Source organism: Cricetulus griseus, chromosome 4 (genome assembly GCF_003668045.3).
Source record: "Cricetulus griseus strain 17A/GY chromosome 4, alternate assembly CriGri-PICRH-1.0, whole genome shotgun sequence".
Classification (NCBI taxonomy): Eukaryota; Metazoa; Chordata; class Mammalia; order Rodentia; family Cricetidae; genus Cricetulus; species Cricetulus griseus.
The window spans coordinates 174,298,286-174,586,643 of NC_048597.1; the positions used below are offsets into that span (position 1 = coordinate 174,298,286).

Sequence of the window (288,358 nt, forward strand, 5' to 3'; positions counted from 1 at the left end):
CTTAGGCAAGCATTCTACCACTATAAACTACATTCCCAGTCCCAATGGAGCCTTTTTCATTAGCCAGTGACTCCAACTGAGTTTATTTCTGGAATATTATCATGATACATACTTTATCCTTACATCAGTGACACAATTATGGCAGTTTATTTTTTCTTCAAAATTATCTTAGTTATATTTCTATATACTTTTAGGGTTGGCATGCCAGTTTTCACACAGGTGCATTTACATGGAGCCTGCTAGGAGTATGATTGGGGTAACAGCCCTTTGGTGAAATACTCACACTCTGAGGCTACTGAGACTTCTAAACCAAGAACTTGGAGTCTTTGTTTGCTATCTAGTTTATCTCAGAGATACTTTGTAATTTTCCTTTGGTTTACTACTAGAGTGTATTATTTTAGGGTAGTATTGCAAATGGTATGTTATAACAAAGAAAAAAATTTCAACTGGACTCTGTATATTAAGTGAAATTTAAATATACTAATTTTAATTAGAATAAATTTTAATTAAACAAGTGTTAAAAGGCACAGCTGGCAATCACGAGGCTATTTTTGTCTAACATTTTGCTGACTCTTCACACTCCTTTTTTCTTTTGGTGATTTTTCTATACTAGGCTAGCCTAGAAATTGCTATGTAGTTCAGACTGGTCTCAAACTGGCAATCCTCCTGCCTTAGCCTCTCAAGTACTGGGATTACAAGTATGCACCATCACGGCTGGTCCTAATTAAATCCTTAGTTCACAAACAAATAAATAATGAAAATAAAAGTGTTATTTTAAACTGGGTATTATGACACATGCCTAAATGGGAGTTGGAGGCAAAAAGATCATAAATTTAGGTCAGCCTTTGCTGTATAGTGAGCCAATATTAACCTTCCCCCCGCAAAAAAAAAAAAAAAGAAAAGAAAAGAAAAATAAATAATTTGTTTTATTTCATTTTTGAGACAGGGTCTCACTATGTAGCTGCTGACTGGCCTGGAACTTACTATGCTCCAAGACTCCTCTGCTCCCAAGTGAAAAAAGGTAGTATTTTAATTGCTACAGTTAAAATCTATTTAAAGGACCTATTTTAATGTAACACCTCTTGAGATTTAAATAGCTTATATTTGTATTCCTAGCAAATAATTTCATCTTTTTAAAACCAATATGTAGGCCGGGTGTTGGTGGTGCATGCCTTTAATCCCAGCACTCGGGAGGCAGAGGCAGGCGGATCTCTGTGAGTTCGAAGCCAGCCTGGTCTCCAGAGCGAGGCCAGGATTGGCTCCAAAGCCACAGTGAAACCCTGTCTCAAAAAATCAAAAAGACCCTAGGTTTAACCTCTAGCACCAACAGCTTCCTACTCCTCATATACAAACACTAAAAAAACAATAGCTCCCCTATTCAGTGCAAGGACACATTGTAGCTAACCATGTTAATACCAACATCTATTAACTATATTTTTTTATTGCAATGTACTTATTTCTGTTTGGGGAAGTGTGTGTGTCTGTCTGTCTGTCTGTCTGTCTGTCTGTCTGTCTGTCTGTGTCTGTGTGTTTTCTCCCCACCTCCAACCACTGTATGAGTACAGGTATTCACAAAGGCCAGAAGAGGTTATCAGACTCCTTAAATCTGAGTTACAAGTGGTTCAGCCATTTCATATAGATTCTGGGAACCAAACCCCAGTTATCTGAAGAGCAGTACAAGCCTGTAACAGCTGAGCCATCTCTCCAGTACCTTCTTTTAAGCATTAGGGAGAGGAAATGAAACAAAAAGCAACTACAACAGCTTCCTGCCCTCAAATTTCCCATAATCTATGGTGAAGGGGTAAAAACTAAATTTCAGGTACGTATGTACTTCACTTGATTTTTTTGAAAATTATTATTAAATTTTATCTTGTTTCGTTTTTTGAGACAAGGTCTCTTTATGTGTAGTTCTGCCGTCTTGGAGCTCACTCTGGAGACCAGACTGGCCTCAAACTCACAGAGATCCTTCTGCTTCTATGTCCTGAGTGCTAGGATTAAAAGCCTGCACCAGCACACCCAGCATTACTATTACATTTTAGTTATTTAGTGTGCATATGCATACCCATGCACATCATGACATGAACATGGAGATCGGAGGAGAACTTGCAAGAATTGGTTCTCTCCTTCTACCTTGTGAGTTCTAAGGATTAAACTCAAGTCCTCAGGCTTGGTGGTAAGCACCCTTCCCCATTAAGCCATCTTGCTAGCCCTTCACTTTTTATAATGGAAAGTACTTGGTCACTTAACTTGTTTCCCTGGGATAGTCCGGTAATTCCCATTTTTCCTTTATTCATATAGAAATGTGACAGGAATTATAGAATAATTTCAATAACCTACTCTTTTGTTAGCTGTTTTGCATGTGCATGGGTGTTATGGTGTGTATGTATGTATGTATGCTTTTACTGAGGCAACTAAAATTCAGCTATTTTCTCACAAAAAAAAAGTATGTATACTTGTGTGCATTATGCACATGTGTGTATAACCTATAACCCTAAAACAAAAATACCATTTTTTTAAAGATTTTATTTATTTATTATGTATACAACATTCTGCTTCCATGTATATCTGCACACTAGAAGAGGGCACCAGATCTCATAACGGATGTTGTGAGCCACCATGTGCTTGCTGGGAATTGAACTCAGGACCTCTGGAAGAACAGTCAGTGCTCTTTACCTCTGAGCCATCTCTCCAGGCCCCTCAAAAATACCAAATTTTTTAACAGAAGATAAAGCTATAATAAAAATCAATACACCATTTACTAAGGTTCCCATGGAAAAAAGCACTGTAGAACAATGATCTTGGAGCTGGTGAGATGGCTCAGTCAGTAAAAGCACTTGACACACACAACCGTCTCAACTAAGTTCAAGTCCTGGAACCCACATTTAAATTGTTAATAATTGGCTCAGGCCTTTAATCCCAGCACTCAGGAGGCAGAGGCAGGCAGATCTCTGTGAGTTTGAAGCCAGCCTGGTCTACAGAGCGAGTTCCAGAATAGCTGGGGCTATATAGTGAAACCCTGTCTCAAAAAACAAAAACCAAAATAAAACAATTATTAACTATTAAATAATTAATAATTTAAAAAACAAGATCCAGTGGCTCACATCTGTAATCCCAGCACTGCTAAAGCAAAATGGGAGGTGGGAACAAGAGCCTGTATCAAAAACAAAGCAAATAGAACATAAAATAAATACACTTGTTTACAAACTGATCTTTCTAGTCTTGATACAGAATTTTAATGCAAATTCTCTACATTTCTATCCTTTAATAAATAGTAATCTTATCAATCCAATCTCTTCAAGAACAAAGGCATCCATGATGCATGAAGATTTTACAGGTGTTTCTACCACTCTTTTCCTGGTTCAGGCACTGGGAATGAAATGAAAACTCATTAGATGTGCATGATTGGCGCCTTAACTAAAGTCCTGGAAATCATTCTCAAGACCAATAGAGCTCCCTGACACACTGCCAATTTTTTCTAAGCAAAGTTGATGGAGGATGTGGCCCCCCGCCTTTCCTTTCACCAGACATTTATTGGGTGTTCATCCTAGCACTGGCTTGGAAAATATGAACACTCAACAAAAGACTTCACCATTCTCCCACTTCATGTCTTTCCCACTCGTGCCTCAGCAAACCTGCTCAAGAACAAGTGATTCCCAAACTCTGGCACAAAGGAGTCAGTCCTCAGAACCTACGTCAGCACAATTCTTCCACAGCTGCAGGAGCTTTCCTTTGTGCTGTTCCCTTTCTGTAGCTCTTCTTTACTCACCTGTCAACTCCAGTGTGCATATGCTGAGCCATAAGCAAAATAATATCAAATACCATTCCAAAAAGTGTGAACAAGGAATCAAATTATTGGCATGAGGCTTAATCTAGGTGGTGGTACCTTACTTCTAAAGCAGTGGTTCTCAACCTTCCTAATGCTGTGACCCTTTGGTTCCTCATGTTGTGGTGACCTCCAACCACAAAAGTATTTTTTGTTGCTACTTAACTGTAATTTTGCTACTATTATGAATCATATTGTAAATATCTGAGACGCAACCCCTTGAAAGAGATCACAGGCTGAGAACCACTAATCTAGAGGCTAGTCTATGAATCCACTTTGGTTTCCTAAGAGATTATAAAAGCTTTAGGTGGAACAGTGTGATAGTCTGTCTTCTACAAGGATCTGGAACTACCTAGGAGATGAGCCTTCAGGCACACCTGTGAGAGAGGGATTACTGAGCCTCCAGGCATGTCTAATAGGAATTATATTGACTTAGGTAGACTGAGGTAGAATGGCCCACACTGAAAGCAAGCAGCACCATTCTAAGCATGGTCCTAAAATGTATAAAAAGGAAAAAAGTGAGCTGAGCACCAGCATCCATCACCCTGCTTCCTGACTACAGGTGTGACAAACAGATGCTTCAAGTTGCTGATACCTTGACATCTCCATGAAGGGCCCTTGAATTTTGAGTGGAAATAAAATCTTTCTTCTTTGAGTTGCTTTTGTCAGAATATTTTATCATAGCAACATGAAAAGAAAATAAGATATACAGACTTCAAAAACAACAAAAGCAAGCAAGCAAACAAACAAAAAACCCCAAAACCCTAAAATGAGCAAGGCAGCACATACCTGTAATCCCAGCACCAGGGAGGACTTGAGTTTTAGGCCAATTTAGGTTACATAATAAGTCCCTATCAAAAAAGTAACTATAACAACACAAATAATTTTAATGTCTGTGTCTCTCTTACACAAATAAATATATACACAAAACACAGCACACTGAATCTGTCATTACATGAATACTGCTATGCAAGATGAAACTAAAATATGAGACAAGCTACAGCAAAGTTATCAAGCAAACACCCGAAACTTTTAAGACTACACTTAGTAAACAATAGGATAAATGAACAACTTTTCCTAAATTTATGAAGATGTATGTAAATAGCTACAAATCAGAAACGTTAAATTTACTTTTGTATACACGAAGAGCCTTATTGGCTCACACCTGGTCATATGTATCAAGTACCAACAAAATCTAAGGGAAGAGATTAACTTTTCAAAATCCAGCCCCAGGGTGGGGACATAGCAAAGTGGTAGAGCACCTTTGTAACATGGGTGCTAGGTTCTGTGCCCAGTGCCATAAAAATTGTTTTTAAAAACAAAAACTAGGCTGAGCATGGTGGTGTATGCTTTTGATTCCAATAGTTAGACAGATCTCTGTGCAAGGCCAGCTTGATCTATATAGCAAGTTCCAGGCCAGCCAAGGCTATATAGTGAGATCCTGTCTCAAAAAAAAAAAAAAAAAGGAAGGAAGGAAGGAAGGAAGGAAGGAAGGAAGGAAGGAAGGAAGAAAATAAAAGGCTAAGAACTAGAGATACATACTGTTCTTGCAGAAACCCAGAGTTCAGGTCTCAGGACCCACCTTGGACAGCTCACAACCATTTGCAAAGCAACTGCAGCTCCAGGGAATCTGATGCCCTCTTCTCGATTTTTCAGGCACCTTCACTCACATGGGCATGACCCCCATACTGACATAATTAAAAATAAATCTTTTAAAAAGCTAGGCTTTAATACATGAGCTTCCTATTGTTACCAGAACTCTGGCTAACAGGCTCTAAATGATTGGAATTATCGCAGTGAAAAACCATCACATGTGTAAATTACCATCTTTTCCTGGTTCTCAAATGTCAAAATCTTTGAGATAAACAACAGTCATCTCAGAAACTTCTGAGTCAGATGAGATGGGGTCATGAACTTCAATCCTTCTCTTTTATTAATTGGTAAACTTGTCAAAAGTAAAAACCTTCCATTTTTTTCTTCACAGAATATGACTCAGAATTGGACCTACTACAAGGATTTAAATAATAAAATTCCAAGCTACTTTAATACAACAGCTCTTAACGATAACAATCCATAGACTAATAGACATAGATTACAGGAGTCTCCTCTGGCAAAACTGCAAATGGTTACAGCACTTCAGGCTGCAGTTTCACTAGTCTCCCTTAGTTTTTGATATGAACAAGATCAAAACCTGATCTCTCCATCCTCTCAGTACCCTACACTCTCAAGTGATCTCTGCATCCTCCCAGTACCCCACTCTCAAGTGATCTCTGCATCCTCCCAGTACCCCACTCTCAAGTGATCTCTCCATCCTCCCAGTAGCCCACTCTCTCAAGTGATCTCTGCATCCTCCCAGTACCCTACACTCTCAGTTGACCTCTGAATCCCAATATCCCATATTCTCTTTCTCAACTGATCTCTCCATCTCCCCTGGCCCTCATATCATTTCTCAATTGATCTCTGTCATCTTCCCAGTATCCCATAGCTTTCTAAATTGTCCTAGCTTAGATCTCTTCTTGCTTATGCACTGAAACATTGAAGGATACCAGACTGCTATCTTCTCTTCATGTCCCACTGTTCTTTAAAGTCCAGCTCAAATACTACCTCCACTATAAAGCCTTTATTCACCACCACCACAAAGATGAGCACTTCCTCTTCCTCTGTTCTCCCTCAGCAGCCTCAAAGACTCCTATAAGTCTAAATGGCAGGGCATCTGCAATTACTCATGTTTGACACACACCCCCAGCCAAACTGTCAGCCTCTACAGTGGGAACTGTATAGTCTCATTTGTCTCTGAATACAGATCCCTACCAAAAGCTTGGCACACAGTAGGTGTCTGACAACTGTCTGCTTTAGAACTCCCTTATCTCACTAGCTTATGCAGAATGGTGAACAATATATTCAGATACATAGGCTCAAAAACTGCATTTTCAATCATTTCAGGAGTTAGGGGGAGGGGTGCTTATTTGTTTTTAGGGTTTTTTGGGGGGGGTTGTTTTGCTTTGCTTTTGTTAACAGGGTCTATGTATCTCTGGCTGGCCTGGAACTCACTTTATACACCAACATGTCTTCAAATTTACATGATTTTCCTGCCTCCCAAGTGTTAGGATTACAGGCATACATAACCACACCTGGTATCTGGGGGGGGGGGGGGTTTGTTTGTTTGTTTTTTTGAGACAGGGTTTCTCTGTAGCTTTGGAGTCTGTCCTGGAGCTCACTCTGTAGACCAGGCTGGCCTCGAACTCAGAGATCCGCCTGCCTCTACTGGGATTAAAGGCATGTGCCACCAATACCCAGCTGGTATCAGGTTCTTTTAATTATCACCTCAAAACAGCTTTCTCTTTGATGATCCAAGAAGACAGCATTAGCCAGAGTGTTTCTAAATTTTTAAGACAACTAATCGCTTCCCTACCCAGATCTCAGCAAGGTCCTTAGCAGCAGCTGTTATCGCAGGGATTCATTCCTAACTTAGTAGATACAGGTGTTAAATAGTGGGGTCACCATGTTTCACTCCCCTAGGTGTAGGTAAGGAAGGCTGTGAGATGCTGGAAATTTCCAGGACACAGAAGCCAAAGGGGAAAAACAAAACTGAATCAGGTTGCCATCTTTGCTCAACACTATCTTCCTACTATCTTCATTAGGACCAAAGATTAAGTCACAACCCAGGGCTGGCATTTCATTAGACTATAACAGTCCAAATCATTTCCCTCTCATTTAAAACAGAACCAAAAGCTTTTATTGTTTAAGGGGGGAAAAAAGCAACCAAATTTTAACATTACCCTAGTCATCTTAAACAAAAACGTTTTAAAGCCCATACCTATAATGCTAGCACTTAGGAAGCTAAAACAGATAAGGGGATTCCAGGCCAGCCTGGGCTATGTAGCAAGACCGGGTTTTGAAAAACAGAAATAGGAAAGAGAGAAAGACAAAAATGGATGGATGGATGGATGATGGATGGATGGATGGATACACACACACACACACACACACACACACACACACACACACACCTGCTTTTCAAACAGGTCAGGCAGTTTTTACTAACCAAAATTTAATTCCATCTATTTCAAAAGAAGAAAATGCTAAAATATTAATAGCTTATTTACTTTCGGGTCAACAAAAATCAATGTAATCAACAAAGCAAACTCTGCCCACAGCTGTAATGTGCCAATCATTCCATAATCCTTCAGCACAGGAAAAAAGACAACGTCAAACATGACTATTCTGTTATTTTGCCCCCCAAAATATGTACAATTAACCTCAAAGGAAAAAATTTAACTAGAATAGTAATTTTTGAACGATATTATGTGTTCATGAAGCCTTCCCACCACATCACCTTATAACGTATAATTTAACAATGGCGTAACTTCTACACCGGGTCTAGAGCCACCTGTGCAGCCAAAAATACCGGGCAGCAATGTGGGAGAGTCAGAATCGTGTCTAGAGATGCCCGGCTGCATGACAAAATCAAGAGTCTGCTTCTACTACTCGTTCTAGGGGCTTATTTCGAGAGAAAACCCGAGCGATCTGCTTGATGGTCGATCCGACCACACCGGAGGGGGGGGAGGTTGGGGGGGAGATGGAGAGGCTAAGTAAAGCACCATAAGGTCGTCAATTTTAATTGCTGATGTCGTTAATTTTCCATCTTGGTTAAAACGACAGTGCTGACAGAAAGGTACAAAAACCTAGATGGGCAGCCACCACTCCGACCCTGCATGTTCGCTGACTAATGGAGAAGACTACAGATCTCAAGACCCAGGGTGTGGCTACCACCTACAGGGTGAATATGGTAGGAACGGATTAGAAAAGACAGCAAAACATAGCCTTGGAAAAAGAGGTAGGCATCAATGGGGACTGAAAGGGGGTATGAAAAGGAGTAAGTGCGTCCATACAAGACCGAAGGGAGGGAGGAGCAGGGTGGGGGTGGGGGGGTCCAGGACTGGGGAGGTCCGCGCGCGTCCGAGGGAGACTGGAGTTGGGATGTACCTACCCGTCGAAGCGGACGGTGCCAGTCTGCTGGGTCTGCACACGGTAGTGTTCTAACAGCAAGCGCACCACCTTGGCGTGCCCATTGCGGGCTGCGATGATGAGGGGTGTGGAGCGCTGTCCTCCCTGCTGACTGACATAGCCAAGCAGGTAGCGGATATCGCTTTCCGACCGGTTAAGGAGCAAGGCAGCCAGAGTGAGCACCTTGCCCTCGCTGGCCGCCTTGTACACATAGCCAGCCAGGCCCTCCATGGCCGCCGCCAACTCCAGCACCCGTTTGGTCGCCACCGCTGCTGCTGCCTTGCGCCCCCGGAGGCCGCGTCCGCCAGCACTTCAGACCCGGGCCCTCACAGCCCATTCAACAGGGCGCCGCCGCCGCCGCGCCCAGGCAGCAGCGCGACCCAGCGAGGGCGGAGACACAGAGGTGGCCGAGCGCCGCCGGGGGCACAACTGTGACCCGGCCCGGGCGAGGAGGAGGACGGTCAGGGCCGCCCCCGAGGCCCCAGGCACCGGCCCTGGGCCGAGGAGATCTCCATGGCGGCCGCCGCCCCGGGCCTCAGGCCGCCTCCTTCCTGCGGGCTGCGACAGGCGCGCGCCCGAGCTACGGGTCGCCGCTGGGGTCTCGAGAGGCCCACGCGCGCCCCGGATGGCGAGCGATGTGCGCGCCTGCCCAGCGTTCGGCCGGAGGGCCCGGAACGGCCTCCGCTTCGCCCTTCGCCGCAGGAAAACCGCGGGCAGTCGCAAGTGGCGAGTTTGGCGAGGAGGGGTGCCGCGAGCCGCGCGTGGGGGTTCGCGGAACGCTCCGGCAGAACCAACACCGGAACTTAGGGCGAGAGGAAGGCAGCCTCCGCAGACAGGGCCGAAGGGAGGGAAAGAAGGAGGGAGTGGGAGGGACGCTTAAGTAGGTATCGCTTCCTAAACCGACCGGCGGGCAAACGAGGCTCTCTTAGAGAAAGGTTCCGCTGTGCGCAGTTAACCGAGCCCCGATTCTGGGCTTGAAAGTCCCTAGTGTCCTTGACGCAAGAACCTGTCTCCTCACCCCCACAGGACCCTGGGATCCTTAGACAAGACTGGGGCGGAGAGAAGCCTACTTAACCTACGGGCTAGAGAGCCCACCCAGTTTTATGACTGTTAGTGTGGGATACTTTCTGCCTGTGATTGAGGAGGAGGAGGTGGGGGGAAGGGGTAAGAGTATCCAAAGAACCACTTTTGAATAAGGTCTTTATGTCTCTGAGCCTCTGAAATTTGGAAGGGCAGAAAAGCCGCTGCACTTAGAAGGAACTGAAAGCCTGACCAGACCGCCCAGGAAAGGGAGATTAAGTGCGTAAAATAAAGAGCTAAGAAGCAGCAGTCATAGCCAGATTGAACTAGTCCTGAGCCTACAGAACCTCCGCGTCTCACATACGTCACAGAATTGTTAGGATTTGAAAATAGCATTTATCCGAGGAAGAATAGAAGAAAGGATATGTGATAGGTAGGGTTTTAGTTGTGGGGGGGGGAGGGTGGTAGGGGAGGACGGGAGGGAGAAGGTAACTGGGATTGTCGTGTAAAACAATCTTGTTTCTAAATCAAATAAAAAAAATGATTTAAAAAAAAGGAAGAAAATAGCATTTATCCAAGGAATGCTATAGGTCATCCATGTATCAGGCTTTGGTTAGCATCTGGGATTTCTTTCCTGGGGTTTGTGTGGAGGAAGCAGACAAATGCTGTAGAGTAGTTGGATTAGTATCATTACCATCTGCTATGAAACAGGGATGTGGGTTTGAGTCTTCGTTTGGGTGGTCAGGAAAGACCTCCATAACAGGTGACCGGAACAAAGGCTGGGCAAAGGGAATAGCTGGTACAAAGATCCTGACCATCTGCTGAGCTCTGAACAGAAAGCAGTGTGGCTGCGAACTGTAGGAAGAGTTCTAAAGAATGAAGTCAGCAGGAGACAAATCCTTTGGGCCAGTGACCTATGCTTCGTGATGGCATCTGGAGAATTTTAAATAGGAAAGTGACAAGATAGTGCTTTTTTTTTTTTTCCCCCTAAATCACATTGTTTGCTGCCTGATGTGTGGAGAGCATACCCCAGGAAGTAAGAGCAGAAGCACAGAGGTCAGTTAGGAGAGGGTGGGATTCCAATTAGTGGAGGATCAGGCCACTTCTCAAATTCTCTTCTGTTCTATGGTACAAATTCACCAGTTTGCAGATCCCTATGCAAATGTTGGGGTTGTTCCCCTCCTTATAATACTAAACAAAAACAGCCTTGGAAATAAGGACTGAGGATGAGGGTTTTTTTTTAATTTATGTATGTATTTTATGTATATGAATACTGCTTCTGCATGTACACCTGCATGGCAGAAATGGGGGAAAGGGAGAGGATCAGATCCCCTGTCCTGTAGTTGCTTTAGTTGCTTCAGCTGGTTGTTGATCAGCTGAAGAAAATAATTTAAAAGTCTGGCCACGGACCCCTTGTTCCGATTTTGTTTTGTACAGGAGACCTCGCTTATTCATATACCCACTGCTGTTTGTGTGAGACTTCCTTCTTCCTCCTCTTACCCTCCTCTACTCATTTTGGTACTGTAACTAGACCAAGACTAATCCACAGGTCCTCTGCACTGCAGGGTGAGGCCTCTGCTCTGGCATCCTGAACCACTAAAACAGTACTCAGTACGGGGCTCTGGGCTACCATGGTTGCTCAACGGCCATCTGCTGACTGGAGACTATTTGGTTGCCTCTATTTACCTGGCCTTGGTCAAGCTGTGCAAATCTGGAGAGAGGATGTATAAACAGGGTAAGGCTGCAAATCCAAAGGTCAGAGTCCAGAAACAGTTCCTTGTGCTTCAGACCCCTTGCCCTCTCCCTAGACAGAAAACCGTTGAGCAACTGAAAACAGAAAAACACAAGCAGTGGCATCCTTGAGGGTTTGCTAATGGCAGTGAGCTGAAGCTTCCTCCCCAGACAAAAGGCAGGGTGGCTGGCCTCTTCCAGCCCTTTGCTTCCTAGAGAGGTGGTGGCCTGCAAGCAGAATGGCTCTGCTTTCCATGGAACAGACAGTCCTCTTTCCAAAGTAGGCCATCCCAGCCCAACAGCTCTGAAGCAGTGGGTTTTCTCGGGTTTTTGTAGACAAATCTTAAGTCATATTCAAATACTAATAATGACACGAATTTTAGTCCTACAATCCTCTAGTATGCTATGAAAAAGAGCTGACTCGGTGTTGAACAGATTTCCAACCGGCTTCCCCTGTCTGCAGGCTGACTGTAGCCCCGGGCAAGTTTCACTTATGCAATGGAGTTTAGTACATTCTTTTCAGGACAGTGTGCAGGCTCCTTGGCCAAGTCTGATCCCATGGAGGGGTGTCTGTCAGTAGATGTCCTCTTCCTTTTTCTCACCCTGGCATGCATCCCTCTACTGTGCCACTATCCTGCTCAAAAGAGAGATACCTGTACTATGTGCATTTTCTCCACAGGAGTGTATGTGTCTCTGAGAATAACAGCTCTGTGTACAGGGCTGGAGGTGGGTGGGCACAAGGTTCGTTCAGAAGGGTTCAGAGCTAAACATGATAGCTTATATGCTTATGAACCCAGAACTTAGGAAGCCAAGGCAGAAGAATTACCATGAGTGTGAGGCTAGTTTCAAATGAAGAGAGAGAGAGAGAGAGAGAGAGAGAGAGAGAGAGAGAGATTAGAAATCCAACAAAGCAACAGAAGAAAAAGGTCTGAAATGAGAGCAACAACAAAGAAATTAATAAGGAGCAGACTGTGTTAGCACAGGTTTGCAAGATGGGCAGCCTGTCAGCATCTACTTCCTCTACTTCCTGGTCCTGTCTTTTCCCTGAAAACCAGATCTGATATGGACAGCACTGAGGCAGTAGAGAGATGGCAGTCAGTGTTGCTTTGCAGACCAGTCCAGCACTGCCAGAATCCAATCAAGAAAGCAGACTGAACAGTAAGGCTGCTGCTATGTCCAACTATCCTTCCCTGGACAGTAGCTCCAGCCAGGTGTCTGCGATTCTAATGATGAAAGTGGCAATAGCTAGCTCTTGTTGAATGCTTCTTTGTGTCAGCGGTCATAGCAACCACTTCACACAGGCTAATTAAGCTTCCGTAGGCTGCTTAAGTGCAGACTATTCTTTCCATCTGCCACTGAGGAACTGAGGCAAGACTTGTGGAGCAGCTGTGACCTCCTAACTAGAAAGTGCTAGAAAGCCAGGGTTTGAATGTGCCTCTGACTGCTCTCTAATCTTCCTTTATCTCATCTCACTTGCCCCCATCCAGTCAGCTGTGCTTTAGTTGCCTGGGGCTTCCTGTGGCCCTGGCCACTTCACCTGGCCAAGACGCCAGTTAGCTTATCTGTCATTTTATGCTACTGGGGAAAGGTTCAAGGAAACCTCAACCCCCCTACCACACACACCAGACACTCCTCATTCCCAGATAGGCAGGTGGATCTAGATCCAAGCATTTGCCATCTCCCACCAGAGATCTTCACAAAATTTCCCTGGAGACCACAGCACTTCTTGAGTCCTTGGCCCCTTTCTAGTAATAGTTTGTGTCTGAACAGTGCCCACCATCTTGAGAGCACTTCCCCACCCACCTGGTAGTACCGACAGAATAGGGGATCCACTGTGCTGAAACCCTAGCCCCATCACTTACTAGCTGTGCAATGTTGGTAAACTACTCTCTGGACTTCTCAACATCATGGTTTCCCTGTGTGTGAAGTGAGTGTAACAGCAGCACCTGCCTGTCAGCCTAGAAGGCTGAGCAAAGTAAAACGATGTTGTTGTTTTATTATTATTATTATTATTATTATTATTATTATTATTATTATTATTATCTCACTGAGCCTTTCCCCCAAATCCTGTGGGAATAAGTAGAGCAAGTCAGTTCTTGTCATCCTGGAAAATGAGTTTAAACCACATGACCTCTAGGCTCTCTTCCAGCTCTACCCAGCAAGATTCTGCCATGAATCAGTTATTTAAGGAAACATCTTTGCTCCTTCTGCTGTAGCTAACGCAAAAGACCCAGCCCTTCACACAGGGCCTTGTGTATAGTCGACAGTCCTGCCAGATCAATGTTAGCATATAACAATAGTCCCTGCCTCGGCCAGGCAGTGGGAAGAGCAAATGAGGAAACTTCTAAATAGCATTTAGCATAGTGCCTGGCATTGAGTGAGCTAATAAACCATAGTTATATTGTTACACATCTTATGATAGCACTCCCAAAACCCATCATTAAAAACATAGACTCACTAGGCATGGTGATGCATACCTATAATTCCAGCACTGGAGAGACTGAGGTGGGAAGGTGGAGAGTTTGAGATATCCTGAGCAATATAGCAAGACCCTATTAAAAAAAAAAAAAAAGAAAGAAAGAAAGAAAGAAAGAAAGAAAGAAAGAAAGAAAGAAAGAAAAAAGAAGAGCTCAGACTCCAGTCACACTTCCTGTGATCTTGGAACAAGGTAACTATTCTATGCCTCAATTTCCCCAACTGTACGGCAGACATAATGATCACCATAGTTGCCTATGGTGAGCCCATATAAAAAGAGAAGGGAGAGCTGTTCCTGGCATAGGCTTGGTGTGTAGAAGTGACTTTTATTATCATTTACAGATGAGCCCTATGCTCAGTGACATCAAACAACACTGTCAAGCTGGAGTGAAGTTGGGATCTGAGCCTAAGTCCACTGGCCACAGATCTTGTTCTCATATGAGACCACACTGGGACTTCATGGGATTCGTGCATCCTCCAGCAGAGTTCTGGATTCAGCCTTCTAGATCTTCCTGTTAGCAAGGGAACTTCAGTGTGGGAGGCCTGTGTAGAGATCTCTGAGATGGAAGGACCACAGGACCCTTGAAGTCTCACCAAAGGAAAAGCAAGCTTTTGGTCATTGATATTAGCCCCATCACTTGAGCATTCATGGGGCAGGGCCTTGGTCCCACAGCCCAAAAACAGAGCAGCACTCACACCTGCCTTCCAGCCTGGGACCTACCAGCAAAATTCTTAGCATGCGCATTAATGTCACTCTTGGAACTGGGCCCCAGCCTGTCAACAGGAATGGGCCTGGCCTCTAGGCTTTTTCTGTTTCTGAGGCATGATTCACCCAGCAGACAAGACCAGACAGACTCCTTTCAGCAGGAGGAGGGACTGAGTGGCAGACTCAAGAGTTTAAAAAAGTGAAACAAACCTGTATAAGATCTGGGCAGGACTCATGGGTGCTGGGGTGTAAGGCAGCAGGAGTAAAGCAGGCAGAAGACAAGAGCTGCCTACTTAACCTGGGGACTGTGGCTTCCCTTGACCAATTTATCTTTCAGGCAGCCAGCCTCATTGATTTCAACATGAATCCAACTGTGATTCTAAAGGAAAAATGCTAATGGCATTGCATGTTAAGATCTACAAAGCCTTTTGTAAAAAATAAGCTATCATTTCCAATTGCTTTTTAAAATCATTTGCTTCTCAGACTAGGGAGATGACAAAGCTGGTAAAGGCACCGAGTCAGGATCCATGTGGTAGAAGGATTGAGAACTGATTTCCACAAGTTTTTCTCTGACTTCCACGTTTGTGCCAAACACACACACACACACACAAATATTTTTAGGAATTTTTTTTTTTTGCTTTTCTCTTGTTACAAAATACCACGTGCTTGTTAAGAAATACTGTGAAAAATGTTCAAATGTAATTTTTAAAGTTCCAACTATGTATACAGAATTCTACCAGAAGCAGGAAGAGTTTCTGTAAATTGCCAGCTCGTCTTTTTTTTTTTTTTCCTTCTAAATCCATATATACACATGTACTACACTGAACAAAGCTGGAGCTGTGATGGCTAGTTTTGTCAACATGACACAATTTCAAATCACCTGGAAAGAAAGTCTCAGTGAGGAACCGTCTAGATCAGGTTGACTGGTGGGCACATCTCCGGGGGACTTTTGTAACTGGGCAAACTGAAGAGGGAAGACCCACCTAAATGACAGCATCGCCTTTTCCTGGGGGGAGGGGGCATCGCAAACAGTCTCTCTGCCCCTCACTGTGGCTGTGATCTGGCTGCTTCTGTTGCCGTAACTTCACAGCAACCATGGACTGCAACCTGAAATTCTGAGCTAAAAATAAATCCTTCCTCTCCTAAATTGCTTTGTCAGGTATGGCAGCCACAGGAGGAAAGGGAACTGTACTGAAAAGATACATTCATAACGAATTTTGTATCTTTTCTTCATTTCACAAAATCCTGGATTGCCAATGTTACCAAACATTCTTCTGTAACAACTCCATCATGGAAATGGCCAGAATTGTTGCCATTTCCTTTCTTTCCTTTTCCTTCCTTCATTCTTTCTTTCTTTCTTTCTTTCTTTCTTTCTTTCTTTCTTTTTTATTTTTATTTATTTATTTATTTTACAATAATAATAATCCTGGGCTAGCAGTGTTCTTCCTCTACCTCTCCAGTTCTGGGTATGCAGACTGTCTCACCACGCCAGGGATATGTGATGGGACCAAACCTGGGTACTCACTCCTTCTAACAGAGCCACATTTCAGCTCCTAGGAACATCATTTTTGTTGTTGTTGTTTGTTTTTTGTTTTTCCAGACAGGCTTTCTCTGTGGTTTTGGAGGCTGTCCTGGAACTAGCTCTTGTAGACCAGGCTGGCCTCTGAACTCGCAGAGATCCACCTACCTCTGCCTCCTGAGTGCTGGGATTAAAGGCATGCGCCACCAACGCCTGGCTACATTTTTTTTTTTTAAGATTTATTTATTTATTTTGTATAGTATTCTGTCTGCATGTATGCCTGCATGCCAGAAGAGGGCACCAGATCTCATTACAGATAGTTGTGAGCCACCATGTTGTTGCCGGCAATTGAACTCCGGTCCTCTGGAAGAGCAGCCAGTGCTCTTAACCTCTGAGCAATTGCTCCATTTTAAATAAGTTTTTAGTTTAGATTGATTTATCTTTATGTGTTTTGCCTGCATATATGTCTGTGCACCATGTGCATCTCTGGTGCCCATGGAAGTCAGAAAAAAGTGTCAGATCCCCATGGGGCAGACGTTACGGATGGCTGTGAAGCACCATGTGGGTAAACAGTGAGAGCAAACAGTGCTCTCAACTGCACAGCCATCTCTCCAGCCCTTTCTTTATGGTTTCCTCATCTGGTTATATCTCAATAATAAATTTTTAGTGATGGATTTACCAGCTCAAAGTGTTCAGAGTGGTTTTTGTTAGTTTGTTTTCCTCCCTGAGCTCTCCTCTTGCCTCAGCCCACCAAGCAGCTGGTACCACAGTCACATGATGTCATGCCAGGCTTGCATACTTTTTGAGTTATACTAGTAGTCCTTTTTTTTTTTTTTTGGTTTTTCGAGACAGGGTTTCTCTGTGTAGCTTTGGAGGCTATCCTGGAACCAGCTGTTATAGACCAGGGTGGTCTCGAACATATAGAGATCTGCCTGCCTCTGCCTCCCGAGTGCTGGGATTAAAGGCGTGAGCCACCAATGCCCGGCTTACTAGTAGTCCTTTTAATCTGCGGTCTTGTTTGCCGCCATTTCAGCTACCCATGGTCTGAAAATAGTACTATTTGTCTTGATTCCTTCAAGAAAAAACACACTCTTTTTTGTTTGTTTTGTTTTTCAAGACAGGGTTTCTCTGTGTAACAGCTCTGGCTGTCCTGGAGCTAGCGCTGTAGACCAAGCTTGCCTCAAACTCACAGAAATCCACGTGCCTCTGCCTCCTGCATGCTGGAATTAGATGTGAGCCACCAATGCCTGGCCAAAGATTTATTTAATTACTTACTTATTATGTATACAGCATTCTGCCTCCATTCATGCCTGTATGCCAGAAGGGGCACCAGATCTCATTATAGATGGTTGTGAGCCACCATGTGGTAGCTGGGAATTGAACTCAGGACCTCTAGAAGAGCAGTCCGTGCTCTTAACCTCAGAACCATCTCTCCAGCTCCCCCCCAACACTCATATTTTTTATTGTAGTATATCATTGCAATTATTTAATCATTGTTGTTGCCAGTCTCTTCTTTGCCTAAATTTAAAAATTTCTAGATATGTTTATTTTGTGTGTATGTTTTACCTGCATATATGTATGTGTCCCACATATATGGCTGGTGCTTAAGGGAATCAGAAGAGAGCATTGAATCCCCTGGAACTGGAGTTATGGATGATTATAAGCTACTACATGGTATTGGAAATCACACTCAGTCCTCTGCAAGAGCAACAAGGGCTCCGGAATTGCTGGGCCATAACTCTGGGCCACTGCCTAATTGTAAATTAAGCTTTGTCATAGGGATATATGTACACGAATAACAGACCACATAAATATACTTTAGTACTGCTTGAAGCTGTATCCTTAGGAAACTTAGAACACTGAGATGACAACTGGTGTGCTCACAGATGAACTATTACCCAAAAGATATATTCAGGACACGCTCCTGCCCACGAAGTGTGAGAACACACCAGTTGCACATGACCATCTTTGAAGCCAAACAACTGTCATCTCCAGGAGCTCAGCTATGCCAGCTCGAAAAGGATCATCCCAGCTGGGCTTGTAGACTGTTTATCCAGCCACTCCATACATACCACCTGGTATATGTAATTCTTCCCTAATTGCACATGGCCTTGGGAGGAGCTAGACTATATAGGCCAGGAAGATTAGGTGTGGGGGTGGGGGAGGGAAGGACTCTCCATCTATGTTGCTATGGGAAAGTCATCATCCTTGATGGGTGAAAACTTTACGGTACAGGCTTTCTGGGGAAAGGCAGCACCCACACTCCTCTAAGTAATCCTTTACTTATACTTTTACAGTAAGCCCCCAAAACTAATTGGTTCCCCAGAGTATTCTTTGGTGGAATGGTATCGCCATTTGTCACTGGGACCTTCAGAGGAGGGCTAGATGTTTCTTATATGTCCTCCAGGAGAAGAATTTTAGCCACAGCTCCTCTGTTTTGAGACTCTGAGACAGTGAGTTAGCTGCATGTTTCTTGTTCCAGATGAGGAAACAACCACAAAACATTTGGGTAACCACTTGGGTGATGCCTCTTTTGGACAGGTTGTCCTGGGTTGTATAAGAAAACAAGCTGAGTAAGCCATGAGTAAGACAATAAGCAGTGTTCCTTTATGGCCTGTGCTTCAGTTCCTTCCTTCAGGTTCCTTCGCTGCTTCAATTCTTGCCTTAGTTTCCTCAATAATGGACTGCCATCAGGAAGTATAAGCCCTTTCCTTCCTCCCCAAGTTGCTTTTGGTCATGGTCTTTTTCACAGCAAGAGAATCACTACCACACTGCTCCTGCAGAGGCCCTGGGTTCTGTTCCCAACAGACACCGGTCAACTCACAACCACTTGTAACTCCAGTTCCAAGTGAACCAACATCCCCTTCTGGCAGCACTGCACTCACACTCACAAACACAGACACATGCCTGGACTTGGTGGCACACTTTAATCCCAGCACTTGGGAGGCAAAGGAAAGCAGAACTCTATGAGTTCGAGGCCAGCCTGGCCTACAGAGCCAGTAGAGCTGTTACACAGAGAAACCCTGGCTCAACAAACAAAGCAAAACAAAACAAACAAATACAGATGAGGAAAGGATGGCTCATTCTGTCTTCCCTCCCTCCCTCCCCCTCTCCTCCCTCTCCCTCCCTCCTCCTAAACTAAAAAACAAACAAACAAAAAACTCCAGTGTGACTCAGTGTGTAAGAGTCCTTGCTGCTCTTGCAGACCAGAATTATATTCTCAGTCGCCACATCAGAACCTGATTCCATTTCCCAGCACCCACATCTCTCTCTCTCTCTCTCTCTCTCTCTCTCTCTCTCTCTCTCTCTCTGTGTGTGTGTGTGTGTGTGTGTGTGTGTGTGTGTGTAGGGGACTGGAGGAGTGACTCCCTCAGGGGAGCCAGGGCCTCGCTGGTGTTCCTGGTATCTTGTTCTAGCACAGGGAGATAAGACTGTAGATATCTAGGACCCACAAAGCCCCTCGATGTGGAAGTGTCCAGCAGACCCCAGAAGTGCCTTCTGGTTACCCAGGCAGGGGTCCCAGAGATGCAAAGGACCAGAGTTTGGTCTAGAAGTGAGGTGGTGGGGTGGGGAGCTGGAGGGATGGCTCAGCGGTTAAGAGCATCTGAGTAAAGTTCCCAGTGTCTACACTGGGTAGCTCACACCCACCTGTAACTCCAGCTCCGGGGAATCTGGCTGTACAGGTTTGGAGAGATAGTCTGTCAAGATGGTTCAGTGGATAAAAGCACTTACTGCCAAACCTGATAACTCTCTCTCTCTCTTTTTCCCTCCCTCCCTCCCCTCCCTCCTCCTCCCTCCCTCCTCCCTCCCTCCCTCCTCCTCCCCTCCCTCCCCTCCCTCCTCTCTCTCTCTCTCTCTCTCTCTCTCTCTCTCTCTCTCTCTCTCTCTCTCTCTCTCTCTCTGTATGTTTTCAGCCGTCTTTCCTAACCAGGATTTACTCTATTGAACACACTAAACTGCCACATAGCGGTGAAAAAGAGAAACTACAGGTTCCCTTTAAAGGTTGATAACGTAATATTTAATGTATGGAAAGAATAAATGCAGTATCAAATAAATACTTGGACAGTGTAGTAGCGTACCCCTTTAATCCCAGCACTCGGGAAGCAAAGTGCGGAAAATCTCTGTGGTTCGCGCAGCCTGGGTTACCCAGTGAGTACTATGCCAATCAGAGTTAACATGGTGTGACCTTGCCGCAAAACCAAACAACAATAACACACACACACACACACACACGCACACGCACACGCACACGCACACACACACACACACACACACACACACACACACACACACACACACACACACACAAAGAAAAAAGAAAAAAAAAAAACACTCAGAGACCCAACTTAAGGTCTAGCACATGACCTGTCACTACACCCTCCTTTTCTGTCTTACTGTGTGTGTCTCCAAAGATACAGCACTAGAGCCAGCAGGAGAAGGCCCTCCCTCACGGAGAGGCTCTCCGGGTTCCCCCTGTTGAAAAGACCTGAGTGACATTCCTGGTCATTTTGCCCATTATCACAGAGCAAACACTGAAAAGGTTGAGTTTGGGGTTAAAAGGCAAGAAATGGTCTTTAAGTTCATAAGTACCGAGTACAGAAAATTCGGGGTTTATGCAATCTTCAAGAATGTTGAAGGAGGAAGGCAGTGTGTGGCACCCAAGTCTCCCCTGAAACCATAGTAACATGATTAAGCGCTTCGGAGCCGCTCCCACGCATGAGTTTGAGCTGCAGCGCCCCGGCAGGTTGTTCTTAGAAGCACATCCGGAAACAGCAGGGAACGCCCTCTGCCTATGCCTCTGCCTGCAGCACCTCTGCACAGCGGTCCTCTCCCTTCCACCACGTGCCAAACCTCTTCGGAGATCTTCCCTACTGCATTCCCTGGGGTTGACGCTCATGTGCTCAAGGATTCTGGGAAATGTAGTTCCTGGCTTCTCTGGGAGGAAGAGACTTCAGAATAGGAACCACAAGTCCATTCCCCTACTTGGTTACTGCCTATGCAGGACCTGGCATGGGCGTTGCCCTCCAGCAAACCCAGCCTTTCCTTGTCTCTCCTGCCTCAGCTCTTGATTTTTTTTTTTTAATTTTAGCGGCGGTAACACAATTTTGCTCATGTTTTTGAGGTTAAGAGCTCATACGGTAACTCGGGCTGGCCTGGGACTCAGCAATGTAAAAAACTATTCTCTCCTCCTCCTCCTCCAAGTCCGGTTGTTACAGAGAACAACCCTAGTTCATCACACTGGTAAAGACTGGACACCCAGGAAGCCGGCTTTCTTTCTGCCCTGAGGATCAAACCCAGAGCCTTGCACTAAAACCACACCACTTCCCCATCCTCCTCCCCTAGCTAATGTGTGTTGTTCGTATGTTTATATGTCTGTGCTGGTGCATGTTGACTATAGAGGTCAGAGGTCAACGTTGGGTATTTTCTCCATCACTCCCCCAGCAAAGCTTCCCCCATGTGAATAGAGGCTGTCCCTCAAGCCCCAGAGATCCTGTCATTGTCCCCTCAGTGTTGAAATAACAAGTGTATGCCCCATGCCCTGAGTTTTGTTGTTGTTTGCTTGTTTTAACCTGGATTGGAGGTGTCAAACTCAGACCCATGTTCTTCTGTGGCAAGCACTTTACTGACTGAACTATATCATCAATCCACCTAGGCTAATTTTTAGAAGAATAATTCCCAAAGAGGCCTGGTGTTACAAGTCCTCAGGGGTTTGAGGCAGGAAGATTGTGAGCTCAAGCCTCCTGGACTATACAACCAAATGTTCAAGAAGAAGGAGGAGGAGGAGAAGGAGGAGGAGGAGGAGGAGGAGGAGGAGGAGGAAGAGGGGGGAGGAGGAGGAGGAGAAAGAAGAAGAAGAAGAAGAAGAAGAAGAAGAAGAAGAAGAAGAAGAAGAAGAAGAAGTAGTCAAAACTCTCCTCTAGGAAAATAATCACATTGCTTGTAACAGAAACAAAAAAACTGGAGAAACAATTCAAGTTAATCCCAGCATTCAGGAGGCAGAATCAGGTGGGTCTCTGTGAGTTCCAGGTCAGCCTGCTCTACAGAGTGAGTTCCAGTACAGCCAGGGATACACAGAGAAACCCTGTCTCAAACAAACAAACAAACAAAAACCCAAACAAACAAAATCCAACAAGAAACTCTTCAAGTTTTTGGCTCTGCCTTGAGATATATATATATATATATATATATATATATATATATATATATATATATATATCGCAGTTGAGCAGTTGAGCATCCCTAACTTGACTATCTGGATCCAGAAGCTGTAAAATGTGGAAGGTTTTAAGCTCTAATATGATGTCACTAATGGGAAATTCAAAATGTGACCTTGTGTGTATGTGTCATAATCAAAATAGAGATGCACTAACATTCCCATGTATAATTACCATCAGCTTATGTGTGTGTGTGGTTTTTTGTTTTGTTTTGTTTTTTTGTTTTTTGAGACAGGGTTTCCCTGTGGCTTTGGAGGCTGTCCTGGACCTAGCTCTTGTAGACCAGTCTGGTCTCGAACTCACAGAGATTTGCCTGCCTCTGCCTCCTGAGTGCTGGGATTAAAGGCGTGCACCACCACCGCCCGGTTTACCATCAGCTTATGTAAATACATGTGTGAAACACAACTGAATTGTGTGTTCAGACTTGAATCCCATCTTCAAAACATCACATTATATATGTGTATTGTGAATATATACATATATTTTTTAAAAATATGAAATCCATCATTGATGTGACCTATAAATCCTGAAACATAGTGTGTGAACAAAGCCCTGACTCTTACTGTGGGCTGGTCCAGAGAGAGCACAACCCTGATAAAAGAGGGAAAGTAAGAGGTCACAACCCAGGGGTGGTGGCAAGATGACTACTTTGTGGCCACAAATGGTGGCAAATGCTTTTACCCCAGCACTTGAGAGGCAGAGGCAGCAGATCTCAGAACTCAAGGCCAGCTGGGCTACACAGTAAGTTCCAGCCTATCTACTGAGGCCAGTCTAACCTAGCATGAGACTCACAACCTCTGGAAATCTCTGTTCAGTTTTCATAAAGAGGACAAAGCCATTTGAATTCTTCTGACACTTTCTAAAAGCACATAAAACATTTCTAATTAAATATTCAGTTAACTACTGCTAGCCCATTATTTTTAAGTTGTATTAAAGATATAGTAGCTACGGGGCTGGAGAGATGGCTCAGAGATTAAGAGCACTGACTGCTCTTCCAGAGGTCCTGAGTTCAATTCCCAGCAACCACATGGTGGCTCATAACCATCTATAAGGCGATCTGGTGCCCTCTTCTGGTGTGCAGATATACATGGAAGCAGAATGTTGTATACATAATAAATAAATAAAATCTTAAAAAAAAAGATATAGTAGCTTGCGGGGCAGTGGTGGCGAATGCCTTTAATCTCAGCACTCGGGGAGGCAGAGGCAGGCAGATCTCTGTGAGTTTGAGGCCAGCCTGGTCTACAGAGGGAGTTCCAGGACAGCCTCCAAAGCTACACAGAGAAACCCTGTCTCGAAAAAAACAAAACAAAACAAAAAAGATATAGTACTAGGGGTATAGTACTAGGGGTATAGTACTAGGGGTATAGTACTAGGGATATAGTACTAGGGGTATAGTACTAGGGGTATAGATCAGTGATAGAGCACTTGGCTAGCAGTGGTAAGATCCTGGGTTCCATCCCTAGTACACATACACACACACCCACAGAGACAGACAGACAGACAGGCAGACAGGCAGGAAGATAACGGGGTGAGAGGGAGAGAGATTTGCTGTATTACAAAAAAAAAAAAAAAAAAAAACAACACTGGAGAGATGGTTCAGCAGTTAAGAGCACCAACTGCTCTTCCAAAAGACCCGGGTTCAATTCCCACATGGAAGCTCACAACCATGGCGCTCACAACTGTCTGTAACTCTAAGATCTGACACCCTCATGTAGACATATATGTAGGCAAAACACCAATGCACGTAAAATAAAAAGAAATAAATTTTAAAAAGTCCTGCCATAAGGTTGAGAGCCTTTGTTGCCCTTGTGGAGGGCCTGCATTGTTTCCAGCACCTACACTGTGGCTCACAACTGTTTGCAGCTCTAGTTCTAGGGGGTCTAGTGCCTTCGTCTAGCTTCTAGGAGCACTATATACACATGTGGGCAAAAAAAAAAAATCATACAGAATTTTTAAAAACTTACAATAGTAAATATTTTTAAAAATCTGTTATAGCCATTGTAGTGGCACATACATTTAATTCCAGCCCTCAGGAGGCAGAGGCAAGTGGGCCTCTGTAGGTTTCAGGACAGCCTGGTCAATATAATATAATATAATATAATATAATATAATATAATATAACAGAGAGTTACAGACTATCCAGAGTTACACAGTGAGATTCTATCTTTAAAAAAAAAAAATCAGGGCTGGAGAGATGGCTCAGAGGTTAAGAACACTGGCTGCTCTTCCAGAGGTTCTGAGTTCAATTCTCAGCGACCACATGGTGGCTCACAACCATCTATAATGAGATCTGGTGCCCTCTTCTGACATGCAGGCAGAACACTGTATACATAATAACTAACTAAATAAATCTTCAAAATAAATAAAGGTTAAAATTCTTTAAAAAGAAATCAGAGAAGCTGGGTGTGGTTTTATGAATCTGTAATCCGGGAACTCCAGAGGAGGAGGCAGAAGGATCAGGAATTCAAGGTCATCCTCCAATACAAGTTTGACAAGGCCAATCTAAGATACTTGAGACAATCTCTCTCAAAAAAAGGTGGTGTAACATCTCTAATCCCAGCATGCAGGAGGCAGAGGCAGGCGATGTCCTTGAGTTCAAGACCAGCCTAACCTCCATAGCAAGCTCCAAACTATCCAAGGATATATAGTGAGACCCTGTTTGAAAACAACAACAAAGTGGGAAGGGGAGAGGGTCATTGGGAGATGGCTCAAACTGTAAAGTGCCTGTCACACAAGCATGAGGGACGGCATTTGGATCTCTGGAACCCAGGTAAAAACCAGGTGTGGCAGCACAGGCCTGTAACCCCCCGCCCCCCCAGCACTGCACTGGGGAACAAGAGACTACATGAATCCTTGAAGCTCTTTGGCCAGCCAGCCTAGCCCACTGATGAGCTCCAGGCTTAATAAGAGACACTGGCTCACACCATAAAGGTGAAGGGTGATGGAGGAAAGACACCTGACTTGGATGTCAGCCTCCACACAGCATGTGAACCTGAGGACACACACACACACACACACACACACACACACACACACACACACACACACACACACACTACAAGAATACAGCTCACATCACACAAAATAAAATAGAAGAGGAAGGAAGAGAAGGGTGGGGGAAGGGAGGAAATACTGGTCTGTGTGTGCCTCGTTCTGGTGCAGTTCAACAGATGCTTATTGATTACGGGGTACCTGAGAAGTGCCTTTGGCTTATTGTCTAGCTGGGAATAAGGAACCAGTTTTGCCTCCTGGGCCCATTAAGAATTATGACTAGCTTATTGTTTGGTGGGGGATCTTGTATCCAAGCCAATGAATAGTTAATTCAATGTCCAACAAGTAGGGTTTTCTACACTGACTGGAAAGTTAATTCCCGGGGCATCATGCATTATGCATAGATTGCTTTGGCCTAATTCTTTGGCTCTGAAGCCCATCCCAAGAAGATCAGGTAAGACAAGGGGGTGTGACAGACAGGAATGGAGGTCAGTGACCCTGTTTAGAGCTTCGTTCTTGAACTGCAGGCACGAGGAGTCCCTAGGCCGAAGGAAGTCAGCTCTTCTCAGTTTGGCTTTCCAGCAGGCTGACTATGCTACAGTCCGTCAGCCATTGCCTGAGCTCAGACATAATCTGTCCCTCTTGCCTCCTGCAAGACAGGGTATCTCAGGTTTTCAAGATTATGTATCTTGGTTCAGGTATTTTGGAAAACAGTTAAAAATTTTCTTAGAAAGTTAAATATGAGTTGGTACAGGACCCAGCCATCCCATCTCTAGGTATTTAACTAGCATCTGTCCACACAAAGCCTGATGCCTGATGGGTTCCTAGCAGCCTTACTGTAATAGCCCCAAACAAAAACAATCCAAGAGAACTCACAGGTGTGTGGATTAACTCGCTGTGGTACCTCCAAGGAATGGCGTCTACTCCCTCACAAGAGCAACTGAGTTCCTGATATAGATGCAAGCATGGCTGAATCTCAAAACTGTGGCACTAAGTGAAAAACTCCAACAGAAAATTCTGAGCCATTCCATGAAATTTAGGAAAACGTGAAACTATGATGACCGAGGGCAGGCAGATGTTGTACCTTGAGACTGACTGTAAAGTACAGTGGAGGCAGGAGGATCAGGGTTCAAGGCCTCTTTGGCTGCAGAGCGAATCTGAAATTTTTGACAAAACAACCTAAATAAATAAATACTGGCTGCAGTTGGCATTGGAAAGGACTAAGGAACTTGGCTCAAGGAAAAGCCTATCTCTGCTCTGAATAACCCTTAAAGGCTCCTCTACAGTCTTCATTGCTGGACACAGAAACTTATGCTCTGAGAACTGAGGCCATTTGCTCTTCTGGTGTACAGTAATAATGTCCCTAGAAAGTCACAGCAAGATCCTGAAGATGCAAGCCCCTCAGTGCCCAGGGCTGGCACTCACTTCACCCACCACAACATACTTCTATGACATATAAGAGCTAAAGGAGATAGTGTTCTTCAAGGGGGCTGATGAGATGGGAAAGAACAGGCCTGTGAGTCCCTGTGTTTATCCAGCAAAGCCTGCCTAGGCAGCTTGCACTCCACCCCTCGGGGGGTATCTGCTCCATCAGGCAGAATGCCAATTTGTTGGTATTTAAGTAATTGGAGGATTAAATGGGTCACAGGCTCCCCACTCTATCCAGCCTCATCCTCTGATGGCTGGAAGCCCACCCTTGGGTTATTAAATTCATGATCACATCTGGGTACTTCAGCTCCCTCCCTTTGCAGCCCAGCAGCATGGCAAAGTCGCAGAGAGGGAGAAAGATTGGGGTCAGAGTGGGAAGGCTACACTGGCATCAATCTGCAGATCAGATTCCTGGGAATTAAGCCGAGGACTCGGCTTCGGTATTGCCATTGGCTGACCTTGAACATGTTACTTCAGCTCAGGATGTTGGCTTAATTTGCTTCCAAATCAGGACATCACCTGCTCTGGTTATGACATAGGCAAGATATAAGAGATAAAAAAAAATCACTGGAGGAGGGATGGGGATGGAGTTGCCTAGCTTCAGAGTCTTGAAACTGAGCAAAGTGAGTATCATTCAGCCGGTGGAGACAAGAACATCAAAAGTTTAAGGTCATCCTTAGCTATAAAGTAAGTTTGAGACTACCCTCATTTACATAAGATCCTCTTTTTAAAAAAGGATAATAAGGAAATAAAAGAATACATTGAAACAAATGTACCATCCATTAGAGTTGGCATAGCAACAACCTAAGTGTGGCCTGTGGGCTGAGGGAGAAATGACCTCGAGGCAGACAGCCCCAGCCTCCTATGGTCAAGCAGCCCATTCAGGTCTAAACAAAGCAAGGAAGAATAATCTCAATAAAACTCTTTCAGAAAAAAACAAAAAAAGGGGGGATTACCCACCCCATGCCATAGAAGCCACCCTCAGAATGGAGAGACATTGATAAAAATAACCAGCCCAGGGGCAGGGCAGACAACTCAGTCAGTAAGTGGTGCTGCATGAGCTGGAGGACCTGGGTTCAGACCCCCAGCCTCCATTTGAAAAGCCAGGTGTATGGGGCACATTTGTTAACTACTGCTGAAAAAGAGACAGGTAGATGCCCGATGCTCATTGGCCACCCAGTCTAGCCAAACTGATAAGCTCCAGGCCCAGTGAGATACCTGTCTCCAAAAATGAGAGACAGAAAAATTGAGATACCAATTAAGACCTCTGACCTCCACATGTACCTGCCTGTACAAGTGCACATTCTCCAAGATCACACACACACACACACACACACACACACACTCCAACAAAACCAGTCCAACTGTGCCAGATGGTCTGCAGGGGGCTCATGTATTCCTTTACCTGCCATACCCTAATGCTGCAGATGAAATAGCTTTTCCCTTGTTACAGATGAGTAAACTGAGGCTGGGGAGGAGTTGAGCAATTTAGTTCCAGATGTCATCTATGTTTCTTTTTTCTTTTGGTTTTTCGAGACAGGGTTTCTCTGTGGCTTCGGAGGCTGTCCTGGAACTAGCTTTTGTAGACCAGGCTGGTCTCGAACTCACAGAGATTCGCCTGCCTCTGCCTCCCGAGTGCTGGGATTAAAGGCGTGTGCCACCAAGGCCCGGCGCCATCTGTGTTTCTGCAAATCACAAGTCTATCTGCCAGGCTCCGACATTTTGCCTGAGCTTCAGATCCATGGGTCCCACGGCATCCTGACCCAACCCATGTATCCAAAGATGACACCTCATCTACCCGGTACTTGCTCCAACCCACTTCCGAAGGAAGATTGCCCCACTGGCTTATACACAGAACCTGGTGGTATCTAAACTCCTCTCCCCCCTTACAGGCATGCATGCAGTCAGAGAGGACACCTCCCACACCACTCCTCATGTCTCACCTCCCTCCATCCACCATTACTATCACAGTCCAGATCCCTCATTAGAACTTGGTACCCTACAGGCTGCACCAGAATTCATCATCTCCAGTTCCGCCTCTTCTCACCCACCTGGACTCTGTGGATGGGCTATGTTTAAAACGCAGATACATGCCAGTCTCCTGCCAGTACCCTCAGCTGCTTCCCGTGGTTCTTAGGGGTCCAATCTAAAACTCTCCCTTCCCTACCTCAGCCTCCGCCACTCATTTCCCAGCCCACTGTGGCTCCCACAGAACTTGCCATTCCTCCAGATACCAACCAGTCTCTGGACAGGGAGGTGTGGGGGGTATGAGGGTAGGTGGGTGGGTGGTGGGCATTCTGGCTAGTTCCTCTGCCTGGAGCAATTTCCTACCTCCAGTTCACATCTCCCTGTCAGCTCAGAAGTTCAAAGCCATAGCTAAGATATCCTTCTTGTGAGGCCTGTTTGACCTCATTGCCTCCATCATCATCACTGACTATACATACAGGAGCACTTCTGAATGGGGCTCATGGGTTCCTCCATGCACAGAACCTACAACAAAGTTGTTAACACATTTGAATGAGGGAGAAGTGCGGTCTTTTCCTCAAGCCAAAGTGACAAAGCCAGAACCAGAATCCGGGCCATCCACACTGCACCCCCACTAAAACTGAGAAAATACTTCACTGCTTTTGGGGACCCTACCCTCCACACACATCAAAACACATAGTTGATAGTTTATTGAGCAGTCTTTAATGCGAGGAAAGAGGGTTCCCGGCACAGCTTGAAGAACTCAAAATACTTCAGGCCTTCAGATCATTCTTGGGTCCGCAGTTCACCTCTGTCCAGTATCTCCCTCCCGCTGCGTTCTCCCTCATCTTTTCTTCCGTCCTTCCTCTCTCCTTCCTACTTCTGTGTTGTGCCCCCCCTACTGCCCCCTCCCCGCGCCTCCCGCGTCCCTCCCCAGCCTCCTCTCCCTTCCCTACCTAAGCCCCTCCCCATCCCCCACCCTTTTCTACTAGTCCCGCCCCTTGCTCTTTCCTCCTCCTCCAGCCCCTCCTCCCCACCCCCGCGCAAACCTCTCTCCTCCGGGAAGGCGTTGCCGAGCGGGGCGGCCATGGAGTCCGCAGCGCGGAGGCGGCAGCTCGCGGGAACGGCGAGCGGCCCCGGCGCCACGTTCGTGCAGGCCAGGTGCGCGCGGAGCGGGGACGGAAGGCCGCGCGGGGCCCCAGAGTTTGAGAAACCTCGCTAGGGTCCGGGGAATCGCGGGAGCCAGCTGCTCCGAGGTCGCCCTGGCCAGCTCTGCTGAGTCCCCCGCGCCACTTCCAAGTTTGCGGAAGCCTCCTGCTCTGGGCAGGACTGTGACTCTGCTCTGACTCAGGAGGCTTGGGGGCCCAGGAAAGTGAGCCGGTAACTGGGGACAGCGGGAAGTGGCAGGCTCCCATTCTGAATGAAGGGGTGATGTTTGGGGTTTATCAGGCTGGGCGGGGCAGAGCCGGAGGCACAAAACCCGCCCTTTGATATTTCGAAACCTCCAGTCGGCCTCCATCCCCTTCATTGGCCGTAAAAGCTTTCCCTGCGTGTCACCCGTGTTGATTAAGCACTGTACCAGGTGGGAAACAGGAAAGTCGGCGCCCACGCAGGTGACATCTAATCCTGGAGGACTTTCTGGAGGAGTTGAGCAGTACAGGACTCTGCAGAGGACACTTAGGCTTGTTTGGCTGGGCATGGTGGCTGTCTTTAATCCCAGCACTCAGGAGGTAGAGGCAGGTTTTGGGGGAGGGGGGCTGGGGGAGTAGTTTAGTCGGTAGTATCTGCATAGTACACCGGAAGTCCTGGGTTCAATGCCCAGCACCTCAGAAACTGGACACGTTAGCCAGTGGAAGAATGAGGAAAGGCAAGGAGTGTACTGGTGCTGGATAAGCCACAGCTGTAAGAGAAAATGACAGGGGGCTGGAGCGACTTCGAGGTGCCCTAAATGCCCCAGAGTTAGGCCAGAAAGCCCTAGAATCTTAAGTTTAAGGAGAGAGATACTCTGGATGGGAACAGTCCTGAAAAGGAAGCTACTCACCTCTTGAGCAGTAGGCCCCTTACTTTCCTCATTTAAATGATCTGTTAAAAAACGTATACCCATTTTTATAGTACCAAAGAACCATGGAAGAGTTTTGAGCACTAGTATGTTCTACGTGAATTTTAGAAAGTTCCTGGTGTGATTTGGGATGGTGGGAGAAGTTTGGGAGGCTGGGCTGAAGTTAGCTCTTGCATTGTTCCTGAAGTATTTATGGACTGTTTGCCTTTTGACTTGGAAGCCAATTTTCTGAGTTATGTGCAGTCCGGTGCCTGGTAATATTTCTTTCTACCTGGTGGCCATCCTGTAAGATTTCTGTGACTTAGTAACACAGTAATCATCTTAGATTGCATATCTGCTCTATCATGTTTGCACTGGGACAGATTTGCCTGTAGGCACACTATTGAGCAACGTGTCAATTGACAGTCCATTTACTCCTCTAAGTGTTAGTTACTTCATCATCTCCACTGATAACGAAATAGGTCCAGAGCAGGCTAAGGAGCCTGAGCAGACTGAGGCTCAGACTGTTTTACTGACCAGAAACAGTCCCCAAATTCAGAAGGCATTCAGTAAGCACCTCTACTATGCCCTATGTTGCCCACAGCACCCAGGTTAAAATTATCTTCCACATTCGGGCTGTCACAGCTGTTTCCTATATGTTATCTGTGGTTTACTTCTAAACATTGGAAGTCAGTATACAGTGTTTATAATATTTACGCTGTTTGTTTGTTTTCTGTTGTTTAGAGACAGGGTCTTTATTATGTAGCTCTAGCTGTCCTGGAACTCACTCTGTAGACCAGGCTGGCCTGGAACTCACAGAGATCCACCTGCCTCGTCCTCCTAAGTGCTGGGATAAAAGATGTGTGCCACAATACGTGACTCTTGGTTAGTTTTCCTTTTCTCCTTGCCATTGTTTGTTGGCATTTCCTCATTTTTCATTAAAATGCCTCAGTCTTATCATGTCCCGTACGTATTTCACCATCCTTTATTAAGAACCCGGAGTCGGTCTCCTCCTATTCTCCAAACAAGCAGGCTGCCCAGGGTTGCAGATGCTGCTGTGTGATACTGGCTTCCCAGCTGTCTGGTGTCAGTTTCCCCAAGGGGTAGACTCAGCAAGCTGTGGAGGGGAACAGGAACAAGGGCTGGGCTTGCTTCAGGTTACCTGGCATTGTGCTTTCACCACTGTCCTCAGTTCTGCCCATCATTGCTTCTGACGGGGACCTAGGGCCAGCATGGCCTGGGGAGCTCAGCCTAGGAAGTCTGGAATCAGGAATTTGGGACAAACTTGAGGTCACTTATCCTTAGGACAGAACTTGGGTATTGAGGGGAGATACCTTTACCCTGTGTGATCTGCCTTCATAGTCAGAGCCCCAACAGAAGAAAACCTTTCAGATATTTATCAGTCTTCTGTTTACTTACTGCTGGTAAAGCAAGGCTTTTACTAGGGTGAGGAAAACACACACACACACACACACACACACACACACACACACACACACACACACACCCTGCAGAGCAGAGTGGGGATTCTGAAAATCCGTGCTTATCAGCCTGGATTCCCAAGCTGGTATCTTCTCTGTTGCTACCTGTTTTCCCCACCTGTCCTACTAAGCTAGGCTGGAATATGTCAGGGTTCCCATGGATGGAGCAGAGGAAGAAATTGCTACTGAGCCTCTAGTGTAAACCAGTAAATTCTAGAGGCATGCACCAAGTGCCTCCCTCATTATTCTTTATACTAAACATCACACCTCTGTCCGAGTTGGAGGTTTCAGAATAAAACACTGAGGGCACTCGCCTCCTCCCTCCAAATCCTTCATTACTCACTGCTTGTTTGAGGCCTGTCCTGATGACCATAAAGAGGAAGAAACAACAGGGACTCTATTGGGGCACTATTGCTGAACTCTGAGCAATCTGCATAGCTAACGGGAATGTCTGCCCTGTCTTAGGCCTGGCTAGCCCCTACCTTTTTGTCCCTCATAGGCCTGTGATTTCTGCAGTGCCTTCTCCTCCTGCCTCAGGCCTTTCCTCTTGCTCACATGCAGCTTTTCTTCCTGGCTAAAAGTGCCCTTCTGCCTTATAGCTGCCTCCTTTCTGTAGGTTCTGCATATTGTTCCTGGCTATACTGATCCTTTTCTAGTTTGACCTCAAATGCCAGCTGGCTTATTAAAGTAATATATATTGTAATCAGAATAGTAAGTGGTTAAGACCCAGGCTTGAGCTCTGTGCTATCCAGAACTCCTTTATTTTAGTGTCAATCAGTATGAGTTTAGCAGCCCCAGCAAAAGAGAAGGTGCCAGTTCATATGGTCTGAGGCAGCCTGCCATGGGACACATGAACACTTTTCGTGCATGAGAGCACACACATACACAAGGGCACCCCCTCTTTGGGGCCCCGTCTTTTTTTTGTTGGCTGTCCCTGGAGGATGGAACCTTGGCCATAGGCAGCCTTGGGGCTTGCATCCTAGAGAGCCAGCATCAGAAGGAGCTCACTTCCTAATTCACCAAGCCCTCCCTGTGACTAATGAAACACTACCATTTGTGAAGAAATAAGAGTTGGGAATCGGGATCAAATTAGTAGTCATTAGAAGGTCCTTACTACATGGGTGACAGTGGCTAAACACTGACCTCAGTATCTTCATCTGAAAGCAGTAGGGGACAGCTCCTGCCTCTGATGCCACTGCCTGGGGTTAGCTGAGATGGTACAGGTAAAGTCCTAGCATCATGCATAGTTGGTGATCAGTGTGTGATGGAGGGCACTGAGTTGGGGACAGGAAGGCTGTGCTGACTTGGGGAAAGCTGCTTCTACCTGCCTTGCCTTCCATAGGACCACAGATCCCCAAGGGCATGCCTCCTTGGCCCCAGGGTGGCTTGATCTGTCAACTCATCTTTGGGATTAGCATCAACTAATTAGCTGAGGGGCCCAACAAATTATGAAAGTCAACACTGACAGAGGACCACATTTCTGGTGCTGTCGGCTCATGTGTTCCCATAGGGGAGGGATATGAAACACGGACTATGGTGGTGGTTTTAAGGCAGCCTGAATCAGGGACAGAGCTGACAACTCTGGAAGTCAGGGATCTGTATCTGGTCTGGCCACACATGCAGGATAATGAGGCTCCCCTCATCATTTTAGAGGTTAGTAGTGTCTTGTCTCTGGGTAGTAAGCATGCTGTAGGAGGACTCAGACTCTAATGAGGAGGTTGGAGAGTTGGGGAGACCTTAATGCTCTCCTCTTTTGGGCTGCTGATGTGGGTTTGTGGGTTAAGGCGCCCACTAAGCCTGAAGACCTGAGTCTGATCTTAGGACCCACATGGTGGAAAAGAGAGCAGCCTTGAACAAAGTCTTTTAACCTCTGCATGCATGTCATGGCATGTGCACATGCTCATACACTCAAATAACTATTGGGATTGTATTTAATTAATTAATTAATATTATTTTTGATAGGGTTTCTCTTTGTAGCCCTGGCTGTTCTGGAACTCACTCTGTTGATTCTGCAGACCTACCCCCCCCTCACCCCCCATCCCCCTACCCCCCCCCCCCGCCTAAACTCATGTGCACATACAGAGTTGTACATACATGTCTCTTAAAACATTAATACATAACAAATAGAGAAATGAGCTCACTCAAGCAGATAGCTACCCCATGGTTCCTGGGGGATAGTGGCTGCTTTGTGAAGGTTTTCTGCTGCTGTCCATCACCTGGGTCCATAGTTTTCATTCATCTTTTGTGTTTTGTGTTTTGTTTTATTTCCCCATCATTTTATAATGGAAGTTTGACAGTTACTTCACCTGTGGGTCAGTTTCTTCCTGAGTCACAGGGTACTTAGGACAACTGAAATCCTCTGTCCTCTTGACTAGACTCTGGGCTTCCTTTCCCTAGATAACATGATGTCCCTTTCAAGTGCCTAGATCTCTTTGTCTTTCTCTTGGGTTGATGGCAAAGGGGGTCGGGAGAAGACTGACTCTAGTCTTGTTCCTTTCCAGGCATGGCTCCATGAAGGCTGAGGAGACAGACCGCACAGCTCCCTTCCACTTTGACCTCTGGTTCTACTTCACACTGCAGAACTGGGTCCTGGACTTTGGCCGACCCATTGCCATGGTAAGTGTGAGGCTGAGTCCTGTGAGCATTCGGGGGATTTAATGTGATTTCAGTTTTCTGAGTGACCTTATAGACATCACATCTTAGGGAGAACCCAGAGGCCTTTACATTCTGCAGCTGTGTGTCTGGCCAGTCATGCAAGTCTGGGTGGGTCCCCATAGCCATCCTGTGAGGTAGAACATAACTGCTGTCCTCCCTCATTGTCTTGGGACAGTACTGTCATCTGGAGGTGAAGCCCATCAGCTGAATTTGCATATTATAACTGACCAAAAGTAAAGTCACTTCCACATAGTGAGGGTAACATGTAGAAATCCCCAAATATGGAAGTGTTAGACTTTCCTGAGGGCTGGGGTATACCCTTCCACTCCTTTCTCTGTTTATGTAAACATATATAGAAATTCCTTTTCCTTTTCCTAACCAAAAGGAGATTTTTGTTTTATACCTTATATTCTGCTCATTGTTTTACATTAAATCTCTATAGCAGTGGTTCTTAACCTGTAGATTGTGACCCCTTTGTCAAACCTCTATCTCCAAAAATATTTACATTATGATTCATAACAGCAAAATTACAGTTATGAAGTAGCAACAAAAGTAATTTTATGGTTAGGTGTAACGATAAGTCTTTCCACAGCCACCTGAGTTCCGCCCGCCATGTTAGGGCCCCCAATTAACACACAGTGATTAATATTAGGTACAATGCTGCTGGCCAATGACTAGGATTTCTTATATGCTAAATCAATCTTAATTATCAACCATAACTGCTAATATTTATATTTATAAAGACTTATGTGATCTAGGATGCAGGTGGCGTGCATCCTCTCTTGTCGGGCTCAGTTGGGGCTCAGCACAACATGAGGAACTGTATCAAAGGGTCAAAGCATTAGGAAGGTTGATTACCAAGGCTCTAGAGCAATATATGCAAATCAATGTTTCTATTGCTTAACCTTCCATGGTAAACATGTATTATAATGGCCTGTCTGAGCTACATGGTCAGACCCTGTCACAAGACAAAACAAACCTCACTGCTAAACTCTTCCAGCAAAGTGGCAGCTTACAAATTAACATAGGCTTCCTCCATACCAGATACACAGACTGAGAAAGAAATCAGGGAAATGGTCCCATTCACAGGGGCCTGAAAACTAAAATGAAATACCTTGAAATGCACCTTCTCAAGGAAGTGAAAGACCTACACAGTGAAAAGTTCAGCAGGAGGTTTGCTCTCCCCATTCAGCAGAATAAAAACCATGTATATGTTATAGCATGTTAAAGGAAAAAGAGCCTTTTTCAAATTAGGAAAGATTTTAGATTGTAAATGTGTTTTGTCCTAAGATAAAAGATTAAATAAAATAGCTGGGTGGTGGTGGTGCATGCCTTTAATCCCAGCACTCACTCTATGAGTTGGAAGCCAGCCTGGTCTACAGAGCAAGTTCTGGGAATGGCTCCAAAGCTACAGAGAAACCCTGTCTCAAAAAAAGTAGATAAATAAGCCGGGCGTTGGTGGTGCACACCTTTATCCCAGCACTTGGGAGGCAGAGGCAGGTGGATCTCTGTGAGTTCGAGGCCAGCCACTCCAAAATGAGTGCCAGGATAGGCTCCAAAGCTACACAGAGAAACCCTGTCTCAAAAACCAAAAAAAAAAAACAAAAAAAAAAAACAAAAAAGTAGATAAATAAATAAATGACTAAATAAAATATAAAATAGTTAAAAAAAAAACTATTATGAAGAATACTGTCATGTAGCAGCCCTAGGACACTCCTTGGATTTCTCTGTATCAAATATGACTAGGAACAGTCCATTTACTGTCTACAGGACTCAGTTTCCCTCTCTGGAAGTCTCTTGGCCTAGGGCTTCCAAGAGAACATGAAAGAGCTCAGTGTCTGTGAGGGGGGCTGGTGTCCAGTGGCCTCAGGCCTTCCTGTGAACGAATGCCCTCTCTCCTAGTTGGTGTTCCCACTCCAGTGGTTTCCTCTCAACAAACCAAGTGTCGGGGACTACTTCCACATGGCCTACAATGTCATCACGCCCTTCCTTCTGCTCAAGGTACAGACTGGCCTATCTCCCTCCTATCCTCTCTGCTCTCTCTCTCTCTCTCTCTCTCTCTCTCTCTCTCTCTCTCTCTCTCACACACACACACACACACACATACACACACATACACACATACTCTTCATGAGCTGATGGTTCAGTGGGTCAGAGTGCTTGCCTCTAAGTCTGACAACCTGCATTTTATCCCTATATCACAAGAAATGATTTCCACAAATTGTCCTCTGACCTTTACTTGTGTACCTACATAAATACACTCACACAATAAATAAACAGGTAAATGTTTCTTTTAAAATTTAAAAATGAAAAACATTTCAAATCTCTAAAAGTTGGAGAAGCATCACCTCAGAACACAGTTTCTGTGTTTTAGAAAACAATTTTGTACTCCCCATTTTGTACTCCCTGACACCTTCTTTCTGTTTGCTAGAGTCCTTTCACTCAAAAATCAGATCCCTGCAGCATTCTAGCCCACCCAAGGCATACAGGGGACACCCTGGGGTAGTGGAAGGGTCTAGCCTGGTCAGGAGTCCTCCCTTGAAGGTCTAGTCACTTCTAACACTGCCCCCATTCCCCACCCTCATCTGATCTTCCTGGAGAGGAAGGGTCTCCTTCAGCAGACCCTGCTGGATTTATACTGTGCCATCATCAATCTGGAGCTAGGCTGTCCAACTAAGAAACCCACCACTCCCAGAGGGACTTTCTATCCCACTTTTCTGAGGGGAGGCAGAGGTTTTCACACATTGTAACGGAGTCAGGGTCATGCCATGGACCTCACTCTGAACCTCAGCTCATCGAGAGATCCCCTCGAACGCTGCCTCGGTCTATAATCTACGTCAGCATCATCACTTTCATCATGGGAGCCAGCATCCACCTGGTGGGTGATTCTGTCAACCACCGCCTGCTCTTCAGTGGGTACCAGCACCACCTGTCCGTCAGAGAGAACCCCATCATCAAGAATCTCAAGCCAGAGACACTGGTGAGGCTGCCTCCCACTCCCCCAATCCACTCCAGCAAGGTTGCCCTACTGGGTATCTGTTCTTGGAGACTAAAGAGGCTCCCCTGCCAGTCATGTTTCATGTAGCCCAGGTGACCTTGAACTCCTGATCCTCTTGCCTCTGCCTTCTGAGTGCTGGGATTACAAGCATGAAACTAAGTGAGGGCACTGTTGCCTACCTGAATTAGTATTCTCCTAGACTGTAAAGGGACACAGTATCTGTCTGGATATGAAGTGCATGTCTGAAACTCCAGCACTCAGGAGGGAAAGAGAAGAGGACTGCTACACGTTCAAGGTCAGCCCGGTTTATATAGTCAGACTGTCGCAAAAAAGAGGAAGGAAGGAAGGAAGGACGGAAGGACGGAAGGAAGGAAGGAAGGAAGGAAGGAAGGAAGGAAGGAAGGAAGGAAAAAGTGGTACAGTGACTGGTTCCCAGTGGCCCCTGTGGTACCCTAGGGAGGGAATGAGAATGGTGTGTGGGAGGTGTTAAAAGAGGCAAGAGTGGGCAGTGGCGTTGTTTCTTGTTCCAGCCCCCTCACTCTGTCACCCCTGTGCCTTCTCAGATTGACTCCTTTGAGCTGCTGTACTACTATGACGAGTACCTGGGCCACTCCATGTGGTGAGTAAGGGGCTGACTGAGCTATGTTTCATCCAGGGCCCAGGCACCAAGATACTGGACAAGGCTCCCTGGACCCAAGCCTCTGTATTGAATGGAGCATCTAGAATAGAATTATCTTCTCAGCAAAGGCATTATGAGTGGGACCCCTGGTCAGCAAGCAAGGAGACCCAGCTTCTTTTGGTTGGCCCTAAGAGGGCCTTCTAGTGCCTCCTCCCTACCTGAAGTTCCCACAGTAGCCACTAGAGGGCAGAAAGCAGGTGTTTGTCTACTTTAGTCATGCCTGAGCCCAGGGTTGGGGAGGGAGGACTCTGGCCTGAAAACAAACACATTAGAATCTAGTGACTGTATGGTTGTGGTGGAATGCAGGAGACAGATGGGGACATAGGAAGCTGAGAAGAGCCAGCAGGGCCAGGTTTGGGTGGCACAATTTGTGCTCCCCATCTTAGAGCTCCCAAGGGGAGTATCACCACCACCACTCTCCGGAAAATCTCAGAAATGTGGGGTCAGAGCCAGAGATTCAGAGCTCCAATAAGGAAGTTTCCTCTGCCACCCCTCATCCTACACTACAAACACTAAAGCGAGAGGGAAGAGGTGAGAACAGTTGTGCTGGGAGGTGATGAGCTGGCCCTGCTCCTGGTGCCTTATCTGGACTGTGGAACTTCCCTCAACACATGCCCCACACTGGCGTCTGTGGGGCTGTCTGAGGTTGTGGAGGTGATCCTCCTGGTTTGGAGGGCACTCGGGGACCTCTTCCCACTGGAAGTCAGGAAGGGAGGAGGGACAAACCTGGGAATTCAGGAGAGGTTGGGGGAGTGCACTGAGTATTTGAGGGTGGGGGTGTCACGTGACAGAAAAGGTTTGTGTGTGAGAACGTGCGTGTGTGTGTGTGTGTGTGTGTGTGTGTGTGTGTGTATGAGAACGTGTGTGTGTGTGTGTGTGTATGAGAAGTGTGTGTGTGTGTGTGTGTGTGTGTGTGTGTGTGTGTGTGTAATTGAGAATGTGTGTGTGTGTGTGTGTATGAGAAGTGCGTGTGCGTGTGTGTGTGTGTGTGTGTGTGTGTGTGTGTGTGTGTGTGTGTGTGTGTGTGTGTGTGTGGTGTGTGTGTGTGAGAACGTGTGTGTGTGTGTGTGTGTGTGTGTGTGTGTTAGACTGGAAGGAGAGGAAGCCCCTGTGTGGGGAGGAGAGAAGCCATACTCTTAGACGAGGTGGGGACTGTTGGCTGAGTATGAATGACAGGCTCCACAGCACCCCTTGGGATCTCCCAGAACTATGTTCTCTCTGACCTCAGTCCTGCTGGGTACCCCCATTTCCAGGCTAGTGTGGCACTGGGCCTGCTGGTGTCTAAGGCACATGGATGAGACAGAGCCCCACATCCCCTCATCTCCATGTGGAATGAAGGACAGGGTGGGCACCAGGTCCAGAGAGGGAAGCCAGGCAGGTTGTGGTTGCCATGGCACCCACACCCTCCACCTTAGTATTTAACACAAGGAGCCCAGGGCCCTTCTTTTGGTTTCTGTTCCTCCCATCTGGACTCCCAGGGTAGGAAAGGCTGGATGTAGAGGCCATGACCCATGCCAAGGGTTTTATAAATCATGAGGTGACACCCTGTGTGACAATGCAAGGGTGACATAGATGTGACAAAGATGACGGGGACACGCCCTGGTCAGACTTTTACAGCTCTTGCCTCTCTGTCACAGGTACATCCCCTTCTTCCTCATCCTCTTCATGTACTTCAGTGGCTGCTTTACCACCTCCAAGGCTGAGAGCCACATGCCAGGGCCTGCCCTGCTCCTGGTGGTGCCCAGTGGTCTGTACTACTGGTGAGTGGACACTGACATTTAGGGAGGGACAAAGGGCACATGCACTGAATGAGCCACCACAGTAAAATCCACACAGAAGCAGTGCTGGAGTGATGACCCACCTCTGTAATCCTAGCACTTGGGAGGTGAAGCAGGAGGATCAGGAGAGAGAGAAAGGAAACACACACACACACACACACACACACACACACACACACACACACACACACACACACACACCACACACACACACACACACCACACACACACACACACACACACACACACACACACACACACACACACACACACACACACACACACACACACACACACACACACACACACACACACACACACACCACACACACACACACACACACCACACACACACACACCACACACACACACACCACACACACACTCACACACACACCACACACACACACCACACACACACACACACCACACACACACACCACACACACACACACACCACACACACACACACACCACACACACACGAGACACCAGACCTGCAGTGTGACCCCATGTAAGACTTGCCACCCCCAGGCTTCTGGGTTGAGGGAGGACTGTGCAGGTAGCAGATGAGGCCTCAGGGGATGTGATAGCTGAGGCCACGTGTCTCATGGTGTTCTCTGCAATGAGTGCATCTTCAGGTGGAAGTGTCCTGTGTGCTGAGAAATGCCAGACACCAAAGCCAGATTCTGATTCTCAGTATGTAGCCTTGGAACTTGCTGTGTGGTAACCAGAGACCCCCCCTGCCTCTGACTCTGCCTCCTGGGTGCCATGTAAACATGTGAGCCCCACACCAAGCTGAATGTTGTATTTTATTACTACTACTACTACTACTACTTATTATTATTATTATTATTATTATTATTATTATTATTATTATTATTATTATTTTGAAACAGGGTCTTTGTAGCCTTAGCTGTCCTGGAACTCAACTATGTAGACCAGGTTGGCCTCAAACTCACAAAGATCTGCCTGCCTCTGCCTCCCTAGTGCTGAGATTAAAGGTGTGTGCCAACATGTCCAGCTATCCAGAGTATTATTACACCACTTAAATTCAAAGTAGTATGATACCTCTGGGCTATGGTTTAGATTGTCCTGGCACATTAGTCCAGAGGGATACCAGGCAGGATGGTGTTGCCATAGCACCCACCTCACCTCTACACCTGTCTTCTTTCTCCAGGTACCTGGTCACCGAGGGCCAGATCTTCATTCTCTTCATCTTCACCTTCTTTGCCATGCTGGCTCTCGTCTTGCACCAGAAGCGCAGGCGCCTCTTCCTGGACAGCAACGGCCTCTTCCTCTTCTATTCCTTTGCCCTCACCCTCTCACTGGTGGCTCTGTGGGTTGCTTGGCTGTGGAATGATCCTGTACTCAGAAAGAAGTACCCTGGTGTCATCTATGTCCCCGAGCCCTGGGCCTTCTACACACTCCATGTCAGCAGTCAGCACTGAGGCTCCCTGGGAGCAATAGGCCATGGACATTTGTGCAAGCGTGCATATGTGCACCCGTGGTAATGTGGACTGTGCATGTGCACAGGGACGGGCAGAGCGCATTGTTGAAAGACATGGCTGCTTTGGTCAGGGTTGTTTTTTGTTCGTTGCTTTGGACTTAAGATGAAATTAGTTTGGGGAAGTATATGAAGGCCAAGATCCTGGCCCCTGCCCTCCCTACCCTGTACTTCACTACTATTAGAGATAATACTCCTATGTCTCAGGACTGGGCTGGCCTCACGGAAATGTCTTTTGGTGGCCATGCCTGTCCCTAGACCTAAAGGATACAACTTCTGTCCTTTGAACAGAGCGTTTCCACCTCTGGGCTTCATTTGTACTAGAGGGCTCCATGGTCCCCAAGTGGCTCCATGAGCTGGGGGGTTACTGATTCCCCTGGGACAGCCTTAGCAAGGAAGAGTGGTTCTGTCTGTTATGGCGTCCCTACCCTCAGCCCAGTGGGGTATGCTCCTATCTTGTCCAGCCTCGGACCCCACTCACAAACTGCTGAGAATCCAGTCTCCAGGGAGCCAGAGGCCCGGCTCCAGGTCACTATCAGCTGAACTCTGGAACCCAGCCTGGGTTTGGAACTACATGGAAGGCAGAATTCTCAAGTCCTTGTGGTACAGATTCCCTGAGACCCATTTTAAGACAAATCTGTCTCTCATGACATCACATCTCAACCTGAATCTCTCACCACCTGCCTGGTGCCTTTGTTCCCAGCATGGTGGCTCCTGCCTCTCCCCAGCCCACCTCTTCCCAGGCCTCAGATACAGGTCTCCAAGGCACAGCACTGGCCTGTGCTGTGAGTCTTGGGGACACTCCTACTATGCATTCTTTTCTGTTGCTCTCAGGGAACACTGGGCCTGATTCTTCCCTTTTGTTGTGGTCTTTCTACAGGCTAGACCATGCTGGGTGGTGAGAGGTCTGAATAAAGGTGGTGTGGAGCCCGGCCTGGCTGGTGGCTGTTTCTACCTTTGGGAGTGTGGTGGGGAGGCAGGAGGGAGTTCTGGACTGAGGGAAAGACTGGTTGGTCTGGGGCCTAGGCTGCAGGGTACAAGGCTTTCTCTTGAAGACCTTGAGGGCCCTAACCCTGCTCTCCTCCCCACCTGCCTACCACCTAAAGCATCGGTTCTCAACCATCAGAAAATTCATATTTCTCATGGTCTTAGAAACAGAGACACCACTCAGCAAAAATCACAGTTATGGAGTAGCAATAAAAATAATTTTATGGCTGAGGGTCACCACAACATGAGGAACTATATTAAAGGGTCCCAGCATTAGGAAGGTTGAGAACCACTGACAGGCTCTTGGGGCTGTGAGCAAGAAGACTCTCTTCCCAGTCAATAGAGTGTTCCTCAGGGGAGCCTAGGTCAGTGAGGGGAAGTAGAGCACCTCAGACTTGTCGCTGAGGGTGTCCCACCAGTCGTCTCCTGTGCTAGGAGGCAGTGGAAAGCTACTTTGTAGGAGATAGCCCTGAGCCTTCGGCAAGTTGACTACGCTCTTGGAGCCTGGCCACACCTCACAAGAGACATGGGTAAAGTTACCGGAAGTCAGAGTGGGGAACATGGCTCTACTCATGCGTCTGTCCCCTCAGCCGCCTGGCACATTCCTTGCCTACTTCCAGGGTGCTGCCATTTCAAGACTATCATCAGGAGGTCTAAACAGCTATTTCATAAGCAGGGACAGGCCTGGTTTGTGGGGCCTGAAGACTATACATTTTGGGGAGCCCTTAGTAAGAAAACAGTGGGAATGTGGGCAGTGTATAGGCCAGAGGAAAACCTCAGGTATCCTTTAGGGGCACTATCCACCTTACTGTTGAGACAGGGTCTCTTTCATTGGCCTGGAACTTGCCCATTAGGTTAGAGTCACCGGCCAGTGGGCTCCAGGGATCCAGCACTCTCCAGCTCCCCAGGCCTAGAGAACACACGTGTGCCACCATGCTTGACCTTTCTCATGTGGGCTCTGGGGTTAGAACTCAGGTCCTTGTGCTTGAAAAGCAAGGCTTTACCGACTGAGCCATCTTCTTGGCCCTAAGGAAATATTTAAAAATATTTACCAAAGTGAGTATTTAGGAATAGCAAGTTCCTGGAGCCCTGGGCAACCATGTGCCTCTTGGGCAGTTAACTAGGGATATCATCACCCTGGAAAACTGTCTGGATGGCAGCCTGGATTTCTACCAGAGCACGCCTTGTTGTGGAAGAAACCAGAAACTGGAGACAGGCTCTGCAGACCACTGTGATGTGGGCTCCTTTGGGGACCACCACTCCAGGCCCATACCACCAGTGTGGTCCCAGACTGGTGCTTCAGCTTCCTCTGGAAAGGTGGTATCTTTTTTTTTTAATTTTTTTTCCATTCATTTATTTAGCTCATAAAGTCATGCACAATTATGATACATAATACAGTATGTTCACAATGGCATGGCTAAATTAAACCAATTAACATGTTATATCACACATATTCATCATTTTTGTTTTGAGAACACTTAAAGTATACTATCTCACAACTTTTAAAGTATAGCATATTGTTATCAACCATATTTATCATGCTCTCAGTAGACCTCAAGACATCACAGAGTCCATGCCTCTTGTCCAACTGCAGTTTTATATGGAAAGGTGTTATCTTGACTCCTCCCAACCAGGTTGTACCTAGTGGGATCCATGAGACCAGTTCCTTGCAGCCCAGGTACAAGTGTGCAGCCCATGTGACTCTATGAGGCAGCTGTCATGGAACTGTGAACATGATGGCTGAGAGCAGCAGGTGTTCATCTGCTCAGTTCTGAAGGGGAGGTGTTGACAGGGCTGTGTTCTCAGCAGCTCTAGAGGATGCTTCTCAGCCTCTTCTGCCTGTAGTGGGACCCAGGCTATTCCAGGTGTTCTGGGCTGTGGGTCCAGTCATCATGGCCCTCCCTGTGTGGTGTCTGAACCCCCACCCAATTTAGAACCTACCCTACTCACTCTGGATGACCTCATCTCAGATATATCCACAGATGCTACTTAAGATGAAGTCCCTTATGCTCCAGGTGGATGTGGATTCTGGGGATACTAGTTAGCCCCAGAGAGGCCAAAAACAAGGCACATGTGATGGAGGTGGGGAGAGCAAAGGCAGAGGGCCGTTTCTTGCCCTTCCACACTTCACCCAGCACGCACACAGGAAGCCTGCCAAGACACACTCTCCTGGCATGGGACTTGGAGCTAAGACTGCCCTATCTGCCCCCAACTATAAGTGACGGGGGCCCTTGGCTAGGAGAGTTTGGCTGAGGAACATAACTCCATAAGAAAGTGGCATCCCTTTCAAAGGTAGAATTTAGGGAGACAGGGCTGGGGGTCAGGAACTTAGTCTCCTGTGGTACAGGCTGGCTTTGAACTCAGTAGCCCAGGGTGGCACTGAACTTCTGATTCTCCTGCCTTTATCCTCTTTCTGGTGTTACAGGCATGCATACTATGCCTGATTTATGCAGTGCTGTGAATCGAACCCAGGGCTTGCAGGCTAGGCACATGTTCTACCAACTGAACTTTATCCTGAGCCCTGACCCCCCACATAACCTTTCTAAGACATTCCCCGGGGGCTTTTCTGTGGTTTGGTTGGCATCCTTGTAGACAAAGTAGCCTAAGCGGAGAGGAGGTGCCACTTGCCTGAAGCCTCTTCCACAGGGAGGGAGCTCAGTCCAGAGAGGTAAAAAGAAAGAAGGACCCAACAGAAGTCGGTGATGCCTAGGGGAGGTGCCTGCCAGCTCCTTGCCAGGAGGGCCATATTTCAAGAATAAAGTGAATAAACTCAGCCCCAAGTAGTACTGGAGTGGTTTTCTGTTTCTTTGAACATGAAGAGTCACTCATACAGAGTACTGTGTAACTTGCTAAGCATGCACCATGAGCCCATGTGCAGTCACAGCTTTGGAGCTGGTGCTCTGAACCAGCTGAAACAGCATGTGAAACTGGGCGTGGCTGCAAACCTGACTTGTACTTGAGAGGCAGAGGGAGGAGGATCAAGAGTTCCAAGTCATCCTCAATTATACAGTGTGTTTGAGAGCAGCCTGGGCAACAGGATCTGTCTCCAGACAACAAATGGGTGCTGGAGAGATGATCTCGTGAGCACTTACTGCTTTTGCAGAGGACCTGAATTTGGTTCCCAGCATCTACCTAGGGTGGCTCACAACTGCCTGTAACTCCAGCTTCGGGGGTCTGACTTTCTTTCCTGGCCTCTGTAGGCTCCTGTACTCACATGTACACAGACATGCAAAAATACACATAATTAAAAGTATATTTTTAAAAGTGCTTTTCTGGCCTGGTGGTGGTGGCACATGCCTTTAATCCCATTACTCAGGAGGCAGAGACAGGTTGCTCTCTGTGAGTTCGAGGCCAGCCTGGTTTACAAAATGAGTTCCAAGACAGGTTCCAAAAGCTACAGAGAAACCGTCTTGAAGCCCCTCCCCCCTAAAAAAGTGCTTTTCTGTCTGGTGGTAGCCATCATGTGAGTCAAAGTGGGTACATACAGTACAGACTATAGAATAGTGATTCTCAACCTGTGGCTTGCGACCCCTTTAGGAGTCCTATGACTTTCACAAGGTTCACATATTAAATATCCTGCATAATCAGATATTTACATTATGATTCATAACACTAGCAAAATTACAGTTACAAGATAGCAATGAAAATAATTTTATGGTTGAGGTCACCACAACATGAGGAATTGTACGAAAGAGTTCCAGCATTAAGAAGGGTGGGAACCTCTGCTCTAGAGGAAGATGAGGTCTGACACAATGCATTTTCTTCAGGGGTACACTGCTAGCTGTATTCCCAACTCTGTGCTATAAAGGGCTCTCCACCCCACCTGGCCAGGTAAGCCAACAGGCTGCTTAAGGAGGCTAAGCGAAATTACATCAGATGCAGAACTTCATGTTCATAAAGGAGACTGCAAACCCCCATCTCTGTGTTAACCAGCTAACGACTGCCCTGTCTTCAGTCTCGTGGAGAGAGCTGGACTCCACCATGGGTGGAGCTTTGAGAGTCCTGGATTCTTACTGGGTGGAAAGATTCACATATAAATTCTTTGTGGTACTGAAGCTGGGTGAAATTGTGACCACGATTCCCACCATTGGTTTCAACGTGGAGACAGCTGAGTACAAGAGTATCAGCTTCACCGTGTGGGATGTGGGTGGCCAGGACAAGATCCGGCCGCTGTGGCGCCATTACTTCCAGATTACCCATGGCTTGGTCTTCGTAGTGGACAGCAAGACAGAGAGCGTGTGAATGAGGCCCGTGAGCTCATGAGGATGCTAGCTGAAGATGAGCTCCGGGATGCAGTTCTCTTGGTGTTTGCCAACAAGCAGGACCTCCCCAATGCCATGAATGTGGCCGAAATCGCAGACAAGCTGGGGCTGCACTCTCTACGATACAGGAACTGGTACATTCAGGCCACCTGTGCCACCAGCGGGGATGGACTCTATGAAGGACTAGACTGGCTGTCCAATCAGCTCCGGAACCAGAAGTGAACCAGACCCCTCCTTCCCCCTTACTTCCGCCTCTCTGCTCTCTGCTTTCCTCTCTGTGGTCCTGAGTGCCAGAAGCTGTTTCCATGGGTTGGTCACAGTGTGCATCGCACCGTGCTGTACATGTGCAGACGCAGCCTGCAGCCAGGTTTTTATTTAATGTAAATAGTTTCTGTTTCCACTGAGGCAGTTTCTGGTACTCCTATGCAATATTACTTAGCTTTTTTATTGTAAAAAGAGAATCAACTCACTGTCAGTACTGAGAAGGGATTTGGGTGTAGGGGCACCTGGCCTCCGGGAGCCATTGGGCTGTAAACTGGTGTCAGTATCCATTTGGTGGTTGGTTTTTAACCCAAACTCAGTGTATTTTTTAAAATAGTTTAAAAATACAGGACAAGAACACTTGAACACACAGAAAGGAGACTATGCCTAGTGTAGGTTTTGCAGTAATGGCCTGAATGCTAGTCCATCGGATCACCTGTTCCCCTATGAGAACAGGAGAGAAGGTGACAAACCACCATCTGTTGCATGGTCACAGTAGAGCCCCCGTGACTTGCCTGTTTTTGGTTCACCTGCATTCCATAGCTTTGTGCTTGTACTTGTGCTCACATGGTCACCTAGGGATTGGCTGGGGCCATTGTGGGGTGCAGGGCCTGGCTTGTATTTGGTGTGTGGCCAGGCCAGATGGCAACCTACATACCCAGATTACTCTTGGGCCCACTTGGACGGCTGGCAGGAGGTCTGGGTCTCACCAGCAGGAGCGCGTGCAAGCTGGGAGGGTCAGTCCATTCCAGACCCACATCCTGGAGCACCTCCATCTCCATGAGTGAAGTAGCTTTCTCCCTCAGCCTGCAAGGGTCCGATTTGCCATCGAAAGACGACCTCTACTTTTTTCTTTTTTTTTTTTTTTTTTTTTTTTTTTTGGTTTTTCGAGACAGGGTTTCTCTGTGGCTTTGGAGGTTGTCCTGGTACTAGCTCTTGTAGACCAGGCTGGTCTCGAACTCACAGAGATCCACCTGCCTCTGCCTCCTGGGTGCTGGGATTAAAGGAGTATGCCACCAACGCCCGGCTACTTTTTTTCTTTTGTATTTTGATAAACACTGAAGAAGCTGGAGCTGTTAAATTTATCTTGGGGAAATCTCAGAACTGGTTTATTTGGTGTGGTGGAACCTCTTACTGCTTTCAATACACAATTAGTAATCAACTGTTTTGTATACTTGTTTTCAGTTTTCATTTCGACAAGCACTGTAATTATAGCTATTAGAATAAAGTCTCTTAACTATTAAAAAAAATCAATTCTTTGTGGTTCTCCTCAATGACCCAGTCCATAAGTTACCAGAACAAATCCTGACACCCAGCGGATCGCCAAACCAGGAAGTACATTAGCACCAGGAGATGTGTGGGCTGCCATCTGCTGGCCACAAGAGTTGTGGTCTCTGAAAGGATTACAAAATTCCGACATAATTTCACGACACAGTTGGAGAAAGCATAGAACTCTCCACCTCTGTTACTGATGATGTAAGTAATGTTTGTAAAATTTATGCCAATAAATGATTTAGGACAGTCTCACGTGCGTGTGTGCACACGCACACACATTCTTGAAACTACAACAAAAAAAGAGTTGAAGGGTGTCAAGGGGCACATGCCTGATCCCAGGACCCACTTACTGAAACCCAAGAAAACGCCTTGAGCCCTTCACAAAGGTAGGGTGATTGGGGCCTGTGCCCACCTGCCAAAGTCCCTCCTACTTCGCTTACTTTCTCAGGGCTGTTGAGGTGAAACCTCTAGCCTTCCCGCACCATACCAACCTCTAGAATACAGTCAGAACCTCAAGATTCTCAAGTCTGAGAGTGTGCAGAGGTGAATCAGGAGGAACATGGTCAGGGCCAGAGGGGTGTCCTGTGTCCGTGTGCCCTCATAGGAGTCGGCGGGAGACCCTTCTCTGGCACTTGCAGCCTTTGGCAGCGCCGTTAGCTCCCTGTGTAGTGCACGGTTTGGGTGGCCACACACCATACTAACAACTGGGCCAACCTGGACTTAGCACCTTGCAGGGAAACCAGCCACCAGGTGTGGATGAAGGAAGGAGACTTCTAAACTAGTGTGAGGGCTCAGCGGCAGTTCTGGAAGTCTCCTGTCTCTCAGGGGAAGGGGAACAGCATAGAGTGCTGAGAAATTCAGTCAGCACTAATACAGGAAGGGGTGAGGAGAGGAAGGAAGAGATAGAGGTACTTCCTGCCTGGGAAAGTCACTGGGAAACTTCAAGGCCTCTGAGTTTAAAGCCTGGAGACCCAGCTCCAGTACCTACCACCCCAGCTCCCAGGAGGTAGAACTGGCTGTGTGCTGGTCATTGGGTCCCAGCTGCCTATAATCATGACATAATGTATCTGGTGAGGAAACTGAGGTGCAGAGGAGAGGAAGGACCTGGATCCCAGCTGAGAACAAGGTCCACAGTGTGGACCCAGTCTGAGCTGGGCTCCTTTGGACAGCCTCTTCTGGAGAAACAGTGTGTGTGGTGTCTGGTTCCAGCAAGGATCCTAGCTTAGCTTTAGGAGAGAGAAAAGGGTCCCAAGACAGGCAGGCTCAGATCAGGACAGAGCCAGCCCCACTTAGGGCCCCCTTTTCAGAATCTAGGCTCCCAGGAAGGGACACCGGTATTTGTCCTGTTGCGGCAGAGCCTCAGCCTCCAGCAGAGAGGACCTCCAGGAGAGTCGGTAATTGCTTCCTCACAGTCAACCTTCTCAGGATGGTGGGGCATTCACTGCTCAGAGAAGGCTGGAATCTGACCCTCATGGCATCAGGCCCAGTCTCCATGGCAGCAGAGGATTTATTACCAGGCCTCCACCCAGCGAGGTGGACTTTCTACTCCAAGCCAGAGGAAAGAAACCAAACACAGTTCCAGGAGCAAGGGGTGCTTAAGGATGGTGAGTGAGGGGGCTTTGCTGGTAGTAGGTGGAAAGAACCCCTGTTGACGCTCCCTCTTGACTGTTCTTTCTCTGCTGCAGGCCAAGTTCCTTTCCCAGGACCAAATTAATGGTAGGTTGGGTTTGTTCTTTAATTAGTAACTCTCCACAAAATGTGTGTCTCATTAGGCAATTTGCTTTGCTGGTTTCTGTTGGTAGGGAGGAAGGCCTGAGGGGCAGAGAGCTGGCCCACCCACAGGCTTGGGGCCAGGTGCTGTGGGGCAGCAACTATCTGTTTGGGGTGACCCTAAAGATGGGCTTGCTTACTTCCCGGGGCTTGTCATATGTCAGCGTGACTTCAAAGCTGCGTCATAGAGCTTGCTAGTGCTCCTTAGAGCCTGACAGTGGGTCTGGGTGGAAGCTGGTGATGGTTGGAGAGAGAATATTAACATAGTGACTGAAGGCCCTAGACAAAGGGGTGGGGCTTTGTAGTTAATGCAGATGGGGAACAGAACCCAGGGCTACACCCTTCGGCAGGATGTTTATGAGCCGTAACCTCTGTAAAACTAGGGGCTCAGCTGGCACCTCCCGCCTACGCCTAGTTCAGTGTGAACACCTTGTTCTTAGGCTCTGTTTCCCCAAGACCAGAAAGGCAGAATTGAGTTACACAGAACTTGGCCAAGACCTGGCCAGGAGTCTGGTGGTTGAATACCTGGCAAAAGAAGCCAGAACCCTGCCTGGGACCTTTAGGGGACAACCAGCTACCCCCGAGGATGTGCCCCTAAACCCACTGCAACAGAGGATGGAAGCAGCTCCAATACCTACTTCTGCTCACCACTGCTGAGATGACACCTTGTTTGTCAGTGAGGTAAAACTGCAGGTCCATAGGGCCCAGGGAGCTCTGATGCAGGACAGTGTCCAGCAGGCCACAGGAGTGGCTTCTGCTTACTCAGCAAGGATCTCAGAGATGTCAATGAGCTTGCTCTAGAAGAGGAGGTGGCAGGGATGTGGCCCAATAGGTCCAAGTGGGTACCTTCTCCTAGAATCCTTAATTCCCCCAAACTAAGGCCAAGGCCAGAGGGAACAGATAAGGGGACTTTAAAGCCCTGGGCTTAGCCCACATTTATGGGCTAGGGGGTGGCAAAATGACTCAGCATTTAAGAATCTGTACTGTTCTTGCAGAGGACCCAAGTTTGGTTCTTAGCACATATATAAGGACTGCTCACAACCACCTGTAACTCTAGCTCCCAGGGCATCTGACAAATCTGGTCTCCATCAGCACTTGGATTCCTACACACACACACACACACACACACACCACAGAGAGAGAGAGAGAGAGAGAGAGAGAGAGAGAGAGAGAGAGAGAGAGAATAAAGTCTTTAAAGGTGGACCTAAGCTAGAGGCCAGCTTCAGCCTCAGAAGTCCTCTCACCATGCCAGGATGGCAGACTCACTCACTGTCCCTCTCTTCTATGGCCTTTTTTTTTTTTCCCCAAGATAGGGTTTCTCTGTATTGTTTTGGAGCCTGCCCTGGAACTCACTCTGTAGACTTCACAGAGATCCGCCAGTCTCTGCCTTCCAAGTGCTGGGATTAAAGTTGTGTGCCACCAACGCCCAACACTTCTATGGCTTTTGAAACTACTAGAAGGAAGAAAGCAGATTCTTTTTTTTATTTTTTTAAAGATTTTATTTATTTATTTATTATGTATACAACATTCTGTTTCCATGTATATCTGCACACCAGAAGAGGGCACCAGATCTCATAACGGATGGTTGTGAGCCACCATGTGGTTGCTGGGAATTGAACTCAGGACCTCTGGAAGAGCAGTCAGTGCTCTTAACCTCTGAGCCATCTCTCCAGCCCCCAGATTCTCTTTGTATCCCAGTGTCTAATACCAACAAGGCAGCCATTAATGTTAAGTGATTGGAAGCCTGGATAGGGATGGGAGAGGAAAAGGGTGGCTGCTGCCTGGTCATTCACCTTGGAGCCTCTGTTTTCTCATCTGAGAAGAGAGACAATGATGCCACCTTATGGGGCTGCTGTGAGCTAGGGACAGAGGAGAGCATAGTATCACAAGTGGGCACTGGGCACGAGAAGTACACTTTTAGGAATTTTATAAGCTGTTGATATTAAACAGAGTTATTATTAAACAGGGAAGGTGCAAACTATGTTCAGTTTGTGTGGAAAGCTAAGAAGACAGCCTTGCTGCAATCAGTAACATGGAAGACTTGAAAGAAGTTTCAGTTTAGAGGCTGGGGATGTATCTCAGTTGGTAGAGAGTTTTCTTAGCATGCATGAGGACCTGGGTTCAATCCCTAACACCACATAATCTGGATATGATGGTGTTTCCTTGTAATCCCAGCATGCAGGGGGCCAAGGCAGAAGGATTACAAGTTCAAGGCTAACCTGGGTTACATGAGACTCAAAAAAACAAGAGGTTTTGGTTTAGTGAATGTAATTTATACCATAATGAGAAACAGTTTATTAGAGGGCCACTCATTGGGTTTAATGGAATTACAATCTCAATTTACTTGGAAAAGAATTGCATTATTTTGTTAAATAGAAGAAGCTGTGGGTTAACTTGAAATATAAGAGTGGGCAAAACTCACTTGTAATGTTGAGATGGCAAGATAGAATTTATTCTATTCTATTTATTTTTGGTTTTTAGAGACAGGGTTTCTCTTGGTAGCCTTGGTTGTTCTGGAACTTGCTCTATAGACCAGGCTGGCCTCAAACTCAGAGATCTGTCTGACTCTGCCTCCCAAGTGCTGGGATTAAAGGCATGAGCCACTATCTCCAAGCTAGACAGATTTTTTTTTTCTCTTTTTGGTTTTTCGAGACAGGGTTTCTCTGTGTAGCTTTGGAGCCTATCCTGGCACTCGCTCTGGAGACCAGGCTGGCCTCAAACTCACAGAGATTCGCCTGCCTCTGCCTCCCGAGTGCTGGGATTAAAGGCATGCGCCACCAATTCCCCCGGCGCTAGACAGAATTTATAGTGGAGAGCATTGCATATTTTGTTATGTGTGAATTGTGCACTGCACATCCTTAATACCTGTAAGGTGCATAGTAAACACACGAATGTGTTGGCACAGCTGTTAACCATTTTCCCTTGGGTAGGAGGGGATGACGCCTGGAGAAGGGCTTTATATTTGGAGTGTTTGCATATCTCCAGGGATTTTTATTTGTTTTTTTCTGAGATAGGGTTTCTTTGTAGCTTTGGAAGCTGTCCTGGAACTCACTCAGTAGACCAGGCTGGCCTTGAACTCCCAGAGATCCACCTTTCTCTGCCTCCCTCCCAAGTACTGGGATTAAAGGCATGCACCACCACTGCCCGGCTATCTCTAGGGATTTTTAACCTGATGCATTTACCTCAACTTATTCATTACTTCAGCCAGCAAGTGTCCTTTCTCTGTGCCAGCCCTGTCCCAGGTGTTAAAACCCCCTTTATTGGGTCACAATCGAGGAGAGTGAAAGACAGAATGGAAAGCAGTAAAAGATGGGTGGCTAGAATAAGATGGATATTTGTGTAGTGTGTGTGTGTGTGTGTGTGTGTGTGTGTGTGTGTGTGTGTGTGTGTGTGTGTGTGTGTAGATGACAGGGCCCTAAGGGAAGCCAGGGGCTCCCTAGTGTTCCTCATATCTTGTTCTAGCACAGGAAGATAAGACTGCAGGAATCTAGGACCCAAAAGCCCCTCGATGTGGGACAGTATCCAGCGGACCCCAGAAGTACTTTCCAGTTACCCAGGCAGGGGTCCCAGAGATGCAAAGCAGCAGAGTTTGGTTGGTGGGAGCTGGAGGGATGGCTCGGTGGTTAAGAGAATCTGGGTTAGGTTCCCAGCATCTACACTGGGTGGCTCACACCCACCTGTAACTCCAGCTCCAGGGAACCTGGCTGTGCTGGTTTGAAGAGATGGCCTGGGTCTGGGAGATGGTTCAGTGGATAAAGGCACTTACAGCCAAGCCTGAAATGAGTTCCATCTCCCCATCCCACCCAATATGGTAAAGAAGAGAACCAACTCCCTCACAAGATACCTTCTGACCCCTACACACATAGACAATAAATAAATAATGCATTAAAATATTTAAGGGATGAGAGAAAAGGTGGATCTGTTGAGGTTGGAAGAGAAAACAGTTTGTTCAGAGGCTGGCCTCTGTTACCAACATGAAGGAATGTAGTGTGCCCATCTGGACAGCCAGCAAATCCTGGGCCCCTCTCACAGGCTTCAGCTGCCTTCTTTGGCAAATGGAAGCGATTAGGGGATTAGGGCAGCTCACCCCACAGAATCTCCATCTCCAGAGCTGGGATCTTTCTCAAGCTCCCAGGTGGTTTGGCTTTGCCTCTAGGGGCTGCATGGAAGAGCCAGGACAGCTCTGCCAGTTGTGCAGCTGCAGCAGGAGGAGGTTCCTACATAGGGAAGGAATGGCTGCAGGGAGAACTGTGGGCCAGCACTGCTGACGCCCTGGGCACACTTCCTAGCAGTTCCATGTAAGGGACCAGGACCTGCCAGAGGAGAACTTGAGAGTTCAGGAGCCAGGGCTTGGGGCTGGACATGCGATATGAAGGATCGTCTGCAGCCGAAACAGTAATAAACGCTGCCTAGGAGAGCATCATGAACCACTGTCCATCACTTGCTTCTGGAGGCGTTTAGCAGGCAGAGGCAGGACAGTCACATCAGTTTTGCAAAGGTCCCTGAGAGTCTGGCAGCCCTACCCAGCTCCCTTCTTCCTGGGTAGTCCTGGGGGCAGCTTCTGAGGAAAGGAGGGGGGCATCCTGGCCAGATCAACCATAGGATAGCCTATGAAGCTTGGATTTCAGATACACACTCTTTTTGAGTCTAGTATAGCCCATGTAAAATTTGATACATGCTTGGTATGTGCTTATACTAAAAATGGATTCAGTGCGGGCTAGAGAGAGGTTCTTCCAGAGGACCTGAGTCAGGTTCCCAGTACCTATGTGGGGAGGTTTACAACTACCTGTAATTCCAGCTCCAGGGTACCCAATCTTTTGGCCTCTTTGGCACCTACACACATGTGACATTCAGTCATAGAGTCACATACATACATACAAATAAATAAAAATACAAATGTATCCTTAACAACTCATCTTTCTCTGAATTCTATTTAACTTAGTAGTTTTATATTTTCATTACATTGATTTATGTATGTATGTGTGTGAGAGTGAGTATATACTGTGGATGTCAGAAGATAACCGGCAGGAGTTGCTTCTCTCCTTATAGCACGAGGGGCTTGGCAATCAAATTCAGGTCATCCGGCCACCCTGCTGGCCCTTTTTGTTCGTTTTTGAGACAGTATCTCATATAGCCTCAACTAACCTCTAACCAGACATAATGGAGGGTGACCTTGGACTCCTGTTCCTCCGGCCTTCACTTCCCAAGTGCTGGGATTACAGGCATGTGTCATCACACTCCATTTTTATGGGCTTCTAGAAATCCAATAGGGCAGAAGAAGGGGGAAGAGGACGGGGGGAGGGGGGGCTCAATGTTACAGTGCCTGCACAACATGTGCAAGGTCCCAGTTTGTCCCCAACATGCAGTGGGGAGGGACAAAGGAGAAGGGAATGGAAGAGAACAGGAGGGGCATGGGTGGAGGAGCAGCCACCTGCTACTGACTTCCTTCCCTGCTTTGTACAGAGTACAAAGAATGCTTCTCCCTGTATGACAAGCAGCAAAGAGGGAAGATTAAGGCCACGGATCTTCTGGTGTCCATGAGGTGCCTGGGGGCCAGCCCCACGCCTGATGAGGTACAGCGGCACCTGCAGACTCATGGGATAGGTGAGTGGGCTGTCCAGGTGGGTTTGTGAAGGGCCCAGCTGGGAGAAGCAGATGGTGGTAGTGGTGGTGAGAGCTCAGAAGCTTGAAGTCTCGGTGGTAGTGTGCCTCACCAGGACTGAACTCTAAAGGTAGCTGGCCATGTATATAGTGTTTCATTCCACAGGGGACCCTGATCTGATGTCCTACCAAGTCTGTCACAGCCCCTAAAAAAGCACACTCACTGGTCCTGTGGCTTTTTCCCCCTTTGCTTTTGAGATAGGGCCTCCCATAGCCCAGGCTGGTCTTGAACTCACATTGTGCTAGCCCAGGGTGATACTGAACTCCTGACCCTCCTGCTTCTACCTCTCAAATGCTGGGCTTACAGACGTGTGCTGCCACACTCAAAAGGCCCATAGCCTTTTGCCGAGGGTTTGGCATATGCTTAGTGAAAACAGCTATGTGGGCCCTATCTGACTGCCTCCTAAACAAAGATGGTGCTGGGCTTTGAAGCCAATGGTGGACTCAGATAGAACTCAGTTCTTCTGATTTTATAGATTGGCCTAGAAACTATAACAAGGCTGCATTATCAAGTAGCTCTCTCTGTTGCTGGCATTAAGGATGATTTTCTTTCAACTGGAACATATGAGACTTCTATAATCAAACCCAAATTTTGTTCTTTTTTGTTTTTGTTTTCTTCCCAGACTGGTTTCTCTGTGTAGCCCTGTCTGTCCTGAAACTCACTTTGTAGATCAGGCTGGCCTTGAATTCACAGAGATCCACCTGCCTCTCCCTCCCAAGTGTTGGGATCAAAGGTGTGCACCACCATGGCTGGCATTTTGTTGCTCCTTTATTTTCAGGGAATTAAAACCTCTTAGGGAGTGGTGGACACCAGGATGCCTACACTGGGGACTGGACACTCAGGAAGGAGGGATTATCCCAGAGGAAGGGGTGGCTTAGAAAGAACACTTAACCTGGAACCTGGGGCCACCCCTCAGCACCTGGACCTCAGCATCCTCATCTCTCAGGATCTGCTAGGGTCATTGGAGGGATTCCGGTCTGTTTCTTGTGGCAGGGTGGTGTAAGGGCTGGGGTCCCTTGACATGCTCAAGCAGGATGGAGACTGAAGGCAATGAAAAGGTAGACGAAGTGGAGGCAGACCAGGGCTTGAGACATCTTTGGTAGCTCTGGTGGCTGCCAAGAAGAGGATGGACACAGTGACTAGGACCAAGTTTCTTCCATTTTGGAAACATGGGAGGGAGCAGAGGAGACAGCTCTGTTGTGAGATACTTGCACACTGTGTGAAGATCTATTGCTGTGATTGATATAATAAAAAGCTGAACGGCCAATAGCTAGGCGGGACTTCTGGGCACAGAGAGGAAGTCAGAGGGATGAATCTCGGTGTGCAGGAGATGTCAACAGAATGCAGAACAAGTTGGACATATGGGACAGAGGAAAGATAACTGAGCCACATGACAGAATATAGATTAATAGAAAGATGTTAAATTATAATAGTTAGAAAAAAGCCTAAGCTAAGGCCAAACTTTCATAATTAATAATAAGTCTCCATGTCATTATTTGCAGGCTCGTGGTCCCAATACTATTATACAGCTCCATATGGTCCTATGCCATGATTCAATACTCTGGGCTTCTGCTGCCACCTTAGCAATCAAGAATTGGGGCGGGATTAATAACATACTGTCTTAGTTTTTTTTTTTTTCCTATTGCTATAAAATACCCTGACCAAAGCAACCTAAGGATGGAAGGGTCTATTTTAGCTCATGTATCAAGCTAAATCCATCATGGCTTTAAGCACCTGATCACACAGTCAGACGGCAGCAATGAATCCATGCATGCCAGGACTTAGCCCACTTCTCCACTGATATAGTTGGAGATCTCCTATCCTAGGGTTTGGTGTCACCCATAACAGACTTGTCTTTCTCACCAATTAACATAATCAGGATGATCCCCCCACACATATGCCCACATGGTTATAGACTCTGTCAAGTCAATAGTTAACACTATCACATATCCTTACTGGAGACTGTTGGGAGGATGAAATGGAGACTTTCCATCCTGTGAATGGCTCACAGTGGATCAGAAGAACAGCCTTGTCTCCTTTAGAATGACCAGTGCCTTGAGAACTCAGTAGCCTTGGGGCTGGCAATGACAGTCGGCAGGTCAATGGGCTTCCTCAAGAGCCGTTTCCACCAGCTCACTGTGTTGTTTGGGGTTTCCCAGATAAGCACGGAGAGTTGGATTTCTCCACCTTCCTGACCATTATGCATACCCAAATCAAACAAGAGGACCCAAGGAAAGAAGTCCTTCTGGCCATGCTGATGGCAGACAAGGAGAAGAAAGGTTACATCATGGCATCGGAGTTGCGGTCAAAACTCATGAAACTGGGAGAGAAGCTCACTCACAAGGAAGGTAACAGTTTGGCTGACTCTGAACCATCTGAGGAGGGTGAGGGAATTTCGGAGAGGGCAATGCTGTGTACACCACTTAAGGTGTGCAGATGGCCAACTGATGAATGGCCCAGAAGCATGGAAGCACAAGTCAAGATGGCTGAGGGCTGGGATGGGGCAAAGCAGAACCAGAGGGGACAGGCAGAAGTGGACCAGGGTAGAGGGTCAGCCCAGAGACTGACCCAGTTGGGGTTCTAGGAACAGTGGTTTCATGTGAGCAGCTGGGGCATCTGCTGAGACTCACCTTGTCAAAGCTCTCATTGAGGGTCTTGATGTGGCCCAGGATGGCTACACAAAATCCTGACCTTTACACATTCTCATTTTTTAAAAGAACTTTATTATGTGGTTATCAAATGTCAACTCTGTAGGTGATACTGTGTCATAATGTCAAAAGCCATGGCAGGGGCTTGGGAGATGGCTCCAGGAGTAGTTTGCTCCATAAGTATGAGAACCTGAGTTTGGGTCCTGGGAAGCTGTGTAAGAAAGCTGGACAGGTGTGTGTGTGTGTGTGTGTGTGTGTGTGTGTGTGTGTGTGTGTGTGTGTGTGTGTGTGTGTGTGTGTGTAGCTGCCTGTAATTCCAGCCCTCACTCAGGAGGCAGAGACAGGATGCCAGGACAAGCTGGTTAGTTAGACTAGTCTGAACTGTGGGCTCCAGGATCAGAGAGACTGCCTCAAACAAAGGTGGAGTGCCATAGAGGGAGATACCAGATGTCAAGATCAGGCTCCCATGCACACATGCCTCCACACAAATGAACAGGCATATACATGTGCGCACACACTAAAAGCTGTGACACGGGGTGTACTGGCAACGCAAGTGGCCTTTCAGTTGATAGAAAGGGACCACTGAGTGAATGGCTCTTGAGCGGAGCTGAGGCAGAACGCAGGGTCCAGTTCCCCTCATTTCCAGGGACATCTTCTCACAACAGCTGGCTCTGATAAGGCCAATGATGGTGTTTCCAAACTGAGAGGCCAATGTGCTTCTGTCCCCAGCAGTCCTAGTTGCTGGGGGTATGGGAGCTTTTCAGGGAAAAACTATAGAGAAACCTACCCTGGCCACAAACCATGAGGTGGTCTTGCCTCCTACATTTCTTGCTTCACACAGAATGAGGGCCTGGGAATTGAGAAAGCTCTAGGTACATGCTTGGTCTGTTTTCAGTCTTTCCAGCCTGATAGCACTCTTGGCAGCCATGGTGATGACACACTGTGGACCACAGTCTGCCCCAGGCTGCATCATTGAACTCCAAAGCCAGGTTTTTCACATTGGCTGGCTAGCTTGAGGGCTTAGCTTAAGCACAGTGGGTTGAAAAGGCCCCAGTATCCATTAACTTTTGGTCAGATTACAACTAACCAGTACAGGGGTTTCAGATTGTGATTTGAATGAGTTTGAATCTGGGCCCTTCCTTCAGGGAGCCGTGGAATGCGATTCTTCCCCTTGCTGTAAATGAAGTTGTGACAGTTATCCCTGGGGTCCTCCAAGAGTTAATATTCTATGGACCAGCCTGCTCAGATTTTCTCTGCACCCATGAAGATCCTGAGCAAAGCCTTTAAAAAACAGTGCCCACCAGGTAGATTCATCTCCCAATTTCTCTCAGCTGGCAGCTTTTACTGCAACTGATTGAAGGGGGAAAACTAGCCTGCCCTTACCTCACACTCCCAGGACTCTGCTGGTGGAGTGTCCTCTGAGGCGGTTAGTGATCTATCTACAGTGACAGTCAGGCCCCTAGACCTCTCTCACGTGTTAACAAGCACAACACACTGGGAAGGAGCTGATGGAGACTCATCTCCCTCCTGGCTGCAGTGGATCACAAGATACCACAAATAAGAACAATCTCTTCTGGGGATTTGGAAGAAATGTTCTATCCGGAAGCATCCTTTGTATATGTAGCACCCTCAACAGCTATCACCTGGCTGTGGAGTGCTGCCCGCTTCTGGTCTGTCACTGATGTTGGAGCTGATCCTTGGCCTATCCTCTACAGTTGGCAACCAATTGGCTGAAGGTTAGATGCTTTTCCGTGAAATAAGATACACCTGTCTCTTCTGGCTCAGAGCATCCTATGGGTTTGAAAAGAGAGAACTACATTCTATCTATCATCTACCTACGTACGTGTGTACATATGTATGTATGTATCCAACCATCCATCATCTATGTATCTATGAATCATGTATGTATGTATGTATGTATGTATGTATGTATGTATGTATGTATGTATTTATCTGACAGGATCTCACTATATAGATCAGGCTAGCCTTAAACTCAAGAGTTCCACTTGTCTCTGCCTCTAGAATTTTGTGATTAAAGGTATACACCATGATAACAGGCTAAATTAGTATCTTTTAAAAAAAGCAATGTTGCTTCCAGAAAGATATTTTTTTGGGGGAGGGCAGGCATGTTGGCTCAGGCCTTTAATCTGAGCACTTGAGGCAGAGGCAGGCTGATCTCTGTTGAGTTACAGTCTGCCAGCCTAGTCTACATAGTAAGTTCTAGGAAGTGATACTCTCTCAAAACAAACAAAAAACCTGGAAGAATTGCAGAGAATCCATGTGAGTATGGGTTAAAAAAAAATGAAAAAAAAATTGTGTATGTGCCAGTGTGAGGGTATGCCACATATGTAGAGTTACCTGAGGAGGGCAGAAGAGGGCATCAGATCCCCTGGGACTGGAGTTACAGGCAGTTGTGAGCCATGTACAGGTCTACTGGGAATGGCATTATGTTCCTCTCAAGAGCAATGTGTTCTTAACTGCTGAGCCACCTTTCCAGCCCCTGAACAATGCAGTTTGATGCTTTGAACTTCAGGTGCAGTTGGATTTTTCTTGTTCACAGACAAGATACATTTTTTCAAATTAATCCTAGGGACCAACTCAAGCTCAAGCTGCATGTAAGCCATGTGCTCTTGTAACCCACCCTTTTGTAGTGAGGCGATGGTAACAGAACACTTGTCACTCAATATTCTGTTGAGGGGGGTATCGAGGGGGAGAGATGGGCTTATCTGGAGGAGAGGGGAAGGATTGAGCCTGGATCAGTGCGGCTGTTTAGAGCTGTGGATGATGCCCATGTGACTGGAAGGTTGCAAGGGTGGGCTGTAAGGTAAAACATCTATGCTAAAGGTTTTTTGAAAGACACAGAGGTCAAATGTTACTTTAAAAGAGTTCTGTGCTGGCTGACATGCCTGCTGACCTGAGTTTGACCTCTGGAACCCACATGGTAGGAGACAGCTGACTCCCACAAGATGTCCCCTAACTCACATATGTGGCATGGACAATTACCCCCCCCCCCCGCCCCCATAAATAAATAGATGTTCAAAAAAATAAAATCAAGTACAAGGCAGCCTCAGTGTCTGAAACCTCATCAGTACACTCTGCTCATATGCTGGTCCCTGAAGAAAGTGATAAAGTTGGATCAATGCTTTCTGGGGCCTTGTAAGCAGGTTATCCTTCTGTTTTGGTTCGTGTCCCAGTCCATGGGAACTGTCCATCAGATTCTCAGGGAAAACTTCCGGGAACCCCTAACCTCAGCAAATCCAATTGAAACATTAATGTGATTTATTGCAGTGGACGATCTTTTCAAGGAAGCAGGCATCGAACCAAACGGCCAAGTGAAATATGACACATTTATCCAAAGGATCACCCTTCCTGTGCAAGACTACTGAGTGAGCTGAAATCCAGGGAGCACAGTATGAGAGCTCCAGGGCCTGAAAACATAAACTGATTTATCTAGAGATGGCAAACACTAAAATAAGACCAGATGGCACAATGTTTGCAGGGGATAAGTACCAATAAATGATGCAGTCATGGTATTACATGCCTGTAATAAGAGGTCTGTATTGATTTTAGTACTAACATTAATTAGTCTAGCCCTTTGCAGCATGATAGGGCCTATGATTTGTAGTCAGGTTTGTGTACCAATGCTGGCTCCGCAACTTCATTACCCCCATTTTGGCTACACCATTGTGTTTCTCAAAGTCTTTGGATCTCACAAGGATGAAGATCATGACTTGAAAATGGCTGGCAATTTGGGTGCATGTGGAATTGGCATTTCCATGATAGTGTTTCTCCAAAAGAACAGTCTGCCAGAAGACCAGTCTGCTTTTGGGTACAAGAACCACTTTCGGCATTTCTAAGATAAGGCTAGGGTTGGCTAGGAACCAGTAATAAGCAGAGTGCATGCACAGACAGCACAATGAGCACAGACAGACACACACACACACTGAATGATAAGCAGTGTACACACAGACACAGAGCAACAAGCAAAAAGGCACACAATTTCTTACAGTTCTACAATTGCACTGATAAACCCTCGTTTCCATATGACTAGCTACACGAAGTGCGGGGCACTTTCATAAAGAGGTATAAAGTGGAAACACACATTAGCGAGAGTGGTTAAGTGTAGGGTTAATTGAGTGGGAAGTAGTCCAACTTTACATTCTACAATAAAGGAAGTGGGAGGCCTGGCCTCTTCTGAGGCCTTGCAGTTGGGCAGGCCTGATGCACCTGGAAGAATTTGCTGAAGCTATGTCCTGGGCTATTGTTAGGTTCCAGGACCTAGGATGGTCTGCTCAAGTGACAGGGTGAATCATGACTTTAAGCCACTTTCTTGGGACTAACAGAATAAGGGGATATTCTAGGCCATGTCCAGAATCTGAGAGGCCCTGAAATCAGTATTAGGAACCAGTGCCTTACCCAGAGGTCCCCATGTGACACACAAACACAGATGGGGTGCAGACCTGTGAACATGAAGATCTTCATTCCTTTGTGTCAGGTCTGGCTGTGGCTTTGTTCCTTAGTGAAGACAGAAAGACATTTCAAGACACAGTGTCTCTTGGGAAGTTTGACTAGACACACATCTTTTACTAAGGGCTAAGCTCTGGGAACACTCCAGGGGACCAAATAGTGGTAGTCTTGATTCAGTTAGCTCACATATGCTGTATGGCTCAGACCAAACAGAAAAAGTGAGAAAGGATGGCCTCATTTTCATGAGAATATACACTATGTGTTCCCTGAGCAACCTGGCAGATTTCTTTAATACAAAAAATAGGATGGATAATAGTGGCACACCCCTTCAAAGAGGGTTTTGGTTTGTGGCCAACATAATATCAAGGCAAAACTCTATCTGGGAAACACAAAGATAAAAAGTCAATTTCTGGGATGTTCTAAGGAGCCTGAAAGAAGCCAGAGAAAGTAAGAGCAACACATGGAAAATTCTTCATGACTCCCATAAGTCCTCCTGGGGAAGGGTAGACCTCCAAAGAGAAGGCTGTATTACCTTGCCAGATGGGAAGGTTCTAGACCTCTGCTCACCAGTCTATAATACTAAATACCTGACAGGTGCTCTGTGCTAATGCTGTATGTGGGACAGGGCGAGGAAGTCTGGATGCTTATAGAGAAGGTACTTCCCCAATGTGTTCCGCTGTCTGTTGGCAACTGTCCCCCCCCCCCCCCCGAGACAGGGTTTCTCTGTGGCTTTGGAGGCTGTCCTGGAACTAGCTCTTATACACCAGGCTAGTCTCAAACTCACAGAGATCCACCTGTCTCTACGTCCTGAGGGCTGAGATTAAAGGCACGTGCCACCAACGCCCAGCTCTTTCTTTCTAAGGCAGGGTCTCATGTATCCCAAATTTATCTCAAACTTGTGGAGGATGCCCTTGAACTTCTGATCCTCCTACCTTCAGCTCCTGAGTGCTGAGATCACAGGTGTACACTACTATGCCTCTTTTATTTGCTGCTGGGGATTGAGTTCAGTGCTTTGAGCATGCTAGGCAAGCACTCTGTCAAATACCTCCAGCCTTCCAGTGTAGCTTTTTTTGAGACAGCATTTCAATGTAGACAGGATCTCTCTGTGTAGTCCAGGCTGGCCTCAAACCCACAGATATCTGCCTGTGCACCATCATGTTCCATCCTCGGTGTAGTTTTAAAGCATGCTTTCTGAATCTTATTTGGCTGAGTGGAATCTCCAGTACAGCTTGCAAAGAATACATGGCTAATGGGTAGTCTGCATAACCTGGGCTGCCCTTCCCCACTCACTGCTCTAGTCATGGTGGTAAAGTGAGCTCAAACTCCTGAAGTCCGATTTACACAGCCACATCAGGAAAGGCTGCTGCTTCAGGGTCCCCACTTGTGCATTCTTCAAATTCCAACTGCTCACCATAGAGTGGAGGGGCCCAGGCATTTGGACAGCAGATAGACAATGAGTACCTTTAAGGGGGCTGGAGAGATGGCTCAGAGTTAAGAGCACTGACTGCTCTTCCAGAGGTCCTGAGTTCAACTTCTAGCAACCACATGAGGCTCACATATGGTGCCCTCTTCTGACATGCAGGTAGAGAAGTGTATACATGATAAATAAAATAAAATAAAATAAAGATCTAAGGTACTGTGGTTCACTACAGAGCTAGCCTTATTCCAATAAGGAACAACCTCAAAGCATGATATGGAGGTATCAGTTACTTTGTCATGCTTTGAAATCTCTGGCTTGACAGGGGCCTTGGGAGCATGCTGCACCAGCACTTTTCTTATGGGGACTGTTCCCCTGTAGACCCAATAGTAGTATTTTACAGAACACAAATTAACTGAAGGCTTTTCTTTTATTACATCTAAAGAGCTCTACATAAACAGGTAACATTCAATAGGGAAACAACTTTTCTCCAATGCATGTAATAAATATTTTCACTTGGTACTTTTATACAAACTGACATTGGTCTACTATACAGTTTTAAAAGCCATTTTACTGGTTTGGCATGCGGTATGGAAATTCTAAGAGAGAAAGTTTTAAGGCAATGAATCACAGATTTAAGTTCATGGAATTTATGGTAACTTTTTATCTATTTATATACATTTCCCCTTTGTTAATAAAACAACAGCAGCACATTCTGGGACCACCAGCTAGTCTCCCTCTCTCTTTGAAATTTACGCTTTGTGTTTAATTAAAAAACAAACAAAAACCAAAACAATGCAATGTGTGTCCATAAAACAAAGTTCTTACCAAAATAAATTCAAATGTGCTTTTAAGAGTCCTGAAGATCCTGAAAGTTTTATGTATTTAAAATTCAAATTGCTTTAAAAACTAGGTTCTTTCTACATTTATTCATTTACAATTGGGGTATATTTTCATTCAGTTTCACACACTTGTCCTCAAAGGAAAATTGGCCAAAACACTCCCCACATTTTTCAAGACTTAAGTGATTATTTAAGTCAGTAATGCAGATGTATATCTAAATCAGCACTGGAAAAACCTTAATACTCACAATGAATTGGTCAACCAAGTATGATAGGTTAAGTGTCATCTTAAAAAAATGTGTCCAGTAATGCCCACATAGTAAATTAAAAACAACCTCCACCCTGCTAGTTGAACCTACTTTATCGATGATGTGTGCTTACAGATAAACAGGGGCACACACACAGTACTGTACAGAGCACACGTGTGCATGCTAGAAAGAAAAAGGAAGTGGGTCCCGGCAACTTGCTGAAAGAAGCTGAGAACAATATTTGTCCCCAGCCTATCAAGGTTGGCAGGGCCGTGGAGTGAGGGTGGGCTAAGGAAAAACAACAAAAGAAGACGGAGTGGCCATGCGCTTTTCTTGTAAACGTCAGATAAAGTAGTGCATGACTAGAAGTATTAAGGGTTGTGAAAGTCTCTGACTGAACTTAACCACATGCGATGTTTTAGAGAGTCAACAACAGAAGAAATGATCTCTTCACTATGTGGAAGGAACTAAAATATACAGACAACTAATGGTTCCTTCTCCAATGGGGACATGACCAAAGCCACATATATATTTCTCCCTGTTACCCAGTCTCCCCTTAGGTTGGTACAGTGCAGGACACGGAAGGAAAGCGACTCCTCCACACCTGGGCTGAAGAATGCAGAGGGCTGGGTTTTCAACTGGATTGATCGTTCTAAGTTTGTAATTCAGCATCAGACACAAAAACTGATCAGATGCCTAAAACTACTAACAACAAGTGAAAAAAAAATCCAAGAACAAGGAAAACTATTAATTTTACCTCAGATAGTTGAAATAATAAAAATGTTTCCTATTGCAATGTTAACAGAAAACCCACAATTTTAGTGATTCCTACTCTAACCCCAATTTAGACACAAATTAAGACCTTATCTGAAACAAGCCTAAATTAATACAGCAATAAAAAAAAATGACCATGTTACTCACCACACCAGATGAATTTAACAACGTAACCATTTCTGGTTTGAACTGACAACAAATGCCTCGTTTTTATTGCGGATTGTTTTGTGACTCTAACACAGCTGTTTCTGTGTGGAACACACATGCGCAGGGGAAGACGATGTTACACACACACACACACACTTGTTTATAAATACACATATACACACATACATATACATATCAACACCGACTTTTTTCAAAATTCAAGTTGACAGTTTAGTAGCAGAGACGCTATAAAAAACAGCTATCAATTTTAGATGCCACACTGTCATGTGAACCATTTACTTTATCATACAACTGAAGATATAGCCATCTTGACTTCTACCTGGATTAATATAGGTCCTTTTGTTACTGATGCAAGGTTTGAAAATAAGTTTACTATACACAAAGGGGGCCCTTCACCTCTGAGAACAGAAGTTGTAACATAAAAAGCCAGTTTGGGAACTGGCAATGGTGTGCCCCTTCTACTCTGTGATAACCCCATGCCCTCCATCAGCTGCCATGTATCTTCTGCTGTAAGAGCACTGCGTCTTTTCTGATGACTCTGAGTATGAGAGCACTTTCTCCTTCCTTTGACCCATAATCATCTCCTGAAGAAATCTTAATATATTTACATATTCTGCTATTGAGAGTAGATAAGACCGATTGATTCTTGAATTAAAAAATGGCTTCCTATGTCATGCTTGTCATTAAAAGGTGAGTAAAAAATAAGCAAGGCTAAGTAAGGAAGTATACTCAGAACCAGTGGAGCAAATAACTAAGGTTATTTTTGAGTTTCAAACTGTTTATCAAATAGAATTGCTATGGATCCACATGTGGGCTGCACTGTACTGTCAACTTTAGGGAAACTGACTTCTTTGAAGTGGAACAATGCCCTCTGCCAGCTGCACACGGCACCCTTTGGGGCTTCCAGGGCTCTTTCATATCTCACTTTGGTATGAAGATTATCAAGGAGAACTTGTTACCCTGTGGCCAAAATGCAGGAGCTCACAGACTTGGATTACATATGAAATACTGGCAATTCAGATTCAGAGTCAACACAAGTGTGTCGTCGTTTACAGGCCTGCCCTCAGACTGCGTATCCAGGCAGCTTTTGCTCCAGCACTTCTAGGAAACACACTCTTAGAGGGTACACAGCAGATCATAGAGAACCTGTGATGGAGAACATGCATTGGGAGAGCTGAGAAAAATGCTCACGCCACAGTTCAAGGCCTCTGAAACACTTTGAAGGAAGCAGGCAACTGATATCAACTAAATGCCAATTCAGGAGAAGAGGGGGCAGTGATGACAGAACAGTACACACAGGCACACACGGAAAACACACATACCCACGAGCTATGTCCTGAAAACAAAGGGAATGCAGTGGGACAGGTGAGATTTATAACTTAAGGCTGGTAAAATCCACGCATAGACAAACAGAATCCAAGTCTGTTGCTTTTAAAAAATGAAAACCAAAACTATCCCAACCCCCTCCCCACAATAAAGCCCACAAATTAAAACTTCATACATGCAATTCTGTTTCTGTTATTGCAAGTAAGATAATGCCATTGAAGTAAAATAAAACCCAAACCATAGGACAAATGGTGAAAAGTCTTCAGAATCCAGAAAAAAATGAACTGAAGGAGGTTTGTGGGTGCTTGTTTTTCTTTTCTTTCCTTCCTTTTTTTTTTTTTTAAACAAGTATTTTATCAGACAGGCAGTCTTAGATTTATATACAAAAGTAAAACTGAAAATATAGTTTTGTTCTCTGTACATTTCTTTTAATTTTTTTTCCCTAAAAAAAGGAAAAAAAAAAAAAAAAACCACGCTTGTGTACTTTTCTAAACAGGATAAGGTAAAACAGAGCACAGAGTCCTCTTCTGCCAAGTCATTGAATCTGGGACAGGGTGGGAGCAGCAGGGTGAGGGCGTCAGTCCAACGAGATAATGTCTGGTATGATGCCAAAGATGGACGCCGTGTCCGCGCTGCTCCTGCTGGCCACGCCATGGCCATGGCTCTCCCTCAGACTGTTGGAAGACACAAGGCTGCTGTTGCTGCCACTACTGCTTCCGTTGGTGGCTGGCAAAGAAGTGCTTCCTCCAGCACTTAGCTGATCGAGAAACATCTGCGAGGAGGTATACGGGAAAAAGCGGGAGGAGTGCAGGAGGTCCTGGTCATCTGAGACTGCCGCCGCTGCAGCAGCAAGCAGGGAGGTGTTGTAATGCTAGGAGGGACCAGAGACAAAACACTCTTGTTACAATCAGATGCACCTCTGTACTCTTCTCAGCAGAGCAAGTCCCAAGTTAGCATATCCCGAGTGTCTGGCTCCTCAAGTGACAACACATTCTGCAGTGAAATGACTGGTCACTGATACTGAGGGCGCTTTGGCATGGTATCTGAAACTGGAATGACATTTTTGATTGTGTTGTATGTGTGTTTTAGTTTGTATTGCATGCAGTTCTTAAGACTCTATTTCTGAGATGTTCAGAAGCGGCAAGAAGGAGGGCAGCTGCCCCTCTCCTCAAGACACACCCCGCATTCCCACTGACAAGTTCATTCTGAGAACTGCATCACGAAGAAGCTCTGCTGTTCTCATGCGCAGGATGCGGCCCTGTGAAGCCTGTCACTGCTCTCAGCACTACAGGCACTAGGCAAAGTGTTGTGCACACGAGCATGTCAGGACTGGAAAAGGCAGGGAGAACTTGCTGTAAAAGATAAGCAATGTCACACGTGTGTGAGGCACTCCCAGAGTGGGGTGTGTGGGGTCAAAAGTCTCTCTGGGTCAGGGGCTGCTGCTGAGAGGCTGAGGACCTTATCTATTTACTACTGTGGGGTTTACCAACACTCTATGCTTAGGTTACTCCACATTTATTAAAAAAGCAAAACAAAAACCCCCAAGGCTCACCTTTTCTTAATTAACTACATAACAATTGTTACATAACAATTTTAATTTTTAAACTTTTTCATTTTTTAAAGATTTCATAACATGTATAAATTATACACAATAATGGGTTTCATTACAACACTTACACATGTACATAATGTCTTTTGATCATAACTACCCTCTACTACTTCTCCTAGTCCTCTCTCCATCTAGCTAATCCCCTCCTCTTCTTAACAGTCTATTTCCAATGTATGTGTGTGTACCAGTGAGTTATTCAGTGTTGCTTACAGAACACAGACAACTTACCAGTGGCTAACCACAGAAGAAAAAACATCTCCCCCACTAAACAGTAACTGCCTACAGATTTTCAGAGAGGTTGGTGATCCCTAAGCCCTCCCAACTACTTTATTCTTTATAATAACATTTAAAACATGAATAGACCTTATGGCTGTGCAAAAACATTCTTTCATCATATTTATATCCTATGAGATCTAATTATGTATTTTGCTAAAAAGTAAGGCAAAAATACACATTTACTCCTAGGTCTACATAGGCCAGGGGTCATAGGCACATCTTGTTTCCTGGAAGGTTTTCAGGGCAGGGATGATGCTTGCTTCTGGATCCCTTCTGATGACCCACTAGAGCTCATCCTAATCAGGGGCCATTCTTCAGAAACAATATATGATGCTTTGCTTGGTCTGTTCCTTTCCACCCGAGATGTGCTTGTGAACAGTGCACAACAAACACTCCCTTCTCTGACGTTTACGTTCTCAAGCATCTGAAGGGGATAGTTGATGTCTGCGAAGTTCTGCTGGCTCCTTTATGAAACTTCTTGGGGGCTCCTTCTGTCTCCTGCAGTTCCCCTTTCTCTTGCTCGCTTTTCAGTTCCAAGGTTTCCACAACAATTTCCTCCTCACCAAAGGCAAATCCCCTGCCATCAGTTCTCAGTTACGTCATCCCAAGTCGAAACAAGACTATGGTACAGCACTGGCGCTGCCATCCACCCACATTCACAGGCACGTCTCTTCAGGGTTCCTATTGCAGAAGTATCCTGGACAAAGGTCCTACTCAGCCAGTGGGCCCCAAAGGCCACTAAATCTCCTTGATCAGCAAGTAAGACAGCTCACCAGATAAAGGTGCTTGCTATATAGCTCGAGTACTGGAGTTCAATGGCTGGAACCCATACAGAGGTGGAGAGAATTAAGTCCATACATCTGTCCTTTGACTTCCAAACAAATGCTGTGTCACACATATACAACCATGCATACAGCAGTAACAAAAAATTTAAAAATATATATACAGAGAGGGGCCACAGGAGAAGCTGGAGGAGGGAAAGGCATGGGTCAAAATAATATAAATATAGTATACTCATGTATGAAATCCTCAAAAAAAAAAATCTTGATCTATTTCAATTGGTTGGGTCAGAGACATGGTACTGGGATGAAGGAGGATGTACATGAGCATCATCATCAACGAACACTGTTTTGCAAAGTTTGCTGATCTCCAATCAGTGCTCTAGCTTGCTGGCAGGAAACTCAGGCAGGCTTCTGAACAGCAGCTGGATCACCGCTTTGGCGACCATAGCCACAGTACCAAGAGGGATGTGCTTCTGCATCCTGCCCTTAATCCATGTCCTTAGCCATTTCTCTGTGGCTAAAGTAGGCCTTTCTCAATCTATGTTTATCTCGATGTTTTTGATGAGACTTCTGTCACTTTGTTCTTGCTCTTCAAGTCTGTAGCTCTAGTGCAATGGGACAGCCTGACTGGCAGTAATAATCACCAACTTTCTCCTTCTATATTTGATGACTTTTAATTTTATTTCCAGGTCGCTAGATGTGGCCTTTTAGCAACTGATTTTATATGTTTAGGGTCTGAGATGCATAAAACAACATGAGCTCGAGACAAAATTGGGAGCAGAGGAAGCACTCAAAGCTGCAGTAAACATAGTGTGAGGAAGCACAGCACACTGTATAACTGAAATTCAACAGTCATTCCCTATTTCTATCTAGTACTTACGGACTACATGAAACTGTAGGATTTACACATACCATTGGCAATGCAGTAGCACCATAGACCATAGCAGCTATGATGTCCTGGGCAACAGGACACTCTCACACATGTGGCTAAGACTGAAATCTATCAGTCACATAGATCACTGTTCTGTGTCTATATACAGCAGTCCTGAGAAATCAACAGGCAGACACTGCTTTTATTCTCTACTAGGGGTGAATAATGGCTTTTATTTAAATTATTACAGCCAGAGCAAGTCTGGCCACAGGTACCCCACTTTCCAAGGAAATTATTTTTTCTTCTGGCTATGTACTATACTTTTACATATTTTAATACACAATTAGAGAAATAGACTGTTTACACATTAACTTACCTGATTGTCTCCTGATAAGAAAGGAAAGAAATCTAATCCTGTGGAAAGAATAAAATAACTTAGCTTGGAGGCAAACAAACAAATGAACAAACAAAACAGAAAAGCAAACCTTTCTAAATATCCCAGCACTTAAATCTTACACTCTATGTACTCTGGATTCATATTTAAACACAAGGAAGTTGGACATATGGTGCATACCTTTGATCCCAGCATTTAAAAGAGACAGAGGGAATCAGATCTTTATGAGTTAGAGGCTAGCCTGGCCTACACAGAAACTTCCAGGGCAGCTAAGGTGATATCAAATACCTTGCTTTTACTGATTCCTCACAAGTACACATTTATTTATTTAGATAGAATTCTCATGTAGTGCAGGATGGCCACATCATATATTGACTTTGAGAGAGAGAGAGAGAGAGAGAGAGAGAGAGAGAGAGAGAGAGAGAGAAAGAGAGAGAGAGAGAGAGAGAGAGTGTGTGTGTGTGTGTGTGTGTGTGTGTGTGTGTGTGTGTGTGTGTGTATTGGTTTTTCGAGAAAGAGTTTCTTTGTGTTACAGAGCCCTGGCTGTTCTGGAACTTGATTTGTAGATCAGGCTGGTCTGGAACTCACAGAGATCCAGGTGCTGGGATTAAAGGTGTGCACTGCCATGCCTGACTTGATTTTGAATTTTTTGTTTGTTTTTTTATTCAAAGTGATTTTTACTGCTTATGTACACAAGAGAATTTATGCCACTAGAGCAGAGGCTCTGGATGACTTCTATTTCCAATTGGGTGGGAGGACCCGCTTAGTCTTATAGTTACGAGCCAGCCGGTGAATTCTGCTTGAACTTAATTATGTCACACCACCATGTTCAGTTTATCTGGTGTTGCAAATCAAACCCATTACTTCATGCATACTTGGCAAGCACTCTACACACTGAGCTATGTCCCTAGTCCTTAGATTTCAATCTAATTTACTCTACACGATCGCCTCTGAGGTCTTTCATTACTTTTGGTTTGATTTTACAGGTGAAACTTTTTAAGAGGCCACACAAATTGTAGCAAACCTTTTAATTCTCCTTCTCAAAATTGTTCACTTCCCTTCATCTAGACCAGATTAAAACCCAAGTGTAACTGTATGGCCAGGCATGATGGCACACGACTTTAATCCCAGTATTTAGGAAGCAGAGACAGGTGGATCTGCTACACAAAGAGGATCCTGTCTTTTAAAACAAGTGTCTAGTAGCATCACAAAAAAGCCCACCCATGATTCCTGGCTGCAGGCAGACCCTTCCAAACCCATATACTGTTTTACTCTACCCAACACTACATAACAAAGAACAAGAAAGGCAAGGGACTCATCCTGATGTCTAACTTGAGGTACACAAGCAATGCAATATTTTGGCAACCACTTCTACCCACACCAGAAGAGACTACAATATGAGAATCTACAAAATGTGTAGGAAATAGTGATGGATGTGTGCAAATAGCTAGGAAAACTGTTTAGAAAATGGCTGGGCGTAACCAGCCTCTGGGAAGCTAAATGACTAGTCCATAAGCCACTAAATTATAAATATACCCAGAGTTGAATATAAATGAATATATTAGCATTTCAAACTTCTCTTAAAAAGGGTAAGTCTGGGCATGGTAGTGCATACCTGCCAATGGATAGCTGTGAGTCTGAGGTCAATCAGGACTACATAGAAAGACCGTCTCAAAAAATAAGGAAAGAGAAAGAGGATAAGGTTCAAAAGCAAATTTAAAAAATTAAAATGTGTCAATTCACCAGTATTACATAGCTGGCAAGATGTCTCAGTGGGTAACAGTGCTTGACACTAAAGCTAATGACCTGAGTTTGATCCTTAAAATCTACATAGTGGAAGGAGAGAACGAATTCCTGCAGGCTGTCCTCTGATCTCCACATGTGTGCCATGGCACACAGCACATCCACGATATGGTGCAAGCCTAAAATCCTAGCTCATGGAAGGCAGAGGCAGGAGAATGACAGTAAGTTTGAGGCCATGTCTCATAATACAACTAACTCAGTTACACAAAGTATCTGTTACATGAAGCCTCAGTCAAAGAATAAAAACCAGCATTCACCTCCACCAAACTGAAGGCCACATGCAGGAAGTGTTCTAATAGCCTGTAGAATACTGGGAAGTTCACAAGACCTCAAAGACGACTGCCTCAGGATTCCGACAGCAGTGGGTGCTGGCTGCTGACAAAGGTGCCACCAAGAGACTGGCCATTTTTCCTGGGATTCAAAGCCCTGTTCTCCCCATCTCCACTTCTTTCCTATATCCCTCATCCTCAGACTGCAGGCACACAGAGCGAAGGCATTCCTCAGTCTGTGTGACAGCAGCAAAGGACCAGAGACTCACCTTGTAAGTCATAAGGCATAGGTGTCATATGGAAAGGGTGCCTGTAGTCCTGGATGAGGGAAGTGTTGATGTAGCTTGTATCTACAGCAGGAAGGCTGGGGGTGCGGGACACAGGCGATGCTTGATGAGGAAGACTTAAAATACTGTGGAAAGAAATGTTTAGAAGATGTAACAGTCACTCTAACAGTTTAACAAATGAAACTGTATCCCACAATGAGTCCTACTTTTTATGATAGATAAAAAAATAACAAAACCAACCAAACAAAAAGCAAAACAAATGGTAAGAAATAACTTGGCATGCAGGAGCATTTGCAGAGATTGGAAGGAGAAACAGACAGAATCAATGGAATCACTACTCACAGTCCCCACAGTCCTTAGATCGCCATCCTCCACTCTAAGGATGCAGGAGCAATGCATAGCTGAATCACTATAATAGGACATGAGTGAAAGGTACCCACAACAACGGAGATGGTGGCTCTCTCAAAGTAGGTACTGAAGGGGTAGGTAGTGAGAAATCTAGGGATACCCTTTGTGCTGGATAGTTTTATGTCAACCTGACACAAACTAAAGTCATCTGAGAGGAGGAAACCTCAATTTAGAAAATGCCTCCATAAGACTGAGCTGTAAGTAAGCCTGTAGGGCATTTTCTTAATTATTAAGTATTGATAAGAAAGCAAACTAAGCAAATCATGAGGAGCAAACCACTAAGCAGCACCCTCCATGGCCTCTGCATCAGCTCCTGCCTCCAGGTTCCTTCCCTGTTTGAGTTCTGTCCTGACTTCCTTCAATGATGAACAGTGTTATATAGAAGTATAAACCAAACAAATCCTTTCCTTCCGAACTTGTTTTTGTCATGGTGTTTCATCATAGCAACAGAAACCCTAACCAAGACACCATGGTAAGGAAAATACGAATAGAGACAACTAGGGGAATGCAGCAACTTGAGCAATGAGGAGAAGGCAGATTTATGAACTTGGTGAGAGTGAACCCTGGGCAGTTATCTTTGGTTCACCCAATGTCTAGCTTGGCTATTGGTACAATTTAAATAATAGGGCCTTTGAAGCCAATCAAAGCAGCAAGACAAGGCAAAGTATCCCAAAATGACACTGCATCTGTCTTACATGGTATCTGGAGATCTAAACTCATGCTTGTACAATGAACCAAATCCCCAGCCCTAGCTTTTGCCTCTAATACTACTCCACATAAAGTACTTGCAGGTAGGTGTATATTTTAACAGTACAGATTACTTCAAAAGACACCAGAGTTAGATTTCCTGGAACAGAATCCTAATTATGAGATGCACTACACTTTTCTGAGTGGGACAATAAGCATTAAGACACACTCAGGTGCTGCACAGAAGTGTTCCATCCAAAGGAAATGTAACCCTCTTATACCTATAGAGAATGCCATGTTCCGCAGCAGTGTCTTTTGTTTATGATCAGAAGACTGAAACGGAAAAAGCAGTTGACTGCTGGTCTTTAACAACATCCCAGTCTAGCAAACTGCATGGAACTTCTGGGTGAATGGAAACACTTGGCAAGATGCTGAAGTGCTTATCTCGTGGCTATGAGATGACTGCCTAACCTTCAATTCTGTGACGGCTCAAGTTTACTTCCATATTACAATGTACAACAGTGAATGATCTGCAAGGCTTAGTGTTCTAGCTAGCGGCTAGTTGCTGTTATGAATACTCACAGTGCTACCTAATCATTCTTTAAAAGATGCTAGAGACATCCAGGTTTTATCTACATAGACAAAGAGAAAGGTCTGGCATTTGCAGAGCTGTATCTAGGCTCAATTCATCATGGGCAAAAATCAGGGAAATAGTTAATGCAAGTAACGAAATTTTCCAAACATAACAACCAGCTATTTTGGGAAGAACTATACAGTAAATATTCAAAGAAGAAATATTAGATTTCTAAAGACTCCAAAGTTTTCCTGATGAAAAAAATATAGTGAAATTACTACAGAGTTTACATTACTATTCTGAAGAGGAGAAAATTGCCATACAATTAACCCCAGAGTATTATGATACAAAAATATGACAATACAGTTTTATCCTGATATTTGTGGGGGGGGGGCTGGCTCTAAGAATCCCTGCAGTTAAATTTTGTTCCTCATGTGTCATAGGATTTATGAATCATCTAAGCATATTCTCTGGGTCTCTAGGTTCCTCAAAAACACTTACTACATTGAAATTGTATGGCAATTTTTTTTTTTTTTATAGGATGTCATCTAGTTTAGGGGACTGCTGGCCCCAAACTAACAGCAGTCCTACCGCCCCAGCTTTATGAGTGATGGTGTTATGAGCATGTGCTACAATCTCCAGCTCCCAGGTACAGCATGATGGGAGGCTCCTAGGAAACCAAGGCTACACGTCTTCAAAAATGGGGCTACTGTGAAGGAAAGCTCAAGTCACTGCAGATCTCTCCTGGTACACATGTCTATAGCCAGCTTCAATGATCAGGTGCACTCAGCTTTCCACTCTAAGTGCTCTACCTGAGTTAACTTTATAGTGAGTAGGTTGCAGTTTTTAGCTAGTTTTCTAAACCTTACAAGCAGGCCAAAATGAAGTCTAATACCTTTGCAGCTTCTGACCCAGGCAGCAACTGTGAAAGGCATTTCAATTACCTCTCAGATTCAGAACAAGGTTAGTCTTGACCTCTTTCCCAACAGCTGAGATGGGCATGCAGTGTTCTATCCACATACCCCAGAAAGGGCGAGGATGTCTGGGTTGTGCGAGGACAGCATGAAGGTAAGCAGAATGGCAAGCAGTTCGAGTTTACAAGAAGAAATGTATTGTCTACATTGAACAAATCTAGTGGGGAGACTAGTGGCTCAACTGTCTGTCATGTGGCACTCATTCTAGCAAGGTGGCTATCACCAGGCTAAAATTGGATAAAGACTTCAAAAAATTCCAGAAGGAAAGCCACACCACAAAGGAGGAGGAGAGGCCTCAGGGAAAGAACATTTTTGGGGGGTGGGAGGTGGGGAGGGTCTCATTCTATATAGCAGGCTGATCTGGAACTCAGAGATCCACCTGTCTCTGCCCTCCCAAGTACTGGGATTAAAGGTGTACACCACCACACCTGGTCCAAGAGTAATTCTATTTACAATATTAACCAAAAATTGGTTCAATGAGGGCTAGTGAGATTGCTCAGCAAGTAGAGACACTTGCTATTAAGTCTATTGATCTAAGTTTGATCCTGGGACTCACATGGTAGAAAGAGAGAACCAATTCTTAAAGGTTGTTTTCTAACCCCTCCACACACATAGACACAAAACAAGTCTTTTAAAAAAAAGTGTGTGTGTGGGGGGGGGCTGGTTAACTACAAACAAAACTCTTAGTGATTCTGATATGTATCAGAACTACTGCATGCAGCAGAATCATTTTTTAAAAAAATTGTGTGTGTGTGTTCATCCCTGGAGGCTAGAAGGTGGCATCAGAACCCTTGGAGCTGAAGTTACAGGCAGCTGTGAGCCAGTATGTAGGTGCTGGGAACTGAACTTAGGTCCTCTGCAAGAGCACCAAGCACTCTTAATCATTGAGCCATCTTTCTAGGCCACAAGCATCTCTCGACACAATGAATTGTATATCCAAACTCTTGTAGTGCAGTACTCAATTGCTCAAGAATGCTATATCCCTGGGAAAAGTCAATCTACATTCTGCACTCAAGCATAGCAGTTTATCTGGCAGCCTTTACTCTACTTACCAAACAAGCTTTCACAAGAGAGTTTTTTGGAAAGATCCTAGCAGCACTCACCCTTTATTATTTAGTGGTGATGTAGGAGACAGGGAAGGACAGGTCCTCTTGGCAGAGGGCTCTTCCTCCTCTTCATCTGATGAACTGTCTATGGTTAGGTCAATCACCTCGACTTTCTTGTTTTTATTTGAGGACTGGTTGTGTGAAGTTACCTGATGCTCCAATGTGGAGCTCAAGCATCCTGTGTGGGAATGATTAAAGCACAAGACCCATGTCAAGTCTCTTTTCTCAAGTGTCCTTGTAGACAAGCATATCAGTTTAGAGTAGCAACACTATTGTAGCCAGAGTTGTAACACTGGCTCTGTTCTAGTAAGTTTAAAACTGCCACTTCTTATTAGTTGTTAATGAATTATTTTAAAAAAGTTTTGAATTAGAATAATCAAAATGTATCTTATGGCTGGCTGTGGTGACATAAGCCTTTAATACAGCACTCTAGAGGTAGAGTAACTCTGTGTTCGAGGCCAGCCTGGTCTACAGAGTGAGTTCTAAGACAGGCTCCAAAACAACACAGAGAAACCCTGTCTCAAAAAAAAAAAAAAAAAAAAAAGGTATCTTTTATGTCCATTTTAGAATAAAAGTTTGAGCAGGATTGAATGTTATATATGCTTATCTATACAGCATCCAAAATATCTAGGAAATACTAATATTTAAAAAAAATTTTGTCTCCTTCTAGCAAAACACTAAAGGTCAAATCTACCCACATATACATATAAATATTTAAAGAAAAAAGCAGCTAGGTGTGGTGGAGCACACCTTTGGTCTCAGTACTCAAGAGACAGAGAGAGGCAAGTGGAACTCTTGCGAGTTTCAGGCCATCTAGGGCTACACAGTGAGACCTTGTCTAAAAAAAAATCAAACAAACAAAAGAAAAAAAAGAGACATGGAAAAAGCAATGCTCACTACTCTGTACCAAAACTATAAAATCCTTTAAAAGGGTAGTGTACTTTAAAACTACGATTTTAGAAGTGATTTTAGAAGTGATTTTAGAAGTGACTTTAGAATACTTTGAAAGCTAGTACCATAAAAATCTTAAGACTGGCAAAAAAAGTTGATTTAAAAGGAATGCTGCTATTTGTGAACATTTCATCAATAACCTAACAATTACTGAGCTCAGAATGTTCAAAACCCTACATCCGTGAAAGTCATGGCACATCACAGTGGCAACCACAGATTTGTGAACAGCTACTCACCGTCAACTCCATTGTAGGAGGCAGTAACTTCCTGCACTTCCTTTTTTGATCTCATCGGAGCCCATGAGCCATCCTCCTTAAACTGTATTTCATCACAGTCTGTGCAGTACTTCAGGATCTCCATAAACAACCTAGACAAAAAATCTGTCCTTAGTACAGCAGCTTACATGAAGAGAAATGAGAAACATGACTCCTAAAACTCCTATGTTTTATACAAGTAATAAATGGGAGAAAAAGTAGAGCAGATAAAGTACATTTGTTCTCAAAACCTAATGCTAAATAGGAAAAAATAGTTACTCAAATTGTGGAACATTCATATAAAAAAGTCATGTAGCGCTGAAAAAAAAAAAAAGACAATTTAAAAATATTTAGTGTTTGTTATATGGGTATGTAGGTACCACAGTGCATTTGTGGAAATCTGAAGACAACTTGTAGGAGTTGGTTCTCTACTTCCACCATGTGGGTTCTGGGAATCGAATTCAGACTGTCAGCCTTGGCAGCAAGCACCTTTATTCACTGAGCCATCTCACAGGCCAAGATTTTTAAATACATAGATACATCTCAGTTCACAAAAACTGAGATGGTTAAGAAAAAAGATACCTCAAAACAAGATTCTTGGTGTGAGTAAAAGCATACACTAGTTATCTCTGGGTGGTGATTTTATATGTATTCAGTTTTCTTCTTTATGCTATACACTGGTAAATTGCTCATAAGGTCTTATTTGATAAACTGAAGCCATACATATAAAAATGTACAATCAGCCAGGTGGTGGTGGTACATGCTTTTCCCAAAACTTGGGAGGTAAAGGCAGGCACACCTGAGGCCAGCCTGGTTTACAAAGCAAGTCCCAGGACAGCCACTGCTGTACAGAGAAACCTTATCTCAACAAACAAACAAACCTAAATTAAAATAAAAAAAATGTATAACCAACAATTAAGTCCAAATACAGTAATACACTGGAACTAAAAGAATATTTATAGGAAATGCTTGAAATTCATTGTGACCAAATCATCTGGTAATAATGTTAAAAGAAACCAAAGACTAAAAGTTATTATTAATAGCATATAATCAGAATTTATGTAAAAATAAAACCAGAAGTTACATCAAAAATGGCTTTTATTTCCTGTTCTTTCCATTTTCACAGAAACAGATTTTATTTTAAGGAAAGAAAAAAAAAAAAAAAACCAAAAAGAAAGGAAAGATCATAGCCGGGCGTTGGTGGCACACGCCTTTAATCCCAGCACTTGGAAGGCAGAGGCAGGCAGATCTCTGTGAGTTCGAGGCCAGCCTGGTCTCCAGAGCAATTGCCAGGTTGGCTCCAAAGCTATACAGAAAAACCCTGTCTTGAAAGCCCCCCCCCAAAAAACCAAAAAAACCAAAACCAAACAAACAAAAAAACCTAAGATATATACTATACAGAGCTGGTAAAATATTACTATTAATTTAAATTTATAAGTTAGTTATCATTTCATTTATGACAAATCAAACAGGAAACACTGCTAATCATATTCTCCTAAGACTGACATCTTTAAAGCTCTGGGTTGTAAGTCTATGGATAAACACATTCAATTGCTTGTATATATTCCCTTCAGGCTCTTACGCCTTCTCATATACTATAAATAAACTGTCTTGTTTGAGTGTTTTACTGAAGGATACTAGAAATATTAGGAAGGCATTTTCCTTTCTCACAGTTCATTTCCTTGTTTCTTGTTCAGTGGCAAAAAGGCAAACAGAAATCTAAGGGAAGCGACAGACTCATGGCCAGCTATCAATAGGTCAAAAACCACAGACAAATAATGGATTTTAAGGAGAACTGTGGTCACTGTGATGCAATGGTAAGACAGAAAAACAAAACAAAACAAAACAAAACAACAACAAAACACAAGACAAGGATAGAAACACATGCAGAACAAATGGAGCCGCTATTAGCTGGCTGACCTTGCCGGGAGCTCTGACAGTGGAGAACAGGTCTTGATGGACAGGACAGAAGCCAGATCTAGTCTCTAGAAACTGGCTACCTTCTACTAAAAAGTCCAACTTATAAAAGAGATATTTATTTATGATGAATTTGAGCTACCAGAACCTCATAAATAATCATGCTTTCCTCAATGCACCCTGTAGGTCTTAGATGTATTCAAAAGTATATGCATACCCTGTTTACTGGTGCTTAAAATGGTAAACAACAGAAGATGCTGAGGGAAAAGGAAAAGTACCTGTTTTCAAAACAAGCTGAATACACACAAATAAAATTAAAGTTAAAATTTTAGCCGGGCGTTGGTGGCGCACGCCTTTAATCCCAGCACTCGGGAGGCAGAGGCAGGCGGATCTCTGTGAGTTCGAGGCCAGCCTGGTCTCCAGAGCGAGTGCCAGGATAGGCTCCAAAGCTACACAGAGAAACCCTGTCTCGAAAAACAAAAACAAAAATTTTTTTAAAGAGGGAGCACACGAGATGGCTCAGGAGAAGGTTTCTGCTGCCAACCCAAGTTTGATCCCCAAAACACACATGGTAGAAGGCAAGAACCAACTCTCCAATGTTGTCCTCTAACTTCCATATGCACACTATGCCCCCAATAAATGTTTTAAAACAACCCTGAAAGATGAAAAGCATTTACAATGTTAGTTACTCACTGAATTCTTGAATAATGAAAATCAATCTCTGAAAAATTTACCTTTAGGTTTTATCTTAAACACTCAGATAACAGAGAGTCATTTTAAAACACAAGGAGAAATGTAAACATACATACCCATCAATAATAAGGTGTTCATATGGAGCCTTCTTATCACAGACAGGACAAACCCACGTTGGCTTTTTTTCATTCATTTGAATATAAAGAGTTGCATCAAAACACTGAAGGTGGGAACAGGTAAGTGCCCGACATGGAATTGTCAGCCGCATTTTCCCAAGCTTTAAGAGAGGGGAAAGATCACTATTAGTATCTGTTATTCATACTTAGGTAAGCTAAGAAGCATCTAATTAAACATTTAGAAAAAGAAGAGTCTTACTAACTATGGCCAGTCACAGAGAGAATGACTGTCTAGTTCACAGGATGAAGCCAGAATCACCCATTTACTCTACAGTGTGAGGCATAATGGCTGGGGCAGCTTGGAATAGAAGGCAGGTGTTATGAGCTCGTATCTCTTTCTTTACTGGGCATCATCACACAGCCAGCAGCCCTGGGTCTCAAGCATCACCAGATAATTAAGGGACATTTTTCTTCCCTCATAATTGTTAAGCTGACACAGGCTGACTCTATCCCACATATGCATGTCTTCCTTGTCCTAAGCTGCTTGGTTAGGCCCAAGGTAGAAATCTTGTCTGTGACCTGAACAAGGAATGCTGAACCATGACCACTATAGGGTCCCTAAAGTCCATAATGGCCACAGAACATGTAAGCTCCTCACTTTCTTTAATGATATTATTTTCTAAGTTCATGGAAAAAGACTTTCTATATGGAAATTGAAAGGTTTTTGGCTTACAAAAATTTCAGGGAAACATGTAATTTCCTGATCTACTAAGGAAACCAATTGTCGCAGGGCCCGAAATTATTGTTCTGGTACTAATGATTTACTGTACTTCTAGGGCAGACACTTAACCTCTCTGGGCCTCCTTTTCTATCTGGAAAGTAGCACCATTTCCTCCTCATTTCCCCCGGATGCAATGATGAAGAATTTAAAAAGGACACTGGACACATAATCAGCTTAAAACAGGAGGAATGTCATATCCAAAGCAGGGAGGGGGCAGACCCAGAGTAAAATGAGGGTGCCCTTCTTCTGTGTCCCATCCAGCTCTACCCTTGCATAAGATTATACTATTTGTGTATCTCCTACTGGAAAAGGTCAGATTCATGTCCTTGTCCCCAGCTTTGGAAAAGTACCCATTATAATGTAGAAAGATAGTCTTGTATGACGATAAACTGTCAGCTGTGCATACTAGCAGTTCTAAGAGAACTCTTTATGCCTGAAAGATGTGACCAACAGCTGGGGATTATAGGAATAAAGGCATGTGAAAGGAAAGCCTTTGAGAGCTACCTCTTTCAAAGTGTGTATCTATGGTCTGCCGCTTGGATTTTTGAAATCATCCTTTCTGTCTTACTGTCTCCATGAAGCATTGGGAGGAGCCTAACAGCTCTGCAGCTGGGAGCTTAGTGTGTTGGCATTGAGTTGTCATAGGACTTTCAACCTACGGTTTCTTCACTTGATATTAAGCAACCAATAGGAATCTGCATTTCACAGTTAAGGTCTAATTTAAGATATAAAAACTGAAATTGGGACTGAGATATAGTCAGTAGAACATCTGCCTAACACACAGAGTCCTGAGTTCCTGTATAGTGTGTGACTCACAGATGTGCGCCTGGAATCTGTTCAAGACCGTCCTTCGACAGAACAGTGAGTCTGAGGCCAGTCTGGGCAATATGATCCTCAGTTCCAAAAAAACAAATGCCCCTCACACTAAAAATATATCAAAATAAAAAGATAAACATTTAATTTGGCACCATTAAATAGATCCTAACTTGGAAAATCTTGCTGGACTTTACTAAGGCAAACAGGCAATGGATTTTCTGTTGCCAGAACTAGTTTGTTCTTTGGCCTTTTTTTCATGTGCTTATGGAAATCAAATTATAAAAACTGAATACAAGTTCAGTAAAGGGTGTCATGAAGCTGTTTAGTTAGCCCTTTGTGCACATAGTCAAGAAAACAATCCCAAGATGTTGTGGTGTACTTCACCGACAAGGTGACCAACAGTCTGAAAGCAAACTGATAGCTAAACAGTATAAGAATGACAGTCATAAATGGAACAAGAAAGCAGAAGTTCATGTTAGCTATACCAAAAATGCCACCTCAAAGAATTATAAAATAACTCTTCTGTGAAAAATCCTCCTATCTGACTTTTAAAATCAACCACTAAAGATTTAAATGTCTATTAGACATGCACATATTGATTATCTCTAACCTGGTATTGGAAAGGGTGAGTGCTAAGCAATTTAGTCTTTTGATTACAAAGTTCTTTCCTTTGTGGGACAAATGGATATTTGCATCATCCACCAACAAACGTTTTCTAGTGAGGCTGATTTTACTCAATGGTGCTACAGCTCATGATGCTGCACAAGAAAAAACTAGATGTAAGTCTAAGCCAGCATACACCCTACAATGTCATGACAACATGTACTTTTTCTTATAAAAAAAAAAAGCGTGATTGATATAAGAAAAAAACTCCTTAAGTTTTTCATACTAATAAACACTCATAAAATAAATTTCTAGTTTACTTTCTCTTCTATAAACTCTTAAATTATCTGCATTTGGTTTTGCAGGTCTATGGTATAGCTCACATCTGACTTCAACACTTCTGTCTCTGTTCTTAATAAATTAGAACAGACAATCTTCAAAGAGCAAAGGCATTTTAATTATTTTGTTGCCTTTAGCTAAATGGCACACAAATAACAGAAACTCATTTATTCTGAGCTCTGCATATTACAAAAGGGAAATAGGAATGCACAGTAAGACAGCATATTTACATATTTCCAAGAACAAATCTCTTTTTATGATTCCATAAATTTGATATATAGATGAGTTATCACAATTGTATTTTATTCTTGAGCAAAAACATACCTAAAATATACGGCCTTGATGTTCTGGAATAACTGTAGGGAGTTATCCCTTTAGCCAGACAGGAACTCATGACGTATTGTAATTATATGTTATATATAGTAGGGTTTTTATAATCTGAATTTTGAAAGCAGATGCTAATTTACAATGAATTTCTAAAACTGTTGAACTAATGAGAGAGAGCACAGGGGGACTTGGAACAAAAATTAGGAGCCAGCTCACTAAATCAAGAAGTGTAAGAAGCAAAATGTGATCAATATTTCCTAGTAACATGGGAAAGTACCTGGACCATAGAATGCAAAACTCACTCCATAAATAAAACTGCTGCCATATACCCTGGCTTTATATGAACACATTTCACATTCTTTATATGAACACATTTCATGTGACTGCTCAACATTATAAATATTACATATTGGTCAGCTGTAAACACTTTTAAGATGCAAATGAAAAGGAACAAGACTCCTCTAGTGATTTAAGTGGGAAATGAAGCTTCTGTTTTTCCGAATTTATCAAATCCGGTCAATTGGAGTTTTATAATAAAACAAAGCAGCAAGAAACCATGAAAGGGGAAGCAGGCTAAATCAGGACTTGGAGAAAAAGAATGAGATATGACATTTTAAATCTTTTATTTTTAAGTTTTTTCCCCCTCTCACCTTTCTACCTTTCTTGGTCTTGAGTCAACTTTATGCTTCTTAAAAAAACAGATTGTCCTTTTACTTCCCATCTACTTCCCCATTATTTATCTATTTATAAACAACAACAAACCTAGGTTCCTATACAGCCTATGTTTAGGCTGTTATAACATTTATCTGGTTATTAAAGAGCTTTTAATAATAACAACCTAGCTGGGCAATAGTGGCACATGTCTTTAATCCCAGAACTCAGAAGGCAGAGTCAGGTAGATCACTATGAGTTCAAAGCCAGCCTGGTCTACAAAGTGAGCTCTAGGATATCTGGGGCTACAAAGAGAAATCCTGTCTCCCAAAACTGAAAATAACCCAACAATCCTTTTCTTAAGGAAGATGAGCTATAAAGACAGCTCAGAAGGGAAGTCCTTCACAGAGCAGGTGACAGAAACACAGACACAGGACTGCACTGTGTTTCTTCTATGAAACATGAAGGCCATGATGGTGTGTAATGAGTAGGGACTCCAGCTTTAGGAAACGTGTAAAGGACAGAACTAAAAACTAAGCATACACCAATGACTTCATAGTCAAGACAAGGCTTAGGAAGCAATACAAGACTAAGATGTAGGTAAGTGCCATTTCATTTTTAAAATCTTTTTGCTTCTTCAAGAACACAAGGTCTACCATCACTTAGATTAGTGGGATCTCAATGCTTTCCATAGGTTATCATCTTTCTGAATAATCCAGGCAAGTCAGGAAACACATGTGTCCTTTCATTCTGCATATATTTAAATAGTTAACCTGATTAATAATAGAACAAGAGGTAATCAAAATGTCAGCAATTTATTATTAATTTTTACCTTCTTTTATATGAAGGCAATATTCAATTGCCATCCCTAATGCTGGTGGGTCCAACAACAAATTAGGTATGAAATGAACTTCAACAACACATTTTTTTTTTCTGCTTATAGGTTTAATAATTTGGTCAAATCTTTTTTTTTTAATTTTTTTTATTAGTTCAATTTGGTCAAATCTTATGACTTTATATTTGTTTCATTCAAATGACTGTTTCTTAAACTTCCCATTCTGGCTCACAAGTAAAGGCTTAAGGAATTCAGTCAGGCACAACAGGTTTTTCTCCCTTTGTCCTCTTTCTTTGTTTTAAAAATTGAGACAGCTAGCCTTGAACTCATGGTAATCCATCTGATTCAGCACCCCATCCCACCCCAAGTTCTGTGATTATAGGCATGGGGCACCAGACTCTCCTCTCTCTCTCTCTCTCTCTCTCTCTCTCTCTCTCTCTCTCTCTCTCTCTCTCTCTCTCTCTCTGTGTGTGTGTGTGTGTGGTGGTGGTGGTGGTGGTATTGGGAATGGCATCTTTTTTTTTTTTTTTTTAGATTTATATATTTATACACACACACCAGGAGAAGGCATCAGTTCCCATAATAGATGGTTGTGAGCCACTATGTGGTTGCTGGGAATTAATTCAGGACCTTTGGAAGAATGGGCAGTGCTCTTAATCTCTCCAGCACTGTTCAAGGGTTTTGTCGTTTTTTAAATTTTTTTGAAGACAAAGTCATCATGGAGTCTGATATGGAGCCTGGCCTTAAACTCACATAGATTCAATTGCTTCTGTCTCCCAACTGCTGGGATTAAAGGTATGTGCCATGCCCAGCTGGCAGAGTTTTTGACTGGCAGTTTCTTATAGTCATTGTCAACAAAATGACTAACTGTGGGTACCTGTGCTCAATTGTTATCCATAAGAGTCCTATATGAATTAGTGGAGTGTGGAAACAAGCCACAGCACTCCTTATTCTGCTCCTTATTCTGCTCTTTAAACTGGAACCTGAGATACAGTTGTTTTACTGAAGGCAGTACTTAGATGACCCACACTACGAGAAGAACACAATTTAGAATTATTCAGCTCACAGTCCTATGCCTCAGTGTCTTTCCATTTTGATAAAGTCTGATAGTGTAGAGTGGGTAGATTCTTCAAGTAAGCAGAATTTCTCATGCTCAGCAGAAAGAAGTATATATACTACCCTCAAAGATAAGCATTAGCAAACACTTACTGGACACAGCAGTGAAACCCGTAGGCTGGTGGTAGCTATTTCACTGTCTGGATCTGCAGTTAATTTCTCTTTAACTGAAATGCATTGAAGAGAAAACAAACAGAACAAGTTTATTAAAGACATTACCAATATAACATGTTTAAAAAGGAGCTTAAAATCTGAAGCCTAAATAACTTCAAAATAATCTACTCTATTATCTTCTAATCAACTGACTGGAAAGCTAAGAGCAGTCACACAGCTTATGCCCTTCAGAGGAAGCAAGGCAAGAACTTCTCTCTGTAGCCTAGCTTGAAGCTTCTGCAAAGTGCTGGCACTACACCACAGCCCTCAGGAATGATCAACAGCTTACATGTCCAGGGATGGCTGGCCCCTTTTAGTTATTATTCTAAGATACCAATGACTTTCTTTAAAATTATGATTAATTTGTATTCTTTTAAAGGAAAGTAATAAAGAACAATGATTAAAAATAAGTTATGAAAAAGTCCAACTATTTTCTTTACCATGTAACTGAATCCTGCCGTTTACTCATAAACTCACTGTTCTGTCTTTAGCAAGTCAATCTGCTTCTTTCAGCTTACTGTTACTTACTGTAAATCTGGAAGCCACACCAGGTAATTTCTTAAAGTCTTTTCAGTTCAAACTTCCCACAATTTTCAAAAAAAGGAGGCATCAATAATTTTGCTTCTCATGGCTATTCTTTTACTGTCCTCCAGTTTAGCATAAAGGATTCTTTATACTTCCCGTGTGTGGTAGTTTGAATAAGAATGACCCCCACAGGTTCCCATAGTGGAACACTTAGTCACCAGGAAGTGGCACTATTTGAGAAGGATTAGGAGGTGTGGCTTTTTTTGTTGGAAGTGTGTCATGGGTGGGGGAGCTTTGAGGTTTCAAAAGCCCAAGCCAGGCCCAGTCTCTCTCAAGATGCAGTTCTCAGTACTGTTCCAGTACGTGCCTGCCTGCCTTCATGTTCCCTGCCATAATGATAATGGATAAGCCTTTGAAACTGTAAGCAAGCTCCAATTAAATGCTTCCTTTTTAAGAGCTGCCTTGGCCATGGCATCTTTTCACAGCAATAGAACACTGACTAAGACACCATGTGTAAACTTGCAGCAGCAGTTAGCCTCTGAGGACAGCAACCAACAACAGGAAACAGTCAAACGACCACAGAAAATATTCTCAATATCTTAGAAATAGGGGCCTGAGGTGGAGTGGCTGTGAGCACAACTAACCATATTTTCAGAGCCTTTGTACGACTGTACAATAATTATGATAACCCTGATAACATAGTGAAGAAATGGAGTGAGGGAAGCACAAACTGATAAGCAAATGTTTGGGTGCTGACTGCCATCAACAGAACTTATGAAGTACGTGATCACACACACACAGTTGGAATTTTTAGATGGCCCAAGTTTTGGACTGTCTACTAAAGTGTTCTCTTACAATAGGTAATCTCAACATAGACGTACATCTGAATTACACCGGAGCATCCTAATTTATAACTGATTACTACATTAGACCAGGGAAGAACATGAATAGGTGGTTTAAAAACCTCTACACAGATTCTAATGCCAGACTAAGAAGTTATTTTGTAAACTAGAAATCTGAAGTTTTCAAAGTCTGACTTTCATATCCCCAAAGCTATAAACTTCTGGATTTTAGTTTGGAAAACAGAGTCTTTGAGACACTATACTAACTAATACCAAATATAAATTAAGAATTTATGTGTTTGTCACTATTCACCCAACCTTAGCTAATATTTTCTTATAAAATAATTTGAAAGAATACTAACTTAATTAGCAGGGCAAAGTGACTTTGTAATCCCAGGAGGATTACTTTGAGTTCCAGGACAGCCTGGTCTACACAGTGAATTCCAGGATGGCCTGAACTACAGTATGAGACCCAGCTACAAAACAAAACCCCAATTAACAATAACAAACCCCAACTCTCCACTCCCCAGTGACAACAAATATCTGCCAGAGAAAATAAACATGAAAATAAAATTCAAATGTGTTCCTGAGGGTGTCTCAGACTGGCAGGTGAGGCAATGAACTAGGTAAGGGAAGAGCTGCCCTTAACGTGGATGGGGGTATCTAGTTAACTGTGAAGGGGAGCTGGGAAGTGGGCAGGACAGACCAGAAAAACAAAACCAACCAACCAAACAAAAAAACACTGGAATTCATTCAGCCTTTGGATTTCAATATTCACACCAGCACCCCAGAGCTCTCCAGCCATCAGCCCCAGCTGGGAATTACATCACCGGGCTTCTCTGAGCCTTTGGACTTCAGTTCAGCCACGCTTCCCTGCTTCTCCAGTTTGCAGATGGCACACTGTGGGACTTCTCATCCTCCATAAACGTGTAAGCCAATTACTCTGTTATTTCTTGTCCCTAGTCTTTCTATTTTTATTCTTCTGGTTCTCACTTGCTCTGGAGGACCCTGAGTAAGATACCATCTACTTTGCATGCCTTTACCAACCAGTCCAGCAGTATTCTCCTGCATTGCAATGGGAATAGTGACTGAGCTTGTGTAAACTTGCACTTAAATGCAGTAACAGTGTAGTATCAGCCTTCATACCAAAACTCAGTGGTCAGTACTTAGAAAGGAAACAGAGGAGGACCCATAGGATAGATGGTAAGAGAAGAAGATGTTGAGTCAGTAAGTCAGAATTCTGATTTGTCAAGTTACTTTAGTAACTTTTTTCCATAACCCAGTAAATGAGAATAATAGCTGTCTCACAGCATTAGATTAAGAGAGTTTAACCCGATGAAAAATGTCTTTAAAGTCCCTAATTTTAATTTAATATAATAAGTATATTTATTAACTGCTAGTAATTATTTAAGATGGTTTGCATGTTCCTTCTCTTGGAGATAAGATTTTCTGAAATCATGTTTGCAGATTTCTATTACAACAAGCAGACAGAAATCTCCTATGCTATAACAGACCCAATCCTAGTCTTAAAATACATTTTTTAAGAAGTGGGGTAATGTAGGTTCTGTGTCAACTGTGAGCAGCTCAGCAGCTCCAGGATGAGAGTTCCAATCTATTCCACAATATATTGATCATCTTTGCTCCCAACAGGCTATGTGGCAAGGCCATGGCCAATAGGGAGACAATCCAGCAGCTCCAGAAGAATGGCTAGCTGATCTGCTATATTGCAGTATCAGAAGGGCCGTGTGAACAAATCAGTGCAGCACCAGCATGTGTTACAAAGAAATCTCATTTATTCAGCTACCATGGCAGATGCTGACACAACCAGTCTTACAAAGACTGGAATAATCTTTCCAGGAGGCTGCTGTTAGGAGGAGTGACAAAATGGAACACATCTCCTGAGTAACAGACAACACTTTTATTAACTGAGCTATTTTGAACATGGGTAAAAAACTCTGTGACTCTTTACTCTGTGAAGAAAACTACTAACTTTACTATATTCTTAATGTAAATATGTTAGTAATAAAGTGTATCCTGCAATTAGGAACTGAACCCAGGGCCTTGTGCCTGCTAAGCAAGTGCTTTCCCATGGGTCTAGATGCCCAGTCCTGCCCTGGTAAAGATACTTTCAAAGATTCTACTAAGATCCTGACTGGACTAGATCTCTTGATGATTCTGAGGAACTGGAATGCAGTCATGCTGAGTCTTCTGCTCTACTAACATCAGTCTCTCCATCTAACTCAATTCTCTTTTCTCATAGTTTCAGCACCTACACCTTGCACACCTTTTATGCCACATGTCACTAAGGATGCATAACTGTCTGAATTTCAACATTTTCCTGTTATGCATTAATAATAAATATAATTTAGTTACATGTATTGATCATGAATTCTCCAACTCATGACTCATGTATTTGTTCTAGCAGCTTCTTTAGGTCTTTTTTTGTGTAAATAATCTGCAAATGAAAATAATAATTATTCTGCATCCCCAATCATTATCTTTCGTTCCTTGTTGTGCTAGCTAGGACCTCAGGGCAATGGTAGGCACCAACACTCCAACTTTATTCATAGTTTCACAAGACTCAAGTTTTTACCACTAACTAGGATACTAACTCAGGTTTGTTTTTTGTTGTTTTTTAATAAATATTTGTAATACTGAGGCAATTCCCTTCTTGTTTCATTAATACTTTGCTGAGAGTTTTATCAGGAACAGAAGTTAAATTTAGCTAATTGCTAAATAATAAAATTATTAAAATAAATAATTTTTCTTTTTCAGTTTTTTACAATGCTCAAACAACTTCCTGGAATACCACTTTCCATAAGGGACTTACAATAATCAAAATAAATCTGAAAAAGAAAAAAGGGGAGACTTTGTTTTCAAGACTTACTAAGAGGCTATAGTAATTGAGAATGGCCAATGGAAGAGTCCAGAAACAGACTAACATACCAATGGTCAATCATTTTTTGACAAAAAGCCAAAGAAATTAAATGAGGGGAAAATACTCCTTTAAAGCAACTTTGTTGCAACAGTTAGATGCCTAGGAGGCAGGAAAAGCAAACCTTGGAACCCGTGCAAAGTCCTCTAGAGATGGTTTTCTTGTGTCACCATGATCTGCAGTGATAGGAGTGCTTTAAGACTAAAGTTATAGCTAGTCATGTGTAAACATCATTTTGCTATTGAGTGCCTGGTTTTTGTTTTTGTTTTCTTTTGTTACTGTTGTTGTTGTTGCTTGTTTTTCGAGATAGAGTTTCACTGTGTAGTCCTGGCTGTACTGGAACTTGCTCTGTAGACCAGGCTGCTCTCAAACGCAGGAGATCCACCTGCCTCTGTCTCCAAAGTGCTGAGATTAAAGGCAAGTGCCACCGATATCCAGCTGAATCCTTATTCTGAGCTACTAGTGTTAGCACCATGAGCCTGTATTAAATACATTGGAATATAATTTAATTTACAATTCAGTATCTTAGTTGTACTAGTCACCTTGTAAGTGCTCAACAGCCATGCTGCTGGTAACTATCACACAACTGTACAATTGTTTCAGACTGCCCTACTAGATGGTGCTGTTCTGGGTTATAAGTTATAAGTTATAAGTTATAAGTTATTCTCTCCCTCATTTAATATCAGAATATTTTTAATTCAATCTTTTAGAATTTTAAGGATGAAGACAAGTAAACACACTAAGCTCAACAGAAGAAACAAAAGGCTTTAGAGCACGATTTTAATCTACATTTCTTTTCATCAGTTAACACCAATCATTGAGTATAAAAGTATAATAAACATGTGGGAAGCTGTGGCAGGAAGATCATAAATTTGATGTCATAAACAAGAACAGTAACTCAACAAATGTGAACGTTGACTATTTGTCAAGGTACTGTGTAAGGCAGTGAGAACTACAAGAAGAATGAGATGAAAGCCAGCAGAAGGAGATGCTCGTAGGCTCCTCTCCAGATGATGGGAGCCAAGAGACTCTGGAGGTGCTGGGAAACAAAGGACTACTGAAGTGAGGCAGTAGAAGCAGCTAGAAGTTTGAAGCAACGAGAACACTCTAGCACTGAGGGGGGAGCAAGGGAATATGATGTGTTTTTGCAAAGTAAAATATGAGAGAGATAAAGAGATAAATATAAAGAGAGATCTGGGGAAGTATTAAGAAAGTCACATCAGTGTTGTATGTTGCTAGTGAAGCTAGAGATTTTATTCCACTGGTGTCAGGCGTTCAGGGGATGAAAGAGAATGGTAAGATCAGACGTGTCAATAAGTTAGGCCACTACCAGGGAAGAGACAAGAAAAGCCAAGAAAGGGGTGGAATATATCATTTAGGACAAAGCTTCTAAAGAGAAAGACAAGATATAAGGGTTTAAATGAGGGCAATGACAGAAGACAGATTTGATAAATGTCTAGGTTGCCAGTTGACAAAACTGGATGAACTTTAAATTCTACATTCTGAAGAAGTAGAGCAATGTTTAGGGGAAGGCAGTCAGCTTATGCAATCTCAAATTGGAGGAGACACCCAAAGAAAGATTTACATTTGGGAAGTTAGTACTAGTTTAAGTAGCAAGAGTGGACATGGAAAGCAGAACAAGTATGGCATTCCAGGGAATATTTAGGATATATGCCCACCTGCTCCTCCAGGGTCTTACTACATAGCCCTGGCTGGCCTCTTAATTCACAGTCTACCTCTCCCTCCTGGGCTGGGGTTAAGGGCCACTCTACCCAGCATTAGGATGCTTCTCTCCAAGAGTCCCTTCAAAGCATCCAAGGTAGAAATGCTTTAGAGCTAGAATTAGAGCACCACTGTGGTCACTGCCTGAGCACATTCAGGGCAGCTATGGGTCTCAGAGACTATGTGAGTGGATAGAGGAGGTACACAGAGCAATGCAGACCACCTTTTTTTTTTGTTTTGTTTTGTTTTGTTTTTTTAAAAGGGATGTGCCACCACCGCCTGGTGAAGACCACCATTGTTGAGTGCAATAGGACAAACAAGTAGTAGAGGTATTTTTTGAGACAAGGTCTCACTGTCTAGCCCTGGCTGGCCTGCAACTTGATTTGTAGATCAGGCTGGTCTTGATCTGCTGCCTCTGCCTCCCAAGTGCTGGGATTCAAGGCATGTGCCACCACCTGCCCAGCAAGAAGCAGAATTTTAAGGTATGAAGGAGACAAGAACACCTGAGGAGACTAGAGGAACTAGAAACTGAATGAAGGACCAGTGAGGTGTCAGGTCACTGTCTCTGAGCACTATCACCATGCATGCAAACGTCAGACACCATATTCTAAGAGTACAGTCAGCTCTTTCAAAATCTCATTTTTTAAACTCCATTTTCCATTTCAGAAAATAGTGTTAATGTGGAATACAGTGCTTAAGAATGCAGACCAGTGCACTTATTCAGTGGGTTAAGGTATTTGCTGCACAAACTGACCCTCCTGGAACAAAAGCAAAAGTGGAAGAAAGGAAGGACTCCAAAGCTGCCCTCTGACTCCCATCTCCAATACTCCAATACCCCCCCCCCCCCGCCGTCTCTCTTGTGCACATGCACGAACACACATTATAACAAACTTGGTTTTGATCTTCTAAGCGAAAGGTTCCTAACTGGCTCCAGAGCATCTGACTTGCTCCTCGTTTGTCCTCCAGCTGATGATCAGATCACTCAAATCTGATCGTGTCATTCCTCTATTTAAGAATCCTTTTATGGCTTTCTACCACCTACCTTTACAGCACCTATGAATTTACAAAGTCCCCTACCCCACACCCCAGCTACTCTCATTTTTTTCAATATTGTAGTTTTCCTGGCCTTTTCACTGGGCACATTCCCTTCCTATCCTGGAGCTTAACAACAACTCTTCTTCCAACTCCCAATACTGTCCTTAGCATCACAGACAGAGAACTAGAATTCCCTGTGTTGTCTCTTCAGAGTTCCCTGTCTTCCTCAAGACACATGTCACAACTATTCAAGACACATGTCACAACTATAACTTACTAATGACTTGGTCAGTTTTTCCCATCAGATTTTAAACTTTTGGGAGATAAGAGAGATTGTGTAAACTGTTCTTAGAACACAGCATATTCTTTTAATTTCTTGAATGAAAATATAGAACTCACTCATTTTCTCTTGACGTTTGGTTGTGAGCCTAGCCTTTACTGGCTGAACCATCTCTCCAGCCCACAGAATGCATTTTCTCAACGAGAATCTAAATTTTAAATGCTATCAACCTTATTCCAAGTTCATGTTTCAAAAACTCCAGAGAAAGCCTGGTGGTGGTGATGGTGCATGCCTTTAATCCCAACACTCTAGAGGCAGAGGTACAAGGATCTCTGTGAGTTCAAGGCCAGCCTCATTTACAGAGCGAGTTCCATGATAGCCAGGACGGTTACACAAGAAACTATATCGAAAAACCAAAAAATCCTGAGAAGTGACATTTTCTCATAACTGAAAACATTATATTTTACAAAATACAACATTTTAATTACATAATTTTTGGAGAAAGTTATTTCTTTACAGGTAACAGAGGCAAATGCCTTTAGTTAACTGCAATATATTTCTTTTAAAAAAAGATTTATTTTATACAGTGTTCTGTCTACATGTACGCCTACATGCCAGAAGAGGACACAGGATCTCATTATAGATGGTTGTGTGCCATCATGTGGTTGCTGGGAATTGAATTCAGGACCTCTGGAAGAACAGCCTATATATACTCTTGACCTCTGAGCCATCTCTCAAGTCCCTACAATATATTTCTTACTGGTAAAATGCAGTTAATGTTTCCATTGTTCACATAGCCAACAAGTAAGATAAAATAGAAACTCATACTCAGATTAGCAGGGCATAAAGATGCAAAGTAACTAGCTTTGGAATTAAGCAGTTTTGCTGCTTAACAGTTGCTAGATGGGGTTCCTAGAAACCCAACACAAGCCCCCCGGTACAACCTTTTGGTGGAGCTCTAGCTGCAAGTACAGAAGAAACAATAGGTGTGCAAACAGCCCACTTTGTTGTTAAATGCAAAAGCTTCACCTGCCTTCTTCCATGGTATCTTTGTCTTTTCCACCATGGTTTACCACTTAATTCCATAATGCTTTCTGACTAGCAGAGATCTACCAATGTAAGGCAAGAATAAAGATTGTCAGCCAGCCAGAGATGACTTCACCTTGGCTGTGAAAAAGGAAATAAATGCCTCTCTTGTACATTTCTTCCAGGTAGATGTCTATGCTTTCTTCTCTGTCAGGATCCCCACAATTTCCTTGTCTCTGACTCATGGAGCCTCTATTCCCCTAAATACACAAACAGTGCTTTCATTTTAGCTCTTGGTTCAAAAGATGCTGCAGTCTCAGCCCATTGAGTGGCTTCGGGTATAGGTCCGAAATGTCCAGCTATCTGCATTTTCTTTCTTTCTTTCTTTCTTTCTTTCTTTCTTTCTTTCTTTCTTTCTTTCTTTCTTTCTTTCTTTCTTCCCTCCCTCCCTCCCTCCTCCCTCCCTCCCTCCCTCCTCCCCTTTCTTCCTTGTTTTTCCTTCGAGACAGGGTTTCTCTATGGCTTTCGAGGCTGTCCTGGAACTAGCTCTTGTAGACCAGGGTAGTCTCGAACTCACAGAGATCCGCCTGCCTCTGTCTCCCGAGTGCTGCGATTAAAGGCTTGTGCCACCACCGCCTAACTGCTATCTGCATTTTCAAAAGGATCAGCTCATAAGGTGTCAGGATCTGTCACTCCACGATAGAAAAGGGTAAAGAAAGGATACAAGCTGGGCTCCTACTTCTTCCCACCAGAATGCTAACGACAAATCTGAGAATGGGCTGCTATTATTAACTCATTTTAAGAGCTTCAAGTGCAGGGTGTGGGGGCTCCTGCCTGTGATCCCAGCACTGAAGCAGGATGATCACAAGTCTGAAGCCAGCCTAAACTACAGAGTCAAGGACAGCCATCATATTCTTATATGGAACGTACTGCTTCCTAAGCTCCAAACCTCCACCTCTAAATTCTCCTACAAAGAACCTACACCTTTCGAAAAGAGAATTAAGAAAGAACTTAAACCATCTCTTTAGAAAGACTAATGATGCTCAAAAATGGACTTGAGAAGTCCATTTGCAGACCTTAATTTCAATTTTAACGTATCTAAATGAAACATCTAAGGGAGAGCTGTGTGTATGTGTGGTGGTGATGGGGTGTGTCATTGTACACATGGATTCTCATAAAATTCTCAAAAAATATTCCCACTGATTTCTTTTACTTTGGTAAAGCAAGCAGATAGCCATCATATAATTGTGTGTATTTTTCCTAGATCTAAAATATTGAGAACAAAAATAATGTTCTTGAAAGTCATGCCAAGATTTCCTTTCCATCTCCTAAAATTTCTTAAACATTGGTTTTATGAAGTTATAATAAAATATTGCATTCAGGAAGTAACTTTACAAATATTAAGATCTGTAAAACACAGATCATCAAATATAGTTTCACAATAAAGTCATTAAAACTACCTGTAGATCTTAATTTACAAGTTTACAATATTAGATTCTCGGAGTTTTTAAATCCTCTACAACAGGCTCTGGTTTAAAAAAAAAAAAAAGACAAATGAAACACTTAAAATGAGTTGAGAAAAAAAAAAACAAAACACTATTCTAACCTTAACATAGTTTAGCTGCATATATAAAGTAAGTTTATTATACGTACTTAAAGCTCTAGAATGATCCGGATTCCTTATTCCCTTTGCTCGTAACCTCTGAAGAAGAACTGTTGAGGACAACTGTTTTACAAGATATACTGCCATGGAATAGGTCTGGAAAAAAAGAAGATGTAGAAAACCAATCACATATTTAAGTAAACAGCACATCTATTCAACCCCACAGGGACAGGGAAAGAAAACTAACACTTATTGCAGTGCCTACTGTGTGTCAAGCAACTGTCTTGGGTGTTTCTGTGAACCCTGACTGATCACTGCTGAGGTGTTAAAAATCTATTTTGTGTGTGGATGAGGAAACTGAGAAGTAAAGAAATTGCCCTAACTGGTAGCACACAAGTGTCAAGCTGAGAATTTCAACCCAGGGCTACTGGACTCTAAAGCACTGAGTGCTTCAAGTTAATAGATTAAAGGTTCTTACATGAAAGAATACTATTAAGACTAAATATATACCAAGGCTGTTAAGATGTTGAAGGTATCATAAATTGTATTTAATAGGTAACACATATTCTAAAATAGTAGCTATTAAATATTACCAATGAGATGGGTTTCTAGTCCACTTATGTAGTGTCTCACCATGCCTGGGGTGACACTAGATCCTAAAGAAACTTGACTTAGGCCATGCGCACATTGTACAGGTGAATCAGTAAAGGCTGTACCGAGAAGCACTACTTGAAGATATGCAGGGAGTACCTGAGAAGGCGGTACGAAAAAACAGGTAGCAAGCCAAGCTAAGTGAAGGGTTCATAATTGGGAAAGAGGAAGAAAAGAGGACCAAGACTATGAAGGGACAAGAGAGAAAGGTGAGAATGAGAAGGATCTTTTTTCTGTTTTGTGCTGGAATAAAGTAGATCAAGACACTTGAAAAGAAACGAGAAAACAGAGTTACCATCTTCTTTATAGCAAGTTTTTCCAAGGCACTCCTGATATATACCACAAACTTCATTTCAACTTTGCCTATAGCCTATAGGAGGAAACAGGTACTACTAAATCTTCAAAGGCTGATGAAACTGAGGCACAGATTACACAATAGGCTTATGATCATGTAACTGCTCAGATGGCTTGGGCAGTAGAAATCAAGAAGAAAGGGGAAGGAATCCAAAACGCAGTGAGCAAGGACTGTGCAGTTCCACCAATTCTTGCTTCTACACACCAGAGTTTATTAGAACCTCTTAGCCTAGCCTCACTAATATTCTAACCCACCCACCCACCCATCCATCCTGCAGTTAGGAACTAAAGAAAGGGCCTCCACCACTAAACCATCTCCCCAGCCTTAGTTTTACTTTTTAAAATATGTATCTACCTCTTTGCACAAGAGGGCACATCCTGCAGAACCCTCTGAAAGGTTACATTTCCTGTAAAGTTCAGAAACCTTTCGGTGTACACATGCTGCAAATTTTCTGAAAAAACTGAAATAGCAATCAGCAAATTTACTTATCAGTACATTTCACAGTGTTTTTATGAAAAAAGTAACTTTACAATGTTTCTACATTTTAAAGCACACAAATTATTAATCTAATACAGAAGTGATAAGCCTCTTTTAGGAGAAAACCAAAACCCTGTTCACCATCACTCCTTTACTGCTCAATGCTTCAGGTCAAACAGAATCTGGAGAGATGCTAATCAACGGTAAGATTCTGGACTGACAGCTTCAATGTTCAGATTTGGAAACAACCCAGGGCTTTCTATTAGTATTTAAGAGATCAAGTTAAAAAAAAAAAAAAAAAAAACAACTTCATCGAAAAGGTATGTGTGCTCTAGTTCAAACATGAACCAGAGAAGAAAACAAAAGCTGCAAGAATGCCAGGAATGAAATTCTACTTGTACCAACGTCACAAGGAGACATTACACCCAAAGATCCTTCCAAACAACAGTAGCTAAGTAGACAGTGTTTCTGCTGGCCCCTCAAGGGCCAACTCTTTATATAAATCATCTTGAATTGTTAATTTTGTCTGTACTTTCCCCCAAAGTTTGTATAACTGCTGATGTTCATAAGATACTTTCTTCATAACCAAAACATCTATCCCTTCTGTCCCCTCCTTATAGTAGCATCCAAATGATTCCTCCACCCACAGGAAAAGTTTAATAAATGCTCAATATAGTAAAATGCCACAGAGTAGAACAAGAAGTTACAGTGCACTTCTCTCCCTTGGGTACTATTCGGAGTTTACTTATTTTCTTTGAAAAGACAAACTCCTTCCTCCTTTTCACCTCCTCTTCCCTGCAGTCTTCTCTTTGTACCAGGGTTTCCTCTAAGGCTTCCTGTAAGTCAGGCAATCCTTCCACTAGGATAATCTCCATCTTGTTTTTACTTTTCACTTTGAGACACAGGATCTCACTAAGTTACACTGGATAGCCTGGAACTGACCAGGCAGGTTTTAATTTTGAGATTCTCTTGCCTGAGTAGCTGAAATTACACCTTTCTGACCACCAGGCTAAGTTATATAATACCTATTTGTAATGTAGCAAGACATTCTGCACAGACTATTCAGAGTAACCTCACAAGTTGAATTAAACTAGTGATTTTAAAATAATGTAATTAGTTATCATCTGAGATTTACAAAATAATCTCTTTTCATTATTTTATAAAAAACAAAACACATACAAAAACAAAGCACCCCTTGTTGTGGGTTTTTTTGTTTGTTTGTTTTGTTATTGATCTATGGTGGGAACTATACACCAAAATCAATGACAACACATGAATTAGCAGAAAGGAAAAATATAATCCAAATAGGTTTCTGTAGCACAATTAAAAAAGACCCAGAGACAGATACTAGGGTTCAAGCTTCAAGCTAAAGATCAGAGAAGCAAAGCAGGCAAGCCAGTAGCTCTTACCTCTACTCAGCTGAAATGGCAATCCTGTCTCCACAAATCCTTAGAGGCAAAAAAGCCTGAATTCCTCTTTTCCTCCTTATATTCCTTTCTCTGCCCAGCTATATCCTCCTGTCTCCACCTCCCTAGTGCTGGGATTAAAGGCGTGTTTTCCCAAGTGCTAAGATCACCATTGTGTGAGCTGTTTCTTTTAGGACCGGAACAATTTTATGTAGTCAGTGTGGCCTTGAACTAAAAGAGATCCATCTACCTCTTAATCCTGAGTCCTGGGATTAAGGGTTTGTACCACCACAGCCTAGCTTTTATGGTTGCTGGATTAAAGGTATGTGTCACCACTGTCTGATCTCTATAGCTTGAGGCTGGCTTTGCTTTCAGAATCCTCAAGCAAGCTTTAATAAATTATAAATAATATATCAGCACAGGTTTCAATTTATTTTATACAACTCAAAATTCATTTTTTTTGCTTTTGTTATTAGACAGGGCCTCATAAATCCCAAGATGATCTTAGACTTGTTATAGAGCCAAATATGATGCTGTGTTTCTAATCCTCCTGCTTCTACTTCCTGACTACTTGGAGAGTAGGTAGGCATCTCCAGTTTATGGAGTGCATGGGATAAAACCATGGGCTTCATGCATAGGAGGGAACTATTTAAACAACAGAATTACATTCCCAGAAACCCAAATCCATTTCTAATAAAGAAATTCAGCACAAAAGGAATATTATAAATATATCATTAATATAATTAAGTTCTAAACTAATAGTGGGGCTAGGCATGATGGATGGCACACGCTTTTAATCCCAGCAATCAGGAAGCAAAAGTAAGTGGATCTCTGTGAGTTCCAGGCCAGCCTGGTCTACATGAGTTCTAGGCCAGCTAAAACTACATAGTGAGATCCTGCCTAAAACCAAAACAACAAGCAAGCAAACCAAAAGCCCTCATGGTGGTTCTCAGGAGTTATGAACTTTGAGCACCAGAACTTAGGGTTTTCTTACAAAGGTTTTTAATCAGTGGTTACACAGGAGAACTGCTGGTGGCTTGGCTGGCTTGTAGTCTAGGTCTGGCTACCTTGGTTCAGAGGTGTATCAAAGAGTGGTAAGAGGACACTGATAACTTTTGTTTGTATGTACACACACACACACACACACACACACACACACACACACACACCATTCTAATACTAATATTATAACAGGAGTAGTATTCTCCTTAACAAAGGAACAATAAAGATGTTCAGTAGCACCTATGGTGTGTTTAAAAAGTTCCAGCTAGTAGAGGAAGTAAATAAGGCATAGTATGTACTTGTGTAAATGACAATTTACAACTAAATACCACCTACCTGGAAATACTAAGAAATCAACTTAAAAAACAAAAACAAAAACAAAACAAAACAGGGGCTGGAGAGATGGCTCAGAGGTTAAGAGCACTGACTGTTCTTCCAGGTCCTAAGTTCAATTCCCAGCAACCACATGGAGGCTCACAACCATCCGATATGAGATCTGGTGCCCTCTTCTGGTGTGCAGATATACATGGAAGCAGAATGTTGTATACATAATAAATAAATAAAATCTTAAAAAAAAAAACCCAAAACAATATATGAATGTAAGTAGGAAATGCCCACAAACAAGTAGTTTCGAATAAGCCAACAATAAATAAATAACCCTAGAAAATATAACAGGAACAAGAGATATGCTGAAAATATCAACAACAAAATCAACATAGGAATTAAAAAGGATTCAGGACTTAAGCAAGGCAGTGGTGGCACACACCTTTAGTCCAGGTGGATCTCTGAGAGTTTGAGGCCAGCCTGGTCTACAGAGCTAGTTTCAGGATAGCCAGGGCTGTTACATAGTGAAACCCTGTCTCAAACCGCCCCCCACCAAGAAAAAACAAACAAACAAACAAACAAACAAACAAAACCCAAAAAGATGCAGAACTCAGATACTAAACCTATTCAATTACTGAGGTACTGAGGAGCATTATGAATTTGGGTAAATGGAGAAACACAGTTCCTGAAATTGTTAACACTAAGTATTACCATTAAAAAACACTCTCAGTCCTCTAACTTCCATCTATGGCTAAAGAAATCTTAACTCAAGAGTCTGAGAAAGACCTGGCAGTGGGAGTAAGGAAAGGAGAGGAAGGCACATGGTTAAGTAATTCCACAGTTCATGTGGCAGAATAAATGTGAAGAGAAGGTTCATTGTGTCTCATGCTAATAACTTTGCCAACTTTCCTCCAGGTCCTTCTTTGTAACTTCTCTCTTAGCTTAACTCCTATTTCCTACCTGACAGATTTAAGAGAAATCACCCAATCAGAATGTGACTCTCCAATCGTTTCACTGTCCTTCCTGCCTCCCATGAGCTCCTTCAAGGATGCAATTCACTACTGATTATCCCTTCTTCCTGTTGTGTCTCTCACTCTCTAAAAGATTCCCGCCATCATCCAGACACATTAAAAAGTCTCCCTTTAAAACAAAGAACTCTCAGTCTCACATCCTTCTAGCTCATCTCTCTCTCCTCACCTCTACAGCTTACTTCTACCTCCAGCCCATCACAATTGAACACTCCAATCTATCAAAACTTCCTGCTAATGTCACCTGTGTGCTCTCAAGTCAACAGTTATTTTATGTCTGTAAATTCATTTGTGTGTGCATGTGGTATGATTTTGGCATCTACCCCAACTATAGTAACCTTGTTTTAATCAGAAACGTAAACTTCCTGCTTAAACAGAGAAAAAGCTCCAGACAGTGGCAGCACATGCCCTTAATCCCAGCACTCAGAAGGCAGAGACAGGTGGCTCTCTGTGAGTTCAAAGTCAGCCTGGTCTATAGAGTGAGTTGCAGGACAGCCAGGGCTACACAGAGAAACCCTGTCTCAAAGAAAAGAAGAGGGGCAGGGGAGGCAGAAAATGCTTACCTTTGACATTTCCACAAAGCCCTGCGTGATGGAGCCCCATATTAGTCTCCAGAAACGTTCCTGCAGCTCTTTCCACTCACTGCACTTCAGGAAGAGTGAAGCCCTCTCAGTTGCTTGGGAAAGCAGAGGCTCGCCCCTACAACTGGGCTGCTGTGTTCCCTCTGAACTTTTCCCAAGACCTATCTTTCTAGCTTTTCTCTCAAGTCACTGCTTCCTCGGGGAAGCCCTTCCCTGACCTCTCTTCTCTTTCAAGTAGTTGACTACACTAAAGTCCCAGTCACTTCTCCTTTATAGTACTTAAACAGTAGGACATTTCTTGGTGTGTATGTACAAAGCCCCCAGATCTCAGGCCCCAGGAAAACAAGGATTTGTTCTCACTACAGTAGTATATGCAGTGACACAAGTCAATCAGTCTTAACTCATGAATAGGAGTTTACATTAGAAAGCTACAATAATTTTTAAACAAAAATTTAAAAGAGTATCCTAGAAAATAAAAGCTAGACTAAGAAACAGTATAGAAAAAGTTCAGATACAGAAACAAAAAATTATGTATGTAACAATGGTGGTTTCAGAACTACCATTTACTTAGAACTGGGTTGACTAGTGAAAATAATTTTCTCAAAAAACATATGAATTCAAGATTAAATATTTAAAGATAAAACATGAAACCTTTGTAGTCTAGCTTATTAACATAAGCTTAGCAAGCATGGGCGGACAGAGCATGATGGAAAGGGGAAAAGACTACAAAGCAAAAAGCTGGTTAACATTTGGTGTTATGAAAATTTAAATCTACATATAAATAACCATACAGATAAAACGCTAACAACTAGAGACAAATATTTACAAGATATATCAAAGGGTGAATTCTCAACATATTAAACCTAGAAGACAACTAAGAAAAGACCAAAAGAGAAATGGACATGGATGCTAAACACCAAATATGTTCACTCTCACCAAAATCAAAAGAGGTACTAAATGCTAACATTTACTTAATGGTAAAGAATTTTTAAAAGATAATAGTGTTTGCAGGCGTGCAAATAAACATTGTAAGTCAGAGAATACATTTGTACATCTTTGGGGAAAGCCATCTGTCATGCACAAACTTCTCAAAATTCTTCATGCTCTTTGGCTCAAAAATTCTACTTCTGAGAATTTACTGTAAGGAAACCATCATGCATGTATGCAAAGCTACATCTGCCAGGACAGCATACAAAGCTGAATACTCAACATCAGAGACTAGGCTAAATAGTACATGTCCTTATCACCATATGATATAGCCAATTAAAATGATATAGCAGAAGAATATGTAATGACACAGGAAGAAGCTTATGATAAATTATAGAGTGAAAAACCAATGGAGACTACATGATCCTGTTTCAAGTAGAATAAACTAAGAATTCACTGTGAGACAAAAATCCGTTCCTACTCATTACTGTGTAATTCACACATTATAGGCAGCCATGGTAATTAACCCTTCCTCATGACAAGAAGAGCTACAAACAAAAGTTACTTACTCTTCCAATTTCCGCAGTCCAAGAAACAACAATGGTATTTGGTACTGTCGTAGACAATCGGACAAGTGAGGTGATATTAATTGGTCGGCTAGGTCGCTTTGGTTCCACACCGTTTTTAGTAGGTGGAAGGTAACCCTAAGAAAGAAATACAATTTATTTCTATTTCTACAATTGTTTCCATTTCTTTACAAAAAAAAAAAAAACCTACAAAGTACATGCTAGAAAATACAAATATTTTCAGTAAAAGTAGGAAAGCAAATATTTATGAGTTACTTAGGCAATGCTCTTTCTAGACAACCTAACAGTCTCATTTTAGCAAGCCTGGGGTGGGGGTAGGGTGGGGTGAGGGGGTGGAAAGATGGCAATAGAAATTCAAATCTCTTGTCTAAGAATCAGAATGAGTTCACAATGGCTTAAAGAGGTATACAAGGAGCATTTCCAAGGGAAACAAGCACAGCTCCGGCCCTCACTCCATCTAAGGCACAACAGCGCTCTGAACTCTGCTCACTACAGGCATACAGGCTTACAGGATTCTGTCTCCCTAAAACCCAGCACACTGATGCTACCACGGGCAACACTACAATTTTCTCTGCATGGCTCATGTCACAGGTGCTAACTGAAGTCTCCAAGCCTCACCTCAACACACAACTACACAGTCTCCTCCCTGTGGTAGTGGGGCTGGACCCAGGGTCTTTTCCACACTAAGCAAGCACTCTAATACTGAGCACCAGCCTTAGTCCCCCAAATGTTTCTTAATGCAACATTAGAATTAAAAACATCTAAGATGATTTATGTAATAGTCATATAGGTAATGAACTTCAAAATTGTGTTTAGAACTTACTGGAAGGCTGCAAGGTTTTGTATTCACTTTCACACAAAGGTTTGGTGGGAAATGATCTTCTTGTGGACAACTGGTTTCTGATAAACAAAACCTAAATGGCAAAGTTGGTCAAGTTTAATTTCCTTTATTAAAAGATAACCTCTAACATTTTTATTTGATAGCTAATTTGAAAGATGATAATTTTAAAACAGAAAAAGAACAATAAAAACAGTTTATTTTACATAAAGAGAAATATGGGCAAACAGGATTAAAACACAGTTGATCTTTTAGAGGTCTGAATTGTATAGGCCCAAATGTGCGTGTGCATAAATTAGTGATGCCTTAATCAAACTTAGGTGAGGGATAAGGAGCCTAGATGTTGAAAAACATCAAGAATTTAGATAGCCCATAAATGCATAAAATGTATGGGTGACAATGTTCCAAGTTACCATAAAAGACGTAGAAATCTATTACTTAAAATTTAAAGTCCATCAAACTTATGCACACAGACCAAGTGCCATTCTCAATCAAAGCAAAACAAACACAAAGCTGAGATATTAAGTCACAACTGTACAAAACAGTAGTCCACACTTTGCTGCTGGAGGGATGTCACAAATGCCTCCTGTTTCTGGGCAACTGGAACAGACCCTGAGTATGTGCTGGGGACAAAAGTAAAAAGGAATTAAGGGTTAAACAATTTATTTCTCAGTCTCTGTAAGAGTGAACAGAGTGAGAACAATAATTCCAAAACTGCCTCCTGTTTCTAAAGCAGTGAGAGTCCACTTCCCACTGTTTCCCACAGACCTTCAATCCCATAAACAAACAATCATAGTAAAAATGGCCTCACATGGTTTTTCCTTGTTTTCACCAAATATAGCACATACAGAGCATGTGTTAATTGGTTGTCTAGGTTGTCAGTTAACTATTTAGTTAGGTTTGGGAGGAAACTACAAAGTTACATGTGCCTGGGCATACTGGCCACACCTTCAATCCTAGCACTCAGGAAACAGAAGCAAGAGGATCTCTATGAGTTCCAGCTAGCCAGGGTTATGTAGCAACACTCTCTCTTGAACAACCAAAAAGGTTACATGTGGATTTAAGACAAGGGGTGGGAGTTTACCTCCTTAACTCCTTATCCCTCACCTAAGTTGCTTAAGGTCAATAGTAAATAGTTACATAGAGTATCTAGATTAGCAATTGCAACTACCAACTTGCAGTAGTGTTCATGATGACTTTAGAAATATCTTCTGAGGGACAGTAGCTTCTTTAGATATTATTAGCAGGTGTTAAAATCAATTTTTTCAACTTTTTTTTTGAAATTATATCATGTTCCCCCTTCCTTGTTTTCTTTTAAATTCATGACTTCTCTCTTCAATAGTGTGTGTATTTCTAAATATGTAAATATAATATGCTTATCCATAAAATGTAAGTTGTATGTATGTATGCCTTCAATTTGACCATGTTGTATGGGATGATCTTGGGGAAGACTATTTTTCCTGTTCTCAATATTCCTTAGTTCTTTGTCTAAGATTGAGAAGGCCTCATGAATTTTCAAACTTTTTTTCTAAAAAAAAAAAAAAAAAAGCCTCTGTACTTGAGTAAACTTTTAAAAACAATTAAAGCATTTGTATCAAAGACGTTCCCAGAGCTTCAAACTGGCATTCTGATACTGTCTTTGAAACATTTTTTTGGTTCTCAGTAGAATATACTGAAAACATGATCTCAGGGCCAAATCCTACTCCCAAGACCAAGTTCTATCCAATGAATAAGCCAAGTAGCTCCTTCACTACTGGAGAATTAAAGACGTTGAATAATCACAGCATTTGTGCTATGTTTGCATAAATTAGAACACTGTTTCAGAAACTCACAAAACATTTATTTCTAAATTAAATGCACAACTTTTTGGGAAAACCAAGGCCTGACATACAATTTGTAACTTCTCTCCTACAGGCTGACCTTTACTAAGCTAGAGAATTTTTTTTTTAATTTCCTATTCCCAATATACACCTGTACTTCACCTTTACAGTAAACTCACAGAACCTTTGTGCTGTATAGAAGGGAGAGCGCTCCTTGTGAATTCTGTGGAATATTCATTACATGCAGTTATCTGCTCTTAACATCTGTTGTGAGGTCTTAATCTGCCAGCTATGGAATCTGTGTGCTGGAATGGTCCACATAAAGGAATCTCTTTGCCATGTCAAAGTTCGTAAGAACACATTTGTATGCAAGTGTGCATGTACACATTCTCTCTTCTCTCTCTCTCTCTCTCTCTCTCTCTCTCTCTCTCTCTCTCTCTCTCTCTCTCTCTCTCCATTTTTAGGAAAACACTCCATAGCTTCCAATAGATTCTCGATTGGTTAAGAAATACTGGTCTACAACAATTTGCTAGAAATGTTCCTAGAAAACAGATGTTAGAGTCACAGGGATAGAGATTTCTTTTTGTCGTTGTTGTTACTATTTTTATTTTTGAGACAGGTCTTACTATGTACTGGCAATCCTCCTGCGTCTGCCACCTGAGTGCTGGGAAGACAGAAGTGTATCACTACATCTGACTTACAACAGTAAAAGGATGCCACAAGCTCATAATTAATCAAGTGCAGTAATAAATTCAAACATAGACACCATGACTATTGGAAAAGAATCTACACGACATGTGGCTCCTATTCAATTAGGTAAAAGGTGAAATGCCGGCATTCTCAAAAACTGAAGGCAAAAGAGAGGCCAATAGCAGACGGTTCCTGGGAGAATCTTCACAAGGGTGGGAGCCACAGATCCATAGATGAAAACAGACTAGATGATTAATAGTAACCAAATTATTTCTCTTGATTTAGATAAATATTCATAATGAAGAAATCAAAAAGGCACAGGCATCTTAAATAATATACTGGCTTAGCAATGTGGGAATGAAGACACACGGGAACAAGAAAGACTATTTTATTAAGATTCAAGGATTGACAACAAATTGCAAAAATAGCACAAAATGTTTTAGGTGGTTTTTGTCCATGGAAATCTGGAGATAAATTTTAATTTAAAATGGTTAAGAAAGGCTGACTGTGGTGTCGTAATACAACTTTAATCCCAAAATTCTGTGAGTTCTCAGATCTTGGTGAGTTGAGACCAGCCTGGTCTACAAAGCAAGTTGAAGGAGAGCCAGGGCTACATAGTAAAAACGGGATTCAACAAACAAACAAACAAACAAAGTAAATAAAAAAGGTTAGGGATACAACAGTCTTCTAATTTTAAGAGATGTATGTATATATGAATTTCTGTGTTTGTAAGATGCAGATGACTGTGGAGGCCAGAAGAAAGCATCATTCCCCTGGAGCTGGAGTTACAGGTGGTTGTGACCTGCTGGATGTGGGTGATGACAACCAAATTCCCCAGCCCCAGATAAATCATTTTTAATTACCAAGAGTGCCTTGGAATTTCTCAATTAGCGATTGTGCTAGTTAATTTTATGTCAACTTGACATAAACTGGAGTCATCTCATAAGAGGGAATCTCAGTTGATAAACTGCTTCTAAAAGATCAGGCTATAGGCAAGCCCATACATAGGGTATTTTCTTAGTTAGCGACTGATCTGGTAGGACCCAGCCCATGGAGGGTGGTGTTACTTCTTGGCTGGTGATCTTGAATACCATAAGAAAATGGGCTGAAGCCAGGTGTGGTGGCACACACTTTTAATCCCAGCACTCAATAGGCAGAGGTAGGTGGATCTCTCTGAGTTTGAGGCCAGCCTGGTCTACATAGTGAGTTCCAGGACAACCAGGGTTATGTAGAGAGACCCTGTCTCAAAAAAACAAAACAAATTAGTAACAGCAACAACAACAAGAAGCAGGCTGAGCAGGCTACGAGGGGCAAGCCAGTGCTCAGTGTTCCTCCATGCCCTCTATGTATCAGCTCCTGCCTTCAGGTTCTTGCCTGGTTTGAGTTTCTGCCTAGGATTCCCTCAATAGACTATGATTAATATATGTAGGCCAAATAAACCCTTTCCTCCCAAAAAAGTTGTTTTGGGTCATGATGTTTCATAACAGCAATAGTAACCATAACAAAGCTAACATCTAAGAAAGGTAATTTTCATTCAAAATGTGAACCATATTTGGTGAATATGAAATTCTGAGCATAGTCACTAGATCTTAGTCTAAAATCATAAGTCACTAGATCACAGTCCAAGTTATGGCTTTCAACCTTTATTTTGCTCTTGGGAGCCTAGAAGTCAGATAGATCTGACAAATAAGGGAGTGTGACTTCTGTTCAGTAGACATGCACTGGGCAGAGGACAGTAAGAAGGAGATATAATGGAGGCTCCGGTGTTGAGCCACTAGTAAATATGCACAAAAAGCAATGTTTGAAACAAGCAGAGGATAAACAGCTGGGAGTGGTAGCTCACACCTGAAATTCTAGCACTTGGGAGACAGAGACAGGAGGATTGCTATAAGTTTCAGGCCATCTTAGGAGAGACCCGACTTCAAAAACAAACAAAAATTAACAACAATACCCACCATTCAAAACAGGGGGGGTGGGCACTGAAAGACAACTGAGCAGGTAAATGCACTTGTTGTCAAGCCTGGAAACTCAAGTTTGATTCCTGGAACTTTAAGTGACTCCTTCAAGTTGGCCTCTGATCCCCCCACCCCAAACTAATCAACAGACAAGTAAATGTGGTTGCGAGAAAACTTTGTAGACACAAGAAGTACAGAATAGTGTAGCAACATGTAATTAATTATGAAGGCACTGCATTTTGCCCTTCATTTGCTCAGTCATTTTCACAGTCTGCTCTTGACAGAAGATGAAGTACCATCCACACTCAATGACACCTCTGCCAGTGCCTTTTAGAACTAAGTCTTAGATTAAAGCTGGTCCTGTTGTTTTAGGGTGTAAAAGCTCCTAAATCCTGTCAATCTCTCAGCTTTCTCAGCAAGTTTGACCTCACTACTAGAGATTAGGTGAGAGGTGCTTGCATGGCCCCATGAAGCTGGGTGGTGTATAGACTGATCTCTTTTCTGGCTCACTGGTGCATTTTTAATCTGTATGTGACTGTTGTTACCAGGTTTTTATGAGGGAAAAAGCTCACTGAGGAAATTGACTGTGTTGCTTTCTTCTATCTCTTATTCCCATGGAGTATGAATACTGGCCAAGTAATGAAAAACAACAAAGTAGGCTTATATAAGAAAAGGAAGGGGGGCTGCATAGCTGGCTCAGTGGTTAAGAGCCCTGGCTTCTTTTCCAAAGGACCCAGGTTTAATTCCCAGCACCCACATGGCAGCTCACAACTAACTCCAGTTCCAAAAAATCCAACATCCTCACACAGACATACATGCAAGCAAAACACCAATACACATGGAATAAAAATAAAGTAGAAAACAAAACAACAACAACAACAAATAAAAAAAAAGAATAAAAGATTTCTTAGATGATCTGAGCTTGAGAAGGGGTGGCTGCAAGCCTGTGCTGACATGCTTCTGTATATTTCTAAGAACTACCACAAAATGTCTAGTGTGGGTTTGGAATTAGGGCATAGTGAAACAGGATGAGGCGGGTTAGAATGTCTGGTGAGTGTTCATGAGATTCTGCAGACTGATGTGCTGTCTGTGTCTTCGGTAAAGAAGGCAAATGCACTCACAGAGATCCTCCTGAGCCTGCCTCCTAAGTAAGTACTGGGATCAAAGGCCTGTGTCACCACAACTACCCAAAAGTTGATTGTCTTATACTTTTCTTTAAAGACACCACCCCAGGACCACCACCGTGGAGAAGACCCACACAGAGCAGCAAACAGAGCCTCTCACAATGCTTTCTCTTCCTAGGGAGAGCACCCAATATCTTGCTGAAAATTGAGATTTTTTTTTAATTTAATCTCTAAGGAACACATTTTAAAACATAAATATAAATTAGAGTCAACACTGTACCTTAATTGGACCTGCACTGTGAAGTCACATTTGGTCCCAGAAATATCCCTAAAATAGAATAAGAATAAAAAATATTTAAAAATATATACATGAAGACATGCCACTGCATTCCTAAATCCAGAAATGTCAACAGTGCCCACACTTGTGTGTACTTACAAGTGCGAGCATGTGTGTGTCTGGGAGGGGGGGAGGAGGGAGGGAGGGAGGGAGGGAGGGAGGAGGGAGAGGGAGGGAGGGAGGGAGGGAGGGAGGGGAGGGAGGAGGAGGAAGAGAGAGAGAGAAAGAAAGAAAGAGAGAGAGATAGAGAGGAGGAGGGAGGGAGGGAGGAAGGGAGGGAGGGAGGGAGGAAGAGAGAGAGAGGAAGAAAGAAAGAGAGAGAGATAGATGCTGGAGGCCAAACCCATTTATTATATATAGTTGGTCCTGGGTTTACCCCAAATTGTAGGTCAGATGGAAGGTGACTTACATGGAGCTGCTGATCTGCTGCACCTGTTGTGGAGTCAAGGCAAATGCAAAACAGGTTTCCCGAAAGCGCTGGCTGTTGTCTGATGCTGAAGAAGAAAAGAGTTACATTTTAATAACCTTGAAGTTCATCAGAACAGAAGACAATAGCCAGAATCACATCATTAATTAACTAGAGACCAGACACTGAGAATTAACAAATATGCTAGATGTAATATATCATACAGAAAGATACAGAGAGGCCTAATTCCAGAAATAGCAAATTAGAATTCAAATTGAGAGTACATAGCAAAAAGTTGTCTAATTATATGCACATTTCTATAACAGCATACTGACACTAATTTTAAATGTAATTACATAAACTCACTTAAATATACATACTTTCTAAGCTAAGAAACAAATGTACCTGCTTTGAGATCTGCACAGGTGAAACTGCATTTGGTTTTTGAAGCAAATAAAAACTTTTGTTGTTTCCTGTTTATACTAGACTTATTTGTTTGTTTTGAGATAGGGTCTTGCCACAATGCTATGTAGCCAAGGTGAGCTTCAAACATACTCCTCCTGTGCCTAGATCCTAAACACTGAGATTATAGGTGTGTACCACCACACCTAGACACCACACACATTTTATACAATATCATATAAAGTTTCTCTTATTCTTGGATGAGTTCACGTCGCAAAGATGGGACAAGGTACAAGAAAATTCAAGAATGAAGAATGAAAAGGATGGGGGTCGGGGGACGGACCAGAAGGCAGCCAGGAAAGCACTTGTCATTGTAGAACAAGGAATTCCCCAACTCTGCTGAGATCAACAACAGATCCCACCACTTTCCAAGGGATTTAGGCACACAGAATCAAACACACACACACACAGTGTCTGGGTGTCAAGCACTGAATCACTATTTGTTGAGTAAATAAATGAATTGTAAACATTAAAAAATAAATATCAGGCCTGGAGGCATAGCTCCCTTGGGAGGTTGCCTGCTAGCAAACTGCAGAACCACATGTACTGGGTGCGGTGGCACACATGAGTAATCTCAATACTCAAGAGGAGATCGAGGTTTAAAAGGTCAAGGTTATTCAACTACAAATGGAGTTTAGGTGAGCCTGGGCTATATGAGGTCCTGGTCTGTCAGGGGAAAATTTTAATCATTTTTCCCCCTACAACAAAAGAATCACTAAGAGTTATTACCAAGGAATTCTTGGCTGTGGGCTATTTAACACTGCAGAGAAGCTAATTACTGGCTAATTTCAATCTCTTGCTCAACGTGGTTTGTTCTCTGGCAAGCAGAACTTAAACCACCTTAACTGTAGCATGCCTCATCGAAAAATCTGCACAACTACCACTATGAGAAAAAGCAATGGAAAAGAGCACGGGTCTAAAATTACATCTCAGTGCAGGAGTAGCATCTTTTAAAGGCTAGATTTGCATTTCTACTTCATGTGTGGGGAGAGGTTTTTTCTTAAAGAATCTATCACCAAGGAACGGTTGCTAACCAAAAAAATCATTGCGACTGTAAGTGACAATCTGGCAATGACCTAATAACCAAGAAGCAGCATGTAGAAAAGCAAATACTGCCCTCTGTCAGCAACCCCAGCAGCTAGCTTTCTTGCTCAGAGGGTCCTGCATGGAGATCTTTTTTTTTTGCCTAGCAGGCCTGGCCTAATTTAAATCTATGGCTCCACTCTAAAACAGTGCTAACGATCTCCCAAGAACAAAAATTCATTATTCACTAGGCAAAAAAGTTAAATTCATTTTCAAATGACTATTGTGAAGTTTCAGATGTGTATAGTTTTGGAAAGACAAGATGATTGCTCAAACAACATGGCTGCTTCTTCCATCCTACAATGATTTAAAATCTGCAATGCCATGGATTCTACACACTGGTGCCATAAAGCACTGGCCTAATCTCATTATCCAGAATAGCCATTTTTCAAATCATCAGAAAACATGGACATCTTCTCCCTCCCCATCAGCCATTTCTCAACATACCCTAGAGGCTGTGACACTAGATTAAAAGGCCATCATTACTGAACACACTTGTTCATAGCATTCACTTTTGTTCAAAATATCTGCAGCCAGGGCTGGAGAGATGGCATAGCCTTTTAAGGCTAGGCTCACAACCAAAATTTCTTCAGCCCCTCTGCACTGGCCCAACTCTGTGGGAGAGTCATACTGCCTGTGAAGTGAAGCAGCCTTCTCATCACTTCTCTTCCCCTCTACCTTGATTCCACAGGGCAGACCAAGAAGCACAACCACAGCCAGTTAATACATGGAGGGAAAAGCAAACCTCAGTTGTCAGCCACTGACATCTGTCACTCTTTGATACTACGGGTGAACCATGACCAGAACACTACAATTACTAACAGTTATCATCACTGTTTATTATTTGGGACAATCTCTGAACATCTTTGAGTTTATAGGTTAGTTTTGGGAAAAGAGGAAGCTGCTCATTTTCTGTCAATCAATCCAGAGCTGTACGATTTCATGGTGAGAAAAGTATGTTCATAGACTGCAGAGATGGTTCAATGGGTACCAGTGCTTGCAGGACTTGGTTTGGATTCCCAGAACCCATGTAAAAAGCCAGGCATGCTGATATGCTGTTGGCACACACCTGCAATCCCAGGGCTGCGACAGACATTAATGATCCCTGGGGCTTGATGACCAGCTTGATCGGGTGAAGGAAGACACTTCAGGCTCAGGGGGAGACTCTCAAACAACAAGGTAGAGGGCAACTGTCTCTTTCCCCGCCCTCCCAGGAGTTCATGAATAATAATCTAAGAGTATCGAGCAGCAGTGTTAATACAAAAGACCACAACAGTTTATTCATCTAGTAATTGCCCTTATTCTGGTCAGCAAAGGAGTTGCTGCTAATTTAATGTATAGCTCTCAGTAACTATTTAGTAGCTTAATTTAAAATTTTCTATGCCTGTTTTTGCTAAATTTGTCTAGTCTTATTCAGTGCCTATTTATATGATTTCATATGTGAAAATATTAAAGCCCTTGGAAAATTGCTACAAATATTTTTTAGAGTCTGATAATGCCCTCACATCATTTGGATGGTATAAAAGTTAAATCTGGGAGCAGTAGAGATGGCTCAGGCCTTTAATCCCAGCACTTAGGAGGCAGAGGCAGGTGGATCTCTGTGAGTTCAAGACTGGTCTATAAGAGCTAGTTCCAGGACAGCCTCCAAAGCCACAGAGAAACCCTGTCTCGAACCACCCCCCCCCAAAAGAGTACTGGCTGCTCTTTGAGAGGTCCCAGGTTAGATTCCCAGCACCCACATGGTAACTCACAACTGTCTGTAACTCCAGCAGATTTGATACCTGCACATAAAATGAAGTTGAATTATTTAAAAAGAAATTACATCTGGGCCAGAGAGATGGCTCAGCAGTTGTTAAGTGCTTGGGGAGAAAATCCAATGACATCATTGGATCTCGAGAAACTATGCAAAAGCAAAATGTGGTAGCCCATGTCTGTAGTCCCAGCAGTCCTGTGGTAAAAATGGAAAGTGGAGCCAGGAGAATCTCCCAGAAGCTCAAAGGCCAGCTAGCCTGGAAAACATATGCAGAGGCAAATAAGAAGTGGGATCCTACCTCAAACAAAATAGAGGGTGAGAATTCACATCAGAGATTGTCCACTGACATTCATGAGTGACACAACATACATGTGCCTTCATACACACAAAATAAATTAATGAACAAATATTTGAAGTTAAATTTTTACATAGCTTACTCTATTAGCTATCTCTTTTGTAAATTCTTATGCTAATTAAGATCAGTACACCATTTTTTTGTTTCTATAAATTTTACACATTTGAAACTTATTTTAGTATATGATATTAAAAGTTAAAATTCTATTACTTCAAATTGCTTACAGTTATTTGCTAAATAATTCAGACTTTCAAGCCAGACACGATGGCACATGCCTTTAATCCCAGCATTTGGGAGGCTGAAGTAAGCAGGTACCTCTGAGTTCAGGGTCTGACTGGTCCATGAGAAAGTTCCAGGATAGCCAGGGCTATGTAAAGAGAAACTGCCTCAAACAAACAAACAAACAAACAAAAAAACCAAAATTGTACTTTCTTACAGGTCTGTCTGATCCTATATTAAGATATTTACACTCAAGTTACTTTATTTTTTAAGCTATTTTTCCACTGAACACTTCTCTGCATCCAAATTTGTGATCCTCCTGCCTCAGCCTCTCCAGTGCTTGGGTTCCGAGCAGGAATGTCCATGCACAGCCTTCCACTGCTCTTTTACCTTGGTACTTACTAGATTACTACTTTTTAATTTCCATAGCTTATTATGCTTTGGCACCTAATCATTAGGTTTCTCCATATCCTTCCCCCCCCCCCCAGAATAAGGCTCAAATACACAGTCATCTAGATGGATTTCCAACTATTAGGATATTTGGGGGCTGTGGTGTGTATATATCCATGTGGAGGCCAGAAGACAATGTTGGGTATCTTCCATTTGCTCTCTACCTTTATTCTCTTGGGTCTCTCAAGAGCCTGAAGCTCACTAGTACAGCAAGGCTGGTTGGTCAGAGAAACCTGGGATCCATCTGTCCCCAGTCCCACTGCTGTGTAACAGGCAGATACAGACAACCACACCTGGCTTGTTTCTATAATCACTGGGGATCCAAACTCAGGTCTTCATGCTTGCAGAGCAAGTGCTCTTACCCACTGAGCCATCCTCTGAGTCCTATATGGTAACAATGGTTAACTTTTTAAAGACAGTCTAACTGTGAAGACCAGGCTGGCCTTGAACTCACAGAGATCTTCCTGCCTATGCCTCCTGAGTGCTGGGATTAAAGAAGAGAACCATCATGATGGCTATTATTATGACTTTTATAGCCCAATTATATTTCAAGCAGAATTATTATAAAACTTACAACTTAATCTTTCTGTCCTGGTATACGTGTATCTACTGATTCATAATCTCAAGCTTTTATTTTCATCATATAGATATACAGTGTTCACAAATATCCTTTTTATACCAAATATCTAATTATAGGAAATATCTGAATAAGAATACATATAAAAGAGTATAAGCAAAAAACAACAAAGGTAATCACTATATATTGCTATGAGAATGAGTCTCAAAATATATTAGAGGCTGGAAAGATGGCCCTGTGATTGAGAGTACTTGTTCTTTTTTTTTTAAGCTTATTTTTATTTTGTGTACATTGGTGTTGGGTCCCCTGGAACTGGAATTACAGCGCTGGGAATTGAACCCAGGTCCTCTGGAAGAGCAGTCAGTGCTCTTAACCACTGAGCCATCTCTCCAGCCCGAGAGCACTTGTTCTTGCAGAGGACCTGTGTTCAGTTTCCACATGGTAGCTCACAACCATTCATAACCCCAGTTCCAGGGGGAGCCAATGTCCTTTTTTGACCAGGCACAAATATGGTACACATACATTGATGCAAGCAGAACACTCACACACATAAAACAGATAAAAAAGTTTAAATATCATTCAAGTATATAAGAGAAACCAAAATACAATCCACTGCCGCTGGTGTAAGAGAAGGACTAAGAATATACAAAGAGAGCTGAAAGTGGTGGCACAAGCCTTTGACCCGCATTCAGGAGACAAAGGCAGGAGTTCAGTGAAGCTGTGTGCCAGCCAGGGCTGCACAGTGAGATAGATCTGGCCTCACATAAACCAAAGGTAATATATAAAGGGCTGAATATGGCAGTGCACACCTGTAATACCAGCACTTGAAGGCAGAGACATGAGAATTCTCCAAGTTTAAGGCTAGCCTGATGCTGTCTCAAACAAAACAAAACAAAACAAAACAAAACAAAACAAAGCCCCCCACAAAACTGTATCTATATGTATATCCATTTGTATACATATACAGATACATGAATACTGGCATTTTGAGAAAAATGAAAAGATAAACTTGAACTAATTAAAAATGATCATCTATGGCCAATAAGATGGCTTAGTGGGAAAAGGTGTTTGTTAATCAAGCGTAGTGACCTAAGTTCAATCTTTTGAATGCATATAAGGGTAGAAAGAGGGGCTGGAGAGATGACTCAGAGATTAAGAGCACTGGCTACTCTTCCAGAGGTCCTGAGTTCAATTCCCAGCAACCACATGGAGCTAGCTTACAACCATCTATAATGAGATCTGGTGCCCTCTTCTGGCATGCAGGCATAACACTGATTACATGATAATAAATTTAAAGAAAAAAAGGGTGTAAGGAAACTACCAAATTAGCAAAGTAGTCTCCTGACCTCCACACCCACATTATGGCACATATACCCAATTATAAATAATTATAGTTTTTAAATAAAAAAAAATTTAAAGGTTACCCATGAATGGCAGAGGATAATAAGGAGAAAAGTGAGAATTTGAAATAAATCTTTTACTATAGTTCTATATTTGATTTCACTTTCATTGTTGTTCAAGTTGCTCATTACACAATAGTAAAGCAAACTTTTTTACACACCGAGACATTGCCCCAGCTTCTACTGTGTTTTCTGAGACAGGGTTTCTGAAGGTTCTAAGCTAGTCTGGCCTATCCACTTGTCTCTGTCTTCCTCTGGGTGACAGTTATGTATATTATCATATCTAGCTTTGACATGGGTGCCAGGGAATAGACTCAGGTCTACATGCTTGCATAGCAAGCATTTTAATGGCTGAGCCATGTCCCAAGCCATAATCAATTAATATCAAGTCACAGGTAGGCAGGAGTAAAAAGGTCCAATGTGCTACTCCACAGGTGGACAATTATAAAGTAACTCCTTCCTACACATTTTAAAAGGATGGGATAGCCGGGCAGTGGTGGCGCATGCCTTTAATCCCAGCACTCGGGAGGCAGAGGCAGGTGGATCTCTGTGAGTTCGAGACCAGCCTGGTCTACAAGAGCTAGTTCCAGGACAGCCTTCAAAGCCACTGAGAAACCCTGTCTGGGGGGGTGGAGGAGGGAGGTTGGGATAGTGGATTTTTAACGTTTTTATTATAAAGAAGCAATAATTGAGGAAACAGACATGCTTAACTGATTTAAACATTATACAACATATAGAGAAACCTGTGGCTTTTTTTTTTTTTCTCTTTCATTTAAAAAAACAAAATCCTGGAACTGGAAAGACAGCTCAGGGGTTAAGAGCACAACTGCTCTTCAGTCTCAACACCCACATGGAAGCTAACAGCAGTCTGTAACTCCAATTCCAGAGATCCAATGCCCTCTTTTGGCCTTTGAGGGAACTGTAAGCATGTGGTACACAGATATAGCATGCATGCAAAATACCCATACACATAAAATAAAAATGAATGACTCTTAAAAAAAAATGGGGTCTAGAAAGATGGCCCAGTGGTTATAAGTACTGGCTACCTTCCAGAGGATTTGGGTTCAATTCCCAGCACTCAAAATGGTGACTTACAACATCTGTAACTACAGTTCCAGGGGATGTGATACTCTTTTTTGGCTTCTATGGATACCAGGCATGTATATAGTACACAGACAGACATGTAGGCAAAACATCCACATACATATAATAAAAATAAATAAATCTGTTTTTTAGAAAAGAACTGTATTGTTAGATGACTTAGTTGTCATGCAAACATCATAAAATGTACTTCACATCTAGAGACTTATAACACTAGGAGATCTAATGTGGTCAGACCACCATTGTATATTTATTCCTGACCAAAACATCCTTATTCAACATATAAATTTTTATTAAACAAAATTTGGCTGGTAGTCTGCTTATATCCTTAATATTTTTTTTTGGTAAAACTCGTGGATACTGTACAAACCCTGGTCAACATTGTTCTCTTCAATTGAGCACAGTGCTAGTGAAGTTGTATCTAATTCACCTTATAAATCGACTCATTGAATACATAAATTATCCAAACTTCATTATAAACAGGTTTTCATAAACATTTCAGAATATAGATGGGTACTACTCATGCAAGTTTGAGTTTCTAAACAAATCGGTTCCTCCAGTGGAGCCTTCCCTGCATTATTCAACATGGAGGACACGGCTCAGGGTATTCTAGCAAGAATGTTTTCTATAAAAGGCATCTTTCAGTTTCAACCACATTGTATTTCTTAGTTACTAACTTTAAAGTAAGTTTTCTAGAATAGATATATGATATATGCCAAAACATAAAAAAAATGAGATTAAATAGCGGCTTTGTTTTTATTATAAAGAAATCTCAAGAGCAGTTAACTCAAAACTGGTTTTGGAGAATTGCAAGACTATGTAAGAATTTTGTATGTTTAGAAATCTCTTGAAATTTAAAAATGTGAAAGTTTCTGGGCTTTTCAATACTAATAGATTCCTCTCAAGAATGAAAATGCATGGATCAGAGAGATAGTTCAACAGTAAAGAACATTTCCCGCCCTTGCAGAGGACCCAGGCTCACTTCCCAGTACCCCCGCTGTGGCTCACAACCATGTCAAACTCCAGTTCCAGCGATGTAACACCCTTTTGACTTCTTCAGGCATCAGGCAGGCACTTATCTTTGGGTTTCTCTAGTTGGCTCATTCAGATAGATGACAAACAGAATAAAAGAGAACCAGTGTAGACACTTCTATACAGGTGAGCAGTGTCTTTTACATTTCAAAAAAAAAAAAAAAAAAAAAAAGATAGTCAAATTACTCTGTTTCAAAGACTATCAGTCATTGATGTGGCATTCAAATTAAGCTGCCAGTACTTAGTTTTACACAAAACAACAACAACAAAAAAAAATAAACTTAAAGGAAACAGGATTTTAAAATGCTTTGCAGCTACCTTGAAAGCCATTTTCATTTGCCTCCCCAGCAGCAGAGGACTGCATCTCACTAGAGTGCATCACCCATTCAGCTCCACAATATACTAACAGTTGTCGTGGTGGTGGTGGTGGGGGGGGTGGAGGTGAGGTGGACACTATCATGCCTCCCTTCTAGTTTACAAACAATTCTTCTAGGCCTCAAAGCTCTTGGGGGCTATTCTACTGGAGAAGTATTTAAGGCAATTTTGGGAAGTGGATGGGGAGAGGATTGCCTTTCTGGTGAAACTAAATGAAGCTGGCTCCCACACCAATCAGCCATTTGCCCCTTTGGTTTTCTCAACTGTTTTCTAGTAGCCTGGTGGATGTATGAGCTCATCCTCTTACTTGCAGTCCTTCACATAGGTCTCCAGGTACAATTCCCTCCATAGGTATTCACTATTGCTTCTTTCCACTTAGGTAGACAAAGTTATAAAGAAACACAAATCTAGGGCTGGAGAGATGGATCAGTGGTTATGAACATTTGTTGTTCTTCCAGAGGACCCAAGTTTGGTTCCCAGAACCCACATTATGCAGCTGTCTGGGGATCTGATCCTTCTGTCCCTGCAGGTACCTGCACTCACATGTGGGTACACATAACCACATTTAGAAACACACACACACCTATACATAATTAAAAATAATAAAGGTAAAAAAGAAAAAAATACTGGGTGGAAATGGGCAGTGGATAAAAAGCAATGGATAAGAGCACTGGGCATCTCTAGTGAGTGGAAAAGACAACTTCTGGGAACAGTATCAATTAAGAAATGAGATGAAAAGCAAGGAGGAGACACAATTTAAAGAAACCATGTGTTCAACAAACCACATGCATAAGGAATGAAAAGAAAGTGCTGGCAGAACATAGCACGGTGAAACCACTTCTACACATGACAGCAAGTCTTAAAAGTGGCTAAAAGAAAAAACATGGCGGGTCAGCAAGTCAACAAGAGTATTCTCATGGATCATAGTAGGTGCAGGTCTGTAATCCAGAATGGGGTAGGGTTACGCATTTTAAAGTATACATAAACAAGCAAACAAGCAGAAACAAAACAAAACAACAAAAAACTATCAGCTGAGACTTCTTAGCCCAGTTAAGAAGAAACAAACAAAAACCCCAAAACCTACAAAAACAAAACTGAAACATACAAATGGTAAAAGAATTTACCTGTCACCTTTTTGCTTAAAGAAATGGTAAAGGAAGTCTTTATGCCACACAGAAATGACACCAGATTGAAATCTGGGTGTCCACAAAGGATGAATACCAGAAAAGCAAACAGAGAGAAACAGAATGAACCACTGTGTCTGTAACTAGACCCATCATTTTCTAAAACAGCAGCAAACTACTAAGTTTCAAAGCTACAGGGAAGTAGAGCTTAGGAACAGCGTGAAGACCAGCAGGGTAGGGATGGAAGCATCACTGCTGCAGCACGTGGCTGGGCTGATGTTTCTCAATGTTGTACTGTAATGATCAAAAGATGTATGCCACAAGCCTCAGAATACCTGACAAAGTAACACATCACACATTCACTACAGCTAAGAAAACAGAAAACTGGATAAAGAACCAATAACCTAGGAAAAATCATGCTTAGAAAAAAAAAAAAGAGGGAGAGAGAGAGAGAGAGGTAGAAAGAGAAGAGCAACAGATGACTAAGGGACAAAAGGAAAATAAATGCCAAAAGGGTAGAATAAGAACCAACCATATCAGGTCAAGTGTGGTAGCAATGCCTTTAATTCCAAAACTCAGGAGGCAGAGACAGGCAGAGGTCTTTGAGAAGGGCACCTTAGTCTACATAGTGAGTTGCAAGAGAGCCAGGGCTACGTGAAACTCAGTCTCAAAAACAAACAAAGAAACAAAAACAAAAACAAAAGCTGGGTGGTGCACAAGCCTTTGAAAATAACACTCAGGAAGCAGAGGCAGGCAGATCTCTGAGTTTGAGGCCAGCCTGGTCTACAGAGTGAGTTCCAGGACAGTCAGGGCTATACAGAAAGACCCCCATCTCTAAAAACAAGAACAAAACAAAACATTTCAATATCATTACATGACCCAATTAAAGGATTGATATTATGAGACTAGCAGATATTAGCAAACATTGTTAAAAGATGCAGTTAGGCTGGGTGGTGGTGGCATAGCCTTTAATCCCAGAACTCTGGAGGCAGAGGCAGATAGATCTATGAGTTCGAGGCCAGCCTGGTCTACAAAGCTAGTTCCAGGTCAACCAGAGCTGTTACACAGAGAAACCCTGACTCAAAAAACCAAAAAGGAGAAAGATGCAGTTATAACCTATTCATAAGAAATTTACTTCAAATATAAAAACACAAATAAACATAAAAGGTTAAGCTGAATGTAATAATACCACATGCTTAAAGGTCTGTCACTCAACAGGAGCTATGTAGTAGGACCCTGGCTCAAAAAGCCAAAACCAACCAACTAAAAAAAAAAAAAAAATCCTGGGGCTGGAGAGATGGCTCAGCAGTTAAGAGCATTGGCTGCTCTTCTGGAGAACCAGGGTTCAATTCCCAGCACCCACATGGAGGCTCACAATTGTCTGTAACTCCAGTTCCAGGGTATCTGACACCTTCACACCAGTGCACATAAAATAAAAGTTTTAAAATTATATTTAAAAAATCCTATAGGAAATCTTTGCCAGGCCAAAGGCAAAACATAGACACAATGGAATGTAAACTACACAGACTGACCTCAGTCTGATTGCAAAGATACTACGAAAATATCACTATACCAATGGACAATTGTAGCAGCAACAAACGCAGTTGCTGAAGAGATTCTGATTTCTGATGTCTAGATTTAAGCACATTATGTAATACCCAACATTTTCCATTCTAAGCGAAAAACTGGAGGGGCATACACATAATGCAAGTGAACTGACAACCCAGAAATATACCCAGGCATCTAAAGCCATGGTTTCTGACAACATGCCAAGACTGTTTTGTAAGGGAAGTGGTCTCTTCAACAGTGGGGAGTAACTGGACATTCACTGACAATAGAATGGAGCTACATCTTAATCTTCTATTGTCTACAAAAATTATTTCAAAGTAACTAGAAAACTAAACTTAACACATATTGGGTAATACCCAGCACATGTAAACTCCTATTGCTGGGCACAACAGCCTATCCGCAGGCTGAGGTGGAAGAACTCAAAGGCCAGTCTGGGTTACCCAACAGGTCTTTGTCACAAAAAACAAACCAACAAAAATAAAAAACTCCTACAAAAAGACAAACTGATTTAAAGGACTAGGGAGTTGCCTCAGTTGGTGAAATGCTTGTCATTCAAGGATGAGGACCTGACGTTTGATTCCCACAGCCTATGTTTATAATCCTAGCACTTGTGGGGGTGATTGCAGAAGGATCCCTGAGGCTCGCTGGCCAACCAGTCTAGTTTACTTGCCGAGCTCCAGGCCACTGAGCTATATAGTGGCATATAGTGCTCCCAAGGAACAACTCCTGAGATTGACCCCCCAACACACAGAGAGAATGAAAGGGCAATTCAATTTAAAAATGGGCAAAGAACTTGAACAGACAATTCTCCAAGTATTACATTAAAAAACCCAATAAATACACAAAAGATGTTCAATGTTATTATTCATTCAGGAAATGTCAATCAAAACCTCAATGAAATAGTACTATTTAACCTATTAGGGCACTACATTAAAGCAAAACAAAACAAAACCAATCCCTCCTAAAGAAACAACCCCCACCCCAACAACAGCCAAAATAACCACCACTGGAAATTATCTAGTGTAGGTAATAAAATGGAGATACTGGAATTTATGTACATTGTTGGTGGGAATGTAAAATGATTACTGCCATGTAGCCACTATGGAATAGTTTAGTGACTCAGAATTGCTATATGGACCAGGAATTCTACTTCTAGGTGTGCACTGCACAAAAGAACCAAGAGTAGAGACACAAAGAGATACTTACTTGTACAGAGGTCATAAGAGAGGCAGAGCTGTCCCTGCTACAGCACTTGGGAGAGTGTTCTCTGTACCTCCCCTGGGCAACACAATAGAGCTAGTCCTGAAGGTTAGGTGTGGGAGAGCCTACTCTGAAGATGTGAAAGCAGGGGAACTGCCCCTGTCCCTTACTCATTGCTGCAACGGGTGAACTAGCAAGGTCACTGATGGAGAGCTCAACCTGGTGGTGAAGACAGGGAGAGCTAGTGGGCTAACCAACCTTGCAATTTCCAGACCCAGAACCAGGGTTATAAGTTGGCCCACCCCAAAATTCACCCCATTTATTATCAGGAACACATGAAGGGGCTGGTCCTGCAGACCCAAAGCTGAAGATCTCCATGACACAGGGCAACAACAGGATATCCAAGAGAAGTCCCAGTGAGGGCCCAGCGTCAATAGTGTAGCAAAAACCAGAGGCCTTGAACCAAACCAATGACTCTTTGCAATAAACATTTGCACATAAAGATATATGGATAAAAGGGTTTCCTGTGTAACTCACTATGTTACACTATGGCTTCCATAATGAGATTTTCCCTTCCTTCCTTCTTATTTTTTCTCTTATATTTTATTGGGGGGGGTTGTAAGATCAGAGGGTGTATAGAAGGGATGGGAGAAAATGGGATGGAGATATACAATGTGAAAGACACAAAGAATAAAAAGAAAGTTAAGAAAAACTAGAACATTTTTGTAAGCTTAATTCACCCAATATAACTTTTACTGCATTTGTTCTATCTTTTTAATGTAACTCTATACTGTATTTGCTGTATTTGAACTTGCTAACATTTTTCAGTACTGCTTTAAGACTAACAAAGCCTTATTCTTTTCAAAAATTTTAAAATTCCTAAACATTAGAGCATACCAATAACAGGTCTCATCATGGCATTTTCAGCCACGTATCATTATACTTTGTTCTCCTTCCTCTCTAGCCTCCCCTGTGCTCCCTGCCCACCTCTGGCTCTGTCCCTTCCTTCCCTCAGATGGAATGCTGATGATGTGAAAGCAGAAACAACAACTCTCTGGAGGAAGGAAACAACAGAATGTTCCACTTAAGGTATACTTGATGCATTCCAACAGGTCCAACTTCCACACCTGAGAAGCCCTCTGGGGCTGATGTTTAAGCTGTGCCCTTTAGCTCTGATACTTTGTTGTTATCTATATGTGAAATGCATATGTTACATACATGAGTGCTATTAAGTTATATGTCTTATGGTAAAATAACATAATACTTGGATAATCACATTTGGATTATTTCCTTAGGTTTTGAAATGAAAATGACAATTTTGAGACAAAAAAAGATACTTGTACAGCAATGTTCATAAAAGTTTTATCTACAAGAGAAAGGTGAAATACCCTGTCTGGCAACAGAAGAATGGACAAAATGTGATGTGGATATTATTTTGTATAAAATGCAATGGAGTTCTGTTACACACTACAATGTGGGTGAAATTTGAAATCACTATGTCCAGTGAAGTAAGCTGGATATAAAAAGATAGTATGAGTCTACTTGTAGGAGATGCCTAAATTAGGTAGATTCTTAGAGACCCAAAAGTAGATTAGGCATTACTAAGGCCTATCAAGGGAGAAAAGAATATGGAATGAACTACTTAATAAGGTTACTGTTTGGGGAGATCTACTGTTGTGCAGCATTTGCTAATATCATTGAATTGCTCTTAAGTATTTCACTTAAGAGTGGCAAAATCAAAGTCAGCACTTAGGAGGCAGGAGAACCACTAATGAACTAGACATCATAAAAATAAAAAAAATATCTTCTTGGAAGGAATCTGTGAAGGGAATGAAAAGAGAAGTCACAGCATGGAATAAAATATTTACAAATCCAGTGAAGCACTTTTACCCAGAATGCACACAGAGGTTGCTAGCCAAACACAGCTAGCTAAAAAAAGTCACTGAGTCAAAGATCTGAAGAGACATTTCAGCAAAGGACATGGGTAGCTAAAAATCCACTAAAGGATGCTCAACAGTCTTAGCTGAGAAAAAACAAACCCAAATCACCAAGACAATACTACATGTCTACTAGAATCTTTAAAATTAAAAATATAACAATAGTGGCTGGTACCAAAATCCATCAGCTAGTAAAGGCACTTGCCACCAAGCAAACAACCCTGGCATGTGATATGCATGTATGAAAATATCACAGTGAAGCCCATTATTTAACTTTCTACTTCTTCCTATATTTAACAAATCATTCATACCTAAACATGACTGTCTATAACAACATGTAGATACAGAAGCCAGATTATAACAGGTTTAGGTAATGAATGATTTATTAAACCATTGATTTGAATATACAAATAGGAGACCTCTGTGGTCCTAAATGAAATAGGAAATTACATTAAACTCTTAGGTTTGAAGCTAAATCACCGTAGTATTTTGAGTAACTGTCATCAATTTTGAAGGTTCTTAGTCTTATAATACACAGTAGTATGAAACTTTGCTAAGACAGGAGTTTAGATACTAGCTATTTGGGATATAGGACAAGTGTCCCTCAATCAATGCAACAGCCACTAAGTGTGATCTGTTAGGAACTTGTTCTCGGCTCTCATGTGTAAACAGAAGTCATGCAAATTCCCAAAGCATCTTCTGTGACATTGTGGGTAAAGATGAACCGTTCTGGCTGCAAATTATTCCACAAGAGATGAAGTAAATTGAAAAGAAAAAAGAGGAACCACATTGTGTACACAAGTTCAGAATACGGGAAGGTACACACTAGACACATAAAAGCAAGGCTGTGAGTGAGTGAGGCCTGACACAGAAACACAGAGCTCAGCTCATGGATGTACTTCCACTCTTTTACCTTATAGCAGAAAGGAATGCTAAAAATAGTCACCATTCAGTTATAGAATACTTCTCGTTGTCTTGGGGGAAGTGAAACTAAAGCACTTATCTCTAATGTCAACCTCTTGCTCTTTAATGAACTCTGGTTACAGTCCCAAATTTGAAGAAACTATGTAATCTTCAAAAACATAACTGCAATGATATAGCTTCATCTGGCTTTCAACTATCTTTAAAACAAAAAAATTACAGGCTTGGCGTGGAGGCCATGCCTGTAATTTCCAATAAGGAGGCTGAGTCAGGAGAATTGATCAAATGGTAATGGTCTGCATGTTCTAGGTTAGCCAGTATTAAACAGCAAGACTGTCTTTAAAAACAGCAGTGGAAAATGACAGGAAAGTGTTTCCTCCAACACAAGAAATACACTGATTCACTAACAAATTTGCACTGCTCCAACCATTTCCTATCCTTTTTGACACAGATTCTCAAGCAGCCCAGGCTGGCCTGAATTACTGAGTGTGCATAACATCAGGCCTGGTTTATGTAGTACTGGGAATGAATTGAGGGCTTCACACACACTAGTCAAGTACTCTTCCCAACTGGGTCACACTTCCAGCACTACATTATCTTTCAAATATCTTTCTAGAGAATAAATAATATTTAATGACATGAAAACAGAGCCATAAAATATCACATGAGGGTTAGGAAGATTGCTCAGCTATTACAATCATTGGCTGCTCTTGCAGAGGACCTGGGTGAGGTTCTTAGCACCCACATGGCGGCTCACAACTATCTGAAACATAGCAAACTTGAGGTCAGCCTGGGCTACATGAGACCCTGTCTCAAAATAAACAAATTTCTCCAAGCTTGGTGGGATGACTCATAGGTAAAAATACTTGTAGCCTGAGTTCCACCAACTTCAGAAGGTTGTCCTCTGACCGCCACACACATGCAGTGACACACACCTGCACTTACATATACACCACACACAAATAATAAAATCATAAAACCCAAGATATGTACATGTGTAAAGAGTTCATACAGATTGCCAAACTGCTACCAGAAATATACTGATGATAGGGATGGAGCGATGACTCAGCAGTTAAGGACAATGGTTGCTCTTTCAGAGGATCCAGGTTTAATGCCCAGGACACATACAAGTTCTAAGAGCCCAATGCCTTCTGGCCTTTGGGAGTGTTGCATGTACCTGGTGCACAGACATAAATGCAGGCAGAACACTGATACACATAAAAAAATAAAGATTAAATCTTATAAATAAAAAAGGGAAGGAATATACTGATTTTAGCTGAGGCATGATGGCACAGGCCTAAAATCCAATCATTTAGGAAGTAGAGACAAGAGTTTGAAGCCAGCCTGGGCAACATAGAGACCTTGTTTAAAAAAAAAAAAAAAAATTTAGGGTTAGGGTATACTCCTTTAATCCCAGCACTCAGGCAGAGGCAGAGGGGCAGAGGGGCAAAGGCAATCTTTTTGAGTTCCAGTCCAGTCTGGTCTACACAGTGCATCACTTTTCATGGACATAAACAAAGAGCTCTACAATTCTTTTCTGACACTAGAGAGAAAAAGGAAATGATTCCTGTCTTACCACTGTATCAACCATTCTACCAAGCTGAGGAGGTCACTCATTTTGATTCTGCAAAACTTGGAATCACTTGCTGTTATTTGATATTGCAATGGTCACTGGTGACCATGGTAATAGCAGTTTCTATGGCACATAGTAGGAGAAAACCTATTTGGACAGGGTTCAAGACAGAAAGGGTCAAAAGAAATCAGAAAAGACTGAACTGAGACACACTCCAGGCAAATGGTCTTTTTTGGGGGAGGGAGCAGAGGAAGAGAAAAAAAGGGAGTGTAGCTACAGGGAAATTACAAAAATATTATTATTTATGTGTATAGGTCATTTGCCTGCATGCTTGTCTGTGCAATACACATTCAGTGCTTGTGGAGGTAAGAAGATCACCTGGAACTGCAGTTATAGTTTCAAGGTGCCCTATGGGGTGCTGGGAATTGGACTTGGGTCCAATTCTAGAAGAGCAGCCAGTGTGCTCTTAACCACTAATCTATTTCTCCAGCCCAATTTGTTTTTTGGGGTTTTTTTGCCCAATTTGTTTTTCAAATAAAAAATTAGCATAAAAATGTACATGAATGGTAATAAGCTAGCAAAGAGAGAAAAATTGATGGATGATATAATAAAATGGAAAGAATTGCTAACCTACATCCTTGACTAAGCAAGCAAATGGAATCTAATATGTAAGACCAGAAATTGGCCTCAGCTCAGAGTTCATCCAGATCATAGAAGAAAGCCTACATCTCAGGCAGAAGTGAAGCCGGAGGGAATAAGTACATACACAAGAACCTATAAGCCACTTCTGCTGAGAGTTCAATTACTGGAACCCACATGGTAGGAATTAACTCCTATAAGTTGTCCTCTGATTTGTGCGCATACACACATATACCATAGGCTAATTAAATGTAAAAAAAATATGCATAGAGATGTGCTTTTGATTTGTTTCATTTTTTTAGTAAGTAAAAATGAAAGCAGAGGTCTCACTGAAGAGGCACAGCAGCAGCTAGGAGGAATGTGAGGCTGGGACAGATGTAAGAGGTCATCTGGAGACAGGAGGATAGCAAGCAGAGCCATGCTCCCTAATGGCACATTGGCCAAGCTCCTCCACCCACACATTATTTCCAGTCGCCCTTCATATGACATGCTGATGATGAAGAGTTGCAAAAGCCTTTTATTGGTTTATTTAGTCACTTAGTATAATAGCATTTTCTAAATCTCTACATAAAGCCGTCAGTAGTGGTGCACCCCTTTAATCCCAGCACTCAGGAGGCAGAGGCAGGTGGGTCTCTGTGAGTGCAAGGCCAGCCTGGTCTACATGACAGGCTCCAAAGCTACACTCTGTCTTGAAAAACCAAAAAACAAACGCTCCAAAAAAAAAAAAAAAAATCTTTAGTCCATCACAAAATCTGAATGATTTCTTTGTGGGTTTAAAATCATTTTCTTGAAATAGGCATACATCTAAAAACATTTTTTGTTTTTATTTTTATTGTTCTATGAGCCTTTTCTCTAATTTTCTAACTATTGAATTTTAGCAGACACAAACACCAACATTTTCACAGTGTAGTATATCACAATATTCCTGGAGGTGTTCTAGAAGAAAAGAGGTTTCATGATGAAGGAATTTTGGGAATCTGTTTAATATTTCATACTACCTCCAGCTTGGAGATATATAGAGTACATTATCACAATGAAATTCAACTTCTAAACCCAGTGGGACAGACTCAAGAGCTCCTACTGGCATCCATGGAGTCAGCATCCAAGAGACATTTTATACAACACAGATACATATGCTGATATGTTGGCAGCCCCTGTTATTCCAACAGACATTTTGTTTGTGGCTTTATCTTCAGATTCAGAATTAGAATACATGATCAAAGGACAGGCCAGAACGTGAACTGCAGTCAAGGGATGAATCTGGCAGTTACCATAACTCAGTAGTAACCTCAGGATTTTCTGCTGCAAATGCTGGGACATGGAGTTATCCTTTTTTGCTACATTTGAATCTGTAAGGATTCCAGATACTTTGGGAACCACAGAAATCCTAAAAATGATATCAACATCCAAGAAGGAAAGGCACAAAATAGAGATCATGAAAAAGATTTATTGTACAAATATGAACAACAAACCCTGAGCATCATATATATATATATATATATATATATATATATATATATATATATATATATATATATATGATGTAAGGCTATGCTAAACACTGGGATACATCAATAACAAGTAGACAAAGACCAAAACCACTGCCCCACATGTTCTCAGGTAGCCCACCTGCTCTCAAACTCCCTACATAGCAGTAGATGTCTTTTGAACCGCTGATCTTCCTCCTGCTACTTTCCAAGAGATGAAATTACAGAGAGTCACCATGCCTAGTGTCTAATATTTTCTGCTACAATTGGTCTTACTGTTGGGGGATGAAGAGATGACTCAGTTGTTAAGAGCATTTAACCCTTACAGCACCTACACTGCAAAAGATGTTAAAACATGATCATTGTTTTATATATTTATGGTTGTTCAGGGTAGATGTTTCACACAAGCATTAATATCTGAAGTAGAAGAAGATGAAGGAGGCATTGTGTAAATATCTAAGGGAAGAGTACTCCAGATTTGGTAAACACCCATGGCCAGCTCTCAGACAATGGTAATACATTTGAGTCATAACAAGCCCCAATGTGAGTAAAACCAACTTCAAGAAAAAATAACTGACTAATTGTAACACTCAAATAAGCTCTGCTAGCTACTTGGAAGGGTTGAGGGAGGAAGAGCATGAGTTCAAGGCTAATTTGGGTTACACAGTGAGACTTGCTCTGAACATATCAAACAAACAAACAAACCAGAGAGGTAACAAGAGAACCAGGTCATAAAGACTTGAGTGGGCTGATCAAACAGATGCAAGGCTAACAGTGAAACCATAAACAGAATAACACAATTAGCTTATTTTAAAAGAATTACTCTCACTGCAAATTTGAGAATACTGCAAAGCAGGTAAAAGGAAAGAGACCAATGGCTCAGATCAGAGCTGTAGCAGTGAAGGTCATGAGAAGTGCTTGGAGTCTAGATATACTTCCAAGTACAGCCCAGAGGCTTGCCTAACTAATAAAGTTGGGACCTAACCAAAGAGCCAAGTATGACATAATTTTTTTTTTTGATCCAATGAAAAGATGAAGACAGAGACTGGGCACAGACCTTAAAGATTAAATGTATGCCTAGCATACCAAGACCTGGGTTTGCTCAAAGCCAAAAACTACGAACAATGAAGATGCCTTTAAGTCTCAGGGAAAAAGATGGGCTAGAATTCATTTGAGGGAAGGAGGGAGGGTGAAAAGGGAAGAGGGGAATAAGAGGGGAAGGAAATGGGCTTTCTTAAGTTGTTTCAGACATGTTAACTTTTAGACACAATTGAATCATAACATAAAAACACTTGAAAGAAACTCTAGAGGTCATATTTATTATTTAAAGCCTTGAGACTAAGTGAAATAACTAAATATAAACAAATCAAAGAAGGAACAAAGGAGTCTAGGAAGAAATGACTAAGGAAAAGGGAGGAAAGTGGAGAGTATGTATCTTGGAGTGTCCAGCAAAAGCTATGAGGACACCCTCAGAGATGATGTCAACACAATTGTTAGGCAGTTAACTGCTGCCAAGAGAACAGGCTAGAATCTGAATCCCAGACCTGGTTAAGGGTGGCATTAGTGGCACGATGGGGGCAAATGCCTGACTGAATGGACTTGCAGAGGCTAGGTTAAGAACTGCAGATAGGGCTGGGCGGTGGTGGCACACGCCTTTAATCCCAGCATTTGGGAGGCAGAGGCAGGCGGATCTCTGTGAGTTCGAGACCAGCCTGGTCTACAAGAGCTAGTTCCAGGACAGCCTCCAAAGCCACAGAGAAACCCTGTCTGGAAAAAAAATAAAAAAAAAATTGGGGGGCTGGAGAGATGGCTCAGAGGTTAAGAGCACTGACTGCTCTTCCATAGGTCCTGAGTTCAATTTCCAGCAGCCACATGGTGGCTCACAACCATCTATAGTGGGATCTGATGCCCTCTTCTGGCTTGCAGGGATACACGTAGAACATTCATATATAAAATGCAAATAAATAAACTTAAAAAAAAAAAAGACAGGGTCTCATGTAGCCCACCTGCTCTCAAACTCCCTACATAGTAGATGTCTTTGAACTGCTGAACGTCCTCTTGCTACTTTCCAAGTTTTGGGATTACAGGTGAGTGTCACCATGCCTAGTGTCTAATAATTTTCTGCTACAAATTAGTCTTGTGTAAGAATGTAGTAGTTAGGGGATGAAGAGATGACTCAGTGGTTAAGAGCATTTGCTAGGCTTTGACCAGGACTCACACAACAGCTCAAAACTGCCTGTAACTCCAGTTCCAGGGTTCAGAGAATAGTTTCTGCAAGAAGCATGCACACATACACAGTGTACATTTATACAAAGAAGCGAACACACACACACACATAAAATAATCAACTTTTAAGAAAAGCTTTAAAAGTCTTGCTCTGTATTCTTATACAGAGGCTGGAAAGATGGTTCAGCGGTCTGGAGAGATGGCTCAGGGGTTAAGAGCACTGGCTGCTTTTCCAGAGGACCCTGGTTCGATTCCCAGCACCCGCAGCTCACAACTGTCTGTGATTCCTGTCCCAGGGGATCTGGCATCCTCACTCAGACATGCATGCAGACAAAACAACAGTGTATATGAAATACAGATAAATAAATTTAAGAGAGAGAGAGATAGTTCAGTAGTTAAGAGCACCGGCTGCTCTTCCAGAAGACATGGGTTCAATTTCAAGCACCACATGGCAGCTCCCAACAGCCTTAAACTCCAGTCCCAGGGGATCTGAATACTCTTCTGGATGCTGTGGGTACTGTATGTACATGGTGCGTAGACATACATGCAAATGAAATACCAACACAAATTAAAAAAGTAAAAAATTTAAAGAATACAGCAATTGGCAGGGCATTGTGTGGGGCATTGCAAAGCTGCAATCTCAGCATTTAGGGAGCAGAGATAGGAAGACTACCTTAAATGTGCCTAGAACTATGAAGTGAGTTCAGACTAGTTGGGGCCACAAAGATAGACCCTGTATTAAACAAAACAAAAGAACAAAACACATTTTTTTTTTTTAAGTTGGAAAAGTAGACAGAATAAATAGCTTGGGATTTCATGTCAGTACTAGAGCACCTGGCTGCCAAGAACCCAAGAAGCTATAGGTTCAGCCCCAGTACATCAGAGAATAATGCTGCATTCTCACATCCATCCATCCATCCATCCATCCATCCATCCATCCATCCATCCATCCATCCATGGTATTAGGCACTGAACCCAGGGCTTCAAGCTTGCTAAGTGTGATGATTTGAAAGAAAATGGTCCCCATAGTCTCATAGAGAATGGTACTATTAAGAGGTGTGGCCTTGTTGGAGTACTACGACATTGTCGGAAGAAATGAGTCACTGGGGGCAGGTTTGAGATTTCAGACGCCCAAGCCAGGCCCAGTGTGGCATTCTCTTCCTGCTGCCTGCCAATCTGGATGTAGAACTCTCACCTTCTCCAGCACTATGTCTACATTGTGCTGCTATGCTTCCTACCATAACAATGATAAACTAAACCTCTGAATTGTAAGCCACCCTAATGTTTTCCTTTTTTAAGAGTTGCCATGGTAACTCCCCCCCCCCCAAAAAAAGATAAAGCCGGTGGTGGCACATGCCGTTAGTCCCAATGCTCAGGAGACAGAGGCAGGCCTGTCTCTGTGAGTTCAAGGCCAGCATGGTTTTCAGAGTAAATTTCCAGACAGGCTCCAAAGCTACAGAGACAAACACTGTCTCTAACTCCCCTCCCCACCACCATCAAAAAAAGTTGCCATGGTCATGGTGTTTCTTCACAGCAATAGAACACTGACTAAAACACCAAGACAGTATTCTGCCACTGAGCTATATGGCCAGCTCTCTTTTCTATTTTATTTTGAGACAGGGTCTTACTAAGGCTAGCCTGAACTTGCATTCTTTTAGCCTCAGCCTCTTGAATGTCTGGTATTACAAGCATGTGCCACAGCTTGCTTTAGGCTTCTTGTTGTTTTGCTTTAGGCTTCTTGCTGTTTTCCTTAACAAACATGTTTTTCTACTTAAGAATATGAATTGTTTTTTACCATCATCTTTTCCCTGTTATGAATGGTCACCATCTTTCTTTTGTCAAGTATGATTGTTAGCTGGACAACTTCATTCAGATGTAATTTAACAGGTATTTTTTAAAAACCATTCTACACAGGCCAGTGAGGTGGTTCAGTGAGTAAAGATGCTTGCTGAGTAATCCTAGCAACCTGAGTTTAATCCCTAGAACCCATGTAAAAGTGGAATGAGAAAGCCAACTCCACAGAGTTGCCCTTTGATCTTCACATACACAAGGGCATACATGCTAACAAAGATTTAAAATATTGTATCTATTCTATACTATCCTTCCTTCTTAAATGAAGAAATAAGGCCAAAGGACAAGACACTGAATAAGGAGCCTAAATTCATGAGCCCACAAAGTGCTTTGAAGATTAAATACTAAATGTAAATATGAGTCATTTAGCATTTGCCTATCACTGATTTTACATCTACAATAGATTAAGGATTGTGGACATTGGGTAAATAATTCTGAAATCTGTATCTTAGGAAAACACAATCTTACAATGGAATTCCCTCTGATGAGGACTAAGAGAACTCACTGGGGTAGGTAGTATGAATAAGTCCATGCCCATGTATACCAGTACAAGCAATGACCAAAGGAAAACAAGTCTATGTGAATGGACAACACCAGACAGTACCTGAAATCATTCGCAATGCTGCTGCTTGCCTACAGTCCTGCCTCAAGCAGAAACCCTGCACATTCTGCAGCAGAGACATGATCAGAAGGGTTATTTATTGGAGCTGGCCCAGAGAGATGCTAGAGGAAAGGTGGGCTCCTTAGCCTGATGAACCTGTCTTCAATGGTCTTTCCTATGTGGTTCCAAAAAACCAAAAGCACTGCCAGCCTCTGCCCCACCATGAGAAGCAGGATGGAGAAGAGAGCATGGCTTCCGGGCCTTGCCAGCATTCTCCAGTGAGATCTCAAGGTGTTTCAACATCCACTTAATGAGTTTTACATGGTGTGGTCCCAGCCATCAGCCAACTTCATCTGCAATCACAACAAGAGCAGTCTTCCCTAATGCTGGAGGGAAGTATAATCTGCTGTATCTACTTAAATATGAAACACAATGACAACTGATGGACAGTCCTGGAAATTCACAGCAGCTAGGTCAATACATGACTTTGGAATTTGAATTTGACCCACTACACTCCAGAGATCAGATGATTATTTTCTATTTTATACGTAATAACAGAAGGAAAGTGGGAAAAATTCTTAGCATTAACAAGGGGTCTATCTGAAGGCCTGGGGAGAATGTCAGAAAGAAAATGAGGGCACTATTCTAAGAAAGGGATAGCAGGAAGCAGGAGATGCCCAACAATGTCATCCTGAAAGATGCCAAAGAAACTGTCCCCTGAAATTTGGCCTAGGTCAGTTTTGCACCTAAGCAAGAGAATATTTTCTTATATTTCACCTTTCTGAAACTGCAAAGCCTACTGTTCAGAAAATCAAAAGGGCACAGAGATGGCATTTAGTCATCACTTTTTGCTCTGATGGGAAGGTATGGATTAATATTAGCAGTTTTGTCTCTCATGTGTGCAATTCTATATGTAAATATAATTGCAATAAATATGATATCCCCCATTTCTTCTTTTTCCCAAGTGAGTGTTAATGGACACTCTTTTGCATTGACGTGTGCATGGTTACAAGTGCATGTACATACAAACTCAAGTGTAAAGGTGAAAGGGAAGGAGCCATTTCTGTCAGCTGAGCCCACACCTACAGCTACATTTACTACCACAAACTCTTTCACTGGGACAATCAGTTCAAGAGCTAAACTCAAGTGATGTTTTTTTGTTTTGTTTTAGTATTTTTTAGTCTTGGTTGTCCTAGAACTCACTCTGTAGACCAGGCTGGCCTTGAACTCATAGAGATCCACCAGCCTGTGCCTCCTGAGTGCTGGGATTAAAGATGTGCACCATCACTGCCCAGCTCAAGTCATTTTTATTTAAAAGAAACCTACTGTTTAAAAAACAAAAGGGAAGGCTTACCTTCTGATTCTACAGAGCAAGCCTGAGCTAAACATTAAGAGCCTAGCAAAGCATGGTTATCAGAATGGGACTTTCTTTGCACAGACTGAAGCTAGATACACTTCAGTGGTTATGTTAAAGCAGAAATTGGAGAAAATCCTAAACCAGGAGTGGAGGAAAAGCCAAGTGCTAGATGGGCCAACGTGCCTGGCCACAAAGCAGCCAAAGGCCAGTTTGTGCTCTAGAAGCAATTAGTTAAATAAATGTCATCTCTAAATGTTTTCCTGTCTGCAACATCAAAGCCATAAGGTGAGAAATTACCTGAGAAGTAAGCACATATGAATCTGAATAACTTTGAGTTGCAATGTTTACAGTGCTTAATCTCTATACTGGCTAAGAGAACTAAGGCACAAATATACAAATGACTATATAAACAATCCCAAGACATGCTAGCACATACCTGCAATGCCAATACTGAGTAGGTGAAAGAAGAATCAATAGCTTGAGGCTAATTGATGCTACCCGACAAAGCTCTGCCTCAAAAACAAATTAAAAAAAAAAAAACAATTATATAGTTTCAAAGTCCTAAAAAAATCAGAGAAGCAAAGAAAGAATAATTCATGTCATACACACCAGAGGGGAAAAAGCCCTAAATGACAAAAAGGAGCAAAGCTCAAAAAGAGGATTATGCTTTAAAACCAAGAGGTTACAGTGTGCTATTTGTAAGAAAGAAATGCACCACTCTTGTCCACTGGAAAGGTTCCATAAAAACAAACAAACAAACAAACAAACAAACAAAAAGCCAAACATACAATAAGCCAGGGGACTCTCTGAGTTCAAGGCCAACCTGTTCTATAGTGTGAGGTCCAGGGCAGGCAGGGCTACACAGAGAAACCTTGCCTTGGAAAACAACAACAGACACAATATCAAGTGCTGGCAAGGACATGGGAAAATGTGAACATGCATACAGTATTGGTGGGAATGTAAAATGGTACAGCTGCTTTGGAAAACAGTCTGGCAGTTCTTCAGAGGTCACTCGAGTTACCATATAAAGCAGCAGCTCTACTAGGAAAATATATAAGAGAACTGAAAATGTGTATGTGCTGGAACTGAATGAGAATGGCCCCTATAATCTCAAATACTTGAGTGCTTAGTCCCCAGTTGGTGGAACTGTCTGGGAGGCATGACCTTGTGGGAGGAGATATATCATTGGGGGGTGGGCTTTGAGGTTCCAAAAGTCCACGCCATTCCCAGTTAGCTCTATCTCTTGACTCAAGATGTATGCTCACAGCTACTGCTTCAGTTCCATAAAATAGTACTTAGCAATAATGATAAAATGATGACAAATTTCTCTACTCATCACAAGGAAAAAAAAAAAAGAAGAGACAGTCTAGGTGGCCTTGAACTTCTGGTTCTCTGCCTTTACCTCCAAGTTCTGAGATAACAGATGTCTGCCACCACATTGTTTTTTGCTATTCTGGGTATCAAACTTGGACTTTAGACATACTGGGCAAGCACTCTACCCATTGAGCTACATGTACCTAATTTTCATTGTTGGTTTTTTTTCAAGACAGGGTCTCACTATGTAGCTCTGGAACTCTACAGACGAGGCTAGTCTCAAACTCAGAGATTCACCTGCCTCTGCCTCCCTAGTGTCCAGATTAAAGGCATGTGCCACTATGCCCAGCTGTGCCTAAATTTCTTAATTCTAAAATTGGGGGGGGGGGGGCGGACACGACTAACAATTCAATTTGAAAGAATAAACATCTATCTAACAATCAGTTCATAAGAAAAAGAAACAATTCCTGGGCTGGGCATTGGTGGCACACTGGAGGCAGAGGCAGGAAGATCTCTGTGAGTTCGAGGCCAGCCTGGTCTCCAGAGCAAGTGCCAGGATAGGCTCCAAAGCTACACAGAGAAACCCTGTCTCGAAAAAGAAAAAGAAAAAGAAAAACAAAAACAAAGAAAAAGAAAAAGAAACAATTTCTAACATATAAAGAACTCCACCTAAAGGATGACCCATTCAGGTTAAAGCTACAGGGCTATAGATTTGTAGCTTTTAAATAATTAGGAATGAACAACAGTTTATAACACATAACATCAACTGAAAGCTTAGGAGAAAAAAACAGTGACATAATCAGGGTGATTAAACATTTGCAAACCTTTCTCTGTGAGGACATTTAGACACTTCTACCAAACATTTTAATACATATTCTATTTCTAGGAATTGTCTTATAAAATATTGGCTGTTTAGATATGTACAGACATACATACAGAACAGTCTCTTGTAACACTGTCTTAAACAGCAAGAAACTAGTGAAAAGCCAGATCCCCTCCTCTCCAAAATTGGAGTAATCTATAACCACTCACTTGTGAAGTAGTCACTAAAAAAGAACAAGACAAACATTTTCACTAGCAGAAACTGCGTCTGGGAAGTTGCCTAAGGAAGTGAAAGCATCACAGGTGGTGGAGACCAGGGTCTAGAGAACCTCCCTTTTTATAAAGGCTTCGAGATTTTGGAGGGTCAACTTAGAACAGAAGAATGGCACATATGTATGAAAATAAAATAACATAAACCATAGCATTTTTAAAGATCATCGTTTGTACCAAATGAGTATACTATCTAATTTTTTTAGTAAAAAAAATTTACATGTAATGATCCCATGTTAGTGGAGACACATAAAAGTAAATCAGTGAGGGTCAGTTGTGAGAATACTCCTATAGTCCCAAGGTCAAGAGCAGCCTCATATACATCACAAGTTCGAGGCCTGATTGGGCTGCAAGAGATACTGTCTTAAAAACTATATGGCACAACACAACAACTCAAATAGATCAGTGGAAAAGAATAAATTCTAAGCCAGGTGTGAGGGAACACACCTATAATCCTAGCACTCAGAAGGATGAGGCAGGAGGCCCAAGAGTCTAAGGTTTCCCTTGGTTACACAATGAAATGATGTTATCAAACTCAAGTGAGCTAGTTTTGGTGACTCATGCCTAACATCTCAGTATTTAAGAGGCTATGGCAGGACTACCATGAGTTGGAGGCCAGATTAGGATCTTAAATGAGTTCCAGGCTAGCCTGTGCTGAAAAGACAAAACCAATCCACCAACCAACCAAGATGCCTTCCATAAGAAATAAGACAAGAATGTGCATACTTCAAATTTAATAACCCATGAAAATATCTTATACCAATAATTGAGAGATTCCCCAACCAGGAATACAGAATAATTCAATATTACAAATATAGAAAGCCAAGAATTTGGCAAGACACAGAATTAAAATGCAAAAATTAGTACTGGCATCAAAGAAAGACCTCACCTCAAACAACACCAAATTATACAACAAACTAAAAAGAAATGAAGTCAAAAGGCAGGTTAGTGGTTTTTAGGAGCTGAGAGGGATACTGTGAATGACTGATTGCTTCGGGGTCTTTTGAGATGGCACTGAGCGCTCACTTTTGGTTCTGCCATGGCCTCCTGCCACCATCATGTCGACCTCACCATGGGTATTCTCAAACTCCATCAAAGGAGTCTTCCTTCCTTTATATTCCTCCATCTTTGTCACAGCAACAGAAAATAGGTACACTGCTGTCAGCAAAATGTGACCATGTGGTTCTTAAAGAGTAGTTGGAACTGGTTTGGAAGTCTGGAGGTAATTACTGAGCTTATTAGGTGATTCTGGTGGGTGCTCAGAGACCACAACTTTAACTCCAGGTAGTGAAGGTCAGGCTCTTCAACTTTCACACAGGAGTCATCTGTGTTACACTGTAGCAAAGAAGTCACCTACAATTGTGCTTGCTCTAAGCCTCTGTGGAAGGCTAGGTTTAAAGGTGACTGACTGAGCTGACAGAAACTATCAGACTGTACCAGGTTACTGCTGGCTGCTTTCAGTCACACTTGCAGAGAAATGCTACCAGAAAACAGAATTTTCAAAAAGTCTGAGAAACCTTTGTTCAGAAAAAGTTGCCCAAATGAGGAAGGTATTTTTGTAAAATTGGGACCAAGAAAAATGGCAGCCAAGTACTTTGTGAGAGGACACTAGGAAAGATGCCTTAGAAGAACCTCCAGATTGCACAGGCACCACCCATCAAACCCCATCCAAGCAGGCTCAAAGGTATAATGGTCTTATTAACACATTTCAAAGATCTTGTTTTAAGTAAAGTTCTAGGTGCAATGCATACACAGGGTAAATGACAGAAGTGTTTCCAGTCATGTAGACACCCAGAAGCCAAGGCCTGGGCTACCACTGGAACTGGTGGCAGAACCTGGCACTGCCCACATACTAGTTTTGTATGAGTGCAGAGTGTAAGAGTTACAGTGTCATGAGTACCACTATCCAGATTTCAAAGAAAGGTCTAGGAGGCCTGACATTTGTGGCAGGGTTAGGATAGCTGCAGCAGCCCCTGCCAACAGCAGTATGTGAAGCTGTGAGTGTGAGGGTCAAGGCAAATGGAAACCCCCAGGAACTTAGAAGTGACAGGAACATGAAAAGACTAACAAGGAAACCTGCAAGCAGTGAGTAGAAGCCAGTCCAAAACAGATGCCACGTGGACTACAAAGAGCAAGGTAGATAGGATTTTAAATCACATTACTGACTTACTTAGAAGTTATGTCTTTTACATTATTAAATTTGAAAAATTATTTTAAAAAACTGCTGGGATGAGAGAAATTGGCAGCCATGCCTCAAATTTGCTTGTTTGGAAGATTTAATTGATTTTTTTTATGCCCCCTCTCACAGTGATCTATCAGCTCTTCCATTAGGTATATCTTTGATTACTTTCCCACCCCTGAGGAAAGGAGCTATGGCCCAGCAGTTAAAAGTACCAGCTGCTTTTCCAAAGAACCAGGGTTTGATTCCTAGCATCTATGCGGTAATTTACAACAGTCTAATTCCAGTTCCAGTGGCTCTGATGCCCTCTTCTAACCTCCATGAACACCAGGCATATACATATACATGGTAAACATACATTCAGCAAAGCACTGTACACATAAAAATAAATTATGTTTTAGAAGTTGTTTTCCTGGGGCTGGAGAAATGAAGTGGTTTAGAGCACTTGCTTCTCTTGCAGAAGACCCAGGTTCAGTTCCCAGAATCCATGTAGTGGCTCAAAATCATTTGTAACCCTACATGCAAGAGATCCAAAACCCTCTCTGACCTCTGTGGGCACAAATGTAGTACATATACATATGTGCAGGCAAAGCACTCATATATGTAAAAATAAATGAATCTTAAAGTTTTTCCTATTCGATACTCACCTTTATACTTGAAATTTAAAAATTTCACATAGGAAGTTGTGAGGGGGGTTCTGGGAAAAGCTAGAGGTGAGGAGTATGGGTGAATATTATTAAAATATATTATATGCATTTATCACATTCTCAAAGAATAATATTTTAAAATCTTCTGAATAAATGATATGTAACCAGATTTACCCATCATTTCCTTTGAGTTTTCTTTGTGACAATAGGCTACTAACTGTATATTGAACATTATATGGAGAGAGGGTCAAAAGCTCAAGGAAGTGTTTACATTATACAAAAGTGATTTCTTCTTTATGTAATAATAAAATCATAACTATTAAAATTGTTAGCATTTGTGCATTTTGTGTATAGTGTGTATAGAAATAGGAGGTAGTACAACCTGTGGGAATCTGTTCTCTCTACCACATTGGTGACTGAACTCAAGCTGTCAGGATTGGCAGCAAACACTATCAGTACCCAAATTTTAAAATGAAATAAAAAGTCAAAATTATGAAATTCTTAAAAACATGGTAGTCACAGGGCAGGTAGGAGGCTGCCCTTTCTGCCCCCATTTATTAAACACATGGAGCGCCTCAGGCTTTCAGACAACTATATATAGTCCAGGGGAGAGCCTGATTTGTGCAATATGTTTTCTTCAAGTGCTCATCCAATGAATGATACTATACTGAGAATACCTGGGTAATACCTGGTAAGATCATTTCCAGACATTTCCTTTCTTCTATTCTGACAGTACTTACGGGGGATCCCAATAGTTTTTGTTTCTTGGGGGTGAGTTATTCAAATTCTTTTTTCTGTTATTGTTTAGTTATTTTCATTTTTGGGCATTACACCTGGCTAAATTTGCTAAAAATAAAATGTAATCAAGGTTTAGTTGTACCAAAGAGGGCAACAGAAAAATGCAAAAGAAACTAAATGCATTTATTATTTAAATTTGCATTTTATGTGTATGGATGTTTTGGAAATATGTATGTCTATTCATACCTGGTGCCTGTGAAGGCCAGAAGAAAGTTGGATCTCCAGGGTCTGGAGTTAAAGTCAATTGTGAGCTGCCATACAGGTACTGGAATCAAACTCCAGTCCTCTGAAAGCAGTTAGTATTCTTACAGCTGAGCCATCTCCCCAACCCCAAATCTATCAATTTTAACAGGCTTTATTTCATATTTACAACTACATAAATGAGTTCTTTACTGATTCTGTCAAAATTCCTTTCTAACCAAGAAAGTCTAATATAGTTCCCAAGATAACATTCAAAAACTCACATATCATTCACTAAAGCACAGGGAATGCCTCAGCCTCAGGCTTCTGGACAACTATGTAAACACTACTAAATATGAAGCTAGAATCCGCAGATAAAAAGATTATCAACAAAGCATAGATGTGCAGTGTAAACTTTGGAGTTTTGTTCTGAAGATCAGAGCCAATGCTGCCAAAGTAAGAAGCAAAGGTTGTAGTGAGGAAGCTCCCCGCCCCCACCCCCAAATCCAGGAATTTCTACCCCCGCCCTCCCAAGCTTCCAGCACACAGGACGACAGCTTGTGCTCACTTGTGAAGAGAGCTCACAAACCCCCTGAAAGACCTTCCATCACTGCTCAGAGCCTGCACCCTGAATACACTGGCCCATCTCCAGGCACTGGCTATTAGGCATGTGGAAGAAGGAAAACTAGATTACTCAAAATGAGAAGGAAGTTGTAAACTATAATCTGATGTCAGCAGCCCTTGGGGCAGAACACACCAGTAGCTGATGTCATAAGATACTGCAGGAGCCTCACCTGCGTGGCACAAACCCCAAAAGGACAGCTCATCTTAGATCCTGAGTAAAGGGGAAGCATTTGTTGCCTTGTTTCCCTAAGGCAAAACTCAAGTGTGTATACAAATGTATGCTTTTATACACACAACCTACACAAAGTTTTTTTCTTTTTCCTCTTTATTTTATTTATTTTTCAAGACAGGGCTTCTTTGTCTAGCCCTGGCTGTCCTGGAAGTCACTCTGTAGACCAGGCTGGTCTTGATTTCAGAAATCCGACCAGGCTGGCCTTGAACTCAGATATCCAACTGCCTGCCTCTGCTTCCTAAGTGCAGAGATAAAAGTTGCATGAGGCCACCACCTGGCTAAGATTTTTTTATTCAGAAATTTTTATATGAATGATTCATATATCTTCAAAAGTCTGAAACTTGCAAATATCTGTATAAAAATTCTTCCTTTAAAAAGAAAGGGGCTGCTACAGATGCAATTCATGGTAGCTGCCTTCCTCACATGCATAGGAACCTGAGCTCAATTATACATAGAGATGGGGGGAAAATAAAGAAAAGAAAAAGAAAAGGGGCTACTTTGGGCTGGAGAGATAGCTGAGCCGTCAAGAGTACTGGCTGCTCTTGCAGAGGCTACAGGTTTGATTTCCAGCACCCACATGGCAGCTGGAAACCATTTGTGACTCCAGTCCCAGGAGACCCAAAGCTCTCCTCAGGCATTAGGCATGAATGTAATACACAGACTTAAATACAAGCAAAACACCCACACGCATTAAAAAAATAATTTACAAAAATTTCAAGGGAACACTAAATAATACTGTAAGCCCACAGAGTGGCAAATGTAGCTCAGTGTTTGCCTAGCATGCATGAAGTCTTGGGTTTTATAAAACCCATAATCCAAGGAGGCAAGAGGATCATGAACTCCTGACTAACCTCCACTAAATAGGGAATTGGAGGCTAGACTGCTACATTAAGAATTGATGTTAAAACAAACACCGCTTAAGAATTGTCCTCTCAGCCATCCTATCAGTCAGGATGTCAGAACTCCCTTGACTGTAGCAGGAAACATAGGCCTCCTGACATGCACCTGTGATTACAGTACTTCTCACAAGGCAGAAGCAGGAGCTGAGTTTCAAAAAAGTCTAGACTGCATAAGAAGACCCTATCAACTGATTAACTGATTAGTTCCAGTTATAAGCTGAATGTTTTTATGTAGTGTTTGTGAAGGTCTGGGATTACAAACACATTATTACAACATCCGGACTGAATATTTTAAACTGTGCTCATAACAATGCTACGGCCAAATGGAAGGGAGCAAGAATAATTAAATTTACCTGTCACATTCTGAACTTAACTGACAACTATGATCAGGTAATCAACTATAAACTATGCTTTTTAAGGGCTTTATTTTAATGTATGCATTTTTTTAAATTAAGAAAATACAGAAGCTATATAACGATTTTCCAAGATCTAAAACAAAGGAGCTTTTCAGGGGAAAAATCATTTAGGGAAGCAAATTCTGTATAATAGAACTACTTCATTCTATGGGGGGGGGGCTCGAGTGAGCAAACGTACATGCACACCCACCAAAACAGTCTGCCAGGTTTGGTAACACATGCCTTTAATCCCAAATTTTTCTCTATGAGTTTCAGGCCAGCATGGATTACATAGCAAGTTCAAGGTCTACCAGGGTTATACAGTGAGACTCTTGTCATTTACTAACATTAAAGAACCCAGAAAACAGTCCTACAACTGGGTTCATCCTAAATTTTTCAGGTTACTCACAATCTTTCTCAATAAATCCATTTCAGATTCATTAAAGCACTCCCATGCAATAAATGTTTACTGATTACTTTCTGGTAACATCTTTTGATTCGGAATCAAAATGTTTATTTTAATTCTATGATAGGGAATGAGAAATTTGAAACATGGTGACACACTACTTTTGTATTTTTATGTGAAAATTTACCATATTGAAAAACACTGGTATTTGGATCAAATTGACATGTAGTCAATTATGGTTATTTGCAGCAGTTTTGCTCTACACAGTCATTCATTCATGCAATGAACTAGTACTAATGGAAGCAGGGTTTGGCTCCTTCAAGCCTCTCTGTTGACAAAATTTACATCTAGCTAATTGGCACATAACCTCATTGCATATGCTAATGTTTTGTGTATTGTGTTTCTATCTGAAAAGTTCTTACTTAATAATGTGTTGTTGATTCATCAACCTTAACTCACAGCTGACAATACTGCTAACTCCTGCCTGAGCAAAGCTTGCCTAATACTTGTATACTACATATTTGTTGTTTTTTTTTTTGGGGGGGGGGGTGGAGTGGCTTTCTCTGTGTGGCCCTGGCTGTCTTGATACTTGTGCTGGAATTAAAGGCATAGGTTACCACACCCAGCCACATCTTGGTTTACATCACTAGTTCTTAGACCAGCAGATATTTTAGGGTGACATTGGGGAGGCCATTTAATAGTACAAACAAACAAAAGAACCAAGTTTGGTGACACTTGGGAGGTAGAGCCAGAAAAATCCAGAGTTCAAGGTCATCAACAGCTACATAATGAGAGTTCAATTTGTAGCTATCTGCTTAACATCTCTTTAGAGGAAAACCAAATATGATTATCCATCACTATTATACATTAAAATGTCCTTAAGGTGATGGTGGTGGTGGTGGTGGTGGTGGGAGGTAGAAATGGACAAGATTACATGTCTTGTTTACATGCAAGAAAGTGCCAAGGAATAAATTTAAAATGTTCTAAAGCTGGGTGTGGTAGTTCACACCTTTAAACCCAGTATTTGGAAGGAAGGAGCAGGTAGAAGCCAGCCTGTCTACATAGTAAGTTCCAGGCCATCCAGTGTATACAGCGAGACCTTGTCTAAAAAAACCCAAAAGTTCTATAAAAAATGAAGTCCCTAAGTAACCTTCAGACTATGGTAGTTAACACAGGTAGTTATAGAACTTGAGAGACTGAGGACTACTACAAGTTTGAGGCCAGCCTGAACTATACACAGGGAGTTCCAAGTCTGGGTCTACATGAGACCTTCTCTTAACAACAACAACAAAAACTTCAAAATTTCTCAAAATGTGTTCTCAAGTTTCACCAATCCACAAAACTGAAATACTCAGTGATTTATAACAAGAATTGAGAAACTTTCTCCTGAAAGAGCCAGACAGTAAATAGGTTGTGCATACATGGCCTCTGTTGCATATTCATTGTTGATTAAAAAATTATTTACATATGGGGTAGGAGAGGCCCACATATGTGAAGGTCAAGGACAACTCTGGGGAATCATTTTCCTCCTTGTCCATGCACTCCCCAGGATCAAAGTCAGGTTGTCCGGCTTAGTGAGGATCCCCTTACCAACTTGCCACCTCCTGGTACAGTCACTGGTTTAATTTTAGCTTTTCTGGAGTATACAAATAAATTCTGAACTGGGTGTGGTGGCTCAAGATCCAGGAAGTAGAGGCAGGAAGGTTGTTGCAATCTCCAACTAAGCCTAGGCTACACAGTGAGGTCCAAGCTAGTTTGGACTACAGAATGAGATTCAGCCTTATACAACAAAATTCTTACTAAGAACCACACAATAAGAGGCCACAGGTTACAATCAGTTTGCCACCATGGGTTACATAGTAAGACTCTGGTCTTAAAAAGGGGGGTGGGTGGTGGAGATCATGTGCTGGAGAGATGGATGGCTAGGTGGTTAAGAGCATGCATTACTCTTCCAGAGGAACTGAGTTAGGTTCCCAGCAACCTTGTCAGGTGGCTTACAATCACCTAAGTCCAGAACCAGGGAGATCCAACACCTCAGGTCTCTTTGGGCACATGTACTCACATGCACACAGAGACACTTAATGAAAAATAATAAATCTTTTTAATTTTTTTTTTCATTCTTTGAGACAAAGTCTCTCTGTGTAGTCCTGGCTGTCCTGGAATTTGCTCCATAGAATAGGCTGGCCTCAAGCTCACACAGAGATCCACCTGCCTCTGCCTCTTGTAAGGGTAAATGCTGGAGAATTAAATCAAACTATAATACCCATATAGGTATGCAACTGAAAACAATGAATCTGAATGTCAGAATGAAAAATTAATATATACATTCAAGCAAAGCACCTCAAGCAAAATGAGTTTAATTTTCTAAACACTGTCTAATATGCTCACCAGTCTACATTTCTACTTTCTATAACAAAATGGGTACACATGTTAAATATCATCTAATCACACCAACACTTGAGATTTACTTTAATGAAAGCATCGGGGATTAACTGTTAAAACCAGAATAGAGTTTAAAAGCTACACTCAAATACAAGTTACCAACATTCTATCAAATTTCAGATGATCTAACTTATTCATCAAATTGTATGTGTCTACATGACACATAAACTTATAAATACATATAAATACAAATAATGCCGTTAATTTAAAATGACAGAGATCTACATGAGTCAGGCAAGAGAAGATGCTTATCTTATTATGGAAGAAATAAAAGTCAAATCACACAATCCTAAATTCATCTATGAAAAACAACAAACACCATGTGTTATCTGTGTATACATACATACTGCTAACAATTTCTTTTCTTTTTTATAATGAAAATACACAGCTTTATTTGCATTAGGGAGATTCTCAATGAGTCTTATCTTTTTTTTTTTCCCTTGTTTTGCTATTTTAAGAATAAAATGGGACTGGAGAGATGGCTCAGCAGTTTAGAGCACTTATTGCTCTTACAGAGGACCTGGGTTCAATTCCCAGCATCCAAAGGGTAGCTCACAACCAGTAACTTCAGCTCCAACAAATCTAATACCTTCTTCTGATCCCCACAGATACTAGGCATGTGCAGGCAAAACATTCATGCAAATAAAATAAATAAACTAAATTTTTTAAAAAGAAGAATGTGGTGTTATGAACTTCTTGTTAGACTGGCAAGATGGCTCAGTTGATAAGGGCATTTGCCTTCAAGTCTGACCACCTAAATCTGATTCCGAAGATTGGCATGGTAGAAAAAAATGAACCAACTCTCTGACCTCCTACACCTGCATGAATGGGGTACGCATGTATAAACACACAATGTAAAAATAAATCCATAAGTTGAATAAATTCATATAATAAAATCCATGCTGTTTGAAAATACCTTCTGTGTCTTCATTTATTCTTAGAAATTCTGCTAAATACAACTAAAATAAAATATTTCCTTGTTCGTTGACAGAATTTCAGCAATGCTCTCAAAATCATGGCTCCACACAATACACAAACAGGAACCACTGATTGGGACTCAGTGGATTGTAAACAAACCAACAAAAAGGAAGTTAGGAGAGGAGGATCCAAGGAGAGTTGAAGGAGAAGAGGGTGGAGATGATAAAAATATATTGTATACATATATGAAATTCCCAAAGAATAAATTAAAAATCTAATTTAAAAAACCCTCTCCAAAAGACTGATGGCGCATGCCTGCAATTCCAGCTCTTAGATGATAGACAGGAGGATCAAAAATTCAAGGTCATATTCTGCTTCATGTAGAATACTAGGCCAACCTGGACTACATTAGACCCCAACCCCCCAAAAAACACCCCACCTTCTCTAAAAGTATTCAAAACTTGTTCTCAATACTCAGCAATACTTCAAGTTGAAATATTTAATATTAATGACAGGAATTAATAAACATTTCTATAAGAGCCAGACAGGAAATACTTTAGGCTCACGGGGCACACATGATCTGTTGTTTATATATTCATTGGTCTTGTTTACATTTCTGAAATATATATAAAAAAAATTCTGAGCTGGTGATAGTGGCTCCCAAGTGTAATCTTAGAACCCAGAAAGCAGAAGCAGGGAAGACTGCTGTGATTGCTGGCCAGTCACAGAGTAAGACCCTGCCTCAAACAACAACAAAATTCTTATGTAAGTTATCATACAAAACCAAACTAGTAGAATTAGCTTGCCAGCCACAATTTGCCAAGGACTGATTTCTTACCAAAGGCATCAAAAATCACAGCAAAGTCAACTGTTTCACATTAATAAAGCAGATGACATCATAGCAACTAAAACTGAGTAATAAATATGTTGAACTCTATACCATGACAAGGAGATCTCAGAATGGAAAACCTACTAACAGAAACTTCTAGCACTCATATTACACATGAATAGGAATTTGTGTATGTCACATATGTATGCCTAACACACGTCTCCACTTGAAAAATAGCAGCTGAAAGTTGACCAGAACATCAAAGCTCAAATTTCCTTTCATGATAATTAAAACCATGGATACATTCAAGTAATCAAAACTGGTCAGTCTGTTTTAGATGTCATCAACCATTGAAAATTAAGAACAGAATTTACAGACTGGTGGTAATTTGTTTTCCATTTTGATTTTTAAGGGTTACTGTACATTAATTAGAAGCCAGGCACAGTGGAATATAGCTTTAATCCAATGGCTCTGGAGGCAGAGGCAGGAGGATCTCTGAGTTCAAGGCCAGCCTGGTCTACATAGCAAGATACAGGACAGCCAGGGTTTATATGGTGAAACCTGGTTTCAAACTTAGTATTTATTGTATCTGAAACTGCTGGCCACTTTTGCCTAAAGGACAACATTTATATATTTGATTTAGTCTAAACTCAGCACATCCTGATGATACTACCAAACACGAACTTCATTAAGAATAAGACTGGGTCAGACTGAACGTCTAAAAAAGGAATGATAACCGAAGTAGTAACCAAATTGCCTCCTATCTTACCTAGACTGGTGGGTTTGATCAGCTCATCCAACAGGTCATAGAATGGTAGCTTTTGTAGCTTTATATCCGGATGGACTGGGTGCAGCGCTGATGTGAGATGTGGGAGTTCCAGTTCATGTTTAGGTCCCAGAAGAGAAACAGGGAGTAGAGGGGATGATGCAGGGTGACCATCATAGGTGAGCTGTGGAATGGTAGATGGAGACAGAGTCGCTGGCATAGGACTTGAATGTACGTTGGGGATAGACAAGTCCGCAGGTGTCATAATTTTCTGAGGGAACCGCCGCCTGTAGAGTTCTTTAATTTTCATTTGTACTGCAGGACTACAGCCAGCCTTTAACAAATGAAGGGCTTTTGTAAGAAGTTCGTGTTTGCGTCCGTGCTTGTTCCTCCCAGCGTAGCCCAACAGAACTTGGAGTTCAGAAACTCTAAGGCTCATAACCATTTGCTTAGAGAAAAAAGTAAAATGTAAAATATTAGTGTCTGAAACCATAATTTACAATTCTAATTTTTATTTAGCCTTTTCATATGATTTGCTTAAATGCCAGCTTATTTAACTCATTACTATCCCAAGTCAAGATTAACCAATTAATAAAGAAACTTTAAAAGTAATATGCATATTATAAAAGACACAGGATCAAGTTTACACTATGCAGGACCACATCTCACTTTATCCTACCATTTAGTGACATTAGCAAGCACTTACAAATTCTCCAGAAGCACAGACTTGGGATGGAAGAGTAGTAATGTGCCCTCAAGAGCATTCCTATCTTCTTAGGGAAAAAACTTTAAGTACACTGAAACCAAACATCCCACCTCAAACCCTAGACACATTATCAAGTACTAGTCTTATACTAACTCTGGAATTCAAGGAACAATCACTATTTTCCTGAGGACTATCTCTTATGTCTTTGCTGTTATATAGCTAGCTAGCAGTTCTATCAGATGCTAAAGCTCTTGATTCCCACTTAGACATCAAGAATTCCACCTTTACACTGCAATACATGAAGCTAAAAGACAGAAATCTACTTACCTTCATTAATCCTGGGTTCACAATTTATTTCATCACTGTTTCTACCCCTCCACCCTGCCCCTTCTAAGAACAACAGGAAATGGAAATCTAATCAGAACCTTCCATTTTAAAGCAACAGAAAGGGAACCAAAGAGGAAGGACTGACTCTGACCACACTACTACTTATGGAAGAAGCCCTGTCTCTGACAGGAATGTCAGAATGAACACACACCTGCAAGCTTCCCATTCATTAAATCCTCCATTTCCTAAACTTCTGGATTCTCTGGCCTCATACCAAATACACACAGTAGCTGCACTGCCTCTCTACCTTCCTGTAGGGCTATAAATACCCTTTCTCAACAAACCCATTAGAACAGTGGTTCTCAACCCTTTAGTACAGTTCCTCATGTTGTGGTAACCACAATCATAAATTTTCTTTGCTACTTCATAACTGTAATTTTGCTAATGTCATGAAACATGATGTAAATATCTGTGTTTTCTGACGGTCTTAGGTGACCCCTGTGAAAAGTTCATTGGACCACCCAGTGGACTGCTGCACTAGAGAGTCCTTTCAGGTAGCAGAACAACCCCCCAAAATGACCAATGAATGAAGCACTCTGATGCAATATAGCTGGCTAGTCAAAGCTGTCAGTTGCTCTACTGTTTCCTACCTTCAGGTCCAGCTTCACCAGTCTGTTCCAGAAGATTGGAACTGTTTTACTATCTATCTCTATCAGCCTTTTCTTGGCTATTTATTTTTCACACTTATCCTGCTGCATTGTCATTTCTATCCATACAGTGATTCCTTGCCTAGACTGAGGTGCTCCAGGGCTGATGACCACTCTAGACAGAGGTTTTCTGGAGCACATGACCATTTTATCTTCAGCATCTAGAACCAGAGTTTGTTATCAACTATGTGGACAGTGAAGGAATGAACAAGAAAAGTATGCCAGAAGGACTGGAGGTGGAGTACGAAGAGATAAATCATTCAAATCAATGCCCAAATTATTGTCCTGTACAGAGGCATACAAAGGTGTAACACAGATCATATTATTTCATAATAATCTTCTGTTTTTAATGAAATAAGACCAAACATAAAGGATTAGTAATTAAAAACAAATTGGAATTGGCTGGTCTTTTCTACTGCTGTGATAAAACACCATGACCAAGACAACTTACAGAAGGAAGGGTTTATTTAGGCTTATAGTTCAGAGGGATAAGATTCCATCCATCATGGCAGGGAATTCTGACTGCAGACAGCAGGAACATATGAGAGCTCACATCTCAAAATGTAAGCAGGAAGCAGAGAGAGAAAAACCAAAATGGAATGGGGCTTTAAACTCTCAAAACCCACTTCCGGTGACATGCTTCCTCTAGCAAGCACACTTCCTAAACCTAGCCAAGCAATGCAGCCAACTGGGAACCAAGTATTCAAACATCTCAGCCTATGGGGAACAGTCTCATTCAATCATCACACTGTCTTAGTTTCTTTTCCTGTTCTTGTTTTAAAAATGCTCTGACAAAAGCAACTTAAGGGAAAGGGTCTATACTGGCTCAGAATTCAAGGGTAAAATCCATTATGGTGGGGAAGATGTCAGGAGCTTAAAGAAGCTGGCCACATCACATTCATAATTGAAAAAAGAGAGTAATGAATGCATCAGTTCCCTTTCTCCATTTATAAAATCCAGGACCCACAACTGGCATTAACAGCCAGGAAATGTTGTTGCCCACAGAGGGCAGGTCTTCCCACATCAATTTAAAAAAAAAAAATCAAGATGCTCTCCACAGGCATGTCCAGAGGCCCATCTCCCAGGTGATTCTAGACTCTTGTCAATTAACACTAGCAGTCACATAGGCAAATGTGTTTGTTCTAAAGGCGGGGAGGGGCAGCATTAAATTTTAAAGATAAATATCTTTCCTTTTAATTCAACTCCATTCTCTAAGATGCAAACAAAAACAGCAATTCAGTAATTACGACAAATTTCAGTGATGGTAACCTTTGTCATCAGTTGTGAGAACAAGATTAAATGTAGCACAGATGTATTATTGTTGCATTTCTATGAAACACACACTGACAATTTATATAAAATAAAGTCCCTTGTGTGAAGGATCAAAGAAAAGGTTAAATGACAAAATAAACTTGACAGCTGTCAATTACATTTTGACTGCCTCAAAAAAGACAAAGCAAACAATAGCAACCGTTAAAAAGAATACTTAAATAGAATGCACTCAAAAGACAGCTGTTATTAATGAGTCAAGGTTTCTAGTTTGAGAGGGGGGGGGAGGATTTATCATTGTTACATTTTTGAGACAGGTATTGTGTTTTACACAGGAAGCAAAAGATCTGTTGAATGTCCACAACTAATTCTACTTCAAATATATTTTCACAATTTTACAGAAACATTTCAAGGAAACAGACTACATGCCTTTTAATTGGGGGTAAGAATCAATTAGTAAGTGAATGTAGTTAATCTCAATTTCTAGCTCAAGTTTTAGCATTTGAAGTTTAAAGTTACTGCTAAGATGTGTGTGTGTGCTCCATTAACCATTCACTGTACCTGACCTTGCACCAAGGAAGGCCAGGTGGTGTTCCTTGCTATTACTAGAATAGCTTTTGCATACTCTTGGGGGACTATAATAAGCACTGCATTTTAGAGAACTGAAGAAGGGGGTGGGAAAAGGTCCAGTCATCTGAAGCATCACTCAAATGAAGGGCTTCGGAGAGGCATGCAGCAATTAATTCACAATGCAGAAGTGTTGCCAACACACAGGAAAACTAAACATTTAAATACTGATGAGATGCTGAAATAAAATATATTTTAATCTGTAATGTGCTCAAAATTCTTCATTCATTAAGACTACAATAAAATGAATATTTACAACTAAGGATAACATTAACCATGATAGCTATTAGAAATCATCACCTCCTAGGGATACTGACTACATCCTTGGATAATATGGTTCTTAAAATTCTAGGGGATTAAAAATGGTTGAAAAGTGTATATATTTTGCACAGAAGAGTATTCTGTGAAGGAACTCTTCCTAAAGTGTTTTATTTTTGATTAGACATACACACAACTTTTTAAATTCTTTTATTTAAGAACTTTTGTTTTTAGGTATTTCATATACACCTGCATGTGGACGTCAAAGGACAGAGGGGGTCATCCGATCCCCTGGAACTGGCAGTTGTGAGCCATCTGATGTGGGTGCTGGGAAACTAACACAAGCCCTCTGGAAAAACAGCAAGCTTTTTTTAGCCACCGCATTCTCTCCAGCCCCACATGTACATTTTTTAAAAATATTTTTAAAATTTTAGTTATTTTTTTATATGAGTGTTTTGCCTCCAAGTATGTACATGTACCATGTGCATGTCTGGTGCCTATGGAGGTCAAAAAAGGGCACTGGATCCCCTGGAACTAGAGTTACAGATGGTTGTGAGTATCATGGATCATGGGAATTGAACCTGGGTCCTCTTCAAGAAGAAGTGCTCTTAACCACTAAGACATCTTTCTAGTCCACGTACATATTTTGTTTGTTTTTCGAGACAGGGTTTCTCTATGTAACTCTGACTGTCCTGGAACTTGTTCTGTAGACCAAGCTGGCCTTGGACTCAGAGATCAGCCTGCCTCTGCCTCCCAAGTGCTGGAATTAAGGGCATGCAACACAACGACTTGGCCCATGTACACAACTTTTAAAATCCTAATAGTTTTACAACACATAGTAGTTCCTTGCTACACCTTCAATTTTAGCTTTTGCTTCTGGAACTTTCACCATCTATAGAGCAGCTTGTTAATTTTTCCTTGAAGGTATCTACTGACTTCCAATTATAAGAGATAACACTTTCAGCTGTCAAATCTCATCACCCCATCATAATTTGTGATTGAATCAATTGTCTCTGCTTACATTATAATGACTGTAAATAAAATTCACTGCTGACCCAAAGTACATCACAATAAGCTTCCTTTCATGTAACTTTGCTCTCTACATTTAACACCCACTGTTTTTGTGCCTGACTAGTATTCTATGCGCCCACTGTCCATTCATCTGTACATTCAAACTTTCCTCTCCATAGATTTAATTATGTGAGGGAAAGCTGTTTTAATTTTGGCTGGTTTTGTTTTATATCTTTTATTTCTTTTGTTCTGATCTTGTTTTGAGTTATCTTGTTTATTTCTGAGACAGGGTTTTCACCATATAGCCCAAGCTAGCCTGGAACTTGGTATGTAGCTCAGACTAGCTTCAAAATCAGTTATCTTCTTACCTCAGACCCTGGAGTGCTAAAATTATGGAAGGCTCTTTCTTCCTAAAAACATAGCCCCAGCAGCCTGCTACAAGGCTACAACATGGACAGTTAGATCTGAGCCTAGTGCACACGCATGGCCACAGAATTTCCCTTTTATGTGTCCCACATGGAAGCCCATTTCCTCATCGCTGATCGTCCTTTCTTGACTTCTATTCTTAGTGGGGTTTTTCCTCCAGTAGATTTCTGAGGAGGCATGGGAAGTGTGTTTTTATACCTTGCATTATTATAAAATCAATACTTCCTCACACTCAGTCCTTGAATTTGACTCAGTATAGAATTTAGAGAAAATTTTCAGCAGAATTTAAGACATTTCTTTATTTTCTGTTTCCAGTGTTGGTGTTAAAAGGGTTAGACTAGGAGTTGGAGAGAAAGCTCAGCAATTAAAAGTATTTGGTGGTCTTATAGAAGGTCAATACCCACCATCTACATGGTGGCTTATCAACCACCTTTAACTTGAGTTCTAGGGGAATCTGACTCCCTCTTTTGATCTCTGAGGGCAGGATCCACACATTCATGAATGCAGGCAGAACACTCACACACATAATATATATGTCTTTTTAAAAGTTTTTTTTTTGTTTTTTTTTTGGGGGGGCGGGGAGAGATGGCTCAGTGGTTAAGAGCACTGGCTGCTCTTCCAGATATCCTGAGTTTAATTTCCAGTAACCACATGGAAATGGGGGCTCACAATCACCTTGAATGAGGTCTGGTGTCCTCTGCTGAACTACAGAGTACATGGAGGCAGAAGACTATATATGTTTAAAAAACAAACAAAACAAAAACAAAAAAAGAAAGAAAGGAAGAAAGAAACAAACAAACAAAAGAAAACAAAAACTTTTTGAAAGCTTAGATACTAGGCTTTGTGGCACATGCCTATAATCCCAGTACTTGGAAGGTGGAGATGGTGGAGCAGAAGTTCAAAGTCACCCTAAACTAAACAGTGTGTTTGGGGCCAGCCTGTGCTCCAGGATACCTATCTCAAACAAACAGCCTCAATACTGTTCATCTCTAATCCTTCATGGTTACCTGTATATCCCCCATCTGGAAGCTTATAGAATTTCCTCTTTAGGTGTTCAGAAAGTTCACAGCATCATTCGTCAGCAATGACTTTTTGGCTTATTTCTACATGGTCTAGTAATGTTGAGCTTTTACATTTAGAGATGCATATCTTGAGGGTTTCTAACAAGTCTTTTTTGTTCCCTTTCTCACAGCCTGCCATTTAGATAGTAAGCTTCCAAAAGAAAGATTCTCTAAGTGTTCTCTGGGAATTGTATTGAGGAATGGGATGTCTGTCAGTCCAAAGACAACATCACCCTTAAACTCCTTTAAAGATACATAAAACTCTCTCTCTCTCTCTCTCTCTCTCTCTCTCTCTCTCACACACACACACACACACACACACACACACACACACACACCTATTCCCAACTACACAAGGGGAAGGAGTCCATTTTGCAATTAAATAGAAAGTGCCAGTTTTATACTCTCATTACCTATGACCTTCCTTATTAAGAGTTGTGTCTACATTGTAAGCAAAAATGAGTTCCCTCCAGCTCTCATTCACAACCTGCTGTGGTAGTTTCAGGTCAGTCACAAAGTAGACTCTGCTCTGTAAGTCTTTATCTAATATCACTATTTAACCAACTATGAACTAGAATGAATTTTTAACAGACAAAAACAGGCAGTTAATAATGTCATATTTCAGATGTAGTATTATTTTCTATAAATCTAAACTTCTATAATTAAATACACTAAAGCCAGGCAAGGTGATTCATACCTTTACTCCTAGCACTGGGAAGAAGCAGGAGGACTGATGGAAGTCTATAATCTACAAAGTGAGTTCCAGCCCAGCCTGGTATACATAATGAGTTTCAAGTCCTGCCTGGGGTACATAGTGAGTTCCAGGCCTGTTAGAATGCAAAGTAAGACTATCCCCCAAGAAACCCAACATTAATGTATCTTAATGAATCAGATACATTAAGAAAAGCATATTAAAATAGAAATATTTTATCCATTATTTTCAAAGTTAGATTATTCAATGAGACTAAATTCTAAACTCTGGACCATTTGTAACCTTTCCCATTAGAAATGGTTCATCAGCTGGGCACAGTGCCTCACATCTATAAGCCTAGCACTTGAGAGACTGAGGCAGGGTCATTGCCATGCGTGTGAAGCCAAACTAGGGCTACTACACAGTGAGTCCCTAGAGCCTGGGCAACAAAGAGACATAGCCTTTAAAGGCAAACAAGCAAACAAACAAGGAAAGGAAAAGAATAAAGATAGAAATGAAAACACAAAATAACCAACTGGTAGATTAGCAATTTGTCAATAACACCTAGTTCAACCAGAAAACCTAGTTAGACAGTTTCTACTCAAAGCAGTAAATCAGGTTGACTGTATCCTTCTCCATAATCATCTCCCTCCCAATTTCTTATCTTTTGTTTATTTCTCAACATAAGACAACTGGAAAGTGATCTGCAGTACCAGCCCCTCCAGCTATCACCTTCGTTTCTCAGCCTCCATTCCATCATACTGATTATACTACACTCTCAAAAGATGACAAAATATTGTGATTATATGTAAACAGAAATTCCATTTTCCTTCAAGCAACGTACAAACTTAACATTTTGAAAGGGTTACCATGGTTTCATTTTTTGATAGATTATTTATACGTCATTCCCATCTATGTCCTACCACATTTCATGAAACATATGGATATAGGCTTCAAAAAGCTCCTTCTTGTTAACATGAATACTAAAAATAACAAATCTAACTTAGACTGTTATAAAATTTGGACACAGTATTAAGTTTAATTTAATTTAAAATTCTAGAATTTAAAACACTAACACATTGACCAACTTCACGTGCAGAGACAAGAAAATATGGTTCTTATTTAAGGAAATTGCTGCTCTGTCATGACTCGGATAGGCTTCTCTTAGTGCCCGCATTTCCCCTGAGGCCTAAGCTGTACTGTGGGACCCTACCTCATCTCTAGTCCATCTGTAACAGACTCACCTTCCTGCTCACCAATTGCTCAGCAACCCATCCACCAGCAGCAAATAGGTTAGTTTCTCCTTTGGTCTGTGTAAACATTTCTCTGAGTCTGAAGAAGCAACCTTGAGTGTCTGGCACCTCTCTGGTACTCTTGGAGGCAGACGTGGCTGGGGACAAAGCCCTCTTCACCTGGGCCCATTCCCCCACCATTGGAGCTGCAATACTACAGTTTCCTTAAGCCAAATCAGGCTATTGCATCCCTTCTGCCCTCTTGTCCCATCTTCCCTTCAGAGCAGAGGAGAGGAGACCACAGAGCACAGAGCAGAGAGGAGAGCAGAGCAGGGCACAGGGCACAGAGCAGAGCCAATGGCTTTGCTGGAGCACAACTGTAACACCTTGCTTGGGAAACCCTTCCCCACTGGAACCAAGCTGTATAACACTTCTGTTAGAAAAGCCTTCCCTTCATAGCTGCCTGTAATTCTACAGCTCCTCTAGGCCCTGATGGCTTTTGGGACCCCATTCCTGACCCTTTCCTGTGGATGAGACCCTCCTCTTAGAGCTTGATTTTTGTACTCTCCTTCTCACCTCTACAAAGGCTCTGACACCAGACTAAGCCCCTGACTACCATTGAGTGTAGTGACCAGCCACTGAACAGCTTGGTCCTCATTTGGTCCTCCCCTAGTCCTGGGAATGCCCACTACTACAGGCTGCAGTGATATTTTCCTTCTCTCTCATCCAAGGAAATGTGTCTTCCACATTCTCTCATTTCCCCCTTGGGATACCTCTTAGGAAACCTCTACACCTGGCACCCTACCGGAAGGGCTCTAAATTTATTCATGTTTGGAACCAAATTTGGTTTCAATACCCCTTAGATAATCAATCCAAAAAAGGACATCTAATGGCACCCTAGATCTTAATATTATTTGGAACCTTTACAAATACTGTGGGCTATTAGGGAAATGGAAAGAGATTCCCCATTCCCTATTTCTCTTTTCTCAGCTTCAAGGCCTGTTTTTGCCTAGTCCTCCACACACATTGTGCAAACATCCTGTCTTTTAAATAACCATTGATGGATCTGCAAGTTTGTTGCAAAGTGAGTGCCAGGAGTTTGACCTAGCAGGATGGGGACAAGGCAAAGGAATAGGCCAGTTACAACAGGCACACACCCTGCACACTCTTCACTGGCTGGTGCATCTCTCCCAAAGTGTCCTCTGTCTATAGCCAGAGCTTAAACTTCTCCAGCTGTGAGGCCCAAACCAGATGATTCTTCCATCACACTAACAAACCTCCCCCTTATCTGCCTCAACCAGCAGTCCCTTCTCTTCCTCTCCAGTCTTTCTCCCTTCTTAGAGACAGGCTGCCCATCCAGTCAGGGCCAAGGCAGTCTGCAATCAGGACCCTGAATGAAATTACAATATCCCAGAGGGCATCCTTGCTAGGGATCAATTTGTAACTTGCCTCCTGGCAGGTCTTCAACACCATTTTTGTTTTATTTTTTGTTTTTGTTTTGTTTTGTTTTTCGAGACAGGGTTTCTCTGTGTAGCTTTGGAGCCTATCCTGGCACTCTCTCTGGAGACCAGGCTGGCCTTGAACTCACAGAGATCCTCCTGCCTCTGCCTCCTGAGTGCTGGGGTGTGCCAGCTCAACACCACTCTTAAAATGGTAAATTATGATAAAACACAAGAGGTCATTCAGGACAAACCTGAAAACCTGATTCAATTCCTAGACCACATCACAAAGGCCCTTTTACAATATACTAATCTGGACCCCCAGACCCCAGATGGAAAACAACTCCTTATGATCTACTTCTTTTCCTAGAGTTCCCTGATATTAGGGCTTTTAAGGTGTACCATGGAAAGAGATGAAAAATATCAAAAACAAAAATCCTTGATGCTAGTGAAGGCCTTTCAACTAGTCATAGCAACCAGGCTCCCTAGCCTCCCAAAGCCTGAGAACCTCTGGGTTCCTGTTTCACATGCAGTCAGGAGGGTCACTGGTCCCAGGCCTGTCAGAAGCCCTTGTAAACCACCCAGACAATATCCAAGGTGCCATCAAGGACGATACTAGGGTGTTGATCCCATATTCCTCATGGCATGAGGGCTGATGCCCAGATCACCCTTCAGCCGACCTCTTAGATCTGGCTATGGAGAACTGAGGAGGACCAGGCTCCCTTAGCCTGAACACTACCATTTCTGACTGGGAGCCTCGGGTAGACATCACATTCTAAGGACAATCTATCCCCTCCTGGACACTGGAGACCACCAACATAGTTCTTAGTTTAGGGACCCACATCTTTTTGTTCCCCTATTGTCAGGGTAGGGTGACAGCTTAACCAGCCTCAACAAACCCCATCAAATATATCACCCAAGCTCAATATCCACATACACTCTCTCTTCAGCCTCTCTACTTAAGCCTCATGTCTCTGACCTCTTAAGAATCTTCTGAGACCTTTCCTTGCCCCCTGTCCCTCAGAGCTACATGATCTATCTCTCATAGTACCTTCCTGGGCCTATATGTTGCAGCCCCTCTGCAGCAAACTTCACAAAAAAGCAGCTAACTCCTGTGGTGTTTGGAGCCCAAAGGCCTGTAGAATTTGCTGCAGAGAGGTTGCAGACCAGCTCAGAGACCTTGGGAGAAAACAAAAGAAAACTTAGCCAGCTGGGTAGGGAGCCCTGCCTGCAGCTCAGGCCTGGGCGGGGACCAGTGGCTTCAAAGCCACAGCAAGCAGCTTTTTTTGTGAATTCATACCTTTGCATTGGGTGCTGATCTGTAGCATGAATAATAAAAACCCAGAGACAGATATTGGGGTTAAAGCTAAAGATAAGCAAAGTGGCCAGCCACTTGAGAGTTCTCACCTCTCTACCAATGCTCAGATGGAAGGGGCCATCCAACGAACCTCAGATTGCGTCTCCAAGGCTGCACTGCTGTCCACCAAGCCTCAGAATCCTAGACTGTTCTCAGAGACTGCACGGAGCTCCTTATATACTCTCTAGTGCTGGGATTAAAGGTGTGAGCTCTTAACTGGCGTTGGTGGTGCACGCCTTTAATCCCAGCTCTCAGGAGACAGAGGCAGGCGGATCTCTGTGAGTTTGAGGCCAACCTGGTATCCAGAGCGAGTGCCAGGATAAGCTCCAAAGCTACAGAGAAACCCTGTCTCCAAAAACAAAAACAAAAACAAAAAAACAAAACAAACAAACAACAACAACAAAAAAGGGCTGGAGAGATGGCTCGGAGGGTAAGAGCAATGACTGCTCTTCCAGAGGTCCTGAGTTCAATTCCCAGCAACCACATGGTGACTCACAACCATCCGTTATGAGATCTGGTGCCCTCTTCTGGTGTGCAGATATACATGGAAGCAGAATGTTATATACATATTAAATAAATAAAATCTTAAAAAAAAAAAAGGTGTGAGATCTTTTAAACTGATTCACTCTTTTGTAGCCCAGGGTGGTCTTGGACTCATAGAGATCCATCTGTCTCTGTCTCTGAGTCCTGGGATTAAAGGTGTGTGCTACCACTGCCCAGCTTCTATAGCTAAATGTGGCTAGTTTTACATTCTGATCTACAGTGGCTTTATTAGATCATTAACAATATATCACCACACCCAGGACCTCCAACAGCCAGGTTCCACTCACAGGACACTGGCCTAACTGCTGGACCCCGCCCCCTCACCCTACAGAGTAAAAAGCCCAATCTCTGGATGTGAAATCTCACCAATCTCCACCCTGAAAAGCTTTACCCTGAAAAGTTCCATCACCCCCTCTCCAAGGAACGATACATAAGCCATCATGTACAGCTCTCTGCTGTTTTCTACCAGCAGAGGCAGCCATCCTCCTGTTTTTTTTTTTTTTTTTTTTTTTTTCCCTCCCAATAAATCTCTTGTGTTGGATTTCTTGTGCAGTGTGACTTTGCATTCCTTGGCTCCCGACTCCGAGGATACCTATTCATCTGGTATGCTATAAATGCTTCTTCCATGGATATTTGGGCCCTAACTCTATACACTGAAGAAGGGAGCTTGGGAAGGATCAAGAGATGAGCATGAGGATTCACCATGCTAACCCAACACCTATTGCGTGCTAGGATGGTAATACTATGTATAGGATATGGGTCTTGGTACTGACTGGACAACAGTTTTTCAAACTATAATTTTGGGGGTGCACTCTCACTTTTAAAAGGAAGGGATTGTGGGCTGGTGAGATGACACAGTGGGTGCTTCCTGCCAAGACTACCTATTTAATCTCCGGAACCCAACAACTATAGTTGTCCTCTAACCCTATACAGTGTCCAAGTTACACACACACACAAACATACACACACACACACATACACACACACACACACACACACACACACACACACACACACATACACACACACACCAAAATAAAGGATTGCCAGGCATAGGAACACACATATAATTCTAGCACTTGGGAGACTAGGATGGGATTGCTAGTTCAAGACCAGCCCAAACTACACAGCAAGACGGTCTCAAAAATCTTTTTTTTCCTGAGAAAGAGAGAGAAAGAGAGAGAGAGAGAGAGAGAGAGAGAGAGAGAGAGAGAGAGAGAGAGAAAGGGTGGGTGTGGAATATCATACGAGTTCGTAAAGATTCCTTAAACTTTCAAAATTCTATAATGCTAAACTAGTGAAATGGCTCTTACTCTTAGGAAATAATTCATACAATCAGTACAGTTTTTTTTATGTAAGAAATATTTTCAATTATAATCTTGTCACTTACATGGGTAGATAAAAATAATAAACCACATATCTTAAATGGTTAAATGTGCCTGCTACATACATTCTGGTAAACATGATTACTTTTTTAAATATGAATTTGAACCTACAATTCGAACTGCTAGTAATTCTCACCCTATGTGTAAGAAAACTGACACTAAATTTGAGGCCTAACAGTAATATGATGATGCCAGACCCCAAACCTCCTGACTCCAGAGTTCCTATCTACTAACCAACACCAGGATCTTAGCACAAAACTCAACCAACTGTCTGTAACTACATTGTCAGGGGATCTGATGCCCTCATGAACCAGGCAGACATGAAGTGCACAAACATACATATAAATACACATAGAACATTTTAAAAACTATGTTACTTTTAAAATTAAAAATAAACTAGTCCTATTCTTGGTGGTGGGAAGCACTGTCACTCTCCCTCTAAATAGAATGCAGAACTTAACATGTTAACCAGGGCTTAAGAAACCTTGCACCTGGGGCTGGAGAGATGGCTCAGAGGTTAAGAGCACCGGCTGCTCTTCCAGAGGTCCTGAGTTCAATTCCCAGCTACCACATGGTGGCTCACAACCATCTGTAATGAAAGCTGGAGCCCTCTTCTGGTGTGCAGATATACATGGAAGCAGAATGTTGTATACATAATAAATAAATAAAATCTTTAAAAAAAAAAGAAAGAAAGAAAAGAAACCTTGCACCTACCTACGCAACTCAGCAAGACCTCCCACCTCCCAGTCTTTCCCCAGCCAAATTACAGGCCTCAGTCTGAAACCCAGAACTCAGATGAAGGAAGAGCCTGGAGGGCCTCTATCAGAACTACTTCAGATTCCTGGGCAGAACCTACTTAAAGTTAGAGAGTTAGAAGGATGTGAACTCAGACTCCAAAGTCAGAGCTCAAGTCCAACAAAACTCCAATAATGCTAACAACTACAGGCACTATTAATTTTTAAGTATATCTAGAAATAATACAAACTCTCCACCAATAATACAGTTTATGTGTGCATGCACATTTGTGTGATACACTTGCCCCATGTGTGCACCTTGAGAAGAGGTCAACATTCAGTGGACATTCTTATTTTTTTATTATTCATTGGGAGGGGAAATGCACATGGAGGTCAGAGGATAACTTTCAAGAGTTGGTTCTCTCAGCACACCTTTAATTAATCCCAGCACTTGGGAGGCAGAGGAAGGAGGATCTCTGTGAGCTTGAGGCCAGTCAGGTCTACATAGTGAGTTCCAAGACAGCCAGGGCAACATAGAGAGACTCTGTCTCAAAATAAAGGAGCAAAGGGTTGGTTCTCTCCTAGTATGTGGGTCCTAGGTATCAAACTCAAATCTGACTGGATGACAGGTGCTCTTACCCACTGAACCAGTTCAATGGTCCCTCCTCAGAATTCCAGACCCCACTTCCACTCAATCTAGTCTTCTTGAATGAACTCACCCACCTCATGACTTGAAAATGCTATCACTAATAACTCTTGCAACTCCTTCTCAGTACCTCTCCTTCATGTGCCAGATATACACAAGTCAACAGGTCCAAACCTAATGCCAACCTCCCCCAAGTCTTGCATCACCTAACCACTTCCCAGTGCACCACCTGCTCCTCTGTCCTGCATCTACCACTAAGTCTTTAATAGAGCCTACCACCACTTTAATTCACATTTGCATGATCTCTCTCCAAATGTCTGTGATGCTTTTTACAGGGTTTTTTGTTGTTGCTGTTGTTTTTTTTTTTTTCCCCCTAGCTGGGCATCGCTCCTCATGCCTTTAATCCCAGAACTTTGGATGCTGAGGAAAGAGGACTGTCACCAGTTTTCGGCCAGTCTGGACCACATTAATCTGGGCTACAGAATAAAAAAAAAAAAAAAAAAGTAGACCAAAGGGAGGGAGAAAAGGGGAAAGGGGGAAGAGATTCTCTCTCCAAGACATCTCTCAATGTTTTCAACGTGCCATGCACATACCAGTACACACAGAGGCCAGAGGAAGATGCTGGGTATCCTACTCTATTGATCTCTGTCTTATTCCCTTGTGACAGTCTCTCACTGAACCTAGAACTAGGCTTGCCAGTCAGTAAGGCCCAGCGATCCTCCTGTCTCCAGCTGTTGTGTGACAAAACTTCCCTTGGAGACATAACACAGTTTACTCACTCCAGATAGGGATCCCAAGACAGAACATAGTATGGATACCACCAAAGTCCAATAGGATGAACCCTGAGTTTTATTGTAGTTACTTTCAGGAGTATGGTTGAATAATTTCTTACAGGAGCAGAAATGACTCAAAAATAGCTACAACACCAATGCCCACGCCAGCATGGGTGATAGCTCACAAAAACTGGGAAACTTGTAGCACACTACACAGCATCCAGGCAGCTTAGAGTACGTCTTTTCAAAGTGACTGGTCTAAATCACTCCAGGAATCTCAGCTGCTTTTTGCTTCTCCCAGAGCTGGTCTGGTCTCAGGTCTTCTTTGCAGCTCTGTTCAACTAGTCTCAGAGGGATTCTCAGCTTTTATGCTTACTCTGACAGGGCAGGGCCTTGCAAATCTGGTCTGTTTCAGGTACTTCCTGAAGTTAGAGTTGTTTACTCTCCTGCTTAAAGAGCTTTCCTGCAGGATGGAATATCTCAATCTTGAAGAAGCTGCTAAATACCACCAACCTCCACAATGCCACATCCAGCTTTTAACCTGGGTTCTGGGGGCTTGAACTCCAGCCCTAATGCTTGTACCAAAAACATTTTTACCATCAAACCATTTCCCCAAGTACCTCTAAACGCCCCCCCCCCTTTTATTTTTGTTTTTCGAGACAGGGCTTCTCTGTGTAGCTTTGGATCTAACCCCCCTTTTAAAAAAGGTTTTTTTTTCAATATGTAGGTATTTTGCCTGCACACATCTGTGCACTACTTGTGTGCCCATGAAGGCCAGAAGAAGTTATCCGACCCCCTGGAACTGGAGTTACAGTCATCAGCCAATCACGTGTGTGCTGGGAATCAAACCTAGATCCTCTGCAAGAGCAGCCAGTGCTCTTGACAGCTGAACTCTCCAGCCACTATACACCTCTTTAAAAAGGTCTTTTGCCTTTAAGAGGCTACAGTTAATTTTGAAATCTCATTAGATAGAAGGATATTTGGACCAATGTTTCTTTTCCAGTCTTTTAAAGACAGTGCCTTGCCATGTAGCCCCGGCTGGCCTTAGACTCCCTATGAAGACTAACCTGACTTCAAACTTAGAGCAATCCTGCCTCAACCATTTAAGTACTAGGGTTACAGACAACCATTTAAGTACTAGGATTACAGACATGCGCCACTACATTTGGCTTTCTTCCAGTTTTAAAATTCTACAATACAAAACAAAACAAACAAACAAACAAAAAAACTGGAGGAAAGGAGAAGTCAGAATCTTTCAGACACCATCTGAGATGTGAAGATTCGGTAGGGTGACCCAAATGTATTATACACATAAATGAAGTTGTCGAACAATGGGGCGGTGTAGCCAAAAATATAAACGCATGCAATTGTACAGCCTATGTTTGGCTTTCATCCCAAAAGGGAAAGAAAAGGAAACAATGATGTAAATTGCAAATCAATCACAGATATATTTGCTAAGAGCTAAGCCCAGAGTAAATTAGTAGCTAAAATCAGGATAGTGCACGTTTCATAGACTGATCATTTGTCCATACAGTTCTTATCTATGTCCACTGATAAAAAGCAATGCAGGGTTGAGACATAACCCAAACAAACAAATAAATATTCCTCAAACCATGAATGATCAAAAGCATTTCCAGCATATTCATTCAGGACATCAAAGTCATTTTGAAGCACAATGGTACACATTTGTAATACCAGTACTTGGGAGATACAAATAGGAGAACCAGAAGTCGAAGGTCAGTGCTGGGAATCTAGCTTCATTGGTAGTGTTTGCTTAGCAGGAAAACCTGGGAAGTCCTGGGTTTGATTCTCAACACTACATAAACCAAGCATTGTGAGGTATGTCTATAATTCTAGCACTTTGAAAGTGAAATAAGAAAGATAAGAAGTTTAAGGTCATCTTCAGTGCATAGAAAATTTGAGGCCATGCTGGGATTCCTGAGACCCTTTCTCAAAATAACAAAAGCAAGTTCAAGACCAGCTACAAAGTGAGTTTGAAGCCAGCTTGGGCTACATGAAATACTATCTCAAAAACAGACTTAGTCTTACCCTCTCTGAGGAGCAGATGGGAGCTGGGAAGGGGAAGTGAGGGGAAAGGGTAGGGGTGGGGACTAGGAATCGAATGTAAAAAATAAACAATCACAAACACAAAATTCACTGGTCTAACTTCCATTCCAATTGGTCTTTTTACTCATATATGACTATAAAACCATGCACTGGTTATTTTAAAAATGTGAAGTTCAGCCGAGTATAGTAGCACACACCTGAAATCCTAGCACTTGAGGCAGGAGGGTCAGGAGCTCAAGGCCATGCTGAGCTACATCCACAGTCCAAGACCAGCCTAAAATCTGGTGTTAAAACATATGAGCGTTCACCAAGTTCCACACTTTTTCAGGCACTGATGCAGCTCACTACTGTCTTCAACATAACACACTTACTTATATCACACCAACCACATCAAAAGGAGTTGAGTGCAGAATCTGTCAAACTCATAGTGGCAAATGCAGCAGTTTTCCAAAATTCAATTTCCCCTTGAGAGCTTAAATTTTATCATTAGCAATGAATACTGTCAGTTGTTTTCCTTGTAGTGACAGGCTCACTTTATTTTCAAGAAAATGTATGCCAAATATCCATTCTATATAACCATACTTTGCCAAGCAATTACTTCAAGTAAAAATAGCATTCCACTTAGAAAGGCTGCTAGTTTTATTTGTACTCAACAACTGCACAGGTTCTTTCCTAAGCTAACCATCAGACCTGCTATCAGTAAAAGCACTTCAAACAGCATGCTCTAGGAGTTAAGCAAAGGCAGAATAGATGACAAATCACTAAGTTTTATTGCTTCATCAAGGGCACTAAATGTAGCCAGTCCTCCTGCCATTCCTGTGTGTGTGTGTGTGTGTGTGTGTATGTGTGTGTGTGTGTAAGTACTCTACTTCCAAGCCACATTTGTTTTGTTGTTTTTTTTAAAGCATTTAGTTTTTTCAATCCCAAGAGTCTGGTGATGGGGAACACACCACTAGCATAACTCACTCACATCACAGTATTGACTATACTAAGTCACAATAGCTTTATTCATCATTGATGTGATAATTGTCAGCACACCAAGCAATGCCCAACTATACTGGAAAAGCGGTTTTGACCTGGAGATACATAGGTAAACACCATGAGTCTGAGAAACAGAGTTTGAGATGGTAATGGTTGATGCATTACATTTAGAATCATAACACACACACATTTTTTGTTTAAGTAATCATACAGATACTTAAACATAGTCTAGTGCCTCACACATTCCAACAGATAAATGAATGGAAAAATGTGAAATACTTCATATACTAGCTAACACACTACAACAAGTTCTAAGCCAGTAACATGTTATGGTTTGGATATGACATGTCCCTCATGGGCTCTTGTTTGGAAGTGTGCTCCCCAGCAGGCAACACCATTTGGGAAACTAGTGGGAATCTTAGAAGTAGGGGCCCAAAGGAGAAAGTCAGTCACAGTCACGGGAGATCCTTTGAAGAGTTCTTGTTCCTGGTCCCCTCCTCTCTGTATTTCCTGGTGGCCAGAAAGCAAATGATATTCTCCCACCAGCTCCTGCCACCATGATGTTCTGCCCCATTACAGGCCTACAGCAGTAGGGGTAAATGTGAGCTGAAAGCTCTAAAACCAGGAGCCAAAGTAAACTTCCCCTCAGGATGCTCATGCCACGTCCTTTGTCCAGTGTTAAGAAGCCTGATCATTCTTCCTCATTCCCTTTCTTGGGTAACTTGCAAGAGCCTAGAATCCACAACAACGACTTTTATTTTATTTATGAATTAATTTTTGAAGCAGGTGTATTCCTGGCTGGCCTGGATATCACTACATATGTAGACTAGGCTGACCTTGAATCCAGTTGATCAAAGCATGTTACCACCCCAAGCACAAGGTTTTTAAGATACTGGAAAAGAAAATGCCTCATACATATGTACAATTACAAATCAACTAAAAAGATACTATAATACAAATAAAAACAGGAAAAATAAATGACCTTTAGAGAGACACTCTGAAATTTAAAGGAGCCAAGCAGTAGTGGCACATGCCTTTAATCACAGTAGTCGGGAGGCAGAGGCAAGCGGATCTCTATGAATTCGAGGTCAGCCTGGTCTACAGAATGAGTTCCAGGACAGTTAAAGCTACACAAAGAAACTCTATCAGGAAGGAGGGAGAGAGGGAGGGAGGGAGGGAGGGAGGGGAGGGAGGGAGGGAGGAGAGAGGGGGAGGGAGGGAGGGAGGGGAAGAGGGAGGGAGGGAAGGAAGGAAGGGAGGAAGGAAGGAAGGAAGGAAGGAAGGAAGGAAGGAAGGACTACATACTCTAAAACCTTATTGATCTTTAAGAATAGACTCATATGACTTAATTTTTTTAGAAAAAAAAAACAACTTAAATTCGCCATAAAGTACAAGATAGCATGTTAAGTTTTATTTTAAGCACTGTGCCATGAAACTAAAAACAAGCTTACTCACATCCAGAAAGTCAAAGGCTGAAGTGCTTTGCCATGCACTGCCAGAACCTCATAAAGGGCCACACTCCAAATCTCCTTAAATCAATAACCCTTACCTGTTTTGTTTGTCACATCCCTTTTTTTTTTTTTTTTTTTTTTTGGTTTTTCGAGACAGGGTTTCTCTATGTAGCTTTGTACACCAGCTGGCCTTGAACTCACAGAGATCCACCTGCCTCTACCTCCCTAGTGCTGGGACTAAAGGCATGTGCCACCAACGCCAGGCTGTCACAACTATTTTTAAATTCAACTCCAACATTAATACTGGATTAGTGGTACATCTACAGAGACAGCTCAATGTAGATCATGAACTTAAGCATGCACAATGCCCTGGATTTGATTCCCAGTACCAAAAAGGGGAGGGAGGGAGGGAGGAGGGGAAGAAGAGGGGAGGAGGAAATTATTTTTAACAACAGCATAACAAAAGTATCAAAACAGCCCCCTTAAAGCCCCAGCACCGGGAAACTGAGGCAAGATTACCATCAGTTCATGAGCCAGCAAAAAATTTACTCAAGAAACCAAAACAGCCGGGTTGTGGCCCACACCTTTAATCCCATCACTCGGGAGGCAGAGGCAGGTGGATCTCTGTGAGTTCGAGACCAGTCTGGTCTACAAGAACCAGTTCCAGAACAGCCTCCAAAGCCACAGAGAAGCCCTGTCTTGAAGCATCCCTCCCCCCCCAAAAAAAGAAACCAAAATACGTGCTCAAGAACTTTTTTCATCCCTTTTGCAGCAGTCAAGGCTGAAGCCAATGAGTAACTCAAATGATAGGCAAACAATGCACCACCTCAAATTTTTTTGAGATTTATTTATGTGTATGAAAGTTTTGTCTGCATGCATGTATATACACCATGTGTGTATCTGTTGGATACCATGGAACTGGGTTGTAGGTGGCTGTGAATTCTGGGTACATTATACCCCCAGAAATGCATCTAACACATGCAATGAAATCAGGAGATGAACTTCTATAAACACATTATATTTATTGCAGTATTATCCATTAAAAATAAAAACATCTCATTTTGACATGTCACAGAAATATACATACACATACATACACACTTTTTTTGAATTATGAAAGTACATTGTGAGTGTGGTGGCGAATGCCCAGCACTCTAGAGGCAGAGATACGACAGATCTGAGTTCCAAGACATACAGAGTCCCTGTCTTTTTAAAAAAGGAAGGAAAGCTGGGCAGTGATGGCACACACCTTTAATCCCAGCACTGGGGAAGCAGAGACAGATGGATCTCTGTGAGTTCAAGGCCAGTATGGTCTACAGAGTGAGTTCCAGAACAGACTCCAAAACTACACAGAGAAACCTTTGTCTGGAGGAGGGGGGAGTAAGTAAGGGGCTGGAGAAATGGCTCAGTCTACTCTTCCAGAGGACCAGGGTTCAATTCCCAACACCCAGATGGCAGCTCACACCTGTCTGTAACTCTTAAGATCTGACACCCTCACATAGACATTCAGGCAAAACACCAATGCACATAAAATAAAAATAAATATTTTTTAAAAGAAAGTAAATTATATCTTATTATGTACATTTTATAAATATGAAGTCCTTCTACGAGTTGAGTTTTATTCTAATCTATATAAATACATATACAATAAATTACAAATATCCAGATACATACTTAATGCAAATAGAAAAAACTGAATAGAAGCCAGGCATAAATGGCCACAAATCACATACCAGCATTCATATGAAATATCAAAACAGGTATACCTACAGACAAATATAGATCAGCAGTAGTTTGTACCTGGGGCCAAAGTAATACGGAGAGATGGTTATGACAACTGAAAGATGCAGTTTCTTTCTAGGGTGAGAGAAATCCTACAACTGACTACACTAATAATAGTACAACTTGGAGAATACACACACAAAAAAAAATTTAATTCTTTAAATGTGTGATCTATATAGTACTAAATTGAATATGATTCCATTAACACTTCCTCTACTTATCTAAACATGAATAAACACAACTAGGAGTGTTACACTAATAATCCCAGAACTCAAGGAGTCCCAGGCAGTAGATTATAGGCCAGCCTGGGCTACTTAGTGTAAGCTCATCTCAGAAAGAGTCCTTTATAAACTATCCTGGGGGCTGGAGAGGATGGTTCATAAGAGCACTTGTTGCTCTTGCAGAGGATCTGGGTTCGATTCCCAGCACCTACACAGCACTTCACAGCCACCTACATCCCAGTTCCATGGTATCCAACAGATGCACACATGGTGTATATACATGCATGCAGGCAAAACTTTCATACACATAAATAAATCTCAAAAAAATTATCACAGGCTTAACACTATTCCAGTCAATCTAAGAAACAGCATGGAACTATCTAGAAACACTTCCAATTTAGACTGCCATAGCAGAAATAAGCATCAGCCTGGTTCCTGACAAGAACAAATAGTAACATAATTTGTTAAGCTGAAAAATAGTAAGCATCTACCAGACAGTGACAGAACATGAGCAAATGAACAACTCTGCTATTCAGTTATGGACTTCTGCTGTGGCTGAGGAAGCACAACACACATAAAGTGGACTGAAGTCAAACTGGAGAGAGCCCTGTGTATCCATCCAGAGACCTAAGAATGATGTATGTGAAGCCGCTGAAGGTTTTTTGTTTTGTTCACTGCTTTTTGGATTTTTGGGGGGTGGGAGGTGAGGGGATGAGACAGGGTCTCTCTACATAGCCCTGATTATCCTCGAACTCATTATATAGACCAGGCTGGTCTGGAACTCAGAGACCCACTTGCCTCTGTCTCCCAAGTGCTGGGATTAATGGCATCCAACACCACACCCAGCTCCACTTAAAGTTTTTATAGACAGGAACCACAGGGTGAAAGAACTATTTGTGTGAAATTAACATGGCAACCAAAAAGAGAAACTGAAAGCTAGAACAGCAGGAAAGGTAAGGAAGTTAAATTTTCAAATATAGGCGCATCTGCACCAGCATTGTCAGTATCTGGAACTGGTTCGTGTTCAAAAGGCTTACACTTGTTTTATTTGCTTGATCTGAGAAAAAAAAAATGGGGGGAAAAGATGGTTTTTCCTCATAAAAGTCTGATGGAAAGGCTCTGGGTGACTGCCTTTTCACATGAGACACTGAAGCCAAAAGTGGAGGACTCAGAAGCACTTCACACAGGAGGGTAAGCAGAGGCAGGATTAGGAAAGCACAGGGCAACTATGCTAGCTAGCGTTGTGCACTGGAGGGAGCTGTAACCTGATAAAGTCTCAAGCTGGCCTCACCAGGCATTGTGGTGGTTGCCCTTATAGTAAGCAGGGACACTACATGGGAGCCAGCATTCTGCCTCTGCCTACCCCAGGGGTCTTCTGTGAGTTACTACCTAATCATCTAAAGTCAAAGCATAAATAAAACCCAGATCACTCACACTTATAGGACAAAACAACTAAGTACTTCAAAACTTCTGTCGACTACTCATAAAGAACGCTAATGAAGAGCAAATGCCAAGAAATTTAGAACACAATTCATTCCACAGATTAACTTCATCACGTGTTCATTCCCTGGCTCGAGACTGTTCAGACCCTGCAGTGTTCTCGCCAGGGGTGGTAACACACACCTGTAGCCACAGCATTCGGAAGTGAGTAAAGAGAATCCTGAGTTTGAGACTAGCCTGGACTAACCAGTCTCAAAAAAGAAAAAAGCATTCATAACTTACACGAACACTTATTAATTACCATAACTCAAAAAGGTTTCTTCCTAAAATAGAAAAATATTTCCACAGCCTATGTAACCTTTCCATAACCAGCTCCTCCAAACAGCATTACCTACCAATTTAAAACCATGGCAACACTGATTTCACATTAAAAAATGGGAAGTTGTTCTCAGTTCCCCTTTTTCTACATTAATGTTCGATAGAGTTTCAACATGCCATTTAAAACTGACAAGCACCTAATACACAAAACTCACAATATTTGATTACTTTAATATAATTTCCAAAAATCAAATGTACTTGAAGTCAATTAAATATGCTACATCAAGTTCATTCTTTATCAAATGTTCTGATTCAGATGCACTGTTTGCTTACATTTTGTAAACTCTCTCTGTCATCCCTTAGTAATCTTATCCGACACATTAAAGACATAAGAACAATGAAGGTAAAACAAGAAACAAACTAAAGAGTTGCTAATGCTCTTCACTTGGGACACCTGCATTAGAAAAGCATGTATACAGCTCTCTACAGCTTGAAATTCTGTGGTGTTAAAATTAACATTTGCAAGGTTTTACACAAGGCTATCTGTCAAGGGCTCAATCCCAGCCCCCTGCCCAACCAAAAAGCCAACTGTATAATGCTGAGTTACTATAAAAAATACCAAGTAACCTAGATTCATAGCTACAAACTTGAAAGACTTGTCACAAAAATAACAGATTACAAATCAAAATACCAGCTGTGGATGTAGTTCAGGTGATAAACTGCTTGACTAACATTCACGATGCTTGGGTTCAATTCCCAGCACAACATACAGCAGGCATACCTATAACTCCAACAATAGGAAGGTGGAGAGAAGGATCAGGCATTCAAGCTCATCCTACACTACACAGGGAATCTGAACTCAACCTGGGCTCTCTCTCTCTCTCTCTCTCTCTCTCTCTCTCTCTCTCTCTCTCTCTCTCTGTGTGTGTGTGTGTGTGTGTGTGTGCGCGCGCGCACTACAACTTTAATCCTAGCAATGGGGAGGCAAAGGCAGGTGGATCTCTGGAAGTTCAAGGCCTGTTCTACATAACAAGCTTCAGGACAGCCAGATGTAAATAACAGGAAGACCCTGTTCTCAACAAAATAAATAATAACAATTTTGTTATATTGTAATTCCTTTTTGTGATAATATAGATACACCTACAATCAGTCACAGAAGGCCTAAAAGGATAGATGCCCAGATGTTAGCCATAGTATTTCTGAGAGCTGCAATTAAGTGCCATTTTTCTGTCTTTTAGTATATTATTCAAGTTTCCTCAGCAAAACAGTAATTGCAAAAATCGGTTAGTCAGTCTTGGTTACACAGTGAGATTCTGTCTCAAAAAACAAAAATAAAACATCAACAACAACAAAAAGTGGGGGCTTGGAGAGACAACTCAGCAGTTACGAGCACAGGCTGCTCTTCCTGATTCTTGCCAGGATTCTATCCCCAGCACCCACAAAGCAATGGCTCACAACTATCTGCTAACTCCAAATCCAGGGGATCCCATGCCCTCTTCTGGTCTCTGTGGATACTGCATGAACATTGTGCATAGACATACGTTTAGGCAAACACTCATTAGGCAAACATTCAAAGGCATAAAATAAAAATAAAACCTCAAAATTAAAAAAGAAAATTAATTTGTATGACTCCAACTAACAAACTCCAAAGATTTTGTAAGGGAGATCTGCAAACCACTAGTGGTGGCACTCACCTTTAATCCCAGCACTCTGAAGGCAAAGGCAGCTTTTTATAAGTTCAAGGACAGCCTTGTCTACATAGTGAGTTACAGACCACCCAGGGCTATATAGTGAAATCTTGTCTTTTAAAAAAGGCAGCTTACACAAAAAAACATAGTGTACCTCAAAAATACTCTCGCATTAAACAAAAAGAAACATGTTAGCAACATTAAAACTCTTTGTGAGCTAGATACCTAAACACCTCTAGGACTGCCCTGGCATCTTTAGAGAGGCCTACAGAGAAAAGCTTTGAAACCAAAGACTCAGATGCAAGTTCTTGTCACTATTGTTGGTAAAATTTGTCTTTTCTTACCTCTTATAATCCTCTCCTATTTCAAAGAACTATTGTAAAGGTTATAATGTGATGCAGGGGGCTGGAGAGATGGCTCAGAGGTTAAGAGCACACACTGCTCTTCCAGAAGACCTGAGTTCAATTCCCAGCAACCACATGATGGCTCACAACCATCTACAATGAGATCTGGTGCCCTCTTCTGGTGTGCAGATATATATGGAAACAGAATGTTGTATACATAATAAATAAAATCTAAAAAAAAACAATAATAATGTGATGCAGTATAAACTGAATAGAACTACACAACTAAGATATAAACATTCACCATATTGATCGTAGTGGCTTATGCCTGTCATCTCAACATTTGGAAGATAGAAGCAACATCAGGAGTTCATGGTCATTTTTAGCTACACAGTTTAAGGCCAGCTGGGGCTACATGAAACTACTATCTCAAAAAAGATAAAAATCAAATCCTTAGTAACAGAGCTGAACACTTAATAAAACAATACCATCAATTCTGTGAAGTAACGAACCAAGTTCCTGTTTAGTTTTTACTAGGCTACATCCTATAAAATCCTATTTTCTGAGACAGATACTTCCTCCTAGATCCTACTACAACCACAAACCACTTTATTTTCTTACCCCTAGTTACCAGCATGAAAGGATACAAATTACATTGAAATCAAAAGCCTCAGCATGAACCCTGGAGCAGCATGCTGATGGAGTTCACCAGGAGAGACCCAAGGTTAATCAGCTATGGACTCACTACTAAGAACTACTGCAATCAAAGGGGGATTACAAGACACTCATTGAAGAGAAAGACAATGCAGTCACCCTGAGAAAACCACCAAGGAAAAGGCGGTAATATTTCAAAAACAATTACATGAAATACTTAAAAACCAAAGTGTTTTTCAAATTGTTTTAAAATACTGTTCCCAAGAAGCAACATAAAACAAAAGCCATCTAAATGCAGCACTTCACAAAAGCAAGTCAGAGAGATTAAAATCAGATCCATGAATAAAATGTCAAATTTACTTGCTTCCATGTGAAATAAAAGCAGACAAATTACACCACAGAGATCAAAACTAAGTGGTTATTTGTTGAAAATAAAGAGACAGATATGACAACAAAATTTACTGATATGCTTACACAGCAGATACTTATAAAAGTATGGCTTCCCTTCTCATTGGATTCCATTATTTACTCCTTGAAAGCAATGAGTCCTTCCCTCCTACTGTTTCGCCTGTGAGTTACAATAGCGACACAACTTACATTGAGTTTTAATACAAAAATCATTTGTTAAGAGAAAATAATGGCTTTAGAAGGTGAGTGTGGTGGCTCATGCTGAGATCCCAGTATTCTGGAAACTGAGGCAGGGTTGTCAACACCAGACCATCAGGAACTACAAAGTGAGTCCCTGTCTGCAAAAGAAAATTATTTTTGTTTGTTATTGTTTGTTTTTAATTGGTTTAGGGCAGCAGTTCTCAACCTGTGGGTCGAGATGCCTTTGGGGGTCAAATGACCCTTTAACAGGGGTTGAATATCAGATATTGTGCATATGAGATATTTGGATTACAATTCATAACAGTAGCAAATTACACTTATGAAGTAGCAAAGAAATAATTTTATGGTTGGAGTCACTACAATATGAGATACTGTATTTAAGCATTAAGAAAGTTGAGAACCACTGGCTTAGAGTGTTTTGTTGTTGTGAGGTTTTTTGTTTTGTTTTTTCTTTTGTTCCAATCTGATTTATTTTCTAAATAGTCTTAATATATAGCTCAGGCTGGCCTAGAACTCACATTCCTCCTATCTTAACATAAGTACTAAGATTAAAGGCATGGGAGCCTTCTAAAAATTGTTTTTGTTTTGTTTTGTTTGAGACAGGGTTTCTCTGTGTAGCCATAGCTATCCTGAACTTGCTCTGTAGACCAGACTGGCCTCAAAAGCAGAGATCAGCCTGCTTCTACCTCACAAGTGCTGGGATTAAAGGTATATATCACTACTGCCCAGGTCTAAAATAATATTTTTAAAGGATCTACAGCTAGGCATGGTGACACACCTTTAATCTCAACAATCCAGAGGCAGTTCCATCTCTGTTAGTTGGAGGTCAGCCTGGTCTACAAAACAAGTTTTCAGCCTAGCCACAGCTACAGAGACTGTGTTAAAAAAAAAAAAAAAAAAATCAAATCAGAGGAGCTACAAAGAAACTGTCAGGTTATCACTACCAAGATCACTTGGTCTGCCTACTTGAAGTGCCTTCACCTTCATAGTCTCACCTTCATAGCCTCACAGATGTCACTTGTGGGTATTCCCCTAATGAAAAATTAAACTTTTCATAAGTAAAAGTGCACAGAGAACTCATTTTGATATGTGTGACTCACAATCTAGTTTACACTGGCAATATCTCCAAGCTTGCACTATCCCTACAGGGAATACAGATCTGCTTTTCCCATCTGATCTTTGCAGATTCACTATAGATTGAAAAGGATTCACTAAAAGGGCCATTAGGAAAGTAGTTATAATCCACAGCATAGTCAAATGTGGGCTGTGAATTGGGACAAGAGGAGGGGGGATCAGTATTTGCTCAGTGGCTCCCATTAGAGTTAGGTATCTCCATTTACAAGTTTTTTAATAATCTAGGATTTTCCCTATTTTATAGAATATACGATATTCACCTCCAAAAATCAATCTCTCTCTCTCTCTCTCTCTCTCTCTCTCTCTCTCGCTCTCTCTCTCTCTCACACACACACACACACACACACACACACACACACACCCTGAAAAAAATATTTCTAAAAGGAATAAAGGAATGTCTTCCTAAATTCACTGCACAAAAAATTTATAAGCATTCTTTTTTGATTTTTCAAGACAGGGTTCCTCTGTAGCTTTGGAGCCTGTCCTGGAACTCTGTAGACCAGGCTGGCCTTGAACTCAAAGACCTGCCTGCCTCTGCCTCCCCAGTTCTAAGGTTAAAGGTGTGCACCACCACTGCCAGGCCTGTATGCATGCTTAAGTAACTATGGCAGGCATTCCTGTTATCACCTCTCTTACTCCCCCAAAAAGAATAGTAATCCTAACCACAATGAAGCATTACTAAAAGTTTTAATAGAGCCAGCTAAGAAATCTATCACAGTTCCTCGAAGTCTCAGGCACAATGACACACCAATGGAAACATAAAAGTGGACTTTGTAGACTAGGCTGGCCTCAAACTCAGAGATCCTCCAGCCTCTGCCTCCCCAGTGCTGGGAGTAAAAGCACATGCCACCATCACTCAGCTTGTTTTTAATTGCAAGTTGAGTATCTCCAAAAAATTTCAAATTTCTGAGGCTTTCTCAGTCAATAGTATGAAATTGGGATAAATGAAATTTTCCAAGTAGGGCATAGTGGTGGATGCCTTTAATCCCAGCACTAGAGAAGTAGAGGCTGGAGGATCTCTACTAGTTCAAAACTAGCGTGGTCTACACCGTGAGTCCCAGGCCAACCTGAGCTGCACAGTAAACCTGTCTTTAAAACAAACAAACAAAAGGAACTCTCCATTCAACCCATTCTGTTTTTAAAAAGTTAATAATTAGAAGTAAACTTAAAAGAACAAATATCCAAATCTTGTACAAAGATCTTAATACAAAAATCTTGGAATGTTAACACTACAAAGTTACTAGTGAAAAAGGATCTTCCAGTGAGGTTTTTCCACACACAAAAGTGCCCAGAAACAAATGTAGTGGTCTGCTTATTCTAGAAGTTATTTCATCATAATGGAAAAAAAAATGATTGATTACAAAAAGAATTTCTAAATCCCCCTTAAGATTTACAATTGCATAGCCCAATCTCCACTCTGACAGAGATGTTAGTTCTCTGTTGGGCTATAACCAGCTGTTTGGTTCGCACACAGGAAGCCAGAAAAGGGAATACCGTGTTCAGAGCCTCAAAATAATATGTGTTAGTTAAGAACTGCCTGCTACTAAACCAAAATTATTCAAGCGAAGCCCCATTTGTCACAATCCAATCATAAGGGTTCCACCAGCCCTCCCCCAACTGTTTGTGTAGTGGTATATCTGCTTCGGTAAAGAAACCATCATCAGGTAAAGATTAGGGTGGGAGAAAAAGCGGGGGAAAGGGGGCACCCTTTCATCTAATTTCGCGAGGCATGAGTAATTGGTACAGTTGAGAGGAACGATGGAACATTCTATTTATTGGAGGTTGGAGTAGGATGGGGGGTGGGAGGAGAATTTCGTTTAAATCAACATGGCCAGCAAGATGTCCCCAACAAACAAAAGGCAACGGGGGGATATAAACACAAACCATTCACCTCCATCAGCTATAGCATCGCCATCATGGTGTATGCAGAGACCCCCAAGACTGCTCTCACCCACCACACCAGCGACAGCAAGAGAGTAGAGAGGTGGCTGCATCCCCACCACCGCTCCCAAATGCACACTCTTCCAGGGGGTTACTCCCCCACCCACCCCGGTGGCCCGGAACCAAGAGAGAAACAGTAACGTCCCGCCCCGGCAGACTCCCCCTGCAACCCTTTAACCGAACCCCCAACGCCGGCTCCGGGCTCGCTAAACTTTCCAAGAGCTTCTCCCCCGTGTCCCCCGCCGATCGCCCCAGGATTGCGCTTTCCCACTGGCCCGGCACCCACTGACAGGCGGGCAGCGGCGGCGAGCGGGGCGGGGGCGCCTGGGCGCCGCGGAGGGGCGGGGCGGCCGGAGCCAAGTTCCCGGGGGTCCGAGCACAGCGCCTGACAGGAGCCCGGGACCGCGAAAGAGGAAGAGGAAGCGGCGGCGGGGCAGTTTTCCCAATCCCCCCCTTCCAAGCGCACCCTACCCCCCCAGCCCCCGGCTGCCCGTAGGGGGGGCGGGGAGGCGGGCTGCAAGGTGAGGCACCCGGGCCCCGGGGACCGCCACTACCGCCACGTCCCGACTCACTCTCTCTTCGCCCCGCCACCCCCGCCAGAGGCGCCCACAACAATAACACGCCGGGGACGACCCGTCAGCGCCCCCGAGGCTCCCGGGGCCCACGGCCCGCCGCAGCCAGGCCCCCTCCACTGAGGCCCGGAGCGCCTCTCCCGCCTACAACTCCAGACCCGGGTGGAGCCCGGCCCGAGCGGCCCCCCCAGGGTCCGACCCATCCCCCCCGGCACCAGCGGCGCCGTCTCCACGGCCGAATATTAGAAGTGAATTCGAGCTGCGCTTTACCTTTAGTTCCGCACTGTCCGCCATCTTGCGTCTGTCAGCGCAAGCGCAGTGAAGCTCGCCGGGGGCCGCTCTGAACCCTCCCCTCTAGCTGACTTGGCTCCGCCCCCACCCCGCCCCTCAGCCCTCGCGCCCCGCCCCTGGCCGCCGCCCCGCTCCCGGAGCTCGCCGCCCCGCCCCGGGCACGCACAGATGCTAGACCAGCACGTACTATTTAAATAATGGCGCCAAGCGGGAGGTTTGACAGTTACTACTACCTCGGCCTCCCCGCCCCCACACCGGCCAGGCCAGGAGCGTCCGGAAAAGAGGCCGCAGCTGGGGGTGTTGGCCTGAGCTTCGCCCTTCTGCTATTCGGCTGACCAAGCTTGAGCCCCTGTTGACAGAAGCCGCAACGACCCCATCCGCTAGACGCATTCCGCACCTGCACCGTACACGACTGCATGTGAGCCACAATTAGCCAGTTTTGATGCTTCTGTTTTTATTGACGCAGATGCTTATGATGAAACAGTGAGATCGTCAAAGAAATCATTATCATTCCCATGGTATCTTTTCCGAAATAAAAGCTCAGAGGAGAAAAGGGACTCGCTCAGACAGCATTTAACAGGGATGGCCAAAGACAATTCTGCTGACGTCCATTCGTCACCTCGCCTTGTGAGTTCAGAAATCAAGATCACTATCCTGTGATATATAAACTAATAAAGATATAATTATTAATGGTGATGAATAGCATTAGGATCAAAAGGCTTACTAATAGAGAAAAATGGTTTAGGGGAAGATGTGCTTAACTCCAAAAGGGTTTCCTACAACTACATTGATATTTAGACTTGAAGAAAGATTATTTCATGCCTACTCCTCTCTACTAAACGACTCCTCTACATCTTGCAAAACCCCAGCCTTTTATACTGATCAACTTTTCACTATCAAAATTCTCTTAACATTATGTTACTCTGAAGTGTCTCAGAAGTCAAGAAGGCCAGGTCCTGACCAGTGCCCTAGATTATTTTCACTCCCATTCCTAAGGTTTTTACTTCAGTGTCTTTATAGTTGACTATCCCCTCCTCCACTGAGTCATTCTTATCAGCATATAAACTTATCAAATTCCTTCTTACTTAAATTTAAACTTCCTTTAGATCCAAAATTTCCTCAGTAGCTACTGTATTTCTCTGCTTTCTTCACTGAATAAATTCGCAAACATGACTTCATTTTTCTACAGTATTTGTTCCCACTTCCTCAGTGGCACTGACCTGTTAACCTTCCCTGATACAGCTACACTGCTGTCTTCTTGATCACTTATCAAGATTACTGTTCATCTATACCTTTGCAAAGCATACTCTCAGCTCTTAGGTCTTATCTTAATCGGCTAGAGGGAACTGCTACCAGTTGATGTGCTTGCTTTCTCTTGAAACATATTCTTCCTGAACTTTCCTCCATATCACTGTCCTGTCCTGTCCTGTCCTGTCCTGACGTTCCATTCCTGTCCCCTTCCTTGGGCAGTTTCTCTGTCTCTGACTCTCTGTGTCTCTCTGTCTCTCCCTCTGTCTCTCTGCCTCTCTCTCTTCCTCTCCCTCCTCTCCTCTCTTTCTCCTCTCTCCTCTCTCCCACCCCCTTCCACCCTCTTTCTCTCTGGGTCTCACTGTGTAGCCATGGAATTTGCTATAAACAGCAAACTGGCCTTAAACTCCCAGAGAGCCACCTGCCTCTGCCTCTGCCTCTCCGAGGAACTAAAGGCATGTACTACTATGTCCAATTTTGGCTTAAGCTTTAAATAGTGGAGAATCTAGGACTCAGTCCATGATCTTTATTCAACCACCCAGAGCTATTATTCAACTCTGACTTTTGGTCTATATAACATAATGATTTTCAAATATCTGCAGGTTAGATTTCATCACCAAATCCTAATCCAGGCAGGCCTAGGGATTGGCTCCATTTGTAGATTGCTTGCCTAACTACCTAATATACAAGAAACCAAGTGTTTGATCTCCAACACTGAATAAAACTGGGTGTGGTGTTACATGACTGAAATTCCAGTAGTTGGAAGGTAAAAGATCAGGGGTTCCAATTCCAAGCAAGCCTGGGCTACATGAAATACTATCCCAAAAGAAATTATTTATTTATTTACTTATTTATTATTATTGAGAAACGGAGTGGGGTGGTGCAGACCTTTAATCCCAACATTCCAGGCAGAAGTAGGCAGATCACTTGTGAGATTGAGACCAGCCTGGTCTACATAGGAAGTATGTTCCAGGCCAGCTAGGACTACAAGTAAGACCCTATATTAAAATTAATTAATTAATTAATTCAAAAGAGGTTGATTTATGACGGTTCCTAGCTACCTAGCATCTAGTCCAAATCTCTCATCATCTCACATCCATCCTGTTAAGGAGAACCATGATCACCAGTCTTGCTCTTTTCCCAAGAGTCTCACTGTCATCCAGTATTCATTCAGCTTCCAAATTGAAAGTCAGGAAAGTGTCCTTACCCTTCTCCTTTAATTTGTTTCCAATGTCCAGAGCTTCTGTGAGCCCAGTTGACTCCTGCTTTTAAAAATAAGGCAGCCTGTTTTGTTGAGTCTTCACAACCACCACCCTCTGCCAGACTGATGCAGTTTTGCCATTCCTGGAAGGATGGACTGACTGACAGGGCTTCAGCTGGCCTTCCTGACCCTCAAGGCCTTTGCCTTTTGGGGTCCTGTGTTTGGAGCTGGCCGTGATAGTGAGGGCCTGTCTGTAATCCCAGAACTTGGAACACACTCACTAACCTTTCCATTAACAGTTCAATACAAAGACATGTTCCCAACACTTTGAGGGGGCTGAGGCAGGAGGATTTCTATGGTGATAAATTATTTATGATTTACTAAAGTTTGCCTGAGGATTCAGAAATCGAAGTCAGCCTCAAGCTATAGAGATCAGTCAGTGGTGATACACACCTTTAATCCCAGCAGCCAGAAGCTAGGAGGCAGTGGTACAGACTTTTAATCCTAGGACTCAGGATTAAGAGGTAAATGGATCTCTGTGAGTCCAAGGCCATCCAGATCTACACAAGATTGATCCAGTTCTAAAGGGGAACAATTCACACAAAAGATGATCTCAGCACCTGGGATCGCACACCTTTAATCCCAGCACTAGAGGGGTATAAAAAATAGGAGCAGGGTCTTCAGTAGTCAGTATCAGGCATTCATTCTCCAGTCACATTGAGGATAGGAAAACACTGAAGTCTAAAGATTCTCCAGCCACACTGATGAGAGGCAGCAGTGTAAGGTTTGGTGGAGCCAGGATCCACCTTCAGTCTGAGGTAGTATAAGAGCTAGTAGCCAGCTGCTTTGCTTTTCTGATCTTCAGCTTGAAGCTTGAACCCCAATATCAGTCTCTGGGTCGTTTATCATGCAACAGATTTCCAAGCATTCATGTCCAGCCTGAGCTACATAGTGAGTTCTAGACTGGTTCGAGCTATTTAGCCAGAACATGTATGCAAATAAATAAATATCCAGGTGTGGTGGCCCAAAGCTAAAATCCTAGCACTTGGAAGGTGAGGCAAGAGAATCAGGACTTCAAAGACAGCCTGGGCCACACAGTAAGTTTGTGACCAGCTTACTCTACAAGAGGCTTTGCCTCAAAAAAATAAATATTTAAAATAAACTTTGCCCTTTGTCCCTACTCCCAGGTACAAAGTTCCTAATATCCCCAGTAATTTCCTAATAGCTATGCCTTTTTGTTATTACTAGTAAGTCCTTCCCTATTACACATGAATATGTTAATCAGGTATTTCAGGCTGAGCACCCTTCAATAGCTACAATATAGCTAAACAGGATTTGTTATAGAAATACTAAATTGATCTGCATTACTTGTTTAATATTTGAAAACCAATAATTTTAATTTAGAAGAGACTCATGCATATCTGTGGTTCCAAAATTTGGGAGCCTGAAGTAGTATTGTTTGAGCCTAAGAGTTCATGACCAACCTGGGTTAACAGTGATAATACTTACCTCAAGGAAAGAGAAAGGGAGAGAGCAGAAGAGAGCCAGAGAACACACTTGAGCCATGCTTGTCATCTGTGGCTATATAGTATGGAACCAGCCAAGGCTGCATAAGATACATAAAATAAAATGAGGAGTAGGGTATTCTCATTTAATAGATACACACAAAAACTTAATAAGAATTGAATACCTATTCACTTATCAAAACAAGAATACAAGACAATTTGTTTATATGGTTACAAGTATCTCCCCCAAATCTACAAAATTATCACAGTTAATGGTAAAATACTGAAAGCATTCCTTCTGATAACAGTAATGACACAAAGATATAGACATTCCCAAATCCTAGCATTCAGAAGGGTAAGAGTCAGAGAATTAAGAGTTTGAGATCAGGTTGGCTTATATAGCAAGCCCTTCTCTCAACAAAACAAAGCAAAAAATATGCCATCGTAACTACATTTTCAAAACAAGTACAGCAACAGTAACAAAAATTCCAAGAGTGGTGGTACTCGCTTTTAATTTCAATAATTGGAGGTAGAGGCAGTTGAGTTTCTGTGACTTTTCTGTGAGCCAGGACAGCCATTGCTACATAGAAAGACCCTGTCTCTAACAACAAACACATAAAACAATTAACAAATAGGGACCGGAGAGGTGGTTTGTCAGTCAAGAACAGTTACTGTTCTAACAGAGGTCCTGAGTTTGATTCCCAGAACCCACATTATAGCACTAGCTCCTGGGGACCTGATGTCTCAGGCCTGCTTGGACACTACACTCACATTCGCATACCCACACACAGATGCATACTGTCTTGGGGTTTTCATTGCTATGAAGAAACACCATGACCACAACAACTCTTGTACAGAAAACATTTAATTGAGGTGGCTTGCATACAGTTTCAGAGGTTTGGTCCATTATCACATAGCAGGGAGCATGGAGGCAAACAGACATATGCAATGCCGGAGTAGAGTCCTACATTTTGCAGGCACAAGCAACAGGAAATCAACCGAGACACTGTGTGGTACCCTGAGTGTAGGAAACATCAAAGCCTGCCCCCACAGTGTCACACTTCCTCTAACAAGGCCATACCCACTCCAATGAAGTCACACCTCCTAATAATGCCACTCACTATGAAATTATGGGAGCCAATTACATTTAAACCACCACACATACATACACATAATTTTAAAAATAAACATTTTTAAATAAAAATTGAAATAAATTTATCAATAAGCCTCCCACTCAGAAAATTATTATAACTTCCCTAAAATTTAAAGACCTAATAAATAGGATTACACTTTTTCCATAGATCCAAATATTCAATATTGAAAAGATGTCAGAAATCAGGCAAAGTAATATTACCTAATGATCCCAGTACAAAGATGGCTGAAGCAGAAAGATCTAATTCAAGGCCAGCCTGGATTACTCAAAGAGACACTATCTCAAAACAATAACAAAATTCATAAGTTAATATAGATTATATTCATCATCTTGATTGTGAAGATGTATTTATTTTTATTATATGTTACTGTGTGTTTTACCTACATATACCATGTACATGTCCCACGCCCCTGGTTGCCAGAAAAGGGCATTTGAGCCCCTGGACCTGGAGTTACAGATGGTTGTGAGCCACCATGTGGGTTCTGGGACCCAAACTCAGGTCCTCTGGAAGATCATTAAATGCTCTTAACCCTTTTAAGATTGTTTTAGGCCGGGCATTGGTGGCACTTTAATCCCAGCAATCAGTAGGCAGAGGCAGGCGGATCTCTGTGAGTTCAAGACCAGCCTGGTCTACAAGAGCTAGTTCCAGGACAGCCTCCAAAGCCACAGAGAAACCCTGTCTAGAAGCCCACCCCCAAAAAAGATTGTTTTAGAGCAGTATATAAATAGACCCAACCAAAAAAAAAAAAAAAAACCATTAGGAGTTGAAATACATGAAATTAATGAACTTTTAATCATCCTAAGACTGTTAACAAAGATAAAAATGCAAGGTAATAAAGGTAAAAGATACTTTAATACATACATTCAACCCAGGACCAATCTAGGTTATACGAGAAGTTTATGGTATCGGCCTTTTGGCTAAGATCATGTGTAGCATCTGTTCAACTCAGTAAAATAGAAGGCAGACTGCCCAATAAAGAAATGAATGAGACTGGAATTGCCATGCCATTAAAAAGCATATTCTCAATGCCAGATTGATATGTGAAAAGATGTTTCATTTCATTATTGTTACAGAAACATTTAAAACCACAGCATAAATTTATGAAAATATATGTATGGTAGGCATATACATACATGTATGTAACAATTATTAATGCAAAAAGAGGACATGAATTTGAAAAAAAGTAAGGAAGGATATGGAGGAGAGTTTGGGGGGAGGAAAGGGAAGGGAGAAATAACCTAATTATAGCAAAAGTTCAAAATAAAAGAAAAAGCAAATAAAAACCATAGTGTGAGAATTTTAAGAGAAAAAGAGGAGGATTTTGCTCAGCTTAAATGTTTCTACCTTAGACGCCTTCCTATTCAAACATAGCACTTGGCAGAGTTGATTCCACCTGTAGTCAAGTTTGTGCTGGCTCTCCCTGACCCACATCTAAGTTACCTTTATTATAGCAGACCTCAGTGAGAGAAACCTCCTCATAGGCATTCTTATAGGACAGTGCCCAGGGCTGGCCATCTAACAAGGAAGCAAGAAGCTGAAGGAGGCAAACTACAGTATGTATACCTTTAATCCTAGTACTATGGAAACAGAGGCTGCCTTTAATCCCAGTAATACAGAAACAGAGATCCACCTGCCTCTGCCCCTCCAGTGCTGGAATAGAAGGCACATTCCATCACATCTGACTATATATTCTCTTTTGACACTCTTCTCAATCTCCCCACTGAAATACCTTGCAAAATGAAAAGGTAAGTTACCCGCTGTGGAAGAAGGGGCAGAAAGAATAAGAGCCCAAGGAAGGGGTGGAGTGCTGTGGAACACTGTCTTCCAGGCAGGACAGGGCAGGTGCATTCTTGACCTTTTACCAGCTATAATTACCTGTAGAAGACCTGTACAAGACTGGGCCCAGTAACATTCCATTAAGGATGAGGGAGGGGTGGGGCTTTGTGAGACCTTGGGGGAAAGAAGGATATTTTCTTCAAGGGTATAGCCACGGCAAGTTGCCCATGCTACTGTAAGTAACAGCTAATCACTGAACACTTTCCTATAAAGAACCCTAACTAAATTAGTTGATTCTCCACGAAAAAAAAAAATGTTTTTAGAAGATGTGAAAGTAGAAACAGAACTAGGTTCGAAGAAGAGGATTGATCAGCAGGAGTAAGAGGGAGATGAGAGGTGGTGAGTGGAGTTGAATACAATCACTATATACATGTATGAAACTCATTAGCATGTGTCATATATGCTAATAAAAACTTTTAAAAATAAATTGCACTGGTGATGGCAGGACATGTTTTAGGTGGAGCTTTTATCACTCTAGTACCCGAGTGCCTCCGGCCAACAAAGCATTCTGGCGAGCCATCATATAGTGTGAGCAAGAAATACATTTTAAAGTATTTGTGTGATGCTGGAGATCAAAGCCAGAGCATCCCACATACTCAGAACACACTCTTGCCAATCACTACACCTCAAAGCCAGAAATAAACTTTTGAGTTAGGTTATTGAGGTTTTAGGGAGATTGTTGTTTACCACTACACCCCTAAACTTATTATTATTATTATTATTATTATTATTATTATTATTATTATTTGGTTTTTCAAGACAGGGTTTCTTTGTATAGCTTTGGAGCCTATCCTGGCACTCACTCTGGAGACCAGGCTGGCCTCGAACTCACAGAGATCCGCCTGCCTCTGCCTCCCCAGTGCTGGGATTAAAAGCGTGCGCCACCAACGCCAGGCTCCTAAATTTATTCTGACCAAAATAGCAGTACAGATGTTTAACCCATATGGAGAAAACCATTACAAGGCAGGGAAGGAAATCACCATACCACAAAACAGAAGTTACATTAGACTATAGATACATTAAAAATTTTTAAACCAGATTTATTTTTATTTTGTTTTTGTGGCTATTGTTTGGAGACAGGGTCCTACTATGTAGCTCTAGCTTTTCTAGGACTCACTATGTAGACCAGACTGGCCTCAAATTCACAGAAATCCATCTGCCTCTGCTGTTTCAATACTAGAATTAAAGGTCTGTGCCACCACACCTGTGATTTATTTTTATTTTAAATTATTTATTTAAAAATGTTGTGTATGTGTTGCTCACAGAGGTCAGAGGAGTTGGATCTCTTGGAGTTGGAGCTACAGATGTTTATGAGCCACCTGATGTGGGTGCCAGGAATTGAACTCTGATTCTCTTGTAGAGCAGTACATGCTCTTAACCACTGAGCTATCTCTCCAGCCACATTATTTTAATTTTTTAAACTAAAATATGTGTATACGTATATGTCTGCGTGTATATGAGCACATTTGCCCACAGAGTCCAGAAGGTTTGGATCCCTCTGAAACTGGAGTTTTAGGTGATTGTGAGCTGTCCAACATGAGAGCTGAAAATCTAATTCAGGTCCTCTGCAAGAGCACTGTCTTAGTCATTGTTCTATTGCTGTGAAGAGACACCATGACCACAGCAACTGTTATAAGAGAAAGCATTTAATAGGGAGCTTGGTTATAGTTTCAGAGGTGTAGTCCATTATCATTATGGTGGGGGACATGGCAGCGTGCATGCAGATGCTGGAGTAGCAGCTGCGAGCTACATCATGATCCATGGGTAGAGAGAGAGACTCTGAGAGACACACTTCCTCAAACAAGGCCACATCTCTTAATCCTTCTAATCCCTTCAAATAGGGCCACTCTCTGGTAATTAAGCATTCAAATATATGAGCCTATGGCGAGGGGCATTCTTATCCAAACCACCACAAGCAGTAAGTAAGCACTCTTATCTGCTGAGCCAATTCCCCAGCCCACAAATTTTAATTTTTATACAATGAAAGAAGCTATAAAGAAGTTGTTTTCCTTCCCCTGAGGCTCAAAGATCAATTTGGAAGAGGGGACAGAAAGATTATAAAAGCCAGAGGTTGGGGAAGACCTGAGTGAAACACTCTTCTGGATATGACAGGACCACAGTACTTATGAACTCCAGAACAAGACCTGCATGAGATCAAGCCAGTCAACAATCCAGCCTGGAGGAGGGAGGAGCTGGTGAGCCCTACCCTTAGCCCAGTAGCCCATTGACAGCTGATGGCTGATGGGGGAGGGACAGTCAGTGTTCATTCAGGTATGTGGCCCCTGATAAGTTGACCTCATTCAGTGGATGGTGCCACACCCATGAGTGTATATGCACATAAATTTCACTCTATAGGTTATTTTTTAAAAAGAGAGGGAGAGTTTTTGAAGTTGGGAGGGAGTTGGAGGGGGTGGACCTGGGAGGAGTTAAGGGAGGATTGGTGGCGGTATATAGGTATGATTTTTCTCAAAGAATTAGTAAAAAAAAAAAAAATTTCAAATTATATATTGGGAGGAGGTTGAGTGAGTCTAGCCCCCATAAGTTCATGTATTTGAATTCTTAGTCCCTAGTTGGTAGAACTGTTTTGGAGAAGGATTTGGAGGTGTGGCCTTGTTGGTTTCAAAAGTCCACACCAGGCCCTCTCTCTCTCTCTCTCTCTCTCTCTCTCTCTCTCTCTCTCTCTCTCTCTCTGCCTCCTACCTCTAGATCAGATGTGAGCTCTCAGCTACTGCTGCAGCCTCATACCTGCTTGCCTCCCTACTGCCATGTTCTCCATTCTGATGATCATGGACTAACCCTCTGAAACTGTAAGTAAGCCACCAGTTAAATGCTTTCTTTTATAAGTTGCCTCAGTCATGGAGTCTCTTCATAGCCATAGAACAATAACTAAGATGTGATTTCTACCACAACTGCTTTGAGTTCATGAATACAGTGGCCTTGTCATGTCCAGAAGACACTGCTTCACTCAGGTTCCTCCAAGCTCTGGCTCTTACCATCTTTCTTTCCCCCTTTTCACAATGATTCCTGAGCCCCAGAAAGCTTAGCAATTGACAGTAGTTACTGCTCTTGCAAAAGACCTGAATTTTCAGCTCTCATGTCAGGCATCTTACAAGTGCCTGTAACTCCAGTTTCAGGGGGATCAATGCCTTTGTAATGCATACATGTCTATAAACATAGCCATGATGGGGCTGGAGAGATGGCTCTGTGGTTAAGAGCACCCAGGTCCCCTGCTCTTCCAGACGAGTTGGATTCAATTTCCAGAACCCACATGGCTGCTCACAACTGTCTGTAACTCCAGTTCCAGGAGATCTGACACCCTCACATAGACATACATGTAGTAAAAACACAAATGCGCATAAAAATAATTAATAAAAAAAAACATAGCCATGAACAAATGGCAACAAAGTCAACTAACCAGAAAGGGCTATATATGTATATCACGCCTATTGTGATGGTCATGGCTGTTTGCTTCCCCAGCACTGCTTATACTCCCCCTGCAGAGACAACCCCCAGTTTCCTTCTGGGATACACCTTTCTCATATCCTTGGGATGTGTCCTGGGCGAGTGTGATCAACCTTAGCTCTAGGTGGAGCCAGAGCGAATGAAGGCATGTAACAAGTTGCTCAGAATGGTCTTAAAGGAAGAGAATTATACAATGACACCTGTTAAAGTACAATAGGAAGATTTGATTTAGTGTCATCACAATAGGCATTGGGACCACTGTAACTGGGTCTCATACGCAGGCAAGTAACATTGGGATTGACTCAAAATATAACATGAACCAGCAGAAACCTCCACCAGAATGAACACTCCTCCAGGCACTCTAGATGGAATTCAACACTTCTTGAGCATTCAGCCTGTGCTCCTCAGTCCAAGCCCAGGGGTGGGATTTTTACTCACTCTAAGAACCTACTGGATGTTAAAGCAAAAGAGTTGAATAAGTAACTAAAAATAACAGAAAGAAAATATAAGGGCCAAGGATGATGTTTTATTCATTAGGAGGGTGTTTGTCTGAATGCCTTAGATTTAATCTCCAGAAACACACACATACACTACATTGTAAACTTTAAGACACTGAAGGAAGAAATTGAGGAAGACTCTAGAAGGTGGAGAGATAACCCATGCTTGTGTATTGTTAGAATTAATAGTGTGAAATGAATATATACTGGAAATCCATGTACAAATTCAACACAATCCCCGCCAAAACTCCAACAACATTCTTCACATAACTAGCAAAAACAATCCTAAAATTCACATGGAAGCACAAAAGATACTAAAGAGTCAAAGTCCTTCCACAATCCTCCCCAAAACCCTAATCCAAAAGAACAGTGCTGGGGACATTGCCATGTCTGGCCTCAAGTTATACTGCAGAGCCATAGTGACAAAAACAACATAGCACTGCACAAAATAATACATGTAGACCAACTGTATAAAGTAGAGGACTAAGAAATAAATTCACACAGCTATAATCACCTAGTTTTTAGCAAAAGTGTCAAAAGCACACTTTGGATGAAAAGCAGCCAACTCCCTCCCAACTTCAAAAACTCTCCCTCTCTTTTTTAAAAATAACCTATAGAGTGAAATTTATGTGCATATACACTCATGGGTGTGGCACCATCCACTGAATGAGGTCAACTTATCAGGGGCCACATACCTGAATGAAGCAGCACTTGGAAAACTGTATTTTCACAGGTAGAAGAATGAAATTAGATTTGAGTCTCTCACCCTGCACAGTGTGTGTGTGTGTGTGTGTGTGTGTGTGTGTGTGTGTGTGTGTGTGTGTCTGTGTGTGTCTGTGTGTGTGCGTGCATGTGTGTGTCTGTGTGTGTGTGTGTGTGTGTGTGTGTGTGTGCTGTGAGCAAGAAAATAGGTACACACATAGTTGGTATAACAAAATTTATATTTTATTATGCTGAGGGTCATCACACAGAGTTCACACTCTAAATTCTTAACTATGGTTCTAAACCTATCATCTCCCCCAGGCTGCTCACCTGTGTAATATATCTTAGCTGAAGGTCGGGTCAAGTCTCTCATAGTAATCTCTGGTTCGAGGGTCAGGATTCAGGGGAAGACTCTCCAGACACAGGGAAGATCAAGGTAGAATCTTTCCAGTGTCCCCAGCAGTCATGAAGATATGCAGAGCATTGCATTGCCCTTGGTCTCTGCTTATATACTATCAAGTGCATGTATGGATATTTTGCCTGCCTGCCTGCATGTTTGCATACTATGTGAGTGTCATACCCTTGGAGGCCAGAAAAGGACATCAGATCCAGCAGGACTGAAGTCATAAATGGTTATAAGTCATCATGTGGGTGCTGGGGATTGAACCTAGGTCTTCTGGAAGAGCAACCCATGTTCTTAGCTGCTGAGCTATCACTGCGGCCCCTAAATTAATTTTTCATTGTGCCATTTTTGTATGTATGTGTTATTATACATTGTTCTAACTCATCCCCTCTTCCACTGAACTTCTCCATCTTCTCTTTACTCCTCTTATCTGTCACCTTCCTCTCTCTAACTAGTCCCCATTTCTGTTCTCATGCCACTTGTACTCCATTAGTCTCTTTTTTCCTTCCTTTCACTTCCCTTAAGATCTCTTCTCAAGATCCCTTTTCAGTTTTATCTTTCTCTCTCCCTGTCTGTCTCCCCAGCCACACACATACACAAATCAGGCTCTACAGATGAGCGAAAACATGCAGTATTCATCTTCCTCATTCTGGCTTTTGCTTAACACGACAATCTCCATCTCCCACAAAAATCATTTTTCTTTATGCCAAATAAAACTGCATTGGGTGTGATGCACCACCTTTTCTTTGTCCATTCTTCTGCTGATGGACATCACACACACACACACACACACACACAGGCAGTGTAGCAGGAACATGAGGTAGATTTAGTCTCTTAGGAGCAACCACACTGGCTTCCACAGTTGTTGTATGTGAGATTTTGATTTCCTGCATCCCTGCTGTCAATTGTTTCTTTATAATAGCTATTCTAACAAGGTGAGATAGAGTCTCCTTAGTGAAAAAGAATGTTGAACAGTTTTTTCAAATGTTTTTTGGCCATTTGCATTTCTTCTTTTGTGAACTGTCTGTTTCGTTCATAAGGCTGTTTACTGATTAAATAATTTGGTTAGGAGATAATTTTAGCAGTTCTTCAGATGTTCTAGATAGGAATCCCCTGACTGCTATGTAGGTGCTCCCTTTTCTGCAGGTTGTCTCTTTGTTCTGCTGGTTATTTCCTTTACTGTCCAGAAGCTTGTGAGTTTCACACAATCCCATTTGCTAATGCTTGGTGTTATTCACTTGCTATTAGAGTCCTGTCCAGAAAGTTCTTGCCTGCTTATGCCTGTGTCTTGAAGTATTCTCCTTATGCTTTCTCCGAAGTTTCAGGTCTTGCATTAAGTTGTGTGTGTGTGTGTGTGTGTGTGTGTGAGAGAGAGAGAGAGAGAGAGAGAGAGAGAGAGAGAGAGAGAGAGAAAGAGGGGGGGCATATCATCATGTTCCATGCCTAATCTACAGCAGGCACTTTCATGTGTTATTTTTGCTTATTGATGCTTGCAAATACCCAATAAAACAAATCTCAGTACACTCAAATCTACCCCTTCCCTTCGTGTCTCCTATACTACTATGGAGATTGCTGTAGATATACTAAACATCTACTTCTCAGATGATGAGAGTTCACAACTGTAGAATTATTGTCTACACTGTGTGCAATGGCAAGTCAAACACTGTGCCCAGAGACCCCATTCCTCCTCACCCACAACATTCTGCTCTAGGGAGAGAGTGGACATTTGGTTATGGTGATGCCAAATTTACCCAGCACCCTCTACTACACCTGCCTGAACTACAGCACTCTCCTGATCTGACCTCTGGCCTTTGAAAGGCCTTTCCAATGAGAAGCAGTTGGGAGGTATGGATGCTTGGCCCTAAGATAAAACTATGATAAAATCTTCTAGGGTTGGAGGGGAAAAGAAAAAGAAGAAGAAGAAGAAGTGGCTGTGTAATCACTGCAGCTTGTTTAAATAAGAGTGTGGAATGTGCACATGAATCTTTAAACTCAGACCAGTTAAATTCTAAAGAGTTCAAAAACTAAGGGTAAACACTCAAATGGTTTTAAGATTAGTGAGATAAGGCTGTTCTGAGGTCTCAGGCATTCTGGGACAAAGTTGGGGGAGGGGGTTGAGTGTGTTAGAGTTTCAGGAGGTCACTCATCCTGCACTTTTCTGGGGGCGGGCGCTTTCAATATTAAATATCTGGCACTCATAAAATTATTAGCTTGGAATTTTGTTTCTGAAAATGTGATCATAATTTTTGTTCTTTTTGTTTTTTGTTTGTGCTTTGGGGTCAGGCTGGGGGATGGAAGCCAGAGCCTGGCTCATGCTTAACAACAATTTTCATTGATTAAGATGATCTACTCCAACATTCTTTTATTTTGTTTTATTTTTTTCCTGAGCCAGGGTTTCTCTGTGTAACCAGTCCTGGCTGTTGAGGATTGTTCTAGACCAGGTTGGCTTCAAATTCACATTAGATCCACCTGCATCTGCCTCCCGACCGCTGGAATTAAAGACCTGCACTGTCATGCCCAGCCAAATCCAACATACTTATTTTGCAAAGACATGAGACCCAGGACTTGGGGAGAGGGTTTAGTCAGAAAAGTGGCATCTGTGCAAACATGAAGACATGAGTTTGATCCCAGACTCTACACAAAAGCCAGGTGGTATATGTCTATAATCACGGTGTTGGGGAGGCAGAAGTAGGCAGCTCCCTGGAGTCCCTGCTAAGCTATCCTAGCGGAGTCAATTAGCTCTAGGTTAAGTGAGCAACCCTCCCTCAAAAACCAAGATGGAGGGTGTGGGAAAGAAACTGTTAAGAGTGGATATTGCTCTTGCAGAGAGCCCTGGTTTTGTTTCTAGAACATACATTGGGGCTCATAGTCACCTGCAACTCCAGTTTTAGAGGATCTGGCCTTCAAGGGCTCCTACGTGCATATTATGCACATAAACTCATGCTGGCACACACATATACACATATAAATAAATAAATCCTTAAAAATTAAAGGAGCCAGTTGGTGGTAGCACATGCCTTTAATCCCATCACTCAGGAGGCAGAGGCAGGCAGCTCTCTGAGTTTGAGGCCAGCTTGGTCTATAGAGTGAGTTTCAGAACAGCCAGGGCTACAGAGAAACTCTGTCTTCAAAAGAAAGGGGGAAAAAAAGAAAAGAAAGAAAAGAAAAAGAAAAAAGGATTAAAGGCATCACCTGGCTGAGATTTAAATATTTTATTTCATTAGTCCCTAGACCAGCATTTCTCAACCTGTGGGTTGTGACCCTTTTACTCCTGTTACCTAAGAGCACTGGAAAACAGATATTTACATTACAATGAATAACAGAGGCAAAAATCACAGTTATAAAGTAGCACTGAAAATTTTTTTGGTTGGGAGTCACCACAACATGAGGAACTGTGTTAAAGGGTCCCAGGATTAGGAAGGTTGAGAAGCACTGTCCTAGACAATACAGTTTAATAAAGCTTATGCATTGTATTAGTATCATAGTCTAGACACACTTGCAGTACCCAAGAGGACAAGCATTGGTGCAGATATGACACCATGTCTACAGGGGACATGAGGATCCTGGGGTTTGGGTATCTGTAGGGGTCTTAGAACAACTCTCCTATGAACACTGAGAGAGGACAGCATCCTTAAAATCAGCTGAGGAAACCTGAAATGGTTTCCCTCCTGTCCAATCACAAAGAGCCACAGGATCATACTCTGTCAGGTGCTTTGACGGGCATTTGCCTGATGGGTTTTTTTGTTTGTTTTTTTCCTGTTCTTCCTACATATTGCCTTGACCCTCAAACCACGTGACTGAGCACTCTGTTCACATTTGTCAGCCTTTCCCTTTGAGGAACTGATTGGTGTTTTTGAAACCTCCAACTTCTGACTACAGTCTTGTTTCTAATAAACTGATGGTCCAGAACAAAGGAGCTTCCGCTTGTCTGCCTGAGTACTGGGTGTCCTTGGGACATTGTGTCTTGGTCTGCAGCCTGCTCCCTGGGGGGCTCATCTGACTATTGGGTCATTTTCTCCAGCTCCATTCCCTTGGGCTCTTGTCTCTTCTCTCCCCATTATCCTACAATGCTAAGGATACAGATTAGCTGGGTCAACACAGGGCACAATCTGGCCTTTTTCCCACCCGGACTTTAAGATCACCTCTAAGAGAATATAAACACAGCTGGTTATAATTTAGTATCGAATCAGGGCCCCTCACCCCAACCGTTTCTTACTCTCTTGGTATGTATATTTCTCTCATTCCTTATCAAGAGACAGGTTTAAGAAATTCCCAGACCATAGGTGGAGAGATGGCTCATCAGGTAAAAGCACTCAATGCTCTTCTGGAAGACCCAGGTTTGGTTCCCAGAACCTACAAGGTGGCTCAAAATGATCCATAACTCTAGTTCTAGGGGATCCAATGTCTTCAGACCTCCATAGTTACCAGACATGCTAGCGGTGCATATATATACATGCTGGCAAAACACCCATACATGTAAAATAAATAAATAAATAAATAAATACAAAAACTAAAAAAGAAGGAATTCTCAAATCAGAAATAATTTTTAAATTTTTATTTTTCAGTGTGTGTATGTGTGCAGTTGCCTACTGAGTTCAGAAGAGGACACAATCCCCTGGAGTTACAGGTGACTACTATGAGCCACCAAGTAGGTGCTGAGAACCTAACCTAGGTCCTCTGCAAGAGCAGCATTCTCCTTTGTTGTTGTTGTTCTTCTTTTTTTTTTTTTTCAAGACAGGGCTTCTCTGTAGCCCTAGCTGTCCTAGAACTAGCTCTGTAGATCAGGCTAGCCTCAAACTCAGAGAGACCCACCTGCCTCTGTCCCCAAGTTACCATGTGCCAGCCGGCACTCGGGAGGCAGAGGCAGGCAGATCTTCTGAGTTCAAGGCTATCATGGTCTACAGAGTGAGTTTCAGGACAGCCAAGGCTGTTCTTGAAAAAAATCAAAACCAAACCAAAACAAACCCAGCAATTAGAAAGAAATGCAATCCACATATTTATTATTTTTTATCTTATTATAGTTATTTATGTGTGTGTATAGGAGTGCCCATGTACCATGGTGCACAAATGGAAGTCAAAAGACAAGCTGTGGCAATCAACTCTCTTCTTCTGTTGTGATTGAACTTAGGTCCTCAGTCTTGGCAGCAAGCACCTTTACCTGCTGAGCTATGTCCACAGCCCAAGATATATACATGTTCACTTCAATTGTATTTAGTTCATTGAGTACAGTAAGTAGATGAGAAAGCTATTGACCTGCCGGTAACTGAATGTCACGTTAGAATGACAGTCACTAACTACTGTGTTCTAGTGATGTGCTTGTATCACAGGGCTGCTTCACACTCTGATCTGTGATCCCCATACCTAACTGGTCTGTATACATGCACAATTCTTCATCACATAGCTCATGTCCATCCCTTCCACTCCTCTCCCACTTCTAAGTTTTGGGAACCTTGGTTGTCTCTTGCTTGTGTGACAGGACTCTGTGTTTTGAGATTCAGCAGGTTGACCTCTCCGTCGGCTCCTCTCTGTTCCTCTCCTTCAATCAGACAGTTAGCTCAGAACTATAATCATGAGAGGTCTGGGACAGTGCAGAAGGCAGAAGCAAGCAGAGCAACCTGGCTTCATGCTTTCCACAAAACCAAGGAGCTGGAAGAAAATTAAGGGGTTTGTAGAGGAAAGAAAGTTATTTACAGGTACAGATTGTGTTTACAGAAGAAACAGAGCTCCCTAGTGAAGACAAAAGATGTGGGGGGCGGGGGGAGAAGGAACTGAGGGGTCCCAGATCAGCAAGGAGCCTGGTTCTGCCTCCTGGTAGAGTACAGGTCCCTAGGAAGGGGTTGCTGCTGGATGATCCAGACTAGGTGAGTGTAGCCACATACGTAAAGATGCTCTGATCCCCCAAATGTGACACAATTGCTGGTAACAGCATTGCTGGGCTGGAAGGGAGCATGCAGGCAGGGTAGTGGTTGTATGAGTGGTACCACATGCCACCTTCCAGTCCTGTTTTCCACTGAGTGAGAGCCTGGAGTCCCTGCTGGTGAACATGACCAACTGAGGTTAAGTCTGCTGGCTGGGGCAACACGGAGCCTCAGAGGTCTAGGAACCACCTGGTCAAGGTCACATGGTTGCTATGTCACATGCTATGTCTCATGGTCAGGCCTGTATGCTTGATTACTCTTCAGGACTACAGAAGTTCTGGGCCTTAGGACCTCCACCAGCTCTTAATCAACAAACGGCATTCTTTGGTCCAAAAGTTATGAAGCTGTACAATGAGTCCTTGCTTAGGAGCAGCTTATCTGGGGGTGGGGGTGGGGTGGGGCTCTGTGATGAGGAACAGGGTTCCAGCTCCACAGGTCTCCCCTAGCCTCACGGAGCCACGTGGCAATGCCAGGGTTCTGACTTCACATCTGTGAGCTGGAGGCACAATACCTCTCTACCTCAGCAGACCTTAAAAACTCCGAAAAACTAATAGAGATGATGTAAGTGTCCTGTATAGAAATGTCCCCATTTGGGAATAATATCAATAAGAATGTGAACAGTAGCACTTTAACTACAGCCCCAGGCCCTGATGGACCTTTGAGGACAGTCAGTTCTGGGAGGTTGAGCTCTGTGGTGTCCCGGCCTCAGCAACAGTCTACTCCCCTTCACTAGAACATCCTGTCCCACCTTGTCTTTGTACTTTTCCTTTTCAAGTCTCTCCCTCCCTCTCCCTCTGCCCCCCTCCCCTCTGGTCAGGTCTCACTATGTCATCCTAGCTGGCCTGGAACTCCCCCTGTAGACCAGGCTGGCTTTGAACTCACTAAGATGAGTCTGTCTCTGCCTTCAGAGTGCAGGGGATCAAAGGTGTGTGCCACCACACCCAGCTGATCTAAACTCAATAGAAGACGTCACCTTCTCTTAAGGATCTTCCTGGACCACATCCTACCTAAGCATCTGGGTGACGCAATCCTTCCCTAGGAAGTCACACTCTTCATCTTAGCATTGAGATCTCCTAGTCATTAGCTCCCTGCCCTCCTCCCCTTTCTCCCTTCCCCAATTAACCAGGTGTGGTGGCTGGCATCTGTTATCTCAGAATTCAGGATTCAGAGGCAAGGCCAGTCTATAATATAGAGTGAGACTGTGTTTCAGTCCATAGATCAGACTTCTCTCATTGGAGAAGTTCTTGCCATACAATTAGCACAGAGACTCTCCAATGATCAACAAGTAGAGAATAAAAGACTGTGAAGTGCCTGGCCCTAAATCAGACATACATATCACACTTCTCCTCCAGGTCCTCAGAGATCTTTGTAGCAGAGAGGGGGGAAAGATTCTAAGAGCAAGAAGTAGTCAGTAGGGCTGGAGAGATGGCTCAGAGGTTAAGAACACTGACTGCTCTTCCAGAGGTTCTGAGTTCAATTCCCAGCAACCACATGGTGGCTCACAACCATCTATAATGAGATCTGGTGCCCTCTTCCCACCTGCAAGCATACATGCAAGCAGAACTTGTATACATAATAAATAAAATCTTAAAAAAAAAGAAGTAGTCAGTAACATCAAGGACACAGTGCTTTCCGGATGGGGGGAGTCGCGCGTGTAAACTCACAGTGATTGTGACAACACACGGGAGATCTGTGCATAGAGCGAGAAGATGGACATGAAATCCCACTGCTAGCTGAAGAACTCTGGGCATTTGATTGCTGTTGGAAGAGGAAGAGTCTGTTTTCTTTAATTATGTGACTCCCAGTAAGTCCACCATACAGCAGGGCAGTCTCCACCTCCAAATTTAACTGGGTAACAAAACCTGGACTTAGGAGAAAAGGAGGAAGAGGAGAGTAGAACTAATCTCAAAGTTGGGTGAGAAGGGACAGGATGGTAGACAGAGTGGTTATGGGAAGAGTTGTGGGGGTGAATATGTTCAAAATACATTGTACAGAATTCTCAAAGAATTAATAGAAGCGTTGTTTTAAAAGAGACCAATGAATTAAACTAGCAAGCTCCTTGAGAGTGGCACACACTTACTATTCTAATGTGTTGAACACCAGAGTTTAGCCACACATACTGGTAAAGCATCAAGTGGTTCCCCTAGTGACAGCACGGCTGACTCAAGAGCTATGGCTCACTGCCACTGCCCAGCATCCTGAGATAGGACTGCAGACGGTGAGCCTAGAAGAAGAAGAAACTGCACAATTCAAAGTGTGGTTTGTACTGAACAGAAATCCCTTCTGAGTCCCACTTAGAATTTGTGTGTGCCTGTGTATCTGTGTTCTTATGTGCATGCAGGTTATGAACATGTGTGTGGCCAAAGGATAATTTCAGATGTCTTTCTCAAAAATGCTATCACTCTTGAGACTAGCGATCTCATTACGCTCGGCTGGCTGACCAGTAGTCACAAGATACTCTTACCTCTGCCCCATACCACTCCTGGCATTTTATATAGGTTCCTGGGCTCAAAATCAGGTTTTCAACTCACAAGATAAGGCTTTACCAGCGAACGGACCCCACCCCCACCCACACACACACCTCCACAGCTCTTTGTGATGGTTTGATTTAATTTTCTTAACTTTGTAGTGGTTCAAAATGTACCCATCCAGCCTGTTTGTTCTCTCTTGCTTTCAGTACAGTAATTAATAAGATATAAGACATGCTCATTTAAAAATAAGCCTTGTGTTAAATGATTTGCCCAGCTGGAGGCTAACATATGTGTTCTAAGCACATTTAAGTAGGCTAAGACTAAGTATGATGCACGGTAGGTTATGTGTATTAAAAGCGTTTCTTTTAAGATTTATTTTTTGTTCATTTATGTCCGTGTGATGGTATGTGCAAGTGAGTGCTGGAGCCCACAGAAGCTGGAAGGCATCAGATCCCCTGAAGCTGGAATTACAGGCTGTGAGCTGACAGGAGATACTTAGAACTGAAAATGGGTCCTTTGGCTGAGCAGCGAACACTTTTTTGTTTCCAGAGAACACACTTGACCTCTTAGCCACCTCCCCATCCCTTGAATGCTTTCAACTTACAATGGGTTTATCAAGACTTAACCCTGTTGTAAGTAGAGGGATATTTGTATTTTGGTTGTCTGGTTTGTTTGTTTTGGGGGAACACTATATAAATTCAGCTGGCAGAGAACTCCTTCTGTCTTAGCTTCCCCCATGTAAAGACCACAGGTGTGCACCACCATGTCAAGTCTGAACATCTTCTAACTCATACAAGGTTCATTTGTGGCCTTAATAGTCTCAGAGCAAACAGTTATTTTCCTAAAATCAGTAATATATCTATGCCTTAAATAAAACACAGCTAGTCACCAGCTTCCTGGAATTAGAGCCTAAACTCTGAACATATCTGATAGTCCTTTGACAGTCCTTCCTTGTCCCTAAGAAAGTTCTTAGAAAGTACTTCCTGGGCCATCCAGACAGCTTAGTAAAAATAGGGACTTGCAGCCAGACCTGACAGTTTGAATTCAATCCCCAGGGATTACATGGTTGAAGGAGAGAACCAACTTCTACAAGTTATCTTTTCTAACATCCACACTACTCACCCATACACATAGGCATATTTACACATAAACAAAAAATGTAGTAATAAAATCAGCCTAAAATAATCTTTCTGAGTAGATAATAAGCATGACATAGCTTATACTCTATAAAGTCTGAATGATGCCCATGAATAAGTGCTGAAGGGGTTCACAGAAATGTTGGTGCTGAAAACTTTTCCTCTTAGAAGCACATCAAGGAAGGTATGAGGCTTGATGTCAGAACTGTTGGGATGGCCAGGTACATCTGGAATCTGGATTCTCTACAATCTTGCCTTCAATTGTGCACACCTCTTAATAGAAAATAGTGAATAGTCTCAAACATAGTCCTGACTCCCACTCAAGTTGATAGACATGTGCTAAACTCTCCTTCTTACCACAGGCAGACCAGTGTGAGAAGTTAATGAACTGAACCAGCTGCCCTAAGCATGTGTGAGATCCAACAGTTGTAGACACCCATGGTGAATGGAGAATGACGGGAGAGATAGTTATTCACTGCAAACAGTCTTAGATTAAATCCAACCCACCCTACCATGAGAAGCAGCTAGGCCATTACAAACTACAGATTAACATTTAGGCTGTGTATTTTGTTTGCCTGACACCCTCAAGAGCCTTTCATCTTTCTGCAGAGTTGACACAAAGAGGTGACATGCTGGTTTTGCTATATGCTAAAGTCATGGCACTAAGGTCTCCCATAATGCTTTAGATGACTGGTCTTAAGAAGACAGTTGCATGCGCGTGCGCGAGCACACACACACACCCACACCCACACACACACACACACACACACACACACACACACACAATATAACACACATGTATAGTATTATTATTTTGAGTCAGAGTCTCATGTAGCCCAGGCTGGTTGCAAATTTCCTACAGAGTTGTGGATAACCTTCAACTCCTGATCCTTCTGCCTTTACTACCCAAGAAATTACAGGTGTGAGCCACTACACCTAGTTTATACTTCTCTGAGGATCAAATCCAGGCCTTTGGGCATGCTAGGCAATCGCTCTACCAACTAAGCTAGCCCATTTTAAAAATCAGTTTTCTTTTCATAGGGTAGTGAGAAAACTCTGAGAACAAATAGAAATAAGAGATGTAGACTTCTGTTTTCCTTTCTTTGGTCTGCCCTTCAGGACTCCCTCATCTGTATTTTATTCTTATTTTAAGAGCATTGGTCTTTTGCCTGCATGTATGCCTATGTGAGAGTGTCATATTCCCCTGGAACTGGAGTTACAGATGGGTGGGAGCTGCCATATGGGTGTGGGAATTGAACCTGGGACCTCTGGAAGAGCAGCCAGTGCTCTTAACCCCTGAGCCATCTCTCCAGACACTTCATCTGTGTTTATAAAAGAAACGTTGGCCAAATTCAGAATGGCTGGCTGAGCAAGTCGAGCCTATAAACTCCTCACCCAGAGTTCTGGACTCACACTGAGAAGTGCTAGACAGTGAGTGGTTTGTGTTCAGGAGCTTGGAAGTGATGGTTTCTACTATGTGGGCTGGGAGCAAATGAAGCCAGAACACAGGAAAAAAGAAAGTAAGTTGGGTGCAATCCAGCCATAAAATATAGGCTTGTCATGCCCAAGACCTTTGGTTCAATACCCAACACTAAAATGGGAGGGGATAACAAATTAGTATTTATTACCTTTATTTTTAAATATAATGCATTTAATAGATTTAAGCCTGCATACTTATTTTTTATTTCATTTGTGTGTGTGTGTGTGTGTGTGTGTGTGTGTGTGTGTGTGTGTGTGTTTGTGTGTGTGTGTGTGTTCGTGCCATAGTATGTGTATGGAGGTCAGAAGACAACCTGTGGGAATTGGTTCTCTCCTTCCACTCTGTGGGTCCTGGAGGTGGAGCTCAAGTTGTCTGCCTTGCTGAGCCATCTTGCCAGTCCTGAATAATTTAATTTTAATAAAAACTGTCACTGGCAAAATTCCTATAAACTTCACCATCTGCTTTGGTAAACCGGTATGTGACAGCATACCACCAACTGAAATGAATGTTTGCTAGTCAGATTCAAAACACAAATCCAGGGTTTGTAATATAGCTGAAATAGAGCAGTCTCATCTACCCCTTCATTCCTAGCAACTGAAGCTTCAGTTCTTAGATTCAGACTCGTCCAACCTCTGGAAGGTCCAACCTCCAACCCATAGTCTGAATGTCCACTCAGCCCAGGACGGCTATGAGTGCCACCCAACAGAAAACCATAAACTTACATAAGTCATCGTGAAGAATTTTTTTTCTTTTTTTTTTGCAACTTGACTGTGCACTTCCCAAGTATGAACTTTGTGGATGACAACATCCTGTCACAACATGAGTAGACTGGCCATTTCACTCCCTATGGCATCTGTTCCAAAGATTTCCTCTTTCAAAGAGCAGCTGCCTTTTCCCATGCCTGATTCTTAGCTCCACCTGGGCTCCCCCTCTCAGCTATCACCTCTAGGACATTAGACCCTTTCACAGCAGTCAGTGTTTTCCAAACCGAACTCATTATTTTCTGCCTGAACTTGCTCTTCCTCCAGCTTCTCCACCGATTTCACACCATAACCACAAGGAACTGTTTGTTCCCTATCTCATTTGATACCACGCCCTCCCTCTGTTTACCAAATGTAAACTATTAGTCCAGTGGTTCTCCACTTTGGCTACCTTCAAACAGACAAAGTTGGGTACCACAGGCTGCAATTTAGATACAACTGGTAAGAGATATGGGCTGGGCCATGACCCAGAGAGAGAAGAAGCTAAAAATAAAACAAAACAAAAGCAGTCTCCCAGGAGAGTTTAGTGGACTTTGAAGGTACAAACCTCTGTTTCAGTGCCGTACTTAATGGCTCCCTCTTAACATTTATTGTTGCTGTCATTATAGTAGTATTGGTGCTGGGGACTGGAGCCAGGTCCTTGTACATGCTAGCTAGGGGCTCTACTGATGAGCTATACTCATGATTTATTGTTGTTTCTTGTCCCGCGCACGCTCTGTATTTCTCGCCAGCAAGAAATCATACGCAGGACACTCGGATCCTTCTGCAGGAAAGCTTTAATGCGTCTTGAGAGGAGAGCATAAGCTTACCAGAGCGGAGACACTGAACCAAGAAAACCCATCCCTAATAAAGGCTGGCAACCGCCGCCTCGGACGTGTCACCCCATGATTGGCTGCAGCTCATCCGGCCATATGACGCCACGGAATAGGCAGAGATCAAGGAATGGAAAATTACCCAGCGCCTGCGCAATAATCTTGTTTACATTCGGTGCCTGCTGGATGCAGGCGCCATCTTGTAATGGAGAATGCAGGGATGGCTCCCTACATATCCCCCTTTTTTATTAATTAATGAAAAGGCTTTATATTATTACAAGCAAATAGGTCACCCATATGTTGAGGGATAGAGGTAGAGGTTGTACCTTCCCAAAATCAAACATTAAGACTGTGTACGGGAGTCGCAACTAGGCTGTTAGCTTGACCCGAAGCGCTCTCGACCTGTCCTCTGCCGTTTTTCTGGGAAAGGGAGACTAGGGCAGGCAACCCTTATGCAGGACAACATGCCTCCCAGAGAAGCCTGCATACTGGGCAACTCTCTGTGCGATGCCTTGCTCGACATCCCTCATGGGCTGCTCAAGCCAGGCACTCTACCCTGTGCAATGAGCCTAGGCTCCGGGTGTGCAAGAGCTGTCTGGCCAGCGGCCTATTGCTTCCTTGTTCCAAAGCTACAAGCGCTTGGGCGATAACCACCTTGTCTCTCTTAGTTTGAGCCCTGAGCTTACAGACCAGCCAGAGAAGCAACATCAATCCGCAGCAAACGGCTGCACCAAACAATCCCACCTCCACCCATTTCCTTAAAATAGGAGACAGCTGAAGCAATCCATGATGACAGTCCCTCCGTCAAGGACAGGAGTTAATCTGGATAATAGTGGCTCTCAACTCCTGGGGAGAGGGTGGAGTTCCGACTTTTGAGGGTCCAAAGGGGCTCTTTGGGTGAGTCTTTCCGGGATCCACAGGGGATTCTCTTCATCCTGTGGAAAAACACATATCGCTCCCCTGGATCTTATGAGAATAGGATCCGGGCCTCTCCAAAGACCAGTTAAGACATCTTTCCATTTTACCATCTCCTCTGAGGTATGACGCTTGGCCGCTGTATGGCCCTGAGCGTCGGTGTTTAGAAAATTAAGGGTAAAGAGTGCCATGGATATTGCAACTCTTGGCACCGAGGGTAAGGATGCTCTCATTCCCTCCTTTTGTTTGATTAAATAAGACTTAAGTGTGCGATGGGTACGTTCCACAATGCCTTGTATAAGGTAGGCCAGTTAGATGGGTAATTTCCATCTGTAACTTTTGAGAGGTATAAGCCGGCCCATTATCTGTTTTTAAGAAGCACATAGGTGGCTAGGTAAAGTCTTATTTCTTTAATACAGCTGAACTTCCTTAAACAGTAGCTTAACTTCTTTCTGAGGCAGGGTTTTTTTTGTGACTTTGGAGCCTGTCCTGGAATTTGATCTGCCGGACCAGGCAGGCCTTGAACTCATAAAGATCCATCTGTCTCTTATTTTCGAGTGTTGGGATTAAAGGCGTATGCCGCCAACGCCCAAAACTTAAAGGCGTGTGTCACCAACACCCTGAGCTTAAAGGTGTGTGCTATCAACATAATAGATTAGCATCTTTTACAAAACAAGAACTTTACATTGTCAGGCTTTGCTTAAAAATTCTAAATTGAAGCTCTTTAAGTATAAACATTAATAAAATTAAATATTTGAAAACTGGTTTTAAAAAGAAATTTAAATTCCCTTAAGGTCTTTCTGTAATATATAGAAGCATTAACATTTTAAATCTTAACTGAAAAACTTGTTTCTAAGATGGTATTTCTAATTTCCATGCGGTCACCTTAGTCAAGATGGCGGTCTAAGTATCCTTTTTTTAACTTTAGCAAAATGGCTACCGTCAGTCATGTGACCAGCTACAAAATGGCCGTACCAGGAAATAGAACATTTTAAAACAAGCATACATAAATTACTTGAGCAACTTTAGGATATGAGGCTTTTCCCAGGCATCCCAGGCCTCCAAGCAGTGTTGAATAACATGCACAGCCTTTTCCCCTATCAAAGACTGGGAAAGCCATCTGTAATTTTCTCTGCTCCTCTGATGGTAAAAAGGAGTCGGTACCAAATAGTGGGGGTGCTGATGGAAGCACACCCGCTGGCATTTTTGGCAGCCGATATCTATCGGGGTGGTATCGTGCTGCTTCTTTCTCTAGCTCTGCTTCCTTGCTAGAGTCTAAAATCTCAGAGTCTGAGCTGCTCAGCTCCAAGGCTTCCAGTTTCGTTGCAGGGAAGAGGCTAGGTTTCGAGTCCTCATCTCTCCTAAATTTACCGGGGTGTGACCGGTTATCTCCTATTTTCTCTCCCTCCATTTTTGTTTCTTTTTCACCTAGCTGAGCTGTTTCCTCTAAAACTTTATCTCTTGAGCTTTTAGAGTCATTAGAGCTATCAAGATTTAAAGCTTTAATCTCATTTACAGAATCATCTAACAAATTATTCACTCCCTTGTCATTAGACATCCCAGGAGGTCCTTTTTTCTTATTTATTGCTGTTTCTCTTAACAAATTATTCACTCCCTTGTCACTAGACATCCCGGGAGGTCCTTTTTTCTTATATTTTATTGTTAGGCGCGCCCCATCTCTCACTACATTCGGTTTCTGATATGTAATTCTGGACTTCTTTAAGATTGTTACAACAGTGAGAAAAGTCAAAATAGCTCCTAGTAAAAGCATAGAAGCCTCTATATTAACCTCCCACAATAGCAACATTCCCAAGCCAAAGTCCAGAAAAAACATACCTCTCCGAATTTACCACCCTGCAGTTCTGAATCCGCCTCGTTAGAGGGGTCTCCGAGGTGCTGGAAATGTTCACATGTTCCCGGGTTTCGGCACCATATGTCCCGCGCACGCTCTGTATTTCTCGCCAGCAAGAAATCATACGCAGGACACTCGGATCCTTCTGCAGGAAAGCTTTAATGCGTCTTGAGAGAGGAGCATAAGCTTACCAGAGCGGAGACACTGAACCAAGAAAACCCATCCCTAATAAAGGCTGGCAACCGCCGCCTCGGACGTGTCACCCCATGATTGGCTGCAGCTCATCCGGCCATATGACGCCACGGAATAGGCAGAGATCAAGGAATGGAAAATTACCCAGCGCCTGCGCAATAATCTTGTTTACATTCGGTGCCTGCCGGATGCAGGCGCCATCTTGTAATGGAGAATGCAGGGACGGCTCCCTACAGTTTCTCCTTTAAAAAAAAAAAAAAGATAGCTGGGTGTCGTGATGCACACCTTTAATCTCAGTACTCGGGAGGCAGAGGTCAGCTTGGTCTACACAGCAAGTTTCAGGACAGCCAGAGCTACAAACAGAGACCCTGTCTCAAAAACAATACTAATTTTTTTTTATGTGTCTGTGCATGTGCTTGGATACGTTTATGTGCATCACATGTGCTCAGCACCACAGAGGCCAAGAAGAGGGCCCCAGATTCTCTAGAATTTGAGTTACAGGCTGTTCTGAGCTGCTTGGATGCATGCTGGGAACCAAACCTGGGTCCTCTGCAAGAACATTAAGCACTCTGAGTCACCTCTCCAGGGCCTATTTTTTTTAAAAGACAAAAAAAAAAGTCTTCTCCCATCACCTGTCAACAAAACTGACAGGAGCACACCTTATAAAAGGGCAGATGAGTCCAGACAGTCATGTCTTTGGGCCCTACATCCCAATGCTTCCACCTTAGCTAGGGGTTTCTTCTGACTTGGTCTGGCAGCAGAGCTGCAAAATCGTAGCCCAAGCTGTCCTTGAATTGTTAATCTTCCTGCCTTCACCTCTTCATTATATTGTCCTGCTGGTCTGTACCATACAACCAAATGTTGTTTTTCATTATTTGCAAAATCAGCTGATTCTGGCTCCAAAACTCCTGCATGCTCTATTGTCCTTTCTCCATCACCTGCTCTCCTAGAGTACCATAATGGTTTCTGGACTGGTCTCCCCCAAGAAAGTTTCTCCCTTCCCACATCTGATTTCCAAATGCAGATCTAGTCATGTTTTACACTCACTCTTACATCATCACAGCAGCAAACATTTGTTCCATAGTGTGGTGATAGATTGTTTATCTAAAAGAGACACTGAAAATCAGAAAAGCAAAGCAGCCAAGCCACCAGAGAGCTCTTGTCTCTACCAAGACTGGGGAGATCCTATCCTCAGTGTTTCTGGAGACTAATTGCCAGAATCTGAGACCCCTGCTCCTATCTTATATACCGCTCTAGTGCTGGGATTAAAGGTGTGAGTTCTGTTATGCTTTTAGACTGATTCACACTCATGTAGCCCTGGGTGGCCTTGAACTCACAGGGATCCATCTGCCTCTGTCTCCTGAGTCCTGGGATTAAAGGTGTGTGCCACCACTGCCTGGCCTCTGTGGTTGACTAGCTTTGCATTCTAATCTTCAGTGGCTTTATTAGATCATTAACAATATATCACCATTCCATAGTATTTAGACACAAAGTATATCAAGTTTCATTATCTTTCCAGGGCAAGTTAGATTGACTTTGAACATCCATTGTCCAGGAGAGTAGCTTAGTATTGAATTTCTCTTTCTGGAATCATATGGGAAGTCTAGGAGATTAAAAGTTCTATGGGCCAGCAAGATAGTTCAGTGGGTAAAGATTCTTGCTGCCAAGCCTGATGACCTAAGTTTGATTCTTGGATCTGCATAACAGGAGGAAAGAATAACACCCAGAAGCTGTCCTTTGACCTCTAAACGTGATGCATGTATGCGGCCACCATATACACATGTGTGCATACATACATGATAAATGAAAAAATAAATGTAATTTTAAAAATTGAAACCAAAGTCCTGAACAGATAGATTCATCTTGGTCATTGCTGAGATACTCTGTGCCTCCAATCCCAGCAGGACACGATGATCTTTTACATTTCACTGATGCTAATCTTGAGGTCCAGTATCTCCTAGCTACTTTCAGTGTGGGCTACTGGGTGCCCAGGAATCAACCACTCTGGACACACTATGTCCAGATACCCAGTCCCTTCCCTGTCTTGGAGAAACTGACTCTGACTTTTCAAGCCAAGAAGACCTTCTTCTCTCAGAGGAGTCAGCTGAAGTGTGCCTGGCCAGGCTGCCTAAAGCAATTCTCTAAGCCTAGAGGAAAGTCCTGGCTTTGGCCTGGCTTGAACAGGTAAGAGCCCTAGGCTGGTCTTCTCGAAGTTGGGTAGAGCCAGTGAGTACTAACTGGCATTTGTAGGCTCCAGTGAGGCCCTGCCTACTGTCTTATCAACACATTTATCCTTCACTTGACCCTGTTCAGTTACAAAATAATAGAAAGAAGATGTGCTGGTTGATGATTAAACAAGTGTGTTGTTCCATTGGTTACGCACTTGCAAACTCTTACATTAACCCAAAGGAACGCAGAAGAGCTGGGGGTTTGGAGGGCAATCCTCTGGTCTTTCCATCTTGTCCCTCCTCAGCACCTCTCTTATCCTCTTCCAGCCACTCCCCTGTATATGCATATGCAGGGCACAGTTCTCCCTGCTCCCTATAAGGCCTCCATAATTATCCTCACACAGGTCTTTTGCCTCTAGTGCCTCATCTGCCTCCTTCCACACATAGGAAGCACCTGTTTTTCACTAACACTTACTCTAATATCACCTTCTACAAATAACTTTCAAGGTCATCTCTCCAAATGTTTGATCATTAGCCATTGTGCTTGCACTGATTTTATCTGTGTGGTTTCATCTCTCCCCCCTCCCTTACCCTTCCCCACACAGCATGTTTATCTTGTGCTGGTGATTTTATTATGAGTTGGAATTGTGGTTTTGTATCCTTGAGTCTTGAGTGTTTTATAAGTCAGGTATATTCCTAGTGTGCTGGACCTATAATCCTAGAACTTGGGAGATGAAGGCAGGAGGATCAGGCGTTCAAGGCCAGCTTTGGCTACCTAGTGAATTTGAGGCCAGCCTACACTATATGAGACCCTCTTTTAAAAATAATGAAAAACAAGTCAGGCACATGTTAGATGGATTCCTAGAATTTTTGAGTTCTGAGAGGCAGTAGGCATGAAACCCGTCATTTGTTTTGTTTTGTTTTTTTAACCTCTTTTACTTCTGCAATTTTTTTTCCTCAAATGACACTGTGATAGTTTGAATGTAATTGGCTCATATATGCTCATAGGGAATGGCACTAATAGTAGGTATGGCCTTGTTGGAGGAAGTGTGTCACTATAGTGGTGGGCTTTGAGGTATCCTATGCTCAGTGTAGACTCAGTTCACTTCCTCTTGCCTGCTGATCAAGATGTAGAAATCTCAGCTCCTTCTCCAACACTATGATGGACTGCATGCCATCATGCTTACCATGATGGTAATAGACTAAACCTCTGAACCTGTAAGCCACTCACAATTAAATACTTTCCTTTATAAGAGATGCCATGGTCATGGTGTCTCTTCACAGCAATAGAAACCATAACTAAGACAGAAGTTAGTACCAAGAACTGGGGTATTGTAGTGATAGGTCTGACCATGCTTTTGTTTAGAGGAAATTGCACATTGGGAATTTGTGTTAGGAAAGCAGTGAGATATTTTAAGCAGTGATTAATGGGCAGTGGTGCTGAGTATGATTTGATGACCTGTGGGGGGCTTGCTCTAGAGGTTTCAGAGGAAAAGAATGTTAGTATGTAGCCTTGAGACCAGTTTTGTGATATTTTGGTGAAGAATGTGGCTGCTTTTTGCCCTTGTGTGAAGAGTCTGTCTGAGGCAAAAGTGAAGAGATTTGGATTAATTAAGTTGGCAGTAAAAATCTCAAAACAGTCTAGTATTGATTCTATCATTTGGTTACTAGTGTTAACTCTAATGAAGATTTATAATGAAAAGGAGTAAGCTGAAAAAGGAAAAATACAAAATGTACAATTTGAGGAGAAAAGAAAGTAGAATGGAGCTAAATCGTGTTGATAGAGATAAACAGACTTTAAAATGGAATAAAGAGAGTGGTAGCCTTAGGGCAAGATCCCACCCAGCTAAAGTTCCAACTTGTGAAAAGAAATTAAAGAAAAGTTCAGAGCTGGGTGTGGTGGTGCATGTCTTCAATCCCAGCACTTTGAAGGCAGAGGCTGGTGGATCTCTAAGTTTAAGACCAGCCTGATCTACAGAGCAAGTTACAGAGCAGCCAAACAATGAATGAAACCATGGAAAACAGAAAGCTGGTGAAGATGTAATTGAACAAGAGGGCCATGTTCCAGCCCCAGCAACCAGCAGAACTTGGCAGCTTCAGCCAGGTGGTTCTGACTTTAGAGTTAAGGAGAGAAGAAACAGATTATGGAACCTTCCTCTGTGACTAAGAAATGCCACTGGGGCTGGGCATGTGTCAGGGTCCCTGAGTGGAGGCCTAGAGAGGCCATTGAGTAAAGCTGTGAAGGTTAAGCCTAGATTGTCTTGGATTGCCTAGACCCCAAGATGTTGGAAATGCCAGAGCTGTGTGATACCTGCTGACAAAAGCTGCGAACAGGGAATAGAACCCACCCAAGAGAAAGAAGTGTGTTGTAGCCAAGAAAGCTGAAAGGAATTGGAGATATGAAGAACATTTTGACATCAGACATAGAGATGCTGAGTTTGGAGTTTGCCCCACTGTTTTTCAGTCTTGTCTTGGTATTTCCTCACTATGCTCCCTTCTCTACAATGTATATCCTGTGCCATTATATATTAGACGTATGTGATCTGTATTTTTTTATTTTCACATTATAGGGGATTACAGTTAAGAGAGTGAATGAATCTCAGAAGAGACTTTTAACTTTTAAACATTGTTGAGATTGTGATAGACTATGGAGACTTTTGAAGTTGGATTAAATGCATTTTTCATTATGATATTGTTACAAGCTTATGGGATCCAGTGTAATGTGGTAGTTCGAATGTAATTGGCTCCAATAAGCTTATAGCGAGTGGCACTATTAGGAGGAATGGCATTATTGGAGTAGGTATGGTCCTGTTGGAGGAAGTGTGTCACTTGAGGATGGGTTTTGAGGTCTCCTATGCTCAAATTATGCTCAGTATAGACTCAGTTCATGTTCTCTTTTCTGCTTATCAAGATGTAGAACTCTCAGCTCCTTCTTCAGCATCATGTCTTCCTGCATGCCACCTTGTTTCCCACCATGATAAGAATGGACTAAACCTCTGAAACTGTAAGCCATCCACAATTAAATGCTTTCTTTTATAAGAGTTGCCATAGTCATGGTGTCTCTTCACAGCAAAATAAACCTTAAGACAGGCATTTTCCATAGCCACCCAACATAAATCAATGAGAGCAGAGATGTTCTAGTTAAAGCAAAGGAGGCAAGGAGGCAAGGTGTCAAGAGAGAGCCTTGGGCCTACCTCATAGGCCCAGATGGAAACCTAAGGGTAACAGTGTCTTCACTATGCAGATAAGACAGCCAAGGGCCATTTCTCTTTCACATACATTTACTCTGCCCTATCCCTTTAGAAAGTTGTCACTTTGGATTAGGAATGTAGCTCAGTGACAGAGCACTTGCCTGGCATGAATGAAGCCCTGGATTTGATCTACAGCACTCTAAATAAACAAATGAAGAAAAAAACACATAAAGTAAAACAAATTTTAAAATGTATGTCACTTTTTCAGTCCCAATCTTCAGGAGTTGTCATGGTTCACAAGAAGCTGTGGTCTTCAAAGGCTTTGTAGGCTAATGATTTCTTTTGCTATGTGCTGTATATCCTATTAACTGACTCTACAAGGGAAGTGTTTACAGGCAAGTTGTTGCTGTTTCAAGTTTGTAGAAACATGTATGGCAATTATCTAGGCTTTTTTTTTTGCTCTAAATTTTTCCTCTATAATATTGTGTGGGTGTTTGTGAAATTAAATTGGTTGAGTTTCTGCCACACAGTTTTGCCAGTGAGCCTTAGTGAGCAGCCCCAATTTGCTGAATACTCTCCCAGGCTGTAGATCCTCAGGCAGGAATCTGTAGTCCCTTATTATAATGCCAAACTTGTTTTTTTTCTTTCCTTTCTTTTTTGAAAAAATATTTTCATACAATATATTTTGATCACCTAATTCTCTCAGATCCTCCCCACAACCCTATCTACCCAGATTCATGTTCTTTTTCTGTTTAAAAAAATCAAATAAAAACAAAGAAACAAATACACAAAATTGCAAAAATGGAAATAAAAATAAATAAACAAAACACAAACCAGACAAAGCAATGCCTAAACAAAGCAAAATGAGGCAAAAAAAAAGACTACAAATAAAAACCATTATTTCATGCTGTCCAACTACTCTTGGGCATGGGGCCTGCATTGAAGTGTGCTTAGTGTATCCAGAAAGACTCCATTTGGGGTGGGGAAAACCTGATTTTTCTTTTGCTGGTGGTATCAACAGCAGATAATTTGGTTAGGAGTGGGAACCTGTGTCCCCTTTCCCATCTCAGTGCTGGGACTTTGGTTTAAACCTGCGCAGGTTTTGTGTGTGCCTCCACAGTCTGTGATTTTACATGTTCATTTGTCTTGTTGTGTTGGAAAGACACTGTTTCCTTAGAGTCACCCATCACCTCTGACTGTTACAATCTTTCCTTCTTCTCTTTTACATATCTTTCTGAGTTTTAAGGGGAGAGCTTTAATGAAGACATCCCATTTAGGACTCTGTGCTACAGAGTCTCTTACTCTTCGCCAGTTGTCCAGTTGTGGGTCTCTGTGTAAATTCCCCTCTACTGATTCCCATTCTCTGATGTGGGTTGAGTGAAGCACTGGGTATTAGTAGTATGTCACTGGGAGTCATTTTAGTGCTATGTTCCTTTAGCAGAGTAGTATTAGGTTTTTCCCCTAGTCAATGATCTATCTACTCTCAGGTTCTTGGCCACTTGAGCAGAGTCAAGTATACAGGCTCCATCTCATAGTCAATTAGAAATTGGGTGTTTACTCCCATAACACTTGTGCCACTATTGTACCATAATATCTCACAGGTAGGTCACTGTTGTAAGTCACAGGGTTTGTAGCTTTAAGATACTGATGATTACCTTTCTCCTTCAGTAGAGTACAGAGTACCTTCTAATACTATGAATGCTAGCCAATAGGGGTAAAGCTTCTAGTTAGGTACCAGCTCATCTTCTTTGTGTTTGATGGCATGTGTAAGCTACATCTTCATCAATAGGGTCTTATCATCTAGTTGTGGAGAGTAGCCAACAGACTTGACAATGGTCTGTGATGTTTGGATTTTCCATAGGCTGCCTTTGGCCAATGTAACCCATTCCTGGCACTGGAGGTTTAACATGGTAGCAGAGGATGTCTAGTTGGGGCATTTCTTTCCTACTATTTGGTGGCTCCATTTAGATCTCTTTCATATGCATATGTTTTAAGAAGCTACAGTGGTAGATTTCGATTTGGTTTTTACAAATAACCTTTAGTGTTAGTTGTCCCTCCCTGTATTATCATTGCACTTAATTGAGGGTTTGCTTACAGATTCAAAGGGTGAGTACATGCCCATCACTGTGGGGAGCATGGTGGCAGGAAGGTGGGCTTGGCATTGGAGTAGTAGCTGAAAACTTACATTTGATCCACAAGTTGGGGGCAGAGAGAGCACGAATGGACCTGGCATAGGCTTTTGAAACCTCAAAGCCCACCCCTGTTGGTACACCTTTTTCAGCAAGGCCATGCCTTCTTCCTAAGCAGTCCATCAACTTCGAACCAAATATTCAAATATATGACCCTAAGGGAGCTATTCTCATTCAAACTACTACAAGATTCTTGAACATATTCATAATTGCTATTTTGAAGTCCTTTCGTATGCTTCAGCTATTTTGCATTTCTCAAGGCCTACTGCAATAGGGTTATGTCTTTTGGTGGAGTCATATTATCTTAGCTAGTTCGTGTCTGTGGTTTTGTGCTTGGGTCTATCTAAGCATCTGCATCTGGAGTATGATGTCTGAGGTGTGTCTTGGTGTCTATATCTGATCTCATCTTTGTTGGGTTGCTGCTCCATTGTTTGGTTGCTATTGTCTTCTCTGGATCCTAGTCAAGTGGGATGACTGTGGGGTCCCTAGTAGAGAGTGCTTCAGACGGTCAGTAACAGGAATGGAGATGGCCTAAGTGGACAGGCTGAGAGGGGCCATGGGAAAGAGTTAGGGGAACCAGGGTCTGCACCAGGAGGCAGAGTCCCAGGGAATAGAAGTAGGTTGTGGGGAGGAGCCCTGCAAGCAGGCTGCTGGGGGACAATGAATAGGTTTGCAGAGACAGGGATGAAAGGGGTAGGGGGACCCTGGATCTAAAGCAAGCAGTAGATCCCCCAGGGAATGGAGGTGGGTGGGAAGTGGGGCTCCTGCAAGCAGGATGTTCCAGGTCAAAGAGAAAGTCTGAAGAGCATAACAGTAGACAGGAAGGACTGTGAGACTCACCTGAGTCCCAGCCCTGTGTAGTTACTGGGGGTTGTTGATTTTTTTTAACTCTTTTGGCTCTTTTGGGGGCCCACCACCCAGCTCCCAAATAAATTACACAGAGGCTTATTATTTCTCACGAATGCCTGGCCTCAGCTTGGCTTATTTCTAGCCAGCTTTTCTTAAATTATCCTGTCTATCTTTTGCTTCTGGGCTTCTACCTTTCTCTATTTCTGTATACTTTTCTTTACTTCTTGCTCTGTGGCTGGCTATGTAACTGGGTGGCTGGCCTCTGGAATCCTCTTCCTTCTCTCACTTCTTGATCTCTTCTCCCAGATTTCCCCTCCTATTTATTCTCTCTGCTTGCCAGCCCCGCCTAACCTTTCTCTGTCCAGCTATTGGCCAGGTGTTTTAGACAGACAAAGTAATGCAGCTTCACAGAGTTAAACAAATGCAACATAAAAGAATGCAACACATCTTTGCATCAGTAAACAAATGTTCCACTGCATAAACAAATGTAAGATATCTTCAATTAATATTCTACAACAGGGGGTCCCTGGCTTCTGTTGTTTCTTTTGTTTCTAGTGGTACTGGGAATCCAGCCCAAGACATTGTATGCATTAGTTAAATCTTCTACCACTGAGCTCCATCTCTCACAACAAAGTTTTTTGTTTGTTTGTTTGTTTTAGGAAGCCTGGTAGCAGGCAAGTGTGGTTCAGGAGAAGTAGCTGAGAACTTGCATGATGAGATAACCACAAGGGAGAGAGAGAGAGAGAGAGAGAGAGGTGACCTTTTAAAATCTCAAAGCCCACCTTGAGTGACATACCTCCTTCAACAAGGCCACACCTCCTAACCCTTCCCAAATAAATAGATCCACAAACTGGGGACCAAGCATTCAACTACATGAGCCTATGGAGGCCATTCTCATTCAAACCACCACATCTGGGTTCCACCCCAAGCATCACATAAAATGGGCAAGGTGACACACACCTGTAATCTCAGTGTTTGGAAGTGAAGGCAGGAGGATCAGAAGTTCAAGGTCATCCTTAGCCTCACTGTGGATTTGAGACCAGCCTGGGCTATAATCTGTCTCAAAAAGTGATAATAATAATAATAAAAAGTGATGCGTGATTGAGATACATATTGATTTATGGCAGACATTTGCTTGCCTTCGAGATCTTGAGCACTTTTAACTCATAAGGAAAGCCACTAGAAATTCTTAGGGTCAGGTCACAATTGCTGGAGTAAATGCATTTTGTGAGTGCCTGGGAGGGTGCACTGCCAAGTGGGCCAAGGACTCTTCTAACCTGATGGTCCCTCTTTAGTCGTCACTGCTCAGGCATGGTCTATGCTAGTTTGTTTTGTTTTATTTATGTTATGGCTCGAACCCAAAGGCTTCTTGCTAGGCAAGCACTCTTCCTCTGAGTAATATCTTTAGACCCTCTGACACACAATATTGCTCTTTCCTCCTCTAATTCATTATCTGTTGATTTATAGTATGAGATAATATTTCATGTATCCCAGGCTAGCCTCAAACTCACTAGGTAGTTGAGACTGGCCTCAAGCTCTTGATTCTTCTGTTTCACCTCCCAAATGCTGGGTTTACGGAAGTCTACCACCACACCCGCACCAGCCATCTTTCTCTTCCTTCCTTTCCTCTCTCCCTCATTCCTACCCTTCCTTCTTGTAGGCTAGGGATGATTCCACAGCCTCATGCATGCTAAGGAAGTGATCTACCACTGAGCTACAACTCCAGCTCCATCCACATTGTCTTTTGTGCTGATGCTGGGGGCTTTTGTAAAGGCATCTGTATCATTCAGGAAGATGACCAAAACAAGGGACTTCTGGGCTTTTCTTTCTTGTTTGTTTTTTGTTTTGAGGCAAGTTCTCTTGTATCTCAGGTTCCCGAATAGCCCAGCTGCAAAAGAAGACTCTCAGATAAAGGAGAAGGAAAAAAAAAAAAAAAAAGCTTCAAAGAGTAATCAGATAAGCTAAGCTGCAACGAAGGCTCTGAGACCAGACCAGCTGCCTGTAAGAAACAGAAATCAGCCATGCTGCCTCCAAGAGGTTTAGACCAACTGAGATAACTGGAAAGGACACTCTCTAATCTGTTGAGCTGCCTTCAGGCTGTGCAGTGGGCTCCAGGTTCCCAGCTGTCGTTAGCTGACACCCTTGCTGATGTGGGCTTTGGTGAGGCAGCTGTCTGAGAGTAATTTCTGCTCCTGTAAGTAACCCCTCACCCATATTCCTGTAAGTCACTCCAGTAAAACTCAGGGCTCGACGGGCGTTGGTGGTGCATGCCTTTAATCCCAGCACTCAGGAGGCAGAGGCAGAGGCAGAGGCAGGCGGATCTCTGTGAGTTCGAGGCCAGCCTGGTCTCCATAGTGAGTGCCAGGACAGGCTCCAAAGCTACACAGAGAAACCCTGTCTCAAGAAAAAAAAAAAAAAAAAAAAAAAACAAAAAAGAAACACAAAACAAAAACAAAAACAACTCAGGGTTCACCAAGTTTGGCTTTGGTGATGTCTATACTTTGGTTTGTCCTGGGATCACAAGGAGTAAGTAGATACGTTTAGCATCTCCCCAGGAAATTTTGTCATGCCAACATGGCTTCTTCACACTTCCTTCTACCTGCTCTTCCAGTTGACTCCATTGTCCCTAGAAGTAAAAAAGTCTAACTGAAAAGTTGCTTCCTGTATGGAGCTTTCCTCCAGAGTGAGGCGTGCCCTTGTGAAAGGATTTGTTCCTTTGTCTTGTTTTCAGGCAGGGTCTCCCTGTTCACCCTAGTGCTCAGATTAAAGGCATGTGTCACCATGCCCAGCTCCAGTGGTTCTGAGTATTGCTATCATAGCAAGCTTGTCTGTCCTGTAGCCAATGATCTATGGACACTTCTTCCATCAGCTTTCTCTCTCAGTGTGCTAGCCAGCTTTCCCTCACTGTGACAGAATGTCCAAGATAAACTGCTTAAAAAGAAGTAATTCAGAGCCTGTTGGCTCCCATTGCTTTGGGGCTTGGGGTGAGTCAGTATGATGGGAGCATGTGGTGGAGGAAATCTGGTCACCTTGTAGCCAAGGAGCAAAGAGAGACAAGAAAGGGCTGCTGTCCCAATATCCCCTTCAAGGGACCTGAATTTTGTTATGCCCCATCTCTCAAAGTTTCCATCACCCTCTCATTATCAAGCAAAGGCTTAGTCAAAGTGCATGTGATAGAGCCAATTAATTAGGCAAGAGACAAGGTGATGGTAGAGACAAAGCTTCATTATAACAAATTAGCTGATTGAAAAATGGCCACACTGCTGTCACGAGGGTCATCTTTGTTAACAACCACAAGCAGAGGACTTATAGAGAAAACTTGAAGAAACATTTGTAAACCATGAATGGGTGAAGAGCAGACTCAGCAATCCTGCAACTGTCTATTTCACTGATGCACATTCTGATGTCACCTGAAAAGTCACCAGATGTCCTAGGGTTTCCAATCTAAAGGAAGGTTGCTGGTTAGATTATATGGCTGGTGTTTTGTTTTTCCTTGGAGTGGCTAATTCTAATAATTAATCTTATTCATTTCTATTTAGAATCATATTTAGGCAAAGGGGAAGAAAACAAGAGCAATCTACAGAGGAAAATTGACAAGGAACAAAATCACAGGTGGCTTCACCCATGTCATCACCCGCTGGTGGCGACCATGAATCTATATACAAGACGTGTGTCCAAACTGTGATCCTAAGTAGCCAGCACATGAAACCTAGGTGTGATTCCCTAGCACCTCATAAGTTTGGCAAAATATTGCATTCCTGAAATTCCAGCACTCAGAAGGTGGAAGCAAGAGGATCAGAAGTTCAAGGGCATTCTCCACTACAAAGCAAATTTGAGTATCCTGGAATAAATGAAACCCTGTCTTAAAAAAAAAAAAAGAAAGAAAGAAAAAGAAAAGTCAGGAACAAGGAATGTCCTTAAGGCTCTTTTGATGTGCTTTTCCATTTTCCATTCTCCTGAGTGGCTGTGGCTGCCTGTCTTTGTCCCTGCTACCTAGAAGCCACCATAGAAAACAACCACCATCTGTAGCTGAAGCTTTATATTTGGATGCAAGATCACAGACCTGAACTGAGCTTGGTGGCTCACACTTGCAATCCTAGTACTAGAGAAGTGGAGGCAGAAGAATGACCAGTTGAAAACCAACCTTGTAAGCACAGAGAAATCGTATCTCCAAAGCAGTGGGGATGGGGTGGAGGTTTCCCTAGGTATGGTAGCCTATACCTGTAACTCCAGAACTCTGCAGTCAAATTTTCATGCTCTAAGCTATATCCCCTATCCCTGTACTTCTGAGGCTGGGGTAAGAAGACTTCTCTGAGTTTGTGGCCAGCTGAGGCTACATGGTGAGCTTCTGGCATGCCTGAGCTACAGTGTGAAACTTTTTCTCAATAAAACAAATACATTTTAAAATATATGTGTGTGTATATGTATGTATGTATGTAAGTATTATAGGTTAGAAATAGGTTTTAGGCACTGATGAGATGGTTTAACAGGTAAAGGCACTTACCCCCAAGTCTGATTAACTGAATGCTATTGCCAGGAACCCACAAGGTAGAAAGAGAAGAAACAATGCCAGAGAGCTGTCTTCTGACTTCCATGTGCCATCCCCCCCCATACACACACCACACAAGCAAAATAAATTAGTAAATGTGATTTACAAAAGAAATAACTTCCAAAGTACTACATGTTTGCAAAATTGTTTAGCTCTTCCCACCAGTTCATAAATTCCTTGACAACAGAGATAGTATCAACATCAAAAACCTGTTTAGATATTTGCAGAATGTCAGGTCCTAAGGAAACTCCATCCCAAGCCCCAAAAGGCAGTCCAATGTCCAGAAATGGGCTCAACCTGGACTGTAAGAGGATTTCTGGTGGTTAGATAAAAGTCACCATTCCTCGGGAACTTGTGAAACTGGTTCCCCTCTACCAAAAGCAATCAGTTCGCTTACCTCTGGGAGAAGGGCCCTATGGCTACCTGTGGCACCTAGCGGCCACATCAAAGTGCATGCTGGTATTGCAAGTACCCGATGCACATTTCAAAGTCCATGCTCTAGCATCTAGGCCCTTCTCATCTCCTCCCCTACCCTAAACCCCCTCCAGCTCATAAGCTTCCCTCCTCACAGCTGTTCTCTCTATTCTCTAGCTCCTGTTATTCTCCCCTCTGGCCATGCCCAGTCTGCTGGCCATGTTCAGTCTACTTGTTTCTTTGCTCTGGAATGTTCCAGATGACTCTAGCTGCCCCCCCAACTCTTATATTTACAATTTAAAAATCTTCCCTTTAAGCACACCATGGGCAGCCATGTCGGCAGTTTATACACAGAAGGCGGAGCCCAGACTTCAACAACATGAGAACCATCCTTTGTGTTAGGTGCCACAAAATAGAAACCAAGGTCTAAAGCAAGCAGTTCCCCGTAGTAAGGGCTGAGAAGTGCTCAGTAAACTCTCCCAGAGATCAGTGTGGGAGAGGAGACAGGGAAAGTAGCTTTATTTTATTGGAAACGGGGGCTAATGATCCTTTCCAATTCTTAAAATGTTGAGCGGCCAAACCTGAAGGCAGAGGCAGGTGGATCTCTGTGAGTTCCAGGCCAGCCCAAATTTCTCCTATCATGTGATCCTTTTACTTCAGCCTCCTGAGTACGGGTGTGCCACCATACCCGTCCCATAGTGCACTTGAAATGCAGCATTTTATTCCTGTGTGTTTTAATGTTAGGTATTGGTCATTTTGAAAATACTGGTTCAGTGAATTATATAATTAAATGTTATATAAATGTTAACATTTTTATATATTTCTACATGTATTTACTTTTTTTTTTTTTTTTTTTGGTTTTTCGAGACAGGGTTTCTCTGTGTAGCTTTGGAGCCTATCCTGGCACTCACTCTGGAGACCAGGCTGGCCTCGAACTCACAGAGATTTGCCTGCCTCTGCCTCCTGAGTGCTGGGATTAAAGGCTTGTGCCACCAACGCCTGGCATTTATTTACTTTCTTATTGCATGTGTATATGATGTATGTGTCAGATGCATGCCACAGTTCTCCAGTGGAGGACAATGTACTAGAGCTGGCTCTCTCCTTTACCATGTGGGTCTCAGGGATCAAATGCAGTTAGTTCATCAGGCTTGGTGGCAAGTGCCTTTACCTTGATGAGCCGTCTCACCAGCTTTAACATAGTTCATTTTATGGCATCACTCTTGTTGCCATCCCCACTCATCTCCTGTCAAAGGTCACTAAGTACTGGAATGGTGCCCAGTGACCAATGGCAAATACAAGTTTTTGAAAAGTTTCCCATTCAAAGCTTGAATTTTATCAGAGGCAAAGGAGAGGAACTGTCTTCTCCTTTAGGTGGTTGGCTCGCTCTGTTTAGCAGATGTCAGCCAAATCCTCAGCTCTGAGTCACAGCCCACTTTTGTCAGTCTTGAGTTTGTCCTAGGAGAAAACAGTGTTCCAGGAAAAAAAAAAAAAGTGGGCAATTTGGTTTGAAACTCAAAACTATTGCACAAGATCTTCTCCTTGGGACGGCCATTGTTCTTCAGTGGTCAGCTTTACTCAGACTTTCCATCTCTTCTTTCAGGCCAGCATTTTTAACAAGATGCATTATTCAAGGGTCAGCATTTTAATAAAGCTAATATTACAGTATTGGCTTAAGGATACGTCAAAGGACTTTTGCTTTTTTCTTTTCTCTTTTCAAAATTTGAGGCAAGGTCTCATGTAGCACAGGCTGGCCTCATACTCTTTGTGTAGCAAAAGGATCCTTAAGCTCCTGCCTTCGGGAGGCCTGCAGGTGTCACAGATGCTTGCATCACTGTGTCTAGCTTTGATGGCTTTTACAGAGGTTCCTGGTACTGAATTCAGGTTGTCAAGTTTACAGTGCAGGCACTTTATCCAGTGAACTATTTCCCCAGCTCAGGAGATTTGTCACATACCGTGGCATGTACACACCTGTAAAAAATCAAGCAACAGGAAGTGTGAGAAAGTGTATAATTAGTTTTAAAAATATTTATTATTAGTGTGCATGTATACGATGTACATGTGTGGGTAGTGTACCACAGGGCTTCCTTAGGCTAAAGACTAACAAGTGTATATGTGGCCTGGAAAATAAACCCAATGTCTGCCCCATTCCCATGGTCACCCCAACAGATAGGTGCTGTTAGCACCTTCATTTGACAGAAGAGGACATAACTCAGAGATATTTATTTACCAAAGTTCCATTTGGTACCAAATTCCAGAACAGAGATTTGAACCCAGGTCTATCTGAGATTAATTGGTAAATTCAGACTAGATGGCATCTGGGCAGATTCTAGATTCATAGAAGGAAGAAATCTACATTAATCTGCTCTCTGCCCTTCCAGACGTGGGCCTAGGTGCTTAGTAGACACTGATCCTTGATGATTGGTTGATTAGCTAAGTGACAGCACAATCAAATTTAAAATTTGTCTTACCTGTCTCTTCCAGATAGACATACTTACTCTTTGGCCAAATGAAAAAAACAAAACAAAACAAAACAAAAAACTCCCACACATTCTTATAAACAAATTCAGTTATCTGAATTCAATCATTGCAGTGGCTTCAAAGGAACCTAAACATTTACTTAACTACATTTCTCTTACCATTAATATTATTTTATTTTGTTGTTTTTGAGATAAGGTCTCAATATAGCTGAGGCTGGCTTTATATTCACTACTCAGCTGACAATGTCCTTGAACTTCTGATCTTCCTTCTTCTACCTCCCAAATGCTGAGGTTACAGACGTCACCACCATGCCCAGTTTATGTAGGGATGGTAATAGAACCCAGGGCTTTGTGCTAGGTACCCTACCCACCAAGCCCAGCCTCATCAACTAGAGTAAATATTTAAAAGAATAGTTGAGATTCATTATAATTTTGGTAGATTTCTTTATTTCATGTGTACTAAGTGTTTTGCCTAAATGTATGTTTGTGAACAACATGTGTTGAAGAAAGCATTTAATTGTGGGTGGCTTACAGTTTCAGGGGTTTAGTCAATTATGGCAGGAAGCATGGCAGCATGTAGGCAGACATAGTTCTGGAGACAAAGCTGAGAGTTCTACATCTTGCTCTGCAAGCAGCAGGAAGTGGTCTGTTTCACGGGGCATGAATTGAGCATAGGAGACGCCAAAACCCACCTCCACAGTGACAAACTTCCTCCAGCAAGACCATACCTGTTCCAACAAGGCCACATCTCCTAATAGTGCCACTCCTTTTAGGGACCATTTTCTTTTAAACCACCACACCCTTTAATGCAGGGTCTCCTCATGTACCCTGTCTGGCCTGGAACTCATTATGTAAACTACACCACCCTCAAACTCACAGAGATCTTCCTGCCCCTATCTTCCTAGTGCTGAGATTAAATTTATTTGCCACTATTCACTCTTATTAGCTTTTCAAAAGCCATTCCCATTTTTTCCTACTTATCATTACTCCAAAAGGAGAAATTTCACAATCAGAAAGATGCCAATTGTTCCTGTGGAGCAAATTCCACATCTCAAATGGGATTCTATATGCTATAAACCTTCACATACTGGCTAATGTTGACAATGGCTCCTTAACTACACACAGTGATTAATAGCTCTATGTCAGGATTTCACAATATGGAGCTCAAATTGCAGACTTAATCCAGGGAAAACACACTCCAGGTATTTATAGTGAAAATACTTGTTGAAAGGCTTCCCACCTATAGACACATAGCTCCCGGGGAGTAGAACATCATTTTCCTAAAATTTTGGCAAGAAGCTGTGGAGCCCTGATAAGACTGGCAACATGGAGGAACATTTCCTCCTCTGTTGGCACCCAGCCAGCTTCTGGCAACCCTATTCTAGATTCTCAGAGCTGCAAATGGCTGGAAGTGCTTTCTTCTTCTTCTTCTTCTTCTTCTTCTTCTTCTTCTTCTTCTTCTTTCTTCTTCTTCTTCTTCTTCTTCTTCTCCTCTTTATGATCCTAACTCACATCTTACAGCAGTAATAAAAGAAGAAATGTAATGGTGGAAACATGATGCAACAGTGAGGGGCCATGACCACTTTAAAATGAAGTTTGAAATGCATAACCAAGCAACAGACTCATCTGGGTCCAGGCTGTGCTAATGTGGTCAAGCTGCAGAGAAAGCAGTGGTGGGGCTTGGGGAGATGGCTCAGCTGGTGAGGTCCCTGCTGTGAAAGCATGGTGACAAACACCTATCAAAAAAAGGCAAAAACCAAGTGTGGAACACATGGAGGCACACGCCTTTAATCCCAGGATTCGGGAGGCTGAGGCAGGGAGATCTCTGTGAGTCTGAGGCCAGCCTCATGTACAGAGCAAGTTCAGAACTTCGAGGGATACAAAACTGAGTGTGCCAGCAAGTGATAACCCTAGTGTTGGAGTGACAGAGACAGGAGGATCCTGGAACTCATTGGTCAGCTAGCCTGCCCTAACCAGTGACCTCTCAGTTCAATCAGACACTGTTGCAAGGGACTGGAGAAACGGCTCTAGTGTTTAAGAGCACTTTTGAGGACCCAGGTTTGCCTCACTACTCTCTCTGTTACTCCAGTTCCAGGGGCTCTGATATCCTCTTCTGCCAACTGCATGGTACACATACGCACAGGCAGACAAAAGTTATATACATAGAAAAAATAAGCACATCAGAGAGAGGGGGGAGAAAAAGAGGGCATGAGAGAAGGAGAGGGAGAGGGAGAGGGAGAGAGAGAGAGAGAGAGAGAGAGAGGAGAGAGAGAGAGAGAGAGAACCTGTCTCAAAAAACAAGTTTGGATACTTAACCTGGCAGGGAAGGTATCATGACCAAAAAGGTGGTTTCCCAGGGTGAGGCTTATCCATTGTACTGGGATATTCTGACTCCTGTGATGTCTCTAAATGCAGGAAACTCAACTGCATAATTTGTGAAAGTAGGGGATTATGCTCATATTATCCCCTATAAGAATAAAAATGAAAAAAAAAAAGTGGGAGAGTAATTGAGGAAGACACCTGATGTCAAATTCTACATGCCCCTGTGCACCACACACACATAGACACACACAGGGAAGTCAACGGAGATCTTAAATGCTCATTGGTTCACAGTGGGGTGAGTCACACAGAGGCCCTTCCTCCTACCTCTTGGGACATTTGGCATGGAAGTTAGGAGTGACAAAAATAATTCTCTCTGTCACTCATAACAGCATCACAAGTGATTATACTGCTTCAATCAGACAGATTATAATTTATTATGCATTCATTTATGAAATATGTTTGACACCCACTCTCTATCTTTAAATTGCTCACAGTCCTGGGAGGGGCCCGGTCATGAAAACAAATAGTTACAAAACAGAAGGCTAAATGATGGAACAAAAAGGTGGAGCATAGAGGAGAAGCTGTCTGAATTGACCTTTGAACTGGGATAGCAGGGTGACATAAGAGTCTGAGGTGATAGCAGGGACCTGGATCACCAATGCCAGACACCTAAACCAAGTCCGTGGTCCAGGCACAAACTCAAAGTATTAAACCAAAAGGATAAAGAAAAGGGCCCAGAAAAAAAATGCATATTGCTGGAGCACACATTCCAAATCTGGGGTTGGGGGGCAGATTGATCACAAAATGGGAGGGTCAGCACCAGTGACACGAGTATCCATGTTGCTTCTTTGCCGCTCTCTTCTGGGACACCCCTCATGATCCCATAGCTAATGGATCAAGATATCTCAGCAGAGACCCCCAACTTTCATGAGCTTGTCAGGGTCTGTGATAAATGTGGATCAGTGAAATTAGATTGGGGGGCTGGGGATGCAACAAGAGGAGGAACTTGCTCTTTGAGGTGGACCAGAGATGATGGAAGGGGACGAATGCAGGGGAGTGCAGGGGCCATGTATTCATAGATTCCAAGTATGTGAGGGACTGTGACTACTCAGGAGCTGGTGTCAGTGGCCAGGCTCCAAAGACTGTACTTTGTCTTGGGGATTCAGCTTTGAAACTATGGGGATGACCCTGGATGAGTACTATAATTTAAGGTGATGCGGAGGAGGGAGGGAAAGTACAATTACCAAACATTAACTCAAAATTGAATGCATAATGAATCCAAGGTTTTTAGGACATCACTCACTTATGTGACATCACATGACTGCACTGCAACCTTGGTTCTGGACAGTTCTGACCACACAATCCCTGTGCCTTGTAATGAACATGTTTTGTGCCATACAATATCAACATACACTGTTCAGGTTTAATTCCGGAAAAACAAAACTACCACCATTATTAAGCATGTAGGTATCCAATTAGTAGATCTTTAAATTGTATTGGGCTAGAACGTTTGCTTTTACAAATTGCTGCTTGAGGGCTGGCATGATGGCTTAATGGGTTAAGGTACTTGCTGCCAAGCTTGAGGACCTGAGTTCAATGCTCAGGACCCACCTGGTGGAAGGAGAGAAGTAGTTTCCACAAGTTGTTCTCTGTTCCTTCATACACAATTGCACACAGACACAAGTACACACAAAATAAAATTTCATTTAATTACTGCCTGGGTTCTAATTTAAATTCATAAGAAATTGTTCTATGAATTTTGGCTGGGGATTAGGGAAGAATTGCCAACAGTTTCTGAAATGCCCATTTTTGTGTGATGTATTTACATGAAGCTGTGTGCTGGACTACAAAATCAAATGTTGATCAACTCTGAAAAAAAAGTCAATAATGATCTATGTCCTGTAGCATCAGATAGTCAACAAAATTGAAGTTTGTTTTGTTGTTTTGTTTTTTGATACAGGGTTTCTCTGTGTAGCCCTGGCTGTCCAGGAACTCACTCTGTAAATCAGGCTGGCCTTGAACTCAGAGATCCCACCTCGTGCCCCACCCCCACCTCTGACTCCTAAGTGCTGGGATTAAATGCCAGTGACACCACACCCGGTTTAGGATTTAATTCTTTATGTAAAAATCAACCAGCACACCCATCTCATCAATGTGCCAATCTGCTTTCATCTTTAATAAGTGGTAAAATGGTTATAAATGGTGAAACTTGGGTATTTATTTGTACATAAATATACACACACATATGTGTATGTCTTAAAGAATTGTTTTAGAGTTTTTTACTCTCTCTTTCTCTGTGTGTATCTTTTTTAACTCATGTGTACTCCTGTCACTTCCTGCATGCCATGGAGCTCATGGAGAAGTCTCAGGACAACCTCCTAGGCTGGTCCTTGTCTTCCCCAAAGCTTGCCTGAGACAGATTCTCTTGTTATTTATTGCTGTATACCTTAAGCTAGCTAGCTCAGAGCTTCTGGGGATTCTCCTGTCTCCACCTCCCATCATATCATAGCAGGCTGGGTTCACAGACACACTCTACCGTGTGTGGCTTTGTGTGGGCCCTAGAGATCCAAACCCAGGTCCTCAGGCTTGCATGGCAAGCTCTTTACTCACTGAGTCTTCTCTTTAGCCCAAGAATAAATTTCTTTATCAGTAAGATTTTGCTTTGTATACTTATTTTACATAGTTGCATATCAAGAGCAGTTTAAACATCTCTAAGGCAAGAGAGGTCATAAGTCCAAAAAATTTAAGAAACCCACCTAGACAGACAGACAGACAGACAGACAGACAGACAGACACACACACACACACACACACACACACACACACACACACACCTCTTCAATTAAGTTCCATTGTCAGGCCTGGTGCACACCTTTAATATCAACACTCACAGGCAGATCTCTGTGAGTTTGAGGCCACCCTGGCCTGCATATTGGAATTCCAGGACAGCCAAAGCTACATAGTAAGACCCTGTTTTAAGACAGAGAAGAAGTAGGGCTGGAGAGATGGCTCAGCTGTTAAAGGCTAGGCTCACAACCAAAAATATAAGACAGAGAAGAAGTAGTAGTAGAACAAGAAGGGAGGAGGAGGATTCGGAGGAGAAGGAAGAGGGAGGAGGTGGAGGAGGAGGTGGAGGAGAAGAAAGAAGAAGAAGAGGGGAAGGAGGAGGAAGAGGAAGAGGAGCTGTTTCTGATCCCTCGGGCTCCTGGCAGTTGTCATCACCTTACAGGAAGACTTGAGAAGAGTACTTCTCATTGAGCTCTGTCCTATGTCCTGAGACCACGGAATAGGAAACAGGAGGCATCTGTGTGCAGCCCATTTGTCCTTTCCTGGATTAGCTGGGTTGTATCTAAAGTATAATGGAGGTGTGAGAATCCCACACAGCTTTCCTCATTTCCATCCATGTACAGGGATCTCCCTTCTCCACAGGTCTCCTTTTATGTTTTCAGTTGCAGTCAGTCATGGCCAGAAAATAATCAATGGGCAATTTGAGAAGAGATAATCAATTCATAAATAAGAAATAACTGTTATTATAGTCTATCATTTCATCTTTCTAATTTTTATTGGCCTTTATTGCCAATTCCTTACTATTATTTTTATTTAATTTAAAATTAAACTTTTCCTTCAGTGTGTGTACACTAGAAAAATAGGATACAGTGTGTAAGTTCATGGGGGATTCCAGAATCCACTGCGTGTCTTGGAACCCTGATGCCCTGATGATGGGCCGGGGGGGGATATCATGTAAATTCACCTGTAAATTGCTTTATGATTCTCAAAGCACCTGGGGTTCGAAAAGTTGATTACACAAAGTCTTGGACTCATCCTCGGAGTGGGGTAAGGAGACCAAGGATCAGAGAAGGTTAGGCCACCATTCATGAACTAAGATGGGAAGCCAGGCCTGCCAGGAGCCTTCCTCTATGAGCTCCTGGCTGCTGGGTACCGTTGTTCCTCTGGGGGATGTGAGGCAGCATGAGGGCTGCCTCCTCAAAGGGTCTACAGTCTGACCAGACGCCTGCTCCTCAGGCCAGGTGAGTTCCATTTTATGGCAGAACTCAATCCAGCTGGGTCTAACAGGCGACATCCCAGGAGAATGGAGGATGCTTTGGGGAAAGGGCTTGCAATAATATTTTTGCATTTATGGGCCCCCTATTTTTCTGAGCATCTTACAGTCTGTTGAACTGAGTCATTGCCCTCCTGAGGGTAATTGCTGTGTTTATAACTAACAGCTCCTTTTGAGGATTAGGAAGGGTGAGACTAACTAGGTGCTCATTCAAGCTAGCCCATTCCTCAGCCGCTTCCCCTGTGCGATTACAATGCTCCAGTGTGAGGGGGGCCGCCAGCACCCCAGACTCTTTCTTGATACTTTCTGGAACCACCTGGATCCATCTCATAGACACTTTAAGAACCAGCTGGTTTCCCCAGGCAGTGGCAGGTCACCTTCCACCCTCCCTTCACTATCCACAGCACCATTGGAGCCAAAACCAGGGGCTCTGCTCACCAGGGAAGCCCTCTGTACAGCAGTGAAAAGCATCCTAAGTTTGCATATGAAATGTGATTTTTCTCAAGGAGTTTGAGGGTGTGGACCAAGAAGTGAAACCCTCCCCAGGGCTCTACATTGCACAACTCAGTCCTACTTGGGGCCCTGCCAGTCCCTCACTCTGTTTCCCAGCCACCTGCTAATCTGAGAGGCTCCCTTTTTTATACACAGCCTTCCAGATCTGCCTTGCAAATCTCCCCATTTTCAGGAAGCTCCAGACTTCAAAGCCAAGGTTTGATCTCACCCCAAAGTATCTTGTCTCATACTCAGCAATCATTCTTGTCGTGTTTGTTTAACTTCCTCCTCCTCTCTTCCTCCTCCTTCCCCTTTCTTCCTTGTCTTCCTCCTTTTTCCACCCATACCCCACATCCACGGTGGTCACATGTAGCCCAGCCTGGCCGTGAACTGAACTCAGTATAATAGCTAAGGATGACCTAGAACCTGTGGATCTCATTTCCTCTACCATCTCCGAAGTGTTTGGACTACAGACCTGGACTATTGCACCCACCAGTTTAAAAATTATTACTTTTTAATTTTGTGTTTGTGCATTTGTCTGACTGTGGCTATGTGCATGAGAGCTCCAGTGCCAAGAAGGGCAGAGGTGTCAAATCTCCTGGAGCTGGCAGTTGTGAACCACTCAGCAGGATTTGAACTCCAGTCTTTTGCAAAAGTAGTACACCTTCTAGCTGATGAGGCATCTCTTCAGGCCTCCCACGCACTTTCTGTGAGACAGCCTCGCTATGTAGCTCAAGCTGGACTCAAACTCCTGCCTAGAAATCCTCACGTCTCAGCCTGCCCAGTGCTAGGATTACAAGTGTGTTTCCCCATGATAGGCTTAGCAATAAAATTCTTACTTTTGTCTAATTTTTATGTGTGTGTGGGTGTTTTGCCTGCATGTATGTATGTCTATGTACCCAGAGAAGCCAGCAGAGGGTGTTGGATCCCCTGGAACTGGAGTTACAGATGGTTGTGATCTGCCATGTGGGTGCTAGGAATGGAACCCAGGTCCTCTGGGAGAAAAGCAGTTCTCTTAACCATGGAGCAACCTCTCCAGCCCCAGCAATAACATTCTTGAAGTCAGAGTTGTTTATTGGAATGATATCCAGACAGAGGTGGGACAACCAAATGGCACTGTGGCCCACACCACCTATGAGTCTTGGGTTTGCTTCCTGGAAGGACTAGGGTTCGAGCTCAAGACCTTGCACAAGTTAGACAAGGGCTCTATCACTGAGATATAGGCCCAGTCTTAGGTGCTTCTTTGTTTTTGTGATTGACCAGTACGTCTTTGTGTGTGTGTGTGTGTGTGTGTGTGTGTGTGTGTGTGTGTGAGAGAGAGAGAGAGAGAGAGAGAGAGAGAGAGAGAGAGAGACCCAGGGCCTCTCAATGTTAGGCAACTCCTCTACCACTGAGCTAAGTCCAATCTCTAGTAGATAATGTTTGAATCAGACACAGACATCTCTCCATTTGACAAAATTTTAAGTCTAAAGGCTTAAAGCCAAATGAAGCTTGCAAACATCTCCTATTTAGCCAGTGCTGTTTTTTTAAATGGAAATCTGAACTCCTTTAGGATAATTCTAAATTAACCACAGTTGCTGTATACCCAGGCTGAGTCATTCATTTATGTGATCTGGATTGCCCCAGTAGGTATCGGTGTTTGTTTCAACTCTGCCAAATCCATAAGGAATAAGAAAAGCATTCCCTAGTTGTCCTCTGGTCAGTACTGTTTACTATCAGCTGCCTTGGGCTTGAGATCTTTTCTTCCTGCCTCTTTTTGCCTTTAAAGGTGTATTGCTTTCTTTATTACTTTTATGCATATGTGTATGCCTGCATGGGTTTATGTGTACCATGTGTATGCGGGAGCCCACAGAGGTAAGAAGAAGGGTGTAACGATAAGTCTTCCTGCCAAGCTGCCCGAGCCATGCTTCCACGTGGGCGCTTCCTGCCAGGCCGCCCAAGTTAGGTACAAATGCTGCTTGGCCAATGACTAAGACTTCTCATCTGCTGGCTCAGTCTTAAATATCATAAAGCTGTATATTTTATAAGACTTATCTTATTGAGAATGCCTTCTGCTGGCACCCTCTCTTGCCGGCAGATCACATGGCAACTCCAGAGCAGAGACCAGGAGGAAGAGCAAGAGAAAAGGGAACAACTTCCTTCTTGCCCTTGCTTATATATGAATCTCCCTGCTATGTCACTTCCTGCCTGGATCACCACTTCTTTACTACATTTCCCAGAATCCTCCTTGACTCCTAGTCCCACCTAACTTGCTGCCTCATTGGCCAAACAGTACTTTATTTATCATCCAATAAGACAAACACATACACAGAAGCAATTCCCCCACCAGAAGGGGGTTACATCTCCTAGAACTGGAGTTATAGGTGGATGTGAACTATCACATAGGTGCTTAGGACTAAATTTGGGTCCTTTATATGAGGAGTAAGTGCTCTTAACTGTTGTGGGATAATCTTTTTGTACACTGTGACAATGTGTCTCTTCCAAAGACAACTTCTGATTGGTTTAATAAAGAGCTGAATGGCCAATAGCTAGGTAGGAGAGAATAGGCAGGACCTGAGAAAGCTGAAAAAAAAAAGTTCCAAACACAGAGCCAGACACCTCTTCCTAGTAACTGCAGTCTCTCAGATAGTCTCAGTACCGGCAGTGTACAGGAGCACAGCAGTTCCTTTAAGAGGTCCTGCTGTGCACCTACTCAGTACTAGGTGCAATTACCTGCTGTAGCATGGACACGAATTCCCTGAGCTGGGACAGTTAGGTATTGTTCCTTCAGGTGCCTGTGGACCTGGCTGTTTAAGGTTTGGCTCATATGGTCAGATAACACTGCAGGCATATAGTAAAGGCAGGTGCAGACTGAAAAAAACCTCTAAACAGGTACAATATTCTTGAAAATGTGTCTAAGTGCTGAAGAAAGAAAATGGGTAAAGGCAGTCATAGAAAAAATAATTTAAAAATAATAGTCTTTAACGAGAATAAGTAACATAAAAGAATAAGCCGTGTAAGGATGGAAAATATAACACAGGGAGCATGGACCACATATAATACTTTATTAATTTTAAATGTTTTAAATGCTAATGAGGAAAAAACAACTGCTGAGAGACACTGGATTATAGAAAAAATTGCTAAATTAAACCAGCCTATGTAGTTTAAGGATTTCTTAACTTCAGAATGGAAGTCAGAAAATGTGTTGTGTTGGGGGAGAGGTTATGCCTTTCTTTTCACAGGAAACACAAAGCTATGGATTCCTTCAAAAATTATAAATATCAGATTTGACCAGAGGAGACCTTGTGAAAATCTCGGCTGCAAGCATGAAGAAAGAAAGCAAGAAAAACTACAAGACAGGTTATATATATGCTGATTTGCTAATGGGAAAAGCTTTGAGACTGGAGGAGACATGAATCTTGTTGGTTCCAAAGTCCTCATGACTTAATATTATATGCCATCCTTTCATATGTCATGGGTGAAGATTTATATTACAGTTTGGTTATGCAGACCAAATGGGCTTATAAAGTTGACAGATGTTTTTTACCCTGTACAAACATAAAGCAAAGAATCATATTTAGCCAATTTGTGCATACTGCACATTCCATACTTGTGTCGATGCATATATGTATGTTAACTTTAACATTTTGTCTGTTTTCAAAACAAAAGAACCAGACATCAATGAAGACAGGTAGCCCAAGTGATCCAACCTTTCAGAATGCCTCTTGCAGTTTCCTCAAAAATCTGCATCCAGAACAACTTCAGGGTGGCCAGCTAAGATGGTTCATCCTCACAGACTACTCTATCCAGGACTTGAGATAAGCCCCGCACTTTCCCATTACATAGAGACTGGACAACAAATGATACAGTTAGCTCTCCCAGGATTTGACCATTATCCCAGTTTTCTCAGGGTCCCCTAAAGATGCCATTGCCCTAGAAACGGGAAGCAATTTTAAGAACACAATGCCCACATTCCAAAGAGGTGGTGTGGGTGGTTTTAGGTCATTTGGTGAGTTATAAATGTTTATCATTGTTTAGGGGGATTAGTTACAAGTTGTTACTGGTCATGGTCAGGGGAAAAAACTAAGTAAAGGAGGTTAGATTCAAGGATCTCTTTCTGAAAAGAAAATAGGCAGATATAGGAATGATAGAATAAAAGGGTAGATTATCAAATCTACTTTTAAACTAAAAAGGAATTACTGGTTTCAAATATTTTACATTGGTATGGATTTTTGTATATTGATACAAATTTAAGGTTATTTTTGTTATAATATACTGTATGTTTCTACTCTTGTTTAAAGTATTGTACCTATGCCTCTCATTTTAAAATGTAATGTAAAAAGATTACTTCTTGAAACCTATTATTACAAACTGTTAAGCATAATTAAGACCTTCAGGTTAGTAGTTAGTCATCTAAAGTAATCAAACTTGTAGTCATGTTAGGTATGTTTTCAAGGTCAAACAGAAATATATTTTAGGTAGATAGGTGGTCTTTAAACAGAGACCTACAGAATATGGCATTTATGATGTTTTAATAGCACAAGGGTTTTCATGTCAGTGAGGTCTGCTTCTGGCAGGTTGAATCTACTTAAGAGAAGATGATGGGCATCAAAGAACCTCCAGATGGAGTTTGCTTTCATTTGTGGAAAAATTAGACACTAAGCAAGAAACTGCCCTTGTCTCAACTGCTGACAGTGTGCTGTCAAAATTGGACAAGCAGGGCACAAAGGAAAGTGTCTGCTGAACTTTTCCAAGACAAGATAGAACAGTCCTTCCAAATTCCCACTTCACAGAAAAGTCTGCCAGATATTCTTGGCCTAAAGGCTGAAGATGGATAACCCAATATTGCAGAGGGAGCTTGGGAGGCTGTCCAGGCAGCCAGCTGTCTGTCATTTCTATAGTTTTGGAAGTTGTTTTGCCACACCTCCTGTTCACTCAGGTAATAGTTTATCTTTCTTGGGTCTCTGGTGGGGGTTGAAGACTAGATAGTTATACTGTCTTCCTTGTTACCAAATTCAGAAAAGACACTTATAAAAAAAGAGAAAGTTTTTAAGGTTGAGAGACATAAAAGCCTAAGTTGTTTATCTAGGAAAATGTTTTAAGATCTAAAAGGATATTTTTAGACTTGTAATACAAGTTATGATGGAAAATGGTTTAGGTGTAAAACTTTGGACTCACCAAGATAGGATGGATGAGAGAGTACTTTCTCCAAATTTGCCAAATATGAATGGACTGGACATTGTGGATGTAATTCTTACCTGATAATTATTGTATATAGTTTTGCTGCATTAGAGTTAAAACCTTTCCTTTTTATTTAGACAAAAAGGGGGGAAATGTTGTAGGATAATCTTTTTGTACACTGTGAAAAACGTGTCTCTGCCTAAGATACTTTCTGATTAGTTTAATAATGAGATGAATAACCAATAGCTAGGTAAGTGAGACTAGGCAGGACTTCTGGGAGAGAGAGGAACTTGGGAAGAATCTGAGGCCCACAAGATTCACCAGCCAGACACTGAGCAAGTCAGATGTGTGGAATGCAGGAGAGGTAAAGAGTAACGTGGCAGACCATAGATTAATAGAAACAGGTTAGTGTAAGTTATAAGAGCTAGTGGGAACAAGCCTAAGCTAAGGCCAAGCTTTCATAATTGATAATAAGTCTCTGTGTCATTATTTGGGGGCCTGACAGTCCAAAGAAGTCCTACGAGAAAGCTTCATACACTTAACCTCTGAGCCATCTGTCCTGACCCATTTCTACCTTTAAAACAGCTTCTCTTGGCCCTGTTGGAATTTTAAATTTTCCTTACTAAACTGACTAGGTTACTCTCCTAATTGTAAAAATACATGGTCAACATTTTAAAACCGAAGCTGGGCAAGTAGCTCACTTTGTAAAGTGCTTCCTGGCATTCTTGAAGCCCTGGGTTCAATCCCCAGCACCACATAAACTGGATGTGGTGGCATCCACCCACTATCCCAGCATTCAGGAGGTAGAGGGAGGAGGAACAGGAGTTCCAGATCATCTTTAGTGATACAAATGAGTTCAAGACTAGCCTGGGATACAGGAGACCCTGTCTCAAAACAAACTCTGAAATCAGCTCTGGAGTTGGGAAAGTGTGGGTGACATTATGTCCCATGGTTGAACTGGATAGAATAGGGATGGGGTTCTGATTCAGCTTTGGACAGACCTGACACTGTCTTTTCTTTTCAGTGAAATAAAAGGGCTGCTCTGAAATTACTTCACTAGGATTTGGGGGACTGCAGGGTCGAACAACAACATCAATGGCACTGAGGAGTCAGTTAAAGTTAGCCTGAGGTCATAGACATTGTGGAATGGTCACCTTGTCTCCACACTCCTATCTACAGCCTGGGAGATATGACTAAACCATCAGAGTGCTCTTTCCAAGAAGGCTGTTCCTGTACAAGCAGTAGCCACTCCCAATGGCTCTGAGCAGCCAGTATAGCTCTATGGAAAGCTGGTAATCACCATGTAACATCCATTCTACCACAGGTATAGTGGGAAATATTCTTTACTCTTTTTTTTTTCCGAGACAGGGTTTCTCTGTGTAGCTTTGGAGCCTCTCCTGGCACTCGCTCTGGAGACCAGGCTGGCCTCGAACTCACAGAGATCCGCCTGCCTCTGCCTCCCAAGTGCTGGGATTAAAGGCATGAGCCACCAACGCCTGGGAAATATTCTATAAGGCTAATTAATGGCCTGGATTCTTGTTCAATCCTTCTGACAATTCACTGGGCTGTCTGGGGCTTGGGGAAAGCTGTTTACCTCTTTAGATCTATTTCTTTTAAAAAATAACTATTGTTTATGTATACGAGTATGTGTATGTGAGTGTGTGTGTGTGTGTGTGTGTGTGTGTGTGTGTGTGTGTGTGTGTGTGTACCGATAGAGGCATGTCAGAGCCTCTGGAGCTACATTTTCACACAGTTGTGATTCAGGTGCTAGGAATCAAACTCTGACCCTCTGCAAGACCAAGACAATGCTCTTAGCCAATGAGCATCTCTCTAGCTGCCTAGGTCTGTTTCTCAAATGAAGTATTTTGGGCACATAATAAATTGATTTCCAATTTCACATCAAGATTTGGTGAGAGGAGCTGATGATTTGAGGGAGAGGAGCTCGAGAAGTCAGAGAAACAAGAAGTCTCCAGGGGGTCCCCAAGTCCCCAAGGTAGTAGAGTTCATGCCAACGCCGATGGAACTCATAGATAAGAAGATGCTGTTCCAAGTGAGTGGAACAGCGAAGGCACAATGTGAGAGCATACTGTGCTATAAGTGAGCAGTAATCACCTCCTGGCATGGGACACACAGGGCTCTCCACAAACATGTCCTGCCTTCCTGTGAATAACAGATAGAGGAGCTTCAAAATCTGTAAACTGTCCTTCCACACATGTGGAATCCTAAAAAGCACTGGAATCAGCATGCCTGCCAGTCTTCCCAGTGGGTAGGGACATGCACTGAAGTAAGGTGACTATGGCCAAGTCACCTGGGTAAATAAGGCGCTTCATGGAAAAGGTGTTGATTACCTGCACTATAAAATGCTCCACAGATGTTGGTCCTCAAGTGTGTGATTGCACATGTGAGTGCACACATTTATGTAGAAGCCAAAAGCCCTCAATGAATGTCGCCCAGGTGCTATCCACTTTATTTGGGGACAGGATCCTTCTCGGGCCTGGAACTCACCAAGTAGCCTACCTAGTGACAGTGACAGTAACCACCAGAGATTTCTCTTGTCTCTGCCTCCCCAGTGCTGGGATTACAACTACCTGCTGTCACAGTTGGCTTTGTTACTCGGGTCTTTGTGTTTGCAAAGCAAGCCTACCGAGGGAGCCAGCAAGAGCCATCACTGGTGTCACAGCCCAACATTATACTGGTGTCAATAGTAATACCAGGAAGAGGTGTTCAATGGTCGTTTGGGACAGCACCTTCACATAGCAGAACTTTGGAAGAGCAGTTTGTCACAGTGAATCCAACAGTGACCTCTGTACCCTGACCTACGATTTCCCCATTATGACCCAGTTTGGGCTCCACTTTTAAAAGCTCATAGAAATATTTCATCACTATAATTACAGGCGAGGCGCCCTCTGTCGTAAGAAGAGCTGGTGGAAAGGGGACAATTAACGAAGGCATGTAATTGAAGGGTATATAAATACATCCGGTGGCGGATGGAGCCTTTCCTGTTGGATGCTCTCCCCAGTATCCAAGGGCAGAGATAGGAGTGCACTGCTCTTGGGCAGGAGGGTAATGCATACTTTATTACTAAAACAGGAGTGAGGTGTCCGTGGGCGAGGGAGTCTTCCGGTACCTCCTGCGTGGACTGAGTCACACCCTCCCTTCCCTACCCAGGAGGCTTTCCATGCTGTGGCCCCATTTGGAAAGTCTACTAATCATGAGATAGGAGGGAACATTTGGAATAGAGACAGTGTGACTCCTGTCACTGAGCAGAACAGTGAAGAGTTCAAAAATAGTAGTATCTGCTAGTGGAAAACCAATAAACATATAATTTTCAGGTAATTGCTATCATATAATTAGCTCTCTTCTTTTTCATATGCCCTGGCAGAAGCAGAATTGGAGAACCACTGGGATACAGTTTGCTACAGTACATCCAGAGCAGAAAGGAAGTTTATTATTGGTGTTTTTTTTTTCTTCCTCCTCTTAACAGAAATTAATGGCCAGAGTACCTCAAAGCTGGAGGCACCCAAGTCCACTTCTGGTTGGTGATTTAATCACCCTAGGGTGATTAAAATCAGCCCAGAGGGGGAGCACATCGACCCCAGATACTGTCTGGGAGGCCAGTACAAGACTGATCCAGACCCCTGAACATAGATGTCAATGAGGAGGCCTCTGCACTCCAGGGGGCCCCTGGTAGTGGATTAGTATTTTTCCCTGGTGTAAGAAGGGACTTCAGGAGCCCATCCATGTGAAGGGATGCACTCTTGCCCTGGACACAAGGGGGAGGGCCCAGGCCCAGCCCAGGATGATGTGGTGGACTTTATGGAGCCCCCGTTGAGGGCCCTACCCTGCCTGGGGAGTGGAGGGTGGATGGGGGGGAGGGAGAGGGAGAAGGGATTGACATGTGAAACAAGTTTGTTCCTAATTTGAACTAATAAAAAATAATAATAATTCGAAAAAAAATCAGCCCAGAACCTACAGGCTGAGCATCTGGACTTCACTCAGCTCTTCAGCACCCCACGTGTCTGCTCCCCGTGCATTCAGTGTCCTATAGGATGATGGCCCTGAGCTCAATGGTGTTTCCTCATCACACCCAAGGGGGCAGAAAATGTGAATCGAGGAAACCCTAGGTGTCACTACCAAGATGAATGGTAACCCCAAGCTCAATTCTATCAGGCAAAAATCTCACCCCATAATGTCAGCTTCTAGCTATCATAAGGGATCCACAAATCAGGCAACTTTATAAGAAAAAGATTTATGTAGCTCACAATTTTGAAGGCTGAGAGTGTAAATGGCTTGGTGTGGGCTTTGAACCCATGGTGGATGGCCAAGTGAGGGAAGATTACATACTGAGCCAGGAAGCAGAGAGGGAGGGGCAGGCATATTCATTGCATAATAACTAATTTCCAAGAACTACTGATGGTAGACAGTGGATGGTGGATGGCAGATGATGGCGCGTGACCAGAGACAGAAGGTTAATAACATTTTGAGCCAGGAAGCACAGAGGGAGGGAGCAGTCTTGTTCATTTCCTGGCACTCTTCTCCCAAGAACTACCAACAGGTCCCATAAGACCTACCTCACAATACTGACCTGAGAACTTTCTACTAGGTACCATCTCTTGTGGACCCAACTACCTCCTAATGCCACCACCCTGGGGACTGAGCCTCTAGGTTCATGAAGCCTGGGAGGACATTCAAACAATACCTAAACCAGAGCCGTTAGCATTCATTTTATTTCTCTCTGTGGGCTTTCGTGGGGTTTCAAATGAGGAGTATGGCATGAAGTGCATGGAAGATAATCAGATCACACTCAAGATCAGCACTACAAACCTGGGGCTGATAGATGGACATGGCAGGAAGGGCTGTCGTTAGCAGTAGCCTGTGTGTGTTGACTGGCTGTCATTAGCTGCCTTTTGCTTGCTCTTCAGTGCTGAGTGGTGGCACTGAGACCTTGCACTATCAGTTACTAACGCTGAAAATAGAAAGTGTCAGCAATGTATGAGAGAGTACCTACCAAGCAGACACACAGAGCGTGAGTACATTTGCAATATATCTGAGGAATTAAAATTTCATAGGGAGGATGATGGGGTGGGGAGAGTCCAAGAGAGCTATTCAGGGAGGCAATTAAAGATAGAGAAACACTTTTTAGACGATTATATGATTCTAAGAGTCCTGGTCTGAAGACTCCACAGGTCCATGACTGAGGGTTGCTCTGTGGACTGGCATCTGCCCAACTCAGCAATGTCAGAGTGTGAATTTGGGGAGGTTCTTTTGCCATCCTGAAAGGAGGAATGCATATACATATGAATCATCTTTTTAGAGGAAGAGAAGATGACCAGTTTTACCAGTGTTAATTTTCTTCCTCCTGAAAGCAGAGCCTGGGGTGGGTTTGAGTGTCATCATGGTGTCCCAGGATGCAGGAGAGAGGACCAGGGCCAGTGAGACAGGGCAAGGTCAACAGCCAGTGAAAGAGTGTGCTTTTGCAATGCTTACTGTCACACAAAGGGGGGACCTCCACTTTGTTGGGGAGGTCTCAGCGCAATAAGGAGTACTGGATCTCCAGATGTTTCCTATGAAGGGACTATTATGTTTGAGGGACAGGATCCAAGGGGTGCTGGATTGGCGTTCTCTGCCTGTTATATCTCATGCCCTGAAGTGTGACTTGAGTTTATGTCCCACCTCCCTTGCCAGATCACTTCTGGTTACATATGGGAGACATTAGCAGGAGTTTGAGGACAGGAGGTATTATGTGACTTTTCCTGGAGATGTCTATTCACCCCAGCTAGGGGACCAAAGTAATGATACTACCAAAGTCAAACTTGGTAAGCCAATGAGTTTATTAGTGTTATTTCAGGAGAGTGGATGAGAGGTTACTTATAGGATTAGGGATGACTCAAAGGCAGCTGCATCACCCATGCCCACCCCAAATGGCTGATGACTCATGAAAGCTGCAACCTTGCAGCTCTCTGCATGACAAGGCAGATTGCTCAACAAGTCAGCTGTTTGGAGAGGCCCCCACCCCACCCCACCCTAACAGTGGTTTACTGCTTTCATAAGTTTGGGGTGGGAGGGGCCTTGTGAATCTTATTAGTTTTGGGAACTTTCTGACATTTACCAGTTGTTTTTTCCTGGAGCCTCATGAACCGCCTCATTCCTTATTTTGGGGACTATTTGAATTCAGAGGAAATTGCTACATGACAGGAAGAGAGCATGACCAGACATTTCTTGTCCTCTCTCTTCCTGCTGTCATGGCTGCCTTTGGCAGTAACTACCTCTCTCCATTGCCACACAGCTCCTGTTAGGTGCTCCTTTCTTCCTGGGTCAACCTTACAGATTTAAACTTCTTTCTCTCTTTAGCTCCATCCCTTCCTCTGCTGCTGGGCTCTGAGTGTCCTGTCATCCCTTCTTGACTCCCAACACTCTGCTCATATTTCTAGAAATGTCTCTTTCAGGTATTTTTCATTTGAACCATCTGAGGTAATTTTTTTTTTCCCAGCACGATACTAACTGTAAGGTTGTCCTTACTCTCCAGGTCTCAGTAGAGTCCTTTGTAATTTTCCTTCTCTTCAGAAGAAGGGCTCCATGTGTCTCATGTGACAATCCACGTTAGGGTGAAAGCAACTGACATGGACAAGGACGGAGGAATCCAAGCACTGTCTCAGTAGGACCATAGTATATAAAGAAGGAGATAACTGTGACCATCAGTGACCTTGTCAATCAGAAACCTGGGAGGGTGCTCCTGCCCTGCAAGCCATCCATCATGTTTTATTTGATGAAAAATAGAGATATCAGGCTTAAAAATTAAACACCTTATCAAATTTTAACTGTAAATCATGGATATTGTTATTAATGATTAAAATTTGAATCATGTATTAAGATACTTGTAAGTTATACATTTCAAACTACATTGATCCTCTAACAGATTGCATCTTACACAAAGAACATTGAACATTATCTTGGCCTCCCTGTCCTCTTTTATTTGGTAAAAATAATTTTTATTATCCAACTTACTGCTTTAAAGAAGCTACGAGATTCCACTGGGCATGATGTGTATACTTGTAATCCCAGCCTTGGCAGTTTAGCAAAATATTGTCAAAAGAAAGAAGGAAAGAAAGAAAGAAAAAGTGAGAGAGAGAGAGAGAGAGAGAGAGAGAGAGAGAGAGAGAGAGGAAGGAAGGAAGGAAGGAAGGAAGGAAGGAAGGAAGGAAGAAAGAAAGAAAGAAAGAAAGAAAGAAAGAAAGAAAGAGAAAAACGGGGAAGAAGGGAAGGGAAGGGATTCTTATATTTTTGGTTGTGAGCCTAGCCTTTAACAGTTGAGCCATTTCTCTAGCCCGGGAAGGGATTCTTGTATTTTCAATGTCATGAACACATGTCATTGTGTGTACCAGGATTTTTCTTTTGAACCATCAACCAGCTCCCAAGTCATGACATGGAGACTTATTATTAGTTATGAATGATTAACCTTAGCCTATGCTGTTTTATTTCTTTAACAAATTACCTGTTTCTCTTCTTTTACATTTTGCCTTGGGGCTTTTTACCTTTCTCTCTGTATGTCCTACTCTGTGTCTGCCAGTAGCTGCCTGGCTGGCCCCAGATGTCTCCCTTTCCTTCTTCCTAGTTCTCTCCTCTTTTCATTTCTTTCTTCTCTCTCCAGCTTAGATTTCTCCTCCTACTTATTCTCTCTTCCCTCCAGCTTCACCTATCTCTCTCCTGCCTAGCTACAGGCTGATCAGCTTTTTATTATACCAATCTGGTGCCTTAGGCAGGCAAGGTGAAACAAATGCAACACTTCTTTACATAATCAAACAAATGCAGCAGAAACACATATAACACATCTTTACATTGTTAACAAAGGCAGCATGAATAAATGTAACACACCTTTACACAGTTAAAGTAATATTACACAGCATAAACAAATGTAACACACCTTTGCCCAGTTAAAATACTACTCCACAACAATTGTGTGCCTAGAATAAGAGCAAAGTTCGTAGATATTATCAGTCCACCCAACAAACATCTAAAGAGCACCTACTGTGTACCATGCACAGTAATGGCCTTCAGGCATATAAAGATGATGCAGATAAATTCCAGACCGTTGCAGAACTCAGAATCTAGAGAGAGTGAGCTATTTCTCAGCAGAAGGTTCCTTATGAAAAGTGCTCAAAGAAAGTAATTACCAAGCATGCTTTGAAAGAGAAAAGGGCTGGGGTTTGCTCTAGATGTTAAAGAATGACAAGTTTCCGGAGAGGATGCCCTGGTGATGAGGAGAAAGATGTGTCAAGCAATGGGGCATTTGTGTTTAGTGGGTCTTTTGGGGACTGTTGAGGGTATGATGGTGGAAGATAGGGCACTACAGAGATCATTCCCAGCCCTCTGAAGGTGAGTCCTAGTTTTGCCTTTTCCTTTTATGCCCTTGAACACATTAACCTTGTAAAACATCATTTTCTTAAGTCTAAAGTAGAGGGATGTAGTGGCTGTGGTGGTTCTCCGGTTAAAAGTTTTGTGCAAGTATGAGATTAACAACCTGTGTTTAGAGCCCCAGCATCCATCACCACTCCGGAGTAGTGTGGGTGTGGGAAATATTCAGGGATTCATGTGTGTGTGTGTGTGTGTGTGTGTGTGTGTGAGAGAGAGAGAGAGAGAGAGAGACAGAGAGAGAGACAGAGAGAGAGAGACAGAGAGAGAGAGACAGAGAGAGAGACAGAGAGAGAGACAGAGAGAGACAGAGACACAGAGAGGGATAGAGAATGTATGCCCATATGTATGGTGCCCATTTAAGCCAGAAGACCGAATCAAATGCCCCAGAGTTGGAGTTACAGGAGGTTGTCAGCAATCCTATGTAGATTCTGAAAGCTGAGCTGGGGTCCTCTGTAAGAGCAGCAAGCACTCTTAAATAAGTGAGCCACCACTTCAGCTCTTAAATTATTATTACTTATCATTTAATTTCTGTTTATACAAATTATGCATTGTAACATTCTTCTTGGGAAGTTAAAACATTGCTGATGGAAATGAAGTTTTTTTGGTTTTTGTATTTTTTTTACCTTCTGCTCCACTTCCCCCTGTGCAAAGAAACTGTGTGTGTGTGTGTGTGTGTGTGTGTGTGTGTGTGCATGTTGAGGTGGTGCGTGCACGTGCTCATACACTCGTGTGATCAGTGTCTCCCTATGTAGCCCCAAGATGCTGTCCTTGAACTAGTGACATCTTCCTTAGCCTCTCAGGTGCTGGGTTTACAGGGGTGCGACACCATGCTCTGTAGTAGGAAGACATTTTTATCGGTTTGCTGCTCAAATTTCTCTGCCCTTTTCTTTGCATTTACATATCTATATTCCCGTAGAAAATGGACTCATCTTTATCTTTTGACAGTTAATCTTGCAGACTGTGCCTGGAGTTGCCCTTTATATTCATGATTGCTTTACATGATAGGCCACATGTAAATAAGTGTGCATCAGGGAGGTAATGGATGAACCCTAAGAGGGGAAAACATCAGCGGGGAGATATCTTCGTTGGAATCCCACAGCTTTCAGGAGGGTAGAGACTGTGTGTCTCTCTTGCAGCTGGGTTCTTTCAGACTTAATGTTTGAGACTTACTCCGACCACCTTTGTGGGCTGCCAGGACAATTCCCATCAGGCCAGAGGCTGAGTGTTGAAGACAGAAATATCAAGTCAGAGATATTTCTGACTTAGCCTAGGAACGAGGAGTGACTACAAAATGTCACACAGCTGGGTAGATACCCCACTTTCCTGAGTCCCAGGTCAGCACTCTTCCTACGTCACACCCCTGGCCCTGCTTTCATTTGGAAATTTGCTCACAGATCAACCTGTGTGCAGTCACCCAGAGGTGAGACCTTGACCCCTAGACCAGTCTTATAGATGCATATTACACACACATGGTGTGGGGTGCACCCAAAAGCAGAGCTCAGAGATGGCTACCTGGAGAGGTGGCAGCTGAGTGGACCTGGAAGGATTAGGTTAGATTAGGATCAACAAGGGAAGGGAGTCCCAAGCACAACAGATATAGGTGAGAAAACTGGGTGAGTTTCAGAGGAGAGGTGGGGCTCAGGGTGGTGCACAATACAAGGATGATTGCCTAAGATCCTGGTCTGAGCTTTGCCCCTTTGTTTGCCATTGAGAGCCAGGTCTTGTTGCCCTCACTAGAGCATATATCCCCCGAAGAATGACAATTGGTCTCAGAGCTGTAAATCTTCTCCATTCCTGGAGAAATCATGCTGTGTTATATTGTATTATTATATTGTATTCCATTACATGTTACTATATTAGAGTCTCTTGTTTTCTATTGTAATAGCATTGCATCACAGTACAACATTTTATTAGGCAGCACACATACTATACAAGTATACACACACACACACACACACACACATAATACAATAGATTATAAATGTGCACAGTATTTCTGAGGCAATAGGCAAACTCACAGGCCAAGTGAAGCAACCTCTGCCTATCACCACTCTGTTTTGTTTCCCTGGGGATATTCTGTTTTCGAATTTGAAGAGCCAAAATAAATTGTCAATTCAATCTTGTATGTAACATAGCTGTGTCAGAAGTGATTTGGCGGCAGGCTCTGGGATGGAAGCACAGGATCTCGGAGATGTGAAGATATTTTTACCGTGGAGAGAAATTCGACTATTGCTGTTGTCTCCCCCATCCCCTGGAACCAAGAAGAAACATCCCCAAATCTACTTCAACCTGTCTAAAGATTAAGGGCATGCCAACTAAAGCAACAGCAAGTGAACTGCCCTCCCAGTTTAGCTAATTGTTCATAATTACTTTTATGACTTTTTAAGGTTGGAGTACAAAGTAGTGTGTTTCACTGTGGCATCATACCTGTGTCTCATTGTACTTTGTTCTCATTTGTTCTCCTCCCCTAGACCCCTCACCTAAGCCCCTTACCCCTCCCCTGCATTGTTCCCCTTCTTCCCCCAGATGGGTCCTCCTTGACTTTTACAGGTATTACACAACCCTCTCCTCCCATCCCCTTAAGCTCTCTTCCCTGGTCTCACAGCCTCCTTTTTAGTTTCATGACCTACACACGGGCACACATATAGAGGCACATATTGCTATACATACTTTATATATATCATTTTAATCTAGATTCATGTGAGAGAAAGCACAAGATTCACCTTTCAGAATCTGGCATTTATTTTAACATTTTTGCATTTTACTTTAGGTGTTTGAGCGTTTCACCCACAAGTATATCTGTGCACCAGTTGCAAGTCTGGTGCCATGGGTGACCAGAATGTCTCATCACCTGAGGCTTGTGAACTGCCCTGAGAGTGCTGGGAATTGAACCTGGGTCCTTTGGAAGAGGACCTTTGAGCCCTCTCTTCAGCTGTCATGTATTTCTGGGTGATAGATAACCATTATGACTGGGATAAGACAGAAACTCACAGAATTTCCCTGAGTCTGAGAATATTCACACACACACACACACACACACACACACACACACACACCTCTGTGTCAGTCAATTCCTTTTATTGAAGAACTGCTGTTCAACTCATCAGTCCATCAAGTGGATTATTTGTTGGTGGAGATGAATTTTCACAATTCTTTTTATTTTCTAGAAATTAATCCCCCGACTGAAGTGCAGTTATCAAAGCCTTTTTCCCAGTCTTCGTAAGCCATCTCTTCACTCTTGTGTGTTTTTCTTGTTGGTTTGTGTGCATGTGTGTGCACAGAAACTTTTTAATTTCCCATAACCCCTTTGTCAATGACGCAGATTATTGGAGTCCATTTCAGAAAGTCCTTGTCTGTGCCAACTCCTTAAAATGTTTCCCACACCTTTTTGTCTAGCGGTTTCGAAGTTTGGGGACTTGTAATAAGGCTTTAGAGTCATTTTGAATTGATCTTTGTGCAGAACTAGAGATATGGATTTAGTTTTATTTTTCTTCAGGCAGGTGTGCAGCTGCCCTAATTCCTTAAAAATTATTTGTTTTTTGCTGTTGTGGGTTCAACCTAGAGTCTTCAGTATGCTCAGTAGGCCCTCTATTAACTGAGTCCACTCCTGGCTCCTGTTAGCAAAAGCTTTAACTAAATAAGAACACGTGAGGACTGTGAGAGACTTACCCAAGCACACATAAAGTACTTACCTTAAAATGCCCATACCTATGGGCAATAATTAATATTTCTGTGAATGTATCCAAAGGAAAACCTCTGAAATATAGGCTGAACATTGAATCTGAATGTCCATTTCAGTGTTATTTGTCATAGAGGACAATGAGAAACACTAGACATGTCAAGCATGAAGGTCACTGTAAATCATTTACGGAGCACCTAGCTTGTGAGACACTCCATACGCCTTTCAAGTGGTGTTTACATAAGAGATTTGGTTTGGTTTGGTTTTTAATATTTTTTTAAAGAGGGCATCAGATCCCCCCAGTCAGGAGTTATGGGTAGATAGGGGCCACCCAGTGAGGGTGCTGGGAACCAAACTCAGGTCCCCTGGAACAGCAGCAAGCTCTGCTGCACTGTCTTTGCAGCCCAGGCTTTCCAGAGTTTTGAGTCTCACTGTGTAGCTTAGACTGGCCTCAAACTCTCATTTCTCTTGGCCCAGCCTCGGGAGTCCTGGGAGTACAGGGGTGACCCACTGCCCTTGGCTTTATCTAGAGGTTTCTTGAGTCTGGTCTGATGGTGCATGCCTGTAATCTCAGCACTCAGGAGGCTGAGGCAAGAAGACAGTAGACCTCAGTCTATGCTACATGGTGAGTAAGGGCCTATCTCCAAAAAAGAGTTTTAAAGTACACATGTTCATGTGGTTTGTTTATCCCTAAATACTTCAGAATGTTTTTTCTAAAAGCAAAGCCTTTTTATACAATAATAACCAAAATCAGGAAATGGGTAATGAGATGATTCCATTAGTGAATACACAGACAAGAACATGTCACCACTGTCCCCCAAATAACCTCCACAGCAAGAGGGAAAATGTATTTGCTGGTATTTCTTCCTATTTGTTTGACTCCACTGTGAACATCTAGGATCATGCACAGCGTTGGGTCACCACATCTTTTTGGTACCCAAGGAGTGTCTCACTCCTTTCTCCTTCTTGATCCTCGTCATTTTGACATGTTTGGGTGTGAAGCAGGGCCTTGCACATGCTCACCATATGTTCTGTCATCAAGCTTCATCCCCAGCCGTATCCAGGTGATTGTGTGTGTGTGTGTGTGTGTGTGTGTGTGTATGGTGTGTAGGGCCTCAAATCTCCTGGAACTGGAGTTATAGGAGGTTGTGAGCTGCCCAGTGTAGCTGGGGATCAAACTCAGGTCACCTGGAAGAGCAGCGAATGCACTTAACCACAGAGCCATCTCTCCAGCTCTCATCCAGGAACTCTGAATAGCACAGGACATATATTCAGTAAAATGTCCTTCGAACTGGGTTTGCCATTTGTGTTTCCTGATGATTAGATTCCAGTGATGCATTCTTGTCAGGAATGTGAGCAAGGAGATGGTGTGTCCTTGTCAAGTCAGGGGGTACATAAATCCAATTACTTGCTTAGGGTAGTTGGTGGCTGCCGGGTGTCTTCACTGTAAACTTATGTATTTCCCTGAATAATCAATAAGGAACTTATAGGGAGATGCTTTGAGATTTTTAATCATTCTGTGTCTTGTGAAGTGTGTGTGTGTGTGTGTGTGTGTGTGTGTGTGTGTGTGTGTGTGTATGTATGTGTTTAGGATCAAACCCAAGGCCTTATGCATGCTACACATACCTTCTTCCAATGAAAGTGTGTTAATTTTTTACTCACTGGTTTAGAATTGTTGATGATTTAAGCTTGACCTTTCTTCGTTTTAAAGACTTATTCATCTTTAATTATATGTATGGGTGTGAGTATATGCACATGAGTGTGGGTATTGTCAGAGGCCAGAAGAGGGTGTCAGGTACTCCTGGAGCTGTGAGTCTGTAGTCATGGGTGTTGGGAACTGAACTTAGGTCCTCTATAAGAGCAGCAGCCCTTTTCTTTTCCTCCCTTCCCCTCCCTCCCTTCCTTTCTTTTTTTCTTCTACACCAAAACAGGATCTCAAATGGGCATGGTGGCACATGCCTTTAATCTTAGCACTTCAGAGGCAGAGGCAGGAGGATCTCTGTGAGTTTGTAGCTAGCCTCCTCTATACCGAGAGTTCCACGACAGCCAGGACTACTTAGAAAGACACTTTCTCAAAACAAAACAAAAACAAAACCCAGGATAGGATTTTATATAGCCAAGGCTGGCCCCAAACTTACTATGTAGACAAAGCTGGCTTTGATTTTCTGATCCTCCTGCCTCTACCTCTAAAGTGCTGAAATTACAGGTGTGTATACAACCACACCTGATTCCACATGGAGATTTGTAAAAATTCCATCAGTTATCTATAGTCTGCTCTATGGAAGAACTCTCTTTTCCTCCTCTTTCTCTCCCTCACTCTTTCTCCCTCTCCCTCCCACCACCCCAGGAACTCATAATCCTTCTGCTTCAGTCTCTGAGTATTAGGCCTACAGGTGACCACTACTGTGCCTAGTTCATTTATTCATTTGTAAAAAACTAAGTGTGGATTCTGATTTATCTTTGTTTTATGAGTTTCGATCATTACCTGTTAGCTTGTTTGTAGTGGACTTTACTCTTTATTATTTCTGTGGCGTTTAAGCTGGCTCCTGTGCATCCTTTTGCTATAAGACCACAGCATCTGGAGAGCGCTTCTGTGTGATCTCACGGAAAGGCCCAGGCTTGTCTTGTACTGTCTGCACTTCTTCCCAAGGACCAACCATTTCTCCAAGGAAGGCTTGATTACTTTTAGTAGATAATGGTTTCTAGAAACCAAGATCAGGCAACAAGTTTGCTCTTTAAAATACTGTCTTTGCCTTTAGGCCTTGTCAGGAAACAGAGGTGGGGAACACACACACACACACACACACACACACACACACACACACACACACACACACACTACTGAAAGGTAATTTTTAAAAATAATGTTTTTCAAGGTGTGTGTGGGGGGGTGGGGGGGTCAAACCCAGGACGTCATGCATGCTAGGCAAACACTCTACCACTTGGTTACAGCCCCAGGCTAGAAATATGTTTTTAATAGACTATCAGGAGGAAAATTACAGAATGCTGCAGCAGATTGAACCCACTCCCATCCTTAGAAAGATAATATATAATCACAACCAAGCAAGAGTTTCTTTGTGGTCTGTGGAAATGAAAGTGAGATAGGATGGATGAGAGAGGTCTGCACTGGGGTGGCCGAAGCCAGCCAACCGTGGGGAGGAGCAAAGCCACCACGTGTCCTGTCCACAGGTGATGACAAGGGCAGAGGAAATGGCTCAAATAAAGAAGTGGACCTGAGTTCAATTCTCCAAACTCACATAAAAACAAACAACAAAATCAGATGTGGTGGTGTGCTGTTTGTAATCCCAGATCTGGGGAAGTGGAGTCAGGTGGATCCCAGGTCCTCTCTTTATAGGCAATTTAGCCTACTTGCTGAGCTTAGGTGAGTGATCCCATCTTTAAAATAAAAAAAAAAAAGGTGGATAATATCAGAGGAACAATACCTGTGATCCTCAGACCTCCTTATATATCTGTACACATGTGACTTGCACCTGCACACACACACACACACACACACACACACACACACACACACACACACACAGCATTGACAAGGCCATTCAGTAGGAGCAGGCAGCCTGCCAACCTGGCATTCTCTGTCACCCTTGGGTGTACATCTTGGGTACATCTCCTCACAATGAGAAGAAAGGGTGTGCACTGGATGGGAAGAATGAGAAACATCCAAGCCTGAGAGAGCAGCTGCTCTGTTCCTGCTCAGCAGCGGCCCTCCCTCTCAAAATAGGAGCACAAGTTCTAGAGGCTGCATGGTGTCTCCTTCCACAGAAGCTGCACGGCCAAAGGCAGCTGTCAGCCCACCGAGACATAACTGCAGAGACGCACACACACACACCGCTGAGGCCGAAGCCCATTTGATAGAGTGCTGTCCTAGCATACACAAGCCCTATGTTCAATACTCAGGACTGCAGAAGCCGGGCATGGTGGTGGTGCACACCTGCAATCCAAACACTTGAAAGGAGGAGGTGAGAGGATCAGAAGTTCAAGGTCACCATTGTCTACCTAGCCAGTTCCAGGCCTGCCTTCGCTAAGAGACTTATGAGACATAAAACACTTGTGAGACCCTGAGACAGGAAAACAAACAAGCAAACAAGGAAATGCACATACCTGCATGTGGACCACCATGTGCAGGAGGAGACACAAGGCCTGAGCAAACAGACCGAGGGATGCACAGCGAGGAAGGAAGGTTACTTAGATATAGAACAGGGCTAGAAGTATGAGTTCTCGGGGCAATAAGAGGGCTTCATTCATGAGACAGAAATGACTGGCTGCAACTGAACAACTCAAAGGTGGCTACTTGAAAGTAAACCTGTTGAAATAAAAGAGGGAAGACGGCAGGATGAACACAGTTAAAGAGTAAATTAGGGAAGTAGAAGATTGGTTCCAGGAATTCTTCAGGATGAGGCACAAAGTAAAGGATGTTTAAAAAAAATTTAGTGGCTGAGCAGTTGTAGACATTTCTGTCCCACCTAGTCCCACAGCCCCAAATAAACCCACAGAGACATATATTAATTATAACTGTTTGGACAGTGGCTCAGGCTTCTTACTGGCTAGCTCTCTCTTAATTATTAACCCATAACTATTAATCTATGTATTTCTACATGGCCTTATCTTACCAGAGAATGACCAGCACATCCTATCTTCCCGGTAGCTACATGGCATCTCCTCAAGGCTCCTCTCTGCATCCTCTCCCCAGAATTCTCCTTCTCTGGTAAGCCCACCTATACTTCCTGCCTCGCTACTGGCCAACCAGTGTTTTATTCATCAACCAAGAAGAGAAACATATACAGAAGTGCATTCCCCATCAGGCAGTGTTGGCACACACCTTTAATCACAGCACTCAGGAGGCAGACAGCTGCATCTCTGTGAGTTGGAGGCCAGTGTGGTCTACAGAGTGAGTTCCAAGACAGCAAGGACTACACAGAGAAACCCTGCCTCAAAAAAATAAAATAAAAATAAAATGAAGTGGAGATATGAGGGAATCAACTCAGAAGTGCACATATTCATGAAATGAAATAAAGAATTTGGGGCAGTGATAGTACATGGAAGGCAATAATTAAAAAATAACTGCTCAAGCTGGTCTTGAACTTGCAATTCACTATGAGAATAAGTATGAGCCTCCTGAGTAGCTGCGATTCTAGGTGTGCCCTCACCACACTTGGCACAATAAGATAATTTTTGTGGCAGGCACTGGTGGTGCATGGCTTTAATACAAGAACTTAGGAGGCAGAGGCAGCCAGATCTCTTGGAGCCAGCCTGGTTTACATAGTGAGTTCCAGGCCAGCCAAGGCTACATTGAGAAATCCTGTCTCCAGAAAAACTAGCCGGGCGTTGGTGGCACAAGCCTTTAATCCCAGCACTCGGGAGGCAGAGGCAGGTGGATCTCTGTGAGTTCGAGGCCAGCCTGGTCTCCAGAGCGAGTGCCAGGATAGACTCCAAAGCTACACAGAGAAACCCTGTCTCGAAAAACCAAAAAAAAAAAAAAAACTGAGAGGGGGTGTGTGTCTGGCTCTACTTCCTGCCTGAGTGCTGGGATTAAAGGCATGTGCTACCACACCCAGTTAAGATAAATTTTTTAACCCACATCTAAGCTAAGGATGTAGCTCAGTGGAAGAGTGCTTGCTTATCATGTTGAAGGTCTGAGTTTGATCCTCAGTATTGCAAAAACCATACATCTGTACTCAATATAGTATGTCTGCCTGAAGGAAAACAAGGATAAAGACAAATGTCCAAACTTCAGGAGGAATAAAATCAAATTTACCCTGCTATGAAAGAATGACCTCCAGCAACATCTCAATACCCCCAAAATGCTTAACCCTCTAAAAGCACTGATGAAGCCAAGCATGGTGAATCACATCTGCAATCCCAGCACTCAGGAGGCTGAGGCAGGAGGATTGCTTCAAGTTAGTTCCATCCCAGCATGAGTAAGACCCTTCTTCAAAAGGCAACAAACAAACAAAATAGATATTGAACAAAGGATGTAAGAAACTTTACTTTTATACAAATAAGAATTTCCTGAAAAGGAAATTATAAAATAACTTTCAGGGACTGAAATTTCAAATATTAGCAAATAAACATGTACAGAACTGTCCTTGATTTTTAAAAGCTTCATATTAATATTTTCCTTAATTGGGTAAGGATGGAAATACTGATAAATTCTTTAAGAATAATATTTGAATTCATGGATAAAATGAATGTTAAGGAGTTGGAGAGATGGCAAAACAGTTAAGAACACTTGCTGCTCTTGAAGAAGACAGGGTTTGGTTCCCAGCATCCACATCTGGCGGTTCACAGCACCTGTAACTCTTGCAGCAGAAGAGCCAAAATACTCAACCCCCTCTTCTGGCCTCTGGGAGCATCTCCTCTCTCTCTCTCTCTCTCTCTCTCTCTCTCTTTCTCTCTCTCTCTCTATCTATCTTATGTACACACATACTCTCACACACACACAGACACACACAAATTTTTTCAAAGAAAATGAGTACTAATAAGCACATGGAAAGAGTTCATGTCACTGGTAATTTGGGAAATGCAAATCAAAGCCAGAAGACACCTCCTCACAACCTCTGGGCCAGCTATTGTTTTTTTGTTTGTCTTTTTTTTTTTTTAAAAGTCAGACAGTAATAGGTATTGGCAAGAAGCTGGAAATGCCGTGCATGGCTGCTGGGATTCTGAAATGGTGCAGCCACTTTGGAAACTGTTTGGCCATTTGCTCAAGATGCTAAGCATTGAATTACTAAGTTAGTATATGATCCAGCCATTCCACTGCTGGTACACATCCAAGAAAATGGAAAACATATGTTCAAACAAAAAAAAAAAATCTGTATATAAACCTTCATTGCAGCAGCATTCTAACAGTTGGAAAAGGAAAACAACACAAGTGTCCATCAACTAGTGAATGGATTTTAAAAAAAAAATCGTATGACGGTCTGTTATTCAGCCATAAAGGGAATGAAGTGTGAATACATGGGAAGACATGCATAAACTTGAAAAGAACATAGCAAGTAGAAGTCAGACACAATATGCTACATATGGTCCTGTTTATATGTGATTTCCCCAGAAGGCAAAAATCCATAAGCAGGGCAAGTAGAATAATGGTCGTCAATATCTGTAGGGAAGAGGACCAAGGAATGCCTGCTAATAGCTTCAGGATTTCATTTGTGGGTGATGAAGATTTTTTTGACATCAGGGCAGGAGAGATGACTTAGCAGTTAAATGGGCTTCCTGCTCTTACAGAAGACGAGCTTGGTTCCCAGCACCACCCAACAGGTGGCTCACAACCAACTGTAACTCAGACTCCAGGGCATCTGATGTCTGATGACCTCTTCTGGTCTGTCAGTACTGCATGCTGTTTTATCTGTCTCTGTTTCTTGCCTGCCCTCCTTTCCTTTCCTTTCCTTTCCTTTCCTTTCCTTTCCTTTCCTTTCCTTTCCTTTCCTTTCCTTTCCTTTCCTTTCCTCTCCTTTCCTTTCTTTCCTTTCCTTTCTCTCTTCCCCCTGTTTCTCTTACTCCCTCTTTCCCTCTCTGTCTCTCTCTCCTATCTCCCTATCTCTGTCTCTCTCCCCCTCTCTGTCTTTGTCTCTGTCTCTCTCCTCATGTGGTGGTTTGAAAAAAAAAATGACCCCCAAGGGAATGGCACTATTAGGAGACGTGGCCTTGTTGGAGGAAGTGTGCCACTGTGGAGGTGGTCTTTGAGGTCTCATATATGCTCAAGCCGTGCCTAGTAAGACAGTTTACTTCCTGCTGCCTTGTGATCAAGATGTAGGCCTCTCAGATCCAGCACTATGTTTGCCTGCATGCCACCATGTCCCATCACGATGATAATGGACCAAACCTCTGAAACTGTAAGCTACCCCGTGAAATGTTTTCCTTATAAGAGTTGTTGTGGTCATGGTATCTCTTCACAGCAACAGAAATCTTAAGTAAGACCTCTCAGTTTCTCTGTCTCTTTCTCTCTCTGTCTTTCTCATACACACACACACACACACACACACACACACACACACACACACACACACACAAACTATGTGCCAAACAACTCAGAGGGACATGGCCTGCTAGCTCTGGGAGCTGAAGACTGAAGTCAGCATGTGATTAAGACCCTGTGGTCTCTGAAGGCTGTAGAGGAGGATCTCTCCTCTTGCTGGCATCAGGCGGTGACCAGCCATCCTTGGTGTTCCTTGATTATGGTGTATCTATCCAGACAAGGTGTAAGTATCAAAAGTTCAAGGTCATCCTCAGTCACACAGTGATAGATGAGACCCTGTCTCAAAAAAAAAAAAAAAAAGAAGAAGAAGAAGAAGAAGAAAGTAATGAAATAGACACAGAGTAAGGTACCAATTACATGAAATTAAACAGTTTCTACAGAGCAAACTATCAGCAGAACATAGGAGACAATCTTTACAGCCACAGAGCCAAAATAACCAGAGTATACAAAGAATTGCAGAGATTAAGTACTGAGAAATAGAACTGCCAGTCAACAAATGGGCTAATGAATGAACAGACCGTTTTTGAAGAAGAAACACAACTAGCAAATATCTATTTTTTAAAGTGTTCAGCATCCCTAGTCATCAGGGAACTGCAATTAAAATTACTTTAGATACCTCCTACCCCAGTCAGAATGGCAATTACCAAGAAATCTGACAGCAAATGTTGGGGATTTGGGGAAGAGGAGCCCTTATTCACTGCTGGTGGCTGTGCAAATCAGTTTGGAAGTTCCTAGAAAAAACCATTAAATAGAAAATTACCATATGACCCAGCTACACCATTCCTGGGCAGGGACCCAAAGAACTCCATACTCTACTGTAGAGACATTTGCATATCCATGCTTATTGCTCTATTTGTAAAAGCCAGGAACTAAACCAACCTATAAGCTATCAACAGATGAATGGATAATGAGAGTGTGCTACATTTACAAAAACAGAATATTATTCAAATGTAAAGAAAAATGAAATTTACAGGAAAATGGATGGATTTAGAGAGTATAGTATTGAGCAAAGTCACCCAAAATCAGAAAGAAAAAAATCACCTTCCTCCTTGTATTGGGAGCCTGGCCTATAATGGGTACATGTATACGTACAAACAGCTGTAAACAGTTATCACAACAGTTAGAAACAGCAATGTTAGGAGCTGACAAAAGAGAGGACAGAACAAAAGGACACAAAAGCTGTGAAAGAGAATATAAAGTTAATTTTTTTTCTAGTTTCAACTTTGTCAAAGTTTTTTCCCTTTTTGTGGTGCATAAGTGCATACATAAATAAAAAGTCATTGTCAGTGAAAGTGTAAAACCCAAAGCCAAACTCCACTGCTTCAGAATGGCTGTTCCACCTGGATGGAAGTTCTCTGGGATGTACCAAGTTTAGGATGGGGCAAGTGTTTAAGTGGCTACTTTAACCTAGCTGTTTGATGTGTTTATTTATGAATTTATTGTGACAAAGCGATTTTTATAAATCATCAGGTGTTAAAATATTTTAAATGATGAAAAGATAATAACTATTATTCTTTGACCAGGGTTGGTTGTGCACAGTACAACCTGAGCACTTGGGTGGTGGAAGCAGGAAGAAAGTTTGAAGCCAACCTGGGCTACACAGCATGTAACTGGCTCACAGTGGGGTTGGGATGAAGGGTCTTTTCTTAATTTTAAAGACAGACTCAATTTTTTTTCATGTTTCATTAGATAAGAGAGGGCCAAGTAACATTGCACAGAGGTACAAGACAGACTACAAAGTGCCGATTCCAAGAAACTTTCAAGTTGTGAAGAACTTCTGGCAGTAGCATGCTAAGATTCTAGGAAACGGCCAGCTTGTCAGAGGTTATATTTCCAGACTCATTGCATGTATGTAGTTCTAGAATGTGCATGGAAGCCATTCCCAAGCCAGGGTGGTTCAAAGTCTGCGCTCCTCCCCACATCCTTTTCCTGTTCAGCAGGAGATCTGAAGCCCATGAGTTGAATGTGGCCACATCACAAGATGGAAGGTCTGATGTCACCACCTGAAGGAGAACTGCCTTCAGGAGGCATTAACGAGGCAGTCAAGTTAGACTTCATGCAACTAGGAGCCCTTGAATATTTATCCACTGAGATTCTGGAGCTGTTACCTTGTGCTTACATCAGCTAACACAGTTCAGCAGTATATGTGTTTCCATTCATGTTAATAGCAAGAATGGAAAGTCTACTGTGCCTTCCCCTTCTTCATTCTCCACATCATGCAACTAAAACAGAGATGGCCAACAAGATGGCTCAGTCGGTTAAGGCACGGTTAAGGCTGTCAAGCCTGACTCTCTGGATTTAATTCCCAGAATCCACAGGTAGAAGAGAACTAAGTCCTTCATGTTGTCCTCTGACCACCACATGTGTGCCATGCTGTGCGCGCATGTGCGTGTGCGCGCACACACACACACACACACACACACACACACACACACACACACACGAGGGGGGCACAGTGAGAGAGAGAGTGAGAGAGAGAGAGAGAGAGAGAGAGAGAGAGCACATATGTAAATAAATGTAATAAAATGTTTTAGGGACATGGATATTAAAATCGAATAGACAGAACACTGTATACATGCAAGGGATATCATGTTGTTTCACCTAGGAGAGTTTAAGAATCGATGAATGGGCCAGGCATAGTGGCCCACACCTTTAATCTCAGTGCTCAGGAGGCAGAGACAGATGGAGCTCTGTGAGTTCAAGGCCAGCTCAGTCTACATGGTGAGTTCCAGGACAGCCAGGGCTACATAGTGAGACACTGTCTCCAAACAAAAACAGAATTAATGAGTGGACTATTGAAATAGGATCAACATGCCAAAATTGACAGCTTTCCTAAGTGTAAGCACAATCAGAAAATGTAATAGGGAAAAGAGTGACCAGAACTGTCAGATGCTTTGGACTAGGCCCCTGGGAAAGATAAACAGGGCCACTATGGAGGTGACTCAGAAACTTAACTAAAACACTCTTTAAAAAACATAATAAATGGGTGTGCTGAAATCTTGGAAAGAAAAAACACTCAATTATCAGTACGTTTCTCAGAATATGAGCTCCAATTGAATGTAATTACAATCAAACTATCCAAAAGACTTTCCACAGATGTTCTTAAATGGATTCAGATGGAAGAGCAAATGCATGGGAAGAAACCACCAGTCAAGGAAACAAGAAAAAGAGGAGTGTAGTTTATGCATCATTTGTCAATATGTACATCATAAAAACATAGTGATGAAAACTAGTGCGTGCATAAGAAAAGGGAAGGAGATACACAGAAAAGAGTAAAGGGTCAGAAAAGTGATTCAAGTGTGGGCAGGGAGTTGGCATATAATAAGAATGGCTAAATGGAAGAGGGTTGAGTGTATAGCTCAGTGGTAGAGCGCTGGTATAGCATATGCAAGACCCTTGGTTCGATCCCCAGCATTGAAAAGCAAAAAGTCAGCGGAATAAAGATAGAAAGATTGTTAAAATCATTAGTGAAGGGTCTGGAGAGATGGCTTAGAGGTTAAGAGCACTTGTTGCCCTTGCCGTGGGCTCAGGAATGGGTGTCTGCTCTGTAATTCTAGGGCAGGGGGGCAAAGACAGACAGATCCCCAGAGATGATATGGATGTCAAAATAAAAGAAAGAAAAAGAAACAGCTGAGAAAACACTTTATACCACTATAGGAAAATGAATGTACATGTATTCAGTGTTATTTAATGTATTTCCTTTCCATATCCATAAATATGATTGGTCTAAATAAATGAAAAAGCTAGGGCAATAACTCAGTCAGTAAAGTGCTTGCTGAGTTCAAGCCCAAGAACCCAGGGTATGAGTTACTTTTCTATTGCTATGACAAAACACCATGGCCAAACCAATTTACAAAAGGAAGTGTTTATTTGGCTTAGTGTTTCAGAGGGGTAGAGTCCATGATGGCCCAGCAGAGGTATGGTGGCAGAAAGAACTGAGAGCGACTAGAAATGGCATGAGTCTTTTGAAACCCTAAAGCTACCACCCCCACCCCCACCCCTAGCAACAGTGCTATGAGTTCATGAGTGCAGGGGTTCTATCATGTTCAGAAGACTTCACTCACATCCCCCTTCCTCCCTGACCTTTGCTTCTTACCAACTTTCTGCCCTCTCTTCCAAAATGGTCCCTGAGCCTTGGGTGTGTGTGTGTGAAAGAACTGCTCTAACACCTGGGTAGAGAGATGTAAATTTGGAGGGCGGTTCAATAGTAAAGCTCATTTAGCAGAATAAGTAGTATGTTCTTTTCTATGCCAGTGAGTTCCCCAGCCATGGGTTCTTGGTCAGATTTACAGTATAGGCATGTGTTTCCTCCTATAGAGAGGACCTTACACATAGTCAGAAAGCAATTAGTTACCCCTATAACATTAGTGCCACTATTGTACCCATGGACGTGTCTTACCACAGTGGTCATTATTGTAGTTCACAGTTAAACTGATGATGGCATCTTCCTCACAGTGACCTTGATAGCACCTTCTCGTACTGAGAGAGCTTGCCAGCAGGGAGGAAGTTTCCTGGTCAGCAACAACTTATTGTTCCATGTGCTGTGATCAGTATGTGTGGTATGTCCTGCAATAGGGTATTACCAAGTTTTGAGCATAGAATAGCCTGTATTTTGGGGGAAGGTCTCAAGAAGACTTTTAACTTTAATATTCTTTCTTTTCTTCTTCTTCTTCTTTTTTTCTTAATACAGGGTTTCTCTGTGTGACAGCCCTGGCTGTCCAGGAAATCCTCCTGCCTGTCTCCCAAGTGCTGGGACTAAATGCTTACATCACCATACCCAGTTTCCTTTTTTATTTTTTTATTTTATGTACATTTTATGTGTTTTGCCTGCACATTTGTCTGTGTGAGGAGGTCCCTGGAACTGAAGTTACAGACAGTTATGAACTGCTATGTGGGTACTGGGAATAGAACCTAGGTACTCTGGAAGAACCGCCAGTGCTGAGCCATCCCTCCAGGCCCCAACTTTAATATTCTTTTAAAAAATTATTAAATATATTTATTTTGTGTGCTGTGGGGAGAGGATTACTTTTCATGGCACATGTGTGGAAACCAGAGGACAGCTTTCTGCCATCTGTTCTCTCCTTCTACCATGCAGGTTCCGGGGATCAAACTCAGGCTGTCCACGTTTGGTGGCAAGCACCTTTATCCACTAAGCCATCTCACAGGCCTGAACTTCAATAGTTTAATATTAGTCTAAGCTATACGTTACTCATTAGGTTATTTTTAAAATTATTTAAAACTGAAGTATTCAGTTCAGGGAAAAAAAAAACGGGGGAAAAGGGCTAAAAGGAAATGTACACCCCTGTCTCTAAAGTTACATTTATGGATGATCTTATTGTCCCTGTGTTTTGTTTTTCTGTTCTTTACATGTTTTCTGAATTGACTCTCATTTTACAATTAGCCATGAAAAATGAGGGGAAAATGATGAGGTTTTTAAAACTCACTGTCAAATTCAGTCTTGAAAACCAGTGTGCTTGCCCCCTGCCCCCAGGAGGCCCTGACATTTAGAAACAATAAAAAAAACAAAACCAAAAAAAACCCTCCAAACCCACTCTGAAGCACCATTTAATCCTATTACTCCCTGAACCTCTTGCAAACTAGGGGATGATCCCTCTGCCTCTTTAGAATAAATCCCCCAAGGTCATGGGGCTGCCAGTTACAGAGGGGCTGAGATTCCCAGGCCTGTGCTCCGCCCCTGCACCATCTGGCACCCCTGAATTTGATCTAAGCAACACGGCTGGAGACAGCCAAACATTCAGCCACTCAAAACCATCTCCTTCATAGAAGATATTTCTCTCTTTAGGGACAATGCGCCCCGCCAAGCCACTGCCCCACTCCGGGCCTCAGTTTCCTCTGCAAAAGACCCTAAGGGTTGTGCTGCCCCAGCTGTGAAGTTCCTGGACCAGTCTGTTCTCACCCCTGCTTCCTCCAGGACCCTGCTGCTTCTTGCTTGCTCTGGGACACCCAGTGGAAGGCCCTTCCCAAGACTGCCATGAATTCACTTGCCGGGTACTATTGAGCAAGTCGGTAGCAATAAGCAACCCAGTTTTTCCCCCAGATGGACAAACGGAGATCCGGAGCAGTTTCACACACTGCAGAGGAGGACGAGAGGATCCTTGATGTTTGCTTTGTATATTGGGGTTCTGGGGAAGATTTCCTTTGAAACAAGGATCTGAAAACCACGTAGACCAGGAAACTTTCCTTAGCCCACTTCCCAGGGCTGATATTCTATTTCTGTGAGCGGTGACAGAACCCTGAGTACCGAGCTGAAAGGATGGAAAAGAATTCCTCTGTGTTGGCGCGCCCGGCCCACTCTCCCCTGGAGGCTGAGCTGCTGGGATCAAAGGGGCTGAAGTGGGTGCCACTCCATGGAATTAAGATCTGAGATGCCGGATAAACCCAGCCCGCACTTCTGGGTCCTCCTCCCACCTCCTGTCACCTAGGCAACCGGGAGGGGCCTTGGGAGCCTGTTCCCCTTGTCCCCGCCCCTCGCCACCCACTCAGCCGCCCAAGCTCACGTTCCTATCCCTAGGACTCTGCCGACAGCTTTTCTAAATCTCATCTCCTCGAGAGCTCCATCCCCTCAGCTCTCTTTTCTAAACATGGAAAACAGATTCCAAGTGAGGGGCCCCGACTCGCTAAAATGACCCTAGTTTGCCTGTCTTCCTGGCAGGAGCGACAAGTAAAGGGTCTGACCTCGAAGGAACAGCATGTCCAGAGCTCTGAGAGATCTAAGACAAGTTTCCTGCTGGAAAGGCAGAGGGCAGTCAGCCTGCACTGGGTCACGGGGCCTTCTAGAATACCCCACCCAACAAGGAGGCAGGACAGAAGGCAGCGGGTGGCCTGATAAGGGCGAGGAGTTTCTCCTTGCAGAGGTCAGGGCCAGAAGATCCTGGAGGTTACTTTTCTGTGGAAAAAAAAAATTAAGATTTATTTTAGATGTGTGTGCGCGCACGTGTGAGTGCAGGTGCAGGAGGAGGCTTTAGATCCCTGGAGCTGCAGTCACCTAATGTGGGTTCTCTGAAAGAGCGGTTCTCACACCTAACCACTGCGCCATCCCTCCAGCCCTGGTTTTTCTGAGACAGGGTCTCCATGTATTCCAGGCTGGCCTTCAACTCATCAAGTAGCTGAGGATGACCTTAAACTTCCCGACCCTTGCGTCCCAAGAACTAAGAAAACAAGCATAAGCCACCAGGCTGGTTTTATGTGGTGCTGGGGATGAAACCTTATGCAAGCTGGGCAAGTGCTCTACCAACTGAGCTACATTCCTGGCCCCTGTTGAGTTATTTCTACGCCAGGTAAACCGGGTATAAAGATCAGGAGGAGGTCCATAGGGGTCTTTATAGAGAGCTTGCTGGATTGGAACCTGAAAATTACGCTGAACATTTGAGGTAAAAGTTGGAGATAGAGTTGACCCGGTAAATCCTTAAAACAATTCTTTAAGAGGCAGCTGGGGCCAGACTGGCAGTAGGAGCTCACGCCTGTAATCTCAGCACTGGAGAGGCTACCACAAGGGGACTGTTAGGAGGCTGAGGCTTGCCTGGGTTGAGTGAACTTCTTGCTTTGTTTTGTTTTTGATACAAGGTCTCACAAATGTAGCCGAGGCTGGCCTGGAACTTAAAACAATCTTTCTGCCTCAGCCCCATGAATGCTGTGATTACAGCCACCGATCCTGGCTCTGAAGAGGAAATCCAGAAAAACAATTCTCTCCTAGTTTCATTTCTCTTGTTGTGATAAAATAACCAGAGCTACCAGAGCAACATGGGGGAGAAAGGTTCCTTTTGGCTTAGAATTCTAGGCTAGTCTCCATTATTGTGCAGCAGTCACAGAGGTAAGAGCTAGAGAGTTGGTCACATTCCATTCACGATTAAACCAATACACCCTTGCTGCCCGCTTGCTTTCAGCAAAGCTTTCTTCATCTTCTACACTTCAGGGCCTAGTCTGAGGTATGCTGCTTCTGCCCTGGTCTGGGCTGTAGCTCAGTTAGAGTGCTTGTTTGGCATGCACAAAGCTTAGGTTTAAGCCACGGAACCATCTAAAACTACACTTGTAGTCCCAGCCCTTGGAGGTGGAAGCAGGAGTATCAAAGTTGACTATATAGCAGGTCAAGGGCAGCCCGAGCTAAAAAAAAAAAAAAATCAGTATTGCTGTCATTGGGAAAATGCAAGCCACAATTACAGTAACAAACAATTTCACTCTATTGCTTTGGAGCCTGTCCTGGAACTCGCTCTGTAGACCAGGCTGGCCTCAACTCACAGAGATCCTCCTGCCTCTGCCTCCTGAGAGCTGGGACTAAAGGCATGTGCCGCCACTGCCCGGCCTTCACACGTATTTTTTAAAAAGAAATTAACAATTTTGTTGAAGGTATGGAGAAACTGGAGGCCTCATTCATTGCTGGCTGAAATGTACAATAGTGCAGCTACTATAGAAAGCAAGATGCTAATTCCTCAATGCTAAACTATCGTCCAACTATAGGAAGAAATGCACTGAGATTTTTAACATGGTAAGCTTTGAATACATCACACTAGGAAAGGAAAGCAGACCCAAAGGCCATATATTACATGATTCCACTTAGTTTATGTGTTTAGATTAGTTCAACTCATTAAAAAAAAAAAAATAGCAGAGGCAGGAGAAGTGGCTCAGCAGTCCTGGCTGCCCTGGCAGAGGACTTGAGCTAGGTTCCCAGCGCCCCACACAGTGGCTCAAAAGCATCTTCAGTCTAGTTCTGGGGATCCAACAGCCTCCTCTGGCTGCCACAGACACTGACTGCATGTGGTACACAATATACATGTAGGCAAACACTCATACACATAAAATAAAAACAAATAGATCCTTTTTTAAAAAGTAGAATGTAGATGAGTGGTTTTCAGGGGCCAAGGAGGGGCTGTGGGGGAGGCTCTGCTTAATGGCTTTGACATTTCCTACAGAGCTGTTAGAAATATTCTGGAGCTAGATATAGACAAATATTACACAACATAGTATAGATGGAGGTACCTAATGGTGACATTTATATTATGTGTGTATTTTTACTACAATAAAAATACATTTGGAGGGCAGGCAGTAGGGGCCTACACCTTTAATCCTAGCACTTGGGAGGCAGATGCAGGATGATCTCTGTGATTAGTTTAAGGCCATCCTGGTCTATAGAGCTAGTTCCAGGACAGAGATACATAAAGAAACCCTGTTTTCCAAAAGCCAAAAAAAATTATATATGTATGTATGTATATGTTTGGAACTGGCTTGATAGCCCAGATCTGTAATTCCAACACTTAGAAGGATGAGGCAGGAATACTTCAGAGTTCAAGGCCAGCCTGGGTTACTTAGTAACCCCACCCCCAATGAATTATTTAGAACATTAACTCTTCAAAATTTATTCTCCTATTTCCAAAAAATGATTTTGTTTCAATGGCAGAACTACTTTAACTAAGTAAAGATTTAAGCAGAAACTTCATCTTGAAAAAGATAAAAGTGAAAGCAGGAGACATCTATGTCCCTTTTTCTCCACCTGAAAGTCCCTAAGTTAATGGATAGTTTCATTTTTTAAGGTATCTTTTGTCTTGAATTATGTATGAGGGGGGGTCTTTGCACATGTGTGGATGACCATGGAGTCCAGAAGGCTTCAGATCCCCTGGAGCTGGAGCCACACACAGGCAGTTGTGAGCTGCCAGCCAGTGGTCAGCGGTGGGAACAGCCTTGGGTCCTCTGCAAGAGCAGCAAGTGCCCTCTTAGTCACTGTGATAAACACTGTCACCAAAAGCAACCTGGGGAGAAGAGAGTTTATTCAGCTCACATATCCCAGGTCACAGTCCATCACTAACAGAAGTCAAGGCAGGAACCTGGAGGCAGGGACTGAGGCAGGAACCTGGAGGCAGGGACTGAAGCAGAATCTGAATGGCGCATACTGTCTCATTTCCCATGGCTTATTCTGCCTGCCTCCTGCCTCCTTCCTTCCTTCCTTCCTTCCTTCCTTCCTTCCTTCCTTCCTTTCTTCTTTTTTTTTTGGGGGGGGAGGCATGTTTTTCAAGGCAGGGTCTCTCTGTGTAGCTATGGCTGTACTGGAACTCACTCTGTAGACCAGACTGGCCTCAAACTCAAAGATCTGCCTGCCTCTGCCTCCTGAGTGCTGGAATCAAAGGTGTGAGACACCATACTCACCCAGGACCTGCCCAGGGATGGCATCACCCACAGTGGGCTGGACCCTTCCACATCAATCATTAAGCAAGAACATATCCCCCAGACTGGTCTGTCCTACAGGCCCATCTGATAAGCATTTTCTCAGTTGCCTCTTCTTGGGGGACTCTAGCTTATGTCAAGTTGTTGGGGGGACTAACTGGAGTGTGTTCTTAGCCACTGAGTCATCTATCCAGCCTGCTGGATAGTTTCTGGAGTGACTAGCCCAGACCTTCTGGATCCAACGTGCTCAGGCATCAGGTGTTAGAGGAATGCTTGGATGAACTATCTACCAGTTGTAACAGCCATCTGGGTTGGTGGCCCCACCAGAACTGCAGAGGTCTTTGTGGGATTACGTACAGAGCCTGCTGAGCTCAGCACTGGCTATCATTCTTTGAAATAACGGCCAAAGCCAAGGAAGATGGCTCAGTGGGTGAAGGCTCTTGTCACCAAGCCTGGCAACTCAGTTCAATCCCCAGGGCCATATGCCCAGAGGAGAGCACTGACTGGTGCAAATTGTCCTCTGACCTTTACACACAAACTCTGGTGTGTGGGTGTGTATGAGTGCATTCACACACAATAAATTTAAAATGTAACAAAAGAAAAAAGCAAAACAACAAAAAGAGAAAAACAATAATTAACTGATCTAGTGAGAAAGCTCCAGGGGATGCCTGGGGTGGGGGAGGAGGTAGGTATGGTATTTAGGGTTGGGGACTCTGGAGCCAATCTGCCTGGCTTTGCCTGCTGGACTCAGCTTAATAGCTACTTTCTAGAGTTCTGAAACTGCACATCAGGGATTAATAACACTACATCTGGCATGGTGGTGCTGTGAGGGTTAGACGTGTTAATTGGTATAAAGAGCTTACAACAATGCCTGGCACATAAAAGCCCTCAATAATTCATCTTATATTTATCCTAAAATGACAGTGGTCTCATCCATCATTTGACTTGCTGCAGTGAACCTTATGGTGGATTATTTCTTACTAAAGAGGGTCAAAGAGATGGCCTTCGCTACAACATGCTCTTCACTCTGGTTTCTCCTACAGTGGGCATAGCTGTGGCTCCTAAAGCTTTTCTCTCCAATGTTGGTACAATTTGGGTCCCTTTTACTTTGGTATTTGTGCGTGCGTGCGTGTGTGTGTGTGCGTGTGTGCGTGCGTGCGAGTGTGCGTGTGTGTATGCATGCTCTATGGATATGGTTGCACAAAGAGGCCAGAAAGGGACATTAGATCCCTGGAGATGGAGTTACAGGCAGTTGTGAACCACACAAGGTGGGTGTTGGGAACCAAACTCTGGTCCTCTGGAAGAGCAGCCAGTGCTCTTAATAGCTGAGCCATCTCTCCAGTCCCAAAGCTAACCAGGACAGCAGCCTCTATCTCCCAAGTGCTGTTATTATAGGCATGTGTGCCTCTGAGCCCAGTTTATGTAGCTCCGTTGCCAGCCTGCCTCCTTGCTTTCATTACATTTCTTTGATCAAAGTAAAGTCATCTGCCACACCATGTCTCCTGGAGGTCTGCATCTTGGACTTGGTGAGCGGCCTTTTCACAGTCTAACCCACTATTGCACTGGATTCTGTTTTCCCTTTTAAACTCTTCAAAGGGAGGGTCATTTTCCTTGTCTTTTTGCAGCACTGGCTATTGAACCCAGGGCCTGTCCCCTGCTAGACAGGTGCTTGGCTGCTGAGCCCCCACCTCCGTGTTCTCCTTTTGCCTGTTTCATGTGTTATATATGTTTGTCCCACTCTGCCATTTGCTTTCTGACTTTGTTTATAGGCTCCTTGGCCATCCAGAGCTTTAAATGTTTTATGGAGTCACATATATTAATTTCCCTTTATAGCTTCTGGATTTCTTCTCTTCTCATTCTCCTGGCCCCATGCTAAGCTCTCCATGCACTCCCAGAAGACAGCAGCTAGCAATAGATGCTATCCTTGAACCCAACTCTGCCTCCCGGGCAGCACCTTGGGTTTTTTCTATCAACACAGTATAATAATGTCTAGGGCTGAGAAATATTACATTGTCTCATAAGAACAGGAAGAAAGGAAAACACAGAGGTGGGGAACTATCTGGAAGGCTGCGGGAGAATAGATGGGAGCTGGTTGTTGGTGAGAAAGCAAAGATAAGGAGGAATTCCATGACCTTGATCCGACCATCTGGAATTCCTGCTAGCTGATAAGTAGGAGTTTTAGAGCAACAACGTCTTAGAAGTGAACTCCATTTAATTCTCTCCTTCCCCCCTCCACTCCATTTTATTCTATGAGTAGCTGCTCCCTCTCATATCTGAGAGGCAATATAATAACCTACTGCCAGACTAGAACAGAAAGGAAAAGAAACGAAAAAATACGACCTTAGCTCTAAAGTATGTCTCATGTATGTGGATTTTAATATACGTTCCAGGCACCAGAGATCAAATATGTGACATATAATGTATATATGAAAGTTAGAATACTCTGGCTAATGTTTGAGTTCATTATTTTCCCTTAGTTCATTCCTATTTTTTTCCCTGCTTTTGAGACATGATATCACTATATAACCTAAGCTGGTCTTGGTTCACCTGCCTCAGCTTCCTAAGTGATGGATAAAATTGACTTATTTTACTCTCTCTCTCTCTCTCTCTCTCTCTCTCTCTCTCTCTCTCTCTCTCTCCCCTCCCCTCCTTCTTCCCTCCCTCCCTCTTTCTCTGTCTCTCTGTCTCTCTCTGTCTCTCTCATATTGTTTTTTGAGATGAACCCAAACTCACTATGTAGTCAAGGTTGGCCTTGAACTTCTGATCTCCTTCCTCCACCTGCTGAGTGCTAGGATTACAGACAAACATCTGGTTTATCTGATGCTGGGGATCGAAAGCAGGATGTCATGAATGCACTCTACTAGCTGAGCCAAACCACTGCTTTGGGGAACAGCTCACGAAATGTCACTCTGTAGCCAATGGTTCTCGGGTGCATTTCTTGCATCCACTCCTTGGTGGCAGAGTCAAACGGCCAACTTTCCTCAGAAAAAACTCCACCCACCCATTAAGGCCCCAAGAGGGAAATAAACTGGTTTTCAATACTGACTCCTTCTGGCAGCTTGCACAACTACAAGATTTGACATCTGTCTTCCCAGTTACCCTGAAGCTGTTACAGAGGGAAAATGGAAGACGAGACAGTACTTAGTGATGATTAGCCAAATGCTATCATTCAGCCAACACTTATCTGCTCCTTTCCAAACAACAAAAATCATCACTGAATATAAGAATCCAAGATGCAGGCCAGTGAGATGCCACATTGAGGAAAGGCACCGTTGCCAAGCCTGACAACCTAAGATTGCTCCCCAGAACCCACATAATAGAAGTAGAGAATTGATTCTTGCAAGTTGTCCTCCACACACATGCCATGACAAGGGTGCACTCCCCCACCACACACAATAGATAAATACAATGTAAGGGGAAAAAAAGAATTCAAGAAGCTACCTATTGGAGTCATTTAGTTCCAGGCAAGCCTTGACTAACGCTTGGGGCTCAGGATGAGCATGAACCTTAATGATGTTAAGCTGAATTCTAAATACTCAGTAGACAAGAATGGCTTGATTTTTATTACTGGTCTGGCAGCATCCCCCTCCCGCTTTATTGCATTGACAAAAATCATCTCCCCAGACCAGCTTGTGTAATCTCCAATCAAGCCTTGCCTTTCCATGCTGGGTCAGCAGCTATCCTGGACATTTCGGGGACTCTTGACTGTAGGATGTGCTCCCAGCAAATGTTGCAAGCCTGGAAGTCAGAACACATGTTTGTGTTACACACCCATCTTCCTCAATGGCAACGACATGTCATGGCTTAAACCTGTCATGTCTTCCAGAGATCCTGTGCATGAAGGCTTGGTCCCCAGCTGGGAGTGCTATTGAGAGGGGATTAGCTAGGAGGTGATTCTTTGTTAACTGTAGAGTGAGGGCATTATAATTCCCAGCTTCCTCAGGAAATTATCAATTGGTGAGCGCATAACTGAATAGACTGTTAGAAGGTGGGGCCTAGTTGGAGGAACCAGGGCACTGTGGGGGTGTCTCTGAGGGGTACATTTTCTCTCTGAGCTGCTTTTTTTAAGATTTATTTATTTATTTATTTATTTATTACATATACAGTGTTCTGCCTACGTGCCAGAAGAGGGCACCAGATTGAATTGTAGATGGTTGTGAGTCACCATGTGGTTGCTGGGAATTGAACTCAGGACCCCTGGAAGAGCAGTCAGTGCTCTTAACCTTTGAGCCATCTCTCCAGCCCTGAGCCTCTTGTCTTTTATGCTTCCGGGATAACATGAGATCCACAGTCTTTCTCCATCTTGAGTTCCTACCAGAATGTTCTGCCTCACCTTCTGCCCCAAGCAGTCCAAAACCTTGAGCCAAGATAAATTATTTCTCTCAGATATTTTGTAACAGCAACAAATCCAATTAGCTTGGAAACTGCATTTGCAACTGCTGTTGAAAATGACACATACCGGGCTTCCAAGCCCAAGCTGCAGCTGAGGACCGTGTCTGAGTCCCTGGCCCTGCTGCAGCTGAGGTCTGTGCTGATCTCCATGGCCCATGTTACCACAGGGGGCCAGAGGAATCATGCATGTTGAAAATCAAAGGCCGCGCTGAGCTGGTACAGCCCTTTACTGGCCCTAGTGGTCTACCCTCACTGGCCACTGCAGTAGAAGAGCTGGTCCCACCCCTCACCACAGTTGTGGAAGAGCTGGCCAGATGGCAGGGATGTAGAAGAGCTGGCTTTAGCCTTTGCCTGAGGACTGACCAAATCATCAGCCACCCAGAGCCATCCCAACATCTGCCTGTCTATGACCTGCTGGAGGAAGTGAAGGGACTGATCCTGTGGAACCATAGCCACGGATCTCCATGACTCACGGCAACAGTGGGATATCCAAGAGGAGTTTAGGCACGGGTCCAGGATTGATGGTGTACTGGAAGCCAAAGGCCTTGAACCAGACCAACAACTCATCGCAATCAACATTTCCAAGTAAAGCTGAGTGGACAAAAGTGTGTACTACACGACACACTGAAGCTCCCATGCTAGTGAGACAAGTGAAGAGGTGTTCCAGAGGCAGAGGAGATGGAGGAGCAAAGTGGGGGGTTTTGTTTTGTTTTTAATTAATATTTTTTTTATTTTCTTTTGGTGGGAACACTATGGAGGTGAGGAGCAGATATGGAGGGACTGGGAAATGAACAGGATTGGGGTGCATGATGTGAAACTCCCAAAGAATCAATAAAGGATTATGTTCAAAAGATGAGAGGCCAGGCATTGGTGGCTCACACTTTTAACCCCAGCACGTAGGAGGCAGAGGTAAGCGGATCTCTGTGAGTTCGAGGCCAGCCTGGTCTACAAAGTAAGTTACAGAACAGACTCCAAAAGCTACAGAGAAACCCTGTCTTTAAAAACAAAAACAAACAAAAAAAGAAAAAGAAAAGAAAATAGCACCTACAGGTACCTGCATTGTCCCAGGTACTTTTCACGGGTGGATTTTTCCAATGGCCATTTATGGTTTGAATGTGGAATATCTCTCACAGGTTCATGAGTTAGAACAATTGGTTCCCAGTTGGTGGAAGTGTTTTGAGAAAACTTGGGGGAAGTGGTTTGATGGTGAGGGGTAGCAACACTGAAGGCAATAGCTCCGCCTTGCTTTTGGCCCAAGTTCTCTGCTGACCTATGAAGATGTACCAATGACCTTCCCAAAGCACATAAACATTCGGTCTCCTTCATGAGCTCCCAGCACTGGCTATTTTCATATTATTTAGATTTTGAGCCATGCATATGTATCGTCTCCTCAAGAAAACATAATACAAGTAGGTAGTGGTGGCGCACGCCTTTAATCCCAGCCCTCAGGAGGTAGAGACAGGAGGATCTCTGTGAGTTCAAGACCACTCTGGACTACAGAGAGAATTCCAGGACAGGCTCCAAAGCTACAGAGAAACCCTGTCTCAAAAAACAAAACAAGCAACAACAAAAAAGAAAACATAATACAACAAATAAAAATTTTAATGAAGGGGCTAGAGAGATGGCTCATTGGTTAAGAGTGTTTGCTGCTCTTCCAGAGGACCTGAGTTCAGTTCCCAGCACCCACCCATGTCAGGGAGCTCACAACCCCTTATAACTCCTGTTCCAAAGGATCTGACACCCTCTTCTGGCCTCAGAGCATACCTGCACTCACCTGCACATACCCATACACAGATGTACACATAATTAAAAGTAAAATTTTTAAAAAAACAAGTAAAGAATTTAATGGAAAAAGTCTACTTGAGCAAATACGGAGCATGCAATTGTTAAGAATGAAGTCTTTTCTCTGTGCTCACTGGCTTCCTACTATTAGCTAATTAGATGCATGGAAATCGGCAAGGTTCTTTTCAACTTGGTCGCTGGAAAGCACAGACCTAAACCCAGCCCTTAGTTCCTGAGCCTCTGTCTGTGTAGATTTCTAGGAGACTCTCCCACAGTCCCAGCCCATACTTAGATTTGCTAAAACCCATAATGCTTTTCGAGGCTAGCTGCTCTTCCAGAGGACCTGGGTGTGTTTTCAAGGGCCCACAGTGTGTGGCTTACAGCCACCTGTGACTCTAGCTCCAGGGGACCCATCTGGACTCTGGTACTCAAACTCACAGTGTGCATACCCATGTACAGACATACACACATGTATGAAGCATTTACCTAAATTGTTCTATTAACAATAAAATCTGGGAGTCAAATATCAGGGTTAAAACTTGATAGATCTAAGAAGCAGCGGAAGAGCAACCAGCTGTCCTTCTCTCTATACTTCCCAGATCCAAGAGAGAGCTAAATCTCCAAATCCCTCCCTTCTCTTCTCTTTCCTGTGTGTCTTCTCTATCCATATTGCTGGCTTCTCTATGGATAATTCCAGTCAGCTAGTCGCTGACTCCAACCCCTGACTCAAGGTTAATTTTATTAACAGTCTTGGAGTGCCACAGTGAGATCAAATATCCCATGTACATAATTTAAAAATTAAATCTTTAAAAGCTAATATATTTGCTCCAAAGCTACAAGAGAAACCCTGTCTTGAAAAACAAAAAGATAATATATCTGGAAGTGTTTATTGTAATGTTTTTTACTCATAGGTAGCCTTTGATTCAGTAGTTATTCCTCTAGCAATTTGTCCTCCAGAAATACATAAACAGTACAAAACATTGACTGTCCAATGTAAACAACAATAAAAAGTTATAGCTAAATCAAATGTCCACCAACAATGTGTGTCCAAGTGCTGTTGTTGGGGACGGGGTAATACATCCCAGGATGACCTTATACTCTTCATTCTCCTGTCTGCGTTTCCCGAGTGCTGGGATTGTATGTGTGCTCTACCACACCCAGTTATTCAGCAACGGGGATCAAACCCAGGTCTTCATGGGTGCTAAGCAAGCATTCTGCCCCCAAACCACATCCCCACACAGGTTAAGAACATTTTGCTAAAATGTTCACTAATTAAAGAGTGAGTAAAACTATGCACCTTCTTCCCCTGCTTTCTGTTGCTATGACAAACACCCAAACTGGGTGATCTGTGAAGAGTTGTATTTGGCTGATCGTTCAGAGGACTGTGTCATCCAAGACCATCTTCTTGGCATTTGGGGAGCCGTCTTGCCATGTGATGCCAAGGGGGAAGGCCCACATGGTGTGCTGGCCCAGGTTTCTCTTCCCTTTTTACAAGGTCAGCGTGAGGTCCTACCCTTTCTTCTGACCTCATCTGATCCCAATTACTTCTTTCAAATACCATTAACATATGAATTTAGGGATTAAATTCCCAGCACAGGACTTTTGTGCGACATATTCACAACGTAGGGAGCTAGCTAGTTTACTGACAAAATAAAGAGCCACTCTTAAGCTGTTCCTCCCTCAGAACCTTTTCTCTGTTTTGTATATATGTGTCTATGTATTTCACATTTATTTCTTTGCTTATTGATTTTGTGTGTGTGTGTGTGTGTGTGTGTGTGTGTGTGTGTGTGTGTGTGTGTGTGTGAACCAGAACTCGAATGTATATGCCACAGAGTGCATTTGGGGTCAGAGGTTAGTTTTCTCCTTCTACTATGTGAGTTCCCAGGATCAAGCTCAAGTCATAAGGTTTATCAGCAAGTGCAGTTAGCCACTAATCTATCTCACTGGTCCCATCAGTACCGTTTCACAGTCCTTTTAAAACAATAACCCATGGATTCCAATTGTGCTGTCTGTATATACTTCTGGATACAGTCCATCCATTGGGGCATGGTCCACCTATCAGCAGCTACACCCTTAAAGAAAACTGGCTCTCTGGAAGCCATGAACTGTCCTAGCTCCTCAGTTGAGGTGGGGTCTTTTTTCATATTCTTATAGCTTACTAAAGATCTCAGTGTGCTCTGTCTGGGAAGGTTTTGTCCATCAGCTTATACAATTTTAGAAATGAAAGTCAAGATATTTTCAAATGTGTGTTTATTCAGTTATTAAAATAACTAATAGTCTTTGCATCTCAACATAAATCACATCTTTTAAAATAAAAGTTAACATAACTTAGTGAGAAGATTGTCACTATGTCACACTCTTGCAAATGTGTTTTAATGGGTAGCTTCACAGAAGGTAACTGGATTCTCCAATCTGCTCTGCTCCAGTCTGCTGCAATGTGCTGTTTTGGTTGAAGGAAAGGCAGAAAGTCTAGCTTCACACAGATACAAGCCAGAAAGGGGAGTTATTTTTATATTCTCCTCAAAATGTTGTGGACACTTCCCGGATTGTTTACCTAACTTGACAAGGGTGGTTTCTCCAATGTCAGAGGCAATGTGGATTCTCGGCTGTATCCAGGAACCATTCACGCAGTTTAATTCAAATCTGATGGCTTGTCTCCTGCTTTGAAGGAATCTTCCATACACGCATGATTTTGTAATCTATGCATTGAACACTGAGTTATAGAGAATTAATATTAAAACACTCTCAATAATATAAAAAAAATCAGCACTCAGGAAAATGCTTGTTGTATCAAGGACCTCAGCTCCACCCTCAGCACTCATAAGAAAAAATTTTTTACACAAGGTTTTTGTTGTTGTTGTTTTGTTTTGTTTTGTTTTGTTTTAAGTCACAAGGTCCGGGGCTGGAGAGATGGCTCGGCAGTTAACAGCTCGGGCTGCTCTTCCAGAAGACTGGGGTTCTGTTCCCAGCACCCACATGTGACTTACAACCATTTGTAACTGTTAGACCCCCGGAAAACTCAAGTATCCGGGGTCCCAGGCCATGACCTCAGTCACCCCAATCACCAGGCAGATTCGAGAGCTTGCTGCAAACTGCATGAGGCTTTATTGTTTTTTTTAATGCGCTAATCCCATGTTAGCTCTGGTCTTTCACCCACCCACCATGGCGGATGGCTAGCAAAGACAACTCCTAGGGCCTCCCAAGAGATCTTGTAGGGCAGCGTAAGGGGAGTGTCTAGGGGTACACACAGGCTCACTATTGGTGTGCCTCCAGCCTTGGAGGGCTTGCCCTATGTTGATTGGTCAACTGGTTGTTATGGCCCATAGGCCCTCCCAGGGTGGTTGCTATGCTCTGCGTCATTGCTGAGTGCTTGTCTGTAAAGTACACCCAGGGTCATAAAGCATAGCGCCACCAGCTAACTTCTGATTGATTCCTTGTCAAGAGGCAGGCACCTAACCTCTAGTGACTAAGACAAGGTCATAGAGCACGTGTTACTGTCATGGCTGCCGAAATGGGGAGCTGGTCCCTTCATAACTTGTTCCAGGAGCTCAGACACCCTCTTCTTACCACCAAGTGCAGGCATACATGCAGACAAAACACTCACACATATAAAATAAAATAAATGAATCTAAAGAAAAAACTGTATCCTAGCACTGGGGAGGTAGAGACAGTATCCTAGCACTGGAGAAGTAGAGACAAGAGGATCACTGGAGTTTGCCAGCCAGTAGAGTAATCTCCAGGTTCAGTGAGAGTCCTGTCTTAAAAAAAAAAATAAGGTGGGCATTGATTGAGGAACACCCAATGTCGACCTCTGGCTTTCACAAACATATGCACAGACCCAAACCTAGACACACACACACACACACACACACACACACACACACACACAAAATCACATTTGTTAATACCATTACTAGACTCATTGTTTCTATGAGCTGGAAGCTATCCTGCTCCACTCGCTAATTGCAGCTTTGAAATTCTAATTTTTTTGCTTGAAAGATAGGATTTCCTCATTAGTAATAAGCATTGTCAGTTTTCTCTGCAGTGATAAGTTCATATTGCATTTATTTTATTTTATTTTGGGGGATAGGATCTCACGTAGCACAGGCTGGCCTCAAACTCAATATACAGTGCCTGGAGGATGACCTTGAGCTGTTAATCCTCCAGCCTAGGATTACAGGCCTCTGTCACTATGCCCTGTTTATGCAAGGTTGAGGATGGTACCCAGGGTTTCTTCATGCATGCTAGGCCAGCACAATACCAACTGAGCTACATCCCTAGCCATGTGTTATTCTTTTTTTGAGAGGAAAAAAATGTTCAAATCTGAACAACCATAGTATATCAGTCAGTCTGATGATAAACAATAAAATATGGTGTTCAGTTTGCAGCCGTATTGGGCAGGGACCTCCTTTCTGAGGGTTCAGAGGATATAGGAGGTCTGGGATATAGGAGGCCTTTGCTGCCCTGCTCATGACAGTGAATCCAGTGTATTGTTGCAGTGGTGGGGATGGATGCAGAGCTCTGAGCATGTGAGACAGCTCTCTAGCCCTAGCTACATCCCTGCCCAGGGCACAGGATCTTAAACACAGACAGCCTAGAGCTGACATTTTAAAAAATTTATCATCTACACCACTTATTAAGCACTTGCTGTTTTCTGCTTCTTTCTTTTTCTTTTCCTTTTCCTTTTCCTTTCTTTCTTTCTTTCTTTTTTTTTTATAAGACAGGATTTTGATTTGTTGCCCAGGCAGGCCTCACACTCACTATTCTCTTGCCTCAGCCTCCTGAGTGCTGGGATTACAGGTCTGTGCCCCAACACCAAGCAAATGCACATCCAAGTGCTAAGAGTGTCAGCAGTAGAAGAGATCGGGTACTGCCTCCACAATGCTGTTTCATGAATCCGTCACAACAGTGTGCATTTCTTTAGTAATTAAAAACACTAGAGAAAGAAAAAGGTTAAATTAAATTTAAATGATAAACAACAATTCCAATCTACTCAGAGAATGTAACATGCCCTGTAGAACTAATTTTATCTTGAAAATATGAAGAGATTAGATACATAAAACAGGGAACCTAAATTATTAAAACAAAACAAAAGCCTTAGCCAGGGAGGAATCGCTCATCTCCAACTGTGCTCCAGGAAGGAAGTTGTGCTAAACTGAAGCCAAGGCATCTACCAGCCCCAGGTGGCCGAAATGAATGACCCACTGATCCTCTCAGAGCCAGTTTGAAGATAAATCTAAAACACATTCTCTCTAGAGGGCAACCGGATTAGATGCATAGAGGGATTTGACACTTTCAAATTCCCACAGCTCCCTGTGCAGAAGAAGGAGAATCGAGACCAGGGCCCGCGAACCATATATTAATATTAAGTTTCTCTTTGGTATTTGCAGCCTCCCAGCTTGATGGTTTCTTCCCACTAGCTAAACCCAGGCACCTTTGGCTTTTATGTAATCTAGTGCCATCTGATCTTTTCTTCTCTGCCTCCTACCTAAATCTCCTTGGCTTGAAGACCCTGATGTCAGTCATCTGCACCCTAGCATAAATAAGTCTCGGCCACCACTCTTCTTGACTGTTGCAGTTTGCTTTTTAGGCTGACTGATCATAGGCAAAAGAAGGCTGAGTTCAAAGCAAGTAACTGAGGCGTCCCTAGGCAGTTGACTGGCTGTGATTGGAAGAAGGCTGTCCCTGGGCTTCTGCAAAGCTGGTCCTCTGTGGGTGTGACATTAAAGAAACCAGTGTCCCAGGATTCTGTAATCTGTTGGACTAGTGACTTTAAAGTGGCCCTTGACCTTTGGGATTTTGTTCCTTAGAGTTCCTTAGATTTGAGGCAGCGTAACTGGGGTTAGATGGCTTGAGAACCAGCATCATGTTTTGCAACTTCTAAATCAAGAGAAGATAGAAGAGACGTGTCCCACATGCTCCTGCACTCTGCCCCTCCCCCCTTCCTCCTGACCCGTGTCTCTAGAGAGAAGATCAAACAAAGAGGTTGTCCAGGGTGGTGGAATGTAGTGTTTGGTTAAAGTCCCAAGCTGGCTGTGATTATAGTCACAGTGGCTGGGGAGACGCCCTGGGGAATGCAGTGGGAGGGATTCCAATCCCTGAGAACATGTGCTTAGGCACACACACACCCCACACCCTTATGTGCACACATGAGCTGCTAAAGCCTGTCCTCAGGCCCCACCCCTACCCGACTGATACTCTCACCAAGGGCCTTGAGTGCTTTTAGGGATCTGTGCTTCTCCTTGGGAGACTGGAAAACCCCATGAAGGCTAAGAGCCCACAAATGGCTCTGCAGCTTCCGGCAGCTGGCAGGCTCTCAAGGCCAGGGTCACAGACAGACAACCTCTCTCTCCCCGATTTTTTTTTGTTTTTGTTTGTTTTTCCAGACAGGGTTTCTCTGCCTAGCCCTGGCTGTCTTAGAACTCACTCTGTAGTCCAGACTGGCTTTGAACTCACAGAGACCGGCCTGCCTCTGCCTCCCGAGTGTTGGGATTAAAGGCACATGCCGCCACTGCCTGGTTTCTTTCCTAATTTTTGCATCAGGCCTAAGCAAAATAGATACCTCCCAAAGCTTTATTGGATATGCAAATGGAGGATGAAAGGAATGCATGAGCTAGGCACGCCTTTAATTCCAGCACTCAAGAGGCAGAGGCAGGTGGAGCTCTGTGAGTTAAGGGCCATCCAGGACTACATAGTAAGATCCTGCCTCAAAATAATTAATTAATATTAGTTAAAAATTTAGCATCAACTTGGCACTCAAGTTTGAAGGGTTTTTTTCCTTTTCTGTTTTTGTGTGGGGGTAGGGTGGCTGCGTCCCCTATGGGACTCTGAGGATCAGGAGTGTTTATGTCACTGCAGTCAATGGGTCTTTTTCCCTTCAGAGAAGCATATGGTGGAAAGGAAGTTAAACAACACACAAAATTAAAGAAGCTGGCCCAGCTCCTCCCTATAGAGGCAACAGGGTCCTCAGCTCTGTGCCCAGAGGCCTCTTCCCTGCCCTATCTATCCCACAGGCCTGTCCCTGGCTCCAGATCAGAGCATCCAGTGCCTAGCAACACGAAGGCATCTGCCCCCCTGGCCTGCACATAGACAGTCTTAGCCTCAGGCCGCACAGAACATCCCAGGGAGGCTACACACAGGCTGTATCCATTCTTGCCACCAAAGGGCCCTCAGCAGGAGCAGACTTCAAGTCAGGCATCAAGGAGGGGGGTTGAGTGGCCCAGCCTATGCTGGGTTTCTATTCTAGGGTATTAGTGGAGAGTCAGAGGAGCCTGTGAGTCCAACACTTCGGATGAGGTCATGAGAGCAAGAGGTTGAGCAGGGGCTTTGGCCAGGGCCAGGATGTATCATTGCAGCTCCCCTGCCCTCAGCTTCTCTGTGATCTGTGACATTCCACAGAATACTTGGTCAAATATAGGAGGTAGTGCAGCTGCTGTTCCTCTTTGTAAAGATACTGGGAACACAGCTGATTTGGGACCCAAAGTCTGCACTTGAATAACTTCCTCCCCATCAGCCATATTCCTCACCAGTCCTTTACTCTGTGCTGAGTAGAGAAGAGCTGGGATTCTAACGTGGTCTCCTTTCTTCCTTCTTTTCTTTCTTCCTTCCTTCCTTCCTCCCTCCTTCCCTCCCTCCCTCCCTTTCTCCCTTCCCCGCTACCTTGCTGTGTTTTTAGATGGGGTCTTAGGTATCTCATATTGCCTTCAAACTCCAAGGATGACCTTCAACTTCTGATCCCAAGTGCAAAGATGACAGGCTGTCCCAACGTACCCAGTTTATGCAGTGCTGGAGATGGAAACCCACGGCTTTGTGTGTGCCAAGCAAGCCTTCTACCAACAGAGCCACAGCCCCAGTCCTAGCTCTGCTCTTGTGTTGGCCACTTAACTGTGACAAAACACCTCAGAACAATGAGAGGAAAGAGCTGGGCTCACAGTTCCAGAGATTCCAATGCACAGTCACTCAGCTGTCTGTCAAGTCTGATCCTGTTGGTGAGGCAGAACATCATGGTGGAAGGAAGCAGGGGCACTTCCTGGCTACCAGGAGGCAGACACAGAGAGGACAGAACCAGGGATGAGTTAGGGTCTTCGAAAGCATACTGACAGTGACCTCGCCAGTCTCCATCTCTATTCAGCTATGAATTAATCAATGAACCATTGATGATGATGGTTCCCTCCTGATCCATTCACTTCTCAGTAGCCTGACAGCCCTTAACACAGGAGATTCCGGGTGACAGATTCAAACAGACCTCAGAGCCCATGATTTTAACCCTCAGTACAGCTTTATGGGTTGGGAGAGGGGTGTCTTTAGGCCTCTCCTCCTCTCTGCTTTTCCCCAGAGTTCCAAGTAGTCAAAAGCACTCTTGTGGATGAAGCAGACAATAGCCATACTCAAGCTGAAGGTATGAGAATTGAATGTGATCCCCATTCAGGCCAGCAGGTGGGTGGAAGCACCTAGAAGACTGCAAGTTCTAGGCTGGTCAGGGACAAGAGAAATATCATCTCGAAAACAAAATGGACAAACAGCAGCAAAACAAGCAGACTACAACAAAGAAGATGAATACTTATGATAAATGGCCTGATGAGCTGTGTCATGTGGTGGTACCTCATATCAGTGAGCCCCAATCTCTTAGTCTTAATGTGATGTCTAATCTCAACTGTCTACTTGATGAGATCAAAAATCACCTGAGAGACGGGCTGTGGGGGAACCACACCTGACTGGGACTCACTTCCCTTTTAACATTTATTATTTTATGTGTATAAGTCTCTTGTTTGCAGGTATGTAAATACACTTTGTGCATGCCTGGTGCCCAAGGAGACCAGAAAAGGGCATTAGATCCTCTGGAACTGGAGATACAGATGGTTGTGAGCCACCACGTGGGTGCTGGGAATCAAATCTGGACCCTCTATTGGAGCAGAAAGTGGTTTTAACCACTAAACCGTCTCTTCAGCCTCTACCAGGACACCTTCCATAAGGGCACAAATCTGACTCATGAGGGCCCCGTTCTCACTACCTAATTACCTCCCAAAGATCTTCACTTAACCACCCATCCCATTGGGGTAAGGATTTCAACATAAGAATTTTGTAGACATGCAAACACTCAGATCATATGAAATTGTAATAGCATCCTTGCCTTGATATTGGTATCATTTTCCCCCTGTTGGTGTGTTTGAGACAGAACCTTGCTATGTAGCCCCAACTGGCCTTGAACTCAGCAATACCCCTGTCTCAGCTTCCTGAGTACTGGAATTGCAAATATGAGCCATGGCATTTACTGGGATTGCAACCATTAAGCCTTATCAGGTTTAGCTCATAAGAATCCTTACCTTAGACTCTCCAGCATGCCAAAAGAGAGGCTTTCTTTAGTTTTAAACATTTTTTTTTTTTATTATTTATTGGGGGAGGACCACATGCCAGGGTATGCACGTGGAGGTCAGACAGAGGACAATTGCCAATAGCTTCTCCCTTCTACCATGAAGGTTCTGAGGCTTGAACTCGGGTCAGGCTTGGCAGCAGCCCCTTCTACCTGCCAAACCATCCCACTGGCCTTGGATTTAGGCCTTCTATACTGATTTCCTCATCTGCCATCCAGAGAACCACCATATTGGTTTTAAGCTTCCTGTATTTACTTACAGCACTACGGCTGATTCCTGATTCCGTGGTGAGCGATTTTTTTTTTTTTTTAAAGACAAGGTTTCATGCTAATCCAGCCCCAAGAGGACCCTAAGTTCAGGCAGCTGTGAAGTGCTGGATCCCAACTTCCTCATTTGAAGCAGCTTCCAGGACCAGTTCTGAGGTCTTTACCTTTTCCAGCAGACATCTTTCTAGTTGCAAGAGAAATCCATCCTGCCCAGAGGTGTGCAGGATTGGTGCTTGGCCAGTTGGGGGTTTCTGAGACTATGCTGTGTTCTCTTAAAAATTTCTGCAGACTCTTATATTTTATTCCAAAAAAACATATAAATTTAATTTTAATTTGAAAAAAGTAAAACAAAACCACCATGTCTCCTCAGTTGCCACCAAAATCTTCAAATCATCTCTAGGAGATGTAGTGTATTTAGCATTGGCTCTCTCTGCCTTTATCTCTCCTCCAAGGCTGTATGCATCCCAGATTGCCAGCAACAGTATTTGGGTCTCACAGTTCCCATCTCTCCCAACCCCTTACACTGACTTCCCACTACAGCATAAACAGCATAAATAACATGCCACCAGAGTTAGCTATTCCCCTACCCCAACACACACACACACAAACACACACACACACACACACACACACACACACACACACAACCATGTACACTCACACTCTGGCAAAAGCCCAAGCTATTTGGGGGCACATTAAAGATCTAAATGACTTGGATGTTGTAATAGTCAGAATCTTGGGTGGCAACCAAGAAAAGTGGACCCCAGCAACTTTCTTAGAACGTACTTGTGATGGCTTCTCTCAGTTGTCACCTTGACAGGAGTTAGAATCACACTGAAGACAAATCTATGGGTGTTTATGAGTGAAATTCTAGATTAGGGAGGTTCATTGGGATGGAAAGACCCATCTTAACTGTGGGCAGCACCACTAAGTGAATTGGGGTTCTGAACTGAATCAAAAGGAGAAGCCTAAGCATCAGTACTCATCCATTGAGGCTGCCACGCCTATCCACACAACTTCCTCACTCAGCTAGATTGTGCCCTCCACTAGAGTCACAAACCCTTCCTCCATTATATTGTTTTTGTCATGTATTTTGTCATAGAAACAAGAAAACACCCTAATGCGGCACCATACTGGAACACACTCAACAAGAAAGTTCAGCCAAAGGCAGGTGCTGACCTAGAGACTTCGCTCTAAGATGGTCCACCCACCAGGTGGAGTCTCCAAATGTCCAAAAAACAAACAAACGAAAAACAAAATCAAAACAAAACAAAAAACCCAGTAGAGCATGGGCGTGGCATGTAAGAGCCCTGTATTCAAGGCCTCTCATCTCAAAGAGGAGGTGAAGAGGAAGAGCAAATATTCAGGAAAACAAAACAAAACAAAAACTCCCCACACAGCAACAGCTACATTCAGAACCCACAAGGCATTCTGCCATCAAACACCAAGTAACACAGGACTAAATAGAGACTGCACTCATCTCCTGGTGTGGTGTCTTGTGTCCGTCATCCCAGTGCTTGGGAGGTTGAGACTGGAGGAGTGCCATGAAGTGAAGGCCAGCTGGGTTACAAAGTGACCTTCAAAAACCTCCATGATTAAGAGCACACACTGACTCTCAGAGGACCTGGATTTGGTTCCCAGAACCCACAAGGCAGCCCACACCATCTATAACTCTAGTTCCAAGGGATTCAACACCCACTTCTGGCACATACATAGCACATACACATACATGTAGGCAAAACACTTGAACACATAAAATAAGAACAAATAATTTTTAAAATAAAAATGCATCTGGATAGTACCAAAGAAAAAAAACATAACATAGGGGCTGGAGAGATGTCTCAAAGGTTAAGAGCACTGACTGCTCTTCTAGAGAATCTGGATTCAATTCCCAGCACCCACATGGTGGCTCTCAACTGTCTGTAACTCCAAAATTCAATACCCTTACAGACATACATATAGGCAAAACACCAATACAATAAAAATAAATACATTTTTAAAAACATAAAATAAACATTATAAGTTTAAAAAATCTTTTTTTTAAATGGAGTGTGCTGGATGTCTCTACAATTTTGTTCAAATGACTGTAGAACCTGGAAAAGCTGTTGCTGCTATTGATGCATAACATACTGCCATTATTGGTTTTTTTATATAAATATAAATATATATATATATATATATATACATATATAATTTGAATTTTTGGAAACTTTAGCTATGCTCTCAACTTTGGAAAAAAGTATACCAGTTTACCGTGTTGAGATGGCATTGTACAAAAATTAACAGCCATACTGGTCTAGAAATGTTGAACTTAATTTTTTCCATTTGTACAGGGGTAACACACTGTATTAAATATGTAAGGTCTTAAAAAAAAAAAAAAAAAGAAGGGATTTTTGAGAGCCCATCCCATGTGAAGGGATGCTTTCTTAGCCTGGACACATGGGGAAGGGCCTAGGCCTGGCCCAGGATGGTGTAGTAGCCTTTGGGGAGGGCCTTACCCTGCCTGGGGAGTGGAGGGGGGATGGCTAGGGGCAGGTGGGATGTTGGGGGGGGAGGGGAGGGAGAGGGAGAAGGGATTGACATGTGAAGCAAGCTTGTTCCTAATTTGAACTAATAAAAGAATAAAATAAATAAATAAAAATAAATAAAAAAAATCACAGGTGCCTGATTTAATGAATCCCCAGGTCCCTGCTTCCACACCCCCACACCAGCTTTCAGCAAAAGGAGAAAATTTCATCTACTCCTCCTTCCCTGGAGCCAGAGTCTGTGAGCTTTGTGTTGTCATGAAGAGTAGCTATAGGCTTCAAGCTCCAGGCAAATGAGGAGCTGGGGCCCACAGGGAAGGCAAAAGGAGCATTACTGCATCCAGAATGTACCCATCTCATCAAAGCCTTATGTGATTAAATGTGTTCAGAATTCAGTAATGTATGGTGGCACACGGCTTTAATCCCAGCACTCAGGAGGCAGAGGCAGGCAAGCTCAAAGCCAGAATGGGCTACATAGTATTCCTCTGGAGCTAACTTTTGTTTTTTTGTTTTTTTTTAAACAGGATCTCTCACTGGGACCTGGGCTTGCAGCTTAGGCTAGACTGGCTGGCCAGAAACCCTCAGGGACTTTCTGTCTCTGGCTCCTCAGGATTGTGAGTGTATACCACCACACCTGGCATTTTTACATGGGTGTTATGGGTGGAACTCAGGTTCTTGTTCTTGTGTGTCAAGCACTTTGCACAGTGAGCTATTTGCCCAGCTCCACACCTGGTCTTTTTATAGGACCGCTCCTGTGTTTAGATGTGTTGAGATAAACAATTACTTGCATGGTGTTACAACTGCATATAGGATTCAGTACAGGGGCATGTTGCCCAGGCCTCTACCCTAGAGACAATAAGCTATGCCAGAGCCCAGGTGTGGAGTAGGCTACTGCTTCCAGGTGTGGGCAAGCACACTCTATGACATTCACCCAACTAAATTACCTCAGGGAATACTATTCAGAACAAACCCTGTCATTAAGTGACTGTTGTATGACAATAACAGTAGCTGTGATTTGTGCAATAATTTTTAAGCAAGCTATCCAAAGCTGTTAACATTGAACCATGTGTCTTGACTAGGGTTTCTATTGCTGTGACCTAACACTGTGACCAAAAGCAAGTTGGGGAGGAAAGGGTTTATTCAGCTTACACTTTCACATTACTGTTCATCATTGAAGGAAGCCAGGACAGGAACTCTCTCAGGGCTGGAACTTGGAGGCAGGAGCTGATGCAGAGGCCATGGACGGGCACTGCTTACTGGCAGGGTCCACATGACTTGCTCAGCCTGCTTTTTTAGAGAACACCAGACCAAGGATGGCCCCATGCACAAAGGGCTGGGTCTTCCACCATCAATCACTAATTAAGAAAATGCTCTCCAGGCTGGCCCACAGCCCAATCTTATGGAGACATTTTCTCAATCAAGGTTTCCTCCAATCAGATGACTATAGTTTGTGTCAAGTTGACATAAATCTAGGTAGCACACCATGGTTGAGCCATAAATACAGCAATTTCATACAGTTTAATCTGATAAGAGCAATTAAAGAGGATAAAAGGTGGCTCAGCAGGTAAGAACACTGGCAGTCCTTGCAAAGGACTGGGGTTCCATTCCTAGCATCCACACAGCAGATCGGAACCATGCAATAGCCCAGTTCCAGGGCATCTCACACCCTCTTCTGCCTTCTCAGACACTAGATGTGTATATAAGGCACAGACATACACACAGGCAAAATGCCCATCTACATAAAATAAAAATAAACAAATGCTTTTTTTAAAATCAGTAAACCACCCAAGAAAGATAATGCAGGTAATTTTTTAAAGCAATCAATGAAGTTCCAGGGGAGCTATTATTGATTTTTAAGTGTTTTCTTAAATTCAAGTTATCTTTAAGTGTTGTGTGACCTCTGCACCTCTGCTTTACCACCCCTGGCCTCAATTTCCTGAGAGGTGGAGGTGGGGGGTGAGGAAGAGGAGATGAAATTCTCTCAGGGAACTGCCAGTTCACAAACTCCTGCGTATCAGAGGAGTTTGCTCAACTCAAGTGATAGCTTTTCCCCTTACACTCAGAGCAAGCCCTTCCTGGCCTTGGTGATAAGTATGGTGGATTTCTAACCTGGTGTCCTGCTTTAGAAGGCAGCTCTTGCCCCAAACAGATGAACCACAGAGGGGGGAAACACCTGTGTCCCACCAGAGGCCCCTTACAGCTTGCCTCTTTCGGAGGCTGGGTCTTCCACACTCTCATCCCATCTACCCGATTCTTAGAAACCCCTCAGAGTTGAGGCTCTGATTTGAATGTTATATTTCCCATCATACACTTGGCTCTCCTGCTTGCAGACTTGAGTTTCTTTCTGTGACTCCACCCCGGCTCCCAGCCACAAATTCTTCCTACTCCTGCTCTGCTTAGATTAGCTAAAGACATTGGCATTTAGAGCCAAACTCCAGCGTTTATCTGGCACCG

At 42.8% G+C, this 288,358-nt stretch overlaps 4 protein-coding genes, 1 long non-coding RNA gene, 1 other non-coding gene and 1 pseudogene across 13 annotated transcripts in view; 5 read left to right on the top strand and 2 right to left on the bottom strand.

The window, feature by feature from the left end:
• Fem1b (fem-1 homolog B) overlaps positions 1-9,326 on the bottom strand; it is a 19,489-nt gene extending 10,163 nt beyond the window's left edge. The window contains exon 1 of the mRNA XM_027414806.2: positions 8,814-9,326. Coding sequence (XP_027270607.1) covers positions 8,814-9,061 — 248 coding nt within the window. The 5' untranslated portion in view covers positions 9,062-9,326. The remainder of the gene's footprint in view (positions 1-8,813) is intronic.
• Positions 9,327-29,908: 20,582 nt separating this feature from the next.
• Positions 29,909-42,950, top strand: Cln6 (CLN6 transmembrane ER protein). Of its 4 annotated transcripts, none has more exons than XM_027414802.2 (7): positions 29,909-30,041; positions 34,901-35,015; positions 36,957-37,055; positions 37,846-38,034; positions 38,616-38,671; positions 40,369-40,491; positions 41,690-42,950. In XM_027414802.2, the coding sequence occupies exons 1-7, from the start codon at positions 29,968-29,970 to the stop codon at positions 41,958-41,960; spliced, it is 927 nt and encodes a 308-aa protein (XP_027270603.1). In that variant the 5' UTR covers positions 29,909-29,967; the 3' UTR covers positions 41,961-42,950. The 4 variants fall into 4 exon arrangements, with proteins under 4 accessions (XP_027270603.1, XP_027270604.1, XP_027270605.1 ...); XM_027414803.2 differs by lacking the exon at positions 29,909-30,041 and adding an exon at positions 30,079-30,260; XM_027414804.2 differs by lacking the exon at positions 29,909-30,041 and adding an exon at positions 30,079-30,252.
• A 1,570-nt stretch (positions 42,951-44,520) lies between these two features.
• On the top strand, positions 44,521-47,714 carry LOC100760687 (annotated as a pseudogene).
• A 2,332-nt stretch (positions 47,715-50,046) lies between these two features.
• Positions 50,047-62,405, top strand: Calml4 (calmodulin like 4). Its single transcript, XM_035443754.1, is given in 6 exon segments — positions 50,047-50,315; positions 50,318-50,394; positions 50,487-50,517; positions 56,035-56,175; positions 58,393-58,581; positions 62,170-62,405. Coding segments are annotated over 6 exon segments (624 nt in total). The 5' UTR covers positions 50,047-50,227; the 3' UTR covers positions 62,268-62,405.
• A 2,771-nt stretch (positions 62,406-65,176) lies between these two features.
• Pias1 (protein inhibitor of activated STAT 1) lies at positions 65,177-181,950 on the bottom strand. 3 transcript variants are annotated; one of them, XM_027414797.2, is made up of 14 exons: positions 181,869-181,950; positions 151,208-151,652; positions 112,195-112,279; positions 111,729-111,776; positions 105,845-105,935; positions 105,004-105,138; positions 97,734-97,839; positions 87,656-87,729; positions 82,095-82,255; positions 79,351-79,481; positions 78,161-78,341; positions 74,397-74,539; positions 72,038-72,075; positions 65,177-68,994 (listed from the first exon to the last, which is right to left on the bottom strand). In XM_027414797.2, the coding sequence occupies exons 1-14, from the start codon at positions 181,890-181,892 to the stop codon at positions 68,701-68,703; spliced, it is 1,956 nt and encodes a 651-aa protein (XP_027270598.1). In that variant the 5' UTR covers positions 181,893-181,950; the 3' UTR covers positions 65,177-68,700. The 3 variants fall into 3 exon arrangements, with proteins under 3 accessions (XP_027270598.1, XP_027270599.1, XP_027270600.1); XM_027414798.2 differs by lacking the exon at positions 65,177-68,994 and adding an exon at positions 69,021-69,172; XM_027414799.2 differs by lacking the exon at positions 65,177-68,994 and adding an exon at positions 69,183-71,586.
• Positions 181,951-182,034: 84 nt separating this feature from the next.
• Positions 182,035-222,240, top strand: LOC107978037. 3 transcript variants are annotated; one of them, XR_004769628.1, is made up of 4 exons: positions 182,035-182,516; positions 198,463-198,524; positions 219,703-220,025; positions 221,371-222,240. It is a non-coding gene; the product is annotated as an uncharacterized LOC107978037 (long non-coding RNA). The 3 variants fall into 3 exon arrangements; XR_003485171.2 differs by having other exon boundaries at positions 182,037-182,307; XR_004769629.1 differs by lacking the exon at positions 182,035-182,516 and adding an exon at positions 191,539-191,640.
• Positions 222,241-227,578: 5,338 nt separating this feature from the next.
• On the top strand, positions 227,579-227,741 carry LOC113835569. The gene has a single exon (XR_003485214.1). It is a non-coding gene; the product is annotated as a U1 spliceosomal RNA (small nuclear RNA).
• Positions 227,742-288,358: the final 60,617 nt, after the last annotated feature.

Excerpts from the sequence above, each read along its gene's own strand:
- Cln6 (XM_027414802.2), top strand. The coding sequence starts at position 29,968 with ATGGAGTCCGCAGCGCGGAGGCGGCAGCTCGCGGGAACGGCGAGCGGC. Across the intron at positions 37,056-37,845 it reads CGCCCTTCCTTCTGCTCAAG|CTCATCGAGAGATCCCCTCG; the intron begins GTACAGACTGGC and ends TCTGAACCTCAG. Across the intron at positions 40,492-41,689 it reads CCCAGTGGTCTGTACTACTG|GTACCTGGTCACCGAGGGCC; the intron begins GTGAGTGGACAC and ends TTCTTTCTCCAG.
- Pias1 (XM_027414797.2), bottom strand. The coding sequence starts at position 181,892 with ATGGCGGACAGTGCGGAACTAAAG. Across the intron at positions 151,653-181,868 it reads CGGACAGTGCGGAACTAAAG|CAAATGGTTATGAGCCTTAG; the intron begins GTAAAGCGCAGC and ends TTTTTCTCTAAG. Across the intron at positions 87,730-97,733 it reads GGATCATTCTAGAGCTTTAA|TTAAAGAGAAATTAACTGCA; the intron begins GTACGTATAATA and ends AATGCATTTCAG.